The following is a 288,358-nucleotide window of genomic DNA, read 5'->3' on the forward strand; positions in this document are numbered from 1 at the left end:
AAACTGGGGCATTTTGATGAAGTTCTCATAGCACATTGTGTGTATTAAAATCTCCTACAATTAGGAAGGGTGGAGGGAGTTGTGAAATCAGGTTAGAAAGACCCATTCTATCTGAACTTCTGCTGCGCTGTAGATACACACTACCAATGCTAACAACAAATGGAATATGGCCCACGACATCAACTGCCTGAACAGCCATTCTGAGGAAGATAGAAGTGAAGTGGTATGTGTCATTCACGAAGATAGCCATTCCACCTTTAGCCCTCTTTCCACCGAGGCCACCTTCCCAATGAGGGCTGTGTCCCCTGAGCACACTGGTAGCACTGCATTTAAAATGCGTTTCATGTAGACACAGGTAGTGGCATCTCTTGTATGCCAACAGTTTCTGCTCTTCCACGTGTGTTCTGTACCTCTTTAATGTTCTATTGAAGTATAGGAGCCATTTATCTGATAGGTTTATGTTTTCATCTTGCCCCTCTCCATGCAGGAGAACCAACTTCAGAAGGTGAAGAACTAAGTGGACTCAAAGGTACATCGAAACAGAGTTCTAAGCCTATGATTGATTCTTCATCCTCTTAGTGTTCCTGGATTCGATTCTGCCTTCTTGATAGTAAGCTTAACCCTGGTCGTCTTCAGATTCGACGACACTGCAGTAAGCTGTGCCACCCCAGGGTGCAGCACTTGCCCTGGCAAGGCAGCAGAAGCAGAAGCAGCAGCAGTGGTCACTGTTGGAGTTTGGTTGAAGAGAGCAGCATCAGGAGCGGAAACAGTGTTCACCGTTGGAGCATGTGGTGGAGACGGCAACAATGGGAGCGGATGCACTGGTCACCGTAGGAGTTCGCGTGGAGGCAGCAACAGTTAGATCACTGCTACAGATGCATTTGCAAAAGCATTTCTTGGTATCAAGGTCCATAAATGATGCCTGGACGGAAACACAGTCGCAGGTTTCTCTGCGAATACTACAGAAAAGGAAGTCGAAAATGGTTGGGTTTGAAGGGATTTGTTCATGTCCGTTTCAGCATATGATACACATTTAGCCACCTTTAACTCCTGAATTTTGTTTCCTTCCATGCACACCATACACTTACTGCTCCAAGTTGGATGTGGACCTGAACAATTGACACAAGGGGGGCAGGGAAGGACACGTAGTTCTGTCAGGGTGGGCAGCCATATCACACCACATGGTAACAATTTATTTACGTGCTAGTGTGAAGTGTCATTTCAACATGAAATGCTTCGCGATATCGTTATTCGTAACCTTGCTGACAACAGAATACACGCTGAGATTCTGAGGTATTGCAACCCTGGTTTCAATGACGTGCTCAAAATAATCAAAGCCTGGGAAGTGCAAGACTTTACTGATCTCGACTTAAATGTGCTTGTTGTTACAACAGTGATATTGGATAACTCGCAGCGGCCCCAGTTCTGCACGGCCCGCAATGACCGTCAGTACAGGCAGCAGCTAAAACACAGCGCAATGTGCTCAGGCCCTTTCCTAGTTCCAACATGACAAAGTCTTATGAGAAAGTTACGTTACGCATGACTGCAAAAACTGCTTCTCTACCATGTGGAATGTCGCCCCTGCCTTAAATCAGGACACACACAGCAAATGTGCATGGCAAATTCTGTTTGTTCAGAGTGTCTATGTGGGCAAGGATAAAAAATTCCCGGATTTCCCGGTTAAAAATACACTTTCTCCCAGGCGAAAATACACTTTTTCCGTGTTAAGTCACCGTATTCCTTGGCACTATAAAACTGATCAACCCTTTGAATGCTTATGGATTTATGTACCGATGTAGAATTTCCCGCCACTACTCGGGCGGGGGGACACGTTTTGAAACACCTTTGATGTGCAGCAATATGTACGCTGCATATTTTCGTATTACGAAGGTACAGGGTTATTACAAATGATTGAAGCGATTTCACAGCTCTACAATAACCTTATTATTTGAGATATTTTCACAATGCTTTGCACACACACACAAAAACTCAAAAAGTTTTTTTAGGCATTCACAAATGTTCGATATGTGCCCCTTTAGTGATTCGGCAGACATCAAGCCGATAATCAAGTTCCTCCCACACTCGGCGCAGCATGTCCCCATCAATGAGTTCGAAAGCATCGTTGATTCGAGCTCGCAGTTCTGGCACGTTTCTTGGTAGAGGAGGTATAAACACTGAATCTTTCACATAACCCCACAGAAAGAAATCGCATGGGGTTAAGTCGGGAGAGCGTGGAGGCCATGACATGAATTGTTGATCATGATCTCCACCACGACCGATCCATCGGTTTTCCAATCTCCTGTTTAAGAAATGCTTCTGCTTTAGCCTTTTCCATAAGATTTTCCAAACCGTCGGCTGTGGTACGTTTAGCTCCCTGCTTGCTTTATTCGTCGACTTCTGCGGGCTACGCGTGAAACTTCCCCGCACGCGTTCAACCGTTTCTTCGCTCACTGCAGGCTGACCTGTTGATTTCCCCTTACAGAGGCATCCAGAAGCTTTAAACTGCGCATACCATCGCCGAATGGAGTTAGCAGTTGGTGGATCTTTGTTGCAGTTGGTGGATCTTTGTTGAACTTCGTCCTGAAGTGTCGTTGCACTGTTATGATTGATTGATGTGAGTGCATTTCAAGCACGATATACGCTTTCTCGGCTCCTGTCGCCATTTTGTCTCACTGCACTCTCGAGCGCTCTGGCGGCAGAAACCTGAAGTGCGGCTTCAGCCGAACAAAACTTTATGAGTTTTTCTATGTATCTGTAGTGTGTCGTGACCATATGTCAATGAATGGAGCTACAATGAATTTATGAAATCGCTTCAATCATTTGTAATAGCCCTGTATAAATTCGAATCCCACCAAATACCGCATGTTACTTTCCGAAGTATTGAAATCGAGATTGCGATGCGCTTTTGTAAGCCACCCATAACTCATGTCCCGTGATCTCGCCAGCTGATGACAGCATAGGACACGTGATGTAGTCAGCCAATAGCAAGATCACTCTTCAGTAGCGCGAAAACACAAATAAGAAAAGTTAAGGGTTTAAATTAATATACATAGCATTCACATATAATATTGGTCTCGAAGATTAATAAGCTGGGAGATAAGCTAAGCTTCCACATATAATGTTGATCTTCTCCGCGCGTGATGCACTTTAAGACACATCACACAAATGTGCCAGTAAAATTTTTAATAACGACGTAAATGTCTGATCTTCTGGGCTCGAAATTCTTCTAAATGGCCACCCTCAAAGAGTTGATTTTTAAATGAGAGTCAAACGCTTTGTTATTTAAGAAATTCATAGTACATTCTCGCACATAGTTCATCTTGCGTAAAAGGAAATTTGCTTTTAATGTATGTAACGCTTTTCAAACCACCATTCGCAATATTTTCCCGCTACCCGTTAGAAATAGGTTCGTTTCAGCAGTAGCAAGAGAGTGCCAGATAACAGGCGTCACCACGTACATGTAAAATATTAAAAGATCTTACATTATGTCATAAAAGAAACAAGACATCAGAGGATACTTGATGAGCATCGGAATTTCGTAAAATGCATAATTCGGCTTAAAGTGCACTTTCGTATGTCCAGATTCGGATGTAAATTGTTGTGGAGTGCCAGTATTATATTATCTCATGTTTGGTTCTTAATTATGGCATAATGTCATACGTGCACTTGAAATCAGCGAACAGTTGAAACCAGCCAACAGTGTGAAATTAAACAGTTCGTTTCAAATAAACTGACAGCCTCAGCAGAAAAGATTAATAAAAGCCAAATCTCTTCAGCAAACCGACAAAGATAACTTCAATGTTCTATATTTCCGAACCGGGGCAATATTAGGTAGTGGCGCCCAGCCACACTTCTGTAACCAGAAGCGGGAGAAAGTACTACTGATGCGCGACTCAACTACGCATGCACAAGAGCCCGCCCGCAACTGCCCAAAGGAATCTCATTTAAACAGTTGTCACGTCACGCTCATCGGAGGCAATTTGTAGTTATGAAGCATCGTATAGTCTTCCAAAAGCCTTTGACACATTTTGCTGTTGGCAGACGCTTGTATGAGCACTGTGTTTTGTTATTGTATACGGCGCATTTCCTTTGCAACTTACCTATTTTTTACGTTTTTTTTCTCTCTCGTTCATGTTTCGTTGCTGCAGTGTTATTCTACAGTAGCGGGGTACAGTAATATCATTTGTTATTGTATTGGTTCTCACCACTCAAAATCACAAAAATTTAACTGAAAACTAAAACAATTAAAAATTCCCGGAATTGTAAACATTTCCCGGGTTTTTCCCAGATCGTATACACCCTGTTTGTTTCACACAAATCTCGACTTGAGAAAATGGAAATAAATATGATCTCTCATTCTGAGTCTGTACCCATTCCTCCTGGAAATCCACAAAGAAACCATTAACGAAAGCAACGGAATCACACGCTGAAATGCACAGTACAAAACTTGTCTCATTCTAACCAAATCTGTAACAGACATACAGCTAAACACTTCGTCAACCACAACTCGGACAAAGACAGTCTCACCAAAGTTATAACGGATACGCACACTGAGTGGAAAAACTGCAAATGTTCACCTCCTTGCAGAGTTTCACTAAATCTGTACCATTTCAGGTAGATATTGGCACTTCAGTGACACTGCTTAATCAAAACACTTATGAGTAATTGGCACACCCTCACTTTTAAAAAATCACACCTGCATCTCACGGCCTACAACTACAAAAACATCAAGCAAAATACAACTACATCAGTACCATTCACAGCAGTTGTCATGTTCTAGTTCCAATATTTTTTTGAAACAGATGCTTTCGAGATTCAGGGCAATGTGCGTGCTAATGACACACAATTTTCCCATGCCAGTACTTGCCAGCTGTGTGAAAAATATGGACATTTGTTTGGCGGCACACTGAGAGATGCAAAAAATTGCCACAGACAATTATCCTCAAGGACAACGCAAAACCTAAATTATACCACGTTCATCCAGTACATCACGTCATTCATGAGAAATCGTTTCCGAACTCAAGAGATTGGAACAAATTTGGATTTTGAAACACGTTTCTGCAAGTCAATGGGCATCTCCCCTTGGATCACAAGAAAAGCGATCAGCCTTTATGTCGACTTCAAAGCTAAAGTTAAGGCTCAAACAATGATTAATTTCTTCCAGATTGCACATATCTGAGAGCTTATGGGTCGCCTCACGAGTGGACAATTCTTTTCAAAAACTGATTTAGCCAATCCTTTCCTTCAACTGATCCTGGATCAGAAAACAAAAATTATAATGCTTAACTCACAACGTCGGTTTGTATCAATACCAGCACCGTCCCTTCGAAATTCTCTCTGCTCCTGAGTTATTTCAACACGTTCTTGAGCAAGTGACATCGAATGTTCTGTCCTATTCAAATTGCTTATATATGATATGATTGTCTCTGGAAAAATGCCGGGAAAAATTTGGAGCCTCATTTTCGTGTTTTAACTGATGCATTTCTCAAGTGTAATTTAAGGAATTTTTTATTTTTTAATACAGAAATCGAAGATTTGGGACATGTCATTGACACTCGTGGTGCTTGACCCTCGATAAGCACTTACAGGCCATACGGAGATTACTTTCTTCTACAAGTGTATGACAACTGCAAACTGTTCTTGGCAAAATGACATACTACATCAAACTAATTCCGAATGCAGCACAAATAGCCGCTCCTTTGTATATCCTATGGCGTAAAAATGTTCCTTTTAAATGTGCTGGAGAATGAGAAAAATCTTTTCTGAAACTGAAGCATTAATTGCTTGGTCGCCCAGATCTTAAGCATTTTGTTACGTAAAAACCAGCAGTGCTTGTAGTTGACGCTTCATCACATGGAATAGGGGCAGTTTTTCCCACAAGGCTGGCTATGTTGAACGATCTGTAGCATTCATATCTAAGACAATGAATGAGGCTCAAGTCAACGACAATCAACTGGAAAGCTAGGTAGCCAATAAAGACAATTAGGTATCTACTAAAAGATATGACATTAATAAGTTTATTTGCAGTATGTACATTTACTAATTATGGTATACATAACCTTGATGTGCTGTAGGTCCTTCTGTGGTGCTGAATTATATACACAGTAATGTTCTTGATATAAATAAATAGTCTTCAATGCTGATACAATGAGAGAAGTCACAGGTATCTAACAATGCTCTGTAGCATTGTGCTATGTCAAGGTAATTTCGTCACTGCAGTCATTTGCAGTAAGATTGATAAGAGCCAGAAAATTCAGTGAGTCACTGAGTGCTGGTCAATCAGAGCTGCAAACAGTGAAGTCATGTTAATTTAGAGTCACCCAGTGGTGTGTATGTATGTCACTTCTTGTCGGACATACAGCGCGATCAAAGATCAAGCTGACCCAGCGCTGCACTTGCAGGAGAATTGATGTGCTGTCTCTCCCCATGGTTGCAAATGGTGTGGGATGCTGGGTACGGTCAATACAGATGCCATTGATACGGCCTTTCTCTCTCCACACATTCGTCATGTAGTGTTGGCGCGGGCGATGAAGTGTGGGAGATTTGTACCATGGTGTGGCTGATAGGATAGCGCCAACCAACCCACATCCTGAAACTTACAGACAGATTAAAACTGTGTGCCCGACGGAGGGTCGAACTCGGGACCTTTGCCTTTCGCGGGCAAGCAAGTGGTACAGCACTTGCCCGTGAAAGACAAAGGTCCTGAGTTCGAGTCTCAGTCGGGCACACAGTTTTAATCTGCCAGGAAGTTTCATATCAGCGTACACTCCACTGCAGAGTGAAAATCTCATTCTGGAAACATCCGCCAGGCTGTGGCTAAGTCACGTCTCCACAGTATCGTTTCTTTCAGGAGTGCTAGTTCTGCTAGGTTCACAGGAGAGCTTCTGTAAAGTTTGGAAGGTAGGAGACGAGATACTGGCAGAAGTAAAGCTGCGAGGACCGGGCGTGAGTCGTGCTTTGGTAGCTCAGTGGTAGAACACTTGCCCGCGAAAGGCAAAATGTCCCGAGTTCGACTCTCGGTCGGGCACACAATTTTAATCTGCCAGGAAGTTTCAGATCAGCGCACACTCCACTGCAGAGTGAAAATCTCATTCTGAACCCACATCCTGACATTCATTTTGCAGACCACTGGGAACAATGCCAAAAAAAGTGGAGGTAGGACACCCGTCCAGCAGCACAGGTGGACGCTGCTGAGGACGCAGAAGGCTGAATGGCTGATGTGGGCTCCAATTCTGTGACTGGCATCACTATGAATGGCGGTGAGTGAAGTAGCTGTATAAACAGTCAGGGGCCATCTCTGTGGCAAAGTCGTCTGAAGACCTAAGAGCTGGGGCATCAGCAGGGGATGCTGGCTGGGTTGCATGCAGCATCTCTGAGAAATGAAAACATGTGACAGGGTCACTATAGTCTTGGAAATGAAGTCGATTTTGGAGTGCCGACGGGTGCGCATGGTACTATGTGGGCCCGAGGTCTGAATGACGAAGCCGGATTCCCAGTTACGAGTCTTGTTGTAGACACGTGTGGAATTTCGTTGCGAAGTTACTGTGAGACAGAGTGGTGAGGGTGAGAGAGGTGCAGGAGGTGCACCGAAGTGTAGTGGCGGTGACTGAGTAAGAGTTCTGTGGCGAAACATTGTGAGCAGGCATAGTGCGATAGGTTTGTGGTGAATCTCCGACACAGAAAATTGCCGACTACTGTCCGATACAATTACTTGTTGCAAACACTCTAGGCAAAATACAGAAGTGACTGCTTTGATTATGCTAGTACTAGTAGTCAAATGCACTGGAATGACAAAATGGTACTTGCTGTATGCATTAACCGTTAGGAGCCATCTTGTGTTCCTGAATGGACCAGCAAAATCAGTACGAATACATTGCAAAGGACCATCAGGTTGCGGCTAAGTGACAAATTCTTGGTGCAGTACTGCCTGGTTATCTGCGTATGTGCGGCAGCGGGCAGTCATACCTTCATTCTGTTCATCAGGCCCGAGCAATGTACAACGCTGGCACGATACCTTCTTAGTTCTAATGAGTCCCCACACTTATTGTTGCAAAAACAGGGAACCAAGATTTGTGTTTGTTCATTAGGAGAGTACAATAAAATTGCACCATTCTGAAGAGAAAGGGTGTTGAGTTGTGCATGGTATTTGTGAACCACTGTATTTTTGGGGATCAGTCACAAAAAATAAACTTCACACTGTTTAAGAGCAATTCAGGGATGGTGATTGCATCTTCCAACACGATCGAGAACCTGTTCATAAAGCACAGCCTGTGGCGGAGTGGTTACATGACAATAACATCCCTGTAATGGACTGGCCTGTACAGAGTCCTGACCTCAATCTTATAGAACACCTTTGGGATGCTTTGGAATGCCGACTTTGTACCAGGCCTCACTGACCGACATCGATACCTCTCCTCAGTGCAGCACTCCATGAAGAATGGGCTTCCATTCCCCAAGAAACCTTCCAGCACCTGATTGAACATATGCCTGCGAGAGTGGAAGCTGTCATGAAGGCTAAGAGTGGGCCAACGCCATACTGAATTCCAGCATTACCAATGGAGGGCGCCACAAACTTTTAAGTCATTTTCAGCCAGGTGTAGTGTAGCAGCCTAAATTTCTCTCAAGGAACAGTACGATGGTTTTGCTCATACCTGACATCTCATCAGAAATGCAGCATCTCCGGCACCATAAAGTCACAAGGTAGGTAGGTAGTATCAACACCCCCCCCTCCCCCCATTAGCTGTTAGGTCATACTCTTTTCATTGTACGTAAATGATGTGTCATTTAGTTTTGTCCTACTGCAAATACCTCAATTTCAATTACACTGACAACTTCTGTTGTATCCAAGTATAAAGCCAATAATCTATAGAGAATCTCAATACCCATCAAAAACTCAAGTGGTACTAGTTGTTCATTCTAGGCTCACTAGCCCAAAATAATGCGAATCCATAGAGTCTTTAACATTAAATGGAACAAATATCAACTTCCCTTCTCCAGCAAAGAGTCTAGGAGTAATCATAGATGATAATCTGAATAGGACTCAGCATGTAACTGCAGTGCGCAAGAAGGCATCAACATCTCTCCATGCCCTACAAAAATATAAAAAGCCATTCCCTCTTGAGCAGGAAAAGAAACTTTTACAAACATTATACTTTCAATATACAGCAATATTATTCTGCAAGGCCTTCCTTAGGAAATCTCATGATGCCTGGAACTGGTCGCAAATGCCCGTGTTCACTATATCTGTGTTGCTCGAATCTTTGATCATATTTCACTATCATATGCACAGCTCCCCCCCCCCCCCCCCCACTAACCATGAACCTTGCGATTGGTGGGGTGGCTGGGATGCTTCAGCGATACAAATAACCGGACCATAGGTGCGACCACTTCACAGGGGTATCTGTTAAGGAATAGGAGCAGCAGCCTTTTAATAGTTACAGTAACAACAGTCTGGGTGACTGACTGATCTGGCCTTATAACATCAACCAAAACAACCTTGCTGTGCTGGTACTGTGAATGGCTGAAAGTGAGGGGAAACTAAAGCCGTAACTTTCCCTGAACGCACGCAGCTCTACTGTATACTAAATGATCATGGCACCCTCTTGGGTAAAATATCCTGGATATAAAATAGTCCCCATTCCGATGTCCAGGTGGGGACTACTCAGGAGAATGTCGTTATCACGAAAAACAAAACTGGCATTCTATGTACGGGAGCGTGGAAAATTGGGCCCTTAATTGGGCAGATAGGTTCGAAAGTTTTTTTAAATAAAGGGAAATGGATGGGCTGAAGTTAGATATAGTGGGAATTAGTGAAGTTCAGTGGCAGCATAAACAGGACTCCTGGTCAGATGAATTCACAGTTATAAATACAAGATCAAATAGGGATAATGCAGGATTAGGTTTAATAATGAATAAAAAAGTAGGAATGTGGGTAAGCTAATATCAACAGCGTAGTGAACACATTATCATAGCCAAGAGAGACACCAAGCTCACACCCACCAGAGTAGCACAAGTTTATATGCTAACTAGCTCTGCAGATGAAGAGATTGAAGAAACGTACAATGAGATAAAAGAAATTATTCAGATAGTTAAGGGAGATGCAAATTTTATTCTGATAGCAGACTGGAATTCGATAGCGGGAAAAGGCAGACAAGGAAAAATTGTAGGTGAATATAGATTGGGGGAAATGAATGAAAGAGGAAGCCACCTGGTGCACAGAGCATAATGTCATCATCGCTAACACATGCTTTAAGAACCATGAAAGAAGGATGTATATGTGGAAGAGACATGAAGACACTAGAAGATTTCAGATTGATGATTGGATAGTTTTAAGAGATGAAATAGCGAAGGCAGCGGAGAAGCAGCTGTATGAATATCATGAACTCAGGTGGAAAACCAGTCCTAAGCAAAGAAGGGAAAGCTGAAAGGTGGAAGGAGTATATAGACGGTCTGTACACGGAAGATGAATTTGCAGGCAATATTATAGAAACAGACAAGGACGTATATGAAGAGCAGATGGAAGATATGATACCGCAAGAAGAATTTGACAGAGCACTGAAAGAGGCAAGTCGAAGCAAGGCATTGGGAGTACACGACATTCCATCAGATCTACCGGCAGCCTTGTGAGAGCCAGCCATGACAATGTTCTTCCATATGGTGTGCAAGATGTACTCATATGAGACAGGTGAAATACCTTCAGAATCTAATAATTCCAACTCCAAAGGAGGCAGTTGCTGACAGGTGTGAAAATAACTTAACTATCAGTTCAATAAGTCATGGTTGCAAAATACTGAACATGAATTATTTACAGAAGAATGGAAAAACTGGTAGAAATCGATCTTGGGGAAGAGTGCTTTGATTTCTGGACAAATGTAGGAACACATGAGGCAATACTGACCCTACAACTGATCTTAGAAAATTGGTTAAGGGAAAGTCAATCTACATTTATAGCATTTGTAGACTTAGAGAAAGCTTATGACAATGTTGACTGGAATACTCTCTTGGAAGTTCTGATGATAGCAGGGATAAAATACAGGGAGTGAAGGGCTATTTACAACTTGTACAGAAATCAGACAGCAGTTATTACAGTCAAGGGGCATGAAAGGGAGGCAGTGGTTGAAAAGGGAGTGAGATAGCATTGTACCCTATCTCCAATGTTATTCACACTGAACAAGAAGTAAAGAAAACCAAAGAAAAAATTTGAAACAGGAATTAAAGTTCAAGGAAAAGAAATAAAAATGTTTAGGTTTGTCAATGATATTGTAATTCTGTCAGACAGCAAAGGACTTGGAGGAACAGTTGAACAGAACAGACAGTGTCTTCAAAGGAGGATTGATACAAGATGAACATCAGCAAAACAAAACAAGGATAATGGAATGTTGTTGAATTAAATCAGGTGATGATGAGGAAATTACAATAGGAAACGAGACACTTAAAGCAGTAGATGTGTTTTTCTATATGGGTAGCAAAATAACATGATGGCCAAAGCCGAGAGGACATAAAGTGTAGACTGGCAGTCGCAAGAAAAGCATTTCTGGGAAAAAAAGAAAAAGAAAAGAAAATTGTTAACACAGAATATAGATTTCAGTACTAGGAACTCTTTTCTGAAAGTATTTACATAGGGTGTAGCCACATATTGAATTGAAGTATGGACAACAAACAGCTTAGACAAGAAGAGTATAGAAGCTTTTGAAATGGGATGTTACAGTTGAATGCTGAATATTAGGTGGGTAGATCATGTAACTACTACGAAGTACTGAATATAACTGGGGAGAAAAGAAATATGGGGCACAACCTGACTAGAAGAAGGGCTTGGTTGTTGGTACACATTCTCAGACACGAAGGGATCACCAACTTAGTATTGAATGGAAGTGTAGGGGTAAAAATCAGAGAGGAAGGCCAAGACATGAATATAACAAGCAGATTGAGAAGGATGTAGGTTGCAGTAGCTATTCGGAGACGAAGCAGCTTACACAGGATAGACTAGCATGGACAGCTGCATCAAAGCAGTCCTTCGACACCACCACCACCACCACCAATGATGACAACAACATTTACAGCTATCTTGGCTGCTTGCAGACAAGTGCAGAGATTTCAATACCCTCTGTCTTCTCTGGTGTCTTAACAACAAACACAGCCCCTCATATCTCTCCTCGACCTTAACTCTCTTCTATGAACAACATGACATAAACATCCATTCCGTCAGCACAAAGTTTTTCCTGTCCTACACATTGTTCAGCAACTTTCTCAAAATCTTTCTCAATAGCAGGGACCCAACTTTGAGTTATCCTCCTACATTCTGTTAAAGAACTGAATAACGTCTCCAGCTTCGGAAGACACTTAATGACGTATCTACTAAGCAACAACAATGATTACTATTGCCCCTGTACGCAGCCGTTACCCTGTTCCCAACATTCTCACCTGATGCTGTCTCCTTAATTTCCTTTTCCCAGAACTTGCTATATCAGAATACATCTATCTAGACCCTTATAAATTCATTGTATATATGCCACTACCATTTATACTATTATTATTATTGTTAATACTATTAGTGGCAGCAACTACAGTTGTACAAGTAACGCCAGCATTAACTTTATTAGATCATAGTTAGTATTACCTACTTACATTTGCCACTTCAGACACTCAAATCATTTTAATACTATTTGTCATACTAAATTGTTATTTCTTAGGAAACTATGATGTAAAAGCAGTACTCTACTTGTGAAAACCAGGTCCGATGTGAGAGACAGCCTGATGGCCCTCATCAGATTAGGTTAAATAAATAAGTAAAATAAAATCTCACCAAATAAGTTTTGTTTTAGCTGTGATCATTTCATAATGAAAGGGCAAGTCAGACCAGTAAGAAAATATATTCAAAAAGCATATCTCCTATATTTTGACTGTCGAGTAGCTGACAATAATACACTCTGGAGGTATGCTATGGGTATACAGGGAGTGGTAGGATGAAGTTGAGCTGTGAGTGATCAACACATTTCAAAATTTCCATTTACAGGAAGAAAAAAATCTTGCAACGAATTTACAAAAATTTTAAAAATGGAACTGTTTTCAAAATTGCAATATTCAATGGTGTTAATCACGGGGTGAATCACGACAAAATTGCAAGGCGGTACAATAAACAAAAAATTCAAACACTCACATAACAGACACCAAGGATATCCAAATAATGTTACAACCACTGGAATAATAAAACAACAGGGCATTGCGCACCCAGATAAGTAGAGTTAGCCAAAACATTAAAGAATGCATAACACATGCAGTATGAACTACTGCACCTAGGCCAGAGCATCACATACAAGCTTCCTATAATCATAAGAACTCTTACATGAAAGCTTGCTGTAAATGATGGTACATAGTCAGGGCAACACGACAGTCATGTCATCAGGTACAAACAGTATTGAAGCAATCTGAAAACATAACAAAGTGACCAAATGCTTTCACAAGTCCTCAGAATAATTTAGACCTTGTACTGAGTATGGATTTATAAGAGCATTAAGCAGAATAAGCAAGGTTACAAACACAATTATTGCAAGAGGGAACTGGAGAGATAATCACTCTAGTGGGAAATATTCCAAAGGTCTGTTTCAATCACACGTGCTCATACGACATATAGGCGGTTCACTGAGTAATATGGCACAACTGAACTGGATAAACAGCACTCCGTATCCAGAAACAGTTGTAATTTTATAACAGGATTTAATTGTACACAGTAATCAATGCTTATCCTTGCACTAACTGGAAACGTTTAGACACAATGTGTACACTACCGATGGAATCACAAGATCTTTAGCAACCACTTGCAGCAACAGTTTAGGAAAGCACAGTACGAAAACACATTCACACAGCTCAATACACTAACCCCAACTATGCCTTCCACGAACAGGCATGACAGACGGTTCTATAGCAGACAGCATTGTGCGTGTCCTACTGAGACAGCTGGGTCTAGCTTGCACTCTTTCTGACAGCCGTCGACTCAGCCGCAGCTGCCCAGGCACTGCACGTGGTCAGATCCAGTGAGCTGGCTCCTTGGCTGATGCCTCCAGGTCGCTTGCGCTGCTGCTCCTTTGGTGCTCTGCCCGGTTCTGCCCTTGTCTATTAAGCTGGTGTCAGTTGCAGTTTTTCTAGTTCCTGCAGTTCAGTGACATCTTATGATGGCACAGCATATTTGTTGTGTAAGTTGTGACGTCAGTCCAATGCAGTGGACACATTAATGTAAGTTGTGTGCTACGTGCTATGCTACAGTTTGGCATGACCCAACTAACTATTCTGACGAACATTATTTTTGTAAATTGTCTACTCTAATGGCCATTCTCTGTTAGAGTAATTCCAAATGGAGACGGTTTACCAATACCAACAACTCCACTTGAATGGGAAGATACCTAAATCCCAGAATGAAATGACAAAAGAGATTCAATTGATGTACCCAATTAATCCAGAAACATGAACATGACTTCGTTATTACTGCTTGAAGTGCAGGAGAGGACTGACTAAAAACACCTACATTTCCCCAGGCACAAATTAAATCATTTACGTGGTTAGTGTAATGAACAGTCCAAGCCCAAAGATGTTCAAGTTGTATGCAGAATGGCTGACATACATTAGAGAAAGGATTTCTGCACGAGGCACTTCACTAGCAAAGATGGCTGCCCTCACATCTTCCACACCAACCACTAGCAGTGCTACCGATTAGTCCAAAACTTCTCTCAAAACTACTTACATCTGCAGGGGTCTCACAGCCCCCAAATTTGTTGCTCTCACTCTCATTCCTGCTTTTTTGAGTGACTCTCATCTAGCACTTTTCCGGTAACCATCCTGCAACAGTAGACTGCGAAAAGTGTGCCTGCTACTGCGGGGGTTCATTTATATTTGAAGTTACCTCATGATCTTCAGCTCACAGTAGTCTACGATTCCCCAGCTTGTTAAATATTCTTCTTACCTGTGGAATAATTTAATTTTTCCTAAAAACCAGAAAATATCAACTCCAATCTTTTACAGCTTTTACTGCGCCTCTAAATACAACACATTAGATGACAAAACATGACTTGTCCACGAGTAAATCTTCTTACATAATAATTAAAAACTTGATTTACTGAATGACAATTCTGGTTCACAAAAATGCCTACAATTCTATTAATAAAGCTTGTTCATTTAACTCCGCCAAAGCCGGTCCCAAGCCCGGTTGAAAAAGGAGGAGGGGGAGGAGTAACACCTCGTTAAAAAACCTTGGTTCACCTGGCTCGGGTGATAGTACCTCGTGAGGGTCCCTAGCCAGGGAAACGGTGAAGGCCTCAACGGCAGTGAAGGCGGCAATGAAGATCATCAGAACGGCTGAACTGGCGGAAGAGGCAGGGTTTTATATAAAAGCACCAGACTGTAGCGTCTGTTCCCACAGTGGGCGGCTGCAAAAGGCGTCTGTCCCACATGTTAGTGGTGGCCTCACTTATAATTCTAAGCTAAATGCTTGAATTTTTATCATTGAAAGGTTCAACTACCTTTCCCCAAACCAAACTTTAACCTAAGACATGATGGTAAATTTCAAAATGGAAACTACTCCAGGAAGTAACCAATCTTCCATCGCTATTCATGGCGGTGCAACTAGGCCTTTGGATTCTGGAGAGCCTAGAACATCATGTAAAGAAGAGTCGGAGCTTCCGAGTACTTCTTCAAAGATAAAACCCAAGAAAAAACATCTACTGGGGACTCTGAATATCAACACACTTATGAAAGTTGGAAAACTAAAACACCTAACGGACGCTCTCAATCAACGCAACATACTTATATTAGCTCTTCAAGAAACAAGGTATCTGGATGAAAATGCATTTGAATCAGGTGGATACAGGATCTAGAAAGGAAAACCAGCCATTAAAAATTCCAATAATACGACTATATTAGGGACCGCATTTATGGTCAAACAGCAATTTACGGAATCAATAACTAATTTTAGCTCCCCATCAGAACGAATTTCATTTCTGACGTTCAAGTCAGGCAATAAACGCTACACTATTATAAATGTACATGCACCTATTAACCAACATAACAGAACAAATGTTGACAAAGTGGAAGATTTCTGGGAAATGCTTGAACACGAAACATCCATATTACCAAAAGAACATATAAAAATTTTAGTGGGAGACTTTAATGCACAAGTTGGCAAAGAAATAAAATTTAAATCAGTAGTTGGAGATTATTCAGCACATGCAAGAACCAACAAAAATGGGGAAAGACTTATGGATTTTTGTAGACAGTTTAATCTAAAATTAATGTCGACATGTTTCAGGAAACTTGCAAGAAAGAAAAAAACGTGGGTATCACCTAATCCAAATCAAGGTGAATATCAGTTGGACCATGTGGCAATAACGACTCGCAACTACAAGGAAATCTTGGATGTCAGAGTGAGGAAGGGCCTAAACATAGACTCAGATCATTATCTGACAGAAATAAAGACCATGTTCCAAACAAACAAACCTAAACCAAAACCAAGAAGATTTCCAAGAGTAAACACTAAATTTCTCCTGCAAAAGCAGGACAAATTCTGTCATATACTAAACACAAGAAAAATGGATAATTGGGAAGAAATTAAAGAAACAATGATAGAGTCAGTTAAAGAAATGGGACAGCCACGAAGAATACCAAAACACAGATGGTGGATCGAGCTGTGTGATGAAGCAATTGACAATCGACTAAAGGCATGGAAAAAATGGAACAGCAATAAGAAACACGAATACTGGGAAGAGTTTAAGGAAGAAAGGAAAAAGACAGCAAAAATCATCAGATCAGTGAAAAGAAAATATGACAAAGACAGATTAGAAGAAATGGATTCTGATTTCAAAAGGAACAACACTAGAGACTTCTATAAGACTTTCAGAGACGTTTTAACAGGATTCCAGTCACCAAGTTTACATTTTAAAGATAAAAATGGAAAAATGGTTTTAAGCAATAAAGAGAACTGCCAAATCTCAGCTGAATACTTTGAAAATCTATTAAATTGTGAGGAGCCTAATGACAGGTTACAATTTCAAAAAGCACAACATGAAAATCCACCGTCGGAACCACCTACAGTAAAAGAAATAGAAAAGATTATCAAAGCATTGAAGAATAACAAAGCACCAGGTGAGGATGGGATAGTGGCAGAAATGTGGAAACTAGGGGGCTTATCCGCATGTCAGAAAATTCACAAAGTAATTAAAAACATTTGGACGAAAGGAATCATACCCAGTGACTGGAAACAAGCATTGATCCGCCCTCTCCATAAAAAAGGAGATAAAACAGACACCAACAACTACAGGGGCATATCCTTGTTACCAGTGACATACAAAATACTTTCTAAAGCACTTTTAAATACAATAGAGGAACAAGCAGGACCTAATATAGGAGATTATCAAGCAGGATTTAGAAAAGGTAGATCATGTGCAGAACAGATTCTTAATTTAAAAACAATTTTGAGAGTGAGAGCTATACAAAATAAAAATACAGTAGTTACTTTCATAGACTTCAAGAAGGCCTACGACTCAGTTGACAGACAAACACTATTCCAGATACTTTATGAATCAGGGATAGATGAAAACACCAGAAGACTTGTTGAACAAACGCTCACAGATACAACATCAAGAATTAAGTTTCAAGGCGAAATTTCTGAACCATTCAAAATCAAAACAGGAGTTCGACAAGGTGACGGACTGTCCCCAATTCTCTTCAACTTGGTTTTAGATAAAGTAGTAAAAACATGGGAAAACACATTAAAAAACAGAGGCACAAAGGGTATAAGCATGGGCCAAGGAAAGAACAAATTTGAAGTAAAATGTTTAGCCTTTGCGGATGATATGGCATTGATAACTGTAAACCGAACAGACGCAACAGTTATGCTTGATATGTTACACGAGATTGCTGAAAAGACTGGGCTAAAAATATCCTACGAAAAAACCGAGTATATAGAACACAAACATAATACAGAAAAGTTTATGAAAAGAAAGTATGGAAAAATTAAAAGAGTTGATAGATTCAAATACCTGGGGGAGTGGATCCAAGCCAATGGACTGGATAACACAACAAATAAAGAAAGAATAAAAAAGTTGGAATTTGCATATAAATTAACACAAAACTACTACAATAAGAAATCAATATCCATACAAGCATAGATTAAACATTATAATTCAGTTATTAGGACACAAGCAACATATGGATCAGAGTGCCTAACATTGAATAAGAAAGGCGAATTAAGAGAACTAGAAAAAATAGAGAGAAAAATATTAAGAAAAATTCTAGGTCCTGAGAAAAACGAGGAAAAAAGGTGGATTAAAAGGAGAAATGAAGACCTATACAAAAATACAGAAAAGATCACAGATGCAATGAGGAAGAGACGGCTAAAATTTTATGGACATTTAAAAAGAATGGAAGAAACACGAATTACAAAGAAAATTTTTAATTACGTTAGTAAGCTGAAAAACACCGTAGGATGGATAGAAGCAGTAAAGAAAGACGCCAACAAAATAGGTGCTACAGACGAAATAATACGTGACAGGAATAACTTTAGGCTACTTATAGAAAACGCAAAGTATGAAGAAGATGCGCCAAAACCTCGACCCAAGAGAGTGTGGACAGACGAGCAGTTGGCGAGAAAATGAAGAAGTACTGGGAAGAACGGAAGAAAAAGAAACACCATAAGTCTTAAGTTGTATGCGGTCCATAGTTGGCCACATTCATAATTAAAAAAAAAAAAAAAAAGCTTGTTCATTTGTAGAGTGAGTATTGCATTGTGTATTCTCTTATTTCTCTGGAACCAAAATCGACCTCCCCTGAGGTCGGCTTCTACACATTTTTCCATTCTTCTGCATATTATTTTTGTAAGTATTTTGCAACTGTGAGTTATTAAAATGACAGCTGAGTAATACTCACAGCTGTCAGCATCTTCATTCTTTGGAACAGCAATTACTATGCTTTTATTGAAGTCCGAGGATATTTCGGCTGTCTAATATACGAAGTGGAACGGTTCTGTCATGGCTGACTCTCCCAAGGATCTCAGTACTTCTGAGGGAAAGTAGTCTACAAGGGACTTGTTTCAGCTTTGGTCTCTCAGAACCCTATCAAATTCATCTTGCCGTGTCTTGTTTCTCTTCTCACATTCATCTACTTCCTCTTCTCTCTCTACCTTAGTTCTGGCATGCCATATGAGCTCTTAATATTCATACAGGTGCTCCTCTTTTCTCTAAAGATCTCTAATTTTCTTACAGGTGACTATCTTTTCCATAGTCCTGCACATTTCTACAGCCTTGCATTTCTCGTCCAGCCATTCCTACTTTGCAATTTTGCACACACTGTCAATCTCACATTTTTATGTTTTCAACTTTCATCAATTAGATTCATTGTGTCAATAGCCAGCTATACTCTCCTCATTGAATAATAAGTTGTACCTTCATGTAAACAAATGCATTGCCCAAATATCTGATGTTGCAGGACAAGTTCAAAGTAGGCCTTGCTAATGTATACAATACTCGTAGTTAGTGTGAATGGATCTCTGATGCACACTAAACTATAAAAAATGTTAAGTTTCTGCTAATCAGTGTGCAAAAAGTTTAACCCATGTAGTTCTTGTATAAAATCTCACTGGTCGGTCGTTTTCACTGTACCGCCAGTCATGCCCATACATGAGTGTTGTTTGCATATGTGTGTATCCAATCCAAGTGTACAAAAAATTACAGATAGTTTTTAAACTGAGTACTAGCAATGCTCAGATTGTGCTCTGTGCACAGTTCTACCAGATGACTTCTCCTTTCATTCCTTTGAAAGGGTCCTGTAGCCACCTTTCATTGCCAACTCTCGTAGTGGTCAAGTCGGCAAAGAGGTTTCCGTTACTTGGGAGAAATCCACCTGCGGTAGGTTGGTGGCGGAAATGGCATCCTGGGGTTTTCCGGTCCACGCGGAGCGTGGAAGAGGCTGGAGAAGCGGGAGGCAGTCTGCCGCCGGTACAGGAAGCGTACACAGCTGTGCTCCAGTCGAAGAAGGGTGAGTTGGACTGAACGCGTGGCGCGTTGTCACATAGAGAGGGGAGCTTTTAGCTTCTGGTCTCGAATTTCGTCTTATAAAGATTTACTTGCTGGGTTGCAGCAGGGAATGCAAGGCTTTTGTAGACTTTCAGTTTGATTCCCAATGCAGTCTTGACTTTGATCCGTGAGAGGAACACAGCACAAAGGAGTTGCATATGCTGAAGTGCCCTCGGTTCAGTGTGAATGTTTATGTGCCTACAACTGTGTGTGGATGCTTCTAATCTTTTCCGGATCTTGGTAATTTTTGTGTATTTGTGAATTTTCTTTGTCTCATGTGATTAAAATTTGGCCACGGTCCATAGAAATTGTCTCCGCGGACCGAGTGGGCACGCGAGTCTGTTATGAAACGTATAGTATTTCACAAGCAATTGTACATAGTTAGCATGCAACAGCAGTCTATAGATGCACTACATCAATGTTTTAAGTAATAAATAATTTTGCCTTCAATCTTATCTTGTGTACCGATGTTACGTCGCCGTTACCTTCGCCATTTACCTTGTAGTTTTCCTTGTTGGCCCACCTATAGCGTTTCCATGTGCACAGGTGTAGTGATTAGTGTCCCTTTTTTTATCTGAAACAAATGCTCTGGAATAGATCGTGTTTTCACGAATCTTGCTGCAGGCTGCACTTACGCATGGTGTTCACGACCTATTTACTTTACTCAATATTTGATTCACGGGAAGAATGCCTGGATCATATTAATAACTACATCCCATTCTCTATCAATGACTTTACAATGAATGTTCTTTTGTGAGTTTTTCTTATTAATAAATTAAGTAATTTTCCGATTCAGTGCTACTTCTTCTTTGTCGTGTGGCTAGAGTTGGTGGCGACCCTATCTTTTATATTGATTTCAGTGTCAAGTAGCATTTTCTTATTCTAAGTGCGCGTGGCTCTTTTAGCTATCAGGATACATTCAAAGGGCGCTTCATGCTTCTTGCACATAGCGTCCTTTTATCCACGCTACTTACACCTTTTTCCAAATTATTTTTCTACCAATCTTCCATTTTTTACTATTTAAATGCAGTCCGTCCATACGATTAAATTTTTGTCTTCTTTAGTGATAAGAATTTCTCTAGTCATACACACACTCACTATCTCTTCATCATATGTGGGAGCTAGAAGGCATGTGACTGGTGATGACCTTGTGTCTATTTTTGCAACCATAATGTGATCAGTATTCTTTTCACAGCAGCTAATTCGCATTTCACTATTGTATTCATAGTAGCTAATCTACATTTCTATTTTCATGTTCATTGATAGACCTAGACCTGCATTACTCCTATTTTATTTTGTGTTGATATCCACTATTTAAATGCAGTCCGTCCATACGATTAAATTTTTGTCTCCTTTAGTGATAAGAATTTCTCTAGTCATACACACACTCACTCTATCTCTTCATCATATGTGGGAGCTAGAAGGCATGTGACTGGTGATGACCTTGTGTCTATTTTTGCAACCATAATGTGATCAGTATTCTTTTCACAGCAGCTAATTCACATTTCACTATTGTATTCATAGTAGCTAATCTACATTTCTATTTTCATGTTCATTGATAGACCTAGACCTGCGTTACCCCTATTTCATTTTGTGTTGATATCCGCATACTCAGCTGATTGCAAATCCTGTTCTTCCTGTCATCACTATTCACTAATTCTGACTATAACTTCAACCTGGTCACTCTCTTTTCAAGTTCTCTATCCTATCTATATGATTATGGGATATAATATCCAGGAGAATGCAAGTTGCATGTCTTCGCGAAAGATAACAGCTGAGGTTTCTCTTTGCTTTCAGCCACCTTCAATACCAAAATAACTGTATCACATTGACTAATGTTACTAGGCCAGATGCCTCAATCATCCAGTCTGTTGCTCCATACAATCACTGAAAAGGCTGCTGCCCTTTTCCAGGAACTGCACATTATTCTGACCTCTCCGCAGTCATCCTTCCAACATGGAGGTACCTACTGCACCACTATCTGTATTGCAGGGCACGGAAGGCACTCCACCAGACAGATCTACAGTTGAGGAAAAAAAGTTGGCATATGAATGCTTTTTTCTCCTGAAATTATAATGGAATTAGTGGTTCAGAAGATATCTTTAAAATTCTTGTTGACTGAACCGCTTTCCAATTGTTATGTATTCAGTAGAGTGTAAGTAATGAAGTATAATTAAGATGCCAGTGACGAGCAATCTGCATATGTGACTGATTGCAATTGTATACACACTTAACTCTCACTAATCCAGCCCTCAGTGATCTGGCTCTCAATAACTGGATCCCCATCCAGCTACCAGTTGCTTGAGTAGAAATCAAGCATACAAACTGGCAGGGTGTTCTCCTCTCAAAATATAGGCAGTTGCCAACGACTTTCCCTCAGTTATTTGAAAGGAGATGTTATTTGACAGTATGCGACCTCAATAGTGAACGAGTTGGGGAAATGGAAGATTATGCGAAAGAGTGAGAATGAAGAAATGGACATACGAGTAGCTGTTTAAAGATAATTCGTACAAGACAGCAGTAAGAGAATTCCAGTCAGTGGCCTAATAATAAACGAAAAATCATATATATTTAATAAACAACTCAGTGGCGGTAAATTGTCTGTAGTAAGTGAGGGTTGACAACTAAACTGGAGAAAATGACATGACTGTGGCAGCTGACTGTTGCCATGGAAAATTGCTCAACTAATGAAAAAATGCAGTAAACAAGACAAGGAAGAAAATAGAGGAAAACTATTTAACTACTGATGTCTAGTACAATGCTGATGAAACAGCATCTTCTACAAGATGCTTCCTTGAAAAACATTAGCTGCCTAGAATGAGAAGGAAGTTAGCTGGTACAACCAACAGAATCAGCATGTAATTTTAAATACATTTTGTGACGCAAATGGGAGTCATAAACTACCACTCGTGGTAATTGGGAAACCCCCAACATCCACATTCTTTTCAACAAAGTTACAGAAACACGCTAAGGAGACAAAGCTGTGCTCAGAAGCAAGCATGGATGGACAGCGAAATATTTTCTCAGCAGACCCACGAAACATTTCTACCAGATGTGAGAAAGAGCTGAAGAAGGAAAGGCTCGTACTGAAAGCTATCCTTACAAATGACTGTGCTCCCAGTGGCCCTCTGATGTGATTCAATGTCCAATGGTACACAAGCACTTTTTCTTGCACCCAGTGTGACAGCCCTGATTCATCCGTGAAATTTTGGAATCAGTTAAACATTATAATCAACATCCACTTCTTGTCTCCTTGCTGAACAAATGTGAAAATGACTTCACTGAGCCTATTCGAAGGTGTGGAAAGCAGTGAACTTTTGTGATATTGCTTTCCAAACATCAAAAGCATGGGATACAGTGGAGAACGCTGCAATAATGAAGAGCTGGCCATCCTTTGACACAGTGTTGGAGTCCGTTTTGAGTACAGTGATGAGCCAGTTAATTTGGAACCATAAACTTGCTGGCACATTGTACACTGACATGTTCTGAAAGCTTCCAGGAGAACAATAAATTTTTGAAGATGATGCTGATAAGTGGCTGAAGAAGAAAACTGTGAGACAGACTAAACATTAACATGCGAAGAAAAAAATCAAAAGCATGCAGGAAAGTAATTACGAAAGTGATGAAGAAGAGGCCAATGAAGAAGAGGACACAGAAAACTTCAAGATTTCTCATGGTGCTACTGCCACTTCATGGAGATGATATGCAACACCTAGATACACGCAGTACCGATGTTATGCAACAACTAAACATTCAGGACATGCTTCATAGTCTGTGATACTACTGTGTATGTCCACACCCATAACTAAGTTCCCTGTGAAAATGAATATATCTATGGATTTAATAAAGTATAGCCTATGCATGTTTAAACTAAATTTCAAACAAACTCAATAATCTGGCACTATCATTTGTCGGTCCCCATATGAAAAGGAATTGCCACTGTATCTGTATTTCATTTAATATACAATTACAGTATTCTACAGCACCTACAACAGATAAGTTTGAATCTGAAAGTAAGTATTTTCTGTGTTATAAGTTTACTCATGGCAATGTAACTGTACATGGTGCAGTCTTTGCTCCATAAATGTAATATTTTATTACTGTATCAACTATCTTGCTGGCTGAGCATTCCTGACATTGCATTGTTTTTGTTATACACCATCTGACCAAAAAATTCCAAGACTGACTTTATTCCTCGCATATAAGTGATGTCAGGGCACTAACTACAGTGGCAGCTTGAACAAACAACAGTAAGTGACAGATGTGCATTAAACAGTCAGTTGTGAGCAGGCACTGTTAAGCAGCAGAGTGCAGCTGCAGTGTGTCAACAAAGTCACGTAACAAATCGCAATGAAGCAATAACAGTAAATCACGAATTCAAGACATTCTCCCGAATGTTTTGAGAAGAGAAAAGTGTGTGCAGAGTTTGTGCTGCATGCCTCCCCTCTCGAAAATATGCAGACAATTCTTTTCTGGAAGAAATCATCATGGGTGACAAGATTAGGTGTTACCAACACAAAACATCAAAGGGCAGAAATTTACATGAAGGGTCAAACACTTGGACAATTTAACCAACATTCAAATCAATGTAACATGCAAGTTGAACAATATCCCAAAGAAGGTCTTTTCTGACAGTCTGACAGGGTTATAAGAACGTTCTTTGTGTTGTATTCAAGCGGGAGAGGACTATGTAGAACGTCTGAAGAATTAAAACATCCATCCTAACTTTTCTCAATTTTTTTTTATTAATCCAGTCTTGGAATGTTTTGGACTGATGGGATATAAGCTGCTTCAAGAGGAAGCTTAGATGTTTAAAGGAGAAAGAAAGGAAATATATGAGTAAAAATTCTACAGACAGGTTTTTACCTGCAATACGTATAGAATTATAGCTGTGCCAGTGTAATGTCCCCCATCACAATTAAAATATCATCTCTCTCAATCTTTTGAAGATTAAATTATTTGTTTTTACTGGCCAAAACGTCAGCATCTGCTATCAGCATACCATTCTGCAATATTTCTCTTGCCAGGGGGCACTAAAAACTGGCTCCTTCAACAAATGATTAGACATACCTGTTTCAAAACACAGGTCACACGCATTCTGTGCGCACACAAATAAATGTCTAGCAGGAAAACTAAGTGATGTTTCTTGACCACGAAAGCACATTTCATCGTGCAATGTAACACTCCGCACATGAAGCTTCGAGTGTCTAATTACTGTGTGAACAAATCGAACTATACATGTTCAGTTTCCAGATATATTGATTAGAATATACAGCTTACTGTAGTTTTAGATTAGTATCCTAATGAAGAAAACAATTGTGTGGGTAAAGTGGGTATTTTCCAGTATTTATTTACGGATTATTGACGCATGCTGAGGATTTCTGAAACTATGTTTAATATTTAATAAAATACTCCTACAATACCTCAAAATTTAACAGGAACTGGTAACTGAACGAAGTGCAATCAGGGCACTAATTTATTTATCTCCTTCAAGCAGTTTCAGAAATATTACATGTAGAAATCAGGGGAAGTTCATTATGCCAAAATTTTTTTCTAATGACATGGTGCTGTTATGATAGTCAAGGAATAAGGTCGTACATGACCTATGCCATATTCATGTTTAAGTATGAATGGGTCACTGGTTCATTAGCATGCTTTCCTCACAGTGCTAGTTACAGTATTTCTTTAGTGGTGGAAGTCACTTGTTTTATTTCTGAAATTACACTTTCTTATATTTATGCTTTATCATATGATTTTTATTATCAACACAACTTTGAACTATTTCAAACTAATGGTGAGTTATGCTTGAGGACAATTAATGTAGTACAGTTATGTATGTTTAGTGATATTCTCCTGATTAATGATCAAGCAAAGAAATGGCAACTGATTCAGACAATTTTATTACCACTTAAATCCCAATTAGCCACAATAATTAGCCCATATTTAAGCAACAACAGAATTTGACATAAAACCTTTGAACAATAATAAAATATCATTCTTTTTCATGACGTACAGTTTAATAAATTAATGCAGTGATTTATCTATATTTCTTAAATAATAATGAATCCTGGTTTCATTTACTCTCTTATGAAACATTATTTCATTACCTCTTGATCTGCATAAGTACTATTATAAAAAATAAATTCTCTATGTTGTTGTGAATTAATTATTACCATACGTGAGCTCATAATTGGTTGCTGCAACAGTGTTTGTTATTGGATGAGAACCACTGTTCTGGAGCACAATTTAAATACTGAACTACTGTGGAACTGTAATTCAATAATTTATAACAATAGTAAATTGTAATAACTACAGTGCAGCAGTTTTCTTTATCAGTTAATAGTCATTTCAGGGTATGAAACGTATGAACTATTTTTGAGAAATGTCTTTTGGTCAGTACAGGAAAGTAATGGACTATCACAAATTCTACAGTACCAATGTTTACTTCTAAAGTACGTGCAGTCACGTACTTACAATACTGAAGTATTTATCTGAAATATGGCCTTTAACACTATTTTAAATTCCTATGTACAGGAACTTGATTGCAGATACAGTGCAGGTGAGGAGTTAAACTATCACACTGTATGATACTTGTCCCGGAAAATGCAGCACCCATACGAAAACTACATAACATACATACTTGTACCACAGAGAATACACAGTAGCAAAAGATATCTCGTCTGCTGTCAGTATCCAACATGTGTAAAGGTTTTGACCTCATCTGTTGAGCCCTAAAAACTGATGGTTGTAAAGAATTCACTACAGTTTTGACTTTGATTTTGATGGTATATTGATGTACGGCTTCACAAGAGGGAATAACCCCTGACTGCTCTTGAACTCTGTGATATCCTGTATTCTCGTTGGCTGGAAACAAACAGATGAGAACATAAAAATCATTACAAATTAGGACAAAATGTGTATCACATAGATTTTAAAACTACAAGGAGAGGCAATGGCTGGCCACGCCTCACCTTCAGGAGGCAAAATTCTAAGAACTTTCCCCCTACTAGTTGCAGTCTCCACTCCCCTCCCATACTCGCCACTCTGGTACCCTGCTCTCTCTGTCACCTCCCCTTCCTGTCTTCGCATCAGGGTCTCTGAGTGACCTGCCCCCTTTTCTGACTTCCTGCAACCTATCCCTTTCTACTACCTGAAATAAACTAAAGAGTTATAACAGCATGGACTGTTTTTGTGTGTAATCCACGAGTACTTGGAATTTCACCTCCTGAAATTAAGTGCAATTTTACAGTTTTTTCAAATAAATTTTCCTTATCATGTATTTTCAAAGTAAAGGTAAACTTTTATTATTAGTTGAGATGCTAGAGTACGAGGACATGTTGAGAAGTGTTGTCTCTGAATTTTTCCTACGTGAAAACTCTCAAATTTTTTTCAGTAAAACAAACATTATTAACTTTCTACATCTTTATTCTTTGTGTTTACATACTTCTTTTTCAGCACAATCAACTCGGCAACAAAAGCATTTCTGCTGAGAAGAGATCAGTTTGTTGATATTGTCACTGTAGAATATTCGACTGTCAGTACAGCTGCAACCTCACCTCAACTCGTACTGCTTTGTCACAAAGGAGAGGGTGCTCTGTGTCGATGAACTCTTCAAATTCGATACACTATTACAGCACAGGATTTCTTACGAACTGACACAGTTACGTTACACACCGCAAAGTTACATGCTACAATTCAGAGCTCTCTTGTGGCAGAAGGCTGCAAATATGTAGACGTGACAAACAAAGATGTAGAATGTTAATAGCATTTCTTTTATTTAAAAAGTTTCAAGTGTTTTCACATTAAAAATTTGGAGGCACTACTTTTCAGCACGCCCTCAAAGACATTACACTTAGCGGCATCACAAAAGTCTGTTTCAAAATGAAATGTAATGAGACACCTTATTCGTGAACTATTCAACATATACTAACACAGAAAACGGAAATGAGCGTATGGCATAATTGGCTGGGAGGCCACATTGGACGACTTGTGTGCCGGTGATGAGAATGAAATGATGATGAGAACAACACAACACCCAGTCCACAAGTGGAGAAAATCTCCAACCCGGCCGGGAATCGAACCCAGGCCCACTGGCATGGGAGGCAAGCACATTACCATCCAGCTAAGCAGGTGGACTGTACTAACACAGAAACATTGTGTGACATTTTCAGTCTCACAAATGGGTTACCTAATTTCTATTTGTATTTGTATTTTTTATGGCTCCCAAATCTCCCACCCTACCTCTTCTCCTCTCCCTCAGCGAACAGGACTGAGTAGTCATGGGCAGTGAGACACTGACAGATGACAAAGTGTAGAGTGTAATCTTCGGCAATGTACCACTGCAATGCAAAGTGCGACTGTAAATTCTATGCTATGCACATACTAAAAACAGCTTCTACTAAAAAAAACTGATAACTTCTTTTTAATTAATGAGAGTATTCATAGACTTGTTTTTAATTTAAGAAGATTAATTATTAAACTGGTGCAACAGAATATTCTGTAACACTGTGCTACCTGTACAATCTTTGATATGAAAACTGGCCACCTGATGGCTGCCTCAATGACAAAGTCAGAGTTGTTCTCTTTCAGTCGCAACAAAACTGAGCACCTCTCAGAATCCAAAGTCTAGCTATTGTGTAACTGCTCGGCAGATGCTTGTCCCAAAGTTGTCCCAAGGCTGTAGTTCCATTTACTATAACCTAGTATGCCTAAGCACTTGGGGCACTCCACTTTTTACAGAATGTTTCTCACAAAACTTTAGTATCAAATCTGTTCTTGTCTTCTACTGATAATACAATATCCTGGTTCTTCACTGAGTATCTTATTTCATAACATACAACTCCTCCTTGTAATGCATTTGGCTGTGCTTGGATTGACAAACACAAAAGAAACAAAAAAGATATGCTAAAAATGTATAAAAGTGGGGCAACTTTTTAATGCATAAGAAGACTAATTTGGAAGAAATAAGTGCCCCAAAGGTGGAAAAGAAGAATATATAAGACTTATCATGTGCACATTTAAACTTTTCTGCAACAATTGAACAATTAAGGAAATGAAAAAGCAGAATATAAGCCTGTGAAATGAGTATCGAGGACAAGAATTGCATTGAAACTTGCTGGCAGATTAAAACTGTGTGCCCGACCGAGACTCGAACTCGGGACCTTTGCCTTTCGCGGGCAAGTAAAGCTGTGAGTACCGGGCGTGAGTCATGCTTCGGTAGCTCAGTTGGTAGAGCACTTGCCTGCGAAAGGCAAAGGTCTCGAGTTCGAGTCTCGGTCGGGCACACAGTTTTAATCTGCCAGCAAGTTTCATATCAGCGCACACTCCGCTGCAGAGTGAAAATCTCATTCTGGAAGAATTGCATTGGCTTGCATAGATGCTTGAAGAAACAAGAGAATGAGAGATCTGTTACAACCAGAGTCTCTCAAAGACAAAACAAAAAATTCAAGATCTTTATGATATGGACATACAACAAGAACAGAAGAAGAAGAAAGGACACCGAAGGAGACAGTTAATATAAGGTTTCAAAGGACAAATGTTGTGGGCAAGGAAGGAAAAAAAAAGAAATATGGGATATGATGAATAGGTTTGTGGTTCCATCAGACCTGGTCCAAAGTTGGAAACTGTTCAAGATGCTGCTACTATAACACAATAAGTTTCAACCAATATGATAACAGCTTTTGTTTTATAACCACAAGAGCCACTAATGATGATTAAAAAGTAGTAAAATTAATTTAGCAGAACAATGTTAAATAAAGTTAACTACAATGTGTGAGCCAGCATGTATGTAAGTACAGCTGCAATGTGTAATCTGGATTATGTTAATTGTTACACAATCACCAATTAAGAGTATATTTCTTTTCAAGAATGGTACTAGCATTGGAGGAGAATCAGTTTAGACAGTATGGGTTACACATGTGTGAGCACAAACACTTTCGAGAAATGATATACTGACCTTCTTGTAAAACGATGGTGGTGGCAACATGCCATCAATGACTGCATCTGGAGCAGATGGCCTCGGCATATTTCCTGCACCCCCTTCAGCAGTTGATACAACATACACAGCTAGTTTGTGTCGCTTTGGAGAACTGTGATGTATTAGTTCCTGTATATTCCACATAAGTTAGATAAATTGCTACAGTTACAAGTGAACATAAATTGAATTTTTTTTTATAGCTGCGGTCAAAAACCCACCTTATAGAAATTCAAAATATCACTTTTTGTCAAGGTACGAAGGTATGCAACTTCTATATTTACACGATCAAAATTATACTGTTGGGAAGTTATTTCAGCCCAAAATCGCGATGAACGTGCAGATAACCGTTTTGGTTTTTCTAAACGTTGAGCTGCTAAAGCTTCCTTGTGTCTTTCAAATTCTTCCTCTGACATTTGTTCAATGTAGGCCTGTACAACAGAAAACACAATAAATTACTGATGATAAATACAAGACACACTCAATGCATTTATGTTGACAAGATAAATATCAAGCGACAAAAACTCTATTCCTCTATTGACCTACAGTATTCCACGTTAATTAGTTGAACGAGGTAAAGTTGCTGCTGGCTACATGGCATCACCAAGTGCTACAGGAAAGGGAAACGGTTTCAAGGTGGTGCAACTGGGAAGCATGAGACAGCACTATTTCACATAAATAAAAAAATTTCAAACAACTGAAGCTTTCTAAATGATGAAAAGGAAGGATACCAGTATAAGAAAATATTCTTGTTGATCTCCCAACACATGGTTCTGATGAACTTCAGTTCCATTGCTTAGAATTCATTTTTGTCTCCATCTTGGGGATAATCCCAGTACACAAGTAAGAATTTATGGCAATGTTCATTATTTTCTGTGAATGTTTCCTTGGCACATATAACTAGTCTATACTTGTGTAAGCATTAGAATACATTGCTACTCACTACATACAAGAAGGACTGAGCAGCATACAGGCACAAGCACAGGCACAGGCACAGGGTCCTGGTCATCTCTGGGCACTGAGGCCTGTCTGCAGTGAATAGCGATCTCAACTGGGGTGGCTAGTGGGGGTAAAGGAGAGGTGAGGGGGAGGCACAAAGACTGCAGTGTAGGGGTGGGGGAGGATGCTGTAGTGCTGCCTGTGGGAGTGTGCGGTGATACGTGTTGCTATATGAGGTAGCAATATATCTCAGTTTCTTCCTACTGTGCCAATGAAAGCCAGTCAAATAGAAACCTTAATTTATGGTGGTAGTGGAGCCGACTTTTTTTATTCGTGTACAGATACCAAATGCAAATGTAAGCACAGTGCACCCAAATGATGCGACGGAGGGCAAATGTTTTACTGGTGGGGAAGAAGCCTTTTACACTTTGACTTACCAACCTGGCGGTATCGTGGACGCTGAAGAGCAAGAGGTGCAGTTAAGTTTCTATGTTGAGGGATTTGGGGAATAATGGTGAGGAAAGATAACTGCAATCCACCACCTAAAAACTGACCCAGACAAAGGCTCCACCTCTGTTGTTATGAAGTGCAGAGATTACCTGGCTGAGGAGCTCCATTAGCTGTCATACACATCCACCACCAAACCCTGCCACTGTGATCCAATTCCAGAAAGCACGCGTGATCTTCAGTCTCTCCGCAAATTCCTAGGTCCATCCTAAACTTATCCCAGGAGACTGCCTCACTCCTAAATCCCACCACGACCCACACTCCTTACCTTCTACATGCTCCCAGAAATATAAAATCTCAACAACAAAGGACGACCTATTGTGGCTGCAAACTTTGCCCCACAGAGAGAATCTCTGCCCTTATTAACAAATACTTTCAACCCGTTATCCATAACCTACCCTCTTATACAAAAGACAGTAAGTGTTACCTCTACACCTTTACTGCCTGGCTCCCTGCTCATAACTGTTCAATGCCACCTCTCTTTACACTAACATCCCTAATGCTCATTGCCTTGTCACTACTGTACACTACCTTTCTCAACCCCCAATGGATTCCATCCTACAATTTCCTTTCTGGTCATGAGGACCAACTACAGGGTGACTGACAGGAGTCAGGACTTTTTAAAATGAACAGTACACACCAAATTTGTAACATGAAAGTGAATTCAACCCGGTAAAATTCATGGAATTACAGGCCACTCTGGAATTGCCTTAGAAAGACTATCACGATGGATAGGGCAAAAGATGAACAAGCCTAACAGACCACACGAGAGGGGAGAGAAAAGTAAAAGAGGAGGTAGGGTGAGTATCATGCTGGACAACCAAGCCCACACAGCCACAGCTTAGTCTGGGCAGAGGAGGCAACAGTGTGTTCTGCTAAACCCTCAATGGGTCAATAAGGTTAAGTGGCCCTCTCTTAGAGAGAACAGTAAAAGCCCACTTCATGAATAAAACACAAAACTACGTCAGACGCTGAGGCATCATCTCCTGACACCAAGAACAGCTGTAGCGGTTGGGGAGAGAGATGATGTGGATTGTCCAGAACTGCAGTTATTGTTTAGCTGCACCATAAACTGTCTACCCAGAAACACATGAGGGCATAGATACATGCATGTTAAGAATGTTGTGGCAGTTCTGGGACACTAGATAAACGTTAATTCCTTTTAGTGGGATGATCATACCTCTATATATATCATTTTTGCCACAAGGAGACAGCGCAAAGGTTTATATATGTGCAGGTCATTTAGAGAGCCTACACAAAGTGAGTCAGAGAGATTAGGAGTCTGCCACAGGGTGGCTAGGTTTGGACAGCCGAACAAAGTGAGGACCACAGCCAAATGAGTCCCGACGAGAGTAGGGTGAGTCCTTGCTACGGAGGAGATGACCATTCATGAGGCAGCCAAGTGTGGCCAATTCGGAGCCTGTAAGTACAGTAGAGTCCCTGTGAGAGGCCTGCATGGAGGACCTCCACATATTCGTAGTCCTTTTAATCACCCGTAGTAAGTTTGGTGAAGTCAGAGAGAGACATGTCGTATTCCAGGCACTAAAACTTGATGGTGTAATACTGATCAGAGATATGTTTCTGTAATACCAATCTCAAGAGTCGGTTTACTGATAGCCAGTTTGACCAGGCTATAAGCAAGTTCATTTCCTGGGATCCTGACATGACCCAGGGTTTAGACGAAGCTCGCTGACCGTCCACATTGTTCAAGGGCATAAAGTGACTGTCCCTCTGCAGCTCCCTAAACAGCCAGAACATCAACCACCACTCTTCTCCTACAAATAGAGCTTCGCCAGCCCCCTTAATATTCCACAGCCTTCACCACTGTCTTCCAGAACAAGAATAACCCATAATCCCAAGAACCAGTAACATCAGCACAGTGTCTTCAACCTCTCATATAAAGCATTCTTCCCTCCTGAATTACCTGTATTATCTAAGGAACTCAATTTCAGCCCTAAACCTGCATCTGATCATGATGTTTTGGTGAAGGACCTATTTCCTTCATGCATAGTATCAATTGGAAATATCACTTTGCAGCCCAATCCCAATACCTTTCCAATAGCGAACCTGACACTGAACACTGCCTTGAACAGTTCAGACCACGATCTCAACTTGATCCACCACCACTACCTAAAAATTATCCCTTACAAGCCTTCCAAGAATTTCTCACATACAGTGTTGCTTCACAGCCCTTTCTCTAGTCCCTACAACACAACCTTAACCTTTCCTCTGCAGAACTCCAGGCTCTATGTTCGTTAAAATCTGATGACTCCATCATTATCTTCCCAGCGGACAAAGGATCTACCACTGTAGCCCAAATGGCTCTGAGCACTATGGGACTTAACATCTGTGGTCATCAGTCCCCTAGAACTTAGAACTACTTAAACCTAACTAACCTAAAGACATCACACACATCCATGCCCGAGGCAGGATTTGAACCTGCGGCCGTAGCAGTCGCGCGGTTCCGGACTGAACACCTAGAACCGCTAGACCACTGCGGCCGGCGCCACTGTAGTACTTGACTGAAAGCAGTATGTTAGTGAAGACCTACACCAGCTGTCCGACGCCTCTACATACAGTGTCTGCCATCAAGATCCCATCCCAGTGATCCAGTGATTCAAAGTGCCATGCAGCCCCTCCTTAAAACCTCAGGTCCCTCACAAGGACTGTCACCTCAATCCTCAATCCACAGAACTTCTCACCCCCCCCCCCCCCCCACCTTTTACCTTCTTCCTGAGATCCACAAACACAATCATCCTGGCTGTCCTATAGTTGCTGGCTTCAAAGCACCCACCAAATGTATATCTGCCTTAGTTGATCAGCACCTGCAGCTCATAGTACACAGACTACCCTCCTATATCAAAAATACCAACCATTTCCTAGATCATCTGAAATCTCTGCCCATCCCACTCCCATCACATACCTTTCTTGTCACCACTGATGCCATCTCCCTCTATACCAACACCCCCAAGTACAAAGTTACAAAGTATTATCAATTAGGATGAATGGCCATAGGTAGAGGATGTATAGTGGCAACACGCAATACCCTGTTGCAGAGCATGCTCTACAACATGACAATCCTGAACTCGGCACCCCTTTCACCAGACATGTGCAATCTGGAGTCTTAACCCGGACACCACTTTCTCAGAATTCCGCAGGTGGGAACTAACGCTACAACGTGTCCTTGGTTCTCACCATCCACCTGACATTAATTTACATTAATTTCTTCCTTCTCAGCATTTCTTCACAGTAACTACTATTTTTTTAAGTCCAATTTAGTTTTCTACATGTTTCATTGTCTTACCCACTTTTTCACCCCCCACCCCACCCACCTCTGTTATGTACAATACACTCAGCTTTTCACTCTTACTAACTCGTGCATGATGTTTAAGCAGTAATCTCTGTCTGCATACTACCCTGTCTTCCACCTTTAAGCTCTCAGGTTTTCAAATTTTGTCAGATGAAATCAATCTTTCCTTCTCATCCTGTATGGTAAGTCTCCCCTGACACACTGTTCTGGGTGACCTTCCCAAAATCTACCCCTTTTCCTGTATCTCTACAGTCCTTTTCCTTAAACCCTCTTCCTTCCCCTTCCCCTTCAAACCTGAAGCTTGCCTAATTACAATCGTTTTTTAGGCATGTGTTTTGCCGCCGTTTGGTGATAGATTTTTTTATCCATCCAATTAAATTATTTCTTACAGTTTATCGTCTCAACTATTTTCTGGCATTTTCTAGCAATCTGTACAGTTGTGAACAGCATCTTCGCAACATATCTGCAGTGATTTTCAATAAAAACTTGTTATTTTATTGGAAAATGGAAACCCAACAAGAATTTTCTGCCGGCAAAGTGACTACTGAAAACACTGAGACAAAATATTTTGACGAAGATTTGAAAAAAAAAAAAAAAAAAAAAAAAAAAAAAAAAAAAAAAAAAAAAAAAAAATCACCAGTCCTCTTCATTATGATTTTCAATTAATAAAGCAAAAGGTGCTGGTGGTGGTGGTGATGGTTAGTGTTTAACGTCCCGTCGACAACGAGGTCATTAGAGGGAGCGCAAGTTCGGGTTGGGGAAGGATTGGGAAGGAAATCGGCCGTGCCCTTTCAAAGAAACCATCCCGGCATTTGACTGAAACGATTTAGGGAAATCATGGAAAACCTAAATCAGGATGGCTGGAGACGGGATTGAACCGTCGTCCTCCCGAATGCGAGTCCAGTGTGCTAACCACTGCACCACCTCGCTCGGTTAATAAAGCAAAAGGCATTACCATTGACAATCCTCCTGTGTCTGTGGTTTCTTTAGCAATAGCTGTTGGTTAAGAATTGCAGAGCAGCTTACTGAAATTATGAAAAATGTATTCATAGAAACTGGTTGAGATCTGATAGTATACACCAAAGCCGACAAACAAAAACTTAATGAAGAATTGAAGAAATGTGTCGATCCCCCACCCCCCCTCCACCCCCACCCTCTCCACTCACTCATACACTTTCACATTTTTAATATAGGCAGTCCTATTTTATTTGTAACAGGTTCCTTCTTCAGGTACAGATGTTAATGCCAATGATTACAATCCTAACAAATATTCCTCTTGTACTTTGGCGTCTTTGAATGTTAAGAAGAAAGTCATCGATTTTGCTGATGCTCATCCAAAATGGAAGTCCCCATCTTTAAAATGACAGTTCTCAATATTGGAAAGAAATAATAAATAGAAAGAAAGTGAAAAATTTGAAGGAAAGAAACAGAACAAGATGGCAATAGAAATGACAAAATTGCATTCATCAACTTCGAAACATGGGAAAGAATTCAGGATGCCCAAGGCAGGTATGAACAGGTCACGTTGACAACATTACAACAATGGGCAATGGCAGTTGCATTTCCATATTTGTGAGAAAGAAATCACTTTATTGCTAGTGATACCTGGGCAAAAAGGCTCGAGTGTAAACATTTAATAATACAGTGAAAAATAAAAAAATGTGACAGTAAAACTAATGTTGTAGGCTTAACTCTAAGAAATGGGGAAGAGTAGAGAAGTTCTGTATACAGACAAGACATAAAATGCCAAACTTCAGCCTCAATTACAAAATTAACAAAGACCAGACTGGATGCCAGTATGAATCAAGGCATAACAGGAGACTGGATTAAACGGGTGCAAAGACCATTTTGGAGAAAAGTTAACCCTTGTATTTTTACATATGCATGGACCTGCCAATTAATTTGGTCCTCGAGTTGCTGGTGCTGCTCAGAAATGAGGAAAGGAACATAAGCATGTTGTTATCACTTACTCCAAGTCAGGAAAACAAATAAACAAGTTCTGTGCACAATTCTTGGAAATAACACTAAAACCATATTTTGCTAACAACAAACTCCTTCCTATGATGGATTTGTGGGGATGCCAAGCATATTTGAAGTGTATGATGAGACATTCATAAATGAGGGAGGTGTAGTAACGTATACTGTGAAGATCATTCCACCCAAATGTATTCCTCTTGCTCAACCCTGCGAGGCATATTTCTATTGTCAAGTCGAAAAAACTAATTAGAAAGACTGCAAAGTGCTTCTGAATTGCTACAACAGCAGCAAGACTTAAGAGAAAATGCAATTAAAATACATTTGATCACACGGCATCTACTGAGAGTTCCTGTTTTCACACTAATGATTCGATATGCTTGGTACACATCAAAAGTGACACAGGAAAGATCTTCATTTAAAAACTTGAAAAAAGTGTGTTTTTCATTGAAACATATTTCAGAAATATGTTCTTGCTCAAAAAATGCTTTCACAAAATGTGTGCGGTGTGAACAATTTTAATGTTTCTTTGACGATTATCCTCTTTAAGTAATGTATTTTACTTGGAATTAAAAATAAAAAGCAGGTAAGTAATTGCTAACATTTTTGGAAATTTTATTTTCATTCAAAATTCATCCAACAATATAAATTACCTGTTTAAATATATTAATTAACTTAACTGTAACTAAACTGAATATTGTAATATGTTTGTTTGCATGACCATTTTCCGCTGCAGCTGTTAAAATCAGATATTATTGATTTTCCGTCTTGAGCTTACTGCAGTTTAATTAAAGAGAATTACACCACATGAGTTGTGCTTTTATTTATGAAGTATCTTCCATGGTTATTCTGCAAATTGGTTACATATACTTACACATTTTTAGTTGTTTTAGATTAAAAACAGTGTTTTGTTAATAAATTTGGATTGCAAAGTACTGTGTGTCTTTACATATTCTCCAAAGCACTGCCTTTCCCTCCTTGTTAGCAGTGGCTGATGTCGAAAAACTTCATTTCACGTATGTATTTGGTAGTTTTTGCCATTCTGCAGTATTTCTTGCACTGCATTTGGGTTATTTACACTTCACCTTTGTAAACTGAAATGAAGTTGTGTGTGTTTCTCACTCTGAAGTATTACAGTGTTTATGTCTGTACAAGTTGTGAGTGTTTCCCACCTGTGAAACTACATTTTTATTCATTTTTCACCTCCCCCCCCCCCCCCCCCCCTCTCTCTCTCTCTCTCTCTCTCTCTCTCTCTCTCTCTCTCTCTGTCTGTGTGTGTGTGTGTGTGTGTGTGTGTGAGGAAGGGAGAGATTAGAGTGTGGGGGAGGGTAGAGGATGAATGTGAGAGATTCATGTGTGTGACTTAGTGTAAATTAATGAAAATGTCTTGAATATGTTGGACAGGTCTAGATGGTGATTAGAGGGCAGAACCTGAGAGAAGATGGTAGTAGTAAATGGAGCTTGTGGTTATGTGTGTATATTTAATGTCATATCAAGTGGTCTGCCAGTTTAAAGAGTGTGTGTTTTGCCGGGTTGGTCCGATCATTTGTGAGATGTTTCTTTTCTGTTATGTTTTTTTGAATGTGGTAGTTTTCCTGTCTTTTTATTGCTGTTTGTCCTTATGAATTCCATGTCTGTGTCTCTGGTGGTAATTTTATGTTAGTGTGGGTGTATGTTCTGCAAAAGTTTAATGATTTGTCCCGTACTTCCATGCTCTTACATATTCTTTGTACCTCGTGTCAAATGTCCTCTTGGTCTGACCTATGTACATTATCTTCCATCACATGTACTGCATTTCAGGTGGTGTATTCCTGATTTCTGATATATATCAGTTTTTCCTATTTTTTAGGAAAGTATTTTTAAACTGAACTGTTGGTTTGGTGGGCTATTTTTATGCCTTGTTTTTTGAAAATAGTGGATATTCTGTGTGTGTATTGGTGGTTGTATGTCATTTGCATCATCTTTTGTTTTCTGTTTCTTTCTCAGTTTGTGTTGTCCCTGTTATTGTATTTTGTGTGTTCCTTTGTCTGGGTTTCTGTCCTTGGGTGTTTGTCCTTTGCTGTTTCTTGATTTTATTGTACAGATTTGTTATAAAGTTTTTTTTTTGTATCCACTGTTTGTGGCTATTTGTATTATGGTATTCATTTCTTTTTGCTAATTGTCTGTATCTAATGGTACTATGTTTAGTCTGTCTAGCATGTATCTAAGTGCTGCCCGTTTTTGAGAAATGGGGTGTTGTGATGTCTCATGTATAACTGTGTCTACTGTTGTCAGTCTTCAGCATATGTCAAATGTCTTGGTTTTTTGAATCTGTACGATGATGTCCAAAAAATTTAACTGCCTATTTTTCTCTTTCTCTATTGCAAAATGTATGCTATCATGACCAGATTTTATATCTGTGTGTAACAGGTCAATTTTATTGCTTGGGTCATCTATCACGCACAAGATGTCATCCATACATTTAATCCAGTATAGGATGTTGTATCTATTTCGTTCTATTTTGTTAAATATAATCTGTTCTGTGTGGTTCATAAATATGTTTGCTATGGTTCCAGACACTGGGGATCCCACTGTTAATCCTTCACTTTGTAAACAGATTCATTGTTGAATGAAATACTTCTGTTCTGTTACTAGCAACAGCAGCCTCACTTTCTTCAACATATTGACGTGGAAATGTACTGTGTATCTTATGATTTTGTTCTATAACATTTATTGTTTCAGTTATTGGTATACTGGAATAAAATAATCCCATGCAATCTCCCCTCACCCCTCCCCCTTCAGAAAAAAAGTCCCTCACATCTCCGCCAAACATACACAACACGTTTTCACTAATTTACACTAACTCACACAAACACATCATTCACATTCACCCTCTACCCTCCCCCAACTTCTAATCTCTCTCTCTCTCTCTCTCTCTCTCTCTCTCTCTCTCTCTCTCTCACCCCCGCTTCTCCCCCCCCCCCCCCCCAACATACACACAAAGTCTTTCAACATCAACCACTGCTAACAAGGAGGGAAGAAGCAGTAATTTGGATAATATGTAAAGAATACCATAAGTAACTTGTACTCCAGCTTTATAGGCAAAACATTGTTTTCAATCTAAAACAACCAAAAATCTACAAAGGTGTGTATCAAATTCGCAGAATAGCCATAGAAGATGCTTTATAAATAAAAGCAAAGCACATCTGGTGTAATTCTCTTTAATTAAATTTGTGTAAGCTCCAGACGAAAACCAATAATAACTGAATATACTAATTTTACGCATATACACTGATGTGACAAAAGTCACAGGACAATGATACGCACATATACGTATGGTGGTAGTATTGCATGCACCAGGTATAAAAGGGTGGTGCATTGGCAGAACTGTCATTTGTATTCAGGTGATTCGTATAAAGAGATTTCAGACAATTGTGGTCGGGGACTGAACAGACATTGAATGTGGAATGGTAGTTGAGCTAGATGCATGAGATCATCCATTTTGGAAATCATTAGGGAATTTAATATTCTGAGATCCACAGTGTCAAGAGTGTGCCGACAATATCAAATACCAAGTATCACCTCTCATCACAGACAATGCAGTGGCCGATGGCCTTTACTTAATGACTGACAGCAGTGGCATTAATGTAGAGTTATCAGCACTAAGAGGCATGTAACACAGTAAAAAAATTGCGGAAATCAATGTGGGATGTACAACGAACATATCCATTTGGAAAGTGCAGTGAAATTTCGCACTCACGAGCTACAGCACCAGACGATCGACACGAGTGCCTCTGCTACCAGCACGACATCACCTGCAGCACCTCTCCTGGGCTTGTGATGATTGGAACCAGATGACTGAAAATTGTGGCCTGGTCAGCTGAATCCTGACCTCAGTTAGTAAGAGCTAATGGTATGGTTCAAGTGTGACGGTGATTGGTTATGTTTGACTACTTGGAGACTATTTGCAGCCATTCATGGGCTTCATATTCCAAAACAATAATGAAAAATCCAATATGGAATGTAAGAATATTATGAAAAGGAAAGTTGCTACTCACCATATAGCAGAGATGCTGACTTGCAGATAGACACAACAAAAGGACTGTCACAAATAAGCTTTCAGTCAGCAAGACTTTCGTCAAAAATACACAAAAGACACACATACACACTCACGCAGACACGACTCACACACATATGGTTTCAGTTGCCAGAAATCGCAGTCGTGTGTGTGTGTGTGTGTGTGTGTGTGTGTGTGTGTGTGTGTGTGTGTGTGTGTGTGTGTGTGTAATTTTGATGGAGACCTTGCTAGCCGAAAGCTTATTTGTGACAGTCTTCTTTGTTGTGCCTATCTGCAATCCAGCATCTCTGCTATATGGTGAGTAGCAACTTTCCTTTTTATAACAAACGACAATGGAATTTTTATGGATGACAGTTAACCATGGGAGAATGGGTTTGTCTTTGGACACCCAGATCACTCAACATGGCTCCCGTGCAACATAAATGGGATATAATCGAGAGGTCATTTCATGCAAAAAATCCTGCCTGACAACACTTTCACAATTAAGGACACCATCATAGCTCAATATTTCTGCAGGAGACTTCCAACAACTTGTCAGGTCCACGCCACATCGAGTTGCTGCACTACACTGGGCAAAAGAAGGCCCGACATGATATTGGGATCCATCCCGTGATATTTATCACCTCAGTGCAGCCTGAACTTTTTACTGGTGCGCTTGACTACTGAGCCACACTACTTCAACTTGGCCACTGTTGCTAAAAAATTCCTCAGAAACTATTCAAAAACTCCTTTAGGAGTGATTTTGGTTTCCTATGACCCCCTCAGGTGAGATATTCTATGAACTTGAAAGTGTCATCTACCTGCTTCTACTCAGAGTTTGAACCAAACTGGTGGGACCCGTCCTGCATCCTCCCCTTGTTAGCATCAGAAACTAGTCCTAGAAAGTGGTTATGTTTCTACCACCTTACGTAACTCACTGTGTAAATAAAGGTCTTGATATCAGTGGACAATTTTGCCTCATTAAAAGTGTATTACATGTATTTTGCAAGTGGTGATCTGGAAGCCATCACTGAAATCTCAAGGTTCAGTTTTCGTTATGGCCCCATAGTTGGTGCTTTGCACTACACATATTTTTTAAGAACTGTAATAGATGCAGAAAACTACATATGGTGTATGGCTCACAGCTTCTGTAAGTCTATTAATTGTCATGAGAGAAAGGGCTCTATTGCATTGTGGCATTGTGGTTTCCTTTTTTTTTGTATAAGACTGTGTTTCCGTGAATGCAGAAGGGCCAAAAAGACAAAGAATTGTGGATAAAAGCTAGGTGGGCAGCTCTATCGTGCCACACATGTAGAGTAGTGAGAATATGATGCTGCCACCCAGGCATGGGCTTTTCGCAGGTCATAAAAAAAGGAACCAAGACGAAGGCCATTAATTAGGTGGTCCTCAGTAAACCAGCCCTCCCCAAATCCACACTGAACCTTTTAGAGAATTCCCTTAGTCTCAAGAGCAGAAATAAATTATCTGTTCACCACTCATTTGAACTGCTTGCATAACATTGTAAGATGAATAGGGTGATAACTGTCCAACTTGTGAGACTTCTTTACCAATTTCAAAACTGAGATAACTATACTTTTAGTCCACTGGGAAAAGGAGCAGGGCGGAGAGGGATGCCCACCCTTGTGCCACATGGTCCTGTGTGTGATCCGGGCCTGTAGCTGTTTTATGACACGGCACCAGTATCACACACTGAGGAGTTCCCATTCATTGTAACAGGTCATTCGATGCTTCTCAGGTTCTAGACTCAAAAAATAGGTAAATGTTCTCCACACATGTTTTATGGAGGTGGAAGGTGGGAGAGTAACTTTTAGGTGCTGAAGCTTGGGGCAAAGTGCACTCCTAGTTGTTCAGGATTGATTTAGATGTCAACGGAATGTCGCCATCCTGGTTGATGCTACAGATATTAGACGATAACTGGTACCCATAAATGCAGTGTGGTTTGCCCCTTCCTTGAGAGGGACAAGTATAGGTCCCAATAGCCATTACAAATATTTTCCAACACTACTTCTTGTGTTTTTTAATTAACAGGATAAGGCTCAGAGCCTTTTGAAGATCATAAATGTATCTCTTGATGGGCATTGTTTATGTTGCTGGAGTGCCTTTCTGCAATTTTTGGTGGCTGAAGTTATTTGATGATTCCAATAGCGTACAGGTCTTCAGCAGTGGAGTGCCGAGAAAAGAAATATCGCTGCTTCTAGCACCTGTAATTTAGCAACTGCGGTATACTGTAGGATAATTCACTTTCTCCTTGGCATACTTTAAGTTCAAATATGAAGGGTGTTTTGATGAGTATCAGAGTGCTAAAGAAAGAACAATCAGAAAATAGACACTGTCCCACCATGTGCCTTCTAGTAAATGAACATGTGAAACCTGGGCTACAGACTGATAGATCAGCAGCTGAGAATGTATCATATACTGGGCTAAATATGTGGGAGTTCTGGATCTTGAAACACAACAATTAAAACTGTGAAATACCCTGCCAAGAGATTTTGTAGTAGCCCCATGAAGGATTGTGAGCATTAAAATCCCCTACAATGAGTAGAGGAGGAGGTAGTTGCTAGACCAAATCAGTAGTCAGCTGAAGGTAGATAAATGTTACAGAGTGTGAGACCAATATGTGTTCACAGGTACAGATTACAGCGAAGTATTGGTCTTGTGGACCAATGTCGATTCATATCCGATACCCTCCCAGGGTCAGCTTGATTTTTTGTAGTATGCTTTGTAATGTTTGAGAATAAGTGAGCAGTTTTGGGAACCAGGTATCCTATAGAAATATACTAACCACTGGGTGGAGCGGTAGTAGGTGTTTTAAGTTCAGCAGGGTGGCAAAAGTTGCTATTACAGTTTCATTGAATAATCGTTCATTTTTTAGGGGTAGTGGAAGTGGTAAAAATATATGTTGCAATTCAATGTGAGCTGGTAACACCTATTGTAGGGGATTGTTGTCAATATGCGTGTTTTCTGTAGGTGGCATTAGGGGATCTGAGCTGTTGGGGTTACCAGGCGCATGTTTCCCTTCAGTTTCTTCCTTTCTCTTCTTTTCCTTTTGGAACTGTAGTTCAAGGCCAGGAAACATCTGGGCAGATGTCTGGAACTGAAGATGAACAGCTCATTCTACAGCCCATTTCCCGCACCTCATTTGACCACTGGCTGTTTTTGGGATGGGGGACAGTGGTGGTCTGGGTACAGGATGTAGTATTCCTACAGGACGCATCCGTCAAGGAGGACACTACTCTGCTCAAGGTAGATGTAGAAGGGACAATAGAGGAAAAAACCATCTTTTCCCTGGTGGTGTGTGCTTTGTAGGCTATTTGGGTCTAGAGTTGAAGAGGGAGAGTGAACACACTTTTTTTGCTGTGTATGGTGCCTGGTCACAACTTACGTGAAATTTGTCATCACTTGTACAGGACATAAGCATTATGTTCTTGTATTTTGAACTCTTTTTTGAAAACATGGCAAGTAGGTATCCCTAAAATGATCTTCCCACCAGCTAAAGCAAATGGGTGATTTTCCACAGATGATGATGATGATGGTGGTGATGATGATGGTGATGTGTCAACAGTGTAGGAAAAGCCAGATTGCTACTTATCGCACAGAAGACACATTAAGTTGCAGACAGGCACAATTAAAAGACACTTACATAAAGCTTTCGGCCTTAGCTTTCATCAGCAAAAGAGAAGGCAGAAGAAGTTAGGCTGTAGTTCTCCATGTAATTATTGTGTAAGTTTATGGTGATAAGTTGTCCCATGCATCATGCTGAGGCACTTACGAGGTGTAAGCAACTTGGGATAAGAAGTGCCAAATTTGCTCATAACTTCTGCTCATTAAGTGTGTCCTCATAAAATAGTTGTGAGCCCCTCCGGGGGGGAACACATCAGATGAAGAAAAGGAAGTGGCATTAACAATTCACAAAGATTGTGGAAAGACCACAGTTGCACGGAAGATAAAAGCTCCTGTTACTGTAAATTCTCTAAATCTATGTAAATAGCTTCTCATCACCGACATACCTCCATAGATGTTATGAAAGTTTCCACTCTTTGATCCACATACTCTGGATGTCTGTCAGACTGTACTATCACTCGAAGACCTTGAACTCCATTAGATCTTCGAATGCCACTAGATACAATGTATCCTAACTGCTCCTAAAGGAAATAATAATTTTGCATGTGATTCTATGATTAACTTAACATAGTTTGTAAAAAAAAATTACAATTAAGGAAGGAAAAACAATATTACCTTTGTCCTTAAAATATTGAAACAGGGTTCATTAATAATTTTGACTAATAGCTCCAGTAACATATTTGTTTCTGTTGACTGAAGATTGCACTGATAATAAACTTCAATGCAGGAGCTACGATGCAGGGCATTGTTTACTTCGAAAACAAAATTACAACCTAGAACGCAAATAAAAAAGAACATAAGAAGAAAAAGTGACACACTTAATTTTAACTTGTAAAAGTAACTTTAAGGATGACTTACAAATTCTCTGTTCTTGTGACCTATATCTGAGGCAGACAAACTCCACTGTGTAATCATCAACGAGAAATGTGAGCATTAAGCTAAGAAATACCAGACTGAAGCAATTAACTGTCAAGGATCTCAGAGACTTTTTAAAAAGGAATTATACTACTGCTTGTAGAACAAGAAGCATGAAGAAAATGTATTTTACTGAACTAAATTAACACTGTCCTAAAAGAGTTAAATTGCAGTGAAAAGAGCAAATTTTTTAAATTAAAATGATGATTTTTATTGAATTTCTTAGTGGTAAAGTTACCTTAATCTGTCCCTTTCCAGAGAATTTAACTTTATTTTGAGAATGCTATTTCCTTCCAAGCTATCTGACTTAGTGTGAATTACAATGGCGACTGTATTAAATGAAAATTCAATTGAGTAAACACAAAATTATGATACACAATTGCTAGTGACAGATGAAATGTGGAGTACTGGCAATATGCTCATTTAAGTAAAAGTTACACATTACCAATCTCTTGGACTAAATAGTTCTTTCCTCATGGAAGAGAGAGATTGGTTGGGTATGTTTAAAAAAGACAGGCAGTTCACCGAAATCCCAGGATGAATAGGAGACACACGGAAAGAGGCCGAGGATACACATAGATGCAGATTGAAATAAATGGTTGTAGTTTCATCATAACTTGCACTAAGAAGTATCTATGTTTTATTTCTTGATGGTGACTAGTTTCAAACACCTGTGTCCATGTTCAAACCATCCACGCTATAAGTGTGACAAAGGCAATAGCCCATGTACAGAAAATGCTCCTGCAGTAATCAAAGCAGTATACAGCGAACTTCACTGTTAAAAAAGTCGGCCATATACTGCTTTGATTATTAAGAACTATGATGAAAGTGGGAAAGACAAGAGGAAAAAACCAAAAGTTCTGGAAGCTTAGAGTGTTTTTTCTACTTTTATATGTGGCTGACTGCAGTTACTTATAAGGTTAGTACTGGCCAAGCAATCTGTCTCCCAGTAATGTTACAGTTTTCTCAAGTTAATTTTCATATCGACACTATGAAAAGTGTGCGAAAGAGCAGTACCATCCACCAGCTGGAGTTCTCTGTGGCGCAGAAGCTGGCGGGGCAGTAATGGTCATAAGGACACCGACGACATCAGACGGTCCTCTACGAGGTGTACCAGCTCCAATGCCCTCTGTGTGCAACAAGAATCACAGTTATCTAGGATAAATCATATATATTACTTGCTAAGTATCTGACATTTCATTAAAGTAACTTCAGAAATTACACTTAATAAACTAGAATACTGCACTGTAACAAAGATAAAAGTGGAAGAGAATTGATTCTAAGCACAACACTCAGATTACTAATTTGTTGACTATATAACCAGCTACATAATTAAAATGCCACATGTAACCAACATAACATACATTTCATAGCTGCTACTAAATTTGTGATGAAAAACGGTTAATTTTGCATATGCAACACAGCTTGAGAGCTTCAATTATTTATCTGACTAGTGTTTGGCATATCCCAAAAACACAGGGTATCTCCTGATTTTATAGATGACTTGCAAGGTGACAGTAAAATTACTACTCACAAAAAATATCACCCCGTTGTTGAATGTTTACTTAACTTTAATCTGGTTTTACAGTTCCTTGTTTTGGGATTGGTTTACTGGAGATCACACTCGTGGTTTTCTGTCTTAGTTCATATTTTAATAATATTCATCAGATTTAGAACAGCCACAGAAAATTTAAAATCGGTCTCATTGTTTGTGGTAGCACAAAGTGTCTTTCAAATTAACCACACAGAAACAGCTTCAGAACTGCAAAATTCTGTCTCTGTCTGTCCAACGCATCAAATACATTGACGGAAAAGAAATCTCAACACTAAGAAAGAGTTGTGTGCCATAAACAAAAGTTGGTAGGCATGTTTTTACATCTGAAAGATGATGTCTACTGAAATTTCAGGCCAGTCACATAAGAGTGGTGTTAATAGCACCACTAAGAAGAGGATGATGACGATTAGTTTGTGGGGCGCTTAACTGCACAGTCATCGGTGCCTGTACAAAGTCCCAATTTTTACACAGTCCAATTTTGACACAATCCAATCTAGCCACTGTCATGAATGATGATGATGATGATGATGATGATGATGATGATGACGATGATGATTATGATGATCAGGACAACACAAACACCCAGTACCCGGGTAGGAAAAAATCCCCAACACAGTCGGGAATCGAACCCGGGACCCCGTGATCCAGAGGCAGCAACGCTAGCCAATAGATCATGAGCTGTGGGTGGCACTATGAGGATGGAAACCAGGTTTGCTTTAAATGCAAACTGAAACAGTCATGAGCATTAGTTACCTTTGAGATTGGACGTGGTGAGTTGACATTAGTCAAGAATGCCTTTAAGGCAACAAAGATGCCATTATCACCACTTCACTGAGTTTGAATGAGGTCGTGTAATAAGGCTACGAGAAGCTGGATGTTCCTTCCGTAATATTACAGAAAGACTTGGCACGAATGTAGCCACTACACACAATTGCTGACAATGGTGCTCACGACAATGTACAGTCGCAAGAGGAGTGGATTCCAGTTGGCCACATGGCATTACCGAGAGATAAGACCATTCCGTTCAGCATGTGGCTCTGGTACTTCATACTGCATCTGCAGCAACTGTCACCAAAGTGACACAACAAACTGTTACATATCAGTTACTTCAAGGATAGCTGCGATGTCAAGTGAGAACTTACTGGAGGCCAGGGTGGAAGTATTTTTTCTGATGAAAGCTCATTCTGCCTTGGTGCCAGCGTAGCCACGTGTTGTTTAGGAGGCGGCCCGCTGCGGGCCTGCGACCAACCTGTCTGCGTGCTAGGCACATTGGTTCTACACTTGGAGTTATGGTCTGCGGTGCGATTTCGTATGACAGCAGGAGCACTCTTTCAGTTGTCCCACATACACTGACTGCAAATTTGTACGTTGATCTGGTGAAACGACCGGTTTTGCTGACATTCATGAACAACATTCCAGGGGGTATTTTCCTATAAGATAATGCTCGCTCAAATACTGCTGTTGTAGTTCAATATGCTCTACAGAATGTTGACATGTTGTCTATACCTGATGTCCAATAAGTGCAACAGGCATGGAACTCCAACGCACAAACTGACAGGCAGCACCTGTACAATACAATGCACACACATTTGCACGCTTGCATTCAACTTGTGGCGTTTACACTCATTATTAATATACCAGCATTTCACATTTGTAATAGTTTATCTCGTGAACGCATTTATGTGTGATCTTGCGATGTTGATCACTTATGTTACTCACACAAATGTATACCCAAAATTTCATTACTCTCCATTATTTTTTGGTGTTTTAATTTTTTTCTGTCAGTGCATTTAATTTGTAACTAATAGCTAAAGGAATTTCCTTTGCCGCTTTTGTAAGGGTGCAACAAGTAGTAAACAGAATAAGTTACATTTTGCATGACTTGATGGATGGCACAAAAAAGAATTATTCCTTCACATAGTGCTACCACCAACAGATATGGGATACAGTTTTGAACTTCATATTGTGCACTTGGGGGGAAATGGTAGTCCAATGGAGAGAGCACTAGTCTCCTGTCCTGAATGTCTTGTTTTCAATCCCAGATAAAATGGAGATTTTTGCTCTTTCCGCCCCCCCCCCCCCTCCCCCCGAGACAGCCTAGGTCCACTCAGTCTGTTATCAAACGAGTACTGGGTACCCTTCCCTGGGGTAAAAGGCAGCCAGGGCAATGGGCCTGCCAGCCTCCCCCTCCTAGTGATGCAGTGAAGAAAGGCTGTACTTTGCCTACAGTCAGGCAAATAGCCCAGTCACTGGCTTGCACCACAGTCTTTACTTTTATTGTGCATCTACTCTCATTCAAAAACAGTACAATTTTAAATGTTTCATGCGGATTCAATTCTTCAGATAAGCAACTGTGGATGGTGATGCCCTCTGCAAATCATCCCAAATTTCACACATAGTACTTACCACAACTCCTACAGTTACAATATTGTATGATTAAAAAAATTGCTTTAGTTGAATAATCACCTCATGAGAAAATATGTTCTTAGTCATTAATCCATTCCGGCATGTCTTAACATGAGACACACTGTAGGGCATGGCAGAAAGCGTAACAGTACTGCCAGCAATAGGCTTGTGGCACAAATTTGATGATAAAGTCCTATGAAGTATAGTAACATATGCAACAGAAACATGGGAAGTAACTGAAATAATTAAGAGGAATACATTGTCAATGGAGGTGGGGTTTTCAAGGTGTTTCTGTAAGCTGATGCTATAACATAAAATTAAAAATGAATACCTACATAAGAGAATACACTTGAGCACCAAAGCAGTGGATACAACTGAAGTAAAACTAAACAGACAGTGTGGGCACATATGCTGTGTAGTGAGAGCAGACGGCTTGAGATGGTGATGGAATCTATGCCAACTAATAGAAGAATAATGGGTTGCCTGAAAACAACGTAGAAAGAGAGAGTCAAAAGAGCAACATCAGAGAGGAAATTGAAGCCAGAAGACTGTCAAAATCCAAGACTTTGGCAGTTAAGATACAGGTAACAAGTATAATGTTGTATTAGATCGCAATTAAAAAAAAACTGAATATGTAATATATGTGTGTTTTAACATTCAAAATGTTAATGCTAACATCTGAATATGTGATTGTGAGAGGGCAATTTTTTTAAAAAAAAAAAAAAAAAAAAGATTTGAAGTTATTTTTCAAAATAATTCCTCACAAGACTCGCATAACTGATGATGAATTGCTCAGATTCCTTGGAAGATATTCTTTCAGTTCTACAGAAATTTCACTTACCCAACAAAACTGATTTTCTGTTAGTAAACTCACATTTCAATTTTAAAATTGTTTCTCTTGTCTGCCTCCCATACATGTATTATTTTTCTGTCATAGAAACTTCAAAACTGGGCCTCTTATTTTCAGTTTGTTGCTTACAAGTGTTTCCTACACTAAGTCCAGAAAATTCTCAAACACGTGACATGTGTGCCCATTATTTAATTTATGGCACTGCAATCTAAAAGCAAAAATTGTCATATTTGCTGTATTGACATGTGTGCCCATTATTTAATTTATGGCACTGCAATCTAAAAGCAAAAATTGTCACATTTGCTGTATTCTTTTTATCTTGAGTGTTAAAGGCACATTTTCACATACAATTTAACTACATCTGTACAGAAGGATATGTGTATACTCGTATTTGGACAAAGGATGTTTTCATCATACCTGTCGATCAGCATTTCCATGTATTAGACATTCGATGTGCATCTTGGATAGTATTTGTGGAATAAATGCTTCGACATTCTTAAGAGTCAGTTCTGAAAAAAATTGTGACAGGAATTAAATACAAAAGAGTTACAAAAAGAAAATACACATTTTCGCAGAACAATGTAAAGATCTAAACACAAAACAAGGTTTGGGAGTGGGCACACAGGATACGGGGCATGAGGTAGCTGCTGTTGTGTTTTTGATGATTTGGACAACAATTATAGCTTCCTGCTCCAATATTTCCATATTTACAAGATGTGACACACAGTGCGGAAAAATCCTTTGTACCATCATTACTCAAAACGCGCTTTCCATTTTTAACTTTAGTATGATGGTCACTGTGGTAGTAATTATCTGTAAAGTTTTATCTGATACAGAAATCACTCACTCACTTAATTTTAATCAGATTTTAGAGGATTAAGGTGTTGATGAAAATGACTTTGTAGAGTGTGTTAGAAGGTACATGTCTCATGGTAATGCTTGCCATTCTGTTACCACTCACGCAAAAGACACTAGATTATTTGCATTAAATTTTATAAGGACTAATCCGTCTCAGCAGCTGCGTAATCAATGTAGATGGCTGCCATGTGGACGAGCCAGATTCGAGTCCCTGTACTGCCAGATTCTTCCTTTGGTGAGAGGACTAGAGTGGCATGCACTCAGTCCCTTGATGCCATGACTTGAATGAGAAGTAGCAGTTCTGTAGTCTGGAAAGTTAGTAAAATGGCCAGGAGAGCAGTGTGCTCTCCAAATACCCCACCATACCATATCCATATGATACCGATTGGTGTAGGATGATGACAAGGCAGGTGGTCGACATCCCTTGGGCCTTCAGGTTTGAACGAAGAGTGCACACTCACTCACTCTCTCTGTCTCTGTCTCTCTCTCTAACTCCCTCCCCCCATTCCCCACGCACACACACATAAGGGTTATCATATCAGAGACTGCAAATGATAGCAGTTTATCAGATAAGAAGGAAGAATTGATGAATGTCACTATGACAATTTTTTGCCAAAATTAAGAGTTTGAATTACACCCGACCTTTAGCTGGCTGTACCTATTCTACGATGTAGAATAAGGTTACTGTACGGGCTGGTGGAGGAAAGTAGTGAAAGTAGTAAGCCATTAAAGAACTGGATAAAATCATCTCGGTTTTCAAGTCATGTTGAGGTTTTGATGCTAGCCTCGCCATCATCATCAGGTGTAAAAGTACTGACTGCTGCAGCTGGCACTATTTCCCATTTACATCCCTACGATTATGGTCATTGGCATCAATCAGAGAGGGCCAAAATAACACATGTGCGGAAAGAAAGTTGAGCAGCTCATAGCAGCTCCAGCTCACTGCATGACCGAGTGATGTCAGATGGTGCAAGGGGGCCAGCGACATGTTTGAAACTGCTGCTCCCGCCTCCCTACAAGCATCAAGCATCTGTCGTTTTTTTCTTTCAACATTCAAAGCCTGCCCCCACACCCTATTCAGTGTGTAGCACTGGTCTCTGTTGAAATTGTTGCAGTTCATTCTAATCTCAGTGACACCTTTTATAATGGAATCTCAATATGTTGATGTATGCACTAAGACTCTTGTGTTCTCAAACTATATTTTGTGTCCATTTTTGAAACAAATGCTCACCTATGGCCAACTTGTCGCGCTCCCTTTGTTTTATTTTGCTTTGTTTTCGGCTCAAAAACAACTACGGTCTTATGTGCCCATGCCAAATCTGTAGAACATGAAGACAAAGAGGAGTTAAAAATAACTACACGGCAACCCCAATCTCCAGAAGAGAAAGCAGTTAAAAACAGAGATGTGGAGAAAGGTCTATAAAATATGCCATAGACAAATGGAGGTCCAGAACTAAATATTAAATGGCCTTCACCATACTGCTATATCAGATAAAAAGTAAAATGCAGTCGACAGCCGGTGTGTCATCCACCAAAATAGCCGATAACTCAGACGGCAAACATAAACAAGAATGTAAATGGTTAAAAAAAAAGGACATTCCATCAGGAAAAAGCGGACCATCATAAGTTGAGCGCAATTTGCACAAAATGGTGGGGGAGCACCACCTAACAAATGGAAATGGCTAAAAAGACAGTGCCCAATACGCAAACTAGTTAAAATGATCTCCTCACAGTGAGAGAGCTGAGAGGAGGTCATTCAACCTGCTGGGAATGGCATAATAACCCAGAGCTTATTCCCACGAAGGGTACACCAGTGGTGATGCCAAAGTGACACCACCTACTGACAGACGGCAACACAGATATCATAGGAGGGGATGTGAGAACTAGTGGGCTGAGGTATGGGGACTGCAGCCTTGGCAGCTGTGTCAGTGGCTTCGTTTCATGTCAGACCAATGTGACCAGGAACTCACCTGACCATCACAGTGGCTCCATCAAGAGTGGGCAAATTAAAGTCTTTCTGGACTCGTTGCATTATGGGATGAGATTGTACAGCACACAGAGGCTTTGGAGGGCACCGAGAGTGTCTGAGCAGATGATGCAACAGAAAAGCCTGTGTCGGCGGATGTATTGGGTGAAGAGTTCTGTTGTAAATACTGAGCAGTGTCGTGGAAGCCAATACTGAAAAACATCAGTGCCAATGACAAAGGCACACCTGAAACCACACTCAGTCTGAGCCGTCAGTGTACACACAGGAACTATCGCAAAGTTCCATGCGAAGGTGATGAAACTGAAGGTGATAGAGCGATGCGATTGAAGGCAAAGATGAACACGGGTTGCTGCAGGAAAGCAAGGTGGTGAAAGGTTTACACCCATCGAGAAAGTTGCAGGTAGCGTGAAGTTAAGCTGCCAGAGCAAACTCCAAGAGGTAATAGAGAAGAGAGATGTGCCCCATACTGGTGATCAAAGGAGGCGGCGGCACAGGATGGGTGGCCATGAACAGCAGACAAATAGCACGCACATCTGCTGAGGAGAAAGTCACAGTGGTAGGACAGCGGTAGTTTGGGAGCTTCTGCATACAGACACTCAACCGGACTAGTGTAAAAGGCGCCAGTGCCCAAATGGTTGCCATGATGGTGGATGATATTGTGAGGGTGTAAGAGAGACGAATGTGCAGATGCATAAACGAAACACCCATAGTCTAGTTTTGAACAAGAGACCAGTACAAACGGAGGGGGGTCATTTGACCTGCTCCTCAGGAAGTGCCCCACTGACGACAAGTAGGAGATTGATGGACTGCTTATAGCGGACTGCCAGGTAAGACAGGGGGGTGGACCAAGAAAGTTTCCTATCCAGCTTGAGTTCCAGGAATTTTGTAGGTTCAACGATGGAAGAGCAATAAGCCCTAGATGTAAAGCCAGTGGAAGAAAGAAATTGTGCTGCCAGATGGCAAAATCATCAACGAAAAGGGAGCCGGAGATGCCTGGCAGGAGACAGGCCATTACAAATTTAATGGTGATAGCAAAGAGCATGACGCTCATAACAGAAAGGATAACACTCATAACAGAATCCTGAGGCATACTATTTTTCTGGGTAAAGTTGTCTTACAAGGCAGAACCCACAGTACCTTGAAAACTTTTTTTAATTCCTGAAGGAAATGGGGCAGGCGGCCACAGAAGCTCCACATTTAGAGAGTACAGAGGATACCAGCCCTCCAGCAGGTGTTGTAGGCTTTCTCCAAATCGAAAAACAAGGCCACTGCCTGGGATTTCCACCAAAAACAATTCATGATATGGGTGGACAAAGTGACGAGATGGTCAACTACACAACGGCGCACTGGAAATCCACACTGTGCAGTGTTTAGTAAATTGCGAGACTTGAACCACTGTACCAGCAGGGCATGAATCGTACATTCCATTACCTTGCAAACACATCTGGTGAGAGAAATGGGACAGTACTTAGAAGAAGGTGTTTGTCCTTACCAGGCTTAGGTATGGGTATTACAGTGGCCTCACACCACCATCTGGGAAACGTGCCCTCTGCCCAGATGTGGTTGAACGTATGAAGCAGAAAGTGATTGTCCAAAAGAGAAAGGTACTGTAACATCTTAATGTGAACTCATCTGGCCCTGAGGTAGAGGATTGGATGAAATGAGAGCATGATCCAGCTCCCTCATAGTAAAGGCAGCATTGCAGCACTCACGATTCAGAGAAGAGAATGGTATCACCTGAGCCCCCTCTGCTCATTTCTAATGGAAGATGTCAGGGTGATAATGGAAGGAGCTCGAAATCTTTGCAAAATGGCAGCCCAAGATGTTGCAGATAGCAACAGGGTCCACAATGACATCATCTGCTACTGTTAGACCGGAAATTGTGGCCTTGATCTTGGTCCCAGAGTGTCATCGGAGGTTGGCCCACACAATGGAGTAGGGAGTGGAACTGTTAAAAAGGACTAGTGAATGAAATCCAGCTAGCTTCTTTGTTATCCAGAACAACGCGACGACACTGTGCACACAACTGTTTGTAATGAAGGCTGTTTGCCATCACAGGATGATGGTTAAAAATGTGGTGAGCATGTCTCCATGCGCGAACTGCATCACAGCATGCTTCAGTCCACTAAGGGACTGGACACTCACTGGTAAAGGGGAAATGTGAGGAATGGAACATTCTGCAGCGGTAAGGATAACATTTCTAAAATATTCTACCTGGTCATCACAACTGGGGAAATGTTCGTCAAAGGTTGCCAGGGAGGAGTAAAGCCCTCAGTCAGCCTTAATAAGGTGCCATTTGGGTGTGCACATGGGTGTCAGCAAATGGATAGCACATGGGAAATGGTCACTCAAGTATGTGTCAGTGAGATGATGGGCAAGCTGGGCAGCACAGAAGGATAGGTCTCAATGGGAATAGGTGTGAGTGGAGTCTGAAAGGAACGTGGGTGCTTCCGTGTTAAGGAAGATGAGGTTAAGGTGATTGTGGTCAGCCAAGAGGGCATCTCTGACAGGTTCCGGGTGAGCCCTAATGGGGATGGTGCACATTAACGTCACCGAGCAGCAGAAATGGGCGAGGCAGCTGCTCAGTAAGCTGAAGGAAGTCTGCCCTCGCGACATTGTATGACGGAGGGGTGTAAACAGTACTAAGGGAAAAGGTCAAGTGAGGAAGGAATATGCAAACTGCAACAGCTTGGAGTCGGTTAGTCATGGAGATGGGTTGACCACGAATGTCATCCCATACGAGCAGCATGACTCCCACATGAGATGGAATGCCGCCCTAAGATGAGAAGGTCAAAACGGAAATGCAAGAGCTCAAAGTAGTAGTGAGGCCACAATTTTGATTCCTTAAGGCAAGGAACAAGTGGATGCTGTGTTTTTTAAGTCTGTTGGATTAAAGACTGCAAGTGTTCCATTGGAGGAGAGTCATTATGATGAAAAATATGGAGGGGTGTCACCTCAGCAGCTGCTGAGTGCCAGCCTTTGAAGACTAACTGCTACAAAGCACAGAGGCAGGAGGATCCTGCAGGTCTGCAGCAGTGTCAGCATTCTCCTTCTGTCGGGCTGCAGAGTCTAAGAATCGCACCGGCACCCTGGAGGTCGGCTGGGCAAGGGTGTCATGTGGTAACACCGTCGAAGGGGATCTCCAAGTCAGTGAAGGAGAAGACCATTTGCCTTTGTTCGACTTCTTGGAGCCATACCGGTTGGCAGAGGAAGACTCGGACATTTGTTGGTTCGGGGGACATAGGAAGTCTTCACAGGATCATTCTTTCTGTCCTTCCCAGCCTGCCGGTTGTGCAACTGGTGACGTCACCCTCTGAGGCGAAAGTTTGGCGGCATGTTGCAAAGCTGGAGTGGGAGAAGGGGACGCTACGATGATGCTGGACGATTCCACAACCGTGCTGCTAAACTTGAGGTCACATGTCTGCGTAGCCACATCCTTTGTGGAACGAGATGTAGCAGAACAGTATATTGTAGGTGCCAGATGGTAGAACGCAGGGTTTCTGACGAGCCAACAACTTGCAAGCGACAAGGTGACACACTTTATTCTTCACCTGAATCTCCTGGAGAGCCTGCTCATCAAGATACATGGGACAATCATGGGAGGAGTCGACACGGTTGCCACAGCAGTTGATGCAGCAGGGAGGAGGAGGTGAACAATCGCCCTTGTGAGCACCTTTACCATAGGTTACACATCTGATTTGGTGTCGACAAGATTCACGAGTGTGGTTGTAACAGTGACATTGATAGCAGCGCATCAGTTTCGGAATATACTGTCTGACTGTGATAACTTCATAATCTGCTTTGACGTTTGATGGAAGAACTCTATCAAAAGTGAGAAAGAGATTGCATGTGAGAACTAAGGGAGATCAGAGGTATGTTTGGATTGCTGCAAGCAGTTGTGCTTGAGAATTGGAATTAGTCTCCAAACCCAAAGTGCCATTGCGTAAATGAGAGCAGGATTTCACAGGGCCAGCAACTGTATCAACACCTTTCTGAATAACAAATGGATTTGCCGTAGCAAAGGACTGACCATCTTCAGTATGTGAAACTATGAGAAACTGTGGTGCAGCTGGGAAGGTCTTTGAATCATCGGCCCTATTCCGATTACGATTCATGGCCACTGACTGCGAAGATGACTGGCTCATTGCGAGAAACTCCCCCACGATTGCCAGTGCCTCGGATGGCACCCTCCCTGGTCCTAGCCTGTACCCATTGAGCCGCTGCTGGGAATTATGCGTTACCCAGTCACCTGTTACACATCAGATGTGTGGGCCGGCCTTTAGGAGTGCACAGGGAGGAAGAAGAAAAAGAGGAACCTCAACTGCCAAAGTGGAGGACAACAGGAGAAGGTGGATGAAGAAAGAAAAAAGGAACAAAAAACAGTGGAGAGTATTCTGATATTGACTACCACAACTGCAGAATACATTTCCAACAATAACCCAGGCATGTTCCCCACCGGGGAAGGGGGGGGGGGGGGGGGGAGGGAGAAATAACAGCAAGAGGACAGGGATGCAGCACGGAAGGAAAAAGATGCTTCAAATCCTGTGTCTCCATGGTAGCCAAGCACGTACCCACCAAAGAGCGGCAAGCCCCCGAGCTCCCATTCCTTAATATCTCTTGTGCTCGGTAAAATGCTCCACAAGTGTGCTAATTGCATGGCCTATATAGATGCTGCTGCACTCGCAACAGATACCATACACTCCAAGCACACGAAGAGCTATGTCGTCTTTAACAGTGTAGAACATATCTCTTATCTTGGAAGCGGGCTCTAACACTAGTCTCAATCCATGTCTCTGCAGTACACGTCTGAAATTGCTACTTGTTTCCCAACAGTGTGGCAGGAAAGTCGCATGCTTGGCTTCTTCTGCCAGTTCACAAGGCTTGAGAATTTTATTGGAATTGACATGGCTTGAAAACCAATAAGATTTTATCCAATCATGCCACCATGGAAGACTGAGGACCCATTAAAGAACTGATAGCTGAAACTAATCCACTAGCATTGGAAATGAAAGAAATAAGGGATATATGCTGGTACTTCATTTAGCACAAACTTCCTAATTAAGCCAGTGACACTAGCTGAAATCAGACTATTTTCCACAGGTGTTTCAAAAAAGCTGGGAGGTGTGGATCACTGATACACTAGAAGTGCTAACTTTCAATTTGTGTCCTTGAGCAACGAGTCATTTATAACTGATTCTGATCATTCACTTCAGTGATGACATTGCGATGAATTATCTATACTATTACATGATAAGAATATAATAGAGGGAAACATTCCACGTGGGAAAAATATATCTAAAAACAAAGGTGATGTGACTTACCAAACGAAATTGCTGGCAGGTTGATAGACACACAAACAAACACAAACATACACACAAAATTCAAGCTTTCGCAACCAACAGTTGCTTCATCAGGAAAGGGGGAAGGAGAGGGAAAGACAAAAGGATGTGGGTTTTAAGGGAGAGGGTAAGGAGTCATTCCAATCCCGGGAGCGGAAAGACTTACCTTAGGGGGAAAAAAAGGACAGGTATACACTCGCATACACACACATATCCATCCGCACATACACAGACACAAGCAGACAAGGTAAGTCTTCTGCTCCCGAGATTGGAATGACTCCTTACCCTCTCCCTTAAAACCCACATCCTTCGTCTTTCCCTCTCCTTCCCTCTTTCCTGATGAAGCAACCGTTGGTTGCGAAAGCATGATAAGTTGTACTTTAACATAGTTAACAAAAATCTCAGAAAGTTCTTGACCAATTTAACTCAAATGTTTACATGATACTCTAACAAACGTTCATACAGACATAAGATGTATATTTTTTTGAACAACAATGTACAGATTTTCTGTTCAACCAGACTGTGAGGAAGAAAATACTGTGCTGTGAAATGTGCTGCGTCATTTGCTTTTTCAGAGTCGATTTTAACGTAAGATATCAGAGCATTCACACCATTAGACGAACTGTTTCTTCCACATATATTCTTCCTCCTTACAAACAATTTTATACAAAAAATACATAACAGTGTGCTGTTTTGTTTTCTACGTCACAGTCAGTTTTATGATGAAAGAAGAATGTTGTAAGTATGGCTTATTGACTTATGATTAGAATACTACTGAATTATCTAAAACTTTGCAATCCTACTCATTCACAGATTAAAACGATGAGAAATACAGTCATTGAATCTACTATCCTCACAAGTCCAGCTGCTGGAGAGGCATTCCTGTACCCCTTATATTAATGATCCCATCCGGTTAACCTATTCTTTTTAAGTGACTTCATTTCCCAACCAAGGTTCTGTTAGCAATAATAATAAACAAGGCTCAAAGTCAGAGAGAGGGGGAAGATGAGACGGACAGTCAGGAGGGGGGGGGGGGGGGGAGGAGAGGGAGTTGCAAGACAGGTAGCGAAAGGGGGAAGATGGACAAAGACAGGGAGATTGACAGAGCGATGGGGGAGAAGGAGATTAAGACATACACTATGTGAGCTAAAGTATCCAAACACCCTTCAAAAAATACATTCACATTCTGCCAACTACTGCCAGGTACTCCATATCAGCAACCTCAGTAGTCATTAGACAGCATGAGAGAGACCAGAATGGGGCACTCCGCGGAACTCAAGGACTTCCAACATGGTCAGGCAATTAGGTATCACTTGTGTCATACGTCTGTACGTGACATTTCCACACTCTTATACATCCCAAGGCCCACTGTTTCCAATGTGATAGTGAAGTGGAAATGTGAAGGGACAGGTACAGCACAAAAGTGTACAAGTCGACCTCATCTGTTGACTGACAGACCCCCGACACTTGAAGAGGGTTGTAATACGTAATATGCAGACATCTATCCAGATCATCACACAGGAATTCCAAACTGCATCAGGATCCACTGCAAGTACTATGACAGTTAGGCGGGAGGTGAGAAAACCTGGATTTCATGGTCAAACGGCTGCTCATAAGCCACACATCACGCTGGTAAATGCCAAATGATGCCTAGCTTGGTGTAAAGAGCGTAAGCATTGGATGATTGAACGGTGGTAAAACGTGTGGAGTGACAAATCACGGTACACAATGTGGTAGTCCGATGGCAGGGTGTGGGTATGGGGAATGCGCAGTGAACATCATCTGCTAGCATGTGTAGCGCCAACACTAAAATTCGGAGACAGTGGTGTTATGGTGTGGTCGTGTTTTTCGTAGGGGGGGGGGGGGGGGGGCGTGCATTCCTTGCTGTTTTGCATGGCACTGTCACAGCACAGGCCTACACTGATGTTTTAAGCACCTTCTTACTGCCCACTGTTGAAGAGCAATTCGGGGATGGCGACAGTATTGCATCTTTCAACATGATCGAGCTCCTGTTCACATTGCATCACCTGTGGTGGAGTGGTTACACGACGGCAACACCTCTGTAACGGACTGGTCTGCACAGAGTCCTGACCTTAATCCTATGGAACACCTTTGGGATGGTTTGGAACACTGACATTGTGCCACGCCTCACCAATTGACAGTGATACCTCTCCTCAGTGCAGCACTCCGTGAAGAATGGGCTGCCATTCCCCATGAAACCTTCCAGCACCTGATTGAACATATGCCTGCGAGAGTGGAAACTGTCATCAAGGCTAAAGGTTGGCCAATGCCATACTGATTTCCAGCATTACAGATGTAGGGCGACACAAACTTTTAAGCCATTTTCAGCCAGGTGTCCAGATACTTTTGATCACATAGTGTATATATAGTTCCCACACACATTTAGAAATTGTGAAGCATTGGTGAACTCGTTAGCTTATTATTAACTCAGATTACTTATTTCATATATGATGCCGCAATAACAACCAATCCAATAAAGGTTGTGTACACAAATGTGTTTCAATTGCAGAGCATTCAGTACAGCAACGATGGAGGGCTTCGCACTTGCCATGTCTCTCGCACATGCAGCCACAGAAGTGCCACAGGTGAGCTGTTCCATCAAACCAATGCATGCTTGTTGCAAGCAGTCCTTTGCAGTGTGTGGAAAGTCTATACTTCAGCAGCACAACTGCAGGTAAGAGACTATATCCAGCAACAGCCTCACTGATAAGTAATGGGAACATTTCTTCCAACACCAAGGCACATCCTGTTAATTCTGTATTTGGGGGAGGAATGTAGAAGCTACCTAGTTTTGCACAAGGCTCACAACAGAAGGCCATGGTAAGGTGATGGACATAATTCTTGTCTATATGCTTCATTTACACACACACACACACACACACACACACACAAAAGATAAATTAAAAAATTATCGAACCTCCTTCTTAGCCCCATAAATCAATGAATCAGTATAAAGCCGCCTTTTTTATCACATAAACCAATGAAGTGCGAGAGAATTTCTTTGTTGTAGAAGATGCGGTGGGATGCATTCACACAGAGAGTTATGAATTTTTTTCTTGCCTGCAGGAAGTTCCAGTCGCTGGCAGTGAGAATGAAGTGAGGACATATAGTGAGCACACATTAGATTCCACTAAGCTGTAAAATAACAGAAAAAAATTGAGCAGCAATACTGCATCAAATTTTGCCAAAATCTTTGCAATACTGAAGTGTAAACCATTCAGAAAAGTCAACAGGCTTTGGGAAGAATGCCATGAGCCACTCATGGATAAAGGGGTGATAAAATAGCTTCAGAGGTGATGGCACTTCAAAGGGCTGCAAACCACTTTCAAACAGACCCTGAGAAACCTGAAATGACAACATTAATGATCCAGTGCAGGCTTTGGTCATGGAAGGACATTGTATTACACTACAAGAACTTGAAAATGAGATAAGGGTAAGCACTGGATCGGTACATTCAATTTTGACTGACAATCTGTGAATGTGTGACTGTGAAATTCATGCGGAAACTGCCAATGCTGCCTGGAAGTCACACAGTACATATGAACAGAGACCCCAACTTTCTGAGCACTGTGATCACAGATGATGAGACATGGATTTATGGGTACAACACAGAAACCAAGATGCAGTCATCACAGAGGATTTCTGTCATCTCCCAGGTCAAAAACGCATGGCATGTCAGCATGTCTGATCGCTTTCTTCAACTCTCATTGCGTGATGAATCATGAGTATACATCACAAAGCCAAACTGTCACAAAGGAATAGTACCACGAAAGCCTACGTTGCCTTCGTGAAGCTGTACGGTGCAAATGACCAGATCTGTGGGTAACAGAAACTTGGCAGCTCCATGCTGAGCATATGATTCAGACATTCCTTGTCAAACACAACATTCTTGTGGTTAGTTAGCTCTCCCCTTGTAGTGTTTCGAGAATTTCTGCATAAATTCTAGAATCACTCAGCCTTCTACACATGATATTTTAGATATGAGTGAGAGAGAGTGGAATCCTACCTACTGCACAAAGAACGTAGACACGGCGGTCGAACGGCACCGACAAGTACCTTTTGGGCAGTTCATGGATGTTTAGTGAGTGCATACAAGAGGACCATGAAGTATTTATGTAACTCTGTGATAACAGTGTCAGTGGCTATTGTTAGTGAAAAATGAACACTTAAAAACTCTTATTCCAGCCTTGATAGAGGCAAGACGTATTTCATGAATCCTATGGTATATAGTTATGGATATTAAGCCTACTCTTTTGTGGATGTAATTAGATTTGTTTCTGACGTAAGGTGATATGTGTTACTTAAAAAAAGTCAGATGTTTACGTGAGAAGGGAGAAGTTTGTTCTGTACGACGTTTTAATATATCGTTAGTTGATGAAAAGTAACCTTTGACTATCTACTTATTTCACAAGTAGAGGAAGAATTTTAAATATTCCTGTACCTAGCATCACTCTTCGGAGAAGAAGTTTAAAGAGATTCTAGATGGCAGGCTATTTTCCAAGCTGAAAATGTCCTTGGAGGGAACAACATGATTTGAGTCAAGAGATAAGAGAGAAGTGTGACCGCCTGGCTGACCACCAATCCAAAAGATGCATTGCAGAAGAGTTTACAACAATGGTGGAGGTCTGGCACAAGCGTGTGCACCAGCAAGGAGACTAGTTCGAAGGGGATTATGAGTCTGCACCTCCAAATCAATGAATGTATTCTAGCCAACCCAAGGTTCAATACTTTTTTTATACACCTTGTATACATATTTAGTGTAACATAATACTTTTGTAAAGTGACTTGTTACAGAACACCTACAAATCTGAGAAATGAAGATTGCAACAGTTAAAAGTATTAATCATGTAATGTAGGATCATAAATATCTGGGAAGTTTTTGTTATCATTTCTACACGTAAAATAATACATGGAATATGAAACTAACTATGAAAAGGACAAACTGCTACTCTCCACGTGGTGGAGATGTTGAATCATAGACAGGCACAACAAAAAGAGTCAGAATGAGATTTTCACTCTGCTGCGGAGTGTGCACTGATATGAAACTTCCTGGTAGATTAAAACTGTGTGCCGGACCGAGACTCGAACTCGGGACCTTTGTCTTTTGCGGGCAAGTGCTCCATCAACTGAGCTACCCAAGCACGACTCACACCCCGTCCTCACAGCTTCGCTTCTGCCAGTACCTCATCTCCTACCTTCCAAGGCAAAGGTCCCGAGTTCGAGTCTCAGTCCGGCACACAATTTTAATCTGCCAGGAAATTTCATATCAGCGCACACTCCGCTGCAGAGTGAAAATCTCATTCTGGAAACATTCCCCAGGCTGTGGCAAAGCCATGTCTCTGCAATATCCTTTCTTTCAGGAGTGCTAGTTCTGCAAGGTTTGCAGGAGAGCTTCTGTTAAGTTTGGAAGGTAGGAGACGAAGTACTGGCAGAAGTACAGCTGGGCTGTGAGGACGGGGCATGAGTCGTGCTTGGGTTGCTCAGTTGGTAGAGCACTTGCCCGCGAAAGGCAAAGGTCCCGAGTTCGAGTCTCGGTCCGGCACACAGTTTTAATCTGCTAGAAAGTTTCAACAAAAAGACTCCAGTAAGATTGACAAAACACACACACACACCTGCAGACACAACTTACACACACGTGACGGAACTGTGAGCTGCAGTGTAAGATGGGAGAAGCAATCCGATGTGGTGGAGGTAAGGAAGAGATTGGGATGGGGAGAGGGAGGGATAGTAGGGTAGGTGTTGAGGACATACACGGATGAGATGGAGAGAAAGTAGGGCAGCTAGGTGTAGTTGTCAGGTTAGACAGAGGGTGGAGTGGTGGTGGTGGTAGTGGTGGTGGTGGTGATGGTGGTGGTGGTGGGGGAAGGGGGGGGAGAAGAGGGGGGGAAGGGGAGGGTGTAAAACGAGAGAAGTAAGAAGACTCTCAGTGGTTTCGTGGAATAGAAGGCTGTGTAGTACTGGTGCAGGAACAGGGGAGGGGATGTAGGCAGGTGACTAACAATGACTAATAAATGTTGCGGCCAGGGTGGTTACAGGAATGTAGGACACATTGCCGACACACTTCCTCCCTGCACAATTAACAAAAGCTGGTGTTGGTAGGCACAATTCAGATGGCACAAGCTATGAAGCACTCACTGGTGTGAAGAAGAACACTGTACGGGGCAGTGTATTCAGCAGCTACGTGGTCCAGCCATTTCTTGGCCACTGTCTGCCAGTGGCTACACATGCAGACAGCTTGCTGGCTTGTTGGTTGACATGCCCACGTAGAACGCAGCACAGCGATTGTAGCTTAGCTCGATCATACGACTGCTTTCACAGATAGCCCTACCTTTGATGGGATAGGTGATGCTTGTGACCAAATTGGAGTAGGTGGTCATGGGAGGATGTATTGGGCATGTCTCGCATCTAAGTCTGTTACAGGGAGCCATGAGGCAAGGCATGGTAGCAGGGGTGGAGTGTGAATGGGCGAGGATATTGTATAGGTTCAGTATGTGGCAGTATACCACTGTGGGAGGAAGTGGGAAAGAATGGGTCAGATATTCCTCATGTCAGGGCACAATAGGAGCTGGTTGAAACCTTGGCAGAGAAAGTGATTCAGTTGCTCCTGTCCTGAATGGTACTATGTCATTAGGGGACTGCTCCTCTGTGACCAGACATGGGACTTTGGGAGGTGGTGGGTGTCTGGAGAGATCAGGCATGGGGGATTTGTTTCTCTACGAGGTTGGGAAGGTAATTTTAATCTGTGAAAGCCTCAGTAAGTCCCTTGGCATATTTCGAGGGGGACTGCTCATCACTACTGATGCGATGGCCATAGGTGACCAGACTGTAAGAAAGGAATTTCTTGGTACAGAAAGGGTGCCAGCTGTCGGAGTGGAGGTATTACTGGTGGTTCATAGGTCTTGTATGGATAGAGGTACCGATGCAGTCATCTTTGAGGTGAAAATAAAATCGACGAAGGTAGCTTGATCGGTTGAGGAGGACCAGGTGAAGTGAATGGGGGAGAAGGTGTTCAGGTTCTCGATCCAGATCAAGATGATGTCATCACTGAATCTGAACCAGTTGAGGGATTTGGGATTCTGGGTGGTTAGAAAGGATTATTCCAGATGGCCCTTGAATAGGTTGGTACAGGATTGTGCCATGTGAGTGCCCATTGCCCTTGCACAGATTTATTTGTAGGTGATGACTTCAAAGATGAAGTAATTGTTGCTGAGTATATAGTTGGTCATGGTGACCAGGAAGTAGGTTGTAGGTTTGGAATCCATTGGGCATTGGGGAAGATAGTGTTCAACAGTGTCAAGGTCATGGGCACTAAGGACTTCGTCTCAACAGCGACGAGCAAGTCACTGTACGGTAAAGGAATAGAAACTGTGGAGAGTTGCAGATGGATCCATGGCGGAGGAAAATAACATGTGAAAATACATGGGAGTGACTCAGGAAGATTGATCAACTTGAAGGTATATAATTAATGATATGGGCGGGAGCAATGTGGGACCAAGAGAGGCTACACCAACGATCGGTGCTGTCACACAGGTGAGTATTGTGCATGAATGGACAAGAAGATTGATACAATTTGGCTCATAAGTCAGAGCGTGTGATGCAATTTGGAAGGTGACATGCAAACCACACGAAAGAAGAAAAAGAAGAGGATGGACACTAAGTAAAGAAATGCATTACAAAACACTAACAATGGAAAAGAGCACTGGGTTATGGGATGGAAGAACAGCTGTTTGGCAAAATGATACAATGGAAAATCCAAGATGGAATAATGACCATATTATGAAAAGAAGTGATGTACCTTCACTCATGATGTGCTTGATTTCAGAGATTGGGCATCCATACAGTTCACATGCCTGCTTACAGATGCCACCAGGATCGGCACCACAGCGTGTTATGGTGAGCAGTCAAAGAATCAGTATTACTCAAGTGATTGCAAATGATTACTCAGTCTATTCTGCCACCCTTATTATGGTTGTCCAGTCAATGTGTTCAGTGTTATACACAACCTGTACTTCAGTGTATCTTACGTTGCCTCTATAAAGTACTATGTTCCATAAATTGTGTTTGTTCTTGCTATAACAAACTTGGCGATGAGTGAGGGTTACAATTTCTCCGTGTGTTAGTGCTGCCAGTTCCCAGTCAGCCGACAAACATCTCAATGGAAGGAATACTCCAACACATCACTGCCCAGCAGCAAGCTTTCACAGAACAACAACAGGTTCTCACCACTGCTCACAATCAACTGGGATCTGTGTGTTCGTGACAGGTTACTCTTCAGCCAGGGCAACCGTTGCCCTTTCTGGCACATGATGAATCTGCTGAAGATTGTGATTCCTACAAGACACAGTTACGCCAACATTTCCAGGTTTTTTGTGTGGTTGATGCAAACCCATGTAGGGCTTTCTTTCTTTTTTTCTTTCTTTCTTTCTTTCCTGGCTTTCGCTGGACACATATCAGTTGATGTGCCAACTTGTGCCTTAGCAAGAACTGGCAAGCTTATCATTTGATTACATGTGCAGACTTCTCTCAACCTATTATTGTCACAGGAAGCATGTCACCGCAACACGTCTAGAATTTTACCTTTTGTCAGAAACACCTGAACCAATCTTACAAAGCCTGGGCTGCAGAAATACACGAGATGAGCCTTTGTCCTAAATCTGTCACTAGTACTCATCACAAATCCTACGCTGACCACATGGTGTGTGACGTTGCTATTCATCTGGCCCCATATAGGGAAGCCCGTGATAAAGCTCTTCAATGTGAGAATCCAATGCTTATGGATGTGCTCAGTATAGCAAAACCCTTTGAAGTGTCGCAGGCCACGGACGATCAGATTGCTGACAGAGGAGAAGAGTCTGAAGTTGCTCAGTCAATTCCATGTTCAGGACAACAGGGAAGCCGTTGCAGCAGTACAACCTCCAACTCAACATCGCATGAGGCAGTGTCGATTACTGCCACAGCAGAAGAGGCCGCATCAAAACAGCGGCCACATTCCTCCCTTCTGTCTTGCCCATACTGCTTTGCCCAACATGAGTGTGCTGCATGCCCTGAGTATTGGGCTGTTTGAAGCAAGTGTCAAAAGAAAGGCCTCATAGCATTGGTGGGTAATTCCACTCAAAAAGTGGCGGACATAGAGTATCAATGGACATAGACTGTATCTCAGCAATAATTGTTTATTGACTTGCGGGTGTTTAATAAACTGCTAAAACTGCAAGTGGGCACAAGAGCTGCAATGACTTTAGTAAATGCATACACATACTTGGACTTGGGCTCCCCTCCTTACACAGGTTTTACGGAAGTTGGTTAGCTACGATAAACATCTGCTTCTGATCCTAGGTCAGTTTTCTGCTCCTGTTGTTCGCCCCCTCACCTTCCTTGTTGTGGATCATTCCCATACTGCAGACCTGTTCGGGTTAGATGCGTGTAACACTTTTGGTTTCTCCATGGTCAATGAGGTAATTTTAGAATTAGATCAAGTTCCATATCAGCAACTAGATTCCTTCTGTTCTGAGTTTTTCTCACTGTTTTCCCCAGGCCTTGGTTGTGCTACTGGTTTCAGCCCCACATTACCATGAAAGCGCTCACCCACCCTCATTTTTTTCAGGTGCGGCAGGTGCCTGTCACATTGGGCGACTCTGTCAGGGCCAAATCAGACTATTTGACATCGCTCGATGTCATTCAGCTGATTTCTACCAGTGAATGGACTACACCACTCGTCATCTTTAAGAAGCCGATGGGCAAGCTTCGTCTCTGCAGTAACTTCAGTGTCACAATCAATACACAGTCCGTGATAGATACATAGTCTTTGCCCCACCATGATGAGTTGTTCATAAAATTATCAGGCGGGCGTGACTTTTCCAAGCTCAATTTGTCAGACTGAAAAGGAGGCTTTGCTGATTGTGTTCACACACAAGAACTTTTGCATCTTCTTGTACAGTTCTAAGTTCTATTTAATCACGGATCACGAGCCACTGGTTGCTCTTTTTAACTCCACAGCTTACGTGCTGGACACAGCTGTACATTGTTTACAGCAGTGCGCTTTCTTCCTCTCCTGTTATCATTATCAGATCCACTACTGGCCAAATGGGCAGCATGCTAACTCTGATGCCTTATCTTGCCTTCGGGCCAGACCCGGTGTTTGATCAGGATGATTTGTTTTGTTTCTATTTAGATACTGACAACTGGAATATGGTCAATGGTCTTCCCATAACTAGCACCATGGCAGCATCAGCATCACCTTGTTACTGTACTGAGTCAGGTCCTCTCTTTTGTGCAGCACAGGTGGCTGGACAAACCCCCAGGCTGTGCCTCAGATCACTTGCGTAATTATTTCACCCTCTACTACAGCAACATTAAAGAGACCTTTGGAAAAAAGAGAACCACTTGTATGAATATCAAGACCTCAGTTGGAAACCCAGTTCTAAGCAAAGAAGGGAAAGCAGAAAGGTGGAAGGAGTATATAGAGGGTCTATACAAGGACAATGTTCTTGAGGACAATATTATGAAATGGAAGAGGATGTAGATGAAGATGAAATGGGAGATATGATACTACATGAAGAGTTTGACAGAGCACTGAAAGACCTAAGCTGAAACAAGGCCCCGGAATTAGACAACATTCCATTAGAACTACTGACAGCCTTGGGAGAGCCAGTCCTGACGAACCTCTACCATCTGGTGAGCAAGATGTATGAGACAGGCGAAATACCCTTAGATTTCAAGAAGAATATAATAATTTCAATCCCAAAGAAAGCAGCTGTTGAAAGATACAAAAATTACTGAAATGTCAGTTTTATAAGCCACGGCTGCAAAATACTAACACTAATTCTTTACAGATGAATGGAAAAACTGGTAGAAGCTGACCTCGAGGAAGACCAGTTTGGATGTTGTAGAAATGTTGGAATGTGTGAGGCAATACTGACCCTACGACTTATCTTAGAAAATAGATTAAGGAAAGGCAAACCTACGTTTCTAGCATTTGTAGACTTAGAGAAAGCTTTTGACAATGTTGATTGGAATACTCTCTTTCAAATTCTGAAGGTGGTAGGGGTAAAATACAGGAAGTGAAAGGCTATTTACAATTTGTACAGAAACCAGATGGCAGTTATAAGAGTCGAGGGACATGAAAAGGGAAGCAGTGGTTGGGAAGGGAGTGAGACAGGGTTGTAGCCTATCCCCGATGTTATTCAATCTGTAGATTGAGCAAGCAGTAAAGGAAACAAAAGAAAAATTTGGATTAGGAATTAAAATCCATAGAGAAGAAATAAAAACTTTGACGTTGTCAATGACATAATTCTGTCAGAGACAGCAAAGGACCTGGAAGAGCAGCTGAACGGAATGGACAGTGTCTTGAAAGGAGGGTATAAGATGAACATCAACAAAACCAAAATGAGGATAATGGAATGCAGTCGAATTAAATCAGGTGGTGATGAGAGTATTAGATTAGGAAATGAGATGCTTAAAGTAGTAAATGAGTTTTGCTATTTGGAGAGCAAAATAACTGATGATGGTCGAAGTAGAGAGGATATAAAATGTAGAATGGCAATGGTAAGGAAAGCGTTTCTGAAGAAGAGAAATGTGTTAATATCGAGTATAGATTTAAGTGTCAGGAAGTCATTTCGGAAAGTATTTGTATGGATTATAGCCATGTATGGAAGTGAAATATGGATGATAAATAGTTTGGACAAGACGAGAATAGAAGCTTTCGAAATGTGCTGCTACAGAAGAATGCTGAAGATGAGATGGGTAGATCACATAACTAACGAGGCGGTTTTGAATAGAATTGGATAGATAAATCTACTCACCAGGAAGCGGCAGGGCAAATACATAAAAGACGGCTGTACTTGGCAAGCTTTCAGAGCCAGTGGCTCCTTCCTCTGGCAAAAGGGTTGAAGGGGAATTAAGAGGAGTGAAGGAAAAGGACTGGAGAGGTGTAGGGAAAGGGGTAGATTTCAGGAAAGTCACCTAGAGCCGCGGTTCAGGGGAAACTTACCGAACGGGACGAGAAGGAATGACTGATTGTTGGGGACTGTTTGGAGGCAGGCTCTTTACAGAAATACACTACCATTCTCACCTCAGCCTTCACTGCACATAATTACCCCACCAACCTAGTCAGAAAGCAGATTTCCCGGGCTATCACATCCAATCCTGGTACTGCTGAGCGCCCCAAAAAACAACTCCGGAGCACACCATTGGTGACTCAGTATTATCCTGGTCTGGAGTGTGTTTATCAGCTACTTTGGAAGGGCCACGACTTTCTAAAATTGTGCCCTGAAATGAGATCCATTCTGTCTGAAATTTTACCCATCACACCTAGAATAGCTTTCTGTGGTCCCCCCAATCTTCGCTATTTTCTTGTCAGACTGCATGCTCCTTCTGCACCCATCTCCCTACCCTATGGCTCCTACCCCTGTGACTGTCCCTGCTGCAAGACTTGCCCTATGCACCCTCCTACGACCACTTATAACGGCCCTGTAACTGGCAAAACACATACTATCAAAGGAAGAGCCACATGCAAAATAACACGTCATATACCAGCTGTTATGTAAACACTGTTCGGCCTTCTAAATCGGCATGACTACCACCAAATTATCAATTAGGATGACTGGCATAGACAGAGGGTGTACACTAGCAACTCGAAATATCCTTTTCTGAGAGCATACTCTACAACATGACATTTGTGACCTCGGAACCTGTTTTACCACACGTGCCATCTGGATTCTTCCCACAGACATCAGTTTCTGAGAACTCCTCAGGTGGGAACTAGCACTACAAAATGTCCTTGGTTCTTACCACTCACACTGCCTTAATTTATGTTAATTTCTTCCGTTTCAGGATTAATTCATTGTAACTACTCTTTGCTTCACTCCATTTTAGTTTTCTACACCTTCCATTGTCTTTCCCATCTGTTTTTCACTGCTCCCCTCCCACATGTGTTACATACAATGCACTTAGCTTTTCACTCTTATTAACTCATGCATGATGTTTAAGCAGCAATCTCTGTCTGCATACTACCCTGTCTTCCACCTTTAAGCTCTCAGCTTTTCAAATTTTGTCTGATGCAGTCCCCAACAATCAATCTTTCCTTCTCATCCCATATGGTAAGTCTCCCCTGACCCAAGGTTCTGGGTAACTTTCCCGAAATCTACCCCTCTTACAAGACCTCTTCAGTCCTTTTCCCTCACCCCTCTTTCTTCCCCTTCAACCCTTCTGTGTGAAAGAGGAGCCAATGGCTCCAAAAGCTTGCCAATTACAACTGTCTTTTATGAGTGTGTTCTGCCACAGCCCGGAGAGTAGATTTTTTATCTATCCAACTAAATAATTTTATCAGTAGTACTACACACTAGTTTCAAGGGAAAAAATACATTTATTCAAAATAATTAGTGTTACTTGATACAAACTACAGGTGGCTGGAAAATGAGAAGTAATGAGGTGGTCTACAAAAATATAGAGAAAATATCAGCAGTAATGGCAAAAAGGAGATTAATTTTTTTAGACACCTCTACCCAATGAATGAGAACAGACTCACAAAACAAATATTCCTGTATTTGTGGAAGGTGAAAATGACAATAGCATGGACTACAGAAATAAGGAAAGATCTAGAAAGAAACAAAATCAAAGGATTGGATATAACAAACACATCTTTTCCAGAATAAAATACAAAATTTAGAAGGCTTTCAATGGAGAAGAAATTAGAAATTGGAAACAGCATGGACAGAAGAAAGGGAAAGGTCATATGGGGAGAAGCTGATGGCGTACTGGAAAAACAGAAAACAACAAGGGAAGAAGAAGAACTAAAGTTGTTTCGTGATCCTAGTTGGTGAATACAAAAATTAAAAAAAAATTGTGTTGTTTAGTGGGCAATATTCACACCATAGTATATGCCTATCACTAGGAGTATGGATACAAAGATGTTTAGTGAGATTCTAGATAAGATGAAATGGCTTTCTCAATTAAACGAACTATCTCACATTGTAACAACAATGTCAAATGATAAGAAAACACTCAAAAAGGACAGTATATTTCAAGCACATACATTGAAACAACTAGATAGGGCAGGAGACATGTCTAATGATATAACAGCACTTAAAACTACAATGGGTAGAATTTCTCAAATTGAGAAAACCTTAGTAAACTTACCTAAGGAGAAAGACACAGAAATAAAGAAACAATGTGATTTCTTTATGGAGGATGCAGAGGAAAAGTTTAATAGTAGCTATGATAAGAGCAAACAATTAGAAGGTACAGCTACAAATAATTTCGAAACAGTAGCAACTCTAATCTCAGATACACAAAATAAGGTCTCAGAATTGCAATCAAATAGAAAGCTTATTGAAATACCTAGTGATCCAAATACTTTAACCAGTATGGAGAAGCATTTACAGTTATTAGTAGAACAGGAAGTACACGGAAAAGTAGACACTACGAGTGGTAACTCTAATTCTTTAGATGGTATTGTTGATCATGAGAATGAATTCCAAAGATTGTGGCAAGAGTTAAATAACACCAAGTAGGAACTTAGGAATAAAACATTTGCATCTAACATTGAGTTACCTAGAGAGGTATAAGAGGAATTACAATTAGAAAATGGATTAAACTGGTCAAAACAATTCTCTAAATTTGAACCTGAAGGAGATGTACATCATACGTATTTCTTAAGAGGATTTTCTACAAAAATTTAGATCAAAATATTTAGACAACCCACAAGATGAAAAGCATTTAGTACAGGTTCTTGTGAGGCGATTACACATGAAAGGAGATATTGTAAAATGTGGATATTTTATTAATGTTCACTGAATGGTTAAAAGAGAGAGAGAGAGAGAGAGAGAGAGAGAGAGAGAGAGAGAGAGAGAGAGAGAGAGAGAGAGAGAGATTGCAGTTGGGGAGAAAATTGGAGCAATGGAGTTACACTTTAGCAAACAATGAGGATGATTGCTGAACATCAAAGATAAAAAGGAAGTAATTTCTGGTGCAAAGATAGGAGGCCCAATGTTTCTAAATTAAATACTAGAGGAACTAATAATTCACAGGTATTTGTACCGAGTAACACAAACACCAAAGACAATGGAGTAACAAACAGTCCATCTTACTCTAAACACAATACACTAATGGATACTTATCCTATAATAGTGAGACAATTACCTATACACATAAATCATTATAAATTTATGCACACTTTGTTAGTCATACCTAATGTTACCTTACAGACATTGGTAAATCTCAATTGGTTAGTAAAGTATAAAGTAAAAATGGACTTCGACAATAAATTATTATACTGGAATCACAATTGTCAGAATTATGTTGCAGTGTTTAAGGTGAATATGATAGGAAATAATACCATCTTGTCATCAAATACTACAGCTCAAACAGTATGTAATGAAAAACGTACAGAAGAAATTAAGGTGTCAATCAAACAAATAAGGTTAAAAAGCTCACAAATTACATCTGTTAATGAATGAGTAATAAAATGATTTACACGATACTTTATTTAAGTATAGGATCGTGTTTTCTGGGAAGCCAGGGTTGATCAGAGACTACATTTGTAATTTTAACCCTGAGCGGGTGCGCTGATTTTCATAATACGAGCTGGCGTGTGGTGTACTTTGTACACATGTAAACAATAGCTGTCAATGGTACCAAGGGAACCATGTAAGAGGAAATTCATAGTTTACTCTTAGTTTAATAAACAATGATAAAATAAACTTACATAATATGAGTTAAAGCACTGTTTAATTATACAGTAATGAAATAAACTTTCATTATGCCACTCTGTTACCAATGACAGGTGTTACCCCATAGTAATGATGCACTCAAAGCATTAAGCAGTACAGTTGCATTAGATCCCAGCCAACCACTTATTCAATTACTCATTATCTCGTTGACAACTGTCTCAATGAGTGTCATTTTTTTGTACAGATTGTAAATTTTTTCTCACCTAGCTTGCTGTTTATTTTACATTACTGCTGCCCACTGGGACATATGACAACACAATTTACACCATATTAGTTGATGCAATAATGAAGGAATAGGTTATGGTCTCACAACTGTGAAACAACAAGGGAAAAGTGCAAAACAATTTTATTTGCATTTGGTGTATTTTATAAATAGGTGCTTCCTTTCGATGGTTAAGATAAAAGATCGTGAACCATTCCTTGGTAAGCTATACTAGTTCTACTAAGTTTAACCCTTTGACTGCTGGAGGTGCGCCATCTGCTTGGCGCGCTGAGGCCCGTGGCATAATCTGGCTACCTGTGCTGCGAGCCTGTCCCTTGTAGCCGCCACTGCCGCTGGGACTGGATTTGCCCCGCTGCACGATCTGCCTGTGCTGAATATTTCTCAGAAGATTGTGACTCGCACAGAGACAGCATGAATTTTTGGCGACTTTGAGCTGTAATATCTCGGTCAATAGTTTTTGTAAAGAAATAAAATTTGGCCATCTTGTACAACTTTATGTATTCTCTTAAGAATATTAATGAAAAGAATTTTACGAGCCATGTTGAGGCAGAAAATTGTACGTAAATCGGAGAGAGAGGGGGGGGAATAAAAAGAGGCGCCTGAAAAACATTCGAAGTTTGGCTTCTTTCATTTACTTAACTGATGCTACAATGAACGTGAAACTTGGCATGAAGTTTCATTGCCATAGCACTTTTCATTACTGAATGAATTAAGTGCAAAATGGAAGATTTTGTAAGAACATAAAAAATACATTATTTTCGTTTTGATTTTGCTAAAAAATTATGCTCTGTAAAACATTTCCAAGCTGTACAACAGGAACGAAAGTTGGGTGTGAAAATCAGGCCTGAAAACAAAGTAACTTTCAGATTCGCATATCTAGTAGAGTGAACGCATGATGAAAATGAAGTTTAGAGTGCAATAGGTTGACACCACAACGGTAAGGAATAAAAATTTTTATTCCCGTGCTATTTTCCAATAATCTACAAATTAGTCGAAAAGATGTTGATTTTTATGAAAAGATGAAAGGAGGCTATGTTCGATACTTCTTTTATTAATACCATTTTCTATTAATGCTTCAATGCCAGTCTCATTCGAACACTCAACAGAGCAATGAGTTTAATTTTTAATACTGGCTAACAACAGAGGCAAACTAGCAAGAAAGATCGCATTGAGAACAGTGTTTTAATTTTGTCATGTTGTTTCTCGTTGATCAAAGGCATTTAAATCAGTTATGGAAAACAGGTTTTGTAAAAGTAGACCGAATGTGATTTATATTTGTACTACTAAGGATAAGAAAATATAACTGTCCATGTTACACATTAATAACTTAAATGTATGGTACACAGATTAATATATGGGTTTTGTTATAGTGGCGCAATGCACTCGGCGTAATTACATCGTTTTTTTTTTTTTTTGTCATCAGTCTACTGACTGGTTTGATGCGGCCCGCCACGAATTCCTTTCCTGTGTCAACCTCCATCTCAGAGTGGCACTTACAACCTACGCCCTCAATTATTTGCTTGACGTATTCCAATCTCTGTCTTCCTCTACAGTTTTTGCCCTCTACAGCTCCCTCTAGTACCATGGAAGTCATTCCCTCATGTCTTAGCAGATGTCCTATCATCCTGTCCCTTCTCATTATCAGTGTTTTCCACATATTTCTTTCCTCTCCGATTCTGCGTAGAACCTTCTCATTCCTTACCTTATCAGTCCACCTCATTTTCAACATTCGTCTATAGCACCACATCTCAAATGCTTCGATTCTCTTCTGTTCCGGTTTTCCCACAGTCCATGTTTCACTACCATACAATGCTGTACTCCAGATGTACATCCTCAGAAATTTCTTCCACAAATTAAGGCCGGTATTTGATATTAGTAGACTTCTCTTGGCCAGAAATGCCTTTTTTGCCATAGCGAGTCTGCTTTTGATGTCCTCCTTGCTCCGTCCGTCATTGGTTATTTTACTGCTTAGGTAGCAGAATTCCTTAACTTCATTGACTTCGTGACCATCAATCCTGATGTTAAGTTTCTCGCTGTTCTCATTTCTGCTACTTCTCATTACCTTCGTCTTTCTCCGATTTACTCTCAAACCATACTGTGTACTCATGAGACGGTTCATTCCATTCAGCAGATCATTTAATTCTTCTTCACTTTCACTCAGGATAGCAATGTCATCAGCGAATCGTATCATTGATATCCTTTCACCTTGTATTTTAATTCCACTCCTGAACCTTTCTTTTATTTCCATCACTGCTTCCCCGATGTACAGATTGAAGAGTAGGGGCGAAAGGCTACAGCCTTGTCTTACACCCTTCTTAATACGAGCACTTCGTTCTTGATCGTCCACTCTTATTATTCCCTCTTGCTTGTTGTACATATTGTATATGACCCGTCTCTCTCTATAGCTTACCCCTACTTTTTTCAGAATCTCGAACAGCTTGCACCATTTTATATTGTCGAACGCTCTTTCCAGGTCGACAAATCCTATGAAAGTGTCTTGATTTTTCTTTAGCCTTGATTCCATTATTAGCCGTAACGTCAGAATTGCCTCTCTCGTCCCTTTACTTTTCCTAAAGCCAAACTGATCGTCACCTAGCGCATTCTCAATTTTCTTTTCCATTCTCCTGTATATTATTCTTGTAAGCAGCTTCGATGTATGAGCTGTTAAGCTGATTGTGCGATAATTCTCGCACTTGTCAGCTCTTGCTGTCTTCGGAATTGTGTGGATGATGCTTTTTCGAAAGTCAGATGGTATGTCGCCAGACTCATATATTCTACAGACCAACGTGAATAGTCCTTTTGTTGCCACTTCCCCCAATGATTTTAGAAATTCTGATGGAATGTTATGTATCCCTTCTGCCTTATTTGACCGTAAGTCCTTCAAAGCTCTTTTAAATTCTGATTCTAACACTGGATCCCCTATCTCTTCTAAATCGACTCCTGTTTCTTCTTCTATCACATCAGACAAATCTTCACCCTCATAGAGGCTTTCCACCTATCTGCTCTCTCCTCTGCATTTAACAGTGGAATTCCCGTTGCACTCTTAATGTTACCACCGTTGCTTTTAATGTCACCAAAGGTTGTTTTGACTTTTCTGTATGCTGAGTCTGTCCTTTCGACAATCATATCTTTTTCGATGTCTTCACATTTTTCCTGCAGCCATTTCGTCTTAGCTTCCCTGCACTTCCTATTTATTTCATTCCTCAGCGACTTGTACTTCTGTATTCCTGATTTTCCCGGAACATGTTTGTACTTCCTCCTTTCATCAATCAACTGAAGTAATTCTTCTGTTACCCATGGTTTCTCGCAGCTACCTTCTTTGTACCTATGTTTTCCTTCCCAACTTCTGTGATGGCCCTTTTTAGAGATGTCCATTCCTCTTCAACTGTACTGCCTACTGCGCTATTCCTTATTGCTGTATCTATAGCGTTAGAGAACTTCAAACGTATCTCATCATTCCTTAGTACTTCCGTATCCCACTTCTTTGTGTATTGATTCTTCCTGACTAATGTCTTGAACTTCAGCCTACTCTTCATCACTACTATATTGTGATCTGAGTCTATATCTGCTCCTGGGTACGCCTTACAATCCAGTATCTGATTTCGGAATCTCTGTCTGACCATGATGTAATCTAATTGAAATCTTCCCATATCTCCCGGCCTTTTCCAAGTATACCTCCTACTCTTGTGATTCTTGAACAAGGTATTCGCTATTACTAGCTGAAACTTGTTACAGAACTCAATTAGTCTTTCTCCTCTTTCATTCCTTGTCCCAAGCCCATATTCTCCTGTAACCTTTTCTTCTACTCCTTCCCTTACAACTGCATTCCAGTCGCCCATGACTATTAGATTTTCGTCCCCCTTTACATACTGCATTACCCTTTCAATATCATCTGCTACAGTACAGATATTGCGCCATCTCAATCACCACATCTGTTCATTTGCCAGTAAACTGCTACATATGAGGAAATCAGGATTCATTTGAATACTTTTACACCTGTTGCATTTATTTCCCATCCTTTTCGATCTGTTCTTTGGACCGGCACTGGTGAAGTTAAAAACAGATTTATATTTTTTTACATTTTGCCTTTTTTTAAAGTAATTCATTCAAAAGTGTCAATAAATTTTCTCAGATTTAGTTCCCAATGATTAATAATGCTTCTTTGTATGATAAGTCTCAAAGCAGGGTGCAACACATAATGGAATGTTGCAAGTTTTGCATTGGTATCCAGTTTCCCGGCGCACTTTCTGTTTTGTGCAAACCACGCATTTGCACATTAGCGTACTTTTCTGCGAATGTTCACTCACGATAACAGACGGAAAATGTCTCCCTGTGAATTGCAGAGGATTCTCGTCTTCATAACGCCTTCCCCTATCAGCTTTTTTGTGTTCTGTAGCATATTTTTCTACAATCTCCCTTATGAGAGAAAGGTGACACTCTGCGAGTGCCATTTTTCGCCCTGTTACCGACCGGTTGAGAGCATGGGCATTAGAGTGTACAAATCCAGAATGTGAAAAAAATAATATTTTTTTGAACCATTTCTCAGTCTTACGCACCAATCCCACTGAGCTCAGTAACATGTCACAACAGTCAGCTGCACCCATACTCAAATTGTAAGCTACAATACATTTTGGTATCTTTATTTTTTTCCCCAGTATCTCTGTCAGTCTTTTCTGTTTCCACCATGTTCAGATCACTTGATAGCAAAGACCTTGTCAGTGGACTTAAACTCAGTTTCTTCTTGTTTTAATTTCTTCTGCAGTTTTGGCATGTTGCGCCTATTCTTATGAACAGTGCCACACGCAGCCGTTCCGTGGTTGGGAAGCTAGAGGAAGAGAGCCTGGCCGGAGTAATCGACATATAGAATATGACCCTGTTCCAAATACAGTCCCATAAGAGTTGTCACTACGTCGCCACTTTTTCCCAAATTGTGGAACCCAATTTCTGTTGTTGTGCCTGTATATACAATAAAATCCAAAATATACCCCACTCTGACAGTGACCCAGTTTAAATGTCTTTATTCCTAATCTACTTCGCTTAGTTGGAATAAACTGCTTACACGATAATCATCGTTTGAACAGCAAGAGACTTTCACCTCTACAAAGCTTGTGATGTGGGCGAAATGAATTATGTAACGTCTTTCGAACTTTGTCACTCAGAAGTAACCAAAAACAGTCTCTGGACATAATTTTACTGGAAACTGGTGTGTTCAAAAGAGTATCTCTGGGCCAATAATCACTTAATTTTAACTTCTTAACTTGCACCATTAGAAGGCAAATAGCAACAAAACAATACATTTACTCAAATTCAGTGCCTTTCCACTTTGACAGTCGAGAATTCACAGATTCTGTAGTATTTTCTCTGGTGTAATGCAAGAACAATTTGTTTCGTCTGCAATAAATTGCAACAGTTCTTGAGACAGAAATATCGCAAAAAATGAAAGAATGCTTGGGTCAATATCAAGTTGACATTTGTGTCGTGAACTCGAGTCATCGAAGTAATGGCTAACAGCTGGAAATCAGTTTCTTTCCAGTAAAATGTGTCACTTAAGCGTGCTCTTTTCTGAACCGTTTCACTGTCACTTTCTGATTCCTCAGATTCAGAGGAACTGCTGACTGTAATTCTTGCTCTCCCCTCTGATGTAAAGGGCTGAGGACTACAGCTTCAAGATGCTGTTGAAGACTGATCATTGCAGCAATGTCAGATAATTCACACTCACTATCGCTATTAGTGAGCATATCGAGAATTTCTTTATCTGTGTAACAATGGCAACGTGACACTTCTCATGTAGGAAAACAAGAAAACTGACGAAAACACAGGAATCGGAGTCGAATTCTGCAAAGAGGGAACGCAGCAACAAACATAATGAGCTCTTGAACTATATAGTCAGACCACTGAACAGATACTGGAAGAGGAGGGTGGAAAGACAGCTGTGCATGTTTACACATCTGTAGCGCTTAGGTAGCTGCGATTCAGCACGCCTAAACTCGTCCCTAGTGGTGGATAGGCCAGTGGTGCGGTACTCGTCAACACATCCTTAGCGCTGTAGGGAAGACCAAAGGGCCGCGCTTATACACGTCAGGTGCGGCAGGGGAACAGCGAGGCATGACGAGTTAAATCGTCCCCAGCAGTCAAATGGTTGTGAACAAAAACATAAATAAGACTGTAGAAAATAAGGTAATAGAAAGGAGTCGAAGCCCTTTATTACTAGTGAAAAAGCCACAGGAGGGGTGCAATTCATTTTAGATGCTCACACATTGAACAAACATACAGAAACAAAGGGACAGACCAATATGTATTGCATAATTTGTTGGCTAAGTTTGAGTAAGGAATGTACTTCAGCTGGTTGGATCTGATGATGGGTATTGGCAGGTACAACTCTATAACAACTTAAGAAAATATACTGGTTTTCTATTTGTTGATAAATCTTATCAATTTGAAGTATTACCTTCAGTTTAAACATATTGGTCTCTGTGTTCATACAAGCACTAGAAGAAGCACTGGTTAAGAGCTATGTAGAATTAATCTTATACATAGAAGTAATGTATACAAAATTGTATACATAGAAGTAATCTTGAATGAGCTACACCATGTGACAACAGGACCATCCTCTGTAGAAGTAATGACTAAGAATTTTATGGGTGGGCCATTATTAGAACTATTTAAATGGCATACTTCAACAAAGATGGACTAAAAAGAACTACATAAGATAGTACATGATATTTTACATAGGCAGGCAGAATTAAAAGGAAATGCAGTGAAGGAGCACGAATGTCCTCATTCCAGATAAATGAGTTAGTTGTAGTCAAATAACTCTGTCACAGCTCGAACTTAAAGAAACAAATGAGTAAGCTTTATCCTAGATATAGTGGACCTTTTAAGACAGTGGGGATGCCACACCCTAAACAGTGTTTTGGTGAATCCAAGAAGAGATCAAGAAAAAGATAGCAATACATTAATGAAATTCATAACCTCAGGAGAACCTGATTCTTTGCACAGGAACTGAATTCCCTACGACAGCTACTATCATTATCAAGCGAAGCACTGGTTAACAGATAATTAGTGCACAATTGCTTCACAGAGCAACGTTATAAAGGCTATAAAACATCATTAGGTACAAAAATACAAATTACATACACTGAATATATTGTGTAATCATGTAAATACACACATATGCGTCATGTGATAGTATGAGATGCCAAGTACAAATGACTGATAACGAATGTCAGGCAACCATATCTCTACAGACTATCAATAGGGGTGTGTTAAGAACAGTTTCTAGTGCCTGAACAAGCAAAATGGTGACAGGACTGTACTGTGGGGGATGCCAATCAGTGTCATGGTGAAGTACTCCTCGGCAGGGTACCTCTGGGTAGGGGGTGGGAAGCAATCAGTTTTTGGAGGCTGTTGTCTTTCTTTCTTCAATCTTAACACACCTCTTCTTTTTCTTTCCCTTTCTTTCATCTCCAATAGGAATACCATCACTATCGTTCCTCTTTCCATATGCATATCTTACTATCACTGTAATCCTTCCTTTATCCGTACCACTTAAAGGTAATTACTACCTGTACTCACAGGAAAAAGTCAGAAATGTGTGATATCGCACACATAATGTACAGACATAGAAAGTTGACACAGATGACAGTTAGAATTAATTCAATTGTACTTAACGGCACATGTTAGAATGTCACATTATTGATTATTGGGAGTTTGGGGGGGGGATGGGAGGCGGGAGGAAGAGTAGTACTTTTGACTCCGACAAAGGATATTATGATGTCCCAACACACAATTCAGGAGGCAAGGCACACAGACAGAGGTACATGGAAACTCTTGTTGCTTGACTAATAAGAAAAATGTACCACTATTATGTGCAATGTAGGAATATTGCAGTAATCATGATTTAGTGATGAAAAAAAAGTAATGTCACTGTTCTAAGGAGAAACTCCAACACTGTTAATAGCAAAGAGGAAATGTCGGAAACTGTGCATGCTATTATACATTTTACAGATTAAGTGCATCCACTCCTATGGGGAGCTACGATATAAAGGATAGGCAGAGTCAATATAAAGACATAGTCTAATTCATGGTCATGTGAATCCAAATGAGGTATGACCTGAACCAGTTTTACATGGAATAAATATTGAAGGGACACATGCATCACATGTATGATAAAGTATGTTTCCAGTACCTGTTCAGAGGATTAGAAGGGAGTAAATCGATTATGAAACTGTAAAGTGAAAGTACGGAAATTTGAAGAAGTGTTCTCCAAAACAGTTAAAGTTTCAATGCTGATTCTTTCAAATCCCCATTTTTTAGTGAATGTTTTATGAAGGCAAATCTGAGATCTGAAGATAGGAGAAGTAGAGTGAACTGTAATGCAAACACGCAACTCCCTAAGGCACTTAAACGGTTGGAACATAATGTATCAAACAAAGTGAGGGAACCATGTAGTAAATCAGTTACAGAGGATTACCCACAATCAATACATATGTAACAAAAAAAAGAACCTACACAGTCATGGAGAATGGTTCACGTTGGTTTTTACGAGTAGGAAAATTTTTTGAAGCAAAATGATAGGCTACCTCAAGAATTTTATTCTGAAGTTGTTCATTAATCTTTGGCAATATTCTGTTTAAAACAGTGTTCACTGACATACAGAATGTGACACATAGAGAAAGAACAAAGATATACCAAGGAGGGCATAATTTGTAAGGAATTATTATAAATTATGAAATACTAATTACCATATACTATGAATATAATAGAGGGAAACATTCCACTTGGGAAAAATATATCTAAAAACAAAGATGATGTGACTTACCAAATGAAAGCGTTGGTATGTTGGTAGACACACTAACAAACAAACAAACACACACACAAAATTCAAGCTTTCGCAACCCACAGTCGCTTCATCAGGAAAGAGGGAAGGAGAAGGAAAGACGAAAGGATGTGGGTTTTAAGGGAGAGGGTAAGGCATCATTCCAATCCCAGGAGCGGAAAGACTTACCTTAGGAGGAAAAATATACACTCGCGCGCACACACACACATATCCATCCGCACATATACAGACACAATTAGACATATCTAAGGTAAGTCTTTCCGCTCCCGGTATTGGAATGACTCTCCCTTAAAACCCACATCCTTTCGTCTTTCCCTCTCCTTCCTGATGAAGCAACCATGGGTTGCGAAAGCTTGGTTTTTGTGCATGTGTTTGTGTTTGTTAGTGTGTCTATCAACATACAAATGCTTTCGTTTGGTAAGTTACATCATCTTTGCTTTTAGATATACAGGGTGATTCAAAAAGAATACCACAACTTTAAAAATGTGTATTTAATGAAAGAAACATAATATAACCTTCTGTTATACATCATTACAAAGAGTATTTAAAAAGGTTTTTTTTCACTCAAAAACAAGTTCAGAGATGTTCAATATGGCCCCCTCCAGACACACGAGCAATATCAACCCGATACTCCAACTCGTTTCACACTCTCTGTAGCATATCAGGCGTAACAGTTTGGATAGCTGCTGTTATTTCTCGTTTCAAATCATCAATTGTGGCTGGGAGAGGTGGCCGAAACACCATATCCTTAACATACCCCCATAAGAAAAAAATCACCGGGGGTAAGATCAGGGCTTCTTGGAGGGCAGTGATGAAGTGCTCTGTCACGGGCTGCCTGGCGGCCGATCCATCGCCTCGGGTAGTTGACGTTCAGGTAGTTACGGACAGATAAGTGCCAATGTGGTGGCACTCCATCCTGCTGAAATATGAATTGTTGTGCTTCTTGTTCGAGCTGAGGGAACAGCCAATTCTCTAACATCTCCAGATACTGTAGTCCAGTTACAGTAGCACCTTTGAAGAAAAAGGGACCAAAAACTTTATTGGCTGAAATGGCGAACAAATGTACAACTAAATGAAACTTTACAGCTCCCTTAATTCGCCAACAGATAGTGCTTTGCTCTGCCTTTTGTCGTTGCAGAGTTTTAAATTCCTAAAGTTGTGGTATTCTTTTTGAACCACCCTGTATAATTATCATATACTGATACACAGAGATTACCACTTAAATCCGATCAACCAAGTGATTACAAATGGACAAATAGTTAAATGAAAATATCTAAATATGTGTAGTTTGTTGTGAAAAGTATGGGAATAACACACTATCTTAAAGAGGCTCTCGGCATGGAACTATTAGTAATTCACAGAAGTCAAAGCTATACAGTAGTGTGATTATATATTTAAATTATTTTACATGACATCTTTCATATTAGTCAGGGGATCTGCATTGGTACATGTTGCTACTCAAGACAGCAACATGTCCCACATCCTTTCTATTGTGCGGATGAAAGAGGGTATGGTACAGGAAAGACCAAATACTGTGCCCAACTTTTTATTTATGTTCAGATGCGAAACACAAATGTAAGTGCAGTGCAGCCACAAGGTCTGATGGAGGACAGGTGTTGTACTAGTGTCGAAGGAGTTGTTTACACTTTGACATTGCAACTCCAGAGTTTCATGAGCACCAAAGAAGAAGGCGTCAGGACAACAATTGCTGTTGTTCTGAAAGATGAGACAAAGAAGACTGTATGGAATTACTTACTTACTTCTCAACTCTGGGATACAAATGATCTAGCTGTCAACGAGTTTGGTTAATAAGAACTGAAATGTGAATGTCAAATACATTATGGGCAGTGTTAAATACAGAAGGACTTTGAAAAGAAGTAGTTTTGCAATTTCGCGCCTGGTGGACAGTAAACACACTCTTCCATTACCACAGCACTTCCTGCAGACGGTGAAGAAGTTTGCTATGGCTATGAGTGCCACAGTACAGCAGGACCACAACTTCTAGGAGTAGCACGAGTGCAAAAAGAGAAGATTTAAAGGTAACGGTAATTATGAACATACTCTTGACAGATCACATTCATGGAATCAGTACCCCGGTTAAATAATCCCCAGTAGCAAACACCAGCAGTAACATTCCAGGTCCTATGCTTGTAATGTTATGGAGAAGCACAGCTGTGTTACTCCTGGCACCCTTGTGTTTGGAGCCATCAGATATGAATTCATGTCAGTGCTGGTAGGGACAGAGAGAAAGCTGACGGCACAACAGTGCGTCATGGGCATCCTGGTGTTACCCTCTCTTGTGACAGTATTGTGATGCCATTTTTCAACAGAGAACAAATTTGCAGCTGAGTGGTCAGCAGGGCTGACTGCCAAGGGTTTGATCGCCGGTACGGGAAGGGATTTTTTTCCTCGGTGGGAGGACTAGAACTGTGGTGTACTCAACTTCTCAAGGCCAACCGGGGAGCTATTTGATTGAGCTGTAATGGTTCCAAGGTCGAGAAACCTGACGACGACAAGGAGAGCAGAGTGCCGACCACATGGCCCTCCGTCCCCCTGTACTGTATTCAACTGTGCCAATGGCAGAGAGCACTGAGCCATTCGGTCAGGCCCAACCAGCTCATCTGGGGCCAGAGCACAAAAAATTGCCTTGCCAGACTGTATTTTTTGATAGGACAATAATCGTCCTCACACAGTATCTCTCTATGAACTAGTTGTAGGATGTCTAGGTAAGCCCACGGCCAGCAAGATCACAGATCTGTAGCCAACAGAACACACATGCGACAATCTCTGGTGCTGACTCCTTCTCACTGCCTGTATCCGAGATACCAAGGATTAGGTAAAATAGATATGGGCCAGCTTGTCTTAGGAGGGGCTATGACAGCTTTAGACACCCTTTCCATCCGTATCTATGCATGTGTCCATCTCAAAGGGAGTGCAATGGCTTGCTAATAAATGGGCTCTTACTACTGACAAGTTCTTTGTTAATTTGATTTTTTTTTTTTTTTTTGTTTTTTAGGGTGCAAAACTGCTATGGTCATTAGTGCCCGGTCTGCGACTTATGAAAAGGTAAAAAACGAAAATGTAAACCAGCAGCAATGGGAACGAAACTCAAAAAATTGGAGCAACTAAAAGTAGAAGGAAAGCTTAAAAAGCCACTACAGAAAGGGGTTGGTTGTCCCCAAAAAGAGCTTCAAATGACTGACGTCATCTCACTGGCACTAATAAACTCGAGAACTCGATCGGCTGAGCGCGTGTCATCTACTAAAATGGATGATATTTCAGGCGACAGCTGTAGACGGGCGCGTAACAGAGTAAAATAGGGGCACTCAAGTAACAGGTGTCTTACCGTCCACAGCTGAGAGAAGTGGGGACAAAGTGGGGGAGGATCGCCGCTTAAAAGATGTCGATGGCTAAAAAGACAGTGCCCTATCCGGAGTCTAGTTAAAATTACCTCCTCCCGACGACGCGTTCGGGAGGAAGAGGTCCAAGCACAGGGAAGAGCTTTCACGTCCCGCAATTTACTATGGGGAAGTGTCGACCAATGTGCGCGCTATAAAAGAACAACACGACGACATAAAACGCTCAGTAGATCAGCGAAGGGAACCAATTGAATAGCTGGCCGAAGAAGAGAGACTGCAGCCTTGGCCGCTATATCGGCCACCTCATTGCCACAGATACCAACGTGTCCTGGGAGCCAGAGGAACGCCACAGAGACGCCCCCCAAATGGAGCAAGCGCAGGCAGTCCTGAATCCGGTGGACCAGAGGGTGGACAGGGTAGAGAGCTTGGAGACTGAGGAGAGAGCTGAGAGAATCCGAACAGATAACATACTGTATCCGCTGATGGCGGCGGATGTAGTAGACAGCCTGGAGAACAGCGTAGAGCTCCGCAGTATAAACCGAACACTGGTCGGGAAGCCGAAATCGATTTCAGGTGTCGCCAACAATATAGGCACACCCTACACCAAACGATGTTTTTGAGCCGTCAGTGTAAATAAATGTGGCTTCCTTCATTTGTTCACATAGAGCAGAAAATGCCCGATGATAAACAAGTGAAGGGGTACTATCCTTGGGAAACTGACAAAGGTCACGGAGCAGGCAGGTCCGGGGACGGAGCTAAGGTGGTGCTGTACCCCAAGTTGTCAAGAAAGTTTTAGGAAAGCGGAAGGAAAGAGAATGGAGCAGATGACGGAAGCGGACTCCCGGTGGTAGTAGGGAGGAAGGGCGGCCTGCATACCCTAAATCCAAGGAGGCGTCGAAAAAAATGTCATGGGCCGGATTAGCAGGCAGAGAAGACAGATGGCTAGCATAATGACTTAGAAGGACAGCTCGTCGATTGGACAGCGGAGGTTCAGCAGTCTCAGCATAAAGGCTTTCCACAGGGCTGGTGTAAAAAGCTCCAGACACTAAACGTAATCCATGGTGGTGGATAGAGTCGAGACGCCGAAGAATAGACGGCTGAGCAGAGGAGTAAACTATGCTGCCATAGTCCAATTTCGAGTGCACTAAGGCGCGATAGAGGCGGAGAAGGACCACTCGGTCCGCTCCCCAGGAGGTACCATTCAGGACACGGAGGGTGTTTAGGGATCGCAGGCAGCGAGCCGAAAGATAGGAAACGTGGGAGGACCAGCACAGTTTTCTGTCAAACATAAGACCCAAGAATTTAGCGACGTCCGAAAATGGAAGGTTGACAGGTCCTAGATGAAAGGAAGGTGGAAGAAACTCCGTACGACGCCAAAAATTAACACAAACGGTCTTACTGGGAGAAAAGCGGAAGCCTGTTTCGATGCTCCAAGAGTGGAGGCGATCGAGACAGCCTTGAAGACGTCGTTCAAGAAGGCTGGTCCGTTGAGAGCTGTAGTAGATCGCAAAATCGTCCACAATGAGGGAACCCGAGACATCAGGAAGGAGACAATTCATATTGGATTTATGGCAATGGCAAACAGTACAACACTCAGCACGGAGCCCTGGGGTACCCCGTTTTCTTGGGAGAAAGTACGGGAGAGAGCAGTGTTCACCCGCACTTTAAATGTGCGGTGTGCCCTAAATTCGCGAAGAAAAAGGGGCAACCGACCGCGAAAGCCCCAAGAGAACAGTGTGCGGAGGATGCCTGTCCTCCAACAGGTATCGTATGCTCTCTCCAGATCAAAAAATATTGCTACTGTTTGGTGTTTCCGGAGAAAATTGTTCATGATATAAGTGGAGAGAGCAACAAGATGGTCAACTGCAGAACGATGCTTTTGGAAACCGCATTGGCCAGGTGTTAAAAGACTGCGGGACTCCAGCCACCAAGCTAAACGGCAATTCGCCGTATGCTCGAAAACCTTACATACACTACTCGTGAGAGAAATGGGGCGATAGCTAGAGGGGAGATGTTTGTCCTTGCCAGGTTTTGGAACAGGAACGACAATAGCTTCCCGCCATCGTCTGGGAAAAGTACTGTCGGTCCAAATTCGATTATAAAGGCGAAGGAGGTAACGCAGACTATGGTATGATAAATGCAGCAACATTTGGATGTGGATACCATACGGTCCTGGGGCGGAGAAGCGAGAAGAAGAGAGTGCATGTTGGAGTTCCCGCATGGAGAAAACAGTATTGTAGCTTTCGCAATTTTGAGAGGAGAAAGCAAGAGGTCGCGCTTCCGCTGCACGTTCCTTCAGGAGAAACGCTGGCGGGTAATTTGAAGAGCTCGAAATCTCAGCTAAGTGTTGACCCAATGAGTTAGAAATTGCGACGGGGTCCACTAATGTATCATGCACGACAGTGGAGGAGGAGGAGGAGGAGGAGGAGGAGGAGGAGGAGATTAGTGTTTAATGTCCCGTCGACAACGAGGCCATTAGAGACGGAGCGCAAGCTCGGGTTAGGGAAGGACGGGGAAGGAAATCGGCCGTGCCCTTTCAAAGGAACCATCCCGGCATTTGCCTGAAAGGATGTAGGGAAATCACGGAAAACCTAAATCAGGATGGCCGGAGACAGGATTGAACCTCACGACAGTGAGCCCAGAGACCGGGGAGAAACTAGGCGCACCTGATAACCGTTGAATCCGACTCCAAACTTCTGAGGAAGGAGTGAAGGTGTTAAATGAGCTAGTAAAGAAGTCCCAGCTCAAATCAGACTGACTGAAAATGGGGGAAGACAAAGCGGTCGTGGGGACGCAGCTTTGTTTCCTGAAGACAGAAGATGACCGGCGAGTAGGATCGTAGGAGGATCGTCAATTCATCCCAATTGGCTCGAATGCCGCAGATATTCCAATGGATAATGGACATAGGGTGGACAGAAAATGGAAGAATGTGACCAAGATTGCCGTCAACTCAATGACTGCTCAGAGCTTGCGACCGACAGTGTGGAACGGCACTCAGCCGAAGGCAAAAGATCCTGTTCCATAGGTTGTTCAGGAGCAGCTCCTGCCACCAGCGATCGGCCAGTTGATCGGCTGCCAGCAGGGCGTCTTGGCGACACAGAGACGGCCGAGGGCGGTTACCGTCAGATGGTGCTGTAGATGAGACACGCCGTGGCGGAGAAGGAGATGAACTGGGTTTCTTATTAGCCTTCTTGGAAACATGGTGTTTAGATGAAGGAGGAACCGATGGTTGTGAAGTTGGGGTACGTAAAAAATCTTCACGAGTATGCTCTTTTTTGGATTTCCCGGTGTCTGGCTTTTGGGATCGAGATTTAGCAGAACCCGATGAAGCGTGAGCCATAGATTGAGCAGGCGAAAGTGGGGATGTTGAACGGGCGATCTTTGCGCTGGCCGATCTGACGACCGTGGTACTAAATGTGAGATCACAAGTCTGCGTGGCCACCTCCTTTGTTGGCCGAGGAGAGGCAAGGACAGTGCTGTATTTTCCTGTCTGAGGCATAGTGGGCATTCGACTTGCGAATAATTTTCGAGCAGCAAAGGTCGACACCTTTTCCTTCACTCTGATTTCCTGAATGAGCTTTTCATCTTTAAAAATGGGGCAATCTCGAGAAGAAGCAGCGTGGTCACCCATACAGTTGATGCAGCGAGGGGATGGAGGTGGACAAGCACCCGCATGGGCATCCCTGCCACACGTAACACATTTGGCCGGGTTGGAGCAGGACTCGCAGGTGTGATTGAACCGCTGGCACCGATAGCAACACGTAGGGTTTGGGACGTAGGGGCGAACGGAAATTATCTCATAGCCCGCTTTTATTTTCGATGGGAGTTGAACTCTGTCAAATGTCAAGAAGACAGTGCGGGTTGGAATGATGTTTGTGTCAACCTTTATCATAACTCTATGAACAGCCGTCACGCCCTGGTCAGACAGGTAGTGCTGAATTTCCTCGTCAGACATTCCGTCGAGGGAGCGTGTATAAACAACTCCATGTGAGGAATTTAAAGTTTGGTGCGCTTCAACCCGGACAGGGAAGGTGTGGAGCAGTGAAGTACGCAGCAATTTTTGTGCCTGGAGGGCACTGACTGTTTCTAACAACAAGGTGCCATTCCATAATCTGGAACAAGACTTTACAGGACCTGCAATTGCGTCGACACCTTTCTGAATAATGAAAGGGTTGACCGTAGAGAAGTTGTGACCTTCGTCAGACCGAGAAACAACAAGGAACTGTGGCAATGATGGAAGAACTGACTGTGGCTGAGACTCAGTGAACTTACGCTTGTGAGCAGACATAGTGGAAGGTGAGGAAACCATTGCGGAAGAATCCCCCATGATTACCGGCGTCTCCGATGGCACGCTCCTCCCTTGTGGGGGCCCTCTCTGAGGGCACTCCCGCCTTAGGAGATTGTTCACACCTCAGGTCACACCTCCCGAGAAATGGACGGAGGGACCAATCGGCACTTTCGGAAGGTGTCAGCTCGGGTAATCACCCCTCCCTGGGCCTGGCCATTACCAGGGGGTACGTACGTGTCCTACCTGTCTACCCGGGGCGGGGAATTACGCGTTACCCCGTCACCGGCTACGCACGAAAATGCGTGGGTCGCCTTCAGACACACACAGGGAGGAAGAAAGAGAAAGGGAAAAATATAGAAAGTGAAAGGAAAGAAGAGAGGTTTCAAATGCCGCAGCGGAGAAAGGGTAAAGAGAAGAGGTAAGGAAAATAGAAGGGTAAAGAGAAGAGGTAAGGAAAAGAGAAGGACAAAGGAAGGATGAAGACACACATGCAGAGAAGACGAAGAATGAGTTACATTTACGAGCGTCCGTGGGCACAAACCATACTCCCAGAGGGGGAGAATGGGAAGGAAAGAGCCAGAGGCGGGGGAGGGGGGGCGGTGGGGGGGGGGGGGGGGCGAAGATGGGGGATAGGGAAGGGTGCGGAAAAGGAAGGTATGCAGCCCGGAAAGGAAGGAGGGCCACATTAGCTCGGGGTCCCGTGCTCGATACACACGTATCCACAAAAGAGTTGTGGACCCCCTGGGGGGAATTTGATTCTATTTTGTAATTACTGAATAGCGTCACATACCCTCTCAACAGACCAGTTTCATTTTTTCTTTTCCTACTACGTGATTCACTATTTTTTTGCAGTGTGTGTGTGTGTGTGTGTGTGTGTGTGTGTGTGTGTGGAGAGAGAGGGAGTGTGAGAGTGTTCTTTGGTTATCTTCCAGTCAGTTTTTGGAGATTTCAGTCTCACTGCAGCAAATTGTTCCATTTTGTGATGGAATGGAAGAGAGCAGTTCTTTAGTATCCTAGACTATCAGCTGGGAGGATTGCTTTGTCATCAGGTTTCAGGAGGATGAATATTGCAGAGTGTGAATAACCATGCCACAGCAGATGAGAATACATACCGCAAAGGATTCTTACTGTGTCGCATAGTTGGTCATCACCCACTGAAGTGTGGCTGCTATTCACACATACACCAGATCAACATTGGCTGGCTGGCTGGCTCTGAGCACTATGGGACTTAACATCTATGGTCATCAGTCCCATAGAACTTAGAACTACTTAAACCTAACTAACCTAAGGACAGCACACAACACCCAGCCATCACGAGGCAGAGAAAATCCCTGACCCCACCGGGAATCGAACCCGGGAACCCGGGCGTGGGAAGCGAGCACGCTACCGCACGACCACGAGATGCGGGCAGATCAACATTCATCTGGGGAATATGTACAGGGTGCGGCAGTCAAACCCGCATTTTTTAAATGAGTGTAAAATGAACATGGATGGAGATATCAAAATTTTATTCATACAATCTTATTTTACGTTAAAAAGCATATAAGAAACAACAACACATTTTTTTCACTGTTTGAAAATAACATCAGAAAGACGAAGTCCTTCTCGATCACGGCATTCTCGCAGGAGATTTATGAAGCTGTCCATTACATGATGGAGCACACCCTGGGAATTCCCTCGATTTCCAACCAAATTCTCGCTTTGAGATCACCAACATTATGAGAACTTTCTTCGCACACTTTGCTCTTAAAGTAAGAAAAAATCAAAAGCTGTAAGGCCGGGTGAACGGGTGGCCAAACAATTGCTCCATTCTTGGAAATCACCCAGTTAGGGAAAACTTCAGTGGGAACATTAATGCTCACACGGGCTGTGTGACTTGTTGCTCCATCTTGTTGAAATAATGTTTCATCATTCACTGCATAATGACGAAGCTGAGGTATGAAGAATGTCATTAACATTGTTGAATAGCACTCAGCATTCACGGTAACAGATTGCCCTCTTTAGCCCTAAAAAAATAAGGGCCTATTATTCCTGATGAGGACATTGCACACCAAACTGTTACCTTGTTTGAGTGGAGAAGTTTTTCAAAGAGTTGCTGAGGGTTCTGATGACTCCAATATCTAAAGTCCTGATTGCTCACATATCCACTGAGATGAAAATTTGCCTGATCACTCATCCAGAGGTTGCAAACAAGCTCCTCGTTTTCTTCAATCATTTGCAAAAGACTTTCACAGAAATGCTGTCAGACCATGAAGTTGTTGTTATTCAAAGCATTAACCACTTGGATTTTGTACGGGTGATGATGCAAGTGTAACCTCAAAATCCTTTGGACAGTCCTGTCAGAAATTCGAAGCGCAACACACTGTCTATGCACTGATCTATGGGAGCTTCTTCCCACAGCAATTCTTACAGCTTCCACATTCTTGGGAGTACGCACTGTCTTCGCTCTGCCATCTCTTTTCTTTGTTGTTTCACAGACATCTGTAAAGTTTTCGACCCAAGTTTTTATTGAGTTAACTGGATTAGTTTGAAAATGCACCCGGGAAAAATGCTGAGCGGCTACGTAGCTACCGCTTTGGTAGAACACTTTCGTTGCATACTACCATTGTTGTTTAGTCCACTGCTCCATGGCTACTGAAATGGTTCAAATGGCTCTGAGCACTATGGGACTTAACATCTGAGGTCATCAGTCGCTACTGAAATGCTTTGTGTTGGGGAACACAGTGGTGACCTTGGTTACTCAAACCCCCCCCCCCCCCCCCCCCACAACTTCCAACCTTCCACGCACTAATAATAAATGCAGGTTTGACTGCCGCACCCTGTAGTAGTAATAGTGGTAGTAGTAGTAGTTGTTGTTGTTTTTGAGTTGTGTTATTGTTTGTTTTAGTCTGAAAACTGATTTGGTGCAGTTCTCCACACTAGTCTATTCTATGCAATATACACAGATGAGCTGTAACATTATAACCACTGCCCACTGCGAGACTGAATGTCACTTGATAGCACTAAGGGTATGCGACGCAGTAAGGAGCAGAGACAATTGGGGAATCACTCTGGTGATGATATGACCTGCAAATGAGGAAATACACTGACATAAAAGGGCTGGTTGCTATGACCCAGCACCTGGGAACAATCATTTTGGGTACCGCGAAGCTGGTCCGCTGTTCACATGCCACTGTGACGAAGCACCTATGGAAAGTGAAGGACGAGTATGCGACAAGGTGTGGACATCAGTGTCACATCATAGATGTGGAATCAGAGATTTACCCCCACTCCCCCCTCCCCCAAGGCTGTAAATCAGAAATTGACATACTGCAATGTTGGTGCAGTCACAACTACTTTGAATCACACCATTCAGTGCACACTGGCAAACACAGGGATCGCCACAGACAGCCCCTGTGTGTTCCCATGTCGACCCAATGACATCGTAAATTATGACTGCAGCAGACTTTGTATAACGGGGAATGGACTTTGGATCGACGGAAACTAGTCACCTGGATGGATGAATCTTATTTCTATTTATAATAGGTGGATGGTTGTGTCCAGATATGCCATCATTAAGGCAAACAGCTGTTCGAAACATGCACTGCACCAACAACACAGGTCGGTGGGTGCAGCATTATGCTATGGAGGCATTTACCTGGGCTTCTTGGAATATGTGGTAGTAATCGAAGGCACCATGGTATTTAGCAGACCATCTGTATCCCTTCACATTTGAGAACTTCCCCAACAATGATGGCATCTTCCATCAGGGCAGCTTTCCTTGTCATAAGGCCAGAATTGTGCTAAGTATCTCTTGCAGATAAGTGTACACATATACTTGTCATTTGCTTTGGTGCTTCGATTCCTCTGCCTTGGTTCCACCTTCACTTGCTGGTTTGGTTCAGTAGCTAACCGAGTGTCACACTAGAAATCCAAAGTCATGAGGTTCAATCTTCAGTCAGTTGTGGGATTTTTTTCCATCACTTACTTTTTCTTTCACCTCTGGTACTGATTTCCATTTCGAAAATTGCAGAGCTGTAGGTCTCCTAATAAACGGATGAGAAAGTCAGTTCAAAGATGAGAGGAAAGCAAAAACATACATCCTCCGGAGCCTGCTATATAGACACTAAATTATGAGCTACAGTACACATGTTTGTGAAAGAGAGTTTTCTCAGTTACATTGTGTTTGCAAATGAGACACAATGTTCTCTGGGTAGAATGTGTGAGAGTTGATATCCACTTTTCTGATCTAGCGTTAGCTGAAGATTTCCTGTTTCCTTCTAATGTATTCAGACAGCAGACAGAGACTTGTTTCATCCGTACAATCCGACCAGGAATATAATGCTGGTTCTGCATCTTTAGGCATACTACTTTTTTGCAGTTGATTTTATTAGTCCAAGAAATCTTCTGCAGTTACCAGAAGTTGGAGTGATCCATACAATGTTAACATCTGTGTGTAATGCACACCTCTTTTCAAGGAAGAATGGAGTTAAATACACTGCTGACGATGAGACCATAAGAGAAAGCACAAAGCTCAAGTTGAGGAAGGAAATCGGCTGTATCTTTTTAAGGGAACCATTCCAGCATTCACCTTATGCAATACAGGGAATCACAGTAAATCTAAATCTCAATGGCTGGATGGTAACTTTAATTGCCTTCTGTCCAAGTGTAATTTTTGTAGTTCTGGTTTGCAAGTTAGTATCTTGTTGACAGTTCTAAGTTTCATTTATGCCACCTTTTCTAAAATCTACTGTATAGGAAAGATATTCTTAGGATTAATTTTGTACTTGTGGTGTCACCGCCAGACACCACACTTGCTAGGTGGTAGCCTTTAAATCGGCCGCGGTCCGTTAGTATACGTCGGACCCGCGTGTCGCCACTGTCAGTGATTGCAGACCAAGCGCCACCACACGGCAGGTCTAGAGAGACTTACTAGCACTCGCCCCAGTTGTACAGCCGACTTTGCTAGCGATGCTACACTGACAACTACGCTCTCATTTGCCGAGACGATAGTTAGCATAGCCTTCAGCTACGTCAATTGCTACGACCTAGCAAGGCGCCATAGCATTGGATATTATTTTATATTGCGGTTATAACATGTATCGTCAAGAGAGATGTTCTACAATTGTGGATTAAAGTTAAGTATTATATCAACTACGTACTTTATTTGCTACTATTAATTCCCTTAACTGTTCCAGACCTCGTGCCAGCCTGCGTGAGCTTAAGCGCGTGCCTTTCGGCTTTCTCTCATTGTGACTTGGCTGTCTTGCCAAGTCACAACATTTTTGGCGACGAGGATGGGATGCCCTTGGACAGCTCGTCCAGGGTCAACGTGCAATGCAAAACGATGCGGCAGCCGCCGCTCCACCGCTACCGCAGCCACAACACGCAGTTGCTCCACCTTTTTGTCATTTTGATGCGGCACTGGAAAGCTGGATGGAGTGGTCACACCAATTTGGATTCCATCTCGCCGCCTACAGAATTCAAGGAAACGAGCGGCAGCCTTTTTTGTTAGCATCCGTCGGGGTGCACACGTACCGTGTGATAGTGAAATTATTTCCCCGACGCGACGTAGCAACTCTGTCCTACGAAGACATTTTGTCTGCATTAGATGCATATTTCAAGGAATCAGTCAATGTAGTTGCAAAAAGGTATACGTTCTTTCGTACAAAACATACAGCCGGTCAAACTAATCGGGAGTGGGTTGCAACCTTGCAAGGCCTTACTCGGGATTGTGCTTTTGAGTGTGAATGTGGACTCCCTTATTCAGATACTATGGTACGTGATGCAATTGCACAGAACATTTCTGATGTTCGTAGAAGGGAACAGATTTTGAAACTAGTCAATCCCTCCCTTCAACAAGTGATAGACATATTGGATAGGTAAGACACACCTGACTTTGCTCAGGAATCGTTTGAAACTTCGCCAGCCGTGTGTCACATTAACCGGCCCGCCGGGCGAGCTGCACGGAACAGTAAACAGCCCTCGCGCCCGTCCGCGCAGCTGCCGCCAAGCTCTCCGCTAAGTGTGCCACGCAAGCACGCAAATGCAGTTAAATCATGCCCGCGGTGTGCTACTAGACATTCGCGTGAGAACTGCCCGTCACGCCAAGCTATTTGCTTTTTCTGTAATAAAAAAGGACATGTTCAGAGTGTTTGCCAGAAAAAGCTCCGATCGGACACACACAACCATCCCAGGCCCTTTGCTTCGCGCCGGAATCGGAGTCGAACCAAGAATACTCAGGCTCGTGAACCTTCGCCCATGGACATTCATGTAGTTAATTCCACTCTGCCCAGTGCCACTCTCTCTAACAGTGGCTGTGTTCGTCCCACAAATATTGTGCGTCAAAATCGACGGAAATCACGTCAAGTCGCAAGTGATTCTGTACCAGTGTCTGTTCCCGTTGCACGAGACAGTTGCTCTTGTCGTCAGCAGGACAATAAACATTTTGTAGATTTGGACATTCATGGCCACGTGATACCATTCCAGCTCGATACCGGAGCTGCAGTTTCATTGATCAATAAAGACACGTACAAACAACTGGGCACACCTCCATTGCGTGCCGCAAATGTTAAGCTAACTACATATTCCGGTCACATGATCCCTGTGTTAGGACAGTGCAGCCTTCTTGCAACATACAAGGGACAAACAAAACTTGTGTCATTTTACGTTCTTCGTTCTTCTTCTGCAGTGAACTTGTTTGGTTTAGATTTATTTCAGTTGTTTAACTTGTCTACAGTAAATCAGGTCCTATCAGTGAACCAATCTGGGCCTTCAGCCAGTGTTTCTCATCTATGTGAAGAATTTGCAGACATTTTTGCACCGGGCCTTTGTTGCGCTAAGAACTATGAAGCACATTTGGAACTGAAAGTAAATGCGCAACCGAAATTTTTCAGAGCGCGCAATGTTCCTCACGCATTGCGTGATGAGGTCGCAAGAACATTAAATGATTTGGAATCACAAGGTGTGATTGAACGTGTGCAGGCTTCTCTCTGGGCATCACCCTTAGTAATTTTGCCAAAACCTTCCGGAAAATTGAGACTTTGTGTGGACTTCAAGGCTACGGTGAATCCACAACTAGTGATTGCAACTTATCCTTTACCCCGCCTGGAAGATCTTTTTGACAAACTGTGCCTGGGTAAATATTTTTCGAAGTTGGACCTCGCAGATGCGTACTTGCAAATACCAGTGGACGACGAATCCCAGCGCGTCTTGGTGGTTAACACGCATCTTGGTTTGTATCGATTCAAAAGACTGCCATTCAGGTGTGCATCCGCCCCTACATTGTTTCAGCAATATTTACAAACTGTTTGTGCATCGGTCCCTACTGCAGCAAACTATCTGGACGATATTGTGATCTCCGGCAAGACAGAAGAAGAACATTTAGCCAATCTCAGAACATTATTTCAGGTCTTGCGACAACATGGTCTTCGCTTGCGGAAGGACAAATGTGTGTTTTTTGCTTGGGACTTACCCTATCTGGGCCATGTACTCAATGCCCAGGGCATACATCCTAGTCCAGAGCACCTCCGTGCCATACAAGACTTGCCTTCGCCGCAGAATTTGAAGCAGCTACAGAGTGTGCTGGGAAAAATTAATTATTACAATAAATATATCCCGCACGCCTTTTCCATTTCAGCTCCGCTTCATCGCTTACACCGTAAAGGTGTTCCGTTCGTCTGGACGACTGAATGCGAACGCGCCTTTCGCCAGTTGAAATCGGCGTTGCTTTCTAATACTTGCCTTATGCCATTCGATCCCCAGAAACCCCTTTTGTTGATGGTAGATGCATCAGATTTCGGGATCAGTGCTGTGCTTGCGCACAAAGATGGATCGCATGATCGCCCTATTGCCTTTGCGTCCAAATTGCTTTCGTCTGCGCAAAGAAATTATTCACAGATCGAGAAAGAAGCTTTGGCTCTCATATTTGGTGTTACTAAGTTTCATGATTTCTTGTATGGTCGTCACTTTACCATCATCACAGACCACAAGTCTTTGACATCGCTTTTTCATCCGAACAAGCCTGTACCTCCACGTACAGCACAGAAATTCATTCGCTGGTCTATTTTCCTCTCGCAGTACAGCTACGATATCTTGTATCGGTCCACTGCTAAGCACGGCAACGCTGATGCGTTGTCCCGTTTGCCTGTTGCTGAGGATAGAGCACTCGATTCCTCAGAACTTGCTTGCATGTACATTGATTTGGAAACCGATGATGTGGTCGAATCTTTTCCGATTGATTTTCGTCGTGTAGCTACAGCCACAGCTGCTGACCCTGTCCTTGTACCGTGTTGTGTTTTGTTGCTACGCAATGGCCCTTGTCAAGGTCACGGATCGAGGATCCGTTGGTTCGCCGACTTTTTGCTCACAAGGAGAGACTTTTTGTTCGACGTGGTGTTTTGCTGTTGCGTTCTGATAATGGTCAGTCCAGGGTCGTAGTCCCACGTTCGTTACAGTCCTCTGTCTTACGGCTTCTCCACCATGGACATTGGGGTATAGTGAGAACGAAACAATTTGCTCGTCAGCACTGTACTTGGTTCGGAATCGATGCTGCGATTACGAATATGTGCTCTTCTTGCATGGCGTGTGCCGAACAACAATCCGCACCGCCGTGGAAATTCTTTGCATGGCCAAAAGCCACTTCCCCTTGGCAACGCTTACACATCGAATTTGCTGGTCCATTCTGGAATGCTCGATGGTTGGTTGTGGTAGATTCGTTCAGTAATTTTCCTTTTGTTGTCAGGATGTCTTCCACGGCGTCATCTGCCACCATCCAAGCGTTATCCGCTATCTTTTGTATAGAAGGTCTTCCACAGACTATTGTTTCCGACAATGGCCCACAATTCATGTCCGCAGAATTTCAGTCATTCTGCAAGGCCAATGGTATTCAACATCTGACATCCGCGCCGTTTTCGCCTCAGTCAAACGGTGCCGCTGAACGATTGGTCCGGACTTTCAAGTCCCAGATGTTGAAGTTGAAAGAGTCACATTCTCGGGAGGACGCGTTATTGCTCTTCTTGCCCTCGTATTGCTCTCAGCCCCGAGATGGTCGCTCGCCGGCTGAGTTGCTCCACGGTCGTCCTCATCGAACCTTGATGTCTTTGCTGCATCCGCCGCATCAGGTTCCTGTGCAGCGGCAGACGCCTGCTTTTGCTCCAGGTGACGTTGTATACTATCGCAACTATCGGGGTTCACGGCGTTGGCTCGCAGGGCGCATTCTTTGCTGCCTCGGCCGCGCGATGTATTTGGTTTTGGGGGCCTCTCGTGAGGTGTGTCGGCATCTCAATCAGCTGCGCCTCTGACGTCGCACGGGTTCTGCCGCTCCCCGTCTGCTTTCAGCGACGGTGCCCTCCGGTCAGCGCCCTGGGGACCCATCTACTGGCTCGCCTCATCCCCAGGTGTTACCGACGATGCCTTCCATTTTGCCCCATGGCGACGCGCCACCGCCGCCTGTTCTTCCGCCGGCGACGCCCGCGGTGGACGCTTCGCTGCAGCCGCCGAGCGCCTCCCTGGGTCGCGCGCCGCCGTTCGCTTCCCGTGACCAGCTGTCCTCCGACATGGAACTCTTGCCCGCTCCGGACCAGATGTCGTCTTCGCCCGTCGGGTACCCCGACGCGATGGAGGTTGAGCCTTCGGCCCCTCCAGTCTCTCTAAGGGCGCATACACCGCATGTTGGCGTGCACCGTGGACTAGGTTTTCAGGCGTTTCCTAGCTCCCCTCAGACCGAATGGCCGGGTGCGGGTGGCACAGCCTCGCCTGTTGTTAGGCTCCCCACCTCGTCGCATACGTCAACATGGGGTCCTCCCCACGGCGGGCGGAAGCCTTATAACACAACCGTACGCCGATTTGCGGGGGAGGAATGTGGTGTCACCGCCAGACACCACACTTGCTAGGTGGTAGCCTTTAAATCGGCCGCGGTCCGTTAGTATACGTCGGACCCGCGTGTCGCCACTGTCAGTGATTGCAGACCAAGCGCCACCACACGGCAGGTCAAGAGAGACTTACTAGCACTTGCCCCAGTTGTACAGCCGACTTTGCTAGCGATGCTACACTGACAACTATGCTCTCATTTGCCGAGACGATAGTTAGCATAGCCTTCAGCTACGTCAATTGCTACGACCTAGCAAGGCGCCATAGCATTGGATATTATTTTATATTGCGGTTATAACATGTATCGTCAAGAGAGATGTTCTACAATTGTGGATTAAAGTTAAGTATTATATCAACTACGTACTTTATTTGCTACTATTAATTCCCTTAACTGTTCCAGACCTCGCGCCAGCCTGCGTGAGCTTAAGCGCGTGCCTTTCGGCTTCCTCTCATTGTGACTTGGCTGTCTTGCCAAGTCACAACAGTACTTCCATGTGTTTAATTGTGCTGTTTCCCTTTTTATGATTCATATTTCAACATCCGATTCAGTCGTCATCTTCGAGTGTTACAAGCTGTGCTATGTGTAGCTGCTGTCTGTACTCCAACTTGATTAGAGTCCAGGTAGCAAGTACACGCACACAACTCTCAGCATTCAAATAAGATGACTGGGTAGGTCACTGATATATGGGACACAAAAACAGAAACAGTTCGACTGAACACTCGAAGAGTACGCTGTTCATCAATCGCACCAAGAAAACATGATACATACACTTACATGCGAGAACTTTTATGAATCACATTGTAAGACTGAACAATACCAAAACAAATTTTAAAATATTTTGCTGTGTCTTTTTCCAAAGCATTTCTTCTAAATTTTCAAAACAGTCGTGAATTATGTGCTACTCTTAAAAAAACCTAATTCTTTCACTACCTACCTAAACCTAATTCTTTTACTGAAGTGTATAAGTATAAAAAGCAGTGTTAAAGTGGTGGATAGTTTGTCATCTCTACTAACAATGAAACATTAGCAGTTTGTCTGATTACTGCAAAAATCACACAATTTTTATAGCCAAGTACAAAGAACTAGGCTTGACACTGAAAACATTAAATGATATTCGTTATGCAGGGGATGATGCGCACCATGAGTAGCAGCTAGAAGTTCCTCCTTAGTCCACGCCTGCTCTGCAAGAAGGACTGCAGAATAGTACACAGCATGCTGGTATGGTTGCTCAGCTTCAAAATTCTTCAATCCACGAATATACTGAAAAAGGTGCAAATTAATTTTCCTTTAAATAAATTATTACATATATTTGAAAAAGCAATAATAAAACAAGTTGTCATTGATATGAATTAATTTCTGCAGAAAAAATTACAAGACAATGTCAACCTCCACAGTTTATTATGCCACAGCCAACATCATGTTCCAAAGGAGAGTTGTGATAATCATGAAACATGTGTGTTGAATGGGTTGTAACACAAGAGGTACATCATAACAATGATTTTGACAACTTGATCATGTGCTGAAAGATTTCTCAGAATTATTATTATTCAAATTATAAAGAGACTAAGAATATCAAACATCACCTCTCAAAGGTCACACTGTGTTTATTTGCCAAGGAGAATTTTAATTTAGTTTTATGGCATGCTGATAATTATTACTTCACCCTGTCTAATCACAACCGAATACAACACGAATTTTGCGCACACATACGTTTCGCCTCTATTGTTTGCAAGATATCTTCAGTGGCTTGGAATATGTGCATATTTTTGTTTATATTATTTCATTTACATTTACGATGTTGTAGGCTGAGGTTATAAATAGTTCTGGCACTTTTTGCTTTTCTGCGATTTAGTAATGATTTAAAGTTCTATTTACAGATTTCGTGGGTGCTGATATGAATTTGTTTTAATATAGCTGCATGTACAAACTGATTTTCTATCTTATCATTTCTTTTATTAAGTTTAGTAGAGTATCTATACCGATATAAGTCCGATCATTTATCACATGTTAATAGTCAGCAGTGACTTTATGGATACGGTAGTTTTCCTGCAGTTGTGTAAGATGTTTGTTGTTGTTGTTGTTTATTCTAATTATTTTCATATCTTGATTCATGTGTGTAGGATCGTGGCTCTCGCGTTGTGTGTGTTCTGCAAATATGAAATGCTTTGTTTCATACTTCCAACACCTAATGTGTTCTTTGCAACATCTTTTAAAATTTCTGCATATTATGTCTATGGAATCTGCATCACAACATTGACATTCAATTTTCTGTATTCATGATCCCTAAAAATTTTCCCTCTTGATTGTTGGCTGGCTGAAGTTAGTTTGGAGGATATGCAGTGGGTTTGAGGCTTCACAGCTTTGCTGCATTCTGGACATGTAGGATGTGTTACAAAATACACATATTTGATACAAATACATCCAAAACATCTAAAATGCATAAAAACTGTTTTCTGAGATGCCAGCAATGTGTGGGTGTGCGTGTGCACGTGGGGCGAGGGGGGGCACAAGAAATGAAATGACATGTCTTGTTGCTAGGGCCTCCCATTGGGTAGACAGGTAGACTGGTCACCTGGTGAAAGTCTTTCTAGCTGATGCCACCTCAGCATCTTGCGTGTCGATGGGGATGAGATGATGATCACAACACAACACCCAGTCCCTGAGTGTAGAAAATCTCTGACCTAGCCGGGAATCAAACCGGGGCCCCTTTGCATAACATTCTGTGCACTGACCACTCAGCTATCGAGGTCCGGTGTGTGTGTGTGTGTGTGTGTGTGTGTGTGTGTGTGTGTGAAAAAGCACTGAACAGTCAACAACACTGTCCAAACACAAGATCGAAACCAGTGTTCAATTCCTAGTCCTGTGAAAATGAACTTTTAAATGGCAGAAAGCATATGAAGAACAGCTATAGAAAGGAAAAAGAACACTTTTAGATCAGCATCCCTGAACCTACACCTAGAATTATTATATCATCACAGAAAAGCAAAAAGTTCCAGAACTGTTTATAACCTCAATAAACAATGGCCTAAACGTAAACTAACCAGTATAAACAAGAACATGTACATATTCCATGCCACTGACAATGCCTCAAGAATAATAAAGATGAAATGCATGTAGCACAAACACTGTGTTTTATTGAATAGCGATTAGACAGCCCTAAATAATATTTATCAACGTACATTAATATTATAGCCACTGACAACGAAAGGACTACAAAATTTGAAGATGTTAGCTTAGTTCCTTTGGTTGTAATATCACCTTAACAGCAAAACCATTAGAGAAATAGCACTGGGTTTGGTTAGACAAGGGGCTGGTGTTGGGACCTGCAAATATATCTTACTGGTGTATGTCTCACGCAATAAATGAAATTCCCAAAAATCCAACATCAGTATGGTCAGACCTATATGGCTCCTGTTCCCTCTGAATACAAACTTACAGAAATATGCTGTGCACCTTACCCATGCCACAGAGAACAGGTATAAGACCTATTCATATACTATGGATCCCATTTCAAATGGTTTATATTCGCTGATGAAGCCAGAATCACAAATCTGGACTACAAAACCTCTGTTCTCTGAATTTTGTTTGCATTAAGTTAGTGCTTACAAAGAAATTTTGATGTACAACTGAAAGAACTCTTAAAGAATAAACAAAAAGGTGTGCCTGATTAAGAGCTATGATTATACATTCTTTTCTCCTTATAATTCCAGTTGCACAGAGCCAAAACTGCACAACATAAAATATCTCTCATCATCTATAGCATTCATATGGGGCTCACATTCCATTAACGAAGGTATACTGAGATGTTTCAAGTTTAATACATTCCTTGAAGACCTTGAAAATGACAAAAACGACAGATAGGTCAAAATATTGTAAAGTTTAATTTTTCAGATCTCTCTCTCTCTCTCTCTCTCTCTCTCTCTCTCTCTCTCTCTCTCTCTCTCTCTCTGTGTGTGTGTGTGTGTGTGGAGGGGGCACATCATACATGTGATTTTGTTTTCACATAATAAAATAATAAAGACACATCATGCATGTAATTTTGTTTTCGCGTAATGAAGACATTCAAAATGTTATACAGCTAATATAACTTATATTTAGGTAAAGTGAAAACAAACCTACATGCTCCTTTAAAATATCAAATCTTTTTGGGTCTATTTTGAAATTGGTTAGCTTCTCCACTATTTTATCCAACAGAACATGCTGCTTGTTATTGTATCCGCCAATACCAAGCTGTAAGGGAAAAAAGTGTTGCATATAAAGACTAGAAGTTGTAAAAATAATGCAATACACACAACAATAATTTCAGATTCTACATATCACTCCCAGTTTATTGAAACAGTCACTTAATTGAAAATGTATGTAGACTCACTCTAAACTGTTATCATAATGTTCAGAATATAGCCATATACTCACTATCATTCCATATTTAGTGTTTGATAACTCCCATCGCAGACCGGCAAGTTCAGCAGCATAGGCATATTCATTCAGGGCGTCTTTAAACAGCAACACAAACATATATGTCATGTTGCAACTTACAGGGTCTAAATAGGCCAGAGGGCTGCAATAGTATGATACATTTAACATGAATAGCTTATTTCAATAATTATTGATGACAATACACTAAAATTAGATCAAGGTTCAGCCTCTCTCATTTAAAGTAGTTTATTTGACAACAATCAATGAAAGAACAAAGGTCTGAGGTTCAATCACAAGAAGGTTCTCGGAGGTTTTCTGTCATTTATTCCTTCTTCCATCCCCAATAGTGGTTTTTATATGTGAAGAATGACAAGATGCACAATGCTTCATGGTCCACAGTAAAACGCAGGTCTCTCCTGCAACTTGCTGGATAAGTTAGAGCAAAGGTCAAAGGAAGATGAAGGGATACCATCTCAAATAGGACAGGACCTAGTAAAGCACTGCAGTGTTTAAACCAATCTTCAGATTGAGGACAGTTTTCCCTTTGTATAAATGGTTTATTTGGAAACAATCACAAGAATTTCATATCAAAATTAATACTGTTCACATTGCAATTTCCATAGCCACTGATGTGGAAAAACTTTACGCTCTAAAACTCCCATTTATTTCATATAAATGAGTTCGTCAGTTTCGAGAGGTGTTATGCCACACAACAATTAAATTACATAGGTGACACAAAAAACTTTATTGTACCCCTGAGAAATGGTGGTGCTTCATGATGTATGAGAATTGTGTTGTGAATGAAAACTTTTTACTGTAGATTCCAGGGGAGGAGAGGAGGGCAATCACCACCTCTTGCTGCTGCCCCCTACCCCCAGCAAACACCCATGATGTCAACCCACAAATCTGAGGGGCATGAAGCTCTTTTTGTATCAACTTCTCCACATTTCATTTCGTTTTACTTTTTTATGTTCCTCTGTAATTCCAGATGAGGGAATCTTTGACAGCAAGAAGCCTAGATACATCAACTATTCTTATCTCTGTTCATCCCTCCACCACTTCTTTTTTAGATATTTACAGAAGCTCGTTTTATGTTTAGCACTGTATAGGCCCACTTAAAGCAGCCAAAGCATTAATAACAAGAATTACAATAATATTTTAAAGTTTCATTAGAGCTGATTCAAATTCTTTTTAGGTACTACTTCCTGTAACATCCAATATACGAGGGTCACTCCAAAAGAAATGCACACTATTTTAGTAAAAATGCAGTTTCCATTCTGCATGTGTGAAAGTTTTACAGTGTGTAGATACATCCTTCCCACTTGTTTTCAAACCCAGTTCAACCTGTTCCCGCGAGTGGCGCCGTCACAGCATGTCTTCAAGATGGCTGCTACACTTGACGTTCGTTAGAAGCAACGTGCTGTCATAGAATTCCTGTGCTGTGAAAACGAGACAGCGGGAAACATCCACAAGAGGTTGAAGAAGGTGTACGGGGATGCTGCTGTCGATCGCAGTACAGTTAGTCGGTGGGCAAGCAGGTTATGTGATGAAAGCGGGCACGGCAATATTGAGGACTGTTCTCGCAGTGGCAGGCCTCATACTGCACATGCTCCAGACAATGTACAGAGAGTTAACGAATTGGTGACTGCTGACAGACACATCACAGTGAACGAATTGTCACGCTACGTTGGGATAGGGGAAGGAAGTGCTTGCAGAATGCTGAAAGTGTTGGCGCTAAAAAAGGTTTGTGCCAGGTAGGTTCCCAAGATGTTGACAGTGGCTCACAAAGAAACAAGAAAAACAGTATGCAGCGAACTTTCGGAACAGTACGAGAATGGTGAAGATGAATTTCTTGGAAGAATTGTGACATGTGATGAAACATGGCTCCATCATTTGTCACCAGAGACGAAGAGGCAATCAATGGAGTGGCATCAAGCAAATTCACCCAAGAAAAAAATATATTCTAAACCACACCTTCTGCTGGAAAAGTTATGGCTGTGGTGTTTTTCGATTCTGAAGGACTCTTGCTTGTGGACATAATGCCAAGTGGAACCACCATAAATTCTGATCCATATGTGATGACACTGAAGAAACTTCAAGCTCGACTGAGTCATGTTCGACCACATCGGCAAAAGCAGGATGTTTTGCTGTTGCACGACAACGTACAGCCACATGTCAGTCAAAAAACCATGGAAGCGATCACAAAACTTGGATGGACAACACTGAAACACCGGCCTTTACAGTCCTGACCTGGCTCCATGTGATTATCTTTTTGGGGAACTGAAAGACTCTTTTTGTGGAACAAGGTTTGTAGATGTTGACTCCCTTGTGCATGCTGCCAAACAGTGGCTCCAACAGGTTGGTCCAGAATTTTACCGTGTGGGTATACAGGTGCTGGTTCTAAAATGGTGTAAGGCAGTTGAGAGGAATGGAAATTATGTGGAGAAATGAAAATATTGTTCCTAAAGGATGTATCTACACACTGTAAAACTTCCAAAGACGTAGAATAAAAGATGGATAAAAAAATAAAATAAAATAGTGTGCATTTCTTTTGGAGTGACTCTCGTAAATAAATTTCTTCAGAAAAAACAGACAAACTGGCAAAACACAAAATGAATAGAACAACGAATAGCGTGGGAAACTAATATAGGAAAATGGGTAAAAGTTAAAGCTGAGGCACAATGAAAAATAAAATATGAGGTTAGCATATTGGGCCACCGAGCTGCCATGTCAACTTTTGCTAATGGTGTCATTTTGCTGCAGTATAGTGCGACATCTCTCTCCTGTATATCAGTTTCCATGGCCGTATAGTCACTATTTATCACTCAAGTAGACCCATTTCAGTTCTCTAATTAAGGAAAAATTTCTGGTAGTATCAGGAATTGAACCTGGACCCTCCACATAGCAGTCAGACAAGTTGACCTCTTAACTATGGAGGTTGGCATGGAAAGTAAAAGCAGAACTGAAACAGTGTTTTCCACAGATAGTTGAAGAAACGACACATGACAAGCAGGAAGTTTTGTCTCCTTACATAATTAAGAGACAGTGATGTTAACTGGCTTTATTTAGGACACATTCACAAACAAAACTGACTACATCGTTGATAAAATGTCAGAATTCAATTCACCCTTTATTGAGCTAATATAAATAAAATAAAAACAATTCATACACACAGAATTTTTCATAGTAATATTAAAAAAACACCTTGTTACTCTTTATCTTTTGTAGAATATATAGCTTCTTGCCTTGTTCAAAGATCGGCCTTTAAGGAGTAATCTATTTCCCACTTCTCACTGCTTCACTGAACATTTTATGGCAAGCTTAACTGTGCTCTTCAACATACTGGGCCCACACTGTCTCATTAGTGGACTATAATTGTTCATTTACAACAAATCAAACATTTCTCAATATTTCACACTATTATATCCATTACTGCACTCATTTCGAACATAAACCTACACTTATATTGTACACAGCTGACGTTTTGTTTATGCATCAGTTTTCATTAACCTCTCTGGCAGGCTGCTAGAATATGCTAAATGAATGTCTCATTACTATTAGGTCTTAATTCTAAATGAAAATTAAGAAGATAATATTAACAGTATCTTAGATGTATGAGCCATCAAAACATGAACAACTGAAGCAAAAAATTACAGTAAAAGATATAGTGGCCATTATGTCCCCCCACCCTTACTCTCAAGTTTGTGTAAACACTGCAGAGCTTTACTACATATGTCTTCATTGACAGGGTATGCCATTTCATTCCCACATAAAAATCAATTCATTCATCCAGTTACTTGGGAATTTACGTTTAATCTGAAAATCTGAGTAACGTTGTGCAGTGGTGCAGGAACCGGACTAACATTTACAAGGATAGTGGTTTATGTACATATTCGGCTATTCAACTTATAGTATCCTGGTGTTTCCTTAAAACGCAATGTGGCAACTGTCACAATGGTTTCTTTGGTAGTGACACAGCCAGTCTTTTCTATCCTACATCTACATGACTACTCTGCAATTCACATTTAAGTGCTTAGCAGAGGGTTCATCGAACCACAATCATACTATCTTTCTACCATTCCACTCCCGAACAGTGCGGGAAAAACAAACACCTAAACCTTTCTGTTCGAGCTCTGATTTCTCTTATTTTATTTTGATGACATTCCTACCTATGTAGGTTGGGCTCAACACAATATTTTCGCATTCGGAAGAGAAAGTTGGTGACTGAAATTTCGTAAATAGATCTCACCGCGACGAAAAACGTCTTTGCTTTAATGACTTCCATCCCAATTCACGTATCGTATCTGCCACACTCTCTCCCCTATTACATGATAATACATAACGAGCTGCCCTTTTTTTGCACCCTTTCGATGTCCTCCTTCAATCCCACCTGATAAGGATCCCACACCGCACAGCAATATTCTAACAGAGGACGAACGCGTGTAGTGTAAGCTGTCTCTTTAGTAGACTTGTTGCATCTTCTAAGTGTCCTGCCAATGAAAAGCAACCTTTGGCTCGCCTTCCCCACAATATTATCTATGTGGTCTTTCCAACTGAAGTTGTTCGTAATTTTAACACCCAGGTACTTAGTTGAATTGACATCCTTGAGAATTGTACTATTTATCGAGTAATCGAATTCCAACAGATTTCTTTTGGAACTCATGTGGATCACCTCACACTTTTTGTTATTTACCGTCAACTGCTACCTGCCACACCATATAGCAATCTTTTCTAAATCGCTTTGCAGCTGATACTGGTCTTCGGATGACCTTACTAGACGGTAAATTACAGCATCATCTGCGAACAACCTAAGAGAACTGCTCAGATTGTCACCCAGGTCATTTATATAGATCAGGAACAGCAGAGGTCCCAGGACACTTACCTGGGGAACACCTGATATCACTTCAGTTTTACTCGATGATTTGCCGTCTATTACTACGAACTGCGACCTTCCTGACAGGAAATCACAAATCCAGTCGCACAACTGAGACGATACCCCATAGGCCCGCAGCTTGATTAGAAGTCGCTTGTGAGGAACGGTGTCAAAAGCTTTCCGGAAATCTAGAAATACGGAATCAACATGAGATCCCCTGTTGATAGCGCCCATTACTTCGTGCGAATAAAGAGCTAGCTGCGTTGCACAAGAACGATGTTTTCTGAAACCATGCTGATTACGCATCAATAGATCGTTCCCTTCGAGGTGATTCATAATGTTTGAATACAGTATATGCTCCAAAACCTTACTGCAAACCGACGTCAATGATATAGGTCTGTAGTTCGATGGATTACTCCTACTACCCTTCTTAAACACTGGTGCGACCTGTGCAATTTTCCAATCTGTAGGTACAGATCTATCGGTGAGCAAGCTGTTGTATATGATTGTTAAGTAGGGACCTATTGTATCAGCGTAATCTGAAAGGAACCTAATCGGTATAAAATCTGGACCTGAAGACTTGCACCGTATCAAGCTATTTGAGTTGCTTCGCAACTCCTAAAGTATCTACTTCTAAGAAGCTCATGCTAGCAGCTGTTCATGTTTCAAATTCTGAAATATTCCATTCGTCTTCCCTGGTGAAGGAATTTCGGAAAACTACATTCAATAACTCCGCTTTAGCGGCACAGTCGTCGGTAACAGTACCATCGGCATTGCGCAGCGAAGGTATTGACTGCGTCTTGCCGCTTGTGTACTTTACATACGACCAGAATTTCTTCGGATTTGCTACCAAATTTCAAGACTGTTTCGTTGTGGAACCTCTTAAAGGCATCTCGCATTGAAGTCCGCGCCAAATTTCATGCGTCTGTAAATTTTAACCGATCTTCGGGATTTCGCGTTCTTCTGAACTTTGCATGCTTTTTCCGTTACCTCTGCAACAGCGTTTGGACCTGTTTTGTGCACCACGGGGGATCAGTTCCATCTCTTACCAATTTATGAGGTATGAATCTCTCAATTGCTGTTGCTACTATATCTTTGAATTTGAGCCTCATCTCGTCTACAATTGCATAGTCAGTTCGGAAGGAATGGAGATTGTCTCTTAGGAAGGCTTCTATTGACACTTTATCCGCTTTTTTAAGTAAAATTATTTTACGTTTGTTTCTGGTGGATTTGGAAGAAACGGTATTGAGCCTAGCTACAACGACCTTGTGATCACTAATCCCTGTATCAGTCATGATGCTCTCTATCAGCTCTGGATTGTTTGTGGCTAAGAGGTCAAGTGTGTTTTCGCAACCATTTACAATTCGCGTGGGTTCGTGGACTAACTGCTCGAAATAATTTTCGGAGAAAGCATTTAGGGCAACCTCAGAAGATGTTTTCTGCCTACCACCGGTTTTGAACAAGTATTTTTGCCAACATATCGAGGGAAAATTGAAGTCCCCACCAACTATAACTGTATGAGTGGGGTATTTATTTGTTACGAGACTCAAATTTTCTCTGAACTGTTCAGCAACTATATCATCGGAGTCTGGGGGTCGGTAGAAGGAGCCAATTATTAACTTAGTTCGGCTGTTAAGTATAACCTCCACCCATACTAATTCGCACGGAGTATCTACTTCGACTTCACTACAAGATAAACCACTACTGACAGACACACACACACTCCACCACCAGTTCTGCCTAATCTATCTTTCCGGAACACCGTCTGAGACTTCATAAAAATTTCTGCAGAACTTATTTCAGGCTTTAGCCAGCTTTCTGTACGTATAACGATTTCAGCTTCGGTGCTCTCTATTAGCGCTTGAAGCTCAGGGACTTTCCCAGCACAACTACAACAATTTACAACTACAATTCCGACTGTTCCTTGATCCAAGCACGTCCTTGGACTATCTGAGCTCTAATGACACCACTGACATGCTTTTTCAGTCACAATCAAAAAGAACACGGTGCAACACCCCAAACAGCTATCCAGATTTCGATTGCCCGTGTATTCCCTAAATTGTTTTAACCTGTGCTCCATCCATAAATGATCTCCTCCTCATCCTCAATTGTGTGCTAAATTCTAGTTTCCCTTCCTCCTTTATTCTTAGTTTGAACAAAAGCAACATTCAGTGAGAGATATACAAACACTTGGCAAAGGTAATTTCATACATAAGCAACTGAGTTATGATTCCACACTTCTAGATTATAACAAACCACAGATGTAGTTACTAGAATGTATCAAACATGTGCTGCATTAAAGTTTATCATTTTGTGTTGATTCAACAATATGAACCTAAACACTAAAGACAGGAATCTAACCTCACAAATTCAAAACTCAAGTTTGCTTTAGGCAGCAGAAATTCATCATCTTGTTTGAACCAAACTCTAGTCAGTGGAGTGTTCTGGATAATTGTAGGATGTTCAGGTGCCTGCAAAACAAAGTCTTTATTGAACAGCTGAATTCTGACTTTAGTGTTCAGACTGTTGTTCCAAGTATTATGCTTAAAAATGACTTACATTATCTTCACGAGGTAACAGATCAAAATCAGTTGGAATAAATTCGTTTTTGGGGGGAAGTTTTAGATCTTCACATAAATTTGTTTCTTCCCATCTCTGTGGATGAAAAATCAAAATTATTACAAAGAATATCACACCTTAACCATTCAAAATTTTCACGTAGTGTGAATGCAAACCTATGTACCTTTAATGTTTCCTGAGGAATTTCTTCCAATTTGTATTTCGTCCCATACCATTTTTCTGTCTGATCTACCAGTTCTTCGAATTTTCTTCCAACAACTGCAATCCTATCAAAACAGAACATGTTAAAACAATCAACTTTTTATGACACACACACACACACACACACACACACACACACACACACACACATATTTACCTTATGTTTTGTGGTGTCAAATAATCCATTACCATTTTTATAAGCTCAGGTTTCCACTCAGTTATCAGATAATGTCCAGAGAGTACTTCTTCCAAAGGATATTCCTTGGGGCAGTCATTTATTCATGTTAGATTTTGCTATAACTTCTAGTTATCATTACATTTTAACTCGTTGTACAATAGATCACTTACATTAAGGTTCTGAGCTGTTGTTGATGCATGGTTCTGGGGCATTTCCTTATCTTTAAAACGAAAATGCATTGTCATAATATCTCTGTATTCTTCAAAAATCCACTGCTTTGGTCCTTCCTTCTTCAACATATTTATGTACTATTTGAAAAATTAATATTAATCTCATTACAAAACTTAAAACAATAAAGTTCAGCATGTCATTGAAATTTATAGTAATAACACAAAATATGAGATCAGTTTTGTATTAACATCAGTAAAATTAAACATAGTTGGGTTCACTTACAAACAGAATTTGAAAATACAAGGCACATTCCATAAGTCATGCAACACTTTTGCTGAAAGCAGGTAGGTTTTATTCAGGATTCCAATACACCATATTATTCCCCACTTTTTTCTTATAAAAATCTATTTTTCATCATAGTCTCTGTTTTACCCCCCCATGAACCATACACATTTCCATTGGTGGGGAGGCTTGCGTGCCTCAGCGATACAGATAGCCGTACCGTAGGTGCAACCACAACGGAGGGGTATCTGTTGAGAGGCCAGACAAATTAATGGTTCCTGAAGAGGGGCAGCAGCCTTTTCAGTAGTTGCAGGGGCAACAGTCTGGACGACTGACTGATCTGGCCTTGTAACACTAACCAAAATGGCCTTGCTGTGCTGGTACCGAGAAACGGCTGAAAGCAAGGGGAAACTACGGCCGTAATTTTTCCCGAGGGCATGCAGCTCTACTGTATGGATAAATGATGATGGCGTCCTCTTGGATAAAATATTCCGAAGGTAAAATAGTCCCCCATTCGGATCTCCGGGCGGGGACTACTAAGGAGGACGTCATTATCAGGAGAAAGAAAACTGGCGTTCTATGGATCGGAGCGTGGAATGTCAGATCCCTTAATCGGGAAGGTAGTTTAGAAAATTTAAAAAGGGAAATGGATAGGTTAAAGTTAGATATAGTGGCAATTAGTGAAGTGCGGTGGCAGGAGGAACAAGACTTTTGGTCAGGTGAATACAGGGTTATAAATACAAAATCAAATAGGTGTAATGCAGGAGTAGGTATAATAATGAGTAAAACACTAGGAATGCGGGTAAGCTACTACAAACAGCACAGCGAACGCGTTATTGTGGCCAAGATAGACACGAAGCCCACGCCTACGACAGTAGTACAAGTCTATATGCCAATTAGCTCTGCAGATGACGAAGAAATTGAAGAAATGTATGATGAAATACAAGAAATTATTCAGATAGTGAAGGGTGACGAAAATTTAATAGTCATGGGTGACTGGAATTCGGTAGTAGGAAAAAGGAGAGAAGGAAACGTAGTAGGTGAATATGGATTGGGGCTAGGAAATGAAAGAGGAAGCCGCCTGTTGGAATTTTGCACAGAGCATAACTTAATCATAGCTAACACGTGGTTCAAGAATCATAAAAGAAGGTTGTATACATGGAAGAATCCCGGAGATACTAAAACGTATCGGATAGATTACATAATGGTAAGACAGAGATTTAGGAACCAGATTTTAAATTGTAAGGCATTTCCAGGGGCAGATGTGGACTCTGATCACAATCTATTGGTTATGAACTGTAGATTAAAACTGAAGAAACTGTGAAAAGGTGGGAATTTAAGGAGATGGGACCTGGATAAACTGACTAAACCAGAGGTTGTACAGAGTTTCAGGGAGTGCATAAGGGAACAATTGACAGGAATGGGGGAAAGAAATACAGTAGAAGAAGAATGGGTAGCTTTGAGGGATGAAGTAGTGAAGGCAGCAGAGGATCAAGTAGGTAAAAAGACGAGGGCTAGTAGAAATCCTTGGGTGACAGAAGAAATATTGAATTTAATTGATGTAAGGAGAAAATATAAAAATGCAGTAAATGAAGCAGGCAAAAAGGAATACAAACGTCTCAAAAATCAAGATCAACAGGATATGCAAAATGGCTAAGGAGGGATGGCTAGAGGACAAATGTAAGGATGTAGAGGGTTATCTCACTAGAGGTAAGATAGATACTGCCTACAGGAAAATTAAAGAGACCTTCGGAGAAAAGAGAACGACTTGTATGAATATCAAGAGCTCAGATGGAAACCCAGTTCTAAGCAAAGAAGGGAAAGCAGAAAGGTGGAAGGAGTATATAGAGGATCTATACAAGGGCGATGTTCTTGAGGATAATATTATGGAAACGGAAGAGGATGTAGATGAAGATGAAATGGGAGATATGATACTGCGTGAAGAGTTTGACAGAGCACTGAAAGACCTGAGTCGAAAAAAGGCCCCGGGAGTAGACAACATTCGATTAGAACTACTGACGGCCTTGGGAGAGCCAGTCCTGATGAACCTCTACCATCTGGTGAGCAATATGTATGAAACAGGCGAAATACCCTCAGACTTCAAGAAGAATATAATAATTCCAACCCCAAAGAAAGCAGGCGTTGACAGATGTGAAAATTACCGAACTATCAGTTTAATAAGTCACGGCTGCAAAATACTAACGCGAATTCTTTACAGACGAATGGAAAAACTGGTAGAAGCCGGCCTCGGCGAAGATCAGTTTGGATTCTGTAGAAATATGGGAACACGTGAGGCAATACTGACCCTACGACTTATTTTAGAAGCTAGATTAAGAAAAGGCAAACCTACGTTTCTAGCATTTGTAGACTTAGAGAAAGCTTTTGACAATGTTGACTGGAATACTCTCTTTCAAATTCTGAAGGTGGCAGGGGTAAAATACAGGGAGCGAAAGGCTATTTACAATTTGTACAGAAACCAGATGGCAGTTATCAGAGTCGAGGGCCATGAAATGGAAGCAGTGGTTGGGAAGGGAGTGAGACAGGGTTGTAGCCTCTCCCCGATGGTGTTCAATCTGTATACTGAGCAAGCAGTAAAGGAAACAAAAGAAAAATTTGGAGTAGGTATAAAAATCCATGGAGAAGAAATAAAAACTTTCAGGTTCGCCGATGACATTGTAATTCTGTCAGAGACAGCAAAGGACTTGGAAGAGCAGTTGAACGGAATGGACAGTGTCTTGAAAGGAGGATATAAGATGAACATCAACAAAAGCAAAACAAGTATAATGGAATGTAGTCGAATTAAGTCGGGTGATGCTGAGGGAATTAGATTAGGAAATGAGACACTTAAAGTAGTAAAGGAGTTTTGCTATTTGGGGAGCAAAATAACTGATGATGGTCGAAGTAGAGAGGATATAAAATGTAGAATGGCAACGGCAAGGAAAACGTTTCTGAAGAAGAGAAATTTGTTAACATCGAACATTGATTTAAATGTCAGGAAGTCGTTTCTGAAAGTATTTGTATGGAGTGTAGCCATGTATGGAATTGAAACATGGACGATAAATAGTTTGGACAAGAAGAGAATAGAAGCTTTCGAAATGTGGTGCTACAGAAGAATGCTGAAGATTAGATGGGTAGATCACATAACTAATGAGGAGGTACTGAATAGAATTGGGGAGAAGAGGAATTTGTGGCACAACTTGACTAGAAGAGGGGATCGGTTGGTAGGACATGTTCTGAGGCATCAAGGGATCACAAATTTAGTATTGGAGGGCAGTGTGGAGGGTAAAAATTGTTGAGGGAGACCAAGAGATGAATACACTAAGCAGATTCAGAAGGATGTAGGCTGCAGTACGTACTAGGAGATGATGAAGCTTGCACAGGAGAGAGTGGCGTGGAGAGCTGCATTAAACCAGTCTCAGGACTGAAAACCACAACAACAACAACAACAACAACAACCTCTGTTCAATGCGACAGCCTTAGTGAGAGGACCGAATGCCACACGGTACCACTCTACTGGACAATGTCGGAGTCAACATCTTGCTGCATCAGTAACTTCTCGATCATCCACATACCGCTTCCCACAAAGTGCATCCTTCATTGGGTCAAACAGATGGATGTTGGAAGATGCAAGATTTGGGCTGTAGGGTGGATGATGAACAGTCCAATGAAGTTTTGTGAGTTCCTTTCAGATGTGCACTGCCTGAGGGTGCGGCTTTGAACTTCTCCTTCGGAGGAGAGGTGGTATGGCACCTCTCTACGAGTTTGTTTTATTTCAACAAAAAATTGCCACGATCAGCCTTACAACATTCAAGCGACATCGCACAGATTGTCCTTTTAGCTCTTTATGATCTCCCATTAGGTGACGAAGAACCCATGGTGTACACACCTTCAGTACCCCAACTAGTGGATAAGTACGTTAGCACTACCAACAGCGACATCCAGTTGCACAGCGAGGTGTTTGTTTGTGTACGTCAATCACCTCAAATGAGAGTGGCTGTGTGCTGCCAGCCAGTGCATGGAGGTCTGACAGGTTTACACGAACTCACTACGATGATGACAGGTGCCTCGCCCAATGACTCCCTGTTCTTTTGTTCACTGCCAGGTCTCCACAGACATTAGAGAAATGTCTATGAATACCTGTGATGCTCTGGTTTTCCATCAAATGAAACTCAACGATAGCTCTCTACTTGGAATGCATCCTCATTACAGACACTGTTATGAACACCACCACCTATTGAAACTTCATGAAATTACAGTGACTGGAGTATGAATATATACAATGTCCCACAGCAAATTTGGCATTTTTTAAAGATGGCATTGGAGGTGGGGGAGGGGAGGGGAGGGGGCAGAAGGTAGGGGGCTGAAATTACTTATTGAGCACTGCTCATACAACTGTTCCACACGCGTGTCAAAAGGCATGCGGGAATGTTAAAGTAACGCCAACATTTGGTTGGCAATAAGGCTGTTGTGGACTAAGCAGCAGCTCAGTTGGATGAAAATGGACTATACAACTGACCGTACCATTGTCTGAAAGAAACATCCCAGCATTTGTCTGAACTACCAAAATCACATATAAATCTGGAAAACCAAACTGGAGTTTGAATCACGTTCTGCTCACTCACAAATCCATTGCATTGGCCAAAATCACTAGGTTTACAAACGACATAACTTCCGAAAGATGAAAACTGTTCATGTTTACATGTTAAGGCCTGAAACGGTTTGCCAAACAGATGGAACATTAGTTTTCAATCACCAGTTGATTTCAAAAATGGTGTCTAAAAATTATTATAGTATAGTCAGCACAACGGTTATTTCCCTTGCATTAAATATTAGAGGTACACGTGAGCATGCTCAGTCTAATATTTCTACTTCTCTTTCTATGGAAAATAAATAACTTCATCCAGATCAGCCAAAAATTTGTAAATTTTTAAAAACAAGATGTAACTTGAAAATGCAAGCATGTTTCAAAAGCAGCTGTGCATTTACATGGGAACGAAAATTTACTGTGAAAGTGGAAATCTGGTCGCTAGAGCCACATTTCTAGAACGATACTGGAGTGTTTATGGGAGCCACCAGAAGGGCTATTGGGAAACTGGTTTACAAAATTTGCTTTCAGGAGCCTGTAATGTGACAACGTGCCGTATAGTGAATGCCAGGCATAGTCAAGGCGCAACGGTAGAGAAAGTGGACGCTTATGCCATCTGTGGGCCAGAATTGAAGGCAAAGTGGAAGTGCTTCCACCCGGTGGCAGCTAAATTAAAGAACGCTATGCAGGAGACAGTGTCTGGCTTGTGCTGCACTCTGACAGAGAAATAACAAAAGAATTAAACTAAATAATATTGTTACGTGTAGTAAAAATATAAATGTAATATTACTTTAATATATGAAAATGACTGTAATTGAATATTGTAATGCTATGGTATGTTTAATTGTAAATAGAGAACTTGGCGTAATGTAAAATGATGTTTAGGTGTGGGGAGAATCCCCGAGAATGAGAACAGTGTAAAGGTTGGCGCGTAATATTGGCGGCAGAAGTAAGTTGCCATAGCTCTGAGGCAGAACAAGTGGTAAGTGGCGTAAAAGGGAATGCCAGTGTGTGCTATGGTAACGTTGCTAACAGACCATTTAGAAATGAGCTGAAAAGAGATATGGACTTCGTTTATCGTATGGCTACAAGTTAAATGGCCACTAAGGCTTCTAAGACACGGTATTTCGACGGAGATGGGCTGTGAGCGGCAAAATAGTACGGTTTCCGGCTCTGAGGTACACGGCACTGTATGGTGCAATGCTGTGTTAATTGCGATGAGTTGCTTGTGCCAACGGCGAGGTGTGAAGGGACCAGTAGCCGCATGCAATGGCATATTGTGATCTCAACAACTGATGAGGTCCATTGGTGAGCTCACTTCGGTATCGACGAACTAGAAGTTATCTTACAAAAGTATTATTATGAACAGTGGTTGTTATACCGATGCCATTACCAGTACATTTATATTTTGTGAATCAGTTAGTGTAATAGTCAAACCAAGTTCTCTACAGTGTGTAAAGTTTGAAGGCAATAATAATTTTGTGGTTTAAATTGCATTTCCTGAGTGTAATCAATTATTTAAAGGAAATAGCTCATTATTACCCCATATCCAGTGATTTCTATGTGCTGAAACATCACTGAAAAGCTATGGTGCACGAGTATCGGTGTAGTTATATTACAAGAGAAAATGGTCTGAATTAATGCCAAAATTGCCAGCAGACGCCGCTTCATGCAGCAGATGGAAGGTGCCAGGTACTGTGCCACCTTAATTACTATCCAGATCGATGTGGTGACTTTTCAGTACATTGCCATGGTCAAAAATTATTCCGTTCCGTCCGAGCAACATGATTCTCAATTAGTGTTTTCAGTAACTACACTACTGGCCATTAAAATTGATACACCAAGAAGAAATGCAGATGATAAATGGGTATTCATTGAACAAATATTGCGTGAAAATGTAATCACATGTCAGTTCTAGTACAATATTTGGGTGCATAGATCCTGAGAAATCAGTACCTAGAACAACTACCTCTGGCCGTAATAATGGCCTTGATACACCTGGGCATTGAGGCAAACAGAGCTTGGATGGCATGCACAGGTACAGCTGCCCATGCGGCTTCAACATGATATCACAGTTCATCAAGAGTAGTGATTGGTGTATTGTGACGAGCCAGTTGCTCGGCCACCATTGACCAGGCGTTTTCAGTTGGTGAGAGATCTGGAGAATGTGCTGGGCAGGGCAGCAGTCGAACATTTTCTGTATCCAGAAAGGCCCGTACAGGACCTGCAACATGCGGTCGTGCATTATCCTGCTGAAATGTAGGGTTTCCCATGGATCGAATGAAGGGTAGAGCCACGGGTCTTAACACATCTGAAATGTAACGTCCACTGTTCAAAGTGCCGTCAATGCGAACAAAAGGTGACCGAGACGTGTAACCAATGGCACCCCAAAACATCAGGCCAGGTGATATGCCAGTATGGCGACGACGAATACACGCTTCCAATGTGCGTTCACCGTGATGTCGCCAAACACGGATGCGGCCATCGTGATGCTGTAAACAGAACCTGGATTCATCAGAAAAAATGACGTTTTGCCATTTGTGCACCCAGGTTCGTCGTAGAGTACACCATTGCAGGCGCTCCTGTCTGTGATGCAGCATCAAGGGTAACCACAGCCACAGTCTCCGTGCTGATAGTCCATGCTGCTGCAAACGTCGTTGAAACTGTTCGTGCAGATGGTTGTTGTCTTGCAAACATGCCCATCTGTTGACTCTGGGATTGAGACGTGGCTGCACGATCCGTTACAGCCATGCGGATAAGATGCCTGTCATCTCGACTGCTAGTGATACGAGGCCGTTGGGATCCAGCACGGCACTCCGTATTACCCTCCTGAACCCACCAATCCCATATTCTGTTAACAGTCATTGGATCTTGACCAATGTGAGCAGCAATGTCGCGATACGATAAACCGCAATCACGATAGGCTACAATCCGACCTTTATCAAAGTCGGAAACGTGATGGTACGCATTTCTCCTCCTCACACGAGGCAACACAACAACGTTTCACCCGGCAACGCCGGTCAACCACTGTTTGTGTACAAGAAATCGGTTGGAAAGTTTCCTCATGGCAGCACGTTGTAGATGTCGCCACCGGTGCCAACCTTGTGTGAATGCTCTGAAAAGCTAATCATTTACGTATCACAGCATCTTCTTCCTGTCAGTTAAATTTTGCGTCTGTAGCATGTCATCTTCGTGGTGTAGCAATTTTAATGGCCAGTAGTGTATACTGACAAGCAGATCTGTATTGTTCTTTAATTAAGTGTTCAAGGAAATTGTTGCCACCACAGTACACATTGTGCCTTCAGCACAATGCAGGCTCAATAACATTAAATTCAGTAATTACAATTTGTGTAGTTTACATTAACCTAAAACAAGTTCAAGTGTTTATCATGTGTGTTTATGTATTCTGAAACAATTTCAGGCTGTGGTATTGTTTTAAATGAATAATGTCCTCCTGCTAGGCAATATCAAACATACAGAATTAAGTGCTCCCTGTTCAGTCACTTCAAAGAGATTATCAGTGCTACTAATAATCAAATATAAACGTAAAAATAAGTTTGTTACGCGCCATTATTATTATTTATTCCAAAAATTCCGTGTAGTAGTTGGTGTCTATTCAAACCTCTTACACACGAGAGCCGCTTTCCGGAAGTTCGATGTCGCATGGTCTAATAATAATACAGTAAATTCGTGTAGTGGCATCGCAAGCCCCATCTAAACATACTGAATGACAGCTCATTCATCAGATGTTCACACTGAACAAGGCTGGGAGAAGAAAATTTGGTCTGTGCTTTTCAAAGAGACTATCCTGGTAACTGCCCCCCCCCCCCTTTTTTTTTTTTAAAGGGGGGGAAGCTACCACCGTCTATCTGGATGGCTGGACAAGGATTTTAATCCCCACTCTTCCCAAATACAGAGGTAAAGGGAAGATTAAGATTGAACATGCAGTCAACACCGAAGTCATTAGGGGCAGAGCACCAGCGCAAACTGGTTCAGGACGAAGAAAGAGTTTGGCTGTATCTTTTTCAACAAAATCATCCCCTGTGCCACACTGAAATGATTGTAAAATGTTTGGTTGAAATGCTATGGTACTTTACACAATTATTCATTTTAAACTGTCTTAATTTCTTTCAGGACGACAGTTGGTATGCCTGCATTTCAAAATTAATTTCTCTAATTTTGCTGTGACAGTCATAGTAAGAGATGTATGAGTGAGGAAGAAGTATGTAGCTGGAGTCATCATAAAATATACACTTTCAGAACATAATATCCTTTAAATGATGCACAACTTTTTCTTGTACCATCTACCATTGGAAACTATTGAGCATTTGTGATACTCTTGTGCTCATCAAGCCCATCGTGAGTTCCATGTTTTTTTTAAAGTCTTTCCTTCCATTAAGCCAACACAATAAGGTCATCGCATTGACAACAAAAACCTCAGTATTCAGTTGAATGAGATCTTTTTAAGAAACCTGTTTTCTTCCATCAACTGCAATGTAATAGAATCCTTTCAATGAATTTTGTCTGGCATCTGTCTTACCACCAACTGGATCTATTTAATGACAGAATCTGCAGTAACTGAAAACCAATTAACTTTCAAAATTCATTCTATTTGCCTTTAAAAAAGTTACATGTGTATTTAATTCAGTGTAACTATAGACAATATTTATATTAGCCCTGATGCTACATGAGAACACAGGCTTTCTTGGCAAATTTCAATTGTGAAATCATTTTGGATTATCAATTAAGTCACGATGGTCTCCCAAGGAATACTTCAACAAGTTTCCTTATTTCTAAGTGAAGTCAAAGTGACACCTAGGAAATGGAAATCAGTGAAACATTGTTTCCACAAGACTCCATTACTTAGCTCGCAGCCTAAACAATTTTCATCAGCCACAACTTCAATTTGCCCTTGTCTCATTAGCAGTTTTTCTCTTTGGTTCCACATATTTATTGCTTTACTCCCTGACACTATCTGTTAACTGGCATCAGCATTCTCTCTCTCTCGCTATTCCTTCAAATGCCTTGTTGGAATCAGCACAGCAATGGAGTCTCAAGCTTTTGGTCTTTATTTTTTACTTTATTTCATTTCAGATTCTTCGAATTTGCTATTTAATTCTTCCACTTAGCCAGCACCACTGTGTCATCAGCTAGTGTATACATTCCATCCTTTTCTCTCCTACTCCCATCTCTCTTGCTTCATTCATACACTCTCCTATCATTTCTACCATGTAGATGCCACACACAGAAAGGTGAAACACAACATTCTTTCTATTCCTATTTCCTCTGGTGGTTCTCCACCTACTCTGACTCCGTTTTTTAGCTGAAGGTAAAACTCCTTAACCTGTTTTCTTCTGTAGTTGACACTGAGTTTTCTAGATACAATCATCAGTCTATTACACCCAAAACTATCAAAAGCTTTTTTTTCTAAATCAATAAAAATAGCATTATTCCTCACATTATTTTCACTGTACCAAGTCCTGCAACTCACAGTATGCCTATAGCATCTCTCGCGCCTATCCCTCCCATGAAATTGTACTGCCTTCCTCCCATGATACTGTTTAAGCTAGCTATACATTCTTCTATTCACCATTCTCAGTAGAATATTAGCTGCATGTGTTACCAGACTTGAAAGTCCTATGTTCCTCAAATATTTTTATGTTGTTTTCCAGGGGATGGGAATCATCATCAATTCCATGTTGTTGTTAAGGCCACTCTCCCTTTGAATATGTTGCTGCTGCTGTTGTTGTTGTTGTTGTTGTTGTTGATGTTGTCGTCCTAGTTTATGATGCAGCTTTCTACACTAGTCTGTTCCCTTCATTTCTGCACACTGTTGCAACCTACATCCATTCGAACCTGCTTACTGTATTCGAGCATTAGTCTCCCTCTAAAATCCTTACGTCTCACACTTCCTTTACTACAAAACTGAAGATCCCCAGATGCCTCACAATGAGCCCTATCAATCGATCGCTGCTTATAGTCATGTTGTGCCATAAATTTACTTCCTCCACCCCAATTCGAGTCAGTACCTCATCAATAATTACCTGGATTAATTAACCCAGCAGAGAGGCTACTACAGTGCCACTCCCTCTTCAAGCACTAGCACTGCTTCCCTTTCACATTGTTCAACTCTTATGACTGTAGTCTGGTTCCTATACAAATTGTGAATAACCTTTAATTCACCGTATTTTCAAAGACTATAATGTGAGCAACATTGGCAGAAGCTTTCTTCGAGTCTACAAATATAGATTTGTGAGTCTTTAATCTATCTCCTAAGATAGGCTGTAGGGTCATTATTAACACACAAGTTTCTTCATTTCATTAGAACCCAGAGTTTCACCGAGGTCGGCCCTTTCAGTTTTTTCTTTCGTTGGCCAATGGATATCAAGGATATGGAACATCTCACTTTATGAATGACATGTTACACCTTAAGGTACTTCCTCTTCTCTCTTCTATGCTTGGGCAGGGTCTGCCATCTGATCTCTTGATATTCATACAGCTGCTTCTCTTTTCTCCGAAAGTCTTTTTAAATTTTCTATAGGTGGCATCTATCTTTCCGCTACTCACAAATGCTTCAGCAGCCTTGCATTTTTCCTCTAGCCATATCTGCTTAGCCATTTTGCACTTTCCACCAGACATATTTAAGATTTCTGTATTTCCTATTGGATGTTTCATTTGCAGCATTTCTACATTTTCTCTTGTCATCAGTTAAATTCAGTATTTCGTGTATTATAAAGGATTTCTGTATGACTATCAAGAGCTCAGGCGGCAAGCCCTCACTAAGTAAAGAAGAGAAAGCAGACAGGTGGAAGAAATATATATAAGGGCCATACAAAGGAAATGAACTTCAATATTTCTTAGAAAGAAAAAGAGGTAGAAAATGGAGAAGTAACAAGGTAACTGCCAATCCAACATGTCAAAACCTAACCTGAAATTTTTTGTACAGGAAGAATGTAGTGAAAGAAACACAATGTCATGCTGAAAATTGTCAAATTCATAGCTTGCCAGGCAGTTGCCATAGCTGTGGCAGATGAAGCAGCATGTGCAACACAGCATATGCATAGGCTTCATTGATGGCAAATCGGTATATAGATAACACAGCACAACGCGACTATAATTTGTTAAGTGAATTTCAGTTTCTATCGATAGTTTCTCCGACAACTGCTCATAGTTACTATTTGCTTGAATTTGCAGCTCATTTAATATTTGTAATAATTAGCAGTTGCCTTTGCAGTATCGCAAAGTGTTAACAATGGAGATAAAACTCAAGTATCTTCCTTTGTGTTTTGTACATATTTACTAGCGACTAGCAGTTGTCTCTGTGCAAATTCCACTGTTTCATATTGTCTTTAAGCAAATTCCACTGTTTCATAGTAATGTGGTACCCAATTAATGTTTTCAGCCAATATGAAGAAAGTGGTATGCAATCTAAATCACCTACTACTCCTGAAGATCGAAATGTCTGTTATACTGGATGATTAAAAAGTCAGTATAAATTTGAAAACTTAATAAACCATGGAATAATGTAGATAGAGAGGTAAAAATTGACACACATGCTTGGAATGACATGGGGTTTTATTGGACCGGAGTGGGGAGGGGGGGGGGCGAGGGGGGGGGGGAGGGGGGGGAAAGGTCCGACAGATGGTGCTGGACAGCAAAACGTCAAGACTGCGCATGACAATCGTGTATAAAAGGAGCTGTAATGAGAGACAAAATCAGATGCACCAGCAGTCACAGTAACTTGAGGTTACCTGAAAAGGTGCTTTTAGTGAAGCTGTCTTATCAGAATGGGGAATGTGCTAGTTCAGTGTTACGATCCTATTACCATAGGAAGGGGATTCGAACGAGTAAAGGTCCGTTGACAAATGCAGCTGTGGCAAGAATGACTTCAAGGTTCGAAGCCACGGATTGTTTAGACGATAGACCCCATAGTGGCCGACCGAGCACAAGGCGAAATGCTGCCGAGACAGTTCAGGAAAAAATGGAGACTGTAGCGGGTTCGTCTATGCACGGGGAAGTCAGCACTCGTGGAGTCGCTCAGGCATTCCATACACTACTGTTTGGTTGGCACTTAGGCGTACCCTCTGATGCTATCCATACAAAATCCATCAGCATCATGAACTGTTACCTGCCGATTTAGTGAAGCGGAGGGCATTTGTGGTGTGGGCGTTTCAAAAGATGGTGGAAGATGACGATTGGCTGAGTAACGTGTTGTGGACCGACAAAGCTCATTTCACGCTCCGAGGGACTGTCAACGCCCACAACTGCAGAATTTGGGCTACCGAAAATCCTAGAAATGTCGTGGAAACTCCATTGCACGACGAGAAAGTCACGGTATGAGTTGGATTTACCACATGTGCTGTTATCGGGCCTTTTTTCTTCGAGGAAATCAATGAATCTGGTTTTGTAACTGTTACTGTGACGGGTGAGAGGTATGCCGATATGTTACAGAATCGCATCATCCCCAGCCTGGCTGATAAATACCTGCTGGAATGCACAATGTTTATGCAGGATGGCGCTCCACCCTATATTGCTAGACGCATGAAAGATCTGTTGTGAGCATCGTTTGGTGATGATCGTGTGCTCAGCCGTCACTTTCGTCGTGCTTGGCCTCCCAGGTCCCCAGACCTCAGTCCGTGCGGTCCCCAGACCTCAGTCCGTGCGCTTATTGGCTTTGGGGTTACCTGAAACTGCAAGTGTATCGTGATCGACAAACATCTCTAGGGATGCTGAAAGACAACATCCGATGCCAATGCCTCACCATAACTCCGGACATGCTTTACAGTGCTGTTCATTCCTCGACTACAGCTATTGTTGAGGAATGATGGTGGACATATCGAGCATTTCCTGTAAAGAACATCATCTTTGCTTTGTCTTACTTTGTTATGCTAATTATTGCTATTCTGATCAGATGAAGCGCCATCTGTCGGACATTTTTTGAACTTCTGTATTTTTTGGTTCTAATAAAACCCCATGTCATTCCAAGCATGTGTGTCAATTTGTTCATTCTTGGACGTTCATTCAAATGCTGTCAACATGTCGTTAGAAATTTTGGAAACACTAGAAGAAACAGGAAATAACAGACAATTCTGTCTACTGTGGTTCAAACAATGATTGTTGTGCTAATTGAAGTTCAAAACAAAAACACAGTACCTACGTAGCCTGAAGGAAACATATACAGTAATAGCTTACAGTTAAACAAAGGAGGCAGAAAACGCTTAAAGTTACATATTTTACAAAGCCAGTTCTTTTTTGTAAAACCATAATGTGAATTGTATAAATAGAATGAAGATTTATACAAAGCACAAAAGACATAGCAAAATGAAACTCACTAATTTGTGGAAGAAAAACTATTTGAAAGATTCAGAACTGATCATGAGAGTCAATGCACTGTTACCGAGGTTTATTTACATAACTGAGCCCTCAAACACAAATGAGATTAACATAAGTGATTTCCATGTTTCTTTGACCTACTTAAACAGATCCAGGAATTGGAAGTTGAAAAATTACAGTTTACTTCAAGTAAACGTGTAGAGGCGATGTGATTAATAGGTAATACTATAAAGAAATTCATAGCTCATGTGCACAATGTAACAGTACCTAATGGTCAATTTTTTCCCTTGTATTTTCTTTTCAGGGCAGACTCACAACTGAGGTCATAAGTGCCCATGTCATAACCTCAGAACACTAATAAGTGAAAGAAGTTAGAAGTGACTACACATGAAGCCCCATCGACAGAAGGAAAGAGAGCTAAATCCAAGGATATCCCCTCTGAGAAAGGTCTACAAAATACGCCATAGAGAAAGCGGAGGTCCAGAACCAGTGATTAAATGACTTTCACCATATTGCTACAATGGATAAAAGGTGAAACATGGTTGATGGCATGCACGTCATTCGCTGAAACGGTCGATAACTCAGACAGAAAACATACACTAGAATGTAAATAGTTAAAAAAAGGGCATTCATTCAGGTAAAGGCAAACCATCCAAGGTTGATGACACTAAGAACAAAGTAATGGGAGATCACCACTTAATAAATGACAAGATAGTGCCCAATACCCAACTTAACTAAAATGATATCGCGACAAGAGGACCAGGAGGAGATCGACCAAGTTCTGGGAGAGCTTCAATTCCCCAAGCTTGTTTCCATGAGGAGAAGATCAGTGGCAATACCAAAGTCACATCTTCTGCCAACAGATGCCAAAATGGAGATCATCCGAAGAAATGAAAGAGCTAGCAGCCTGAAGGAAGAGGACTGCAGCCTTGGCAGCAGTATCAGCAGCCTCTTTCCCTGTCAGACCGACATGACCAGAAACCCACACGAACATCACAGGGGCTCCCTCAACACTGAGCAAGTGAAAGCTTTCTTAGACCCGCTGCACTAAGGAATGGACTATGTGCACCACACAATCTCTGAAGGGTACTAGAGAATTGGAGCATATGACACAATTAAAAAAGCATATGTCGCAGGATATACTGGGTGCCCTGGCCGAGGCTGAGGAGCTCTGCTGTACAAATTTAGCAGTGTTCTGGAAGCCGACATAAAAATTGGTCGGCGCCCGTGATGAAGGCACAACCGGTGCCACAGTCAGTCTCAGAACCATCATGTGCTACTGTTAAGTTGTGTGCCAAGTTCAAGAAACTTAGGCAATACATTGAATCCAGATTAATTTCCTCGGGAAGTGAATGAAGCCCAAGATGAACACAGGCCATCACATGAAACCAACACGGTGATGCGTTCACACACAAATCGGGAATCAAGCGTTTAGTGGAAGATAAGCTGCTGGAATGTTAGCTGAAAGCAAACTATGGGAAGTAACAGAAAGAAGGGCGCGCTCCTTACTGGGGATCGCGGGAGTCATAGGAAAAGAGGGCATAGGATGTGACGCTAGACATGGCAGACAAACAGCATGCGTATCCACTGAGGAGAACACCACACCTGAATGACAGTGGTAGTTCTGCAGCTTCTGCATAGACTCTCAAGTGGGCTAATGTAAAAGGCACCAGCGACCAAATGTATTCCATGATCATAGATTGTATTAAGACAGCATAAGATGAATAGATGTGCAGATAAATAAACAAATACACCCATAGTATAGTTTTGAACGGACAAGGGATCGATACAAATGCAGGACGGTGATCCGATCCACTCCCCAGGAACTACCGCGTAGGCCATGTAGGGCACTGATGGACCGGGTACAGCGTGTGACCAGGTAAGACATGTGGGAGAACCAAGAAAGTGTGCTGTCAAGCATAAGCCCCAACAATTTCAGAGTTTCAGTGAACAGCAGAGCAACAGATCAAATATGTAAAGAGGGCAGAAGAAACCCACAGCGCCACCAGAAATCCTCCAAGGGAGGAAAGTGGGGTGATAGTGAATAGAGCTCAATGTCTCTGCAAAATAGCTGCCCATGGTGTTAGAGAGAGCAACAGGGTCCACAATCACATCATCTACTATGGTCAGGCCAGAAATTGGGGAATGGACATCAGTCCCAGAGAGCCAATAGAGGTTGCCCCACACGATGGAAGAGGGAGTGAAATCATTTAAAGTAGTAGTAGTAAAGGAAATTCATCTAGCTTCTTGCAATCCCAAAGAATGCGACGACACTGTGCACATGATTGTTTATGAAGAATACAGTTCGCCATCACAAGCTGACAGTAAAAAACGCGGAGAACACGTCTCTGCATACGAATCGAGTCTTAGCAAGCCTCAGTCCACAAAGAGGCCAGGAGACGGTGCAGTTAAGATTAAGTGTGACTTATGGAACGTTTTGCAGTAGTAAGGATAACGTTCGTAAGTTACACAACTGGAGAAATGTCTTTTTGTCGAAGGTTGCCGGGAAGGATTAAAGCCTCCAGTCAGTATTCGAAAGCTGCCAATTAGACTGAACTGCATGGAGTAGATATCAGCAGATGGACAGCACAAGGGAAATGGTCACTAGAGAACATGTTGAACTGTGTCATATTTGATGTACATTAACAGACATTGTTCGCCTACACAAATGTGCTACGTCACATGAGTTATTGACAAGAAATACAAAGTGTTTTAATGTAATCATGTTGTAATTCTTGTCTGAGCATATATATATATATATATATATATATATATATATATATATATATATATATATAGAGAGGGAAACGTTTCACATGGGAAAAATATATCTAAAAACAAAGATGATGTGACTTACCAAACGGAAGTGCTGGCAGGTCGATAGACACACAAACAAACACAAACATACACACAAAATTCTAGCATTCGCAACCAACGGTTGCTTCATGAGGGAAGAGGGAAGGAGAGGGAAAGACGAAAGGATCTGGGTTTTAAGGGAGAGGGTAAGGAGTCATTCCAATCCCGGGAGCGGGAAGACTTACCTCAGGGGGATACGACGACAGGTATACACTCGCACACACACATATCCATCTGCACATATACAGACACAGGCAGACATATGTAAAGGCAAAGAGGTTGGGCAGAGATGTTAGTTGAGGCGGAAGTAGAGAGGCCAAGATGTTGATGAATGACAAGTGATGTACGAGGGGTGGCAACTTAAAATTAGCGGAGGTTGAGGCCTGGTGGGTAACGGGAAGACAGGATATATTGAAGGGCAAGTTCCCATCTCCGGAGTTCTGATAGGTTGGTGTCAGTGGGAAGTCTCCAGATAACCTGGATGGTGTAACACTGTGCCAAGATGTGCTGGCCGTGCGCCAAGGCATGTTTAGCCACGGGGTGATCCTCATTACCAACAAACACTGTCTGCCTGTGTCCCTTCATGCAAATGGACAGTTTTTTGCTGGTCATTCCCACATAGAAGGCTTCACAGTGTAGGCATGTTAGTTAGTAAATCACGTGGGTGCTTTCACACGTGGCTCTGGCTTTGATCGTGTACACCTTCAGAGTTACAGGACTGGAGTAGGTGGTGGTGGGAGGGTGCATGGGACAGGTCTTACACAGGGGGCGGTTACAAGGGTAGGAGCCAGAGGGTAGGGGAGGTGGTTTGGAGATTTCATAGGGATGAACCAAGAGGTTAAGAAGATTAGGTGGCCGGCGGAAAGATACTCTTGGTGGAGTGGGGAGGATTTCATGAAGGATGGATGTCATTTCAGGGCAGGATTTGAGGAAGTCGTATCCCTACTGGAGAGCCACATTCAGAGTCTGATCCAGACCCAGAAAATATGCTGTCACAAGTGGGACACTTTTTGGGTTCTTCTGTGGGAGGTTCTGGGTTTGAGGGGATGAGGAAGTGGATCTAGCTATTTGCTTCTGTAACAGGTCGGGAGGGCAGTTGCGGGATGCAAAACCTGTTTTCAGGTTGTTGGTGTAATGGTTCAGGGATTCAGGACTGGAGCAGATTCGTTTGCCATGAAGACCTAAGCTATAGGGAAGGGACCGTTTGATATGGAATGGGTGGCAGCTGTCAAAATGGAGGTACCGTTGCTTGTTGGTGGGTTTGCTGTGGACGGATGTGTGAAGCTGGCCATTGGACAGATGGAGGTTAACATCTAGGAAAGTGGCATGGGATTTGGAGTAGGCCCAGGTGAATCTGATGGAACCAAAGGAGTTGAGGTTGGAGAGGAAATTATGGAGTTGTTCTTCACTGTGAGTCCAGATCATGAAGATATCATCAATAAATCTGTGCCAAACATTGGGTGGCAGGCTTGGGTAACCAAGAAGTCTTCCTCTAAGTGACCCCTAAATAGGATGGCATACGAGGGGGCCATCCTGGTACCCTTGGCTGTTCCCTTTGATTGTTGGTATGTCTGGCCTTCAAAAGTGAAGAAGTTGTGGGATAGGATGAAGCTGACTAAGGTAATGCGGAAAAAGGTTTTAGGTAGGGTAGCAGGTGATCGGCGTGAAAGGAAGCGCTCCATCGCAGCGAGCCCTTGGACGTGCGGGATATTTGTGTATAACGAAGTGGGTTACAAGGATAGTTTCCAGGGGTAACAGATTGGGTAAGGATATTTTATTTACTCAGGCTTTTCTGACATTTGGCATTACCTCCAAAGGCCTTCACTTAAATTTCCCATCTCTTGCTGTAACCCTTCTTTCCGTCAGTCCCTATACCAGTTCCAAACTAATCAATCCATAGCCCTCACCCACCTAATCCTTCACCTACACATCAACTCAGCCAATGAACACACCCGTCAACTCCTATCCCTAATCAAAGTCCTCAATCTTTCCTCTCCCACATCCACACTGGCTGTTCAGAGCATCCTCCTACAGGCCAATCGCAAATTAGAACAGCATGCTACACTCCACCTCAAAAAACTATCCAATATCCTGGTTTCCCACCTCCGGAAAGGCAACTCACTCACCCTTCACAACCTTTCGAACAAACCTCAACGTCCTCTCACTGCACATAGACCCAGTCTCTCCTATCTACTCAATCTCCCACTTCCAGCTCCACTCCCCCCAAAACCTCAAACTTCTAATCAACACAATCTGGCACCACAACACCCAAATTCAGTAGTTAACCTTTCCTCCAAACCTCTCTCCCAATCTGAAACCTCTGTCCTATCCAAAGGCCTCACCCTCAGACCCATTCCCAGATTCAACCGAACAGCCCTTGTCAAAGATTTACTGTCCTTCACTCGTACTCTATGATGGAAATATCACTTTGCAACGAAGAAAAATAATCCTTATCCTAATCCTATTCCTAATGACCCAACTCCGCAAGACACTATCCAAATTGAACCCTGCCTGGAACAGTTCCGTCCTCCGTCACAGTGAGATCCACCTCCTCTTCCTCAAAATCACCCTCTCCAAACCTTCCAAGAATTTCTCACTTCCAGCTCTGCCTCTCAATCCTTCTTGAAAAACCTTAATCCTACTCCCAACATCACCACAGCTGAAGCCCAGGTTATCCGTGATCTGAAGGCTGACCGATCCATCGTCATTCTTCCGGCTGACAAGTGTTCCACAACCGTGGTACTTGATCATTGGGAGTATGTGGCTGAGGGACTGCCTCAGCTTTCAGACAACACTAAATACAATGTTTTCCCAGGTAATCCCGTTCCTGATGTGCAGGTGGAGCTTCAAGCAATCCTCAGAACCTTAGGCCCCCTGCAAAACCTTTCACCTGACTCCATCAACCTCCTGACCCAACCGACACCCCACACCCCTACCTTCTACCTACTTCCTAAAATTCACAAAACCCAATCATCCCGGCCGCCCCATTGTAGCTGGTTACCAAGCCCCCACAGAGCGTATCTCTGCCTATGTAGATCAACATCTTCAACCCATTACATGCAGTCTCCCTTCCTTCACCAAAGACACCAACCACTTTCTCAAACACCTGGAATCCTTACCCAATCTGTTACCCCCGGAAACCATCCCTGTAACCACACTTCCTAATACACAAATATCCCGCACATCCAGGGCCTCGTTGCGATGGAGCACTTCCTTTCACGCCGATCACCTGCCACCCTACCTAAAACCTCTTTCCTCATTACCTTAGCCAGCTTCATCCTAACCCACAACTTCTTCACTTTTGAAGGCCAGACATACCAACAATTAAAGGGAACAGCCATGGGTGCCAGGATGCTCCCTTGTACACCAACCTATTTATGGGTCACTTACCGGATGCCTTCTTGGTTACCCAAGCCTGCCAACCCAAAGTTTGGTACAGATTTATTAATGACATCTTCATGATCTGGACTCACAGTGAAGAAGAACTCCTGACCTGTTACAGAAGCAAATAGCTAGAGCCACTTCCTCATCCCCTCAAACCCAGAACCTCCCACAGAAGAACCCCAAAAGTGTCCCACTTGTGACAGGATACTTTCCGGGAATGGATCAGAATCTGAATGTGGCTCTCCAGCACGGATACGACTCCCGCAAATCCTGTCCTGAAATGAGATCCATCCTTCATGAAATCCTCCCCACTCCACCAAGAGTGTCATTCTGCTGTCCACCTAACCTTCGTAACCTCTTGGTTCATCCCTATGATATCCCCAAACCACATTCCCTACCCTCTGGCACCTACCCTTGTAACTGCCCCCAGTGTAAAACCTGTCCCATGCACCCTCCCACCACCACCTACTCCAGTCCTGTAACTCGGAAGGTGTACACGATCAAAGGCAGAGCCACGTGTGAAAGCACCCACGTGATTTACCAACTGACCTGCCTACACTGTGAAGCTTTCTATGTGGGAATGACCAGCAACAAACTGTCCATTTGCATGAAAGGACACAGGCAGACAGTGTTTGTTGGTAATGAGGATCATTCTGTGGCTAAACATGCCTTGGTGCATGGCCAGCACATCATGGCACAGTGTTACACCGTCCGGGTTATCTGGATACTTCCCACTGACACCAATCTATCAGAACTCCAGAGATGGGAACTTGCCCTTCAATATATTCTCTCTTCCCGTTACCCACCAGGCCTCAACCTCCGCCAATTTCCAAGTTGCCGTCGCTCGCACCTCACCTGTCATTCAACAACATCTTTGCCTCTGTACTTCCACCTTGACTGACATCTCTGCCCAACCTCTTTGCATTTACATATGTCTGCCTGTGTCTGTATATGTGCAGATGGATATGTGTGTGTGCGCGCGAGTGTATACCTGTCCTTTTATCCCCCCTAGGCAAGTCTTTCCGCTCCCGGGATTGGAATGACTGCCTACCCTCTCCCTTGAAATCCACATCCTTTCGTCTTTCCCTCTTTCCTGATGAAGCAACCTTGGGTTGCGAAAGCTTGAAATTTGTATGTGTGTTTGTGTGTTTTTTATTGTCTCATTCAACATACCGAAAATGAAATAAATTTTCTTGAGATTACAATAAAAAAAGAAAATGGTAAACATACATTTAACATCTTTAGAAAACCAACAGCCACAGACACAATAATACATTGCACATCCAACCACCCCCACAACCAGAAATTTGCAGCACTAAGACACATGTTACATAGATTAAACAGAATCCCACTCAGCAAGTGAAACTATGAACAAGAAATGGGTACAATCATACAAATAGCTAGGAACAACAGTTATGACACAAATGGGGTACACAGGCACAATCAAAAAATAAAAACAAACACGAAACAAACCAACATTTCCAGAATACAAAAGAACTCACAAACTGAGAACTTACACTCACACTCAACAAACACACACAATGACAACACCACACAGAAAAGAACCAGATGGTACACCATGACCTACACACATAAACTAACACACAGAGTTGCAAACATCCTAAAGAGACAGGGCTTCAAAATAGTATATAAGCCTGGGCAAACCCTCCAATCACACCTAAGCCAGCCAGCCAGCTACCAAGAGGGACAAATTCCAACAATCAGGGATATATAAACTTGAATGTCAAAGTTGCGATGCAGTATACACAGGCATGACATGCAGGGATTTTGAAACAAGATACAAAGAACATATCAGATGTTGGAAGTATGAAACAAACCATTCCACATTTGCAGAGCATTGAAAACACCATAACCATCATCACACAAACACGGAACAAGAAATGAAAATAATGAGAATAAGCAACCATGACAAACATTTTATACAAATGCAAGAAAACTTCCACATCCAGAAAGCCATAGCAGAAAACAAACATGTGATAAATGAACAAACACACATCAGCACAGGCTCCCTACTACACTTAATAAAGAAAATGATAACATAAAACAAAAACTCTTCCCCACACCATCTGGACGCACGCGTACACACGCATGCGCGCGCGCACGCCCACGCCCACACACACACACACACACACACACACACACACACAAGCAGAGCAAAAAAAAAAGAAAGAGGAACCCCCCCCCCCCCCCCCCCCCCCCCCCCCCCCCACACACACACACACACACTAATGCAGACACGAACAGATCACAGATACTTCAATAATTACACTCGAAAGTTTGGCAATAACATTCCATCTTTGGCAAAAACATTTGACAGTCAGCAACAGAAACCAAAACATTTCATTGAAACAAGTGTTCAATTCATAGTGCTGTGGAATGTGGGGAAAAAACCACAAATTGGCATTCAGAAGAAGAAGAACACCACCAAAAATGCAACAGGAGTGTAATGTGTAAGAAATTGTCCACGCAACCTGTAAGTACAGTTCAAAACATTACTACTTAATAGGAAATACCAACCAGCAGACCTGTTTATAACCTATAGGCACAATAACAAAAATGTAAATTAAATAGCTAACATATGTACATATTCCAGTCCACTAATGATGCCTTGCAGAAAATAAAGGCGAAACGCGTATGGCACTAAAATTCTGCCTTATTCAGTTGCCATCAGATGGTCCATAAGTAAAAAGTATCAATATACCGTAATATTACGCGCAACTGAGGAAGACAGGACTACAAAAGTTGAAGATACCAAAGCTCGTTTGGTAAGTTAAAGCAGAGGGAAACATTCCACGTGGGAAAAATATATCTACACACAAAGATGATGAGACTTACCAAACAAAAGCGCTGGCAGGTCGATAGACATAACAAACAAACACAAACATACACACAAAATTCTAGCTTTCGCAACCAATGGTTGCTTCGTCAGGAAAGAGGGAAGGAGGGGGAAAGACGAAAGGATGTGGGTTTTAAGGGAGAGGGTAAGGAGTCATTCCAATCCCGGGAGCGGAAAGACTTACCTTAGGGGGAAAGAAGGACGGGTATACACTCGCGCACACACACACATATCCATCCGCACATACACAGACACAAGCAGACATTTGTAAAGGCAAAGAGTTTGGGCAGAGATTTCAGTTGAGGCGGAAGTAAAGAGGCAAAGATGTTGTTGAAAGACAGGCGAGGTACGAGCGGCGGCAACTTGAAATTAGCGGAGGTTGACGCCTGGCGGATAACGAGAAGACCTCTCTTCTCGTTATCCGCCAGGCCTCAACCTCCGCTGAAGGGCAAGTTCCCATCTCCGGAGTTCTGACAGGTTGGTGTTAGTGGGAAGTATCCACATAACCCGGACGGTGTAACACTGTGCCAAGATGTGCTGGCCGTGCACCAAGGCATGTTTAGCCACAGGGTGATCCTCATTACCAACAAACACTGTCTGCCTGTGTCCATTCATGCAAATGGACAGTTTGTTGCTGGTCATTCCCACATAGAAAGCTTCACAGTGTAGGCAGGTCAGTTGGTAAATCACGTGGGTGCTTTCACACGTGGCTCTGCCTTTGATCGTGTACACCTTCCGGGTTACAGGACAGGAGTAGGTGGTGGTGGGAGGGTGCATGGGACAGGTTTTACACCGGGGGCGGTTACAAGGGTGGGAGCCAGAGGGTAGGGAAGGTGGTTTGGGGATTTCATAGGGATGAACCAAGAGGTTACGAAGGTTAGGTGGATGGCGGAAAGACACTCTTGGTGGAGTGGGGAGGATTTCATGGAGGATGGATCTCATTTCAGGGCAGGATTTGAGGAAGTCGTATCCCTGCTGGAGAGCCACATTAAGAGTCTGATCCAGTCCCGGAAAGTATCCTGTCACAAGTGGGGCACTTTTGGGGTGGTTCTGCGGGAGGTTCTGGGTTTGAGGGGATGAGGAAGTGGCTCTAGCTATTTGCTTCTGTAACAGGTCAGGGGGTCAGTTGCGGGATGCAAAAGCTGTTTTCAGGTTATTGATGTAATGGTTCAGGGATTCAGGACTGGAGCAAATTCATTTGTTATGAAGACCTAAACTGTAGGGAAGCGACCGCTTGATATGAAATGGGTGGCACCTGTCAAAATGGAGGTACTGTTGCTTATTGGTTGGTTTGATGGGGACGGATGTGTGAAGCTGGCTATTGGACAGATGGAGGTCAACGTCGAGGAAAGTGGCATGGGATTTAGAGTAGGACCAGGTGAACCTGATGGAACCAAAGGAGTTGAGGTTGGAGAGGAAATTCTGGAGTTCTTCTTCACTGTGAGTCCAGATCATGAAGAAGTCATCAATAAATCTGTACCAAACTTTGGGTTTGCAGGCCTGGGTAACCAAGAAGGCTTTCTCTAAGCGACCCAGGAATAGGTTTGAGTACGAGGGGGCCATTCTGGTACCCGTGGCTGTTCCCTTTAATTGTTGGTATGCCTGGCCTTCAAAAGTGAAGAAGTTGTGGGTCAGGATGAAACTGGCTAAGGTAATGAGGAAAGAGGTTTTGGGTAGGGTGGCAGGTGATCGGCGTGAAAGGAAGTGCTCCATCGCAGCGAGGCCCTGAACGTGCGAGATATTTGTGTATAAGGAAGTGGCATCAATGGTTACAAGGATGGTTTCCGGAGGTAACAGACTGGGTAAGGATTCTAGGCATTCGAGAAAGTGGTTGGTGTCTTTGATGAAGGATGGGAGACTGCATGTAATGGGTTGAAGGTGTTGATCTACGTAGGCAGAGATACGTTCTGTGGGGGCTTGGTAACCAACTACAATGGGGCGGCCGGGTGATTGGGTTTGTGAATTTTAGGAAGAAGGTATAAGGTAGGGGTGCAGGGTGTCGATGGGGTCAGGAGGTTGATGGAGTCAGGTCAAAGGTTTTGTAGGGGGCCTAAGGTTCTGAGGATTCCTTGAAGCTCCGCCTGGACATCAGGAATGGGATTACCTTGGCAAACTTTGTACGTGGTGTTGTCTGAAAGCTGACGCAGTCCCTCAGCCACATACTCCCGACGATCAAGTACCACTGCCGTGGAGCCCTTGTCCGCCGGAAGAATGGCGATGGAACGGTCAGCCTTCAGATCACGGATAGCTTGGGATTCAGCAGTGGTGATGTTGGGAGTAGGATTAAGGTTTTTTTAAGAAGGATTGAGAGGCAAGGCTGGAAGTGAGAAATTCCTGGAAGGTTTGGAGGGGGTGATTTTGAGGAAGAGGAGGTGGGTCCCGCTGTGACGGAGGACGGAACTGTTCCAGGCAGGGTTCAATTTGGATAGTGTCTTGTGGAGGTGGATCATTAGGAGTAGGATTAGGATCATTTTTCTTCGTGGCAAAGTGATATTTCCAGCAGAGAGTACGAGGGCTCTTTGGTTGAATCTGGGAGTGGGGCTGAAGGTGAGGCCTTTGGATAGGACATAGGTTTCGGATTGGGAGAGAGGTTTGGACGAAAGGTTAACTACTGAATTAGGGTGTTGTGGTTCCAGATCGTGTTGATTGGAATTTTGAGGTTTTGGAGGGAGTGGAGCTGGATGTGGGAGATTGAGTAGATGGGAGAGACTGGGTTTGTGTGCAATGAGAGGAGGTTGAGGTTTGCTGGAAAGGTTGTGAAGGGTGAGTGAGTTGCCTTTCCGGAGGTGGGAAAACAGGAGATTGGATAGTTTTTTAAGGGGGAGGGTGGCATGCTGTTCTAATTTGCGGTTGGCCTGTAAGAGGATGCTCTGAACAGCCGGTGTGGATGTGGGAGAGGAAAGAATGAGGATTTTTATCAAGGATAGGAGTTGACAGGTGTGTTCATTGGCTGAATTGATGTGTAGGTGAAGGAAGGTGTACACAATCAAAGGCAGAGCCACGTGTGACAGCACCTACGTGATTTACCAACTGACCTGCCTACACTGTGAAGCTTTCTATTTGGGAATGACCAGCAACAAACGGTCCATTTGCATGAACAGACACAGGCAGACAGTGTTTGTTGGTAATGAGGATCACCCTGTGGCTAAACATGCCTTGGTGCACGCCCAGAACATCTTGGCACAGTGTTACACCGTCCACGTTATCTGGATACTTCCCACTGACACCCACCTATCAGAACTCCGGAGATGGGAACTTGCCCTTCAATATATCCTTTCTTCCCGTTACCCACCAGGCCTCAACCTCCGCTAATTTCAAGTTGCCGCTGCTCATACCTCACCCGTCATTCAATAACATCTTTGCCTCTTTACTTCCGCATCGACTGACATCTCTACCCAAACTCTTTGCCTTTACGTATGTCTGCTTGTGTCTGTGCGGATGGATGTGTGTGTGTGTGTGTGTGTGTGTGTGTGTGTGTGTGTGTGTGTGTGTGTGTGTGTGTGTGTGGGCGCACGCGCGCGAGAGAGAGAGAGTGTGTGCCTGTCCCTTTTTCCCCCCAGGGTGAGTCTTTCCACTCCCGGGATTGGGGTGGCTCCTTGCCCTCTCCCTTGGGGCCCGCATCCTTTAATCTTTCCCTCTCATTCCCTCTTTCCTGGTGGGCAGCTGTGGGTTGCAGGGGCTTGAAGTTTGTGTGTGTGTTTGTGTTTGTTGTTGTTTCTGTCGGAGTGCCAACGCTTTCGTTTGGTAAGTTGTAGAATCTTTGTTTTTAGATATATTTTTCCCACGTGGAATGTTTCCCCTCTATTTTTATACAGATTCTGTAACTTGCCATACAGGGGCGTTGGTGGAGGCGGTAACAAGCACAAATGCGCACACGGGTGTCGGGCTTTCGCGCCCCACGGTCGCTTCGTTGGGGGGGGGGATTTGGATTTTGGGGGAGAGGGTGGGAAGTGTTTCGGTCCCGGGAGTGGGGGGACTTGCCTTGACCTTTACCTGTGATGTACAGGCTGTCTTTGGTGGTTCGACATGGTTGACCTTGGCTGTTGTTTGGGGCAATCAGGCAGATTACGGTGGCCTTGAAGCTTTTCCAGATGCTAATATTTTGGCATGGAAGACTTGGAGTATTGCTGAGACTACAAGACTGTTGGCTAAACATCCTTATGGTACTCTTGTTCCCATTATGCCATTTGTATTGCCTACTAGAAGAAAGACGAAATTAAATGCTGACGAGTACCTCATTTTGTGGGCCACAGTCGGCAATGGCAATTGTAAAATCAAGATCAACGTTGACTGTATGCTTTATTATATACAATAAAGTGTGTTCTGTCCTTTCCTTATCTCTTATCCTTATCGCCCTCCTTTTTTTATTTCAAAAAATATATTCACTTTTTGTTTTGGTGGCAGTGCCGCTCTTGGTTGCTCGCTAGGCGGGTGACCTTGAAGGGGACTTCGCCGCTGGCGAGGCTGCTGGGCGACGCGGGCCCGCCCTCCCCTCACATATCCTGTGTGTGTGTGCGAGTGAATACCTGTCCCTTTTTCCCCCCAAGGTAAGTCTTTCCGCTCCCGGGATTGGGATGACTCCTTACCCTCTCCCATAAAACCCACAGCCTTTTGTCTTTCCCTCTTTCCTGATGAAGCAACTGTGGGTTGCGAAAGCTTGAAATGTGTGTGTGTGTGTGTGTGTGTGTGTGTGTGTGTGTGTGTGTGTTTGTGTTTGTTATTGTTCCTATCAACTGCCACAATTTCTATCAGACTGACAAATATTAAATAGTTGCAAAACCCATCAACTGTTCAGCAAAACAGACATTGGACAGCGGCGTCCAGAGATATCTGGTTGTTATACAACACCATGAGAACTATTTTCTACAAGGTGAACATTATCAGGAAGACAAAAAAATTGTGCATTTTGTCTGTGACATGGTTCCTGGAGATTTTGACATCATCAGACACTTAGTTATGTTCTTGTTTCACCATAGGACACAGCAGATCATCAGGCGGGAGATAATATTGGTAACAGTTTGCTGGGATCGATAAGACTAACAACTGAGAGAGGTTGCGGTTAGCTTGTTCCAAAATTTGTACAGTTCAGGAAATTTGGTAGAGCTCCTAACTGTGAGCTTCTGCACGTTAGAATTTGATTAATTAAGCTGTGAATACAGTTACATAGTTTAGGGAGGTCACCTATTTGAGTGAGCAGCTGGTGCAGTAAGCTGTGTATTTGTGAGGCTGGATAATTCCAGTAGAAGGAAGTTTATACGGACTTTAGGGGTCCTACAGTTCTGTGAACGGGTGCTAACGAATCTGCTGGCCAACTCTGAAGTGACAGAGTTAATGCTTATTTGGTGGTTGTGGGTTGGAGGATTACTGTGTCTTCCAAGTGGAGCCTCAATGTAATTTAGATTTTGTTTGGCAGTCACTAATGATTCATACATTGAGAATTGTGTCTTATTTTGCTACTGCACACAGCATGTTACATGAAGTTATTGTGTAATTTGTAATCTAAGAATGAACTAAAACAAATATAAAAAATTAACACTTTTTAGCGAGTGTTACCCTTTAAGATATTTCAAACATAAAAGTGTCAGTAAAATTTTAATGGCATAAATGGCTGGTCTTCTGCATCTAAAATTTTTCTAAGTAGCTGGTCTCAGTGTTAAGTTTTGCACAAGAGTCTAATGCTCTGTGATTTAAGAAATTCATCACACATTCTCAAATGTAACACAATTCATCTTTCGTAAAAGGAAATTTACTTTGAAAGTAATGCTTTTCAAAGCACGATTTGCAATATTTTCCTGCAACCTGTTAGAAATGTAAACAGTTGTGATGTCATGCTCTTTGAAACAAGGCCCATGAGAAAGGTGCCTCGAAAGCAGTTTGTTGTTACAAACTACTGCATAGTCTTTGACACATTTTGCTGTCAGCAGGCTTGTTTGAGTACACTGTGTTTTGTTGGTGTAAATGGCACATTTTCTTTGCAACTGAAGTTTTACGTTGGTTTTTACTTCCTTGTTCATTTTTATGGCTGTAGTATTATTCTGCAATAGTGGGATAAAGTAAAATTCTTTGTTAGAGTATCAGTTCTTACCAGTGAAAACTACAAAAATTTAACTGAAACAATCAAAATTCCCAAGTTTTTCTATAGTTTCTCCCTGATGAAAAAATTCCCAGGTTTTTCCTGGATTTCTCGGTTGTCCCAGGGCATATATATCCTGTTGCTGTATGAAAAATTTCAGGTTAGGTTTTGACAAGTTGGACTGGACCACTCCTTTGGAATAATTGATATTGCAAGAACAACTCATTAGAGCACTGGAAGACCTGAGTTGAAACAAGGCCTCTGGAGTAGAAGAAATTCCCTCAGCGTTAGTGAGATTCTTTGGAGAATGGTCATGACAAAACTAGACCTCTCTAGTGTGCAATTTGTATGAGACAGGCAAAATACCATCCAATATGAAGAAGAATGTAAAAATTCCAATTCCAAAAAATGCAGGTGCCTTTTTTCCTAAATCATGGGTCAAAATACTGACATGAAGGAAGTGATTTCCAACTAAGTAAAGTCTAGCACACAACCTTTAATGTGCTCAATCCACAGATAGTCTGTGGGAAAACCCATTCACGCCAAGCCAATTGAAAAGGGGGCCCCACACACATAGAAGTGCCTCGACTCCAGCAGCAACATGAGCTCAACAGCATCAGCATTGGTGCACAGACTGATGACTGCCGCTTGAGTGCCACTGGTGCACTTACCCCACCAATTTGGTGGCAGAGCCAGGCCTGGACCTTGTAGGCTCATTATCAACAGCAGGAGGGAAACTTTCATGTCTAGAGTGTACCATTATGTTTAAGTGAAAGATGGACGATGAAACAGTTTAGAAGAGAAGTCTTTGAAATTTGGTCCTACAGAACAATGCTGAAGAACAGATGGGTAGACTGAATAACTGATGAGGAGGCACTAAATCGAAGTGGAGGAAAAAAATAAAAAAAACAAAAATAAAAAAAAAAATTATGGCACAATATGACTAAAGGCAGGAATCAATGGACAGGACACCACCCTGAAAACTTAGCAACTGATTATAGTGTCACGTGCCTGCTCCATACCTCTATTTGGCAAGTAGCGAATTATTCCCATACACATATAGAGTGTCCAGCAAAGGAGTCCCTGATTTCAAATTAAAATTAAATACCTTGAAAACTAAGATTGATAGATGAGTGCAACAAAAGGTATGTTTATAGTGAGAGCTACAACAATTTTATATAGAAGTTTTAAAATAGTTCAAAAAGCTGCTAACAGATAGCTCTGTACATTATATACTGATTTTAGTTTTTGAGATATTTAACTTGTGTGCATTGATGAGAAGTTGAACTGGAAGAAACACACTGATGATCTGCTGAAACAGTTAGGTTCAGCTACTTATGCTATTAGGGTTACTACACATTTTGATGATAAAAATATCAGTAAATTAGCCTACTATGCCTATTTTCATTCACTGCTTTCATATGACATCATATTTTGGGGCAAGAAAGAGGTGAATTAAGCTGCAACAAAAATCTTTGGTCATTTGCCAAATAGTATTAAAAGTCTGACAGATAGCCAACCAACATTTAAAAGCAAATTAAAAGAATTTCTGAATGACAACTCCTTCTATTCAATAGTTTAATTTTTAGATATGAAGAGGTAACTGTAAAATTATTATTAATTAATTAATTATTTTGTGTAAAGAAAATTTATATTAAAGTGACTCATTTCACATCATTACGAAATGCACTCATGATCTATGGAACAAGTATTTATATATATCTGTGTGTGTGTGTGTGTGTGTGTGTGTGTGTGTGTGTGTGGCAGATTTCACATCATTACGAAGTGTCGTATTCATGATCTATGGAACAAGTATATATATATATATATATATATATATATATATATATATATATATATATATATATATATGTGTGTGTGTGTGTGTTTACTTCAGGATTCCTTCGCTAGGCACACTGCATTATCTCAGTGTTAAGATGAATATAGCATTCAGTTGAAAGTTCTTTTTAAACCCTGTGAATGCTATTTGAGAGCATGACAATGACAAGTAGTGCATCACTAGCATAAATAGTACGGACTGGATCTGAAATGGGTAATTATCAGCCAAAACTCATCATAAAAACCAATTATTGTGAGCAGGAGTGTGTATAAATTTGATACAGATGGTAATTAGAGCAATAATTTGCAACACAGAGTTTACAATCACTACATATTTATTTATTTAACGAAATAGTGGCTGATACTGATTAACTGCCATTATTTGCTTTATCCTAAATATACAAATACAGTAATATTACGTTCATAAAGAATGAAGTGTACTTCCATGTTGTATATTATGACTAATGGAGTGCCAACAGCTTCTTACCAAATTGATGTGTCAAACAGTTTTCTATACGACAAGAACATAAAGGTTGTTACTCGTGCAATCTAAACTTGATAATACGTACCAACACTTTAGAAAGCAGTACAAAATTATCATCAGAAAACATTTGATACTTGAAATAACAAAATGATATTTAAACAAACCTGGAAGACTAGTTCAACAATGCTATCCACATATTCAATGCCTTCTTCTGTCAGATCTACATTAATTACAAAGAAGCCAAACCCACGGGAACCAGTCCGATAGCCACCTATCAGACTATTGCACCAGCCTTTGGCTTTCAAATGGGAGAGAAGGCTACCAGGTCCTTCGTGTCCTATCAGGTGACTCAAATAATGTCCTGGCTGCAAGATAATGTGTCAGTTAATTCCTTGTTCCAAAACATAACATCGGAATAGAAGCTTAAAATATACAAGTACATGCAGCTGAAACGAAGGCTTACCCCAGATCTGTAATATTGATGAAGGTCTGGCACTGGGAAAGTAATGTTCAGATTTCTAATATCTTTAACAGGAACTATGTAACCTCTCATCTGCACTTGTTTATTTCCAAAAGGATGTTCAGGCCACTGGGGTGCAACAACACTCTTATTCTTAACATTTGAAAACAGTTCACACGTCATTTTTTCCAGTTCGTCCAAATTCTCTAAATACCAAAACATAAGAAAATTTCAACAATCAAAGAAAAACATGTGTACTTCATAAGATTGTAATATAAAGTGATGACATGGGCAAAACATACCTAATTTAAGCCTAATGATTTACTGGAGAGCTTCTCAACAACAATTAAACAAATGCACTTTTAACTCAAACACCATAATGCACAATGCAAAATATTGGAGGTGCATAATTCAGTACATTCCCACATTACATAGATATTAATTCTTGGAGTACTTCCATAAAGAGTACCAGATTCAGTATCGATTGAACCTTCATACACAAATGTAGGGGGTTACTTTATAAGCAATGTGAAATTGACAAAAATTTTTAAAATATTACTACAGAGCTTAAACACAGTATTATTGATAGAGATTATGTTGTGTATTGTCTGTGATTGTAACTTCTACATTAGAGATTATTAATAAAGTTGTAGTTCCAAAACAGATTGGACAGCAATGGAAAAATAAAAAGTTTGTGACTGCAAACCTTAAATGCAATTACTAACACCATAATGTCATATAATCAACTGAACTTTTAGTGCAAGTTTAAATTTGTGTACCAACCTCTCTCAAACATTTAACAATTGTATCATATTTATTTATATAAAACCTAAATGTAGGGGCCCTTTTTCCTCACAGGAGCATTACAAGAAAAAGTGTCATATTCAGTATGCTTTGAAAAGAAATGTTACAGACGGATAAGCATTAAAATGAATAACAACAGTAGGAAGCTGGGAATTTGATAGTACTAGGAGATCTGAATGTTATCAAAGTGCTGGGAATAGTGGAGAATATGTACTTCGCAAAAGAATGAGAGGGGGGAGGGGCTTTAAGAGCTCTGCCACGAGTTTCAACTGATTGCAGTTCCACAAATTATGAGAGAAGAAAGTATATTTGGAAAAGGCTCAGAGACAAAGGGTGATACTGATCAGACTATATCGCGTTTAAATAAAGCTTTAGAAATCAAATATTGGTCTGCAAAACTGTATGCAGGTGTGGATAAAGATTACAACCATAGCCTTGCAGTGATGAATAATACAATGAAAATCCAGAAGAGAAAGAAAAGGAGTATATGATAAAATTGAATAATGAAAGTTTAAAACACAATGAGATGAAGTGGAAATGACCAATGGCCTCAGTAAAAACATCAAGAGTGTTAAAGTGGAACATGATGAAGACCAGACAAGTAATCACAGATATATGAAGGCACAAGGAAAAGTCATGGACAACTGAAGAAATATTTGAGCTTATTGGGGGAGGGGACAGGGGGGGGGGGGGGGAACAGTGCGGTTTAGACTGTTTATCAATGAAATTAGCATAAAGTGCAAACAGGCTAAAACAAAATGGAAGAGGTAAACTGTTATAACGTCAAGTTGAACACACACATTTCGAAACGACACAACACATATATGTCACTGAGCAAGTTGACGAAGCAAGACATGTGAACACGGTAACATTCGAATGAGCACTGAGTCCAAGTCTAGCGGCCGCTGGCTGGCTGGCCGCCTAGGTGGCGCGGCTGCTGCATGGCTGGCAGACAGCGCCACATGTAGGGGACGCGCATAATCGTGCGGCGGCACTTTGAATGATCGGCGAGTCACAACACTTTTCCCCCCTTTTGAAATGTTTGCACTGGTCTTGATGGAGGTAGCCTGTAGATTGCTAACGTCCATAGGCGTTGTTTGACTGGCCGTAAAGTCTCGAGGAGGAGGCTTCCCGTACGGACGGAAGCGTCCCCGATGATAACGGGTCGAGACGACAGGAGACATAGGGGTCGAATCTGCTAGGGTCCCGTGCACCAATCTGCCCATTGCGGCAAGTCCAGTTGATATAACAGGAGGCATGGGCGACGTGTCGGCATCCGTAGGAGAAGGAGGCGAGTAGATTGGCTCCGACAGATGATGGTCATCCGGTTCCTGCATGTGCATATCTCCTGGTGGCGTCAGTTCTTGTGCTGGCACCGATATGATGGTGAGAGGATTGCGTTGTGACTAATGAGAGATGCCAAGATCCCGAGCGTCAGGTAGAGCCGAAAGTGATGTAGTGGCATTCGGAACAGATGTTGCCAGCACACGAGGCCGAAGCTGGTCTGAATGACACACTGCAACACCCGTGTCCGTCTGGATTTCATACAGGCATTGGCCACGGTGTCTTAAGATGCGGCCCGGACTCAATTTTGGCCGTCTGCCATATCCCCATACCCAGACAAGGTCGTCGGCGGTGAACCGGCCAAACGAAGGCACCCGCGGCCGTGAGGTGGAAGGCCGCAGAAGATGAAGTAGCGTGCAGGGCTGTCGGCCATGTAAGAGCTCAGCCGGGTTGTGGTCGCCCATGGGGGTGAAATGGTAAGAAGCCAGAAGCTGGAGAAGTGCATCAGCAGCAGCAGAAGAAGTCAGGAGTTTCTGCATCTGAGCCTTAAATGTGCGGACCAGTCGTTCAGCCTCACCGTTTGATTGTGGATGGAACGGAGGGGCCGTGACATGCATAATGTCGTGACGAGCACAAAAATCCGCAAATTCGGAAGAGGCAAATTGCGGACCATTATCAGTAACAAGAGTAGAGGGAAGGCCTTCCAAAGAAAAAAATTCGGGCGAGAGCACTTGTGGTTGCCGCGATGGTAGGCGACGTGCAATGGACAATGAAAGGAAAGTTAGAATAGGCGTCAATTATGAGGAGCCAATAAGTACCTAAAAAAAGGTCCCGTGAAGTCAGCATGAATGCGCTCCCAGGGGGTCTCACGCGAAGGCCATGGTGACAAAGATGACTTTGGGGCGGCAGCCTCTGACGCACAAGGGCCGCAGGCAGCGACCATGTGTACTATTTCAGAGTCGATGCCAGGCCAGTACACATGACGGCGCGCCAGAGATTTTGTGCGAGAGACACCCAGTGCCCTTGGTGAAGGAGGCGCAAGATCGAAGCACGCAGGTACCACCACACGTGGCGAAGCATTGTCGGTGGCAGTGAGGCGGTAGCGCAAAGTGTAGTAGTTCCGCAACGGGTCAGAAGTCTTAGCGAATGGACAATCTGGCTAACCCTTCTGAATACAGCGTAAAACCCGGGAGAGGGTAGGATCAGAACCCGTATCAGCCGCCAGCCGGTCCCTGGTGATGGGGAATCCGTCCACAACCTGCTGCTCGGCAACATCCAGGTGGAAATACAAAAGTCCGTCTCTATCGAATGCAAGATCAGGACCCATGGAAAGGCGAGACAATGCATCAGCATTCGGATCTCAGCATTCACATGTGGGGCCACTGGACGGAAATGAATCTCATAATTGAAATGAGACAAGTAAAGAGCCCAACACTGGAGGCGGTGTGCAGCCTTGTCGGGAAGTGACGATGATGGATGAAACAAGGAAACAAGTGGTTTGTGATCCATAACAAGATGAAATTTGGATCCATAGAGAAAAACACTAAACTTATGAAGAGCATTAATGGCCAAAGCTTCTTTTTCAATTTGAGAATACTTTTGTTGGGCATCTGTGAGTGTTTTGGAGGCATAAGCAGTGGGTTGTTCAGAGCCGTCAGAAAAACGGTGCGCAAGGCATCCGTGGCAAGAACAAGATGCTGGCCAGGTCGATAAGTAGCCAGGAACGGGGCCTGTTTCAGCATCGTCTTCAATTTCTGGAAAGCCGCATCGCATGACGTGGACCAGTGAAAACGCACATTTTTATGCAACAGGCGATGCAACGGCTGAGCCACTGACGCAGCAGACGGTAAAAACTTGTGATAGTATGCTATTTTCCCCAAGAAGGCCTGCAGTTCCTTAACAGATGTAGGGCGAGGAAGGGCATCGAGCGCAGCGACAGTTTGCTGAAGCGGACAAATACCATCCCAAGAGAGTTGAAACCCCAAGTACGTGATAGATGCCGGAAAAAATTGTGATTTCTGAAGATTACACTTAAGACCGGCAGTCTGTAAGACATGAAAACGTGTGCGGAGGTTCTGAAGATGTTCTTCAGTGGTGGAGCCAGTGACAACAATGTCATCCATGTAATTTATACACCCAGGGACAGGGAGCAATAATTGTTCCAAGAATCTCTGAAAGAGAGCAAGGGCACTGGCAACCCCTAATGGCAATCATTGGTATTGATAGAGGCCAAAAGGCGTGTTAAGGACTAGAAACTGCCGGGAAGCAGTGTCAAGAGGAAGTTGATGATAAGCTTCTGACAGGTCAATTTTAGAAAAATACTGGCGTCCCGCAAGTTTATTGAACAATTCGTCAGGTCGGAGTATAGGGTAAGTGTTGATGAGGCATTGAGCATTTACAGTGCCTTTAAAATCGCCATAGAGACAAATATCACCATTGGGCTTAGCAACAACAACGACAGGAGAGGACCACTCACTGGAAGTGACAGGAAGCAAGACCCCTGCAGTTGTCAGACGATCCAGCTCCCATTTTACCCGATCATGAAGGGCCACAGGAATGGGCCGAGCCCGAAAAAACTTAGGCCGAGCAGTGGGTTTGAGCGTGATATGAGCTTCAAAGTCGTTTGCACGGCCTAACCCAGGAGAAAAAAGGGACGAAAATGTCGTCGACAACGAATCCAATTGAGCATAAGGAATAGCATCAGAGACGATATTGACAGAGTCATCTATGGAGAACCCAAAAACGCGAAAGACATCGAAACCAAAAAGATTTTCTGCATTACTCTGGTCGACCACAAATATGGGAACAGTGCGAACGAGAGATTTGTAATATACCTCAGCATTAAATTGTCCCAAGAGAGAAATCTTCTGTTTATTATACGTCCGTAATTGCCGAGTGACAGGTGATAGGAGTGGAGAACCCAACTGAAGATACGCCTGAGAATTAATGATAGTGGCAGCAGAACCAGTATCCACCTGCATGCGAACATCTCGACCAAGTATTTGGACAGTGAGGAATAACTTCCGTGAAAGGGAAGAAGTACTATTGACAGACAACACGGAATCAGAATCAGCGTCATGTTCATGAACATCATGTATGCGGTCGGATTTGCAAACATGACCTCCTTTTTGCAATTGTGACGCACAGCCCAATGTTGGGGACAATCCTCGCATGAATGTTTCGTAAAACACCGTGGACATGAAGGAAGTTGCCGGGGGTTTTATGCATTTTCTTAGAGGGCTGTTTACAGTTAGGCCAAGGCTGCGCGTGGGAGCGTACTGCAGCCACGTTGGCCGGCGGGGACGCACCTCACGCGTCGTCAACAGCGCACAGAGGTTGTATTTCCCCGACGTCACCCCACGCCTCTATTTGCGCCCCGGCAGCGTGAGAAATTTCAAAAATCTAGAGTCGGATTTGCCAACTGAAGGGCACGTTGCCGAACTTCTTTGTCGGGCGCTGACCGGATAATAGCATCCCGTACCATGGAATCGGCATAGGATTCTTTGTGAACATCAGTAACAAATTGACACTTTTGACTGAGGCCATGAAGTTCAGCAGCCCAAGCACGATAGGATTCATGCGGCTGTTTTTGACAACGATAAAAGGCAAAACGAGAGGCTACCACATGCATTTGCTTTTGAAAATAGACAGACAGAAGTGAGCACATTTCAGCAAAGGACAAAGACGCAGGATCTTTCAAAGGAGCCAATTGCGATAACAACTGATACATTTGAGGTGAAATCCAGGAAAGGAACAGAGACTTACACGTATGTTCGTCCGTGACATGAAATGCCAAGAAGTGCTGTTGAAGACTTTTCATAATCAGACCAGTCTTCCACCGTCTCGTCGTAAGGAGTAAAAGGAGATATAGACAATGACTAGAAACGCACCGCATTTGACGCCGCGACGAAATCGGGAATCGCCGATGTTAAAAGTGTTTGCTGTTCAATGAGATCTTGCAATAGTTGCTCGACAGTAGCCATGGAAACCTGTGGGTCAACGATGAAAAGGAAAAATCCACTACCTCGTCGCCAATTGTTATAACAGTCAAGTTGAACACATATATTTCGAAACGACGCAACACATATGTCACTGAGCAAGTTGACAAAGCAAGACATGTGAACACAGTAACATACAAATGAACACTGAGTCCAAGCCTAGAGGCCGCTGGCTGGCTGGCCACTTAGGTGGCGCGGCTGCTGCATGGCTGGCACACAGCGCCGCATATAGAGGATGCGCGTAATTGTGCGGCAGCACTTTGAATGATCGGCAAGTCACAACAGAAACGTGTGAAGTTATTGAGATATGTAAGAGTGTAGGAAAAGTCAACAACTGATACACACAAATTAAAAAAAAGAACTATGGAAAGTTTCTGTAATCTGCAGATGGAAAACCACTATAAATGATGATGAAAGTGCAGACTAAAGCCAAAAATAAATCAAAGGTCAGTATGTTGGTGAGGAACTGGCAGTGGTGACACAGGGATTCCAGAGGAGTGGTGTGTGTGTGTCTACATCATCTTACCAACAAATGATACATGCAAATGAAAATTACAAAATAAACTGTAACAGGTAAAAATGGAAATACTGTGCAGGACAGTTATTTCATTAGTGTGTGACAAGCCATGCTGAGCGAGATCGTGTCTTCAAGATGGGACGACAAAAGCAGCTACATTAAGAAAGAAAATGCCTGCTCAGGTGTGAAAACAGAAGTTCTGGGCATAGCCAACCTACTATGAAGAGGCACAGAATTCATAAGATAGTATATAGGTAATTTTGACAATGAAAGTTATGCTGAGCAACAAATGAATGCAATTTTTTTTTTTTTTTTTTTTTTTTTTTTTTTTTTTTTTTTTTTTTTTTTTTTTTTTTTTTTTGGTAGAGAACCCTCGGCCAAACTTTTTTCATTAATGGAAGTTCTCAATGTGGTTAGTTTGATGATATATGCAGGTAAGTCACTGTCCTAACCCATCCAGCCCCCTCCCTGTTCCCACTCCAGCACTACACAGCCGTCATTTCACCGCCACACCCAGTATTAATTTCTTTTTATTTCTCTCCTTTCCGCTACTTACCCCCTCCCCACCTTGTCTCCTGCCCACCATCTAAACTGCAACACTTCACTGTCTGCCATTCCCACCATACTATCCTTACCCCTCCCCGCCCCAGCCTCCTCCTTACCCTCACCCAGACACCACTCCCATCATGCACTGGTGCTGCTGTTCGCAGTGTGGTTTCAGCTTTCTAAGACTGCAGACGTACGCAAGTTGTGTTTACGTGTGTGTGTGTGTGTGTGTGTGTGTGTGTGTGTGTGTGTGGGTGGGTGGGCGCGCGCGCGCCTGTATTTGTGTGTCTACTGCTGACATAGGCCTTAATGGGTGAAAGCTTTAAATGTGTGAATCTTTTTGTTGTGCCAATCGCAACTCAGCATCTCCGCTATATGGTGAGTAGCAACTTCCCTTCTCTGGTATTGTAAGAAGAATATGTGGTTTACTTATACGTATGGACTTCTTAAGTTATTGAAAAGAAGTTGGAATTGTGGTATGGAGACTCTCAACTGCAGCACACTCACAGTTATAAAACAAGTCCAGGAATAGCCTTTTAACAGGTCATGGTCAGGAACATAAAAAGGACAGTTACATCAATAATATTCCATAACATCACTGCTAAAACACACACACACACACACACACACACACACACACATATACACACACACACATTCCCCTAAGCGTAATGGAGGAGGAGGAAGTTGATATGGAAGAAATACACTACTGGCCATTAAAATTGCTACACCACGAAGATGACGTGCTACAGACGCTAAATTTAACCGACAGGAAGACGATGCTTTGAAATGCAAATGATTAGCTTTTCAGAGCATTCACACAAGATTGGCACCGGTGGCGACACCTACTACGTGCTGACATGAGGAAACTTTCCAACTGATTTCTCATACACAAACAGCAGTTGACCGGCGTTGCCGGGTGAAACGTTGTTGCGATGCTTCTTGTAAGGAGGAGAAATGCGTACCATCACATTTCCGACTTTGATAAAGGTCGGATTGTAGCCTATCGCGATTGCGGTTTATTGTATCGTGACATTGCTGCTCGCATTGGTAGAGATCCAATGATTGTTAGCAGAATATGGAATAGGTGGGTTCAGGAGAGTAATACGGAGTGCCGTGCTAGACCCCAATGGCCTCGTATCACTAGCAGTCGAGATGACAGGCATCTTATCCACATGGCTGTAACAGATCGTGCAGCTATGTCTCGATCCCTGAGTCAACAGATGGGGACGTTTGCAAGACGACAACCATCTGCAGGAACAGTTTGACGACGTTTGCAGCAGCATGGACTATCAGCTCGGAGGTCCATGGCGGCGGTTACCCTCGATGCTGCATCACAGACAGGAGCGCCTGCGATGGTTTACTCTATGACGAACCTGGGTGCACGAATGGCAAAATGTCATTTTTTCGAATGAATCCAGGTTCTGTTTACAGCATCACGATGGCCGCATCCGTGTTTGGCGACATCGCGGTGAACGCACATTGGAAGCGTGTATTCGTCGTTGCCATACTGGCGTATCACCTGGCCTGATGTTATGGGGTGCCATTGGTTACACATCTCGGTCACCTTTTGTTCGCATTGACGGCACTTTGAACAGTGGACGTTACATTTCAGATGTGTTAAGACCCGTGGCTCTACCCTTCATTCGATCCATGCGAAACCCTACATTTCAGCAGGATAATGCACGACCGCATGTTGCAGATCCTGTACGGGCCTTTCTGGATACAGAAAATGTTCGACTGCTGCCCTGCCCAGCACATTCTCCAGATCTCCCACCAATTGAAAACGTCTGGTCAATGGTGGTTGAGCAACTTACTTGTCACAGTACGCCAGTCACTACTCTTGATGAACTGTGGTATAGTGTTGAAGCTGCATGGGCAGCTGCACCTGTACACTCCATCCAAGCTCTGTTTGTCTCAATGCCCAGGCGTATCAAGGCCGTTATTACAGCCAGAGGTGGTTGTTCTAGATACTGACTTCTCAGGATCTATGCACCCACATTGCGTGAAAATGTAATCACATGTCAGTTCTAGTATAATACATTTGTCCAATGAATACCCGTTTGTCATCTGCATTTCTTCTTGGTGTTGCAATTTTAATGGCCAGTAGTGTAGGTGACGGAGTAATGCATTCCGAGTTTGACTGAACACTACACAATCTAAGCTCAAACTAGTCACCTGATGTCGGTGACATATCTTCGGAGTTTTTATAATCTGTACAAAGTGCAGGCGACAGGATGTATTTTGAATGAGTATCAAAATGCATGAAGTGGATGACCTACTGTCAGATTTCTCGAAAAGCATTACCATCGATTTATAAAAGAAGTTACATGCTGATAATGGTAAAATTATTGGGTGAGTAGTCTCACAAGTCATGCTTGTGAACTACCGATCACAATAATATATAAAACAGAAAAAAAATTTAAAATATTCTGGTCAAAAATCAATTTGGTTATAGGCTGGGAAAAGGTGCCAGAAAACCAAACATAACATTGTTAATAGCAAATATCAGGATACCTTACTGGCATCTGCAGACCTACAGCGAGCTTTTGCCAATGTCACGTCAATCAACATGCTCACAATTTCTAGAAGATTGGGGTGAAAGTACGCAGGCAGGTAAATGAGCTGCAAGATCCAAGCGGGAGCAACAAAAGATGAAGATCAGGGAAAACAAGCTCTGTTACGATATGTGTACAGTAGGGTTGGCATTTAGGGTCATTACTGCTCAACTCGTACATCAGAAGTGGTAAAGGACGTGGAAGCGAACTTTGGATGGGGAAGAGATACTGACACTAAGATTTACTAATGACACAACACGGCTCTTTCCTTCTAGCTGGAAAGTAGGAAGACTTGTATATAACCTGTTGGATGGAATGGGCAACACACTTAGCACATACACAATGCTACTTAAGGATAAACAAATGAAAGTGCAAAGGTGATAAGGAGTAGGAGAAAGATGAACAATAACTTCCCCAACATCAAATCCATAACGATACAGTACTGGAATGAGTGAGAGAACTCTTCTATCCAGAAAGCAATATTATACAGGATGAAGGAAGTGAGGGAGATATCTGAAGTAGGATGGCAGAGGTGTCAAAAGCCTTCTTCAATGAAAGAGCCCTACTAGTATCAGATACACTGATATGATACTAAGGAACAAATTGCGGAGGGAATCTGTCTGGAACACAGCATTGTTTGGGAGTGAGCTTCAAACCTTCAAAATTCCAGCTAACAAAAAACTGGAAACATTTTCAACATGGTGGCCAAAAACAATCTTAAAAGTTAAATGGGCTGGTAAGACACAAAAGGAAGCAATACCGACAAGAGTAAGTGAGGTATGGGCGCATTATCGGGAAGGAGATCTACTGCAGTACGACATCCGGGAACAGGTAATGTAGCATTGGGGGACATAGCGAAGGAAAAAAACAACAGGAGCAGACCAAGGCCAGTACGTGCAAAACTGACCACATGAGACGACTGGTGCAGTCGTTGTGTACAGGCGATGGGATTAGTACAAAAAAGAAAGAGGTGACTGGGCGACAGGCTGGAAAAGGGCTGCAGCTGAACAACTGAGCACCTTAACCACTACTAAGTCCTTTATTTTTCTCTTTTATTAACTGAACTGTATTATGTATCCTAATATTATACTGAAGTTTTGTTTTTGTTCCTTCTGGACTCTTATATGGGAGATATGGGCATCCTCAAGATGGAAAAAGAGAGATGACAACATGAAAACTTATACTCAAAGTCATTAAATTCTATGTGTAAGCCACAGATGGCTGTAATATTCCATCCAAATCTGATACCAACATAACCACATTTATTCAGACAAAAATAAATCTTTAATTAATGTACATGAATCTTGAATTAATGCAACAAACTGTTTTACTAAAAAATGGGAGGGGGAGAAATAAATTGTAAAATTCCTGTATAGGAAAAAGAGGTACATATTGCATCAAGAAAGCAATTTGTGTCTTTGATCACTGTTCCACACTTTTTTTTACCCTCCACATAATAGTGACCGGTTGTTGCAAATTTTACTTAAGTAAGAAAATGTAACATACTCTTCACTTTTGTTCTGAAAAGTAATCCAACTGTAGCTGAGGACCATTTTCACTATACTCAGCAACTACAAAAATGAGTTACATACGTATTTGTGTACTTCTAAAAAACACAGATTTGCCTGTTTAATCTTGCACACAAAACTGGAATTTTTCTATACTTGACATTTACAAAGACAAGTTTCACCACATGTGAACATCAGCTGCTTGTATAATTATGCTATGAGACCAAGACGTTGCTGTGTTTGAGTATATTTTTATTGCACTAGGCCTATTTCAGTGAGACTGACATCGTCAGGTTACATCAGGTGGTGTGAAAGTTTATTTCATGATGACAGTACTTGGTAAACTTCAGAAATAAGTGCTCCAGCTACTGTTTAACACCTACTACAGAACAAAGACAGCAATATTGTAACAACTGATGTAACCTGACGATGGAAATCTCGCCGATATAGGCCTATTGTAATAAAAATATACTCGAACACAGCAGCGTGTCGGTCTCACAGTACAGAATACAATGTCCTTATACAACACACAGGACACATTGGTCCCAGATGAGTACAAAAAAATCAGCTGCTTGTGGTAGACATTTATCATTAGTTTTAAAGTAGCTACTTCCCAATCAGGGATCACAGTTACTTGCTTCCTGATAAGAGTATTTGACACCATTCAAAAGGAATTTTGTATTTGACATTTCCCTTCATTTACGCATGGTAACATTGTATGCTGTAAAAATCAATGTGGTTAAATCTTAACTTTTCATATCTTCTCATTTCATGTTTTTTGTGTGTGACAAATGCAACAACAGCCAAAATTTGGACACTGCCTATGTGGAAGTGTGACAGGGTTTCGCTAGCCAGCTCATAAAAAATGCATCTGACACTACATGTCTTTTTGTCTTCAATAGCGTTTTGGCAGTTTCTATAAACAGTGCATTAGTGGGGAATGATTTCATTTCCAAAGATGAGGCAATTCACATAGTAATGAACAATACTTATCTCCTATGAAATGTATTTAGGTGTGTTGTCACACTCAATCATCCAGTCATTGTACACAGGGTGAAAAGCAACCCTATAATGTCTCTAAAGTTATCATCAATTCTGCTTCTCAGCACACACTGGCAACTGTTCTTAATGTATTCATACTGCGTTCCATAATGTGAAGTAAGTATTCAGTATGACAGCTCCATATTAATTTGCTGTCAAAGTAAACTCAAAGAACGTAAGACAAGACTACAGGAAAACTGAAAAAGCAAATCCGGGTTCTTGTTTGCAAATAATTTCTTTTTTTTCTGAATAAATATCATAACTACAAACTGGCATTCTACGGATCGGAGCATGGGATGTCAGATCCCTTAATCGCACAGATAGGTTAGAAAATTTAAAAAGGGAAATGGATAGGTTACAGTTAGATATAGTGGGAATTAGTGAATTCCCTGGCAGGAGGAACAACACTTCTGGTCAGGTGAATACAGGGTTATAAATACAAAATCAAATAGGGGTAATGCAGGAGTAGGTTTAAACATGAATTAAAAAAATAGGAATGCGGGTAAGCTACTACAAATAGCATAGTGAACGCATTATTGTGGCAAAGATAGATACGAAGCCCAAGCCTACCACAATAGTACAAGTTTATATGCCGACTAGCTCCGCAGATGACAACGAGATTGATGAAATGTATGATGAGATAAAAGAAATTATTCAGATAGTGAAGGGTGACGAAAATTTAATAGTCATGGGTGACTGGAATTAGGTAGTAGGAAAAAGGAGAGAAGGAGAGAAGGAAACGTAGTAGGTGAATATGGATTGGGGCTAAGAAATGAAAGAGGAAGCCGCCTGTTGGAATTTTGCACAGAGCATAACTTAATCATAGTTAACACTTGGTTCAAGAATCATAAAAGAAGGTTGTATACATGGAAGAATCCCGGAGATACTAAAACGTATTGGATAGATTACATAATGGTAAGACAGAGATTTAGGAACCAGATTTTAAATTTAAGACATTTCCAGGGGCAGATGTAGACTCTGATCACAATCTATTGGTTATGAACTGTAGATTAAAACTGAAGACACTGCAAAAAGGTGGGAATGTAAGGATATGGGACCTGGATAAACTGACTAAACCAGAGGTTGTACAGAGTTTCAGGGAGAGCACAAGGGAACAACTGACAGGAATGGGGGAAAGAAATACAGTAGAAGAAGAATGGGTAGCTTTGAGGGATGAAGTAGTGAAGGCAGCAGAGGATCAAGTAGGTAAAAAGACGAGGGCTAGTAGAAATCCGTGGGTAACAGAAGAAATATTGAATTTAATTGATGAAAGGAGAAAATATAACAATGCAGTAAATGAAGCAGGCAAAAATGAATACAAACGTCTCAAAAATGAGATCGACAGGAAATGCAAAATGGCTAAGCAGTGACGGCTAGAGGACAAATGTAAGGATGTAGAGGGTTATCTCAGTAGGAGTAAGAAAGGTACTGCCCACTGGAAAATTAAAGAGACCTTTGGAGGAAGGAGAACCACTTGCATGAATATCAAGAGCTCAGATGGAAACCTAGTTCTAAACACAGAAGGGAAAGCAGAAAGGTGGAAGGATTATATAGAGGGTCTATACAAGGGTGATATGCTTGAGGACAAAATTATGGAAATGGAAGAGGACGTAGATGAAGATGAAATGTGAGATACGATACTGCGTGAAGAGTTTGACAGAGCACTGAAAGATCTAAGTCGAAACAAGGCCCCAGGAGTAGACAAGATTCCATTAGAACTACTGAAAGCCTTGGGAGAGCCAGTCCTGACAAAACTCTACCATCTGGTGAGCAAGATGTATGAGACAGCCGAAATACCTTCAGACTTCAAGAAGAACATAATAATTCCAATCCCAAAAAAAGCAGGTGTTGACAGATGTGAAAATTACCGAACTATCAGTTTAATAAGTCACGGCTGCAAAATACTAACGCGAATTCTTTACAGACGAATGGAAAAACTAGTAGAAGCCGCCGTCGGGGAAGATCAGTTTGGACTCCGTAGAAAGGTTGGAACATGTGAGGCAATACTGACCCTACAACTTATCTTAGAAGCTAGATTAAGGAAAGGCAAACCTACGTTTCTAGCATTTGTAGACTTAGAGAAAGCGCTTGACAATGTTAACTAGAATACTCTCTTTCAAATTCTGAAGATAGCAGGAGTAAAATAAAGGGAGCGAAAGGCTATTTACAATTTGTACAGAAAGCAGATGGCAGTCATAAGAGTCGAGGGGTCTGAAAGGGAAGCAGTGGTTAGGAAGGGAGTGAGACAGGGTTGTAGCCTCTCCCCGAACAACAACAACAACAACAACAACAACAACAACAACTACTACTACTACTACTATTACAAACTTTCGTAGTGAAAGAATAAGCTCATTTTCAAACTCCGATATGGAAAGTGTTTCACACACATCTTTTAACCATAATTAGGTTACCCAAAAATATGGGAAATATGCATACACACAAATGTCAGCTGTGTAGTGGAAAACTTTAATACTGAGGCTAAATTTAGTGTCTAAATCAAAGGGACATATGTTTACAGTAATAAATAGACTTGCTAGTGATCCTTGTAATACTCCATTCCTTTTAATGCAAGAGAAGTATGATTCATTATCTGGATATCAATTCTATACAATGCAATTATGTAATTTGTAAAGTTGTTCATGAGATATTTAACAGATTCATCTTCTTACGTAACACACTTTTTATCATAACAGTCATGGGTTTTTCTGGCGAATATCCCTGAGAAGATGGTTCAAAGTACAGAGAAAATGGCTGTAGCTCACATAATGCTGAAACTCAAACAAATCAGAGTGGAAGGAAGGGAGAGTATTGTGGTGTTCACTGGCAGCTGGCCTGGTGGCAAACGTTTTGTTTCTCTTTCCTCTTCAGCTGCATCCTGAGCTCTTCTTACTTCCTATGTTTGATGTAAAAATTTTCTGCATTTCCATATTTGTTCTTCCAGTTTTCAATTGCTTGTACTTGATGTTCTCCAAAGTTGAAGACAACACAATGCTACCCTCGTGTGAAGACACACTTCATTTGTTCTGGGTTAAATTACTCTCATATCAAATATAAATGATATTGCACAGGACAGGATATGATCAAACTTTTACGAGAAACATCATGACAGAATTAAACATGATAAATGTCTAGTAGAGGAAATAAGAGACTTACAAAATGTAAATGAAGATTAAGGCTTAAAATCCTGTCAGCAATGAGCTTGTTACTTTGAAGCAATACCATGGAGATAAAAAGAGATGATTTTTTTTTACTTCAGCAGTTGACAAATTCTTACAAACATTGAAATACTATGATGTTTTTTACATAGCATTTTCACGAAGAAAAGTATATCCAGCAATACCATTATGGTAACAGATGGCAAAAAGTGATGAATTTTAATGACAATGACTTGGAACAGAGAAATGAATATCAAAGTGTCTCCAAGTTTGACAGAAAGCTTTGAAATACATACAAATTCAATATAATGTTTAACCTTAGCTGTCCTTTCCTTCCTCTAAAACCACTGCGACTCTGTATATCCATAAACTGTTTTAACTGCTTAAGTTGCTACTCACCTTTTCCAAGGACAGACAGGCTCATTATATTCGATGAATACCATGTTTCATGAAATTTTAACAGTTCTTCACGAACATTGATTCCTTTTTCCTTTGGCACTGTGTCAAGAGTGTACTTATTTCCTGTACAAAGAGAGAATACAAAAATGAACAATAAGTGTATTACTTTGTTCCATATATCACTGTGACTGATGAATTTTTATTTTATGCATATAAAGCATCAAGAAGTACCTGTCCCAAATTTTGAATATGGATGTTCCTGCTTTGCTGTTGATTTGTCTAATTGATCAAGTCTCCAAGAATCATTTGATATGTTCTTTTCGTGTTCAGAGTTAACAGCATTCACTTCACGCTCTGTGGCACTTTCCGTGAATAATGGCGAAAGAAAGAACTGGGAAAACCTGTAGACAATTATTGTATAAAACAGCCACAAATTAGTGAACCAAGTGCAATGAAATAGGGCATTCACAATCTTAGGCAAAAACAAAATACTTAATGCTGCTGTAAAGTTAATAACAACAAGAAAGAGTTGGAAAGTAAGACTTATAACATACTTTGCTATTCTACGAAAAATGCAATTAACAGTTCAAATACAATATTATTTTTCATATTCTCTTAACCTTGCCACTAGAGTCATACTATCTAAATTCATATGTATGCTCTCCATTATCACAAAGTACTGTTTTTGTCTTCTGTTACAAGTAATTGCAAACCACTAATTTCCCTAACAGTCAATTTGTGTTGTCTCTCCCTTCACACCACCAAGTAAATTTCTTTCATGTTTCCACAAACCACATTTTCTAACCATACCTTTATGTTTGAAGTGTAATTAACAAAGCTTTCTATGGCCCCTACCAATTTCATAGGTTAAATATCATCTTCACAAGACAGGCTGAACTGTTACTGAGCTACAGGAAGCAGTAGCTGAGTCTGAGAAACATACAGTTATGATGACCTATTTGTTATTTCTCAAATGAATATCCATACTAATGACAAGTGTCAACTTAATAATATAAAATGGTTAACTATGAAGTTAACATGGTCAATTAGTAAGAGTTCTTATCACACGTTGTTGTATATAGTAGATGTAATGTAAAATAAAGAAAGACAGTAATTGCTTTCTGCAGTAATATACCAATTTATTGAAAGCTTTTATGACTTGATGACCTTTGAGGCCTTAGTGCTGAACATGTCAACTACATGTACCGGTGCACGAATCATTTTCTTAAATCTAGTTCCAAAATGATACTTACTCTTCCTACTTCACACAAAATCCATTTTCAGCACCCATGCTATCTGCATATCAAAGAGATTGTAATGCCCCTTCAGTCTACTTCTCCTACTGTACTTTTCCTTTCCTTGGGCCCTTTGCAAAACTAATTCTTTGCAACTTTACTGGCCAGTCACAAAGACACTCTTCACCAGAGAAATGATCATTGTATCACACAGCTCAATGTTAAGTTAATGTGATCACACCAAAACTGTGCATTGCACATTGTTCTTTGCAATTTAGCAGCATAGTCTGTGATGTGTAATTCAGCATGTGAGAAATTCTAATTGACCCACCCATTGTCAGCCACAAAGTACTACTCAGGAAGACTCCTGTTCTCCAATATGCATTCAGTGAAAGCACAAGTATGGTGGATTACATCATACCTATGTAGGGCAATGAGTAATTATCTCCTCAAACATGGTAAATTACCCTTTGAAGCACTGAACAGTAACAAACAGTGTCTCTGAAGAATTCATCATCAGTTTTCTTTTTCTTCTTCTTCTTCTTCTTCTTCTTCTACTCTATTCTACTGTTATTGTGCTCTTCAGACCGAAGACTGGTGTGACAGCCCTCCATGACAATCTATCCAGTGCAGGTCTCTCCATCTACATGCATTTGAATCTGCTTACTGTTCTTAAGTCTTGTTCTCCGTCTGTAATTTTCACCCCCCCCCCCCCCCCCCGTCTATTACCAAACTGACTATTTCTTGGCACCTCAAGATGTGTACCATCTACCAACCTCTCCTTTTGGGCCAGCTGTGTCATAAACTTCATTTTTCCTCAGCTCAATTTAGTACACCCCCCCCCCCCCCCCCCAATCTGTTACTCGACTAAGCTTCAGCATTTTTATATAGCACCACATTTCAAAACCTAGTCTCTTCTTCTCTCAACTGTTTATCATCCACGTTTCACTTCCATACAAGTCTACACTCCAGACAAATATCTTCAGAAAAGACTTCCTAACACTTAAGGTTATATTTGATCTTAAATTCCTCTTTTTCAGAAATAGTCAGTCTGCATTTTACATCCTCACTATTTTGGCAATCATCAGTTATTTTGCTATCCAAATAGCAAGACTCACCGACTACTTTTAGTATATAATTTTCTCATTTAATTCCCCCGGTAATGTCTTATTTAATTCTACCACATTCTTATAATCCTTTTTAAAGACAATGTCCATACCGTTCAGTTACCCTTTCAAATTCCTTGTGATCTTGGACAGAGTTACAAAGTCATCAGCAAAACTAAAGTTTGTATTTCTCCCTCCTGAACTTTAATTCAATTTACAAATTTCACCTTTGTTTATTTTACTACTTGCTCAACACAGAGATTAAACAAATAGGGAAGTTCTACAATAATGTCTCACTCCCTTCTCAACTATTGCTTCCCTTTCATGTTCTTTGACTGTTAAACTGCAGTATGGTTTCTATACAAACTGTAGATCAACTTTTCACGCCCTGTAATAGCAGCTTGGTTTAGAGTTAAAAAGTGCAGCAGAATGTGACTTGGCAATTAATTTTGGAAGATATGAGTTTTTGGAGTGAACAGTTGTGTTTAGTGGATATGAAACACAATGTGGACAAATACAACCTCTCCTTCTGGGAAGACAAATGCTGTTTGAAACTTCCCGGAATGGATATCTGTTGCAGCAATGCAAGGTCTCCAAGGAATAACAGGACACTTTAGGATGTTTAGCTCAAATTACTCACCAAATTACAAGCTTCTGTGTCATTTATTGGTGAATAATCAGGCATATAAGTCTGCTCTTCTTCAAAGATGAGCATTCAAGATGCTCATGGAGATAGCTTCCTTGGATTCTGTTTTAAAAATCACAGCAAAATATGTGAGACTGAATTAAACACAGATGCAAGCAAAGAAAGCTTTGAATTTGTGCTATCAAAAAATCTCCAGACCATGACAATTGACATTCAGTCTTTTAAATGAGTAAATAAATAGCACCTAACAAAGAAAACTGTGCTAGCTTCAAGCAATGTCAGAAGAAAGCTTTCAAGAACAAAGATGGTACCCTGATCCCCACTGAGTTCGGAAGTTTTAACTAATGATACATACTGTGTTTGCCAAGAAGGTGACAATAAAAGTATCAGGACTATGACAACATGCAGCAAATTTAAGCAATCCTGACTAAGTGTTAGTCATCAGCCACATTGGATGATTGTCAGGGTGGCCAGTTGTGGGATATGGATGAGGGTTTTAAAAGTTTTTCTGCCAGCAAGGCTAGAGCCACATCAGAGAAGTCAAATATTCCAGAATAGTGTTTGAATCTTTGTAGAGAAGCTATGTACATGGAGAAGACAATTTATATTGGAATACTGTTTTGTTCCTTTTGGGTCATTCATTATTAGAGATTGTAAATGAAGAAGTAATAAATAGTTTACATCAAAGTCAGACTCGTTACTTCCTACAAAAATAATATAGTAATATAGTAATGTAATTTTTTATATTCTGGCTGTATATGCAACTGTGCGTAACTCTCTCGGCGTAAGCGCCACCTGGCTTTTTGATGTATAACTACATTAATTGTACCGAGGCTCCCATACTGTTATAACGGGAGTGTTAAACGCTTTCCTTCTTTTTATTGTTACTTTATCTAAGGACACTATTAATACTGATAATTTACATGTTGCTTTTGCACGCCAATTGGCACACGGTTTGCGCCATGAGCGCCACCTGCCCTGGCCGCAGAGTAACTACGCTGGCCAATTACACTCAGTCGGTTGTGAGCTCTGCAACATCCGTGTACTAATTTATATTTACGTGACAAACCCTGTTTCTAGGGCTATATTTTAATTTGACAAATGGATCTATGCCGACATTTGTAAAAACGGCGATGATACATCAGTCCATACTAATGTAAAATTGTAAGTACCAGTCGTTGTTCTCATATTTTTGTAATGCAAGAGCTCTCTAATTTGTGTTAAAATCTATTCTTGACTTAAGTTTCATACCTTTCTAATGTAAGCTATGATGTTCATTGTCCTTAGGCCACCTTCTGAAGAATACAAATTTAAATTTGTTGAAACCTGGGTAAAGAATTCTTTATCCATTGCAACTGGTCGGCTGTTTATAATTTTATTACATGGAACCGTTGCTGTTGTGCAGCTATGTTTAAAATACCAAAAATAATTTAGTAAATTTACAAATGTGTCCAAAAGTAATACAGAATTATTTTCATTGAAGTGCAACTAAATACCCCAAGAATAAGTTGAACATAGAAATGGAAGTACACAGGGACATGGAATTATCGAATCAAGTGTACAGGACAGAAGAACTGCTGACAGAATTGAGCAAAGTACTACTGGTAAAGAGTGAAGTAATGTCTGACCTGGCCATACTAGGAGAACCATTAACTAGGATGAGAAGTAGCCAAATACAAGTTCCTAGCCAACAGGCAATGGCATTTTGTGCAAAATTTTATCAATGTGCTACTATGAGGTGGCCTGACTTAAGAGGGTGTAACTGTAACTATACTGAGTATATTGATTTTATGTATATATACTGAACTATTTATATATATTTAAATTTAATAATTAATTTTTCGATATTAAGAGGGGGGAACAAATTTTTAAAAACCCGAGCTGTTGAATTGCCAGCGATTGCACACGACCACTCGGCCATGGCACCATTGTGTGAACTGCTCCGTAAGAATATTTCATAATGCAGACTTGAAAAATATGTTAAATGCAATTTTAAAGAAGAATACTGACCTAGTGCTGTGAGCAACATAGCACTCGTAGTGCTGGAAGTGATGACATCAAGTCAGTGCATACACACTCGAAAACAGGCAGCTTCATCCCTTCTCCAAGTCGATCTTAGAGAGCACTAAAAACATGCTTTTGTCCATTTTATTTGCATATTGGCACACATTTGAAAATAAATGGTGTAATTTTAGCGCAATTTCCGACTCGAATTAGAAGAGAAGTGGCATAATTTTAGTGCAATATTGACAGTATGCTGTAGCACACTAGCATATGGTAACTGCCCAACACTGCAATAGCGTTATAAAAATGATAAAGCTACATCGATATCACGTACATCTGGCTGGCACAAAAACAGGAAATGTATGAACTGACAGTCAATGAAAAACAGGAAATGTATGAACTGACAGTCAATGAAATACAGGTGAAAGAATTTATGGGTAGAAACAAATAGCAACTTGGCACAAAATTCAGCACTTTGCTACACTAAAATCTCCAGTCTAGAAGCTTAGGCCAAAATACAGACACTTCACAAAATTTTAAAAGCTTTACTATACTCATCATCAGCCAAAATAAAGGGCAGATCCCCACCTAAATTTGCTTCTGCCCGCTTATCACAATATATAATGCGCACTGTTAACATGTGGCATACAGTGACTTGCACACCACAGGCATCACTCTTGCTAGAGTAAAATGCCATGTATCACTGGACAGGGCCCAATTTGGGAGATGTGTCGGGGCCATTCCATTCCTCCAGAGTGACCAGCACAAGGACGGCACGGCCAGATCCTAGGCTTCACCAACTGCATCTTACTGTCAGTCACTGCGAGGCACTCCTTCTCCCACAACCACACGCATCTCCAATTCATCGGCAAAAAAGCCTCTGTGAGAATAGCACACTGTGTAACACCACGTTTCTGCTTGTTCATTTACCCAAATTCCCACATGTCTTGGTATTCAGTAGAATAGCGCCTGTGACCCCCCATCACTGCAGGACATACAGTCAGTCGTGGATTAACTGGACCATTTATCCTGCTTGGTACATATGATGCACCAACAGCAGGGCACCAAGAGAATCAGAACAGATAAGAAACTGTTTGTCTTGAAGTGCCTCATCTGCTTCAGTACCTTTAGGATCACATGCAGTTCTGTGGAAAAAAACAGTATAATCACACTGAAAGCAACTAAGAAGCTGCCCGCATTCTATGATCCAGCCAAAGTGGCGGTCGACATTTCGCTATGAGATCTTTCCCGTGCAGGTAGTGAGGGCACCACCGTGATCACCATTTGGCATCTGCATCAATTCCCATGTTTTAGAAGTAGTATTAACCCAGGGTTGCCACAAGTTTCCCCAAGTGAAATTCACTGATATTTCCCCGATTTCCAGACAAGTTTGAGCACTTTCCACAGACAAATTTTGATATGTCATGGGTAAGTAAAGACATAAGATGACAAAAAATTGTAAGGACTTCTGTATTTATCCCCTGTGCGAGCAAAAATCTTAAGTATTAACATCAACAACTTTCGTAATGAACTGTTTTTAGATGGAGAAAGCAATCCAAATGGTATGTGTTTTTCATTAAGACCACTGTTGTTATTTTATTTCAATAAAATGAAACACATCTGGTGTTAAAAATATGTATTTCACTGGAGTTGCAAGACAGATTTAAAATACTTCCACTGACTTCAGAAATAACCTCCAGGAAAAGTAGACCTCTTGAAAGAAGTTTGCAAGGCAGGGAAGAACAGTGTAAACTAACACTATAGGTGACCACCAATAAAATGTTGGTTCTATTATGTTTGTTATTGTTGATTGTTACCCACTGTGTTATGTCTATCGTTTTACAGGTACTGCGTAATTTTTCTTTCGAGAAATATATGAGTACATAGCGTTTGAGCCGCCGGCGACTGCCACAATTTCCCTATACTTATTGTCCATATTTCTATTATATAAACTACTTTCAAAGTGCCAAAATGTACTTCTATAAATAAAACATCTACGACACACAGCACTGTACAATGTACTTGCAATGAGACAGTTGCAATTCCTGAAATCTGTCACCCATGGTCTCTTGACATGTTGAGGGGCACTTCACTCCTGGGTCCATTGATGAACCATGAAAATCTGCCACATTATGCCACTGACAAACAGACCTGGCCTGTGAGCAGAGCGATGAGACTAGATCTAACAGGTAGGGCCTGCATTAGTGGGAAATGATGGGCTTCAGATTGCCATAGATACCCACAGAAATGGCCTGCGGTTTTGGCCCGTCACGGAAATCCACTCGTGGCCAGCTATTCACGTGTGTCACAGATGCCATGTTGATGAAATGAGACGGTGATCAATCCATGCAACAGATAAATCCATGCAACAGATAACTTGTGCAAATACTCTGAGAATAAAGATTGACGAGGATAGGTAGCAACTCACCATAAATACGATTGCTGAGCCACAGACAGGCACATAAAAAGACAGTCACACTCTCGCAACTAAATTTTCGGCCAGAGCCTTTGTCAGAAAACGAGAGAGCACACACATTCACACAATCACTTAGACACAACTCATGCACACATGACCACTGACTTTAGCCACTGTGTCAGTACTCTCTGAGAATCAAATCCAAACAAATCACTCCTCATGCCTCCCTGCCTCTTGTTGCAGCTGCTAGGCTAGCAGCAAGAGATGGTGGCAGTACTGACTGCAAGCTGAGGGGAGTGTTAGGAAGAGGAGAAGCATTAAGAATGAGGGAGTGAGGAAGCAGCTCACATTCTCAGCTGCGCCCAGCCAGTAACAATGCATGCCATCTTAGTAAACAAACCATTCCATCCACTGAGACAAAAATGAGATTTTTTCCACTGTTCTTTTTCCAAATTTTCCTGATATGTTTGAAGCAGCTCACATTCTCAGCTGCACCCAGCCAGTAACAATGCATGCCATCTTAGTAAACACACCATTCCATCCACTGAGACAAAAATGAGATTTTTTCCACTGTTCTTTTTCCAAATTTTCCTGATTTCCCTGATATGTTTGAAATTCCCTGATCTCCAGAACTTGTGACAACCCTGTAACCCTTTCCAATCTAATTTTTCTACACACTGTATTCTACCCAATTATTATTTATTTAACACTGATAAGGATGTAAAGGATTACAGGTTATTTTTCTACTGTTTTTAAAAAATAAAATGCCACATGAGGTTTCCTGAGCAATTTATTTTCTTTTATGCTTGTTTTTGGAACTACATGATATTTTTGTTTATGGATTTTTTAATTTTTCTTTTTCTGTGTGGTACTTCTTAAAACATTCTCTCTCATAAAGTCCAGACTTCCTCTTGCATTTCTCGCAGTAGAAAATTGTCTCCTTTCTTCCTCCTTGAGCTTGCTGCAAAACCGTGCAATCCTCAATCAATTTTTTTTTTTTTTTTTTAAATTCATTTTGCATTTCGTGTCAGATGATTATGGTGTTCCTTTCTTCTCTGAATTTGTATTTCTCACCTGGCCCACTAACTGTTTGATTAGATTTATCCAGTAGGAAAGATGAGTGTGTCACTTGTCCTCCACATATGTTTTTGTCTATTGCGTAAAGAATATAACTGCTCACACAGCAACTTAAATCAGCCACAAGAATAATTTTTTCCACCGCTAGTATGAATGCCTTGTAAAACCACAGCAACTGCAGTGCTAACCAGTCCTGTCCACGTCTCCCATTCACTTCATGTATTCCAAAGTAACAGTGAGTGTGACGATCTGCACAGGCTCCTTATTCCTACAACCAATGATCAGTTGGGTCCGAGTACCAAAGAATGTGTTCAACATTGTCATTAACCTCTTGTCACAGACTGAAAGACACACAATTTTCATCTCACTTTGCTAGGCACATAACTGATATTCACAAAGTTTCAATTTCTCGTATGGCATGGGAAATCAGTACTACAAGGCATAACTGTACATAATAGATGAAATTTCCTTTTGTTCGATTCCTGAAAAAGTTGATAGCTTGTGTAGAATCTATCAGTAAATGTGTGATAGCTTGAACTACCTGCACAAGCTAGCAATTGCTGTGCCAAATGAACCACTGTTGGGGTTGCAAAAGGTGAATCGAGATGAATTATACTTTCTGCAGTTGTCTTTCCATAATATGGAATGTGAGAAGAAAAAGTAATCATTTTTTGAATCACACAGACAGAAAACTCTTAAATCCCACTCTGTAGATTTCTTTGGATTGTAGCTCTCTAATTCTTCCTCTGAATCCTACTGTGCTCTCATCTATAGCCACGTTTCTCTTTTGTACATAAAATTCTTTGTCAATATACTCACCGACATTCTTCACCTTGCTCCCTCTCATACAGTAACAGTCCTGAACTATGGCAGGTCATGCTAAAGGCAGCACCCAAAATATTTGAAAAAATAGCCAGAGATGAGAAATAAAAACATTCTTGAAAATGGATTTCATTCTAGACAGTCTTCTGTAAAATAGTCAACTAATTCTGCCTGCAAATTCAAGTCCGTATTCATTGTTACACCGAGAAAAGCCTTCAATTCATCTAGCGAAACAACCCTCCACAAGTGCATATTGAATGTTTTGTAAGCAGAATAATTTCTTTTCTTTAGCATACATATTTGCACCATTCACAATTTCACTACTAAAATTGTCAGTGAAGAAGAGTTGGAAATATTCAAGTACAGATTTTGGTCAAACACCATGAGGAATGGTGACACCTCGTTCCATACTAGAAACTTTCCAGGTATTGCTACCCTTTATTGTGTTCCTTCACCACTTTCCACTCCATCAGTAAATTTTGTTGACTAATACTTATATCACTGAGTATGACAATAGTTTCTTTCCAATCACTAAATGCTCCTTTGTCTTCAGTGTTTTCAAGAAGTCACCTGGCAATATCATCGTTACTTAAACATTCTCTACCGGTCACAATCCTACTAGAGATGCGCAAATGCAACATGCTTTGTGTTGTCAGATCTTAGTCAGGATTGCCACAAGTTTCCCCAAGTGAAATACACTGATATTTCCCTGATTTCCAGACAAGTTTTAGCATTTTTCCCTGACAAATTTAGAGATCTCAATGGTAAGTTAAGACGTTAGTTGACGATCTGTCTTTGCAGCTACAGTACAAGAAACAACAATGCAAATGAGGTAATATATAAAAAAAAATTGCAAGCAGATGGCATTTCTTGATGTGAGCAAAAATCTCAAGTACTAACATCAATATCTTTTGTGATGAACTGTTTTTAAATGGAGAAAACAAGCCAAATGGTATATGTGTCTCATTAACACCACTGAAATTTTATTTCAATAAAACTAAACACATTTGGTGACAACAATAAACATCTCCTTGGAGTCGCAAGACGATTTAAAATACTTTTATTGATTTCAGAAATAACCCCGGAAAAAAGTAGGCCTCTTGAAGGAAATGTATAAGGTGGGAAACAACGACCGCCAATAAAATGTTGGTTCTACTATGTTTGTTATTGTCAGTTATTACCCACTATGTTATATCTATTATTTTATAAGTACTGTGTGATTCTTCCTTCAAGAAATATATGTGTACATAGTGAACAAAATGCCAGAGACTGACAAAATTTTCTTCTTTTTATCATCCATACTTTCTAACATATGTCAAAATGTACTAGAACAAATAAAATGCCTATAAAATGCCACATTGTGCAACATACTTGCAGTGAGACAGTCGCAATTCCTGAAATCCATTGCCAATGGCCTCTGGCCTTCTGAGGGACACTGTAGTCCTGGGTCCATGGATAAACCATGAAAATCTGCTGTATTACATCACAAACAGATCTGGTGTGCAGACAGATCAGTGACAGTAGATTCGACAGGCAGAGCCTGCACGTTAGTGGGACAGGAATGAATTCAAATCGGCAGGCACAATCCTTGACAGATACCCACAAAAACAGCCTGTTGTAGAAATCCACTCGTATGGCCAGCTATTCACAAGCCACAGGCACCATGTTGATGAAATGAGACTGTGGTGATCAATTCATGCAACAGATAACTTGTTCAAATACTCTGAGAACCAATAATAATGAGGTTGGGTAGCAACTCTCCATTAAAATGATTGCTGAGCCACAAACAGGCACATATTTAAAAGACAATTACACTCTCACAACTAAATTTTGAGCCACACCTTTTGTCAGAAAATGAGAGCTCACACACATTCACACAATCACTCAGACACAACTCGCGCACACATCACCGCTAACTCCAGCGGCTACATCTACAGTTTCTGAGAACCAGATCCAAACAAACCACACCTCACTGCCTCTCATCGACAGCTGCTAGGCTAGCAGCAAGAAGTGGTGGCAGCATTGGCTGCAAGCTGACGGGAGTGGTAAGAAGGGGACAAGCAGTAAGAATGAGGAAGTATGGAATCGCACTTACTCTGTTGCAAGCCAGTGACAATGCATGACACCTCAGTAAACAAACCATTTCACCTACTGAGACAAAAATGAGATTTTTCAAGTGTTTTTTTTTTCTTCAAATTTCCCTGATATCTCCTTGATGTGTTTGAAATTCCCTGATTTCCAGAACCCGTGGCAACCCTGTTTGTACTAGGTGCCGATAAATGCCTAGCAAGTTCCACCAATGGAGCAGATGGGAATTACAATAACACAAACTTGTCGCACATCATCCAACATTGGAGCCGTAACAGGAAATTGCAATGTCGGATGTGATTGAACAGTGGATCGAAAAAGGGTTAGAATTGCCTCTCACCATGATATGGGAAATTGGAGTGATGCCCAAATCACGTTAAAAACAAGGTGAAGAGAATTGCTCTGCTCCACCCTCTGAGGTGCCATAATACTATTTAATTGGCCCCACTGTCACCAGGTGACACATCACGAGCAGTATATAATGTAGAAATCAGCTCCCACATGAAGAAGGACATTTGCACTTTTCATTAGTGGTGCAACTGATGTTCTGACTGCTCCTCTCAGCAGCCACACTGTAGTACCAGAAAGAAGAATTCTGAGTAGCAATGGCCATAACTGTGGTAAAATATACCACCAAAGTCTGAACACACACACATGGATTGGTCTGGAGACTTCTACTCCTCATGACAGCAGCCAATGGGCACTTTCCTCCTCTTCCAGAAATCCTCCCAATGGTCTCCCTTACAATTGTATTTTTAATGGAAGAGTTTGCTACCCAATATGCTGTGAGGTTCCCTGCAGTTGGTCAAATATCAATAAAGACTGTGTGCAAAGTTAAGAGCGAGTGATATTATTTGAAATGAAGAGTTTTACAGCTTGTCATATGAATTTTCAAATAGTCTTCTCCAAGAAACGAGAGATAATTTCGAAGTATGTACAAGTTCAAAATAAAAAAATGTGGATAAAATAATGAAATGTTAACATACACGCTAAGACAATGAAGAAACACTAAAATGTGTTGCACGGGAGATGAAAAGACAAGTAAAATGAGAAAGACGCTAAAAGAGAGGCACAGGTTGCTAACTGCTGAAAGCTTACAAAAAACATGAGTGAGCTAGACACACTGTTAACACATTAAACCCAGGCCCCTAAAATCTTGGGAAAAATGTTCAACAATTCACAAAACTTTAAAACTTGACCCACCTTTTATTTGAACGTTACGTAAAATAGAGGGCAGATCCATTGGCAAATCTGCCACAGTCTGCTGGTTGGAAAATAAAACAGAGTCCAATAAAATGTAGCACACAATGGTTTGTACACTAAAAGCACCACACGTTGGACAGTCATCTCACGGGAATAAGAAGCTGTGTGTCTTAGGGCTGTGGCCAATGCAAATATGAGTAAGAAGGACCTTGACTGATCAACATGGCTGGAAGGAGGTAAGCCACAGCCAAGATGGGGGCTTTTCTACACGCAGATTATTGTCGGTCACTTCCAGCCACTTGGTTTCACATCGATGAATGGCTCTGTACTACAACAGTGACGTGATAGCATTAAGAGGGATGGCATACTGAAAGAAATGAGGATCACAAAATGCCTCCTTGGCTACTAGATCTGACCTTTCATTCCCCGCAATACCCATGTGTCCTGGTATCCAGCAGAAAGGCACTTCCTTCCCCACTTGCTGTAGTTGGAGGAGGGCATCCTGAATGTTCTGGATTACTTTATCTGCTGGGTACAAGCACTGGAGAGAGTGAAGGGCACTCAGAGAATCAGAAGACAAGAAATTTAACACTGAAAGAATGTCTCATCTTCTCCACTGCCTGCAAGATCGCGTACAGTTCTGCAACAAATACAGTAAATTCTGGAGGCAGTCGGACCTTAAGAACACAATCCACAAAAATGACAGAGCAGCTAACCAAGTCCCTCCCTGCTTAGACCCATCCGTAAAGACAGCTACATAGTTGTCGAGCTCCTATAAAATGTCAGAAAATATTGCATTAAAAACAGAAGGGGGAGTGCAATATTTCCTTTACTGCAATAAATCTACAATAACACTGTGCCTCTGCGTAACCAGGGCTGCAGATGGATTTGGGGTTGTACTTGCTTCACAGTGAGTGACTCCAGCACACACAGCACACCGATCCCAAAGAGCACCGTGGCTCGTGGACGGCTGGAGAAAAGGCATTCTAGAGGCTGGGTGAAGTCGGAGCTGTGACAAACGTCCATGCCTGACACACGAGGAGCTGCCACCATATGGTGAGTAGCAGTTCCCCGGCCTCAGCACAGAGACTGGGTGTGGTACTGGTTCTATAAGCACCCATGGCCAACCAAATCCCCTCATGGTCAACAGTATCAATGATCTTCAAATAAGAAGGCTTCACTGATCCATAGAATGTGCACCCAGAGTCCAGGCACGAAAGCCCTACAAAACTTGAACAGATGTGCCGTGTCCACTCCCCAAGACTGTGGCTAAGGCACTTTAAGATAGTCACTGCCTTCAAAGTTCTGGCTTTCAGGTCTCACAGGTATGGCAACCATGACGATTTGGAGTCAAACATAAGGGCCAGAAACCTCACCGAGTCTCCACAATGTAGGATGGTATCCCTCATATGCAAGACAGGTAAATTAAAATACAATAAGAACAATTAAAATGAACAGACAAATACTTATCTGCAGAAAACTGAAAACCCGGTGTTACAGTCCACTCCTCTAAACTCTGCAATGTAAGTTGCAACTGATGGCTTGCTGTTGCAACACTGGCGGAGGAACAGGAAACAGCAAAATCATCCACAAAAAAAGGAGCAATGCACAGGACTCCTTACTGTAGATGTGATACTGTTTATGGCTATGGCAAAGACAGTAACACAAAACAGTGCCCTGAGGGACTTCATTCTCCTGCTCAAAACACTCTGACAGTGTGTCACCAACTTGGAAAGGCTGGAAGAAGAGGGGGAGGTGGCCAAGAAAGTCCCACTGATGCAGTTGCACAAGATTACTCTCTCTCCAAGTAGTGTCATGTGCCTTACGCATATCAAAGAAAATGTATAGGAAAGACACACTGAGACTGGCTAAGGAGTTACCTGGTCTTTAACAACCAGGGCAGATGACAGTTAACCATTTACTCCAGAATCGTTCCTACACAGCATGTTCTCATTACAGTGATGCTCCTGTCACTACTGGGGGCGGGGGAAATCACTGTTTTTTAAGTCTACTCTCTCCCTATCAAATGGAAGGAAACAGCAGGTGCAGAGATAAAGAAAATGATATATCAAGGGATAAACAAATGCTATAATAATGCTTATAACAGCTCACTAATAGCAGGGTGAGATTGGCACTGGATGCACAAACTGTGGACCAGGATACTAAAACGGGAAAGAGAGAAATCCCCTCCATGTAGGAGTCGAGGCAAGGCTGGAAAAAGGTAAACATATTACTAGAAGGGATCTAACAGCTGGGTACTTGCAGGTACCACTACAACCAAATTCTCATCAATACAAAGCCTTCATATCTGAAGCAAGGTCATATCAGTTTCCACTGTTCCCTTTCAGACTGAATGTGTCTGCATCAATGTTCATGAGAGCCTAGGATGAAGTATCTGGAGATGCACTGCTACAGATGGTCATTTTAAACAGGGTATATGTGTAGATATTTTCATATGTGTGACCTTAATAAGAACAAACATCAGTGTGATGGTTGTTTTTCTGTGCATCTAACAGACTTCCCACAAACAAGTCACATAATTTACTACCTGATATTTTCTGGACATACATAACTGCACCACAAAGTTATTTCTTCTTCTTCTTCTCTCTCTCTCTCTCTCTCTCTCTCTCTCTCTCTCTCTCTTTTTTTTTTTTCTTTTCCCGCACAAAAACAACTGGAGGCATACAGTCCCAAGTCAGAACCGTAGAACAGTAAAACAAAAAAGGAGTTAGAAGTGACTACATGTTAAGCCCAATCGACAGAAGGAAAGACCACTACAAACAGGGATCTGGAGAAAGGTCCATAAAATACACCGCAGAGACAACGGAGGTCCTGAACTAAAGATTAAATGTCCTTTACCATACTGCTAGGACAGACAAAAAGTAAAACATGTTCGACAGGCCATGTGTCATTCACTAAAACAGCCGATAACTCAGATGGCAAAGATAAATGAGAATGTAAGTAGTTAAGAAAGGGCATTCCGGTAGGAAATGGTGTACTGTCAAAGGGTGAGGACAATGAGCACCAAGTGGTGGGGGATCACCACCACTTAACAAACGGCAATGGCTAAAAAGACAATGCTCAATAGGCAACCTTGCCTCGTGGCAAGAGGGCCGAAAGGATGCCACTGGGAGACGTTCCAATTCCCTGGAGCTTGTTCCCATCAAGGGGACACCAGTACTGATGCTAAGTGACACCACCTGTTGACAGACGGTAGCACAGAGATAATTTGAGGGGATGGAAGAACTAGTGGGCTGAGGTGAAAGGATCCGTGGTAACAGTGTCAGCAGCCTCCCGTCAGACTGACGACACATCCACAGACTTAGTTTCAAATTGACAAGGAACCAGTACAAACGGAGGAGGGTGGTTCAGTCCACTTGTCAAGAAGTATCACTGAGAAAACATAGGACACTGTGGAACAGTGTACAGATGGCGGCCCGATACGATATGTGGGAGGGCCAAGAAATTTTCCGATGTACCTTGAGCCCCAGGAATTTTGTAGTTTCAACATACAGTAGAACAACAGGCCCAATACATAAAGACAGTGTGTGATGAAGCAAGCTGGGATAATTTTAATTCCCTTCTTGTTTTGCCACCTGCCTCCTTAAATTCATTTTGTTACTTTTATGATATGGTTATAATAGAGGGAAACATTCCACGTAGGAAAAATATATCTAAAAACAAAGACGATGTGACTTACCAAATGAAAGTGCTGGCAGGTCGACAGACACGCAAACAAACACAAACATACACACAAAATTCAAGCTTTCGCAACAAACTGTTGCCTCATCAGGAAAGAGGGAAGGAGAGGGAGAGACGAAAGGATGTGGGTTTTAAGGGAGAGGGTAAGGAGTCATTCCAATCCCGGGAGCGGAAAGACTTACCTTAGGGGGAAAAAAGGACGGGTATACACTCGCGCACACACACACATATACAGACACAAGCAGACATATATCAATGTCTGCTTGTGTCTGCTTCTATCCATAGAAGTGTCATGGTACAGCCTTTTTAACATTAAAGAGTTACAACTTTAAACATAATTGCCTGGAGTAATGTGTGTGGAGTGTATCAGCAACGTTTGTATGTATATCACTCTTCGGGCTAGAGTATCAAGCAAATTGATGACATACAGCGAAATAATAGTTTCAAATGGCTCTGAGCACTATGGGGCTTAACATCTATGGTCATCAGTCCAAATAATAGTCTGATCAGTAAAGAGAGTTAAATTTGCCTTAGCATAAGGATCTTTTACAGTGGAGCATTTTTCAGTAGAGTCAATTTTGCATTAGTTAAGTAGAGCAGGTGTTTATTTATTAGATAATGAAACAATAATGAAATAATAAAACAAGGAATAATGTTAGGGGCTTAATGGTTTGAGAGCCTGTCTCTGCAGTAGGGATATTTTTTGAGACTGCACTCTACTGGTTAACAAGGTAAGAAATGTAAGTAAAATAATGGAGTTGACAGACATGAGTAATGAAAAAGATAAATGTGTACAAACTAATGTGGTGTAACTGTAATGAGGATCTATTTTTGAACTAGGTAACATTGGGTACTGTTTATATTGTGCAATTCGTGACACTGCAGCTGGGAATGAGAGATTAACAGGAAGAGCAATATTCAAAAGTACTATAATGCTGCATCAATGGATCTCTATGTTATCTGAAATACTTCTATTAGTGTTCTGAGGAATTATACTGGTAACACTGGAACAAAGAACAATACGTTTGCAGATTAACTGGTAACTGTGGTGCTAGATTGGTGTAAATGTTTCTGACAAGTCAACTATTTGGTAACATTTTGTGACTTTGGGAGGATTTAATTTTCTGCTTGAATGAGAATAGTACTCAGAGTGGAGAAATAGGGAGATGATCTGGTACAACTTCCATCCCCTTAATTTTGAGCTGAATAGTAATTAAGTTATGTAATGGTGACTACTTTTTTTCATAATTTAATGATCAGTAAATCTATGCTACTGCACATCTTGATTATATACTGGAGGTAATGCACATCTTGAGTTTTTGCTGTTTTGCAACAGGAAAAGAAACAAAAGTCGTTCAAGTTTAACCCGTTTCAGACAGTTATGACCTAGAGTAACATTTTGTAGTGTAATGTGTACTTGACTTTAAGTTTTTATCTAGTCCACACCTTTCGTACTATCGTCAATTTTAGTGATAATTATTGTAATGTTAGGAGAACTATGTAATGTATTCATTTATGATGTAATGACTATCATTTGCCATTAGTGTCAAACATTTTTTTCCTTAGACTTAAGTTAGAAGTAACAATAAGTTTACTAAAGTAGGGTATTTTGTTCGATTTTTGAATGTACTGTGGCAGAGGAGAACCACCTCTAAGTGAACTGATCACAGTGAATTTCCTAACTAACTGCCACTTGGACCTGTTGAAGGCGTGGACAGCTTGGTGAGAAAGCGTGTTAAAGCTCATTGAAGAAGTGAAAGTGATTGTGAAAAGTACTAAACATTGAGCTAGTGAAATATTTTTTGTCTAAACATGACCTGCAATGTGCAGTATAACTTATATATTTTGCTACCCATGAAGATTAATTTTTTTGCTAAGCAAGACAGGACTTGTACAAAGTGGTATGTGATTTAAAATGTAATCCTTGTTAATCCAAAAAGGACATCATTTATGATGGAGATGCATAATTTTTGGTAAAAGTATAACTTGTAGATATTTTGTGACCTGAAAGTAAATATTTTGTATGGGGATTTTCGTTTGGCCAGTTCACATAAGTGTAAGTTTGAAAAAATATATGTACTGCAGTTTCTGACAAGATTTCTTAGGCAATGTTATTTTTTTGTGTAGATTTTAAACCAAATTTCAGGCGTCACTTGTGGTCATTGAATTGCCCATTTAGCTATTAGCAATATCTATCTGGTCAATCCAAAGAGGGGATGATGTGATGAAGCAAGCTGTGATAATTTTAATTCCCCTCTTGTTTTGCCATCTGCCTCCTTAAATTTGTTTTGTTACTTTTAACTATTTACCATTAGCATACATGAATATAATATGAATTTTCATAAAAGAGAAAGGGCTCAGTTTTAAAGAATATAACACCAGATCTAATTTTGTGCTCAGTTTTATGTATGTAATTGATTTTCTAAATTATTCCAACTATTCCTAGTTCATATCTTTCATTATAGGGAGAAATCAGTAATTGTTTCATAACTTAAATTCTACTGTTGGCATCTAAAAAAGAATAAACTATGTAATAATTGTAAACATTTGGAAGACAAAGTACGAGTAATCTTAAAGTATCTATTTTTTGTTGTTGTTGTTGTTGTTGTTGTTGTTGTCTTCAGTCCTGAGACTGGTTTGATGCAGCTCTCCATGCTACTCTATCCTGTGCAAGCTTCTTCATCTCCCAGTACCTACTGCAGCCTACATCCTTCTGAATCTGCTTAGTGTATTCATCTCTTGGTCTCCCTCTACGATTTTTACCCTCCACGCTGCCCTCCAATACTAAATTGGTGATCACTCGATGTCTCAGAACATGTCCTGCCAACCGATCCCTTCTTCTAGTCAAGTCGTGCCACAAGTTCCTCTACTCTCCAATTCTATTCAATACCTCCTCATTAGTTATGTGATCTACCCATCTAATCTTTAGCATTCTTCTGTAGCACCACATTTCAAAAGCTTCTATTCTCTTCTTGTCTAAACTATTTATTGTCCACGTTTCACTTCCATACATGGCTACACTCCATACAAATACTTTCACACTTTCCTTGCCATTGCCATTCTACATTTTATATCCTCTTTACTTCGACCATCATCAGTTATTTTGTTCCCCAAATATCAAAACTCCTTTACTAATTTAAGTGTCTCATTTCCTAATCTAATTTCCTCAGCATCACCTGACTTAATTCGACTACATTCCATTATCCTCGATTTGCTTTTGTTGATGTTCATCTTATACCCTCCTTTCAAGACACTGTCCATTCCATTCAGCTGCTCTTCCAAGTCCTTTGCTGTCTCTGACAGAATTACAATGTCAGCGGCGAACCTCAAAGTTTTTATTTCTTCTCCATGGATTTTAATACCTACTCCAATCTTTTCTTTTGTTTCCTTTATTGCTTGCTCAATATACAGATTGAATAACATCAGCAATAGGCTGCAACCCTGCCTCACTCCCTTCCCAACCACTGCTTCCCTTTCATGCCCCTCTACTCTTATAACTGCCACCTGGTTTCTGTACAAATTGTAAATAGCCCTTTGCTCCCTGTATTTCTAGTCAACATTGTTAAAAGCTTTCTCTAAGTCTACAAATGCTAGAAATGTAAGTTTGCCATTCCTTAATCTTTCTACTAAAATCCGCGTTAGTATTTTGCAGCCGTGGCTTATTAAACTGATAGTTCGGTAATTTTCACATCTGTCAACACCTGCTTTCTTTGGGATTGAATTATTATATTCTTCTTGAAGTCTGAGGGTATTTCGCCTGTCTAATACATCTTGCTCACCAGATGGTAGAGTTTTGTCAGGACTGCTCTCCCAAGACTGTCAGTAGCTCTAATGGAATGTTGTCTACGCCAGGGGCCTTGTTTCGACTCAGGTCTTTCAGTGCTCTGTCAAACTCTACACGCAGTATCGTATCTCCCATTTCATCTTCATCTACATCCTCTTCAATTTCCATAATGTTGTCCTCGAGTACATCACCCTTGTACAGACCCTCTATATACTCCTTCCATCTTTCTGCTTTCCCTTCTTTGCTTAGAACTGGGTTTCCATCTGACCTCTTGATATTCATGTAAGTGGTTCTCCTTTCTCCAAAGGGTCTTTAATTTTCCAGTAGGCAGTATCTATCTTACCCCTAGTGAGATAAGCCTCTACATCCTTACATTTGTCCTCTAGCCATCCCTGCTTAGCCATTTTGCATTTTCTGTCGATCTCATTTTTGAGATGTTTATATTCGGTTTTGCCTGCTTCATTTACTGCATTTTTATATTTTCTCCTTTCATCAATTAAATTCAATATTTCTTCTGTTACCCACGGATTTCTACTAGCCCTCGTCTTTTTACCTACTTGATCCTCTGCTGCCTTCACTACTTCATCCCTCAAAGCTACCCATTCTTCTTCTACTGTATTTCTTTCCCCCATTCCTGTCAATTGTTCCCTTATGCACTCCCTGAAACTCTGTACAGCCTCTGGTTTAGTCAGTTTATCCAGGTCCCATCTCCTTACATTCCCACTTTTTTGCAGTGTCTTCAGTTTTAATCTACAGTTCATAACCAATAGATTGTGGTCAGAGTCCACATCTGTCCCTGGAATGTCTTACAATTTAAAACCTGGTTCCTAAATCTCTGTCTTACCATTATATAATCTGTCTGAATCCTGTCAGTATGTCCAGGCTTCTTCCATTTATACAACCTTCTTTTTATGATTCTTGAACCAAGTGTTAGCTATGATTAAGTTATGCTCTGTGCAAAATTCTACCAGGCGGCTTCCCATTGCATTTCTAAGCCCCAATCCATATTCACCTACTATGTTTCCTTCTCTCCCTTTTCCTACTCTCGAATTCCAGTCACCCATCATTATTAAATTTTCGTCTCCCTTCACTACTTGAATAATTTCATTTATCCCCTCATACATTTCATCAATTTCTTCGTCATCTGCAGAGCTAGTTGGCATATAAACTTGTACTAGTGTAGTAGATGTGGGCTTTGTGTCTATCTTGGCCACAATAATGCGTTCATTATTATGCTGTTTGTAGTAGTTTACCCGTACTCCCATTTTTTATTCATTATTAAACCTACTCCTGCTTTACCCCTATTTGATTTTGTATTTATAACTCTGTATTCACCTGACCAAAAGTCTCGTTCCTCCTGCCACCGAACTTCACTAATTCCCACTATATCTAACTTTAACCTATCCATTTCCCTTTTTAAATTTTCTAACCTACCTGCCCGATTAAGGGATCTGACATTCCACGCTCCGATCCGTAGAATGCCAGTATTCTTTCTCCTGATAACGACATCCTCCTGAGTAGTCCCCGCCCAGAGATCCGAATGGGGGACTATTTTACCTCCGGAATATTTTACCCAAGAGGATGCCATCATCATTTAATCATACAGTAAAGCTGCATGCCCTTGGGAAAAATTACAGCTGTAGTTTCCCTTTGATTTCAGCTGTTCGCAGTATCAGAACAGTAAGGCCATTTCGGTTAGTGTTACACGGCCAGACCAGTCAATCATCCAGACTGTTGCCCCTGCAACTACTGAAAAGGCCGCTGACCCTCTTCAGGAACCACACGTTTGTCTGGCCTCTCAACAGATACCCCTCCGTTGTGGTTGCACCTACGGTACGGCTATCTGTAACGTTGAGGCACGCAAGCCTCCCCACCAACGGCAAAGTTCATGGTTCATGGGGGGAGGAGAGTCTATTTAGCTCTATTCAAAAAGATGTTAGCAAAACCAGCTCTGAATAAATATCAAGGTAATTAACAGTTTTATCCAAAGTGTTGTTTGCATAACTATATATGTTAATTTCATGATTTAAACAAATAATTCAACCTAAACCTCGCAGTAGAAGAAACTGTTAAAAAGATGCAATTTTTTGATGCATTCAGTTAATTGAGTGAGTTAAGTTTTAATTGTAATTTCTGTAAATTTAACTTTAAACAATGTGCAGTTTCAGTACCTATTATTGTGATGATATATAAGAGCCGAGTTTTGGTCACGAGACAAGTCAGTCCACAGGCGTGTCTCAGACAAGTAACCTGTGCTATTTAGAACAACAATGCTTCAAATTAACTGTGGAATAAGTGTTATACAATTAGGCTGTGTGTAAAAACAGTGACTGTGTCTTTTCGAAATTTACCTGATTATTCTTCAAGAACTGTGAACTTTGTGGTTATGTTTTTACTGCTTGTAGATGTTCTACAGTAAACTATTGTAGCAGTATGTGGAGTTTCACCTGCAGACTATTAATGAGGCTTATGGAAAGTTTAAATAATAGTGCACTGGCCATACACATGTAACTGTGTATTATTAGAGGGTTGTGCAAATTGAAAATTAAAGTACTGTAAAATGTAACTGTGCATCTATCGGCTACATCATTTAAAGTAGTCAGTATCAGAATCCACAACTCATATTTTTCAGCCAGTGTAGCAACACAGTATGCCGACTCTGAGGGGGCAAAAAAAAAGCCCTAAAGCAAAAGGAACTGCCACAAGTGGAAGAAACCAACTGCACTGACTGAGATTAATACACACAGTTTTTTCAGTGGAAAAACCAAAGCCATTGTCGATGCTCAATGAGTTAAGATGAACGAGACAACACTGAATATGTCTTTCTAGGAGACATGTCTGCGAAGTGAAATAGATGGCGAAATCATCAACGAAAAGGAAGCCAGACATGCCCGGCAGGAGACAGGGCATAATACGAATAACGGTGATAGCAAAGAGGACAACGCTTAGGACACAACCCTGAGGCACACAGGGAATACCAGTACTCCAGCAGGTGTCGTAGGCTTTCTCAAAATCTAAAAACACATCCACTGTCTGGGATTTCCACAGAAAAACATTCAAGACATGGGTTGAAAAAGTGACAAGATGGTCAAATGCAGAATGGCGCACTTGAAATCCACACTGTGCAGTGGTTAGTAAATTGCGTGGCTTGAACCACCAAACCAAATGGGGCAGTAGCGAGAATGACGGTGTTTGTCCTTCGCAGGCTTAGGTATGGGTATTACAGAGGCTTCATGACAGTGTATGGGAAATGTGCCCTCTGTCCAGATATGATTGATTGTATGAAGGAGAAAGTGTTTGCCCAAATGAGAAAGGTTTTGCAACATCTGAATGTGAACACCATCTGGTCCTGGGATGGAGGATCGGGACTATGCGAGAGCATGATCTAACTCCCTCATAGTAAAGGTGGCATTGTAGCACACACAATTCTGAGAAGAGATGGGTATCGCCCAAGCCTCCTCCTGTTGTTACCGATGGAGGAAAGCAGGGTAATAGGGGGTGGAGCTCGAAATCTCTGCAAAATAGCGGCCCCAGGTGTTGGAAACACTGTGACATCATCAGCTATGGCCAGGTCGACAATTGGGGAATGGACCTTGGTCCCAGAGAGCTGTCTGAGGTTGGCCACAAAGGATCTGGGACACAGTGCAGTCAATACGAACTGCGACGAATGGAACATTCTGAGGTGGTAAGGATAAGCGTTGTAAGGTAAAATACCTGGTCATCCAACTGAGGAAACGTATCGTAGAAGGCCGCCAAGGAGGAGTAAAGTCTGCAGTCGGGCCGTAGAAAGCTGTCATTTGGGTGTGCAGATAGGTGGGATAGGAGTCACCAAAGGTATAGCGAATAGGAAATGGTCACTCCAGTACGTGTCAGAGAGAACGAACCACTTCAGATGACAGGCAAGCTGGGCAGTGCAGAAGGAGAGGTCCAAATGGGAATAGGTGTGCGTGGAGTCTGAAAGGAACACGGGTGTTCCCGTGATACGAAAAATGAGGTCAAGATGATCGAAAACGTCAGCCAAGAGGCCACCTCTTGGGACAGGTACTGGGAGAACCCCAAGGGGGATGGTGCACATTAAAGGCACAGAGCAGCAGAAAGGGGTGATAGAGTTGCCCAGTAAGCTTGAGGAAGTCTGCCCTGGTGACACCAAATGATGGAGGGATGCAAATGGTACAGAGTGAAAAGATGAAGTGAGGAAGGAAAATGCGGACTGCAACAGCTTGAAGTTGGGTAGTCACTGAGATGGTCTGACTACGAATCTCATCCCCGATGAGGAGCACGACTACCCTACAACATGCAATGCCGTCATCGGGGGGAAAGTCAAAGCGGACCAGAAAGAAATGTGAGAGGTCAAAGTGGTTCAGAAGATGCAATTTTGTTTCCTGGAGGCAGAGAACAAATGGACACTGTCCGATTCAGAGAGCAGACGCCATTCCTCTTTATTGGACCTAAGGTCGTGAACACTCCATTGAAGGAGAGTCAGGATGCAGACAGGGGAGGGGGAAAACTGAAGGAAACACCTTGGCAGCTGCTGAGTGCCAGCCTTTGAAGACTCACGGCTGCAGGGTGCAGAGGCTGGAGGATCCTCTTTCACGAGATCTACAGAGGCGTCAGCATTCTCCCCCCGTCGGTCCACAGGGTCCAGGGCAGTAAAAACAGTTGGCAGTGCGCACCGGCGACACGGAGGTCAGCTGGGTGAGGGTATCGTGTGGCAGTACTGTTAAAGAGGATCTCTGAGTCGGCAAAGGAGAAGACCGTTTGCCTCCATTTGATTTCTTCGAGTCTTTGCAGATGGCAGATGATGATTCAGATGTTTGTTGGCTGGAGGGACATATAAAGTTTTCATGGGAGTATTCCTTCTGTTCTTTCTGGCCTGCCGGTTATTTAGCAGGTGACTTCGCTCCATGAGGCTAAAGTTTCGTGGCTTCTTGCACAGCTGGAGGAGGAGGAGGACACAGAGAAACTACCATGACACTGGGTGTTCTTCCAACTGTGGTGCTGAATTTGAGGTCGCATGTCTGTGTGGCCGTGCCCTTCGTGGAGCGAGATGTAGCAAGAACAGTACTGTAAGTGTAGGATGGCAAAATGCAGGGTTTACAACTAGCCAACAACTTGCGAACAGCAAGGCAACCGTACTTTTCCCTTCACCCGGATTCCTGGATGGCCCGCTCACTGAGACAATCTCAAGAGGAGGCTGCATGGCCACCACTGCAATTGATGCAGCAGGGAGAAGAAGGCGGACAATCACCCTCACGACCATCCCTACCACAAGTTACACATTTGGCTAGGCGTCGATAGGACATTGGAGTGTGGTTTTAACAATGACACTGGTAGCAGCACATTGGATTCAGAATGCATGGTTGCACTGTAATAACTTCATACCTGCTTTAATCTTTGATGGAAGCAGTACTCTATCAAAGGTGAGAAAAACGGTGCATGTGGGCAACTAAGGATACGTCTAACATTTTCATCACCTGACAGACTGCAATGACGCCCTGATCAGCGAGGCACGTTTGGATTTCTGCCTCAATCAGGCCATCGAGGAGCCTAGTGTAAATAATATCACACGAAGAATTCAGCGTTCGATGGGCCTCGGCACAAATTGGACAGCCGTGAAGGAGTGAAGCTGCAAGCAGTTGTTGTGCTTGAGAATCGTAAGTAGTCTCCAAAAGCAATGAGCTATTGCATAAATGAGAGCAGGGTTTCACAGGGTGGGCAACTGCATCAACACCTTTCTAAATAATAAGTGGATTTATCATAGCAAAAGTCTGACCCTCTTCAGTATGTCAAACCATGAGGCATTGTGGTGCAGCTGGGAGTGTCTTTGAATCATTAGCCTCATGCCATTTACATTTAGTAAACACAGACTGTGTAGATGATGATTGGCTCATTGCGAGAAAATCCCCTATGATTGCCAGCATCTCCCATAGCGTGCCCCTTCCAGCTGCGTCCTCCCCCCCCCCCCCCCTGAGGGGGGTGGACCTGCCTTAGGTGATTGTTCACACCCACGCCTCCCAAACACCTGACAGAGGGACCAATTAGCAATTTGGGAAGGTAACAGCTCGGACAGTCACCCCTCCCTGGGCCTGGCCAGTACCAGTGGGTATGTGTGAACCTTACCTGTCAACCTGGGGCTGGGAATTACACGTCAACTGTTATGCCACAGACATGTGGGCCGGCCTTCACAAGTACACAAGGAGGAAGAAGAAAAAGAGGAACCTCAAACACCAAAGTGGAGAGAAGATAGAAGCGGGAAAAAAAGGAAAAAGGAACAGAAAACAGTGGAGAGACTGTTCTGATGTCAAGCCACTGTAAATGCAAAGCACATTCCAAAAAACATCCCAGACATGTCCTCCAAGGGAGTGGGAAAAGAATCTCAAGTGGAAAGACATGCTGCACAAAATGGAAAAGATGTTGCAAAGGTTGGGGCCCTGCAGTAGCCAAGCACAAACACGCCAAAGAGCGGTGAGCCCCCTGGGGACACCACCAAGTGGGCTACACTAGTCAGTACACACTAACAAATTTCAACAGCTGGCCTGCTGCCTGGGGGAAAACAGCATTAGTGGCATACTTTTGCCACTTTGTTAGTCTGCAAATTATCCAAATACTGACATACTCTCCTTCAGTACATTGTCCTCAGTCACCAATTGAAATATCTGCATTTATACCTGTTACACCCCGTATGTCAACCATTTGCTCTAAGTAATAAAAACATGGGTAGAATATGTAACTATACTGATGGATGTTTTACGGTAGTTCATAGTAAAAATTAAATAATAAACCTTTGGAAAAATGCACACTAATTTCTTAGGACATGTAACTGTTGTGAATGGGTGTTCTTGGCCTGATCCTGAAAAACATCAAGTCACTGAAAAATAGTCTTATCTCAGGACAGAAAACAAATCATCCCCATGCTAGAAAGATTTTATCGGAAATTCTTGAACTAATTAAACTAATATTACCCATCCTGCTTCCGCCAAGCAATAGTTAACCAACAAACAAAATGTATCTCAAACAGATCCCAGTCTAACCAAGAAAAACTAATGTTACAGGTTATTATGAAAAATCAAGGAAAAGATACAAGGTTAAGCACAGCATTCTAAGTTAGGGGGGACAGCTCCGAGTAGTAAAAACTGTGGTATGGGAGTTTACTTTACTGGTGGAACATTAACAATAATAAAGGTGGAGATTTTATGCCCCAACTTACATATGGAATACTTAACAACATAACATATACACTAACGACATGGTAACACCGGAATACAAAATTTTATCTTGTATACGAATATTACTACTTCAAAAACATGGAAAGACTGGTATGAAAGGTAATCCAAAGTTGTAAGTTTTGTCAGCATATGGAATAGATTGGTCCTTGTGTTCATTTTAGTGTGTATATCCTTGAAGGGTTGTAGGATCTCGAGGCAACTGAGATTTCCACACTCCTTCCTCAAGGGCAAGAGGTTTGTTGTATGAGCTTGCTGCAATATATGTTGATCAAAAGACATTTGCTTGAAATGTGTGAACACTTGTTATGTTGCGTGCGTGCGTGTGTGCACGCACCCACCCACCCACACACACACACACACACACACACACACACACACACACACACACACACACGCGCACGCATGTAGTATGACAAACTTTTCTGTGTGCTATGTCCGGGAGAACTGAGTGACATTAGGTGGATTTGTGCTATTTTTATGTAATGCCATTAATGTATTACAGTATAACTGGTAATTTAAATAACATTGTGTTTATTTTCTATACTGCATGTTAGTGAGCAATATTAAAGGAGACCAGCATCATACACTTGCTTTGTGGGTGGGAGGGAATATCACTGGATTTGTGTGCATTGCTGATATTTTTATTGACTTGTATTAATGAAAAATGGTGTGTGTGTGTGTGTGTGTGTGTGTGTGTGTATTCGTACTTGTAAAGAACAGTATGATAAACCAGATTCACAAGATTTTTATCATGTACACTTTGTGTGGGAAGAGTTTTATTTGGTGAAATGGACTCATTTTATGGAATGAAGTTGACTGTTTATGTGAGAGGAACTACTGTTCTAGTTCATAGAATAAAACAGTTTGAAGAGCTTTTACATGGAAAGCACAATTGGTGCCCCAAAATAAATTATTTATCTAATTATGAATACCATATATAAAGTACAAGAAGTGCTTGATAGTTTAAATTTTTACTGGAGAAAAGGCCTGGTTAATTAATTTTACATATATTTACATGGCCAGTGGAATAATATTACAGCAATTAATGTGATTTTTATCAAAGATAGGAAGTAAATAAACCTCGAGATAGATACAGTTTTATTAAGATACATGGAAAGTCTGTTATCAACAGTACACTTTATAAGAGTCAAAATTGGAAATAACATGTTGGCTGCAATGTGATATTATTATCTTTGGGATATCATTGGTACAGCAAAAGCAAGTAAATCTGTGTGTTTCTAATGATGACAAGGGAATTTTTAGTGATAAGAAGGGGTCTTCTCACATTGGCTTAATTCCATGAGAGCCTGATAATAGCTTTAATTATGGTTAAAGAGAATGGGCACAAATATAGCTATACGGAGATGTTTAATAAACTCAAGTGGCAGACTCTGCAAGAGAGGCGCTCTGCATCGCGGTGTAGCTTGCTCGCCAGGTTTCGAGAGGGTGCGTTTCTGGATGAGGTATCGAATATATTGCTTCCCCCTACTTATACCTCCCGAGGAGATCACGAATGTAAAATTAGAGAGATTAGAGCGCGCACGGAGGCTTTCAGACAGTCGTTCTTCCCGTGAACCATACGCGACTGGAACAGGAAAGGGAGGTAATGACAGTGGCACGTAAAGTGCCCTCCGCCACACACCGTTGGGTGGCTTGTGGAGTATCAATGTAGATGTAGATATAGATGTATGCGTAAGTGCAATTCAAAAATATACCTAATTAGTGGCCGCTCTGAATCATTGGACAGTTGAGCTGAAGTAATATGTTACATGCATAACTGTCCGAGGCAGACACTTTGTTGCATCTATAATTACTTGTTGCATCTCTTTCCTGATCTGAACCAATATTATGATGATTACCAAACGTGTTGGCAGCCATTTCCATTGCTCCTGCCCACTTATAGCTACTACACTGAGCAGGTCTGTACAGTGCACCAGAATGCAACACTACAAACTGTTACATTGTCTTACTGACCCTTTATCCATGTTTTATTCCAAGATAAACTACTTCTTCATTAAATTTATTATTAATGATATTTTAACACAACAGATTATCTTCTAATCAGTAATCTTGAATCCAAATTTCAGTAAATAGAAATTCCTGCTTAGCATCAATTCACATAGCACAGATTTTCTTTCAGAATTCCATACCATATATGTTGCAAATATGCTGAGAATAAAAAAGGCTAGTTTTACATCAGCAGTAGCACTTACATTACTGATGCTGAAAAGATCATTATAATTTGCAATATTTTGGCGATAAAAAAGGCACTGTAGATGTCGTAGCAAACTACAGGTTTAGTTGTCATCTGCAGCTGTTGAAGTGTTGGCACATGTCTGTTAACAGTAGCTCTATGTCTAATACTGATACCAGCACCAAGGGCAAAAAAATTGTAAACCAAAGCTGTATTCCTACAGAGCAGTTATATGTTTTTTCATCAATTTAGTGGATAAAAATAATTGTATTGCTATATTTTACTCACATCATGTCTGCAAAAAATAGTTAGATAGGTAATACTCCTTTTAGCTAATTTAACAACATTTATACACAATAGACATTTTTCTTAAGTGAGGCATTATACGTAAGTCACTTTTGAGCAAGTAAAACTACAAAAGTCACATACCTCATAGTGTAATAGGGCATTTTACCAAATACTCTGATCCACTAAAAATGATCGTGATAATGGATATTTGTTAAGCAGTATATAAGAAAGAAACACACACTGCGTGCCCGGTCTGTGTATATATGGGGGGGGGGGGGGGGGGGGCGTGCATCCTAACAAGACAACCAGCAGTGACCAGTCGTGTGATGCACGTCTCAGAGTATGAAGGCCACTGACAATGTTGACAGGGACGCAAAACAATTGAATCAGTTTTAAGTTAAAATACAACTGATGTACACCCTAAGGGTCAGACATTATGTATCAGAATGTGTTAATGTTTAGTTAAACTATTTAGAGTTACAATAATTGGGATCTGTCACGGTAATACTTGAAGACTTTAAAAACAGAGAAATGCAAATGAGAGTTCGGAGTTTATTTAGTAGCTCGAAGTAGTAGTTGTGATCTAACATTTCAGCACCACAAAGGAAGGGTCGAGGTCCAGAAAAAAAAAGAAAGTTCATACATGGTGGTAGGACAGAGTATTTAAACCACCAGAATAATTTCTTAAGGTGCCCATTCATCAGCAAGATTTATAACAGATAATTGACATATCCGACATGCTGAAAATGTACCAAGCAGATACAGCATTGAAGTACACCACTGTAAACCCCATCTTTTTCACAATAACTTGCACCACTGTAAAGCCATCGTTTTCACAATAACTTGCAATCTTTAGTTGAACAACTATCACTGCTTAATCTGTCTAGACTGAAAAAAACATTGTCATAATGAAGAAGTATGAAACCGCCACAAAATTGCAAGAAATGATTGACAATGTGAAGACGGCTAACATTCTTGTTCTTTTTATGTTGGATGCTGTGAAGCAACCCCCCTGCAAAGGAATAGCATCTGGTCTTACAATGCCCAGTTGATCTAGCAGTAACACAAGCAGAACTAATGCAGCTTACAGCTGCCGTTGGTTGCAGTTAAGTTAGGAATAGGGGTAATAGACTGGGCTATGTTCAAACCTCCCAGATCAGGTAAGAGATGCAACAAGTAATTGGAGATGTGAGAAAAAGAATTTGCCCCTGACAGTTACGTATGTAGCATATTACTTCAGCTCATCTGTCCAACTCACTGTATCTAATTTCTGATGATAAGTTACACCAAAATGAGTAATGTTAAAGGCGCTCATTCACCATCCGATGACATTTTACCAAGCGAGCTATTCAGTATTTATGCAACACTGTTCCAATTAGATGCTACACGACTGCTACCTTCAGTCCATTCATTCATTCAACCTCTATAGCACATCAAAGATGTGGAATGAGTCAAGGTATACATTAAGCAATATATCGCAGGAATTTAATACATATACTGTATTAACCACTATACTGATTAACGCTGTTCATGTTTAGGCCATCTAAATTTAATTGCCTCTCCAACACCTACATGACTGTGGACAAGAGTGTGCAGACAATTCAAGGATTACAGGATCATTCTGACATGCCCTGCTGCTTGGGAGAATACTCACGGGAGAGGAATATTTGAACTAGTACAGAACTCTCTGGATAGGATTATCATACAATTAGTGTTTTTAAGCCAGGCAAAGTACTCGATGATGTCACCTATGATTTATGTAAAGAAGATCATGTAATGCTTATTGGGGGGAGTTTGAACTGTAACCTCATCCACGCAACTGAAGATGACATCAGGCACAATGCTGGGAATGCTCCTCACACAAAAGTGAAGACTGCATCACTCTTTAAGCTATATGACAAGTTCTAGGTGGAGCGTCTCACTGAACATGTTATTACAGAGTTTCATGAGTTGCTCAGCAGACTGAGGCGATTACAAGCAGTTATGACGGATCTGTCATCCTTAACACATTCACACTACACATGCCGTGGTTTACATTTGAATGTTTCCAGTAAAAAGTTACTAGCACAACTGATTTCCTGAAGCATTCAATGTAAACAGATCACTGCCCAATCCCTCAGATTTCCTGTATTTGTAACAGTACTTTTTGGGGTCAATGTTTTTGAAAGACGGAGCTGGTGAATAACTACACTGATCAACCAGAACAATCACCTATCTGTTAGCCAATATGTCCACCTTTGGCACAGACAACAGCAGCAACGCATCGTGGCACGGAAGAAATGAGGCCTCGATAGGTTGCTGGATGGAGTTGGCACCACATCTGAACAAACAAGTCATCTAATTCCCATAAATTTCAGAGCGGGGGCGATGAGCTCTGACATAATATTCAATCGCAGCCCAGCATGTGTCTGATCGGGTTCAGATCTGGCAAGTTGGGGGCGCCAGCACATCAATTGGAACTCGCCACTGTGTTCCTTGACCCACACCACCACACTCCCGGCCTTGTGACACGGTGCTTTATCTGTTGAAACATGCCACTGCCATTGAGAAACACAATCATAATAAAGGGGTGTATGCAGTCTAAAACCAGCGTACAATACTCTTTGGCCGTCACGGTGCCTTACACAAGCTCCACTGGAGCTACGGATGCCCGTGTGAATGTTCCCCAGAACGTAATGGAGCTGCCGCCAACTTGTCTCTGTCGCACACTAAGGGTGTCAAGGAGCTGTTCCCCTAGAATATGACGGACTCGTGTCCTCCCATTGGCACGAGGAAGAAGGTATCGGGATTCGTCAGACCGTGCAACACTCTGCCACTGTACCAATGTCCAGTGCCAATAGTCACGTGCCCATGTCAATCGCAGTTGCGAATGTCACGATGCTAACATTGGGACACGCACGGATCGTCAGATGTGCAGGCCCATCGTTAGGGGTTGTGCAGGCCGATCATTAGGAGTGTTCAGTGCACTGTGTGTTCAGGCAAACTCGTACTCTGCCCACCTTTAAAGTCTGATGTTAGTACTGCCACAGTTTGCTGCCCGTCCTGTTTTACCAGACCACCCAGCCTATGACGTCTGATATCCGTAACGAGGAGTGGCCACCAAACTCCACGACATCTGGACACGGTTTCAACTCAGTTTTGGCAAGTGTCAAAGACACTGACCATAACACTCTTAAACACCCAACAAGTCATACTGTTTTCAAAATGTTCGTGTCAAGCCTCTGGGCAATCACAATCTGCCCTCAGTCAAACTCAGACAGGTTGCAAACCTACCCCATTCTACAAATGGACAGCTGATAATACATAGACCATTAGTGTGTCTGACTAGCAGTTATTCCTGTCCAGGTGTCACTGCTTTCGCCTGTACAGGTTTATATCGACAGTAGATCAGTGGTCATAATGTTCTGGGTGATCAGTCTATAGTCCCATAAATAAATGAAAAATCAAAAAAAAGGCAGTTTTGACAGTACAAAGTAAAACAAAGATTTGGACTTTTACAACAAGATACAAGAGCTCATTCAACAGAAAATTAGCTTTCTCATGAACATAGGACACACAAAAACGTAAAGGGATTCCTATATACATGCTACAGATAATGGATTATCATCTGAAAGCCACAAAAACTGGATAGATGCACTTGAGTGGACCCAAGAACCACATTACCATAGGGATAAAAGGAGAAGAAGGGGGGGGGGGGGGGGGGGGAGTGCTGAAATATCCAGGCGCAATAGTCTTCACTGAATATTGGAAACATACGAGAGAGCAGTTTCAACGGTCTATAGGCTTGCCTACCCCCCCCCCCCCCCCCCCCCCAAAAAAAAAAGGAAATGTTTTCAGCTCCATTAAGCGATTAAAGACAGTAGTAGCAAGACTCAGTTTAAATAAATGAAATATGATTGTGATATGTATGTGTAGATTTCAATCCAGATTTCTTTCTGGTGGGGGGCACCTACATTTAATGATATCTATAATCTTTGGTTTAACCCTCACAGTAACATCCCCGACAAGAATAGAAGGAAATAGTAAAATAGTGAGTGATAATTTATTTCTAAATCTGTTTAATTATCCAATAAAAATCCAGAATGGAATAATGACAATGATGTGAAATGGATAGACTGCCACTCACCATACAGGTGAAATGTTAACACACACACACACACACACACACACACACACACACCTTAGTTGAGAGAGAGAGAGAGAGAGAGAGAGAGAGAGAGAGAGAGTGAGTGAGTGAGAGAGTGAGTGTGAGTGAGAGTGTGTGTGTGTGTGTGTGTGTGTGTGTGTGTGTGTGTGTGTGGGGGGGGGGGGGGGGGGGGGGGGGTTTAAAGGAGGGGAGAAGGGACCAAACTGTGAGGTGGTCATTGGTCCCTTGTTCCTGGTAAAATAATTACACAAGGGAGATGTACAGCACAATAACAGGAGAATGGAAGAACCAGAAGAATGACAGAAGGACAACCAACACTACTATGGACAAAAGAGGAAAAGAAAACCACAAAGAGAAGCAAGAAACAGGTAGAAGGGATAGAAACAAGAGAGAATTTGACCGTGGTTGGCTGACCACAAGAATAAAAAGGAAAAGCCAGCCACTGTGCAGCACATTAAAACATCCAACCTAAAAGCATTAGACCAGAGAACACAAAGGGAAAAAGGACAAGCGCAAAAACTTATATAGAATGATAAAACCCACCATCACTAATAAAACATAAAACTAAATTAGCCAATGACGCATTGTTAGCTAAAATTAATGGTAACGAGTCTGGTAACTGAAGAGTCCATCGCAGAGCAGCCAAAGAAGGACAGCTCACCAAGATATGGATGGGCCACTGTCAGCCGTGTGCCGCACCGACACTGAGGTGGGTCATCACGGCGCAGGAGGTAGCCGTGTGTCACCCAAGCGTGGCCAATGCGGAGCCGGCAGAGAACCACAGAGTCCCTGCGAGAGGCCCGTATGTAAGTCTTCCACTCATTTGTAGTCTGCTTAATGGCACGCAGTTTATAGTGCTACTGAGATTATGCCATTCCATCTCCCAAAGCCACAAAACCTTGCAGTGTAGTACTGAACGCAGGTCAGTTGCAGAGAAGCCAATCTCTATAAGCGGTTTCCACATAGCCTGTTTGGCTAGCCTGTCAGCAAGTTCGTTGCCAGGGATTCAGACGTGACCTGGGGTCCAGACAAACACCACTGAATGACTGGACCATTCCAGGGCATAGACAGACTCCTGGATGGTCGCTGCCAAAGGATGACAAGGGTAGCACTGGTCGATAGCTTGTAGGCAGCTCGAGGAGTCAGTACACAGAAGAAACACCTCCCCAGGGCACGAACAGATGTACTCGAGAGGACGAGATATAGCTACCAGCTCGGCAGTGAAAACACTGCAGCCATTGGACAAGGAATGCTGTTCAATATGTCCTCCGCGGACACACGTGAAGCTGACGTGAGCATCAGCCATCGAGCCATCAGTGTAAACGACTTCACGGCCTCTGTACTTATCAAGAATCGAGAGGAAGTGGCAGCGGAGAGCCGCAGGGTTAACTGAGTCCTTAGGGCCAGGTGAAAGGTCCAGGCGAATCTGTGGCCTAGGTGTACACCATGATGGTGTACTTGAATGAATCTCAAGTATAGGTGGTAAAGGCACGGACTCCAGTTCAGAAAGAAGGGATCTGACATGAACTGCAATTGTAAGCCCTGACCTGGGCCACCAATGCGGGAGACGAACTGCTGTCGGTGGGAGAAGAAGACAGTGATTCGGATGGGCAGGAGAACTACGAACGTGTGCTAAGTAACTGGACAGCGGTTGTGCATGCCTGACCTGCAATGGAGGCACTCCAGGTTCCACAAGGATGCTGGTAACCAGTCTCGTCCTAAAAGCTCCTGTCGCTAGGCATATGCCACAGCAGTGCACTGGGTCGAGTAAACGCAACACTGAGGGCACCGCCAAACCGTAAACCAGACTCCCATAGTCAAGGCGGGATTGAACAAGTACTCAGTAGAGCTGCAGCAGCGTAGAGTGATCTGCACCGCAGTTGGTGTTGTTCAGGCAGCAGAGGGTATTGAGGTGCCGCCAGCACTTCTGCTTAAGCTGACGAAAGTGAGGAAGCCAAGTCAATCGGGGGCCCAGAACCAGTCCTAAGAATCGATGTGTCTTCATTACAGTGAGTGGAATTTTATCGAGGCAAAGTTCTGGTTCCGGACGAACCTTATGATGCCGACAGAAGTGCACAACACACGACTTTACAGCTGAAAACTGGAAATCGTAGGCTAGAGCCCATGAATGCGCCTTGTGGATGGCTTCCTGTAGGCGCCGCTCAGCAACAGGAGTACTGGTGGAGCAGTATGAAATGCAGAAGTCGTCTGCATACAGAGAAGATGAAACGGACGGCCCTACACCTGCTGCTAGACCATTAATGGCCACTAAAAACAGATATAAACTCAATACAGAGGCCTGCGGGACCCCATTCTCATGGATATGGGGGGAACTATGGGAGGCACCAACTTCGACACGGAAAGTATGAAGCGACAGGAAATTTTGGATAAAAATCGGGAGCAGGCCTCAGACTCCAGTCGTATAATGTGGCAAGGATATGATGTCGCCAGGTGGTGTCATATGCTTTTGTACATCAAAAAAGATGGCAACCAGGTGTTGGTGTCTGGAGAAGGCTGTTTGGATGGCAGACTCTAGGGACACAAGATTATTAGTGGTAAAGCAGCCCTGGTGGAAGCTGCCCTGCCATGCAGCCAGTAGGCTGTGTGACTACAGGACCCAACCCAACCACCAACACACCACACGTTCCAGCAGCTTACAATGAATGTTGGTGAGGCTGATGGGCCGATAGCTATCCACATAAAGTGGGTTTTTACTGGGTTTGAGCACCGGAATGATTGTGCTCTCCCACCATTGTGATAGAAAAACGCCATCACACCAGATCCCACTGAAGATGACGAGGAGATGTCACTTATAGTCAGATGAGAGATGTTTAATCATCTGACTGTGGATCCAATCTGGCCCAGGAGCAGTGTCGGGGCAATGTGCAAGAGCACTGAGGAGCTCCCACTCTGCAGCTGGGGCATTATATGGTGCAGTGTGGCATGTAGTGAATGAGAGGACTTGGAACTTCCAGCCGCCGTCTCACAGTGCGAAAGGCATGGGGGTAATTCTCCGACACAGAGGCTCGAGCACAGCGCTCAGCAAAGTGCTTGGCAATTGCAATTGCGTTGGTGGATAACACATCATTTGTGTTCACATCGAGAACACCTGTTGGAGTCTGGTACCCGAAAACACATTTGATCCTTGTCCAGACTTGAGAAGGTGACATATGGCACCCAATGGTCAAGATTTATCTCTCTCAGCACTCTTACTTTTGTCGTTTGATAAGTTGGCGAACACTGGCACAGAGCCGTTTAAAGGCTATGAGGTGCTCCAGGAAAGGGCGCTGCTTATGCTGCTGTAGAGCTCACTGACACCCCTTAATTGATACAGTGACTTCTGGTGACCACCAATGGACTACCTTTCACGGGGTGGGGTGGGGGCACCCTAAAGAGCAAGGGATCACATTTTCTGCTGCAGAAATGATTGTTGTAGTCACCTGCACAACCATCACATCAATGTTACCATGTGGCGGAGATTCAGCAGTGAAAGCAGAGGTGAATGTTTCACAGTCCACCTTGTTAAAAGCCCATCTGGGCAGGCATCCACGGGCCTGATGCCAGCACAGTGACAGGAAGATGGGGAAGTGGTCACTACCACACAGGTAGTCATGTGCTCTCCAGTGGATAGATGGCAGAAGGCCAGGGCTGCAAATTGATAAATCAATGGCCGAGTAACTGCCATGAGCCACACTGAAATGTGCGGCAGCCCCAGTATTTAAGAGGCAGAGGTCGAACTGAGACAGTGAAGTTTCGACATCTCTGCCTCGGCCAGTAAGCATGGTACCATCCCACAAGGGGTTATAGGCGTTAAAATCTCCTGAAGTAGGAAAGGTTTAGGGAGTTGATCAATCAGTGCAGCTAATACATTCTGGGGTACTGCATCATCTGGAGGAAGATACACATTGCAGACAGTTATTTCCTGCGGTGTCCTTGTTCTGACAACACAGCTTCAAGAGGGGTTTGAAAGGGCACTGTTTCACTACAGACTGAGTTTAGGACATAAATGCAAACTCTCCCTGACACTCGATTACAGCCGCTGCAGTTCCTGTAATATCCCTTATAGCCGCAGAGGGCAGGAGTCCGCATTGCTGGGAAGCAGGTTGCCTGGAGGGCAACGCAGAAAGCAGGTGTAAATCTTAACAGTTGCCGTAGCTCAGCCAGGCAGCGGAAAAAACTGCCGTAATTCCACTGGAGGATGACATCATGAGACTGGGAATGTACAGAACATTCAATGAGGCAGTTTATGCCTCAGGATAACCTGCTGTCACCGACATATTGCCTGAAAAGTTTATATCCATTGTGTCTAAAGGTCCAGCGAGATCTAGGTCCTCAGCAGACGCCAGACGCAATTCCCTTGGTCTTGGGGATCTTCTTTTTAGATTTCTCTTGCTGCTCCTTGGGTTTCCCTGGCTGGGAGGACTTCACTGATTCAGTCTCCAGGACTGAGGATGAGTGTGAAGCCCTACGACCAGCTGCTTTTGGGCTCTTCAGCCACTGGCAGGTGTCATCTTTCCCACTAGCAGAAACCTTGGAAGGGAGTGACCCAACGGACCCCTTCCTAGCGAGAGGAGCCGAAGAAGACTTACGCTTCTCCAGTGCAGAAATGGGGAGTGATATCCCCGATGGTTGGCAGAGGGAGGGAGGGGGAGTGTTGCTCCCGAAGTAGGTGGTGATGCAGGAGCAACAGAGGGGAGTGCCCCCCCCCTCCCGCCCCCCACCATCAAGGGGGCAGGTGTAGTCTTCTGGCTCTGAGAGGTGACTCGGGCTAGAACTGTTGTAGCGGCAGTGTAAGACAATGTCATACATACAGGATGTACGCATTCAGATTTCCTCTTAGCCTCAGTGTAAGTCAGTCAGTCTAGCGTCTTGTACTTCAACATTTTCCTTTCTTTTTGGAGAATGCTGCAGTCAGGTGAACAAGGCGAATGGTGCTCTCCACAGTTAACACAGATGGGAAGTGGGGCACATGGAGTATTGGGATGTGACGGGCATCCGCAATCTCGACATGTGACACTGGAAGACATATGGCTGAACTTCCAGCATTTAAAGCACCACATTGGGGGAGGGATATAGGGCTTTACATCACAGCGGCAGACCATCACCTTGAACTTCTCGGGTAATGTATCACCCTTGAAGGCCAAGACGAAGGCACCGGCGGCAACCTGATTATCTCTCGGACCCCGGTGGGCCTGCTGAACGATATGAACATCTCGCCGTTTTAAATTGGTGCACAGCTCATCGTCAGACTGCAAAAGAAGGTTCCTGCGAAATATGATACCCTGGACCATATTTAAGCTCTTATGAGGCGTGATTGTTAGAGAAACATCCCCAGCTTTGCCCAAGCGAGTAATGCCCGTGACATGGCTGACATCGAAGTAAGTGTCCAAGGAATAGAAAAGCAGCTGAAATCACTCAACAGAGGAAAGTCCACTGGACCTGACGGGATACCAATTCGATTCTACACAGAGTACACGAAAGAACTTGCCCCCCTTCTAACAGCCGTATACCGCAAGTTTCTAGAGGAACGGAAGGTTCCAAATGATTGGAAAAGAGCACAGGTAGTCCCAGCCTTCAAGAAGGGTCGTCAAGCAGATGCACAAAACTATAGACCTATATCTCTGACGTAGATCTGTCACAGAATTTTAGAACATGTTTTCTGCTCGTGTATCATGTCATTTCTGGAAACCCAGAATCTACTCTGTAGGAATCAACATGGATTCCAGAAACAGCAATCGTGTGAGAACCAACTCGCTTTATTTGTTCATGAGATCCAGAAAGTATTAGATACAAGCTCCCAGGTAGATGCCATTTTCCTTGACTTCCGGAAGGCGTTCGATACAGTTCCGCACTGTCGTCTGATAAACAAAGTAAGACCCTACGGAATATTAGACCAACTGTGTAGCTGGATTGGAGAGTTTTTAGCAAACAGAACACAGCATGTTGTTCTCAATGGAGAGACGTCTACAGACGTTAAAGTAACCTCTGGCGTGCCACACGGGAGTGTTATGGGACCATTGCTTTTCACAATATGTATAAATGACCTAGTAGATATTATCGGAAATTCCATGCGGCTTTTCGCGGATGATGCTGTAGTATACAGAGAAGTTGCAGCATTAGAAAATTGCAGCGAAATGCAGAAAGATCTGCAGCGGATAGGCACATGGTGCAGGGAGTGGCAACTGACCCTTAACAAATACAACATACAAATGTAATGTATCGCGAATATATAGAAACAAGGATCCTTTATTGTATGATTATATGATACCGGAACAAACACTGGTAGAACTTTCTTCTGTAAAATATCTGGGAGTATGCGTGTGGAATGATTTGAAGTGGAATGATCATATAAAATTAATTGTTGGTAAGGCGGGTACCAGGTTGAGATTCATTGGGAGAGTACTTAGAAAATGTAGTCCATCAACAAAGGAGGTGGCTTACAAAACACTCGTTCGACCTATACTTGAGTATTGCTCATCAGTGTGGGATTCGTGCCAGATCGGGTTGACGGAGGAGATAGAGAAGATCCATAGAAGTGCGGCGCTTTTCATCACAGGGTTATTTGGTAAGCGTGATAGCGTTACTGAGATGTTTATCAAACTCAAGTGGCAGACTCTGCAAGAGAGGTGCTCTGCATCGCGGTGTAGCTTGCTGTCCAGGTTTCGAGAGGGTGCGTTTCTGGATGAGGTATCGAATATATTGCTTCCCCCTACTTATACCTCCCGAGGAGATCATGAATGTAAAATGAGATTTGAGCACGCACGGAGGCTTTCCGGCAGTCGTTCTTCCCGCGAACCATACGCGAACAGGAAAGGGAGGTAATAACAGTGGCACGTAAAGTGCCCTCCGCCACACACCGTTGGGTGGCTTGCGGAGTATAAATGTAGATGTAGATGTAGACTGGGCAGAGGATCCTGTTTTGATCAAGACTGGCCCAGATCTCATTTTGGACAAGCACTCCACCTCCCCAAACTTGTCCTCTAAGGGCTCAACAAAAATCTGAGGCTGTATCGTCATGAAAAATTCCCCATCAGCTCTCGAACATACAAGGTAGTGGGGCGAGTAAGAGCCACTGCTATCTTCAGCCTGACATTCCTCCTAAGGTGTGGCCACGGAGGGGAATGATTTGGGGTCATACTTCTGTGCGTTGAATTGAGCACATGAATGCTTAAGAGACTGCTGGTGTTTCATCACCAGCAATAGATGATTTACTACACTTCATCGCATGTCATCTGCCCTGATGCCACCCTCTCCGACCAGTGGCCCTTCCCCACGGGCGCCACCCAGCTGCAGCAAAGGCCACCTAGCAGGATGGCCATTGCTAGGAGCCCTGATGCCCCAGAATGACAGGCATCTACTCCTTGCTGTATGTGGAGAGTTAATGGTGCAGGCATCAGCAGAACGATCCCTGTGTGGTCAGGGAGCTACAACCAACAGGGTACTTGGCGGTCCCACCACAACGCACTGGCTACCATGCTGTATGTCAGGTGCAACCAAGAAAACAAGTCCATTATCATCATCGGCATAGAAAACGATACTGCACAGTTGATGGAAAAATATGCACCCAAGAGGGTGACTTCACTAACAGTTGGAGAATGAGCAGAAGTGCAGATCCACTTTGACGAAGGATGCCATGTCTCAATGCATGATGCATCATGCAAGGAGCCCTTCCCCATCTGGCTCGCTCTTCAGGAAAATTTTGAAAAATGGAGGTCAAACCCTACAGGGGACCATCGCATAAAGGCCGAAACGTGAGAGACTCCTTTTAGTCGCCTCTTACTACAGGCTGGAATACCTTGGGCCTATTATAACCCGCAGATCCACAGGGGGATGTGTGTTTGTGTTCAGAAGAAGGCCTTTTGGCGGAAAGCTTACTTGATTAGTAGTCTTTTTGTTGTGCCCATCTGCGACAACATTTCCACTACATTGTGAGTATCAATTTATCTTTTCCATCATTCTGACTTTAATAAAATAGATGTTTTCTCATGATAAAGGACTTATCTGACATCGATGGTCAAATGGCAGCGAAATATTTCTAACAGCAAGCTCTAGCTAAGAAGGTGAAATTACATTTCTGCTGAATTGAAACTGTCGACTCAGGCACAATTCAAAGAGAATTTACTAGATGAACAATGTTTGTCAAGGACACACACCAGATGAGAAATTTAATTTTTTCCTAAAATATTCTGATAAAATATTGAATCAAGTTTCCATTTACACTGAAAATTACAGTGGAAAGCAAGAAAAAGGGTGGCTACCATCAGTGATCAAATAATGTTGCTGCTAGAAAGAGGGTGTTTAATACAGATGATTAGTTCTATTCAAAGTAAAAAATGCTCGACAAACAGCACTGTAGTATACACAAAAATTCAAAATTTCATGAACAAGGCAAGAACAATTTGGAGCACTATCACGTATGAAACAAAGGAAGGCGACTCATATGAAACCCTCAGATGACAATGATAATGAGTCAGATAACATGAATTTCACATCATGGGCTACTAAATTAATTTCTTCCTTACAGTAGAATAAAACATGGAGACAAAAAATGGTCGACTACCAGACACCAGATTTGAAAACTCTTCTTTTACAGAGATCACAAAAAAGCTGATAAAAATGCTCTTAACATCTTTTTAAGACACAGTCCCCACGACTTCCATTCTGAGCATGTAAGCATAGAAAAGATGTGGAATTATTTCAAAGAAATAGTATCGATGGCAATTGAGAGATACTGTGACCTCCCCTTTTTGGCCCTCTCTTCCTTCTTCGTACTGTAGCTATATCTCAGGGTTTTCAACACAAAAAGAGGGGGAGAAAGGGGACACGTGTGTGGTTGATCACGATGATATAACGCTATGTGTGAGTGCCACCCTTATCTCCATTTTGAGAAGATTGAGGACTGAAGCAGAAACATTCCTCTAAAAGAAAAAGGTAAGTGTTCTCTTTTTGAAAAAAAAAAGTAAATAGTAGTGTTGACTATAATGTCTATCGTTCTACCAAACTGAAGGAACACGACACCGTTTGTAAGGTTTCAACTTTGGATGAAGTTTATTGATCCCAAGGAGCTGAAACAAAACTAATCGGTTACAAATGTCACTCACAACGAGAGTAGTTAGTTTTCTGGTGTGTGTGTGTAGTGGTCACTAATGATTGAAATGATCATTCCTGTAATTCTATCACAATCTGTTTATGGGTTGCTAAGCAACAAATCAACTAGCTGACTATTTTGTGGTTAATATCTGTTTTATTCAAACAGTAAATCAACTCACACTTGCTTTAAGCATCAAGAACACTTACTATCCCTTCCGATAATTTTTTTTATAATTATTATAAAGTTAATATCGATAAATCATGGTCAGTGTCATTTAATCCACCACGTATCTCAAATTTCGTCCCGATATTTCAAAGTCTGCACGCAGTTTGTTTGTAACAAAGTTTGGCCGTGGTTCCTAGAATATTTTGTAAACCAACTCCGGGTTGTGAATTACCAGTTCTATCCATTCATAAAAATTACAGAGGACCTGCACTCGACTACAACTTGTCTGCGCACTCGAGCAACTCGGAAAGTATGATCCTTCTAACAAAAAAATCTCGACTTGAGATGACGACATGAGTTACTACCAGTTTTGACTCTCCTACTCTCATGTGACAAGGTATAGCCGACTGTAATGAACATCCCCACAAGATTATTTCTTAAAGATTTCGAGGGCTACAAGGACGATTAGCCATGTAATGCTACAGTACATACCACATAAATTAGTAACTGATGGTACTGATCCCCAATGGCACACAAAACGGGTCAGATCGCAATTTTACAAGCAAAGAAACAAGCATGCAAAATTTAAAAGAACGCAAAATCCCCAAGATTGGCAAAGTTTTGTAGAAGTTCAAAAGACTGCGTGTACATCAATGCAAGATGCTTTTAATAATTTCCACAATGAAACTCTGGCTCGGAACCTGGCAGGAAATCCATAGAGATTCTGGTCATACATAAAGCACACCAGTGGCGAGACGCAATCAATACATTCACTGCGCAATAACAACGGTGAAGTCACTGATGACAGTACCACAAATGCAGAGTTATTAAACACGGTTTTTCGAAACTCCTTCACCAAAGAAGACAAAGTAAATACTCCTGAATTCCAATCAAGAACAATTGCCAAGTTGAGAAACATAAGAGGTAGATATCCTCAGTGTAGCAAAGCAACTTAACTCAATTAATGAAGCCACGGCCTCCGGTACAGCTTGTATACCAGTCAGGTTCCTCTCAGAGTATGCTGATACAATAGCTCTATATTTAGCAATTATACACAACCGCTCGCTCACAGACAGATCCGCACCTAAAGACAGATAAATTGCTGAAGTCGCACCAATACCCCAAAAGGGAAATAGGAGTAATCCACTGAATTACAGGCCCATATCACTACTGTCGATTTGCTGTAGGGTTTTGGAACATATTGTGTTCATACATTATGAATTACCTCAAAGAAACTAATTTATTGACACACAGTCAGCATAGATTCAGAAAATATTGTTCTTGTGAAACACAATTATACTCATGAAGTAATGAGTGCTATAAACAGGGGATGTCAAATTGATTCCATAGTTGTAGATTTCCAGAAAGCTTTCAACACAATTCCTCACAAGTGTCTTCTAATCGAACTGCACGCCTGGGGAATATCACCTCAGTTGTGTGACTGGATCCGTGATTTCCTGTCAGAAAAATTACAGTTCATAGTAATAGACAGAAAGTCATCTAGTAAAACAGAATCAATATCCAGCATTCCTCAAGGAAGTGTCATAGGCCCTCTATTGTTCTTGATCTATATTAACGACATAGGAGACAATCTGAGGAGCCCTTTAAGATTGTTTGCAGACGATGCTGTCATTTACAATCTTGTAACACCATCAGATGACCAAAACAAATTGCAAAATGATTTCAATATGATATCTGTATGGTGCAAAAAGTGGCAATTGACCCTGAATAAAGGGAAGTGTGCAGTTATTCACATGAGTACCAAAAGAAATCTGCTAAATTTCAATTATGCGATAAGTCACACAAGCCTGAATGCTGTAAATTCGACTAAATTCTTAGAGATTACAATTACAAATAACCTAAACTGGAACAATCACATAGATAGTGTTGTGGGTAGAGCAAACCAAAGACTGCAGTTCATTGGCAGAACACTTAAAAGGTGCAGCAGGTCTAATGGAGAGACTGCTTACACCACGTTTGTCTGCCCTATTCTGGAGTACTGCAGTTAGTTTTGTATTTTCGCGAAATAGGAGAGAGAGTGCCACAGACATGATACGGGAATTGGAGTGGTAATCATTAAAACAAAGGCGTTTTTTGTTGCAACAGGATCTCCTCATGAACATTCAATCACCAGTTTTCTCCTCGGATTGCAAAAACATTCTGTTGGCGCCCACCTACATAGGGAGAAATGATCATCATGATAAAATAAGAGAAATCAGGGCTCGCACAGAAAAATTTAAGTGCTCATTTTTCCCACACTGTTCAAGACGGGAACGGTAGAGAGACAGCTTGAAGGTGGTTCACTGAACCCTCTGTCAGGCACTTTATGGTGACTAGCAGAGTAATCACATAGATGTCAATGTGTTAAATCACTAAAAAGTAGTAACTCTTTTTCTTGTGATGATACCTCAGCCAAAGTACTAAAAACTTGTGCTGAATTGGTCGTCGCAGCCACGAGTTACCATAACAACTAATCAGTGTCAAAGTGCAACACTTATGACTGAGATATGCAATACTAATACCCATTTATAAAGAGGGGATAAGCAACTAACCTCTAATTATAGTCCCGTCTCCCTCCTTCCTACTGTCTCAAAACTTTTGAGAGGGTAACTTAGAACAGTATACTGAACTATCTTTCTGAGAATAACCTCTGAGCTTAGTTTGGATTCTGTGAAGGCTTGTCTACTAGGAGGCAATATGCAATCTCATGAACTTAGTAGAACTAAACAATAAAAATTAGCATGTTTGCCTATTTCTGATATTGCCAATGACTTTGATTGTTACTTTGTGGGTCACATATTAACAGTAGAATACAAAGAGTCACATTAACAAATGATGTTACAAAAATATGACTAAGTTTAGAGTCAAGAAACATTAACTGTGGTTTGATGCCTGGTATGCACCTGCTCTTCATCTACTTAAGTGATTCATCCACTACACTGGAGGGCTCTTCAGAACACTGTAACGTTTGCTGATGATACATATATATTGCTAAAGGTCTCCGAAACATCCATACCAGACAAAGCCAGGAGAATAATGGAATACGCTTACCCAGTGAAACCACAAAATAAAGAAGCCATTTTTGAAGAAATGCCACTTTTGACAAACATTTCCCTCGATCCTGGTGAAAATCCCATAAGAACAATGTAATCCTTCCCTGCTTTCACCAAAAATTACTTCAAGAAAGCGTCTGTTTTTAAGGAGTAAACCAGACACATTCTGCAAATTAAAGTCCAGTTTTTACACAATTCCTAACATGTCCAAGTAAGTTTCTGATTTATTTCAGTTTCACACTTGTTGCACTTCATGTCATGTAATGACACTATATGGTAATCGGTTCTTTCAGTTGACATGTATCTAGATCAAATTCCATTGTAGCAATACTGAAAAAAGTGTCAAACGAATCAGAGAGCAATTTCTGCCCTGCCTATCGTGCGGCTCTGGTCACATGATCTGATGTTATAATCAAAGCATGAGCTGTGAAGCATTGTCTTTGTTATAGTTGAATTTATAAGTTTTATACTTTTGTGGAGTTATGGCATGCACACTTAGGAAGTTTATGGCTGAGCAGACGCTGACGATCATTCACGATGTTGAAGATAATCTTAACATAGAAGCTCTGGACACGGAAAAAAGCCTCAAACTGGCCTTTCAATGTGCGGCATTCTCAAAAACAATGAAACATTGTTAAATGCCAAAGCTAGTGGTTCCTCTGACTGCAAAAGAAAGAACATTCGCATTTCAGTGTTCAGTGATGTGCAAACTATTCTTTTAAAATTGTTTCAAGGGATAACAAGTGGCAGCATTTCTTTAAGCAGAACGATTCTACAAGAGAAAGCTCAAGAAAAGGTCATGAAGATCAGTGTCAAAAATTTCTGTGCATCAAACGGGTGGTTAGATCATTTTAAGAAACAACACAATCTCTCGTTCCACAGTGTAAGTGAAAAGAGAGAGTCTGTGATAGTAGAAAAGTAAACATCTGGAAGAACACTACATTTCTGAAATTAATAGAGGGTTATGCACGTGAAACAGGAATTTGTTACAATTTACTTCCTGTGAAAACTTATTCTGTTAATGGAGAAAAGTAACTTGGAGATAAGTAAAGAAAGAATGACTGCGCTATTGTGTGTGCATGGTGAAGGGTGTGAGAAGTTACCACCACTGATAATAGGGAAATGTAAAACTCCCAGGCATTTTAAAAACAGACACCACCATATTCTTACGAGTACAACACCAATGCCTGGATGACATCAGAAATCTTTACAAGATTTCTCAGGCATTTAGATGTCAATATGGGTGCAGCAGCTAGAAAAATATTACTTATGATCGACAGCTGCCCTATACATCCAAAGGAAGCATTATTTCTGAGAAATATTAATGTTGTGTTTCTTCCACCAAACTGCACATATCAGCCTTTAGACCTGGGTACAATACTCTCTGTTAAAGCAAAATGCGTGGTAGCAGTCATCTAGAAATCTATTACATTCCTCAAGAGGAAGGATGTGATGAGGCTTAACATTTTTCAGGCCACACGTTTGTTGCTGCATGGAACTGTGTAATGCATCAGACTGTGTTAAATTCTTTTGAAAAGGCTGGTTGTGGTACATTGGCTGCCAATGAAGGTGACATTATTCCATGAGAAGAACTTAGTAGAATCACAGATGTTCCTGAAGATGTGATAATACATTGACTCTGTTTCTTGCGATGATGTTTTGACTTCTACACTCAATATGAAAGCGAGTGAGATATGTGAAATTCTAGTGAAAGAACACAGTGAGGTAGGAAGTGGTGGTGGCAACAACCACAAAGGAGGACAGGAGGAGGAGGAGGAGGAGGAGGAGGAGGAGGAGGAGTAGGCTGTTGCAGCTGCTGTACAAGGGCTGGATAATGTCAGGAACTACTTTTCATCATTTAATGTCGGCAAGTCAATTATAACAAACATCAACCAACTGGAGCAACAACTTCTATCATTACTGTATGCTGGAAGGAGAAAATGAACAATTCTTGCTTGTTTTTAAGAAGTAAGAAATGCGTTCTGCAAAAAGTGTGATATACGTGTAGGCTGTCTTTAAATTTATCGTAGATTATTGGTAAGTTCGTAACTAAATAGATCTTTCATCACCTAAACATGCTTCAATCACAATTCAGTCACTCCTTCCATGTACCTAGGCAAAAACCCCATTTAATGAAAACATCTACTTAAGGAAAAAATACCTGGGTACCCAGTGAGTCGCTAAAAAGGTGTTTTACTGTAACTCTTTATCTTCCAAAAACTCATATTATACAATCCCAAATAAATGTAAATGACTTACAGGTGCCAGTAATAGAAACAAATCGGTACACTCTGGATGAGGCTCGCTGTACAACGTTTTTAAGCATCCAACATTGGAAAATCCAAGATGAAATAACAACAGATCAGGGCACTAAGCCCTGAGTTCGGTCTCAGTGCCCAGAGATGACTGTATGTAAATACATACTCTATGATACTGTTGCCTAAATTTCCTACCAGTCCACCATCCACAAAACTAAAACAGTAACAAATAGTGAAGTATTGGAAATAAAGGAAAGCCATACCTGTCCAGAGCACCAGGCAAAAATTCCGGTACCACGTCAAAGTAGTAAGTTGTATGGTCAGAAAATGTGCATGCATTTGATCCTCCCCCATGTTCGGAAAGATATTTGCTGTACTCATTTTCTGATGGATATTTTTCTGTTCCAAGGAAGAGCATATGCTCACAGAAGTGGGCAAGACCAGGGAGATGGTCTGGATCACTCATGTGACCTAGAGGGAAATAAAAGACATTTTGTTACAGCTGCATGTTGTGTATGTTCCATTTAAATATCCAATAATTTACAAAAACAATACATTTACTGCCAAATTTAAAAAATATATGTTTTATATAGTTGTTTAAAAATTTACCTTACCTACATTGACATCGAGAGCAGCAGCAGACTTATCAGTTGTTGGATCACTTATTAACAACACTTTCATTTCATTCTGCAAGACAAGACCTCTGTATAGCCTCTTGTCTTCTGCTGATTTTATTATGTCCTCCACACGTCTTTTTATGTTGCCCATTTTGGTACTGTAATATCTACATCACAATTAAAATTAAATTTGTTAAACAAATAAAATGTTATGGAAAGAGAAGCTGTATTTCATGTGCCTCATACACTCCTGTCTATCAGGCAGAAAGCTACGAGTTAGAGAAAATATGGAATAATCAAGCAATGGAAAACGCAGGATAGAATAACAACAAAATTATGAAAAGGATACATTGCTACTCACAATGTAGTGGGGAAGGTGAGTCGCAATAAAGAGATTGTCAAACAAGTAAGCTTTCAGCCAAAAAGGCCTGCATCCGAACTACACACACACACACACACACACACACACACACACACACACACCACTTGTTCTCAGCAGCCAGAGACTGTGGTCATGTGTATGTGAGTAGAGGTGTACATGTTCCGCTTTTAACCCGCCAATGCTTGCCCGGTGGCCAGGCGGGCAGGCCGCCGCGCGTTGTCAACAGAACGGGCAGGCTGCTTCACTCCCAGCCAAGCCAAGCACAACCCAACCTGGGCAGGCTGCGGGAAACTTGTTTGCCTTCCCATGTTACTGCCGAGCTGCGCTACGCAGCCGTTTAGTCTGCGCGCTTCATTGTCGTACTATGAACGTTAATTAAAAGTTTTTATTTTACCTGAGCACCAAAAGACAAACCCTAACATTATATATATATTAATTTCAGGTCAAAAAATATTGGGTTTTATTTGTACATTCTTCCTTTACGCGTATATTTCGGGCTTATTATCTATGTAAATAAAAATGAATTGCCAAATGCGTTGATAAGCGTAAAACTCGAGAACGGCTGGACCAATTCGGCAATTTTTTTTTTTGCTGTGTTCGTAATTCTCAGGACAAGGTATTTATGAAATAAAATTTTTCGAAAATCGACCGAAAAATTGGAAAATTTGAGAAAAACTGAAAGTGTGTTTTCATTGTGTCCGTGTGTTTGTATTGCATACAATCTTGATGAAATTTTGCATACTATACCTTGAAACCAAGAGGAAGGTCACAGTCTACTTAAAATTTTGTAGGGTGCATGGCAGAGGTTACTTTACCTAACGGAATTCGACAAATTGTACGTTTTTATTCCGATCTTGATGAAATTTGGCATACTTGATATTCAAAGAGGATGAAGGGGGCTGTCTGCTTAAAATTCTGAATGGTACATGGCGGAGGGTACTTTAATTACACACTTCTACACCAACCTACAGTTCTATTCCGATCTTGAAGAAATTTTGCACACTTGAACAGAGGAACATTACTGTCTACATAATATTTCGGACAGTGCATGGAAAAGAGTACCTTACAAAAGATTTTGACATCGTTTGCGGGTTACCATGAAATCCTTCTCCCTCTATACTGCTAAATGGTCTCAGGTCCTTAGCACACATTTCGACGCCATTTTCGGCCACTAAATCTTTGTCCTCTTTCAAGAAATTTCCGGAGTGAGGGAACTGCTTGTCAAATTTGCAGACATGTCGTAACATACTTGAGGTTCCTAAATAAGTACTTAAGAGCTTTTTACATAGTTTGCGTCTCGCGGTTCTAGGCGCGCAGTCCTGAACCGTGCGACTGCTACGGTTGCAGGTTCGAATCCTGCCTCAGGCATGGATGTGTGTGATGTCCTTAGGATAGTTAGGTTTAAGTAGTTCTAAGTTCTAGGGGACTGATGACCACAGCAGTTGAGTCCCATAGTGCTCAGAGCCATTTGAACCATAGTTTGCATTGAGACACACCTACCGATTTATTTGAAGCGGCCTCATAAACACACGAAAACGTTTCCTATGGGGCACTTGTGCTCTGTTTCGTTACCAGCATGTATTCGCCAGTTGTCAATTTTTTTTCAATCTCACTAAAGTCCGACCTATTCATTGTGCTGCCCACACCGTTGCGATAAATGTACTGCAGGCTAACTACCTGGCTACTCTAGTCACGGTAGCATGACAGCGCAACCTGTTGTCAGGCGCAGCAAGCTGAGCGGGTCCCGTGAAGCTTGGCAGGCCTGCGGGAACCCAGGTAGCCCGGGCTTGCGGGAGCCCAAGTCGGTCGCATTACCCACTATGCCTCAGTACATGCGTACTCTTGTGTTTACGTCGCGGCAGGCTGACCTGCATGAATGGTTGCAGAGGAGCTAGGGGCAAGCAGGCTGCAAGGGGAATTTGTACACCTCTGTATGTGAGTGGCATTTGTGCGTGTGTGTGTGTGTGTGTGTGTTTGTTTCAGATGTAAGCCTTTTTTGGCCAAAACCTTACTTGTCTGGCAGTATTTTCATCTTGCCCATCTGCAACCCACCATCCCTGCTATAGGGTGAGTAGCAATCTCTCTCTCATATTGCCAGATGTTCATTAAGTGGCATTTTACACCACTTCTAATGAACTAAAATTACTGAGAACATTCATTACGTTTCCACTAGCTCAAACTATGAAATAAACTTTAATAAGATCGTGTACTTTTATCTCACATGTGTCAACTCCATTGACGGATGGCTTGAAATTTAGAGGTTTGCCAATTACATTCTTATTTTATCATAGACAGCAAACAGCTTGGAAGGGCAAAGCTACTCTGTCTTTGAAATAGGTACACCATACACTGTTAGGTATACCATACACTTGTCAGAACAGACTGTTAATGATTTGGGGAGGAGGGATAGGGGGAGGAGCCCTGCCAAGGAACAAGGAATCACAGGTTAATTACACTTTGCTTCATTTCTTACTCTTATTTACCTTTGTGTTCGTAACACACTGAAAATATCTGTACATTAGTTCAAATGTTGACGGTATGCACTGTGTGTCTCATTTGGAAACCAAGTTCCCCTCTCTCACAATACTTGCTGTTGACATCAGTAATACCCACATTATTCCTCACGCACACCAGGTCATCAAAGTAATTTACATAAAATATTGTCAAACACAACAATCAATTCTTTGACAACCATCCTAATTTTCTGGCTTTCCTGTACAATTTAGTTCCTCAGCTACGACATGAGTTCAAACTCATCACTTTTCACTACCCAAACAGCAAACCGACTTCACCCAGCAATCCCCGTGGCTCATTCCATGTCAAGTGGTCTCAATTTAAACAAGGTCCCCACTTGACTCTTCACAATGTTGATGAAATTTTTAGTGGTTGGATTTTACATGCAGCCACACCAAATTGCAGCTTTATAAATGGTGTGGTGTGGCCACTTGCTATGCTTTGTAAAGGCTAGCTTTTGCATATTGAGACATATGAATAAATCAGGAAGTGTACTTTAATGCTCCTGTTGATGTGAACCCATGCTGAAACTTGGTGATTCCACTTACATTTTAGATACTGATTTAGGGGAGGGAACCAAACAATGTGACCATCGGTCCAATCGGATTAGAGAAGGATGATCAAGCAAGTCAGCTGTGCCCTTTCTAAGGAACCATCCCGGCATTTGCCTGGGCAAGGAAGTCGGCATTTGCCTGAAGTGATTTGGAGAAATTATGGAACCTGAACCAGGATGGTGGGTTTGAACTATTATCCTCCTGAACACGAGTCCAGTACGCTTACCACTGTGCCACCTCACTCAGTTTACGATAGAATGACTTTCTGGTGCTGATTTTTTCCCCTCATTTTCAGTCAGCCAGCTTGTCATAAAACTCTGCAAGTGGCATCTTGATGTTTCAAATAATTAATGAGTTATGAACTTTAAGTTGATTCAAAATATTTAATTTATTTTCTCTCTCTCTCTTTTTTTTTTTTTTTTTAAAAAAAAAAAAGAAGGATGTATCTCAATGAAGCCATTTCAGATTCGGTTTTTCTGTGTTCTATTAAAAAGACAGTTTGTTTGATCAAAAAAAGTTTATTTCATTTTGAGATAAATCAGTTCAAAAATAATAATGAAGTTACAAAAAATGTCTTCACCATTATTACGAACCAAGGATACGTGGCCTTTTTGAATATGCAATATGATATAAAATGTGTTACCCTTTTATTAGAGTCTCAGTTTTTCTTAACATAAAAATTCATTAGCTCAGTCTTGATACAGCGTGTTGAAATGTTAATCTGAACATCCATCGAGTTAGATGGATTCCAGAATAGCACGAAACAATCCAAATGAACAGATAAATATTTCTAAAAATTAAAAGTTGGTCATATTAATTTTCATTTCAAGAGAAACAGAACTAATAACATTACATATTTTACATCATTTTCAAATGTACATACTCAAAAATTCCTCTCTCTCTTTGTTCATATCAACCAAAGCATATTTTATAACATTTCATTTTTTGAACTGGTCTGTCTCAAAAAGGAATCACACTTACCCTTTTTCTGATAAGCAAAATGATCTCTTTTCACGGTATAAAAAAGTCATATCTGAGATAAGTTCTGTAAGATATAGTCTTTTGAAAACCAGACAAAATAGAGGAATAAGTATTTTGAATTGACTTTAATCATGGATAACACGTAAAGCTTTGTAACATGGTAGCTGGCTGGACATGACCAAAAAATAACGATCAGAAAGTCATTCATATCCGTCACAACAACAAAAACTAGCCTTTACAAATGCATGGCTAGTGGCTGCAGCATACAAATTATCAATATGCAATTTGATGTGGCTTACTGTAAAATCCATACAGTAACCATTTCATCAAATTGGGAAGGGTCGAGTGAGGACCTTGTTTAAATGTAGGTCGCTTCACATGGAACGAACCCTCTTTCGCGCATTTCCAACAATTTCTAGGGATGATTATGAATACTACTTGAATCTTTTTCATTTCTCGACAATTTCGCAGAGGGAACAATATTATGAAATTAAAGCACCTAGTCCACGTACAGGACACACGTGGTCGTTCTTTCGTTTACCGCCGGTAAAAGTCAAATCCAAATAATATAGCTCAACGGCAATCTGTAATTTTCCAGCAAACACAGCAAAGACATAAGTAAATCACATCCATGTACCGAGCGCATAGCCAAAACGAAGCACAGCAAGATTTATTATTATACCATATGTGTATTTGATAACTTTGCTAAGTGTGACTTTGCGGCCGAAAAACGAAGACTTTTAAGCTCTACGCCACTTAATATCCAAGAATGGCATGAACTCGATGACAGCGCAGCAAGAAAAATGTAATGGTTGTAATTACCAATAGTTCCAAATAATTTGTAACTGCCATTATATTCCGCTCTTCAACGTACCTTGCAAATCGTACTGTATTATTTTCGATGCTAGCTGAACGTAAAAGAAACACTCCAATACATTTTACTCGGCTCATTTACTCATCACCTTTCCACAACACAAACAGTACGCGCCTCCACATACAGTACAACACACACGCAAACATTCACAAAAAGCAAAGACTTCCATATGAAAGCTTATTTTTATGCATCTTTGCCGAACATTACTACGAGAATTCCATATGTGCTGAAAACTGGCACCAGCTGGCCTCATACGTTTCACATTTGGTACTAAGATGGCAGCTACACTTAAAAGCCGCTCAACTTTTTGGCACTAATTAGTCTACGCTTGTAAATGAGCAATTCAGTATAAGTGTTTAACGTCTAGATTCTCTAACAGATAAAAGTTCATTAAGTCTTATTCTCTTTCTAGTTGTGTTACAACTTCATTAAAAGTTCAGTTGAACCAGTCATACAAGCTCTAAGATAGAACAGAATATTTATTTCGCTTTAAACGTATTTGCTTATAATCTGTGTCATCATACACAGTTTATGTAAACATATGGCTACAGTGATTTTACATGGATCCTTACTTACTTACTGCAAATTACTGTCATAGAAGCTGTTCTAAGGTTGTTGCAAATGCGTTAGTAAATTGATCTGTTGATTTTCTTCGTCTTAGAGCTGCCTGTTGTTAAACATTTATATATAATTTTGTCAATGTCATTCCAACCCATCTTACAGTATCCTAATGTCTGTTATTTTTATTTTATATATTTGGTCCTGTATATGTAATCAATATTATACAACCAGTGTACAAGTAATACAGGACAAGTCAATTGATACAACTATGGTAGTACATGAACATTTATACATCACATTGCACAGACATTTCTTTATTTACCAAGAACAAGTACTTGCATGCAGTATTAAAGCCTGCACTATGCCAAAAACAGGTTTGTCAGCACTTGGTCACAACAGTCAAGAATAGGTATTTTGGTAGGATAAAGTGCATACCTGTTTTTCATTCTGACAATGTACTAATTCAGTAAATACTAGCAGTTCCAGTTTAGTTTAATGTATTCAAATATTTTGACAACAGATTAGATTAGATTAGATTAGTACTTGTTCCATAGATTATGAATATGACACTTCGTAATAATGTGCAACATGTCAGGTTAATAAAAGGTGTATATACAAGATATTACATTAGACAAAATATTACATGAGACTGATTATTTTTTTTTTTTTTTTTTTTGTTTGAGGTTGGGGAATTACCCACTTACTATATCCAAAAATTCATCTAATGAGTAGAAGGAGTTGCCATTAAGAAATTCTTTTAATTTCCTTTTAAATGCTGTATGGCTGTCTGTCAGACTTTTGATGCTATTAGGTAAGTGACCAAAGACTTTTGTGGCAGCATAATTTACCCCCTTCTGAGCCAAAGTTAGATTTAACCTTGAGTAGTGAAGGTCATCCTTTCTCCTAGTGTTGTAGCCATGTACACTGCTATTACTTTTGAATTCGTTTGGATTGTTAATAACAAATTTCATAAGTGAATATATATATTGTGAGGCTACAGTGAAGATTTCTAGCTCTTTAAATAAGTGGCTGCAGGATGATCTTGGATGAGCTCCAGCAATTATTCTGATTACACGCTTTTGTGCAATAAACACACTTTTACTCAATGATGAGTTACCCCAGAATATGATGCCATACGAAAGCAGAGAATGAAAATAGGCGTGGTAAGCTAATTTACTCAGATGTATATCGCCAAAATTTGCAATGACCCTAATAGCATAAGTAGCTGAACTCAAACGTTTCAGCAGATCCTCAGTGTGTTTTTTCCAGTTCAACCCCTCATCAATGCATACACCTAGAAATTTTGAATATTCCACCTTAGCTACCGATTTCTGATCGAAGTCTCTATTTATTAATGGGATCATTCCATTTACTGTGTGGAACTGTATATACTGTGTTTTGTCAAAATTTAATGAGAGCCCATTTGCAGAGAACCACTTAATGATTTTCTGAAAAACATCATTTAAAATTTCACCAGTTAATTCTTGTCTGTCAGGTGTGATAGCTATACTTGTATCATCGGCAAAAAGTACCAGCTTTGCATCTTCGTGAATATAGAATGGCAAGTCATTAATATATATTAAGAACAGTGGAGGACCCAAGACTGAACCTTGCGGCACCCCATTCGTGATTGTTCCCCGGTTTGAGAAATCGCCAGTTTTTTGCATATTATGTAAACTGTTTATTTCAACTTTCTGCACTCTTCCAGTTAGGTATGATTTAAACCATTTGAGCACTGTCCCATTCATACCACAGTACTTGAGCTTATCTAGAAGTATTCCATGATATAGTACACAGTCAAAACCCTGTGATAGATCACAAAAAATCCCAGTGGGTGACTTCCGGTTACTCAGAGGATTTAATATTTCATTAATGAAAGTATATATAGCATTTTCCGTTGAAAAACCCTTCTGGAAACCAAACTGACATTTTGTTAAAACTTTATTTTTACAAAGGTGTGAAGCTACTCTATAATACATTACTTTTTCAAGAATTTTGGATAAGGCAGTCAGAAGAGAGATTGGGCGGTAGTTGTTGATGTCAGACGTATCCCCTTTTTTATGCAGTGGTATAACAATGGCATACTTCAATCTATCAGGGAAAATACCCTGCTTCAGAGAGCTATTACATATGTGGCTAAAAATCTCACTTATTTCTTGGGAACAAGCTTTTATTATCCTGCTGGAAATGCCATCAATCCCATGACAGCTTTTATTCTTGAGAGAGTTTATTATCTTCCTAATTTCAGATTTCCTGACAAATGATCAGGGTAGTAAGTATTATATTCAGATGTTTTGTTTTTTATTATATATGTTCTGACTTGTTCTACACACACGAGAATCATCTCATTTTTGGGTCTTTCTGACGAAACCTGAATCTAATCTTAATATTAATAATTGGCCCTTGAATGTAAGAAACATGCTAGCGGAACGGGATGACATGAAACAAGTACTCCATGGTGTTTTTTATGGCCATAACCAATGTCCTTGATGCATAGCAAAATTCTTGTCCTACAATTAAAACTTTGCAGCAAAATTTAAAATTGTGTGTGTAACACACACAGAAAATTTGCATCACACTGCCAACAATACAGAGACTTGGCTCCTCTGCAGAATTTCATCCAAAATTTTTATTTGTCTTACATACTGTCTGAATTCTGAAACTTACCTGTCAGCTCCACTTTCTCTAAGTTCTTCCCATTACTCTTTTTCTGGTAGTGTTACATAAATACGCCCCAACATTGAGACTACAGTTTTCAGCTTTTGCTTTTCCTCACACTGAAGTCTATTTCTTCCTAAGCTATTCACCTAAATACTGAGTACTTGCGTTTAAAGAATTTGGTGTAAGTTCAGGTGCTGTCATCTTCACCATCACTTTTTGTACAAGTGGCTGTCACAGCAGAGACCAAATCAGCAAGCATTGGGTTTTGCAACATCTATCTTCCAACTTGGTTGAAAAGCAAAAGCAAAAGCAAATGCTCACACCTGAAAGTACTTAAATTCTTTTGTACTGTTGTATGACCCTTATATGTATTGTACTGGCACGATTTTGACCTGCAATTCATGGTTTTTAAGCAAGCACTTATTTTTTTATTGTCTCTTATAATATGATGTTGGCCAATGTGTTCCCTGTCATTGTGCATTCTATAATATATATACGAAATTAATTCCACTAACAAAAGCGCTGATGATAGAATGTGAGGAAATGTTGGGTGGTACAATATTAAATAAAATATATAATACAGGTGTAAATTTGCTAACCTACCGTCCAAGTATATATATATATATATATATATATATATATATATATATATATATATATATATATATATATATATATACTTGGAGACTTCAGCAGTGATTTATGGTTGGTCTGATGAGCAGTTGTAACATATAACCAAGATTAGATTAATGGGTGAAGCAAAAACATATGTAAGGTGCTCTGAGACCTTAAGGAAGGCAGGGCAGTTTAAGCAGTCAAAGGAAATGCTTTTACAAAGGTACAAAAAACAGAATAGCGCTCAGAATTTTAGATAGAGGTTAAGTACAACGTCAAAGAGACAGGGGGAGACAGAGAAATTTGCGGACAGGATAAGGGAAAATGATGAGTATACTTACGAGTTGAGTCAGAGCAATGAAGCAAATAGTGTTCTGTTGCAGGAAGCTGAACAAAGGGCACTTGATGTATTTTTGAGAGGGTGACCGGCGCATATGTCACGGAAAGTGCGTGAAGGGTCTCCGAAAGATGTGTATTCGGCCATTCAGTTGGCAATTTAGTGTGAGGAAATAGACGAGGCAACAGGGGTACGCAAGAGGCAAACAGTGTTTACAGTGGGTGTGAAATGTTTTAAGTGTAGTTGTATGGGACATGTGCAGAGGCAATGTACCCAGTCACCAAGGAATAAAGAAATGGGTGAGAATTGGCAGTGGGGAGGATGGAGAAGTGGAGATAGGAGAGGTGGACAAGCGATAAATGGCAGAGGGACCCAAGACCCTCCTAAGGGAGCTCCCGTTTAATTTCAATGCTACAAATACTTATGCAGAGGTGAAATGTTCAGTGGTAGGATCCGTAGTAACTAAAAAGTTTAAGATTTTGTTGGACACAGGGGCGCAAGTGTCAGTGTCTACTAGGAATATAATGGGACGAAGGAAGCTAGACCCATCACGCTATAGGATGCGTGGATTAGGGGATAAGGAGGTCACGCCTTTGGGGTCGGTGACAGTTGACTTTCGAATAGAGAAAGTCCGATGTAATGCATGCATGGAGGTAGTACCATGGGTAAGCGAGGACTGCGACATGATCCTAGGAGTAGATTTCTTACATCAACATCATGCCAGAATTGACCTTGAACAAGAAACTGTGGAACTAAGTGGAATGTTATTTCAGCTTGGGGAAACTGTTGTCAATGCAGAGCTGTTGGGAGGAGCGTTCAACATAATGAACAAACCAATTGAACCACGTACATTAGCATTACGGCTTAATTCGCCTGAGTGTGTCTGGTGGCACTGGGAAGTCGCTTTGGGCAAGTGTGTAGTCAAATCTACCTGTGGGTACAGTATGTGTTATTGAACAATTGGAGGATAATGAAGTTTTTGGTCCATTGGGTTGTTTTGTGAAAAGCAGTGTTTTATGGGTACAGGAGGGGAACAACGAGCGAGCAGTTCCTGCGAACATGGATAATTTTAGTGCTGTAGACGCGAATTTGAGGAAAGGAGTTTTAGTAGCAAATTTGGATGTGCCAGATGACGAAGACTGGTGTTCGAGAGGTAGGCGAAGCGATCAACCACTAACTGCCGATAGAACTGCTTTGAGTGACAAAATTAAGTATTTGAAAGGAGGAGAAATTGAGCATATGGAAGAACTATTGTGGGAATTTAAGGATTTGTTTTTTCCACAAGGGTCGTTACCAGCAACTCCATTAGTTCAACATAGGATACCAACAGGGAATGAAGCACCTATTTACAATAAACCATGCAGAACACCGAGGTATTTGCAGCCGATTGTGGAGGTTTCAATTGATCAGCAGCTTGCAGGCGATATTACAGAGCATATTAATAGTAGTTGGGGAGCGGGCATTGTCGTTGGGACTAAAAAATCTATGGATGGAACTGAGAAATACAATTTCTGTTGTGACTACTGATACCTCAATAATAAGACAATAATGGACGCATACCCCATTCCAAACATATCGGAGACTTTGGATCACTTAGGACAGTCCAGTACTTTTCTACGATGTACACTCCTGGAAATGGAAAAAAGAACACATTGACACCGGTGTGTCAGACCCACCATACTTGCTCCGGACACTGCGAGAGAGCTGTACAAGCAATGATCACACGCACGGCACAGCGGACACACCAGGAACCGCGGTGTTGGCCGTCGAATGGCGCTAGCTGCGCAGCATTTGTGCACCGCCGCCGTCAGTGTCAGCCAGTTTGCCGTGGCATACGGAGCTCCATTGCAGTCTTTAACACTGGTAGCATGCCGCGACAGCGTGGACGTGAACCGTATGTGCAGTTGACGGACTTTGAGCGAGGGCGTATAGTGGGCATGCGGGAGGCCGGGTGTACGTACCGTCGAATTGCTCAACACGTGGAGCGTGAGGTCTCCACAGTACATCGATGTTGTCGCCAGTGGTCGGGGGAAGGTGCACGTGCCCGTCGACCTGGGACCGGACCGCAGCGACGCACGGATGCACGCCAAGACCGTAGGATCCTACGCAGTGCCGTAGGGGACCGCACCGCCACTTCCCAGCAAATTAGGGACACTGTTGCTCCTGGGGTATCGGCGAGGACCATTCGCAACCGTCTCCATGAAGCTGGGCTACGGTCCCGCACACCGTTAGGCCGTCTTCCGATCACGCCCCAACATCGTGCAGCCCGCCTCCAGTGGTGTCGCGACAGGCGTGAATGGAGGGATGAATGGAGACGTGTCGTCTTCAGCGATGAGAGTCGCTTCTGCCTTGGTGCCAATGATGGTCGTATGCGTGTTTGGCGCCGTGCAGGTGAGCGCCACAATCAGGACTGCATACGACCGAGGCACACAGGGCCAACACCCGGCATCATGGTGTGGGAGCGATCTCCTACACTGGCCGTACACCACTGGTGATCGTCTAGGGGACACTGAATAGTGCACGGTACATCCAAACCGTCATCGAACCCATCGTTCTACCATTCCTAGACCGGCAAGGGAACTTGCTGTTCCAGCAGGACAATGCACGTCCGCATGTATCCCATGCCACCCAACGTGCTCTAGAAGGTGTAAGTCAACTACCCTGGCCAGCAAGATCTCCGGATCTGTCCCCCATGGAGCATGTTTGGGACTGGATGAAGCGTCGTCTCACGCGGTCTGCACGTCCAGCACGAACGCTGGTCCAACTGAGGCGCCAGGTGGAAATGGCATGGCAAGCCGTTGCACAGGACTACATCCAGCATCTCTACGATCGTCTCCATGGGAGAATAGCAGACTGCATTGCTGCGAAAGGTGGATATACACTGTACTAGTGCCGACATTGTGCATGCTCTGTTGCCTGTGTCTATGTGCCTGTGGTTCTGTCAGTGTGATCATGTGATGTATCTGACCCCAGGAATGTGTCAATAAAGTTTCCCCTTCCTGGGACAATGAATTCACGGTGTTCTTATTTCAATTTCCAGGAGTGTATTTGACGAGTGGTTATCATCAGCTGGAGGTGGCTCCAGAGGGTCGTCCAAAGACTGCTTTCTCTACTCCAGGAGGCCATTACCTGTACATCAGAACGCTCTGGCAATGTTTCAGAGGTTGCTAGACAGTGTTTTGAGGGGTTTGAAACCACGACAGTGTCTTGTCTATTTGGATGACATTACAGTGTTTTCAAGTAGTATGGAGCAACATAGACAGCGGTTAAGGGAAGTCTTTATGAGGTTAATAGCAACTCATTTGAAGTTGAGTCTGGATAAGTGTCATTTTGCATTAGAAGAAGTAAAATATTTGGGTCATATCATCAGTAAGGACTGAGTGCAAACATATCCATGGTCTGTACAGTGTGTAAGGGATTTTCAGGACCCAAAAACAGTTAAGAAAGTGCAATCATTCGTCGGAATTTGCAATTTCTATCGAAAGTTCGTGGAGTGTTTTGCAGATTTAGTACAGCCGTTGACGCTATTTTTATGGAAGGGTGTGAAATTTGAGTGGACAGAAGAGAGTCAGAAAGTGTTTGACAAACTGAGGGAAGTGTTAACATCAAGTATGGTTCTTGTGTTTCCAGATTTTGAAAACGAGTTTATACTAGCATGTGATGGATGGAATCAAGCATTAGGGTGTGTTCTTAGTCAGGAAATTGATGGGAAAGAACATCCAGTAGCCTATGCGTCTAGGCAGTTGAATGCAGCAGAGAGGAATTACTCAACAACTGAGAGGGAGATGCTTAGCGTAATCTATGGAATCACGTATTTTAAATGTTGTTTAAATTGGAGAGGATTTTAGGTAGTGACAGATCATTCTGCATTGAAGTGGTTATTAGCGTTGAAGGATCTGTTCACTAGACTCGCTGGAAGGGCTGTGAGGCTCAGTGAATTCGAGTAAGAGGTGGTGCACAAGGCTGGGAACAAACATGGTAATGCGGATGCACTGAGTAGAAAGGTGGCAAAAGTAGAAGTTATAGGTTATGACCTAACAGTATGGCAAGAATTGCAGGACGCTGACAACGATTGTAAATTGTATCGGACACAGTCACAATTTAATATGTACGATGGTCTTCTCTGCAGGGAAACGAAGTCAGGCCCAAGGGTAGTAGTGCCAGTGAAGCTGAGAGATGAGCTTTTAAAAGAAGCACATTATCATGTGTTAAATGGTCACGGTGGGAGTAGAACGACGAGTAGGAGAGTGGTGGAGAGGATTCGGTAGAAAGGTAAGAAAGCTACCACGGACAGTCTTGTTGGCTCCCAACACATGCCGGAGGCATCCCGAGGTGAGGGCCACAGATTTGGCTGTCGGATCGCAGGCGCTTGTTGTCACCGGAATCTTAACCACGATGGCAAAGAAGAACACTGCGGCCGCCCTGCAGCTCCCATCGAGTGACTCTGAGGCAACGGGGACGGAGGCCGCTGAGTCGGCTGCCGGCGCATCCTGACGTCGTCAGAACACCACGGCTGTACAAGGCTGGCATGCCGCAGTTTGCTGCACGGGTCGCTGAGATAGCCTTTTCGCGCCAAGTTGGTTTGTAGACAGTAAAGTGGCGTCCTCAGCATCCCAGGACCATGTGGCATAGACAGAGAGGAACACAACAATGTAGCTGCGAATAATAAAACACTTGAAGGACATGGCCTTGTTTTATTAAGGTGCATCTTGACAGTTTCAGTCCACGTCCAACATTCCTCCACCGCACGCCAACATCTACATTTGGCAGTGATGGCTACAGTGAATATACAAGTATTTTCATGTTTTAACTTATATTGTCTGTACTGAAGATAGCATCACAGTAGCAAAATCCAGATATGAAATAAACATCATTACTACTGATTGCTGTACCCTTTACTAGTTGAGATGACTACAGTTGCTGGGCACGACTGTTTTCCTTTGGAATCAAACCTGACTTCCATTTCTTGTTATTGCTTAATGCCTTTCTGCATACTACACCAGCGACAATTTTGGGATTTTCATTCGAAATACAGTTATCTATTAGAAAAATTCTGTCTATTAAGAACTTCAGGAATACCCAGTGATAGCCAAAACCTTCGCTTGGTGCAATGATTGGCAGGCAGCTGTAACTGTAGACAGCCTCAAAGTTGTGCAGCCAATGATTGGCGGGCAGCTGTAAATGTAGAGAGGCTCAAAGTTGTGCATAACTATAGGCAGTGGTGTCATAGAATCATTGGGGAGCAATTAAGTACATAGATATGATGCGGAACGACCACATCGATTCGGTGGATAAAAGGCTAACATTTATTGAAGCACTGTGAAAAACTGCACCTTGCTTGCGAGAGGGGTTTTGTAGAAATATTTATATGCCAGAATGAGATTTTCACTCTGCAGCAGAGTGTGTGCTGATATGAAACTTCCTGGCAGATTAAAAATGTGTGCCCGACCGCGACTCGAACTCGGGACCTTTGCCTTTCGCGGGCAATTGCTCTACCACCCGAGCTACCGAAGCACGACTCACGCCCGGTACTCACAGCTTTACTTCTGCCAGTATCTCGTCTCTTACCTTCCAAACTTTACAGAAGCTCTCCTGCGAACCTTGCAGAACTAGCTCTCCTGAAAGAAAGGATACTGCGGAGACATGGCTTAGCCACAGCCTGGGGGATGTTTCCAGAATGAGATTTTCACTCTGCATGGTAGAGCATTGCCCGCAAAAGGCAAAGGTCCCGAATTCGAGTCTTGGTCGGACACACAGTTTTAATCTGCCAGGAAGTTTCAATATTTATATGATCGATACTTTTCTAATAGCCATTCTCATTTGAGTTGGTACATCGAGAAAGAGGACAAATCATGTGAGTGGGGTGGAATCAGTTCTGGAGTACGACAGGGATGCGTTCATTCGCCATCTTGTATATTATCAATAGTATACGAATAAAATCCCCCCCCCCCCCATGAACCATGGACCTTGCCGTTGGTGGGGAGGCTTGCATGCCTCAATGTTACAGATAGCCGTAGGTGCAACCACAACGGAGGGGTATCTGTTGAGAGGCCAGACAAACGTGTGGTTCCTGAAGAGGGGCAGCAACCTTTTCAGTAGTTGCATGGGCAACAGTCTGGATGATTGACTGATCTGGCCTTGTAACACTAACCAAAACGGCCTTGCTGTGCTGGTACTGCAAACGGCTGAAAGCAAGGGGAAACTACGGCCGTAATTTTTCCCGAGGGCATGCAGCTTTACTGTATGGTTAAATGATGATGGCGTCCTCTTGGGTAAAATATTCCGGAGGTAAAATAGTCCCCCATTGGGACCTCCGGGCGGGGACTACTCAAGAGGATGTCATTATCAGGAGAAAGAAAACTGGCGTTCTACGGATCGGAGCGTGCAATGTCAGATCCCTTAATCGGGCAGGTAGGTTAGAAAATTTAAAAAGGGAAATGGATGGTTAAAGTTAGATATAGTGGGAATTAGTGAAGTTCGTTGGCAGGAGGAACAAGACTTCTGGTCAGGTGACTACAGGGTTATAAACACAAAATCAAATAGGGGTAATGCAGAAGTAGGTTTAATAATGAATAGGAAAATAGGAATGTGGGTAAGCTACTACAAACAGCAAAGTGAATGCATTATTGTGGCCAAGATAATTACGAAGCCCACGCCTACTACGGTAGTACAAGTTTATATGCCAACTAGCTCTGCAGATGACGAAGAAATTGAAGAAATGTATGACGAAATAAAGGAAATTATTCAGATAGTGAAGGGTGACGAAAATTTAATAGTCATGGGTGACTGGAATTCGGTAGTAGGAAAAGGGAGAGAAGGAAACGTAGTAGGTGAATATGGATTGGGGCTAAGAAATGAAAGAGGAAGCCGCCTGGTAGAATTTTGCACTGAGCACAACTTAATCATAGCTAACACTTGGTTCAAGAATCATAAAAGAAGGCTGTATACATTGAAGAAGCCTGGAGATACTGACAGGTTTCAGACAGATTATCTAATGGTAAGACAGAGATTTAGGAACCAGGTTTTAAGTTGTAAGACATTTCCAGGGGCAGATGTGGACTCTGACCACAATCTATTGGTTATGAACTGTAGATTAAATCCGAAGAAACTGCAAAAAGGTGGGAATTTAAGGAGATGGGACCTGGATAAACTGACTAAACCAGAGGTTGTACAGAGTTTCAGGGAGGGCATAAGGGAACAACTGACAGGAATGGGGGAAAGAAATACAGTAGAAGAAGAATGGGTAGCTTTGAGGGATGAAGTAGTGAAGGCAGCAGAGGATCAAGTAGGTAAAAAGACGAGGGCTATTAGAAATCCTTGGGTAACAGAAGAAATATTGAATTTAATTGATGAAAGGAGGAAATATAAAAATGCAGTAAATGAAGCAGGCAAAAGGAGTACAAACGACTCAAAAATGAGATCGACAGGAAGTGCAAAATGGCTAAGCAGGCATGGCTAGAGGACAAATGTAAGGATGTAGAGGCTTATCTCACTAGGGGTAAGGTAGATACTGTCTACAGGAAAATTAAAGAGACCTTTGGAGATAAGAGAACCACTTGCATGAACATCAAGAGCTCAGATGGAAACCCAGTTCTAAGGAAAGAAGGGAGAGCAGAAAGGTGGAAGGAGTATATAGAAGGTCTATACAAGGGAGATGTACTTGAGGACAATATTATGGAAATGGGAGAGGATGTTGATGAATATGAAATGGGAGATACGATACTGCGTGAAGAGTTCGACAGACCACTGAAAGACCTGAGTCGAAACAAGGCCCCCGGAGTAGACAACATTCCATTGGAACTACTGACGGCCCTGGGAGAGCCAGTGCTGACAAAACTCTACCATCTGGTGAGCAAGATGTATGAAACAGGGGAAATACCCTCAGACTTCAAGAAGAATATAATAATTCCAATCCCAAAGAAAGCAGGTGTTGACAGATGTGAAAATTACCGAACTATCAGTTTAGTAAGTCACAGCTGCAAAATACTAACGCGAATTCTTTACAGAAGAATGGAAAAACTAGTAGCAGCCGATCTAGGGAAGGTCAGTTTGGTTTCCGTAGAAATGTTGGAACACGTGAGGCAATACTGACCCTACAACTCATCTTAGAAGCTAGATTAAGGAAGGGCAAACCTATGTTTCTAGCATCTGTAGACTGAGAAAGCTTTTGACAATGTTGACTGGAATACTCTCTTTCAAATTCTGAAGGTGGCAGGGGTAAAATACAGGGAGCGAAAGGCTATTTACAATTTGTACAGAAACCAGATGGCAGTTATAAGAATCGAGGGGCATGAAAGGGGAGCAGTGTTTGGGAAGGGAGTGAGACTGGGTTGTAGCCTATCCCCAATGTTATTCAATCTGTATATTGAGCAAGCAGTGAAGGAAACAAAAGAAAAATTCGGAGTAGGTGATAAAATCCATGGAGAAGAAATAAAATCTTTGAGGTTCGCCGATTGCATTGTAATTCTGTCAGAGACAGCAAAGGACTTGGAAGAGCAGTTGAACGGAATGGATAGTGTCTTGAAAGGAGGATATAAGATGAACATCAACAAAAGCAAAACGAGGATAATGGAATGTACTCGAATTAAGTCGGGTGATGCTGAGGGAATTAGATTAGGAAATGAGACACTTAAAGTAGTAAAGTAGTTTTGCTATTTGGGGAGCAAAATAACTGATGATGGTCGAGGTAGAGAGGATATAAAATGTAGACTGGCAATGGCAAGGAAAACGTTTCTGAAGAAGAGAAATTTGTTAACATCGAACATTGATTTAAATGTCAGGAAGTCGTTTCTGAAAGTATTTGTATGGAGTGTAGCCATGTATGGAAGTGAAACATGAACGATAAATAGTTTGGACAAGAAGAGAATAGAAGCTTTTGAAATATGGTGCTACAGAAGAATGCTGAAGATTAGATGGGTAGATCACATAACTAATGAGGAGGTATTGAATAGGATTGGGGAGAAGAGAAGTTTGTGGCACAACTTGGCTAGGAGAAGGGATCGGTTGGTAGGACATGTTCTGAGGCATCAAGGGATCACCAATTTAGTATTGGAGGGCAGCTTGGAGGGTAAAAATCGTAGAGGGAGACCAAGAGATGAATACACTAAGCAGATTCAGAAGGATGTAGGTTGCAGTAGGTACTGGGAGACGAAGAGGCTTGCACAGGATAGAGTAGCATGGAGAGCTGCATCAAACCAGTCTCAGGACTGAAGACCACAACAACAACAACAACGAATAAAATCAGCCAAGAGTGGACACAAATGATATACGGCTCCATCCACACCAACAGGAACACAGAGCTACGTGTTTTACGTTTTTCAGGTGATTCAGCTCTTGTAGCGTCTTCAGAGGATGACCTGCAGCGTTATGTACACAGTTTACAGATTATGTCTGGCAAATACAGCAAGGAAATAAACATCGAGAAAAAAAACTGTGGCCTTCTGCGAAAAAATGCTTGGCACTGGTATAAAATAATATCTGTTTGATGAACAAGACTCTAGAAAGAATGAACATATTCACATCTTTAGGCTATAAACTAATCTATCTGGAAGAAACAGACCTATCTAGAAAAGCCGCTAGGTATACAATAATAACGAGAACAATTAATAATCTAACTAAACATTCCCTACTCCAGAAGGACACCAGGATACGCCTTTATAAGACTTAAGGAAGTCCTGTGCTGTGCTGTGGCACTGAAGCCTGAACAATAAAGACGGAAGATGCGATATGAAGTTCTTGAGAAGAATAATTGTTTAAATCAAATAGGATCATGAAAAGGACGAAGATTGTTGAAGGAACTTAAAATGTAAACCATGTACCAAGAACTAACAAAGCAACTGGAGAAATCATATACAAAGAATGAGCTGAAAGAGGGTCCGAAAATTCATCCTACAGTGCCAGTCCAATTGTGTAAGATGTCTAGGTCGACCAATGAAAACATGGCAGCAGAACACCAGTACGAGACTGACAGGACAAGATCCCTAATACTTGGAAGGAAGATGATGATGGTAATGATGATGATGACGGTAATGCGGATTCTTTGTGTCGACCCTGATCATGTTGGACTAAGAGGAGGACATCCAAGGGCGGTTCGACTTGTTACTGGCTCGTTTAACTGGCAAGGAGATGTAGCAAACGATGCTGAAAAACATTGAAAAAGGAAGACGGCGCAAAACTCGAGGGAATCTGCTTACAACATTTCTAGGTTAGCCTCTTAGGGCATAAATAACGAATATTCCTCAGTCCTGACATATACATCTCACATAAGTCGTATAGATAACATTTCGCAAATGGCAACTCAAACAGGGATGTACAAAATTTTACGCTTCTCACACTCCAACAGTGAATAACACGAGAAGAAGCTTTGAAATATCGCACAATGAAATGTTCCTTCTCTCAGAACTGCTCAGCTGTGTTGAATGGAGAGCGCTCCCTGCCATTTCGTCAAAGGAAACGCTAGAATTGGATATGTCGCATGGTCGCAATGTCGTCACAACTGGGACTTATCGCTGAGAGCAGAATACGTAAGACGCGCGATACTTGCGAACTCGATTGTGTCCAGTTTTGGATGCCCAACACGCGAAACACGTTACCTCCGGCGCCGTGCAGGCGCCGTGCTCACCGTGTGCTGTCTGCTGCCGGGGGCCTCTCGTGTGTGTGCCGCGGACCGCCCCGCCGCCTGCGCGACCCCCCTGAGCCCACAGCGCACAGCGGCTTCTGCTCAGCCTGTGTGACGAGGTCGTGGGCTCGCTCCTCCCAGACTCTTAAGCCTAGTCTTCACGACGACATTGGGTTGCGCCACTCGTTGCGTGGAATGAGTTGCACGCAAATGGTTTCATATTTGACTGTAGACACGGCGAAACCAGTATACGCTTCAGTTTCGTCGTTTTTTGGGTTCCTGAGTAACGTCTGAAATGTAAGTTTTGGCAGCTGCAAGTCGCACGAGTTGTGATGGAGTTGAATCTTGTTGCGTGGAATTGCTGCATAATAAAACGTTAAGAAACGTGTTTCGATTCGTGACTGAATGAAGAAAAGACGTCAGATCGGCAGCTCAGCATCCTTGCTGAAATAATTTATAGCGGTAGATCCAAGAAGTGCTTTTAACTGTCTTAGAATGTCACCAGGACTGTTACCGTTTCTTCTAAATAGAGTTAACTACGCGATAAGGAATAAAGATATCGCAATGCATGAAGCACTGTCGTCAGAACTGAAATTACATACCACATTGCATACATTACAATCGAGAACACTCGGCATGCTATAAGATGCAGTTTTAGCTGGTCATGACTCTTTTTCATTAACACCAATAATTATTAACAGTAATAATTATTAACATTAAAAGCAGTAATTATTCGAAGCAGGCCGCATTAAGAAGAGAATGGTTTGCAAACTACTCTCTTGAAGATAGATCTGTACAGTGGCAATATTTCAAAATTCTAACATATGTGAATGAAGAGCACTGCAGCGACGTTTTAAATAGATGAATATCTAATGAAGAATGCAGCTTCTTGAATTTGTGTAGCCTTCCCTCCAGTCAACAATATTCCTTAACAAAGAGTTGGCCAACTCGAACGATATGACAGCATTTAATTATCCCTCAGTATAGACTTTGGAAAAAATCCAGCGCTCTGTTGAGTTGTTGTACATACCTGAGACTCTGGTTCAGCGGTCAGACTGCTTCTGACCGCACATTCTGCTTGTCAGTGGGCAATGTTGTGAGTGTGTGGGTTTTATTTTGTCAAGCTGCGCAATGGATTGATCCGACATGTACCCTTAGGCTCCTGCAAGAAACAATTTCCACCTCACACTACTACAGAAGTCAGACAGACGCTCCTAATGTACCAACAAGAACTGTTTGAAAAACATTCAGCAACAAATATCTTCTGGAGTCGTCTGCTGTAAGGAAAAGCCACAAAAATATTCTATATTATTATGTAACTAGTGGAATACTTGGGTAATGGATTATTGGTAGTCAGTGTAAGAAAAACATTAAACGAACGAAAAATATTATTTATTGCAAAAAAAAATTCTGAGAAATCAAGTGAAACTTTTTTTTTTTTTTTTGTTATCAGTCTACTGACTGGTTTGATGCGCCCCGCCACGAATTCCGTTCCTGTGCTAACCTCTTCATCTCAGAGTAGCACTTGCAACCTATGTCCTCAATTATTTGCTTGACGTATTCCAATCTCTGTCTTCCTCTACAGTTTTTGCCCTCTACAGCTCCCTCTAGTACCATGGAAGTCATTCCCTCATGTCTTAGCAGATGTCCTATCATCCTGTCCCTTCTCATTATCAGTGTTTTCCACATATTTCTTTCCTCTCCGATTCTGCGTAGAACCTCCTCATTCCTTAGCTTATCAGTCCGCCTAATTTTCAACATTCGTCTATAGCACCACATCTCAAATGCTTCGATTCTCTTCTGTTCCGGTTTTCCCACAGTCCATGTTTCACTACCATACAATGCTGTATTCCAGACGTACATCCTCAGAAATTTCTTCCTCAAATTAAGGCCGGTATTTGATATTAGTAGACTTCTCTTGGCCAGAAATGCCTTTTTTGCCATAACGAGTCTGCTTTTGATGTCCTCCTTGCTCCGTTCGTCATTGGTTATTTTACTGCCTAGGTAGCAGAATTCCTTAACTTCATTGACTTCGTGACCATCAATCCTGATGTTAAGTTTCTCGCTGTTCTCATTTCTGCTACTTCTCATTACCTTCGTCTTTCTCCGATTTACTCTCAAACCATACCGTGTACTCATTAGTCTGTTCATTCCGTTCAGCAGATCATTTAATTCTTCTTCACTTTCACTCAGGATAGCAATGTCATCAGCGAATCGTATCATTGATATACTTTCACCTTGTATTTTAATTCCACTCCTGAACCTTTCTTTTATTTCCATCATTGCTTCCTCGATGTACAGATTGAAGAGTAGGGGCGAAAGGCTACAGCCTTGTCTTACACCCTTCTTAATACGAGCACTTCGTTCTTGATCGTCCACTCTTATTATTCCCTCTTGCTTGTTGTACATATTGTATATGACCCGTCTCTCCCTATAGCTTACCCCTACTTTTTTCAGTATCTCGAACAGCTTGCACCATTTTATATTGTCGAACGCTTTTTCCAGGTCGACAAATCCTATGAAAGTGTCTTGATTTTTCTTTAGCCTTGATTCCATTATTAGCCGTAACGTCAGAATTGCCTCTCTCGTCCCTTTACTTTTCCTAAAGCCAAACTGATCGTCACCTAGCGCGTTCTCAATTTTTTTCCATTCTTCTGTATATTATTCTTGTAAGCAGCTTCGATGCAAGAGCTGTTAAGCTGATTGTGCGATAATTCTCGCACTTGTCAGCTCTTGCCGTCTTCGGAATTGTGTGGATGATGCTTTTCCGAAAGTCAGATGGTATGTCGCCAGACTCATATATTCTACACACCAACGTGAATAGTCGTTTTGTTGCCACTTCCCCCAATGATTTTAGAAATTCTGATGGAATGTTATCCATCCCTTCTGCCATATTTGACCGTAAGTCCTCCAAAGCTCTTTTAAATTCCGATTCTAATACTGGATCCCCTATCTCTTCTAAATCGACTCCTGTTTCTTCTTCTATCACATCAGACAAATCTTCACCCTCATAGAGGCTTTCAATGTATTCTTTCCACCTATCTGCTCTCTCCTCTGCATTTAACAGTGGAATTCCCGTTGCACTCTTAATGTTACCACCGTTGCTTTTAATGTCACCAAAGGGTGTTTTGACTTTCCTGTATGCTGAGTCTGTCCTTCCGACAATCATATCTTTTTCGATGTCTTCACATTTTTCCTGCAGCGATTTCGTCTTAGCTTCCCTGCACTTCCTATTTGTTTCATTCCTCAGCGATTTGTATTTCTGTGTTCCTGATTTTCCCGGAACATGTTTGTACTTCCTCCTTTCATCAATCAACTGAAGTATTTCTTCTGTTACCCACGGTTTCTTCGCAGCTTCCTTCTTTGTACCTATGTTTTCCTTCCCAACTTCTGTGATGGCCCTTTTTAGATATGTCCATTCCTCTTCAACTGAACTGCCTACTGCGCTATTCCTTATTACTGTATCTATAGCGTTAGAGAACTTCAAACGTATCTCGTCATTCCTTAGTACTTCCGTATCCCACTTCTTTGCGTATTGATTCTTCCTGACTAATGTCTTGAACTTCAGCCTACTCTTCATCACTACTATATTGTGATCTGAGTCTATATCTGCTCCTGGGTACGCCTTACAGCCCAGTATCTGATTTCAGAATCTCTGTCTGACCATGATGTAATCTAATTGAAATCTTCCCGTATCACTCGGCCTTTTCCAAGTATACCTCCTCCTCTTGTGATTCTTGAACAGGGTATTCGCTATTACTAGCTGAAACTTGTTACAGAACTCAATTAGTCTTTCTCCTCTTTCATTCCTTGTCCCAAGCCCATATTCTCCTGTAACCTTTTCTTCTACTCCTTCCCCTACAACTGCATTCCAGTCGCCCATGACTATTAGATTTTGGTCCCCCTTTACATACTGCATTACCCTTTCAATATCGTCATACACTTTCTCTATCTGTTCATCTTCAGCTTGCGACGTCGGCATGTATACCTGAACTATCGTTGTCGGTGTTGGTCTGCTGTCGATTCTGATTAGAACAACCCGGTCACTGAACTGTTCACAGTAACACACCCTCTGCCCTACCTTCCTATTCATAACGAATCCTACACCTGTTTTACCATTTTCTGCTGCTGTTGATATTACCCGGTTCTCATCTGACCAGAAATCCTTGTCTTCCTTCCACTTCACTTCACTGACCTCTACTATATCTAGATTGAGCCTTTGCATTTCCCTTTTCAGATTTTCTAGTTTCCCTACCACATTCAAGCTTCTGACATTCCACACCCCGACTCATAGAACGTTATCCTTTCATTGATTATTCAACCTTTTTCTCTTGGTAACCTCCCCCTTGGCAGTCCCCTCCCGGAGATCCGAATGGGGGACTATTCCGGAATCTTTTGCCAATGGAGAGATCATCATGACACTTCTTCAATTACAGGCTACATGTCAAGTGGATACACTTTACGTGTCTTTAATGCAGTGGTTTCCATTGCCTTCTGCATTCTCAGGTCGTTGATCATTGCTGATTCTTCCGCCTTTAGGGGCAATTTCCCACCCCTAGGACAAGAGAGTGCCCTGAACCTCTATCCGCTCCTCCACCCTCTTTGACAAGGCCGTTGGCAGAATGAGGCTGACTTCTTATGCCGGAAGTCTTTGGCCGCCAATGCTGATTATTTGTCAAAATTTAGGCAGTGGCAGGGATCGAACCCGGGACCGAAGACGTTTTGATTATGAATCAAAGACGCTACCCCTAGACCACGGGTACACTTTTTCTTAGAAATTAATAAATAGATTGCCTCTTATGGATAGGAATGCTATTATTTTACAAAGTATGGAAAGGTTCTTTTCTCTCTTTTCTTTAAGAATGTTATTTATTCACCAGAACGGCTGAGAGCTGCGCCTACATAACTTGAATAACTTTTCTAGTTACAGTCAAGGCTGTCGCATGAGAAATGTAATGGAGTGTACTGTTATGGTGGACAGATGGGGCTCGCATACGCTGTAGCGCATAATACCGTGAGCTTTAATGACTGCTGCCTGCGTCACTCGCTGCTGACAAATAACTCAACTACCTCTTTCTGTCTGGACTGACATTCGCCAATCAAACTCTCCCTACACCTTGGTGAAGTCAAGGACTCCTATCTGCCCCTGGTCTAACTATTGGTGAGGTACACAGGTCAGATAACCAGTCCACCGCGATGCCACTCAGTATTCGCTCGCAGGCATTTAACTAGTACTCTGTCCGTGTTCACACTGAACAGTAAGTGTGGTGGCCAACAGAGTGCACAGCACTTAATCGTGAGTGACTCAATATAGAGTATAACTTCGATTCGCTAATGACAAAGGGGCTCTCCCAGTGAAGTACTGAGGAGAGACTTTGTTCCTCGCTCTTTGTGTACACACACGAGTGCACTCACTCTCGTTATGTGTTCCTGCTCCAAGAGCGACCACGGAATGGCTCCTTTTTCTGGCTCTTTGCATCAGAAATATTCCGCCAATCAGCGTTGCTCTTTTAATCGAGAGAGTGACGTTTCGTCTAAGCCGACCAATGCGGAAATATGTAGCATCTCCATTAGGTGCATACTGTCCTCCTGTGAGAACTCTGTAACTACACAGTCGGTCCGTCAAAAAATGCATCTTCTGGGTGCTTTCACACAATGTAGCGGAATTTGCTTTTAAATCGAACATGGGGGTCGTTATCCCTTCGCTCTGGCAAAAGCTGTCCTCTCTCTGGGCGGCCATTCAGGCTAAAGTAGGTGTGTTGACTCACGCCTCTGAAGGGATGGGCCTCCCAGCAGGCTGGTTGCTTCTTTAGAACGAAAATTCCTGTGGCAGTCATGTTGTGTACGCCAGCCTCGACTTTTTGAACCTTGGTGCGCACTTGCGATTTACTTATCAGATTTGCATATCGCTTACATGAATTAATACAAAACAGAGTCTACCTTATCGAGTTTTGGTTAGAATGAAGTGTCTTGATGTGTAGAATACGATTGTGAGGGCGGAATATGTAAGAAATGAAGGTCAGGAGACTATGCCACCTTACAATGTTTAGGCTAATTCTCTGATTTGGAGGACTTGCTTTGTTCCCATCTAGCGGACTAATGTTGACCTGCACCTTAAGAAAGACAGTGAGCTAAATCATTAATCTCAAATTAGAACACCACGCTACTGGATAGATGTGAAATTAAGTTGCGCGTGAGTGTAAACTGCAACTACGATTGATTGACAGGGTCTCCAAATGTGTCCTGCGGTGGTCATCAGACGCTAATAAGAATGACATTGCAGTGCCGTGTTGTTAACAAGAACGATGCAGTGTTCCTTCGGACTTGCGCGCATGCCAGGCGCTGCGATATACCAAGCGGCGAATTTCAGTTAAAATGTCCTCTACCCTGAACGGGAATTACATAATGTTAAGTATTGTACTCCTACACTAAAATTAACTTCGCATCAGTAAAATATACTGGACAGCAACATCAGAAACTTTCTTTTTTCTCCAAAAGTTTTAACAGACTGTGTCTCAGTGCTACCATTCAGATTACTAGGCGACAAGTATTGAAGTTTATTACTTCACTTAACATTTCCTAACTAAATAGCTCAGTATACGTGTGTAAATTAGGTTGTCTAGACCTTGCTGTGGTGAATTCATTTGACATCGGCTGCATATGACACGTTTTTTCCAATTAAGAGTGTACTGTAGAATGAAATTTTCATTCTACAGTGGAGTGTGCGCTCATATGAAACTTCCTGGCAGATTAAAACTGTGTGCCGGACCGATACTCGAACTCGGGACCTTTGCCTTTCGCGGGCAAGTGCTCTATCAACTGAGCCACCCAAGCACGACTCAGGCCCTCTCCTCACAGCTTTAATTCCGCCAGTACCTCTTCTCCTACCTTCCAAACGTATATACTGTAATACGTGTCAGACATCCTTGACGTAAATCGACGTAAAAAGCATTTAGCCAATCTGTACATACCCCCTGCTTCACCTGTTTTATTACTTTTGAGATCCTCTAATCTCTCCCATCTTTTATCTGCAATATCTCCATTTCTCGGTGCAACAATACACACTCTTGGCAATTATATTTGTTTTCGTAAACCGCGACGTTTTATGCTAACACGTGTTCAGGTGTTATTCTTTCGCTAGCATTTAACCATTTGCATTGTAAAATCACACTGAAGTGATTAGAAACTCCATAAGATTCGAGCAGTGGGATTGCGTTTTGCTAGACCCAATTTATGAGCTCGATAGCCTCTACATATATCTACATCTACATCTACATCTATACTAGGCAAGCCACTTTACAGTGTGTGGAGAGAAGGACATCTGGTACCACTATCCGAATCCCCCTCGTTGTTGCATTCGTGAATAGCATGTGGGAAGAATAATGTTGGTAAACTTCGCTATTAGCTCAGATTTTTCGGGGTTTTCTCACTGTGGTCATTTCCCTAGTCGGACTTCAGTGCTCTATTTCGTTTTAAATGTATGCCTTTGAGCCACCACGAATATTGCTTCTGTAGTTAATATGACAGAACTTTCTTTTGAACTTGTATTACAGAAAATGGAATACCAAACTGGCTTTAAACAAAATGAATATGAAGTAGACAGAAACTGTGTGGTCTCTCCACAAATGAATAAGTTCTTGACGTTCTTACACTGATGCAGCAGTACTAATGCTTCCACTACCATTCTTGCACTACTTCCCTCGTCATAAAATCGCGTACAGGCGTACCTATTTATACGCAATGACATAATTTTCTGTATATGCTAGAGACCTCAATGCCGAGTTCATAATATCTGTAATCATTATCTTACCAGTAAGCAGTAAGCGAGCCATAAGGATCTCGTCTAATGATGATTGTCAATCGCCATCGACAAATCTACGTTTACCAAATAAAACGTCAAGAATAATCCATAGTTGTTACCTCTCAAATAGCGTAACGACTTTTTGATAGGTAATTGTTTGCCGCTGCTTCTTACTTTAATCGTCGGGTAAATTACATTCCGAAATTACATTCTTCGAATTTTATTTTCTCCATGGTCCGCAAAATAAATTTGCTACTCTTCGTTACATTTTTTGGTTAATGTCATCTCCTGATGCTATCAATTGAAAGTGACTAAACGCAGCCTATAATTCCGTCTCTAGCTAATAAAACCGGACAGTTTATTTCATGAGAATTCTTCGGCTGTATTGTCAGTTTTTTTATTGAGATTGTGCATGGTCACTCATTTTACTCCTTTATATGTCTAAGATCGAGTGAGTAGCTGCCTTTTTGTCAAACAACTTCTGTGCCAATCAGGCGGTCTCGGATTATTTCATCTTTTTCACATTCGAGCATCAGGTTATGGCAAGAAGCCAAAAGAGGTAGCGACAAATAATAAATTTGTTTTGTGTTCCAGATGAAGAGTACACTTTAATATCCACTACAATTAATGGATAATATTAGGAATTTCGTATTTTTACAGGAAAATCTTTAAGATGGATCCAGATTGATTATTGGCTCGCACATGGTACGGTTGACATAGTTTATGGTGACCCATCAACATTTATGAAAACTCAGTGTTACACTTAAATCTTGAACAAATGCTACCAAACTGATACTCCAAAGTTTCTGGGACAGTAATGAGTATGCGTATAGGAACTGAAATGTGTAGGAGTCAGCGTGTCAAGATACTCTTTTGAAAATTTATTTAAAATAGAAAACAGATCTGAAATATTACACCTTCCTCCAAGAGCACTTTTACGATATTCAGTATAGAAAAATTAAAAACCAGATTACTAAGCACACAAATTAGCAATTGCATTTTACCTTACTCAAAACTTACGGCATTTCCAGTCTACATAAAAACTGAATCTCAATAACGTACTCTTCAGCGACATACTTGACGTCAAGATATTTGCACATTTTGGAGTTCAATATCCTGACATAAAGAAAACTTATTTTCTTAAAACAACACGAACAAAACGATAAAATCTTAACTGAAATAAATGCAGCACGAACGATGCATTATTTGCTTTCACGTAACAGTCTTATTTGGCCATTTTTAATAAAACAATGCGGTAGATTAAATATTTATATAGTAACCAATTAATTACGTCTTAATGCCAGTAGCAGAAATCAGAACCGGGCAGAAGCTGTTAGTCTCAGCCAACCAGAGAATCAGAAAATCAGATTACCGAATCAAATGGAAAGTAACAATCTGTTCTAGGACACAACCCACTACCGTAAGCATCAGCAAGGAGTGCGCCTCGGAACTGGAGGTAAAAGACTCAACATTGTGACCAAACCAGAAACCTGCAAAATGACGCAGTCTGAACACTGCTTCAACACACTCTTGTACCTCATCGTAGCAAAAGGGAACCCTTCATAAATGGATGTACCAAGATTTGTATTCCACAGAGCCACTCACTTGCCAGGAAGTTCACTTCGGCCTCTGCAAGCAGCTACGTCTACTTGAACCAGCCGCTATTCCCTCCAGGCGTAGCTGTCGCTTCTGCACGGACCGTTATCGAAAGCCACCACCGTAGCTAAGGCAGCGTGCTGTCCGTGGTACACCGCCCAGCGCTAGAGAGACGGACAGAGAGAGAGAGAGAGAGAGAGAGAGAAAGAGTGACGCGTGGGGGGGGGGGGGGGGGACGAGAGCCACAGTGTGGCTTCCTCGATGCTCCTCCGCCTGGCTGCTTCCTCCAGGTCGGTGCGCAGGGCTTACCGGGCCACTGTCTGCAGCTCGTCGTGTTGTGGTCAGCGCTGTTGACTCTCGATCACGGGGCCATGGGTCCGATTCCCACCCTGTTCGGGGATTTTCTCCACTCTCGTCCCCGTATATGTGTGTGTGTGTGTGTGTGTGTGTGTGTGTGTGTGTGTGTGTGTTGTCTCCAACGCGGAAGTCGCCAAAATAATGTCAAATAAATAGACTTCCACCAGGACACTGAACTCCCCAGAACTGGTATCCTGGCCAAAAATGCTAAACATACATTTCACTTTTCTACATAGCCCCTGGTCAAAGACGCTGCTCGTCGATTCCAGCGGTAGCTCCTACAACAGCTATAATGTATTTCTTTCCTTCGCTGGACCTAAATAATTCTCCGTCCGAATAGGCCTCGGAAGTCTCAGTAGTACGGCACGGCCATCGTGTCGGCATTGTGCCTTTTGTATTCAATCCCGATGCAATTTTTGTATTTCATCGTCAATGTGAAGGTCTTAGGGATACAGTTAACAAGCAGTGGTGCATCGGAATCTATTACTAGACTATAGGGAAAGGTTCAGATACAGACCATTTGAAGCGTTACTCTCCCTGGACAGAAGTCGGCATTGTGCCTTTTGTATTCACTCCCGATACAATTTTTTTATTGTCAATGTGAAGGTCCAAGGGTTACAGTAAACCTGCAGTGGTGCATCAGTATCTACTATTAGACTCCCAGTAACTCCCCCTCGAGAGAAGTCGGCATTCTGGATTTTGTATTAAATTACGATGCTATTTTAGTGTTTCACCGTCAATGTGATGGTCCAAGTGTTACTGTGAACCTGCCGTGGTGCATCGGAATCTTACTACTGGACTATCGGGAAAGGTTCAAACACCGACCATTTGAAGCGTTACTCTCCCTGGACAGAAGTTGGCATTGTGCCTTTTGTACTCACTACCGATGCAATTTCTCTGTTTCATTGTCAATGTGAAGGTCCAAGGGTTACAGTGAACCTGGAGCCGTGCATCGGAATCTACTACTGCACTCCCAGGAAAGGGAGTATGAAGCGTTATTATTCCTGGGTAGACGTTAAAGTAACCTCTGGCGTGCCACAGGGGAGTGTTATGGGACCATTGCTTTTCACAATATATATAAATGACCTAGTAGATAGTGTCGGAAGTTCCATGCAGCTTTTCGCGGATGATGCTGTAGTATACAGAGAAGTTGCAGCATTAGAAAATTGTAGCGAAATGCAGGAAGATCTGCAGCGGATGGGCTCTTGGTGCAGGGAGTGGCAACTGACCCTTAACATAGACAAATGTAATGTATTGCGAATACATAGAAAGAAGGATCCTTTATTGTATGATTATATGATAGCAGAAAAAACACTCGTAGCAGTTACTTCTGTAAAATATCTGGGAGTATGCGTGCGGAACGATTTGAAGTGGAATGATCATATAAAATTAATTGTTGGTAAGGCAGGTACCAGGTTGAGATTCATTGGGAGAGTGCTTAGAAAATGTAGTCCATCAACAAAGGAGGTGGCTTACAAAACACTCGTTCGACCTATACTTGAGTATTGCTCATCAGTGTGGGATCCGTACCAGATCGGTTTGACGGAGGAGATAGAGAAGATCCAAAGAAGAGCGGCGCGTTTCGTCACAGGGTTATTTGGTAACCGTGATAGCGTTACGGAGATGTTTAATAAACTCAAGTGGCAGACTCTGCAAGAGAGGCGCTCTGCATCGCGGTGTAGCTTGCTGTCCAGGTTTCGAGAGGGTGCGTTTCTGGATGAGGTATCGAATATATTGCTTCCCCCTACTTATACCTCCCGAGGAGATCACGAAAGTAAAATTAGAGATATTAGAGCGCGCACGGAGGCTTTCAGACAGTCGTTCTTCCTGCGAACCATACGCGACTGGAACAGGAAAGGGAGGTAATGACAGTGGCACGTAAAGTGCCCTCCGCCACACACCGCTGGGTGGCTTGCGGAGTATAAATGTAGATGTAGATGTAGATGTAGAATTCGGCATTGTGCCTTATGTATTGAATCATGATGCAACTTGTGTGTTTCATCGTCAATGTGAAGGTCGAGGGGGTTATAGTTAATCTGCAGTGGTGCATCGGAATCTATTACTTGACTCCCAGGATAGGTTTCAAGCACAGACCGTTTGAAGTCTTTCAGACAGAAGTTGGCATAGTGCATTTTGTATACAGTCCCGACGTAATTTCTGTGTTTTATCGTCAATGTGAAGGTCCAAAGGTTACAGTAAACCTGCAGTGTTTGTCGATTTCTATTACTGGACTCCCAGGAAAGGGTCAAATCACAAATTGTCTGATACGTTACTCCCCCTGCACAGAAATCGGCATTGTGCCTTTTTTATTCAATACCGACGCAATTTCTGTGTTTCTTCGTCAATGTGAAGGTTCAAGGATTGCACTAAACCTGCAGTGGTGCATCGGAATCTACTACTGGACTTCCAGGAACGGTTCAAACCCCAGACTGTCTGAGCGTTACTCCCCCTGGACAGAGGTCGTGATTCTGCATTTTGTATTCAATCTCGACGCAATTTCTGTGTTTCATCGTCAATGTGAAAGTCCTAGGGTTACAGTAAACCTACAGTGGTGCACTGGTATCTACGACTGGACACCAAGGAAAGGTTCCAAGCATAGACCGTTTTAAAAGCTACTCAATATGGGCAGAAATCGCCATTGTACCTTTTGTACTCATTCCCGATGCAATTTCTGTGTTTCATCGTCAATGTGAAGGTACACGTGATACAATAAACCCCCAGTGGTGCATCGGAGTCTACTACTGGACTATCAGGAAAGGCTCAAAACACATACCGTTTGAGGCGTTATTCCCCCTGGACTGAAGTCGGGATTGTGCCTTCTGTATTCAATCCCGATGCAATTTCTGATTTCATTGTCAATGTGAAGGTCCAAGAGTTACAGTTAAACTGCCGTGGTGCATCTTAATATACTACTGGGCTCCCAGGATAGGACCAAAACACACACTGATGTACTGTTACTTCCCGTGGACAGAAGTTAGCATTGTGCCTGTGTAATTAGACTCGATGCAATTTCTGTGTTTCATCGTCAATGTGAAGGTCGAAGGGTTACAGTTAACCTGCAGTGGTGCTTTGGAATGTACTACTTGACTCCCAGGATAGGTTCCAAGCACAGACCGTTTGAAGCGTTACTCCCCCTGGACAGAAGTCGGCATAGTGCATTTTGTATTCAATACCATTGCAATTTCTGTATTTTATCATCAATGTGAAGGTCCAAAGGTTACAGTAAACCTGCAGTGGTTGTAAATTCCTAATACTGGACTCCCAAGAAAGGGCAAATATCAAACTGTCTAAAGCGTTAGTCCCCCTGGACAGAAGTCGGCATTGTGCATTTTCTATTCGATACCAATGCAATTTCTATGTCTCATCGTCAATGTGAAGGTCCATGGGTTACAGTAAACCTGCCGTGGTGCACGGGAATCTACTACTAATCTTCCAGGAAAGGTTCCAAGCACAGATTGTTTTAAGCGTTACTCCCCCTGCTCAAAAGTCAGCATTGTGCCTTTTGTATTCAATCCCGATGCTATTTCTTTCTTTCATCGTCAATGTTTAGGTCCTAGGGATATATTTATCCAGCACAGAAAACCTACAGTTGTGCATCGGAATCTATTACATGACTCCCCTGGAAATGTTCCAACACAGACTTTTTAAAGCACTATTCCCCCTGGACAGAATTCGGCGTAGTCCCATTTGTATTCAATCTCGATGCAATATCTGCATTTCATAGTCAATGTGAAATTCCGAGGTTTACAGTCAACCTGCCGTGGTGCATCGGAATCTACTACTACTCTCCCAGGAAGGTTCCAAGCTCATACTGTTTGAAGCGTTACTCACTCTGGACGTAAGTCCCATTGGGCATTTTGTATTCTGTTCCGATTCAATTTATGTGTTTCATCGTCAATGTGAAGGTCCAAGCGTTACAGCAAACATGCTGTGGAGCATCGGAATCTACTACTGGACTCGCAGGAAAAGTTTGAAGAAGAGACTCTTTGAAACGCTACTGCCCCAGGAGAGAAGTCGAGATTGTGCATTTTGGACTTAATCCTGATGCAATTTCTGTGCTTCATCGTCAATGTGAAGTTCCAAGCATTACAGTGAACCTGGAGCGGTGCATCGGAATCTACTACTGGATTCCCAGGAAAGGTTCCAAGCACAGAGCGTTTGAAGCGTTACTCTTTTTGGGCAGGTTTGGGCTTTGTGTCTTATGTATTCAATCCCAATGCAATTTCTGTGTTTCATCGTCATTGTGAAGGGCCAAGGGTTGCAGTGAATCTGCAGTGGTGCAACATGATCTACTACTGGACTCACAGGAATGGTTCAAAGGACAGAATATTTGTGGCAATGCTCACCCTAGCAGAAGTCGGCATAGTGCCATTTGCATTCAATACCGATACAATTTCTTTGTTTCATTGTCAATGTGAAGGGCCAAGGGTTGCAGTAAATCTGCGTTGGTGCAACATGATCTACTACTGGACTCGCAGGAAAAGGTCAAGCACAGACTCTTTGAGGCTGAAGTCGGCATTGTGCCTTTTGTACTTTATCCCGATGCAATTTCTGTGTTTCATCGTCAATGTGAAGGTCCAAGGGTTACAGTAAACCTGCCTTGGTGTATCGGAATCTGCTACTAATCTTCCAGGACATGTTCCTACCGCATCCTGTTTGAAGCGTTACTCCGCATGGACGGAAATGCCATTAGGCCTTTTGTATTCAATCCCGATGTAATTTCTGTGTTTTACCGTCAATGTGAATGTGCAAGGGTTACAGCAAACCTACAGTGGTGCATCGGAATCAACTAGTGGACTCCGCGGAAAAGTACATTGCAGAGACTGGTTGAAGCGTTACTGTGTTTCATCGTCTTTTGTATTCAATCCCGATGCATTTTCTGTGTTTCATCGTCAATGTGGCGTTCCAAGGGTTATATCAAACCTGCAGTGGTGCATCGAAATCTACTACTGGTCTCCCAGTAAAAGTTCCAACACAGACTGTTTATAGCGCTACTCCCCCTTTACAGAAATCGGCATTGTGCCTTTTGTATTCGCTGAAGATGCAATTTCTGTGTTTCATCGTCTATGTGAGGGTCCAAGGGTTACAGTAAACCTGCAGTTGTGCATCCGAATCTACTACTGGATTATCAGGAAAAGTTCAAAGCACAAACCGTTTGAAGTGTTGCTCCCCCTCGAGAGAAGTCGGCATTGTTCCATTTGTATTCATCCCGATGCAATTTCTATATATCATCGTCAATGTGCAGGTCCAGGGGTTACTGTAAACTTGCAGTGGTGCATCGGAATCTACTACCGGTCTCCAAGGAAAGGTTGAGAGAGCAAATTTTTTGAAGCGTTATTTCCCTGGACAGAAGATGACATTGTGCCCTTTGTTTTCAATCCCGATGCAAATTCTGTGTTTCATCGTCAATATGAAGGCACAGGGGTTAAGTAAACATGCAGTTGTTGTCTGATTCTGATACTGGTTACCCAGGAAAGCTTCCAACACACACTGCTTGATGCGTTACTCCCCCTGGACAGATGTCCGATTGACCCTTTTGTATTCAATCACGATACAATTTCTGTGTTTCATCGTCAATGCGAAGCTCCATGGGTTACAGAAAACCTGCAGTTGTGCATCGGAATCTATTACATGACTCCCCTGGAAATGTTCCGACACAGACTTTTGAAAGCACTAAGCCCCTGGACAGAAGTCGGCACTGTGCTTTTTGTATTCAATCACCATGCAATTTCCGTATTTCATCGTCAATTTGAAGGTCCATGGGACACAGTAAACCTGGTATGGTGCATCGGAATCTCCTACTAATCTCCCAGGAAAGGTTCCAACACCGACTGTTTGAAGCGTTACTTCTGCTGCACAGAAGTCGTCATTGTGCCTTTTATATCCAAACCGGATGCAATATCTGTGTTTCGTCGTCAATGTGAGGGTCCAAGGGTTCCAGTAAACCTGCCATGGTGCATCGGAATCAAATACTGATGTCCTTGGATGGTTTCCAACACAGATTGTGTGAAGCGTTATTCCCCCTGGACAGAAGTCGGTATTGTTCCATTTTTTTTTTCAATCCAGATGGAATTTCTGTGTTTCGTCGTCAATTTGTAAGTCCAAGGGTTACAAAAACATGCAGTGGTGTCTCGGAACCTACTAATGGTCTCCAAGAAAGGTTGAAAGCACGGACTATTTTGGCGTTCCTCCCTTTTTATGGAAGTAGTACTTGTACCTTTTGTATTCAATCCCGATGCAATTTCTGTGTTTCGTCGTCAATATAATGGTCCGAGGGTTGCAGTAAGCTAGCAGTGGTGCATCGGAATCTATTACTGGACTACCAGGAAATGTTCCAACACAGGAAAGGTTGAAACACAGACTGTTTGAAGCGTTACTCCGATTCAATTGGTGTGTTTAGTCGTCAATGTGAAGATCCAAGGGTTACAGTTAACCTGCCGTGGTGCATCAGAATCTAACAGTGGTCTCCCAGGAATGTTTGCAACACAGATTGTTTGAAGCGTTACTCCCAGTGGACAGACGTTGGCGTTGTGCCTTTTGTATTCAATAGCGATGCAATTTCTCTGTCATCGTCAATGTGAAGGTCCAAGGGATACAGTAAACCAGCAGTGGTGCAATGGAATCTACTATTGGACTCACAGGAAAGGTTCAAAGCGCAGACTTGCTTGAAACGTTACTCCCCGTTTACAGAAGTTCGCATTGCGCCCTTTGTATTGAATCCCAATACAAGTTCTGTATTTCATCGTCAATGTGAAGGTCGAAGATTTACAGTAAACCATCAGTGGTGCATCGTAATCTCTTACTGGTCTCCAAGGAAAGTTTCCAACACTGAATCTTTGAAGCGTTTCTCCTCGTGGACAGAAATCGACATTGTCCCTTTTGTATTCATTCCCGATGCAAATTCTGTGTTTCTTCGTCAATGTGAAGGTCCAAGGAATACAAATAATACGCTGTGTTGCATTGGAATCTACTACTGGACTCCCAGGAAAGGTTGAAACACAGACTGTTTGAGGCGTTACTCCACCTGGACAGAAGTCGGCATTGTGCCTGATGTATTCAATCCCTATGCAATATCTGTGTTTCTTCGTCAATGAGACGGTCCAAGGGATACAGGAAACCTGCTTTGTTTGTCGGTTTCTAATACTGGTCTCTCAGGAAAGCTTCCAACACAGACTGTTTGAGGCGTTACTCCCGCTGGACAGAAGAGCCATTGGGCCTTTGTATTTAATCCCGATACAATTTCTGTGGTTCATCGTCAATGTAATGGTCTAAGGTTTACAGTCAACCTGCCGTGGTGCATCGGAATTTACTACTGGACTGTCATGAAAGTTTGAAAGCACAGACCGTTTGAAGCGTTACACCCACTGGGAGAAGTAGGCATTGTACCATTTTTATTCTATCCCGATGCAATTTCTGTGTTTCATAGTCTTTGTGAAGCTCCAAGGGTAACACTAAACCTCAAGCTGTGCATCGGAATCTACTACTGGACTCCCAGGAATGTTTCCAAGCACATACTGTTTGATCCGTTACTACAACTGGACATAAGTCGTCATTGTTACTGTTGTATTCAATCCTGATGGACTTTCTGTGTTTCATTGTCAATGTAAAGGTCAAAGGGTTCTACTAAACCTAAAGTGGTGAATCGGAACCCACTACTGGAGTCCCAGGAAAGGTTCAAAGCACAGACTGTTTGAAGCGTTAGTCCCCCTTGCCAGAAGTCGGCTTTGTGCCTTTTGTATTCAGTCTCAATGCAATTTCTGTGTTTCAACGTCAATGTGAAGGTCCACGGGTATCTGTAAACCTGCAGTGGTGTATCGGAATCTACAACTGTAATCCCAGGAAAGGTTCAAAGCACATATTGTTTGAAGCATACTCCCCCTGAACAGAAGTCGGCATTGTACCTTTTGTATTCAATCTCATGCAATTTCTGTGTTCCATCGTCAATATGAAGGTCCACGGGTATCTGTAAACCTGCAGGGGTGCATCGGAATCTACTACTGGACCCCCAGGAATGGTTCAAAGCGCAGACTGTATGAAGCGTTACTCCCACTGGACAGACGCTGGTATTGTGCATTTTGTATTCAATGCCAGTGCAAATTTGGGTTTCATCGTATATATGAAGGTCCAAGGGTTACAGTAAACCTGCAGTGGTGCATCGAAATCTACTACTGGACTCCCAGAAAAGCTTCAAAGCACAGATTGTTTGAAGTTTTACTCCCCCTGGACAGAAGTCGGCATTGTGCCTTTTGTATTCAACCCTGATGCAATTTCTGTGTATCATTGTCAAAGTGATGGTCTACGTGTTACAGTAGACCTTCAGTGGTTCATCAGGATCTACTACTTGACTCCCAGAAATGGTTCAAAGCAAGAGCTGTTTGATGCTTACTCCCCCTGGAGAGATATTGGCACTGTGCCTTTTGTATTCAATCCCGATGCAATTTCTGTGTATCATCGTCAATGTGAAGATCCAAGGGTTACAGTAATCCTGTGTATTGCATCGGAATCTAATACTGGTCTCAAAGGAAGTGTTCAAAGAACAGACCACTTGAAGCGTTACTAACCCCTGGACAGAAGTCTGCATTGAGCCTTTTGTATTCAAACCCGATGCAATTTATGTGTTTCATCGTCAATGTGAAGGTCCAAGGGCTACGGTAAACCTTCCGTGGTGCATTGGAAACTCCTACTGCACTCCCAAAAAAGCTTCCAAGCACAGAATGAACAGTTAGCCCCTCTGGATAGAGGTCGTCAGTGTGCCTTTTGCATTCAATACCGATATAATTTCTGTGTGTCATCGTCAATTTGAAGGTGCAAGGCTACAGTAACCCTGCAGTGGCGCATCAGATTCTAATACATGACCCCCAGGAATGGTTCCAACCCGGACTGTTTGAAGCGTTACCCTCCCTGGAGAGAAATCGGCAAGGTGCCTTTTGTATTCAATCCCGTCGCAATTTCAGTGATTCAACGTCAATGAAAGGGTTCAAGGGTTACATTAAACCTGCCGTGGTGCAACGAAATCTACTATTGGAATCCCAGGAAAGGTTCAAAGCACAGACTGTTTGAAGCTTTACTCGCCCTGGACAGAAGTCGGTTTGTGACCTTCGTATTCAATCGCAAAGCAATTTCTGTGTTTCGTCGTCAATGTGACGGTCCAAGGGTTACAGTAAACCTGCAGTGCTGCATCGGAATCTACTACTGGACTCCCAGGAAAGGAGCATAGCATACACTGCTTGAAGAGTTACTCCCCCTGGACAGAATTCTACATTGAGCCTACTGTATTCAATCCGTATGCAAATTCTGTGTCTAATAGTCAGTGTGAAGGTCTAAGTGTTACAGTGAACGTTCAGTCGTTCATCGGGATCTACTACTTGACTACCAGGAACGGTTCAAAGCTAGAACTGTTTGAAACGTACTCCTCCTGGAAAGAAATTGGCACTGTGCCTTTTGTATTCAACCCAGATGAAATTTCTGTGTATCATCGTCAATGTGAAGATCCAAGGGTTACAGCAACCATGCCGTATTGCATCGGAATCTAATACTGGTCTCCCAGGAACTGTTCAAAGAACAGACCGTTTGAAGCGTTACTAACCCCTGGACAGAAGTCGCCTTTGAGCGTTTTGTATTCAATCCCGATGCAATTTATGTGTTTCATCGTCAATGTGAAGGTCCAAGGGTTACAGTAAACCTGCAGTGGTGCATCGGAATCTACTACTAAACCCCCAGGAATGGTTCAAATCATAGACTGTTTGAAGCATTTTTCCCAATGAACAGATGTCGGTATTGTGCCTTTTGCATTGAATCCCGACGCAATTCCTGTGTATCATCGACAATGTGAAGGTCCAAGGGTAACATTAAACCTGCAGTGTTGCATTGGAAACTACTACTGGACTCCATAGAAAGGTTGAAAAACACAGACTGTTTGAAGAGTAGCTCCCCCTAGACATACTCGTCCATGTGCGTTTTGTATTCAATCCCGATGCAATTTCTGTGTCTCATCGACAATGGGATCTTTCAAGGGTTACAGCAAGCCTTCCGTGGTGCTTTGGAATGTAATACTGCTCTCCCAGAAAAGGTTCAAAGCAAAGACAGATTCATGCGTTAATTCCCTTACACAGAAATCGGCATTGTGCCATTTGTATTCAATCCCAATGCAATTTCTGTGTTTCATCGTCAATGTGAAGGTGCAATGGTTACAGTAACCGTGCAGTGGTGCATCGGAAACAACTACTGGGCTCCCAGAGAAGTTTCCAAGTACAGACTGTTTGAAGCGTTACTCTCCCTGGACACAAGTCCTCACTGTGCCTTTTGTATTCGATCCTGACGCAATTTCTGTGTTTCATCGTCTATGTGAAGTTCCAACATAAACAACAAACTACCAGTGGTGCATCGAAATATACTACTAAACCCCCAGGAATGGTTCAATGCACAGTCTGTTTAAAGCGTTTTTACACTGGACAGAAGTCGGCAGTGTGCCTTTTTTATTGAATCCCGACGCAATTTCTGTGTTTCGTCATTAACGTCAAGGTCCAACGGTTACATTAAACCTGCAGTGTTGCATCGGAAACTACTGCTGGATTCCCAAGAAAGGTTCAAAACACAGACATTTTGAAGCGTTACTCCTCCTTGACAGAAGTTGGCATCGTTCCTTTTGTATTCAATCCCAATGCAATTTCTGTGTTTCATAGTCAATGTGAAGGTCCAAGGGTTACACTAAAACTGCAGTGGTGCATCGGAATCTATTACTAAACCCCAAGGAATGGTTCAAATCACAGACTGTTTGAACCGTCGCTCCCCCTTGACAGAAGTTAGCATAGTGCCGTTTGTATTCAATCCCGTTGCAATTTGTGTGTCTCATAGTCAATGTGAAGGTACAATGGTTACAGTAAACCTGGAGTGGCGCATCTGAATCTACTACTAAATCCCCAGCAATGGTTCAAACCACAGTCTGTTTGAAGCGTTACTCCCCCTGGACAGTAGTTTGCATGTTTCTTATGTATAGAAACCCGATGTAATTCCTGTGTTTCATCATCAATGTGAAGGTCCAAATGTTACATTACCTGCGGTGTTGCATCGGAAACTACTGGTGGACTCCCAAGAAAGATTCAAAACACAGACAGTTTGAAGCGTTACTTCCCCTGGACAAAAGTCGGCATTGTGCCTTTTGTATTGAATCCCAATGAAATTCCTGTGTTTCTTCATCAATGTAAAGGTCCAAGGGTTACATTAAACTTGCAGTGTTGCATCGGAAACTACAGCTGGACTCCCATGAAAGGTGCAATACACAGACCGTTTGAAGCGTAACTCCACCTTGACAGAAGTCGGCATTGTGCACTTTTGTATTCAATCCCGATGCAATTTCTGTGTTTTATCGTCAATGTGAGTGTGCAGTGGTTACACTAAACGTGCAGTGTTGCATCGTAAACTACTGCTGGACCACCAAGAAAAGATCAAATGCAGACGGTTTGAGGCGTTATTCCCCTTGAGAGAAGTTGACATCGTGGTTTCCGTTATCAATCACGATGCAATTTCTGTAATTTATAGTCAATGGAAGATAAAAGGGTTACGGTAAACCTGTAGTGGTTCATCGTTATCTACTACTAAACCCCCAAGAATGGTTCAAAGCACACAGTGTTTGAAGCGTTATGCCCCCTGGACGGATGTTGGCGTCGTGCCTTTGGTATTGAATCCCGATGCACTTCCTGTGATTCATTATCACTGAGAACGTCCAAGGGTACCATTAAACCTGCAGTGCTACATCGGAAACAATTGCTGGACCCCCAAGAATGGTTCAAAGCACAGAGACTTTGAAGCGTTATTCCCCCTTGACAGAAGTCGTCACTGTGCATATTGTGTTCAATCCCGATGCAATTTCTGCGTTTCATTTCAATGTGAAGGTCCAAGGGTTACAGGAATCCTGCATTGGTTCATCGGAATCTACTACTAAATCCCCAGCAACAGTTCAAAGCACAGACTGTTTAAAGCGTTTCTCCCCCTGGACAGAAGTCTGCATCGTGCCTTTTGTATTGAATCCCGATGCAATTCCTGTGTTTCAACATCAATGTTAAGTACTAGGGTTACATTAAACCTGCAGTGTTGCATCGGAAACTACTGCTGGACTCCCAAGAAAGATTCAAAACACAGACAGTTTGAAGCGTTACTGCCCCTGGACAGATTCTCGCATCGTGATTTACGTATTGAATGGGGATGCAATTCCTGTGTTTCATCATCAATGTGAAGATACAAGGATTGCATTGAACCTGCAGTGTTGCATCGGAAACTACTGCTGGACTGCCAAGAAGTGTTCAAAACACAGACCATTTGAAGCGTTACTACCCCTGGACAGAAGTCGGCATCGTGCCTCTTGTATTGAATCCCGATGCAATTCCTTAGTTTCTTCATCGATGTGAAGGTCCGAGGGTTACATTAAACCTTCAGCGTTGCATCTGAAACGACTGCTGGGTTCCCAAGAAAGGTTCAAAACACAGACAATTTCAAGCGTTACTCCCCCTTGACAGAAGTTGTCATCGTGCCTCTTATATTCAATCCGAATGCAATTTCGGTGTTTCATAGTCAATGTGAAAGCCAAGGGTTACACAAAAACAGCAGTGGTGCATCGGAATCTGACACTAAACCCCCAGGAATGCTTCAAAACACAGACTGTTTGAAGCGTTTCTCCCCCTGGACCGATGTCGGTATTCTGCCTTTTGTATTGAATCCCGATGCAATTCCTGTGTTTCATCATCATTGTGGACCTCCAAGGGTAACATTAAACCAGCAGTGTTACATCGGAAACAACTGCTGGACTCCCAAGAATGGTTCAAAGCACAGAGAGTTTGAAGCGTAATCCCCCTTGATAGAAGTCATCACTGTGCATGTGTTCAAACCTGATGCAATTTCTGTGTGTCATTGTCAATGTGAAGGTCCAGGGGTTACAGTAATCCTGCATTGGTGCATCGGAATCTACTACTAAATCCCCAGCAACGGTTCAAAGCACAAACTGTTTGAAGCGTTTTTCCCCCTTGACAGAAGTCTACATCGTGCCTTTTGTATTGATTCCTGATGCAATTCCTGTGTTTCAACATCAATTTTAAGGTCCAAGTGTTACATGAAACCTACAGTGATGCATGGGAAAAAACTGCTAGACTCCCAAGAAAGGTTCAAAACACAGACAGTTTGAAGCGTTACTCCCCCTTGAGAGATGTCAGCATGGTGCCGTTTGTATTCAATCCCGATGCAATTTCTGTGTTTCATCGTGAATGTGAAGGTAAAATGGGTACAGTAAACCTGCAGTAATTCATCGGAAACTACTACTGGAATCCCAGAAAAGTTTCCAAGCTCAGACTGTTTGATGCAATATTCCCCCTGGACAGAAGTCGTCACTGTGCCTTTTGTATTCAATCCCGATATAATTTCTGTGTTTCATCGTCAATGTGAAGGTCCAAGAGTTACAGTAAACCTGCAGTGGTGCATCGGAAACTACTACTAAACTCCCAGCAATGGTTAAAATCACAGGCTGTTTGAAGCGTTTCTCCCCCTGTACGGAAGTTGGCATCGTGCCTTTTGTATTGAATCTCGATTCAATTCCTATATTTCATCATCAATGTGAATGTCCAAGGGTTACAATAAACGTGCAATGTTGCATCGGAAGCTACTGTTCGACTCCCAAGAATGGTTCAAAACACAGAGAATTTGAAGTGTTCCTCCCCCTGGACAGAAGTTGGCATCGTGACTTTTGTATTGAATACGGATGCAATTCATGTGTTTCATCATCAATGTCAAGGTCCAAGGGTTACATTAAACCTGCAGTGTTGCATCTGTATGTACAACTGGCCTTCCAGGATAGTTTCCAAGCATAGACTGTTTGAAGCGTTACTCGCCCTTGACAAATGTTGGCATCGTGCCTTTTGTGTTCAAACGCGATGCAATTCCTGTATTTCATCGTCAATGAGAGGGTCCAAGGGTTACAGTAAACCTGCAGTGGTGCATCGGAAACTACTACTAAACTCCCGGGAATGGTTAAAAGCACAGGCTGTTTCAAACGTTTCTCCCCCTGGACAGAAGTCAGCATTGTGCCTTGTGTGTTGATTTCCGATGCAATTCCTGTGTTTCATCATCAATGATAAGGTGCAGGGGTTACATTAAACCTGCAGTGTCGCATCAGAATCTACTGCTGGACTCCCAAGAAAGGTTCAAAACAAACACAGTTTGCAGCGTTACTCCCCCTTGGCAGAAGTTGGCATCCTGCCATTTGTATTCAATCCCGGTGCAAGTTCTGTGTTTCATCGTCAATGTGAACGTCCAAGGGTTATAGTAAACCTGCAGTGGTGCATCGGAATCTAATACTGCTCTCCCAGGAAAGGTTCAAAGCACAGACCGTTTGAAGCAATACTCCTTCTGGACAGAAGTCGTCACCATGCCTTTTGTATTCAATCCCGATGCAATTTCTGTGTTTAATCGTCAATGTGAAGGGCCAAGGGTGACAGTATACGCACAGTGGTGAATCGGAATCCACTACTAAACTCCCAGGAATGGTTCAAAACACAGACTGTTTGAAACGTTTCTCCCCCTGGCCAGAAGTCGGCATTGTGCCTTTTGTATTGAATTCCAATGCAATTCCTGTGTTTCATCGTCAATATGAAGGTCCGAGGGTTTCAGTAAACCTGCTGTGGTGCATCGAAATGTAATACGTGTCTGTCAGTAGAGGTTCAAAGACAGACAGTTTGATGCGTTACTCCCCTGGACAGAAGTCGGCATTGAGTGTTTTGTATTCATTCTCGACGGAAGTTCTGTGTTTCATCGTCAATGTGAAGGTCCATGGGTTACAGTAAATATGCAGTGGTGCATCGGAATCTACTACTGGACTCCCAGGAAAGGTTGAAAGCACAGACTGTTTGTGGCGTTACTCCCTTGGAGAAAAGTCGTCAGTTGGCAGTTGGAGGTGAGCCACCAGCTGTCGTGGATGTGGGGAGAGAGATGGCAGAATTTTAAAAGCGGACCATCTGGACCTCTGTCCGCCAGAAATAGTAAATTTGTAATACTGGCTATATATATTTTGACTTTTGAACATTATTAAGGTAAATACATTGATTGTATTATATTGTGTGTTAGTTTATTGTTGATCAGAATAAGTAAAGAGTTTTGCTCAGCTGTTTGAATATCAAATAACGTAGAGATTTATCAGCAGAATTTAATTTTTCAAAGGGTATGTTTACAGTTCTGTGGAGGTGGCATAGTGGCCGATGTGAGCGTCTATTGCCAGGACTCGGGACCAGGACAGCAGCAGGCACAACGAGATGGAGCGGTGGCTGATGTGAGCGTCTGGGTCAGGGTAGCAGTAGGTGTGAGGAGGTGTACGGTTGCTGATGTGAGCATCTATTGCCAGTATCTGGGCCAGGGCGGCAGCAGTCTCGAGGAGGTAGGGTGGAGGCCGATATGAGTGTCTATTGCCAACCCTGCTGGAGCAGTGAGGCAACAGGGGCGACAAGGTGGAGTAGTGGCCAATGTGAGTGTATATTGCCAGGACCTGCGCCAGGATGGCAGCAGGTGTGGGGAGGTTGCGTGATGGCAGATGTGAGCGACAATTGCCAGGGCCTGGGCCAGGGTGACAACAGGTGTGGGAAGGTGGATCCGTGGCCAATGTCAGTGTCTATTTCCAGGACCTGAGCCAGGTTAGCAGTAGGTCGGAGGAGTTGTAGCAGTTGCTAATGTGAATGTCTATTGCCAGGACCTGCGCCAGGATGGCAGCAAGAGCGAGAAAGTTGCGTGGTTGCCGATGTGTTAGTCTATATCGAGGTCATTGGCCAGGGCTGCAGCAGGCAGGAGGACGCAGCACGGTGGATGATGTTAGTGTTTATCGCCAGGACCTGGGCATGAGTGGAAGCAGGTGTGGGGAGGTGGAGCAGTGGCCAATGGCTGCGTCTATTGCCTGGACCTGGGCAGTGGTAGCAGAAGGCACGAGGAGGTGGAGTGGTGGTCAAAGTGAGTGTTTTTTGCCATGACCTGGGTCAGGGTGGCAGCAGGCGGAAGGAGGTTGCTTGGTTGCTGATGTGAGAGTCTATCGCTCTATCCTGGGCCTGGTTGGCAGCAGTCGTGAGAAGCTTGCGCGGTGGCTAATTTTAGCATCTATTGCCAGGACTTGGTTTAGAGTAGCAGCCGGCACGAGCATGTGGAGCAGTGGCGAATGTGAGCATCAATTGCGAGGATCTGGGCAGTGTTGTAGCAGTTGTGTGGAGGTTGCATTGTGGCCGATGTGAGTGTCTACTTCCAGTACTCGGGGCAAGGGTAGCAGAAGGCACAAAGAGGTGGAGTGGTGATCGCAGCAGGCGTGTAGAGGTGGCGCATTGGCCAATGCGAGCATCTACTGCCTGGACTTGTGGCCAGGTTGGCAGCAGGCACGACGAGGTGAAATGGTTCCTGATGTGAGTGACTACTGCCAGGGTCTGGGCCAGGGTGGCAGCAGGCTCGAGGAGGTAGAGTGGAAGTCGACTTGGGCGTCTGTTGCCAGGACCTGGTAAGGTGTAGCAGCAGGGGCGACGTGAAAGAGCGGTGGCTGAAATGAGTGTTTATTGCCAGGACCTGGTCTGGGGTGGCAGCAGGTGGGAGGAGATTGCGTGGTTGCTGTAGTGAGCGTATATTGCCAGGTCCTGGGCCAGGGTCGCAGCTGGTGTGAAGAAGTGGCACGGTGGTCATAGTAAGCATTTATTGCCAGAAAATGGGCCAGTGTGGTAGCGGGTGTGAGGAGGTAGCGTGATTGCCAATGTGTGTGTCTATCGCCAGGTCCTAGACCTGTGTATCAGCAGGAGCATGGAAGTGGCACAGGGGCCGATGTGAGTTTCTATTGTCATGACCTGGGCCTGGGTGGCAGCCGGTGTGGGGAGGTGGCGCGTTAGCTGATGTGACCTGGGCCGGGGCGGCAGCAGTCATAATGACCTGGAGTGATGGCTGATGTGAGTGAATATTGCCATTACCTGGCCCAGGGTTTCAGCAGGATGGAGGAGGTAGTGCGGTGGCCAACATTAGCGTCTATCTCAGTATTTTGGCCAGTGTGGCAGCAGGTACAAGGAGGTGAAGTGGAGGCAGATGTGAGCCTCTATTGCCAGGACCTGTATCAGGGTGGTTGACTGATGTAAGCGTCTATTGCCAGGGCCCGGGCCAGGCAGACAGCAGTTGTGGGGAGGTGGCTCAGTGGCTGTTGTGAGCAGTTATTGCCAGGACCTGAACAAAGGTGGCAGAATGCACAAGGAGTTGGCACTGTGATTGATATGATCGTCTATTGCCAAGACCTGAGCCAGGGCGGCAGCAGGCTCAATGAGGTGGAGCGGTGTCTGATGTGTGCACCCATTGTGAGGACCTGGGCCAAGGTGGAAGCAGGCATGCAGAGTTGGAGGGGAGGCCAATTTGAGTGTCTATTGCAAGGAGATGGGCCAGGGTAGCAGAAGGTAAGAGGAGGTGAAGCGGTGGCTGATGTGACTGTCTATTGAAAGGACCTGGGCAAGGGTGGCAGCAGGCTCGATGAGGAAGGGTGGAGGCCGATATGATCGTCTATTGCCAGAACCTGATCCAGGGTGGCAACAGGAGCGAGGCGGTTGCGTGATTGCCGATCTACATCTACATTTATACTCCGCAAGCCACCCAACGGTGTGTGGCGGAGGGCACTTTACGTGCCACTGTCATTACCTCCCTTTTCTGTTCCAGTCGCGTATGGTTCGCGGGAAGAACGACTGTCTGAAAGCCTCCGAGTGCGCTCGAATCTCTCTAATTTTACATTCGTGAGCTCCTCGGGAGGTATAAGTAGGGGGAAGCAATGTATTCGATACCTCATCCAGAAACGCACCCTCTCGAAACCTGGCGAGCAAGCTACACCGCGATGCAGAGCACCTCTCTTGCAGAGACAGCCACTTGAGTTTGCTAAACATCTCCGTAACGCTATCAAGGTTACCAAATAACCCTGTGACGCAACGCGCCGCTATTCTTTGGATCTTCTCTATCTCCTCCGTCAAACCGATCTGGTACGGATCCCACACTGATGAGCAATACTCAAGTATAGGTCGAACGAGTGTTTTGTAAGCCACCTCCTTTGTTGATGGACTACATTTTCTAAGGACTCTCCCGATGAATCTCAACCTGGTACCCACCTTACCAACAATTAATTTTATATGATCATTCCACTTCAAATCGTTCCGCACGCATACTCCCAAATATTTTACAGAAGTAACTGCTACGAGTGTTTTTTCTGCTATCATATAATCATACAATAAAGGATCCTTCTTTCTATGTATTCGCAATACATTACATTTGTCTATGTTAAGGGTCAGTTGCCACTCACTGCACCAAGTGCCTATCCGCTGCAGATCTTCCTGCATTTCGCTACAATTTTCTAATGCTGCAACTTCTCTGTATACTACAGCATCATCTGCGAAAAGCCGCATGGAACTTCCGACACTATCTACTAGGTCATTTATATATATTGTGAAAAGCAATGGTCCCATAACACTCCCCTACGGCAAGGCAGAGGTTACTTAAACGTCTGTAGACGTCTGTCCATTGATAACAACATGCTATGTTCTGTTTGCTAAAAACTCTTCAATCCAGCCACACAGCTGGTCTGAAGTGTGTGTCTATCGCCAGGTCCTTGACCAGTGTGGCAGCAGGAGCAAGGAGGTGGCACTGGGGCCGATTTGAGTTTCTATTGCCATGACCTGGGCCAGGGCGGTAGCAGGAGGTGGAGCGGTGGCCAATTTGAGCGTTTATTGCCAAGACATGGGCAGGGTATCAGAATGCGCGAGGAGGTGAAGTAATGGCTGACTCGAATGTCTATTGCCAGGCCTAGGTAGGATTTGCTTGGAAATAAATAACGAGGTAAGATAATGGAAAACAAATTATGAGGTAAGAAATATGTGAACATATAAATACAGAAAGCATGCTTTAATAGAATTTTTTTGTGTGTGAACAAATGTTGAAGTAAGAGGAAAGATATAGGGAATGAAGTTTTGGTTTGTACTGCAGTACCAAATGTTACACTGAAACAAATCCTGTCCTTTCCTTTTGTGTTATTCCGCTATGTGTTTGTGTACCCTTGTGTATTTGTGTTTTTCCTGTCTTTATGTAGGTTGCAGTAGGTACTGGGAGATGAAGAAGCTTGCACAGGATAGAGTAACATGGAGAGCTGCATCAAACCAGTCTCAGGACTGAAGACCACAACAACAACAACCTGTCTTTATATGTTTAACGAACAAGATTTATGTTGTAGAATTTTTCTAATACTAAGCTACATTCACTATGACGAGGAATACTGTTTTCCTCAAATATAATATGCAATAATAATATGTTATTTACTTTGTAAAGATGGTTAGACATTCCTTTCGAAAGCTATTCTGATCTTTTATGTATTACTTATGTCATATTTCCTGTAACACTGATGTGTATTTTTACTTCTAATCCTTTGTAAAGCCTATATTACTACAAATGTTATCTGTGTTATTATGCTTTAAATGATGTTTTCTGTACCTTTGTAATTGTATTCTCATGTTATAAAATTGTAATCGACACCAGTTCATCAAATTAAGTAACGTGCAAGCATTCATTTCAGTGCACTCATTTCTGTTGGTCATGGTATATACACAATATGGGAGAAGTTGGGACTGTTCGTGATTGTACGTGTGTTAATAATTCAGCAAGGGACTGGTTCTAAGGACAATTCCAAAAATTTTGTAAGTGCATAAGTAGTGGTTTATGGACTTGCTATATTGTCGACAAGACTCTTTGATGGTGATTGTGCACCCGCACAGCTGCAGCAGATGCCTCTTGGCCGTCTCTACAAGGACTGCAGTGGGTCTGCACCTTTCATTGCCCACCAATACCATACTCTCTACCAGTATTACAGTGGGTCTGCTCTGTGATGACCTCCCTACCAATATTCTCCAAAAAATCGAATGAATCTGTTGTGGGTTTACACTTTAGTGGCCCATTACGTGTCTGCATATCAAGAGTCAGCACTGTTTTTCCGTTGTAAGGACAACACCGCTTCTTCAAGACTTCATGGAAATCCACTACTTCCGTGTGCAATGGCATTTACTGCTCAGAATTTGAGAAAAAAACAGAAAACTGTAATTACTATTGTGATGAATTATCAGGACTGTCTTTATGAGAACAGTTTTTGCATATGACCAACATTGCATCAATAAGTGTGTGCATTTGATATCTTTGTTATTGTAATTATGAAAAATTTTATCAAATCATTATTGGCCATTGCCCAAAACTATTAGTAAATTTTTTTGTGGGGAGCATGGGGGCTAAGTAAGTAGGCTGTTTAGGTTTTTATGTTCGTAACGCCACGTAGCGCTCTGTATGAAAATCACTGACTGTGCTGCGTGCAGCCTGTGGCTGGTTTGCATTGTTGGTTTGTAGTGTTGGGCAGCGGAATGTGAACAGTGTGTTGCGTTGGCATAATTTTAAGAGTGCTCGATCTGAACGTGTGTCTGCCAGAAAGAATAAATTTGTAGTACTGGATATCATGAACTGATATATATATATATATATATATATATATATATATATATATATATATATATATATATATATATATATATATATAATGATTTTTGAACATTATTAAGGTAGGCTAAATAAATTGATTATTCTCTATAAAAATCTTTTATTTGCTGACTATGCCTATCAGTAGTTAGTGCCTTCAGTAGCTAGAATCTTTTATTTAGCTGGCAGTAGTGGCGCTCGCTGTATTGCAGTAGTTCGAGTAACGACGATTTTTGTGAGGTAAGTGGTTCATGAAAGGTATAGGTTATTGTTAGTCAAGGCCATTCTTTTGTAGGGATTTTTTAAAGTCAGATTGCGTTGTGCTAGAAATATTGTGTTTCAGTTTAGTATTGATCAGAATAAGTAAAGAGAGTAATGACTGAGTACGTTCAGTTTTGCTCAGCTGTTTGAAAATCAAATACCATAGACGTTTATCAGCACAGTAATTCATTAATTTTTCAGACGGTGTGTTTCAAGTTGTGCGGAGGCGGCACAGTGGCCTATGTGAGCGTCTATTGCCAGGACTCGTGGCCAGGATGGTAGGAGGCACATCGAGATGGAGCGGTGGCTTATGTAAGTGTCTACATCCAGGACTTGGAACAGGGTGGCAGGAGGCGCGTGGAGGTAGAGTGCAGGCCGATTTGAGTGTCTGTTGCCAGGACCTGGGCCAGTGTCGAAGCAGGGGCAATGAGGTAGAGCGGTGGCCGATGTCAGCGTTTATTGCCAGGACGTGGACGAGGTGGCAGCAAGTGTGGGGAGGTGGCGTTGTGGCTGATGTGAGCGACAATTGCCAGCACGTTGGCCAGGGTGGCTAAAGTTTGGGAAGGTGGAGTGATGGTCAATGTGAGCGTCATTTGCCAGGGCCTGGGACAGAGTGGCGGCATGCGTGAGGAGGTGGCACAGTGGGTGATTTGATCGTCTATTGCCTGAACCTGGGCCACGGTGGAGGCAGGCTCGAAGAGTTGAAGTGGAGGCCAATTTGAACGTCTATGGGGCAGGGTGGCAGCAGTTGAGAATAGGTGGAGCAGTGGCTGATTTAAATGTGTACTGCCAAGACCTGGGCAAGGCGACAGCATGTGTGAGGAGGTGGCACTGTGTCCAATGTGACCATCTCTTGCCATTACCTGGGCCAGTAATGATTCGGTGGAGTGTTAGCTGATGTGAACGTCTATTGGCAGGACCGGTGCCAGGGTGGCAGCAGGCGCAAAGCGGTTGCGTGGTTGCCGAAGTGAGCATCTATCGCCAGGTCCTGGGCCAGTGTGGCTGCAGGTGTGGGAAGGTGGAGTGGCGGCCAGAGTCAGCCTCTATTGCCAGGACCTGGGCGAGGGTAGCAGAAGGTGCAAGGATGTGGAGCAGTGGCTGATGTGAGTGTCTATTGCCAGTACCTGTGTGATAGGATGACCGGAGCAGGTGACATGGTCTGGGTTGTAAGGCGTGGCTGGGTAGAAGAAGGTGGCTTATTGTAGCAATCTTCCTCTTTATGGTTGGTTCACCCAATGCATTTTCTGATGGCTCAGTCCCACTGCTCGTGTCGTGGTGGAGACGTGCTGATGCACGCAGTCTGGGGAATGGGATGCCGGGCTCAGTCAGCAGCCATGCGGGCGGTAGGAGGTTAGCGGCACGAGGCCACTGCCGGCCGGTCCTCGGAGACTGCATCACTGATGACGACGTGACAGTGACCGGATGCTTTTTCAGTCGCCTGAATACCGACGCCCACCTCTGACGCCCTTAAATAGTGCAGGCCGCTGCTGAATCCGCCGGTTACACGGCGGCGTGTCAATTAGAACGTTCTCGACGAGTTCGCTAACGCACCCTCCCCACACGTGGCCCACGCCTGCGTAATCTGCTAATGCTGCATTCTGATGCTGCTGCGCACGTACACACATACCGACTCTCGTTGCAGAACTGTGTCACCTGCATAATGCGCTGGCCGGCCTTTGTCCGCCGTTTGCCGTGACGCTGGCGCATCGCGCACTGAAACACGCTAAATCACAATTTCACACCTTATTTCCTAAAAATAACCACTCGTCCTCCATACCTGGGACAGGGTGGCAGCAGGAGCAAGGAGGTGGCATGGAGGCTGATACGAGTTTCCATTGTCAAGACCTGGGCCAGGGTGGCAGCCTTCACTTGCGGGTGGAGCAGTGGCCAATGTCAGTGTCTACTGTGAGGACCTCGACAGGTTGTCAGCAGTTGTGTGGAGGTAGCAAGGGTGCCAAATGATCGTCTATTGCCAGGACTCGGCGCCAGGTTGGCAGCAGGCATGACGAGGTGGAGCAGTGGCTGATGTGAGCGTCTGCTGCCAGGATCTGGGCCAGGTTGGCAGCAGGGGCGAGGAGGTAGATTGGAGGCCAATGTGAGTTTCTATAGCCATGACCTGGGCCGAGTCGGCAGCCGGTATGGGGAGGTGGCACGGTAGCCAATGTTAGCGCCTATTCCAAGGACCTTGACCAGGGTAGAAGCAGGTGTGGGGAGGTGGAGCGGTGGCCAATGTGAGTGTCTATTCCCAGGACAAGGGCCTGGGTAGCAGAAGGTGCAAGGAGGTGGAGTGGTGGCTGATGTGTCTATTGACATGCGCTGGGCCATGGTGGGAGCAGCAGCAATGAGATGGCACGGAGGCTGATGTTAGTGTCTATCACCAGGACTCGGGGCCAGGATGGCAGCAGGCGCAATGAGACGGGCAGTGGCTGATGTGAGCGTCTAGTGCCAGGATCTGGGCCAGAGTAGCAGTAGGTGTGAGGAGGAGTAGCGGTAGCTAATGTTAGTGTCTACTGCCAGGATCTGGGCCACGGTGGCAGCTGACTCGAGGAGGTAGAGTGGAGGCCGATATGAGCGTCTATTGCCAGGAACTGGGCTAGTGTGGAGCGGTGGCCGATGTGTGTGTTTCTTGTCAGGACCTCAGCTAGGATGGCAGCAGATGTGGGGAGGTGGAGCAGTGACCAATGTGAAAGTTTTTTGCCATGACCTGGGCCAGGGTGGCAGCAGGCAGAATGAGGTTGTGTGGTTGCCAGTGTGAGCGTCTATCGCCAAGTCCTGGGACAGAGGTGTGGAACATGTCAGGAAGTGGCACGGTGGCCGATGTAAGAATTTATTGCCAGGACCTGGGTTAGGGTGGCTGTTGGCACAGGCAGGTGGAGTAGTAGCCGATGTGTGTGTCTACTAACAGGATTTAGATCCCTGATAGCAGCAGGCGCGAGGAGGTGTACCGAAGGCTGATGTGAGTTGCTATAGGCAGGACCTGAGCCAGGGCGATAGCAAGCTCAAAGAACTGGTGCATTGGCCGATGTGAGCGTCTGTTGCTAGGACCTGGGCAGGGTGGCAGCAGTTGTGTGGAGATCACACGGTGGCCAATGTGAGCGTAAATTGCCAGTGCATGGGCCACGGTGGCAGCAGGTGTTGTGAGTTGGAGCTGTGGCCAATGTCAGCATCTACTGCTAAGACCAGGAAAAGGGTAGCAGGAGGTGTGAGGAGGTGTAGTCGAGGCTCATGTGATTGTCTATAGCCAGGACATGGGTCAGGGTAGCAGCAGGTGTGAGGAGGTTGTGTGGTTGCCAATGTGTGTTTGTATTGCCAGGTCCTTGGCCAGGGTGGAAGCAGGCATGAGCAGGTGGCGCGGTGACCGATGTTAGTGTTTATTGCCAGAACCTGGATCTGTTTGGAAGCAGATGTGTGTAGATGGCGCTGCGGCAGATGTGAACATCGACTGCCAGGGCCTGGGCCAGGGTGGCAGCAGGTGTGGGGAGGTGCAGTGGTGGACAATGACAGTGTCTGTTGCCAAGGCCTGGGCCAGGGTGGCAGCAGGAGCAAGGAGGTGGCACGGAGGTCGTTGTGAATTTCTATTGCCATGTCCTGGGGAAGGAGGACAGCCGGTGTAGGGACGTTGTACGGAAGGTGATGTTACTAGGGCCTGGGCGTCAGCTAGTGTGGGGAGCTGGAGCGGTAGCCAAAGATACTGTCTATTGCCAAGAACTGATCTAGAGTAGCAGAAGGTGCAAGTAGATGGAACGGTGGCTTTTGTGAGTGTCTATTGCCAGGCCCTGGGCCACGGTAGCAGCAGGTGCGAAACAGTTGCGTGGTTGCTGATGAGAGCATCTATTGCCAAGTCCTGGGCCAGGGCAGCAGCAGGTATGATGAGATGGCGCAATGGACTATGTGAAAATCTACTACAGAACGGGGTTAGGGTGGCAGCTGGCACTAGCAGGTGGAGCAGTGAGCAATGTGTCTATTGCGAGTACCTGCCAGGGTGGCAGCAGTTGTGTGGAGCTGGCACAGTGGCTGATATTAGCATTTATTGCAAGGACTCGTGGCCAGGTTGGCAGCAGGCACGACGAGTTGCAGAAGTTCCTGATGTGAGCGTGTACTGCCGGATCTGGACCAGGGTGGCAGCAGGCTCGAGGAGGTGGCACAGTGGTTGATATGATCGCCAATTGCCAGGACCTTAGCCAGGGGGTCAGCAGGCTCGAGGAGGTGGGGTAGTGTCTGATGTGTACATCAATTGTGAGCACCTGGGCCAGGGTGGAAGCAGGCATGAAGAGTTGGAGTAGAGGCCAATTTGAGCGTCTCTTGCTATTACATGGGCCAGGGTGGCAGCAGTCATGATTAAGTGGAGTGGTGATGATGTGAGCGTCTATCGCCAGGTCCTGGCCATGGTGGCAGCAGGCATGACGAGGTGGTGTGGTGGCCGATGTGAACGTTAATGGCCAGTATCTGGACCTGGGTGGGACCAGCTGTGGGGAGGAGGTGTGGTGGCAGATGTGTGCATCAATTGTCAAGGTCTGGGCCTGGGTGATAGCAGGTGTAGTGAAGTGAAGCGCGGGCCAAAGTGAGCATCAATTGCCTTGACCCAGGCCAGGGTAGCAGAAAGCACGTGGGGGTGGAGCGGTGGCTAATGTGAGCATTTATTGCCATGATCTAGGCCAGGGTGGCAGCAGACAAGAGGATGTGGCCTGGTGGCCGATGTAAAAATCTAATGCCAGGACCTGGTCCACGGTGACAGTGGGAGCAAGGAGGTGTAGCGTAGCTGATGTGAGTGTTTATACCCAGGACCTGGTCAGGGCTTCATCAGGAGTCATGAGGTGGTACAGAGGCCATTGTGAATTTCTGTTGCCATGACATGGTGGCAGCCTGTGTTAGGAGGTGGCTTGGTAGAAGAAGTGAGCGCCTATTCCGAGGACCTGGGGCAGGGCAGCAGCAGGTGTGCGGAGGTGAAGACGTGGCCAATGAGAGTGGCTATTGCCAGGACCTGGGCCAGAGTGGCAGATCGCATGAGGATGTGGACAATGGCTGATGTGACTGTCTATTGCCAGGCTTAGGTAGTATTACCTTGGAAATAAATGATGAGGCAAGATAATGGAAAATAAATTATGAGGTAAGAAATATGTGAATATATAAATACAGAAAGCATGCCTTAATAGAATTTTTTGTGTGTGAACAAATGTTGAAATAAGAGGAAAAATCTATGGAATAAAGTTTTGGTTAGGACTGCAGCACCAAATGTTACCTGAAAACACACCCTGTCCTTTCCTTTTGTGTTATTCCGCTATGTGTTTGTGAACCCTTGTGTATTTCTGTTTTTCCTGTATTTATGTGTTTAGGTAACAAGATTTATGTTGTAGTATTTTTCTAATACTAGGCTACATTCACAATGATGAGAAATACTGTTATCCTCAAATATAATTTGTATTAATAACATGTTATTTACTTTGTAAAGATGGACAGACATTGTTTTAGAAAGCTATTCTGATCTTTTATGTATATACTTATGTCATAATTCATGTAACACTGATGTCTATGTTTATTTCTATTCTTTTGTAAAGCCTGTATTATTACAAGTGTTATCTGTATTTTTATGTTTTCAATGACGTTTTCTGTACCTTTGTAATTGTATTCTCATGTTAAAAATTGTAATTGACACCAGTTTAGCAACTTAAGTAACTTGTAAGCATTCATTTCAGTGCACACGTTTCTGTTGGTCATAGAATATACACAATATGTGAGAACTTCTACATCTACATCTACATCTACATGGCTACTCTGCAATTCACATTTAAGCGCTTAGCAGAGGGTTCATCGAACCACAATCATACTATCTCTCTACCATTCCACTCCCGAACAGCGCGCAGGAAAAACGAACACCTAAACCTTTCTGTTCGAGCTCTGATTTCTCTTATTTTATTTTGATGATCATTCCTACCTATGTAGATTGGGCTCAACAAAATATTTTCGCATTCGGAAGAGAAAGTTGGTGACTGAAATTTCGTAAATAGATCTCTCCGCGACGAAAAACGTCTTTGCTTTATTGACTTCCATCCCAACTCGCGTATCATATCTGCCACACTCTCTCCCCTATTACGTGATAATACAAAAAGAGATGCCCTGTTTTGCACCTTTTCGATGTTCTCCGTCAATCCCACATGGTAAGGATCCCACACCGTGCAGCAATATTCTAACAGAGGACGAACGAGTGTAGTGTAAGCTGTCTCTTTAGTAGACTTATTGCATCTTCTAAGTGTCCTGCCAATGAAACGCAACCTTTGGTTCGCCTTCCCCACAATATTATCTATGTGGTGTTTCCAACTGAAGTTGTTCGTGATTTTAACACCCAGGTACTTAGTTGAATTGACAGCCTTGAGAATTGTACTATTTATCGAGTAATCGAATTCCAACGGATTTCATTTGGAACTCAGATGGATCACCTCACACTTTTCGTTATTTAGCGTCAACTGCCATCTGCCACACCATATAGCAATCTTTTCTAAATCGCTTTGCAACTGATACTGGTCTTCGGATCACCTTACTAGACGGTAAATTACAGCATCATCTGCGAACAACCTAAGAGAACTGCTCAGATTGTCACCCAGGTCATTTATATAGATCAGGAACAGCAGAGGTCCCAGGATGCTTCCCTGGGGAACATCTGATACCACTTCAGTTTTACTCGATGATTTGCCGTCTATTACTACGAACTGCGACCTTCCTGACAGGAAATCACGAATACAGTCGCACAACTGAGACGATACCCCATAGGCCCGCAGCTGGGTTAGAAGTCGCTTGTGAGGAACGGTGTCAAAAGCTTTCCGGAAATCCAGAAATACGGAATCAACCTGAGATCCCCTGTCGATAGCGGCCATTACTTCGTGCGAATAAAGAGCTAGCTGCGTTGCACAAGAACGATGTTTTCTGAAACCGTGCTGATTACGTATCAATAAATCGTTCCCTTCGAAGTGATTCATAATGTTTGAATACAGTATATGCTCCAAAACCCTACCGCAAACCGACGTCAATGATATAGGTCTGTAATTCGATGGATTACTCCTACTACCCTTCTTAAACACTGGTGCGACCTGCGCAATTTTCCAATCTGTAGGTACAGATCTATCTCTGAGTGAGCGGTTGTATATGATTGCTAAGTAGGGAGCTATTGTATCTACGTAATCTGAAAGGAACCTAATCGGTATAAACTCTGGACCTGAAGACTTGCACCGTATCAAGCTATTTGCGTTGCTTCGCAACCCCTAAGGTATCTACTTCTAGGAAACTCATGTTAGCAGCTGTTCGTGTTTCAAATTCTGGAATATTCTATTCGTCTTCCCTGGTGAAGGAATTTCAGAAAACTGTGTTCAATAATTCCGCTTTAGCGGCGCAATCGTCGGTAACAGTGCCATCGGCACTGCACAGCGAAGGTATTGACTGCGTCTTGCCGCTTGTGTACTTTACATACGACCAGAATTTCTTTGGATTTTGTACCAAATTTCGAGACTATGTTTCGTTGTGGAACCTATTAAAGGCATCTCGCATTGAAGTTCGTGCCAAATTTCGCGCGTCTGTAAATTTTAGCCAATCTTCGGGATTTCGCGTTCTTCTGAACTTCGCATGCTTTTTCCGTTGCCTCTGCAACAGCGTTCGGACCTGTTTTGTGTACCATGGGGGATCAGTTCCATCTCTTACTAATTTATGAGGTATGAATCTCTCAATTGCTGTTGCTACTATATCTTTGAATTTGAGCCACATCTCGTCTACATTTGCATAGTTAGTTCGGAAAGAATCGAGATTGTCTCTTAGGAAGGCTTCTAGTGACTCTTTATCCGCTTTTTTAAATAAAATTATTTTGCGTTTGTTTCTGGTGGATTTGGAAGAAACGGTATTGAGCCTAGCTACAACGACCTTGTGATCACTAATCCCTGTATCAGTCTATTAGCTCTGGATTGTTTGTGGCTAAGAGGTCAAGTGTGTTTTCGCAATCATTTACAATTCGCGTGTTTTCGTGGACTAACTGCTCGAAATTATTTTCGGAGAAGGCATTTAGAACAATCTCGGAAGATGTTTTCTGCCTACCATTGGTTTTGAACAAGTATTTTTGCCAACATATCGAGAAAAGGTTGAAGTCCCCACCAACTATAACTGTATGAGTGGGGTATTTATTTGTTACGAGACTCAAATTTTCTCTGAACTGTTCAGCAACTATATCATCGGAGTCTGGGGGTCGGTAGAAGGAGCCAATTATTAACTTAGTTCGGCTGTTAAGTATAACCTCCACCCATACCAATTCGCACGGAGTATCTACTTCGACTTCACTACAAGATAAACCACTACTGACAGACACAAACAACCCACCACCAATTCTGCCTAATCTACCTTTCCCGAACACCGTCTGATACTTCGTAAAAATTTCTGCAGAACTTATCTCAGGCTTTAGCCAGCTTTCTGTACCTATAACGATTTCAGCTTCGGTGCTTCCTATTACCGCTTGTAGCTCAGAGACTTTCCCAGCACAACTACAACAATTTACAACTACAATTCCGACTGTTGCTTGATCCAAGCACGTCCTGTATTTGCCATGCACCCTTTGAGATTGCAGCCCACCCCGTACTTTCCCGAGGCCTTCTAACCTAAAAAAACGCCCAGTAAACGCCACACAGCCTCCGCTACCCGTGTAGCCGCCAGCTGAGTGTAGTGAACTCCTGACCCATTCAGCGGAACCCGAAACCCCACCACCCTATGGCGCAAGTCAAGGAATCTGCAGCCAACACGGTCGCAAAACCGTCTGAGCCTCTGATTCAGGCCCTCCACGCGGTTCTGCACCAAAGGTCCGCAGTCGGTTCTGTCAACGATGCTGCAGATGGTGAGCTCTGCCTTCATTTCGTAAGCAAGACCGGCAGCCTTCACCAAATCAGATAGCCGCTGGAATCCAGAGAGAATTTCCTCAGATACAAAGCGACACATGTCATTAGTGCCGACATGTGCCACCACCTGCAGCTGGCTGCACCCTGTGCTCTTCATGGCATCCGGAAGGACCCTTTCCACATCAGGAATGACTCCACCCAGAATGCACACGGAGTGCACACTGGATTTCTTCCCCCCCTTAGCCGCCATATCCCTAAGGGGCCCCATTACGCGCCTAACTTGGGACTGTTATTGTTTGCATGCATGTTAATAATTCTGCAAGGGACAGGTTAACAACATTGCTGGTTCTAAGGACAATTCCAAAAACTTTGTGAGTGCGTAAGTAGTGGTTTATGGACTTGGTATATTGTCCGCAAGACTCTTCGATGGTGATTCTGCACCCGCAGAGCCGCAACAGATGGCTGCTGGCCGTCTCTACAAGGACTGCAGTGGGTCCGCACCTCTGATGGCCCACCAATACCATACTCTCTACCAGGACTACAGTGAGTGTGCTCTGTGATGACCTCCCTACCAATATTCTTCAAAAAATCGAATGGCTCTGTTGCGGGTTCGCTCTGTTCTGGCCCATTACCTGTCTGCATATTAAGAGTCAGGACTGTCTTTCCGTTAGAAGGACAATACTACTTCTTCAATACCAAATGGAAATCCACTACTTTGGTGTGCATTTTCTTTTACTGCTCAGACTTTGAGAAAAAAACAGAAAACTGTAATCACTATTGTGATGAATGATCAGGACTGTGCTTATGAGAGCAAATTTTGCTTTTGACCAACATTGCATCAATAAGTGTGTGCATTTGATGTCTTTTTTATTGTAATTATGAAAAATTTTATCAAATCATTATTGGCTACTGCCCAAAACAATTTGTAAAATTTTTTGTGGGGAGCATCGGGGCCATGTAAGTAGGCTGTTTAGGTTTTTATGTTCATAACGCCACGTAGCACTCTGTATGAAAATTACTGATTCAGCAGTGTGCAGCCTGTGGCTGGTTTGTATTGTTGGAATATTTGCTATTGTAGTGTTGGGCAGCGAAATGTGAACAGTGCATAGCGTTGCGCAGTTGGAAGTGAATCACCAGCAGTGGTGGATGTGGGGAGAGAAATGGCAGAATTTTAAGAGCGGACGATCTGGACGAGTGTGGCAGTGTGTCCGCCAGAAAGTGTAAAATTGGTAGCTAGAATCTTTTATTTAGCTGGCTGAAGTCGCGCTCGCCCTATTGCAGTAGTTCGAGTAACGAAGATTTTTGTGAGGTAAGTGATTCATGAAAGGTATAGGTTTTTGTTAGTCAGGGCCATTCTTTTTTAGGGATTTTTGACAGTCAGATTGCTCTGCGCTAAAAGTATTGTGTGTCAGTTTACTGTTGATCAGAATAAGTAAAGAGAGCAATGAATGAGTATGTTCAGGTTTGCTCAGCTGTTGGAAAATAAAATAACGTAGAGGTTTATCAGCACAATAAGTCATTAATTTTTCAAAGGGTATGTTTCAAGTTGTGTGGAGGTGACACAGTGGCCGATGTGAGCGTTAGACGCCAGGATGGCAGCAGGCACAAAGAGATGGAAAGGTGGCTGCTGTGAGCATCTACTGCCAGGATCTGGGCCAGGCTAGTAGTAGGCGTAAGGAGGTGTAGCGATTGTTGATGTTAGTCTCTATTGCCAGGACCTGGGCAAGGGTGGCAGTAGGTGTTAGGAGGTGTCTCATTGGCCGTTGTGAGAATCTATTGCCAGAACCTGGGTTAAGGTGGCAGCAGGTGTGAGGAGGTGTAGCGGTGGCTGATGTGAATGTCTATAGCCAGGATCTGGGACAGGGTAGCAGCACGTGCAAGGAGGTTGCTTGGTTGATGATGTGTGTGTGTGTATCGACAGATCATTGGCCATATTGCTGGAAGGCAGGAGGAGGAGCCGTTGTGGTCGATGTTAGTGTTTATTGCCTGGTACTGGGCCTGGGTGGAAGCAGGTGTGGGGAGGTGGCGTTGTGGCAGATGTAAGCGTCAATTGCCAGGGCCTGGGCCAGCATGGCTGCAAGTGTGAGGAAGTGGTCAATGTCAGCGTCTATTGGCAGTACCTGGGCCAGGCTATCAGAATGCACGAGGAGGTGGAGCAATGCGTGATGTGAGCGTATATCGCGAGGTTCTGGACCAGGGTGGCAGCAAGTGGGAGGAGGTGGCGTGGTGGCCGGTGCGAGTGTTTATTGCCAGAACCTGGGCCTGGGTGGAAGCAGGTGTGGGGAGGTGGAGCAGTGGCTGATGTGTCTATCGCCAGGACCTAAGCCAGGGAGACAGCAGGCGCGAGGAGGTGGATTTGTGGCTGATTTAAGTGTCTACTGCCAAGACCTGTGCTAGGGCGACAGCATGTGTAAGGAGGTGGCGCTGTGTCCGATGTGAACATCTCTTGCCATCACATGGGCCAGGGTGGCTATAGTCACGATTAGATGGGTAGGTGATGTGATGTTACAAAATAAAAGTGATGTTGTTATTCAATGGGAAGTTGGAAATTGAGATTTAGCTTACTGTTTTATCAATCACAATTGGTGTAAGAATCATGGATTGACCATTGTCATAAAATATTGCATTATGAGATGTGAATAGTTTTTACTTGCAGTTTCTGCGTGGCTTGAGGCAGTCACAACTAGCGTGCTATTGATCAAGAAATTGCGTTATCGTCTTTCTAATTACTTCATGATCGTAGATACGATCATACCCGGTTGTGAAGTTATTGTTATGACAAAACAATTTCCTAAGGGACCAGAAAGTTCTTAAGGGCGCAAAAACAACTGTAACATCACACAAAAGGGAAATTCAATATTAAAGCTGATCAAGAAGACGATAAAACAGTTTTCTTTTTATCAATGTAACGCACACATTGGACTGCTGATCTCCGTGTCTGTAATCTTAGCAAAATGCATAATTAAAATGAAAATAATACTGAGGAGATGATAGGAATGAGCACTGCTAAATGATTCAGTATTCCCAGAACAAATATTTATTATAAACTAAAACATATATCGTACCTTAAGCTTATTACCACAATGACGGTAGATTTTTATGTCCGTATCATGTCCATTGAGCGCTCTTTTATATGGCCATTGTCTTCTTTGAGTCGCTCGTGCGTCGTCACGGGAAGTTATAACAGTTCTTTACACTTCACTCAAACTTAGACATAACACGTTTTTATACATTTAGTAAAAAATTAGACCAGACTGCCACAGATCTGCGTCTGTCTTACTTGAGAAAAACAGTACAAGTCTCTATAGCGCTCAAGGCTTCATTTGTTCTCCAGCGAACAAAATAGTGAAGGATCGTATATCTATCCGTATTTTTCTGTTTTTATTGCCGCCCAAAGACGACGAATTACATCATTAGAAAATTCCACCGTCGCTATGCGACGCCTTATTATACATTAATCATTATTTACAAACAAGTATTTGCCTTCTGGCTGAAAGTATTAACTACTCGTATTTGCTGTTTTAATGAAGTCAAAAATAGCGAATATCACATCGCCTCCCATGAGGAGAGAGGGAATGCCGAAGGATTACCTCGATCCTCATGTCCTCATGAGATATTCGTGATTTTTGGTGTGACATTTACATAATGTTACTGGTGTACTATGCACATAAATTGAAATTACATTAATAAACATATATCAGATATTTATCATTTTTCAAAATAAAGTTTGTCGTTCCTTGTTCATCAGTCACTTCATTCCATAATACCAAGATTAACACTTATGTGCATATTTAAGTTTGGTCCATATTTGCTTATAACAATAAGTGAACGTTCATTTCGCACTTCAGGGGATAGAATTCAGAAATTACTTTCTCTTGAGCTTAACAACTAATACATGAGTACAGTGAGTGCTTATTTTCACTAAACTAGAGTGGACAATGTTCGAGCATCCGTTGACTCATTGTGGTTCAATTACAGTTTAATAACGTACCACTACACTTCGTGATGCTTTCACTTTCTGTGTTAGCTGTCTACGGCGTTCATCATGCCGTACATCTGTCCTTTCCACTGTGGTGCCAGGAATTCAAGTGGCTTCCAGGGTTTTTATTTACAATATGAAACAGAAGAAGTGGAAAATTATTAGTATAACTTACAACCTATTGGATACATTTGTTAAGGATCGGGACTGGTCTGGAGTTTAGGGTCTTCCTATAGTGCACATTCATTTTCTTTGTCCGTCAAGAGACAGGATTATACTTCATTTTAGCAGTGTTCAGGAGTGCCGGTATTAATGGCTTTAAGGTCTGAGTAATCTAACAATCTACTTCTTACTCATCTTAACTTCAACTCAAGAAAATTGCTTAATTTACGTATGAAGATGTAGTCACACAAGTGTACAAATGTCTTTCCTCCAGTATGTACGATGGAAGTCATGGCGGTTAGCAGTTTAAAGTTTGGATTGTTTCGTCACCTACCCGTCAGCCACTCACAGCGGCTGCACAGTGTTGCGTGAGCTCCAACACTCAGTATCCGTTCGCTCTCAGGCTGTAACAGAGCTGCTGGTCGTCGAGTGCTCCTTTTTTTTTTTTTTTTTTTTTTTGTGAACTTCGTATCACACGAGTGCATCGATACAAACACCTCGCGCGCGTTTTCCATCGGAGGAGCCGGACACTGAAGCTGCCTCCATACTTCTCTGTCAACTGCCTCCCATGAGGCTCACAGGTAAGTGACGACGAATGTTTTAGCTGTCGCTGCACTTCGAACAACACTGAACTTTGCGTTGCACCTGTTGTCGTAGCCTTGACTTCTTTTTACACTTGCAGTACAACACTACCACTAATATACAGTGAACGGTTATTTTTATTATGCACGTCGCACTTTAGAGTGCATCTTCACACAGCATTCGTGCTTAGTTCCTTCGTCGATAGAGTTCATTTACAAAACAATTAGTTTTGCAGGTTTCCTCCATTGGTACAGAAAGACTTATATTCTACTATTTACAAAAGATCACTTACGAGCTAATATTTACAATTAATGGTCACTCCTTTTGTTAAGTCCAGTAAACAACTGCTTTATGAATGGACTCTTTATATCTCAAGGTTTACTTTCACTAGTGAACCTAAAAATATTCTTTCAAACTTTCTTTTAAGGGTTCATCTCCTCATTATGAAAACTACAGGTTTTACAACACTCGTTGCATCTATTCTTTAGTGCACCCAAGATCATTTTCTACTGCCACGCAGCATATCTACTACTTAACGAGTACGCATTTAACGCAGAATCTTTTTTTTTTTTTCTTTTGTGCTTGCCAAATTCTTTTTTATATTTGAGGGCAGACTGGATAACAATAGGTCTCCCTCTTCGCTTCATGTACTCAGCAATCGTTCTCTGTTAAAAAAATTAACTCGTGTCTACTATTTTTCGCATGAATGGAATTACCGACAGTTCACTGGGTTTACGCAACCGGTCCATAACAAACATTACCAAAGCTAGCGAAGTTCATCACGCTACGTGTCTCATTTCTCATAAGCACTGCTTTGCCTCGAAGCACACGTGCCTTTTACAAGTCGACCCTTGGTCTGGGTTAATGAACCAGGATCAAAAGGAACGGGCACAAGGAAAATGGATTTCATAAGAGGAGTGTCTTAGGAGACATTTTTGCAATAAAATCTGCACGTAAATAAAATTATCATAATAAACATAGGCACATATATAAATTTCAACCTCTTTCATTACAGCATGCTTTGCTACTTCTACGTCTTACTCTGGTTATAGTCAGTATTAAGTTTAAATATCACTGCATTGCTTGTTCTTTAGATTAGCCTTCAATTAGGGTATTGAATGGTCGCTAGATTACACTACAAATCCTCTGAAGATCTTTACTTGGACTTATTTATGATACAGAGGGCTTGCTGTGTGGTTATTTAGTACCTTGATTCTACTGAAATCAATTCGTCAGCTAACATTCCTCATATACTCTTTACATTGGGCTCAGATCACAGGGAAATAGTTTACTTTCATAGCAATTAATGGCCTCGTGGAGTACTTACACTACATTATTGATGCTTCAGGGTTTGCCTCTATTTGTACTGTATTTCACCTAACTTAGTTTACTACAGCTTATTGTCTCCTTGCGTGAACACATGTGGGTTACCACTTGTTTTTCCATTTAACAGCACGCTTTAACTGAACTTCAGCTATTTCTTCTACTCCTGTCCACTATCTGGACTGTTTGAACATGTACCCTTTTTTTTTTTTTTTTTTTTTTTTTTTAAGCAGGTAATTTGGGCTTTTACAACAGAACTTCAAGTACTTACATTACTAAAAATAAATCTATAAATCTTCTTGTACCTTGAGAGAAGTGCTTATTTACGCATCCTCCTCCATTTCTCACCTTTACATATTTATATAGCTCCGGGCAATCGCCTCGCAAGCACTTTTTTTTTCTTAATACTAACTTAAAATTAAATTGAAATTCTTGGTGCAACCCCAATTTCCTGCTTCAGCTTGTTGAAGAAATATCAGTTCAATGTCCATCACTATAAACAATTTTTCCATACATAGTATTTAATACTTAAAGTTTACATGTAGTAGCCGTTACCATGTAGTCAGTACGCTGTTCAACACAATACTTATCATTAACAGTTCTCACAAGGAAATTTCCAGTACGCAAGAGGTAAGAAACCAAAACAGATTCTATCTGCAGTTGGAGCTGTGTCTGTAGACTAACTCTTTGTTTCAATGGACCAGTCGCTCCCGATATGGAGCAACCCTGAATCGGCAATGATAAAACTTTTGAAACAGAAGACACCTGTCTAAAGAGACATGATGACATCACATTGATGTTTGCTCCTGTATCAACAATGGCTGTGACAGGAATGTTGGCAATAGAAATCTTAATCGAAGCCTGGACCTGTTCATCATAAATGTCATTAATGTCTTGAGCTTCTTTGTCACGTGCAAGGTAATCTCGTAAGTCGGTCTCATGGTCGTACCGTATCGCATTAACATACTCAGAATCAGAGTATTCGTTAGTGCCCCCACTCAAAATCCGCAGCGACCTCTTGGAGGCTGAAAGGCGCTGCCTCTAATTTTCCGCAGGATGTTTAGTCTGTTTGTCATTCATAGCCTTAAGTATTTGTTCCGTTTCATATTAGTGCTGGTTATGTGGTACAAATGCCGGTGTAAAGGGGTAAAATCCACTGGGTGCATTCACTTGTGAATAAAATACTTGAGACGGCTGCTGTCGCCCGATATTTTGGTTGCCGGCAGAACCATTTCCTTGTGAAGGAAAGTTCGCATTTAGTACCGTTTGAAAATTGTTCCGCGGTCCTCTATTCTGTGAAATGTTGTTCTGATGTGCTGGGTGGCCTCCGCCTTGCCCATGCCACTTGCTATTTTTCGACCTATAACTTTGATTGTACACTGGCCCATTTGAAAAATTACCAATCGTTTGTGGAGAATTTCCATACTGCTTAGGCGCAGAATTAAAGGGTGGGTTTCCGTACTGATGTTGTACCTGGTGGTTGTAAATTGGGTGGTATCTCTGCTGATTACTGTAATTGGTTTTCTGCTTCCATTTAAAGTTATTGCCGTTTGCGTTTTCATAACGGCTGGCAGGTTGGCAACAGCGGTCGCAGTAGCTCGCTCTCTCCTTCGGCGCATTGTTGTCCGCGTGCGATGCATTCTGCTGGCTGCCAGGGAAGAATTTGCCGCTGCCAACCTTGGAGAGCACATCCTCGCTAATTAAATCTAAGGAATCCAGCACAGAAAGGAATACATCCGTGTCTTCTTCGGACACATTTACTAGTTTCTCTCTAATAGACACAGGGAGTTTGCTTTTGAGAATCATAATTACGTCCTTGGAAGAAATCGGAGAATCCCAGAATTTAATTTTTGCTAGATACTTCTCGAAGTATCGCCGGAGACTTCCATGCTTCTCATTAAAAATTTCCGCACCATACACCTCCTTCCTTAATCTTTGCTGTACCCCATTACTCCAAAATTTTGCCAAGAACATTTTCTCAAACTCTTCATAATTCCTACACGTGTCTACCATTTCCGTTCCCCATAATGCTGCATCACCAGAAATAAAGCCAGTGACGAACTGAATACGCTGCCTGTCTGTCCAGCTCCTGGGAAATATGCCGGAAAAATTCTTTAGGAACACGATGGGGTGTATTTCTCGCTTCTGTGGATGAAAAACAAGAAAAGTGCGATGCTTAATCACACTTTCCTCTTGCATTAAACTCACGATTGTGGGCGAATCATTTATTTTCCCTACTCGGGACTCAACAGGACTGTTGTTTTGCATGTAATCAGGCGGTGAACGATAAGGAGTTGACTGACTTTCGTCACCGTCTAAAGAGTTGTTCCCTATAGTTTGCGTATGCGTGTGCGGATTTTCTACCCAGTTTCTCAGCATTCTGACTTCGTCCACTACTTGCTGCTTCCACTCGGGAAGATCCCGTGTAAGTGTCCTCCGAATCTGTTCCAATTCGGAAACCACTGTGTCTCCCGACTTACCAGGAGCAGCTAAGATTTCATAAGTTACATCCTTGACAGTCTCCCTAAGCTCCTCCCTGACCTTCTTTTCGATAAAAATATCTTTACCCTTTATCCATTCAGCGTAGTGTTCCGACAATGCCTCCGCGTGTGCTTTCACGGTGCTCTTAACCTGGTCTTCAATATTGATTGAGTCTATCTGCCTCGACAGATCCTCCACTACACCTTCAATGTCAGATACTGCATTTCTAACTGAGTTTATTTCTTTGGTAGCTGCCTGAATTTTTGTGTTTAATGTTCCAGATACTTCAGCTATTTCACTTTTCACCTGTTTCTGCATTTTCTGAATTTGATCACTGATCTTAGCTTGCACCTCACCCAAATGGGTATTTAATTCAGCCGTTATTTCATTATGCAGATCCGTTTTGATTGTGCCTAGCTGTGTTTTAATGATTCGCTTACAGCATCTAATCGGACGTTAACAGCCTCAATTTGTGTTTTTACTGATTCGCTTACAGCATCTAATCGGGCGTTAACAGTCTCATTTTGTGTTTTTATAGTCTCATTTACTGCGTCAAACTGTTGTTTCAGCATTTCCATTAACGCACCGAGGTCATTTGTAGCTGCAGCGGGAAGAATTTCGACTTTAGGGTCACTTTCCCCTGTTACAGACATGGTTAGTTCAGTTTCCACACGGGAACCTACCGTTCGCGATCGTAAAGGGTATGGAATACTATTAACGTCTTCACTCCCGTCTCCTGTTGTCACCTGTCTCTGTTTACTATCTGCCATTTTCGTCAGTAAATCACGTGCTACGTAAGGCTTTCGTCGTTTGTCAGTGACGTGGTGAGTCCGCTAAGAGCACTGCTCTCGCGTGAGCAACAAATGAAATTCTATCTGGCGAGAAGACAAGATGGAACCTAAACGTTTCAGACAAATGAATGAAGATGCTCTTCACTGCAAATTGCACACACTATCCACCATGTTGAAAATGTAATACAGCTATACTAACAATGGGGAGAAATAATTTCTATTATCAGACTACGAATAATTTTACTTTGAAAGACAAAATAAAGCAGATTTTCTATAGCGGGAAGGAGATAGAAAGGATGTGGATCGACTTGGAAAAGCAACGTTGCTACTGAAGCACTACATTGCGTATGCAAAATTCTGACTTACTTTTTGATGGCTTGATTACCGCTATGTTGTCTCAGCAAATTCACGTCTCTTTTCTTTTCACTCGATAATTAAACTGCGTTATCGACCAGCGTATTTTCTGTCTTACTCACAGAGAGATGATGTGTACATGAAACGACAGAACATATATTAACACAAGCACAAAGAAAATTTTCCAAGAATTTGAACTAATTTTTGGTCAAGTCCCTGTTCGGGCGCCAAGTGTGATGTTACAAAATAAAAGTGATGTTGTTATTCAATGGGAAGTTGGAAATTGAGATTTAGCTTACTGTTTTATCAATCACAATTGGCGTAAGAATCATGGATTGACCATTGTCATAAAATATTGCATTATGAGATGTGAATAGTTTTTACTTGCAGTTTCGCGTGGCTTGAGGCAGTCACAACTAGCGTGCTATTGATCAAGAAATTGCGTTATCGTCTTTCTAATTACTTCATGATCGTAGATACGATCATACCCGGTTGTGAAGTTATTGTTATGACAAAACAATTTCCTAAGGGACCAGAAAGTTCTTAAGGGCGCAAAAACAACTGTAACGTCACACAAAAGGGAAATTCAATATTAAAGCTGATCAAGAAGACGATAAAACAGTTTTCTTTTTATCAATGTAACGCACACATTGGACTGCTGATCTCCGTGTCTGTAATCTTAGCAAAATGCATAATTAAAATGAAAATAATACTGAGGAGATGATAGGAATGAGCACTGCTAAATGATTCAGTATTCCCAGAACAAATATTTATTATAAACTAAAACATATATCGTACCTTAAGCTTATTACCACAATGACGGTAGATTTTTATGTCCGTATCATGTCCATTGAGCGCTCTTTTATATGGCCATTGTCTTCTTTGAGTCGCTCGTGCGTCGTCACGGGAAGTTATAACAGTTCTTTACACTTCACTCAAACTTAGACATAACACGTTTTTATACATTTAGTAAAAAATTAGACCAGACTGCCACAGATCTGCGTCCGTCTTACTTGAGAAAAACAGTACAAGTCTCTTTAGCGCTCAAGGCTTCATTTGTCCTCCAGCGAACAAAATAGTGAAGGATCGTATATCTATCCGTATTTTTCTGTTTTTATTGCCGCCCAAAGACGACGAATTACATCATTAGAAAATTCCACCGTCGCTATGCGACGCCTTATTATACATTAATCATTATTTACAAACAAGTATTTGCCTTCTGGCTGAAAGTATTAACTACTCGTATTTGCTGTTTTAATGAAGTCAAAAATAGCGAATATCACAGTGACTGATGTGAACATTCAACACCACGTCCTGGGCCTACTGCCACCCTGTAGCAGTTCCAAGTGATATACACTCACATCGGCCACCGAGACACCTCTTCTCGTCTGCTCCCCCCCCCCCTCATCCAGCACTTTGCGATAGTCACTCACATCAGCCTCCACACAACCTCCTCGAGCCTGCTGCCACTCTTACCCAGATCCTAGCTGCACTCACAGCAGCCACTGCTCCACCTCATGATGCCTGCTGCCAAGCTGGCAGGGGCGATGCGGTGGGCCGGTGGCCGATGTGTGTGTTTGTTGCCAGAACCTGGGCCAGGGCGGAAGCAGGTGTGGGGAGGTTGCGTGATGGAAGATTTGAGCGACCATTACCAGTACCTGGGCCAGGATTTCAGCAGGTGTGGGGAGGTAGAGCGGTGGCCAATGTGAGTGTCTATAGCCAGGACCTGGGCCAGGTTAGCAGCAGCCGTGATTAGGTGTAGCAGTGGCTGATGTGAGTTTCTATAGCCAAGACTTTTCCCAGGGTAGCAGCAGGCGTGATGACTTTGCGTGGATGCCGATGAGTGTGTCTATCGCCAGGTCCATGGCCAGGGTGGCAGCAGGCAGGAGGAGGTGTCGCGGTTTCCGATGTTAGTATTTATTGCCAGGACCTGGGCATGGGTGGAAGCAGGTGTTGGGAGGTGGTGTGTTGGCACATGTGAGCGTCAATTGCCAGAGTCTGGGTCTGGGTGGTAGCAGATGTGGAGAGGTGGAGTGGTGGATAATGTCAGCATCTATTGCCAGTACCTGGGTAGCAGAAGGTGCAAGAAAGTGGAGCGGTAGCTGATGTGTCTATTTCCAGGACCTGGGACAGGGCAGCAGTTGGCACAAGGAGGTTGCGTGTTTGCTGATGTGAGCATCTATCGCCAGGTCCTGGGCCTGGTTGGCAGCAGGCGCGAAGAGGTGGCACAGTGGTCGATGTGAGCATCTATTGCCAGGACTCGGTGCAGGTTGGCAGCAGGCACAATGAGGTGGAGTGGTGGCTGATGTGAGCATCTACAGCCAGGATCTGGGCAAGGGTGGCATCAGGTTCAAGGAGGTTGAGTGGAGGCCGATGTGAGAGTCTATTGCCCGGGCCTGGGCCAGTATTGCAGTAGGAGAGACGAGGTGGGGAGGTGGGTGATGTGATTGTTTATTGGTAGGATACTGGCCAGGGTGGAGCAGGTGTGAGTAGTTTGTGTGGTTTCCATTGTAAGCGACTATTGCCAGGTCCAAGGGCCAGGGTGACAGGCAGCATGAAGAGGTGGCTCAGTGGGCGATGTTGGCATTTATTTCCAGGACCTGTGCCTTGGTGGAAGCAGGTGTGGGGTGGTAGTGTGTTGGCAGATGAGAGCATCAATTGCTAGGACCTGGGCCAGGGTGGCAGCATGCACGACGAGGTGGCACAGTGGTTGATTTGATCGTCTATTGCCAGAACCTGGGCCAGGGTGGCAGCAGTCATAATTAGGTGGAGTGGTGGCTGATGTGAGCGTCTATCGCCATGTCCTGGGCCTCCTGCCACTCTGTTTCAGGTCCAGGAGATAAACACTCTCATTTGCCAATGCGCCACCTCCTCCCACCTGCTGCCATCCTGGCCCAGGACTGGGTGATAGACAAACACATTGGAAACCAGGCAACCTCCTTTGCCTACCTCAAGCCAGACACAGGTCTAGGCAATAAATGGTAACATCGTCAACCGAGGCACCTCTTTATCCTTGCTGCCACCCTGGCCGAGGACCTGGCAATAGTCGCTCACATCGGCCTCCACTCTACCTATACATCTACATCTACATACATACTCCGCAATTCACCATACGGTGCGTGGCGGAGGGTACCTCGTACAACAACTATCATCTTCTCTCCCTGTTCCACTCCCAAACAGAACAAGCCCTAATCTCTCTTATCTTATCTTTGTGGTCTTTCCGCGAAATGTAAGTTGGTGGCAGTAAAACTGTACTGCAGTCAGCCTCAAATGCTGGTTCTCTAAGTTTCCTCATTAGCGATTCACGAAAAGAACGCCTCCTTTCCTCTAGAGACTTCCACCTGAGATCCGGAAGCATTTCCGTAACACTCGCGTGATTAACAAACCTACCAGTAACAAATCTAGCAGCCTGCCTCTGAGTGCTTCTATGTCCTCCCTCAATCAGACCTGATAGGGATACCAAACGCTCGAGCAGTACTCAAGAATAGGTCGTATTAATGTTTTATAAGCGGTCTCCTTTACAGATGAACCACATCTTCCAAAAATTCTACCAATGAACCGAAGACGGCTATCCACCTTCCCCACAACTGACATTACATGCTTGTCCCACTTCATATTGCTCTGCAATGTTACGCCCAAATATTTAATCGACGTGACTGTGTCAAGCACTACACTACTAATGGAGTATTCAAACATTACAGGATTCTTTTTCCCTTTTCATGTGCATTAATTTACATTTATCTATATTTAGAGTTAGCTGCCATTCTTTACACCAATCACAAAGCCTGTCCAAATCATCTTATATCCTCCTACAGTTACTCAACGACGACACCTTCCCGTACACCACAGCATCATCAGCAAACAGCCGCACATTGCTATCCACCCTATCCAAAAGAACATTTATGTAGATAGAAAACAACAGCGGAGCTACCACACTTTCATGGGGCACTCCAGATGATACCCTCACCTCCTATGAACACTCACATCGAGGACAACGTACTGGGTTCTATTCCTTAAGAAGTCTTCGAGTCACTCACATACTTGGGAACCAATCCCATATGCTCGTACCTTAGTTAGGAGTCTGCAGTGTGGTACCGAGTCAAACGCTTTCCGGAAGTCAAGGAATATGGCATCCGTCTGATACCCTTCATTCATGGTTAGCAAAATATCATGTGAAAAAAGAACGAGTTGCGTTTCGCAGGAGCAGTGCTTTCTAAAGCTGTGCTGATGCATGGACAGCAACTTCTCTGTCTCAAGGAAATTCATTGTATTCGAACTGAGAATATGTTCGAGAATCCTGCAACGATCCGATGTTAAGGATATTGACCTGTAATTTTGAGGATCCGTCCTTCTACCCTTCTTATATACAGGCGTCACCTGCGCTTTTTTCCAGTCGCTCGGGACTTTACTTTGGGCAAGAGATTCGCGATAAATACAAGCTAAGTAAGGAGCCAATGCAGTAGAGTGCTCTCTGTAAAACCGAATTGGAATCCCACCAGGACCTGGCGATTTATTTAGTTTCAACCCATTCAGCTGCTTCACAAGCCCAGGAATGTCTATCACTATGTCCTCCATACGGGAATCTGTACGAGACTCAAACGGCGGTATGTTTGTACGATCCTCCTGCGTGAAAGATTTCTCAAATGCTAAATTTAAAATTTCAGCTTTCGTTTTGCTATCTTCCGTTGCCAGGCCAGACTGATCAGTGAGGGACTGGATGGAAGCCTTCGACCCGCTTACCGATTTCACGTAAGACCAGAATTTCCTTGGGTTTTCAGCAAGATCTTTTGCTAAGGTATGACGATGGTAGTGGTTGAATGCTTCGCGCATCGCTCTTTTTGCAGCAGCACGAATCTCTACTAACTTTTGGTTGTCCTCATTCTCCCGATCTTTCTTATACCGCGATTGCAACTGCCTTTGCTTCCTGAGCATTCTCCGAATTGTGCTGTTAAACCACAGTGGGTCTTTTCCGTCCATAACTCACTTTTTCGGGACATACTTGTCCAATTCGTGATTTACAATGTGTTTAAAATTTGCGCATCTGCTCTTTCTAGTAAGAATACTCTCCTAGCCTTCTTGACCGACTTTCGAACTTTCGTAACCATAGTCGTAATGACAACATCATGATCACTAATACCTGTATCAACACTGACACCGTCGATGAGGTCTGGTCTGTTCGTGGCTACCAGATCTAAAATATTTCCATTATGCGTTGGCTGTCGATTTAGCTGCTCAAGACAGTTTTCAGATAATTTGTTCAAAAGTAATTCACACGACAGCTTGTCTGTACCACCTGTAATGAATCCATAGACATCCCAGTCTATACTAGGTAGGTTGATGTCGCCTCTGACTAATATAGCATGATTCGGGTACTTCGACGATACAGAATGTAGACTCCCTTTGAATGATTCTAGAACTGTCACAGTGGAACCAGGTGGCCGGTAATAACACCGCACCATTAACTTTATTGCCCCTAGCCCTGTTAAACGTGTCCAGAAAACTTACCAATCACACTCAACTTTGACCTCAGTAGACACAATATTTTTGTAAACAGCAGTGAAGACGCCACCTCCTACAGTGTCTCATGTGTCTCTCCGATAAACGTTCCAACCCTCACCAAATATTTCAGAACTTCCTATCTCAGGGTTCAGCCAGGTCTCAGTCCCAAGAATAATTTGCGCGCCACACGCTTCCTGGAGAGCAGTAAATTCAGGAACTTTATTCCAAACACACTGAAAATTTACTGCTAATATCTTGATAAATGGTTCAAATGGCTCTGAGCACTATGGGACTTAACATCTATGGTCATTAGTCCCCTAGAACTTAAAACCACTTAAACCTAACTAACCTAAGGACATCACACAACACCCAGTCATCACGAGGCAGAGAAAATCCCTGACCCCGCCGGGAATCGAACCCGGGAACCCGGGCGTGGGAAGCGAGAACGCTACCGCACGACCACGAGCTGCGGACTAATATCTTGATGGCTGAAGTGTCTTTACACTGAGCGCATCCTGATTTCTCTGCCTGCACATCGACTGGTGAGTGTTCATCAGGGCACCTCGCACTACTACTGCCTAGCCTAAAACACCCTCATGTGCACGCCACCCTTGCCCAGATCCTCGCTCTAGACACTCACATCTGCCTCTGCTCCACCTCGTCATGCCTGCTGCCAACCTGCCAGGGGCGACGCGGTGCATCAGTGGCCGATGTGAGTGTATATTGCCAGGATCTGGGCCAGGGTGGCAGCAGGCATGATGAGGTTGAGTGGCTGCCGATGTATGTGTCTATCGCCAGGTCCTTTGCCAGGGTGGCAGCAGGCAAGAGGAGGTGGCCTAGTGGCCGATGTGAGTGGCTATTGTCAGGACTCAGGGCCAGGTTGGAATCAGGCACAATGAGGTGGAGCAGTGGCTGATGTGACTGTCTATTGCCAGAACTTAGGCCAGGATGGCATCACGCTCTAGTTGGTGCAGCAGTGGCCAATGTGAGCGTCTATTGCCAGGCCCTGTTCCAGGGTAGCGACAGGCATGATCTGGTGGAGCAGTGGCCAATGTGAGCGTCTATTGCGAGTACCTGGGTACAGATGCAGGAGGTATGTGGAGGTGGCACGGTGGCCGATGTGAGCGCCTATTGCCAGGACTTGGGGCCAGGATGGCAACAGGCCCAACGAGATGGTGTGGTGGCTGATGTGAGCGTCTCCTGCCAGGATTTGGGCCAGGGTTTCAGCGGCGCGAGGAGATTCTGATGTGAACAGGCACAACGAGACGGAGTGGTGGCTGATGTGAAAGTCTATTGCCTGGATCTGGGTCAGTGTGGCAGCAGGGGCAGACTGGTTGAACAGTGGCCGATGAGAGCGTCTATTGCAAGGACTTTGGCAGGGCAGCAGCAGTTGTGTAGAGGAGGCACGGTTGCCGATGTGATAGTCTATGGCCAGGACTCGGGGACAGGTCTTTATGTGTTTAGCTAACAAGATTTATGTTGTAAAATTTTTCTAATACTAAGCTACATTCACAATGATGAGGAATACTGCTATCCTCAAATATAATTTGCATTAATAACATGTTATTTACTTTGTAAAGATGGATAGACATTGTTTTGAAAGTCTATTCCGATATTTTATGTATAAACCTATATCATAATTCCAGTAACACTGATGTGTATGTTTATTTCTATTCTTTTGTAAAGCCTGTATTACTACGAATGTTATGTTTTATTATGTTTTCAATGATGTTTTATGTACCTTTGTAATTGTAGTCTCATGTTATAATATTGTAATTGACACCAATTCAGCAAATAAAGTAACTTGTAAGCATTCATTTCAGTCACACATTTCTGTTAGTATATGCACAATATGTGAGAAGTTGGTACTGTTAGTGATTGCACGTGTGTTGATAGTTCAGCAAGGGACTGCTTAACAGCATTGCTGGTTCTAAGGACAATTCCAAAAACTTTGTGAGCGCATAAGTAGTGGTTTATGGACTTGCTATATTGTCCGCAAGACTCTTCGATGGTGATTCTGCACCCGCACAGCCGCAACAGATGGCTGCTGGCTGTCTCTACAAGGACTGCAGTGGGTCTGCACCTTTGATGGCCTACCAATGCCATACTCGCTACCAGGACTACAGTGGGTCTGCTCTGTGATGGGCTACGTAACAATATTCTTCGAAATTCGAATGACTCTGTTGGGGGTTTGCTCTGCTGTGGCCCATTACCTTTCTACATGTCTGGCCGTGCGGTTCTAGGTGCTTCAGTCTGGACCTACGTGACCACTACAGTCGCAGGTTCGAATCCTGCCTCAGGCATGGATGTGTGTGATGTGCTTAGGTTAGTTAGGTTTAGGTAGTTCTAAGTTCTAGGGGACTGATGACCACAGATGTTAAGTCCCATAGTGCTCGACCCATTTGAACCATTTGTCTACATGTCAAGGGACAGCACCGACTTTCCGTTGGAAGGACAACACTACTTCTTCAAGACTGCATGGAAATCCACTACTTCCATGTGCATTTTCTTTTACTGCTCAGACTTTGAGAGAAAAAAAAACTGTAATTACTATTGTGATGAATGATCTGGACTGTCTTTATGAGAACAATTTTTGCTTTTGACCAACATTGCATCAGTAAGTGTGTGCATTTGATATCTTTGTTATTGTAATTATGAAAAATTTTATCAAATCATTATTGGCCACTGCCCAAAACACTTTGTAAAAATTTTTGTGGGGAGCATGGGGGCTAAGTAAGTAGGGTGTTTAGGTTTTTATGTTCGTAACGCCATGTAGCGCTCTGAATGAAAATCACTGACTGAGCTGTGTGCAGCCTGTGGCTGGCTAGTATTGTTAGCATATTTGCTATTTTATTGTTGGGCAGCGGAATGTGAACAGTGCATAGCGTTGCGCAGTTGGAGGTGAGCCACATGCAGTGGTGGATGTGGGGAGAGAGATGGTAGAATTTTAAGAGCGGACCATCAGGACGTGTGAATGCCACAAAGAGTAAATTTGTAATGCTAGATATCATGAACTGATATATATATTATGACTTTAGAAGATTATTAAGGTAAATACATTGATTGTTCTCTATCAGAATGTATCATTTGCTCACTATACCTATCATTAGTTACTTCCTTCAGTACTAGAATCTTATATTTAGCTGGACGTAGTGGCGTTCGCTGTATTGCAGTAGTTTGAGTAACGAATTATTGTGTGAGGTAAGTGATTCATGAAAGGTATAGGTTATTGTTAGTCAGAGCCATTCTTTTGTATGTATTTTTGAGTCACATTGCGTTGCGCTAGAAAAATTGTGTGTCAGTTTAGTGTTCATCATAATAAATAAAGAGAGTTATGACTGAGTATGTTCAGTTTTGCTCAACTGTTTGAACCTCAAATAACGTAGAGGTTTATCAGCAAAGTAATTCATCAATTTTTCAAACGGCATGTTTCAAGTTGTGTGGAGGTGGCACAGTGGCCTCTGTGAGCGTCTATTGCCAGGACTCGTGACCAGGATGGCAGCAAGCACTACGAGATGGAGCGGTGGCTGG

The 288,358-nt window shown here is 42.3% G+C and overlaps 1 protein-coding gene and 1 non-coding gene across 2 annotated transcripts; both read right to left on the bottom strand.

Moving 5' to 3' along the window:
- Nucleotides 1–25,734: 25,734 nt before the first annotated feature.
- LOC124619389 (insulin-degrading enzyme) lies at nt 25,735–215,613 on the bottom strand. The gene is given in 22 exon segments (XM_047145736.1): nt 25,735–26,918; nt 30,010–30,159; nt 30,249–30,458; nt 44,822–44,956; nt 45,051–45,208; nt 46,368–46,479; nt 50,579–50,670; nt 101,790–101,910; nt 104,770–104,880; nt 105,064–105,208; nt 112,301–112,410; nt 112,499–112,594; nt 112,683–112,785; nt 112,878–112,981; nt 113,069–113,206; nt 144,927–145,127; nt 145,226–145,428; nt 161,033–161,155; nt 161,264–161,433; nt 209,801–210,008; nt 210,152–210,321; nt 215,460–215,613. Coding segments are annotated over 22 exon segments (3,042 nt in total). The 5' UTR covers nt 215,537–215,613; the 3' UTR covers nt 25,735–26,813.
- Trnaa-cgc lies at nt 35,641–35,713 on the bottom strand. The gene has a single exon. It is a non-coding gene; the product is annotated as a tRNA-Ala (tRNA).
- Nucleotides 215,614–288,358: the final 72,745 nt, after the last annotated feature.

Source organism: Schistocerca americana, chromosome 6, assembly GCF_021461395.2.
Source record: "Schistocerca americana isolate TAMUIC-IGC-003095 chromosome 6, iqSchAmer2.1, whole genome shotgun sequence".
NCBI lineage: Eukaryota > Metazoa > Arthropoda > Insecta > Orthoptera > Acrididae > Schistocerca > Schistocerca americana.